The sequence below is a fragment of the Ammospiza caudacuta genome, chromosome 4 (genome assembly GCF_027887145.1).
Source record: "Ammospiza caudacuta isolate bAmmCau1 chromosome 4, bAmmCau1.pri, whole genome shotgun sequence".
Taxonomy (NCBI): domain Eukaryota; kingdom Metazoa; phylum Chordata; class Aves; order Passeriformes; family Passerellidae; genus Ammospiza; species Ammospiza caudacuta.
In genome coordinates this window covers 49,358,506-49,646,863 of record NC_080596.1, presented here as the reverse complement: position 1 = coordinate 49,646,863, position 288,358 = coordinate 49,358,506, and the positions used below count along the sequence as shown (strand labels likewise).

The 288,358-nt window shown below is 35.1% G+C and overlaps 1 protein-coding gene across 1 annotated transcript; it reads right to left on the bottom strand.

Annotated features, from left to right (window-relative positions):
* Positions 1-107,273: 107,273 nt before the first annotated feature.
* SGCZ (sarcoglycan zeta) lies at positions 107,274-279,720 on the bottom strand. Its single transcript, XM_058803911.1, has 8 exons — positions 279,631-279,720; positions 276,488-276,682; positions 205,462-205,563; positions 168,539-168,626; positions 150,590-150,712; positions 130,711-130,783; positions 119,449-119,572; positions 107,274-107,486 (listed from the first exon to the last, which is right to left on the bottom strand). Exons 2-8 carry the CDS (start codon positions 276,680-276,682, stop codon positions 107,274-107,276), a joined length of 918 nt encoding a protein of 305 aa, XP_058659894.1. The 5' UTR covers positions 279,631-279,720.
* Between the last annotated feature and the right edge of the window lie 8,638 nt (positions 279,721-288,358).

Sequence of the window (288,358 nt, the reverse complement as noted above, 5' to 3'; positions counted from 1 at the left end):
TAGGGAGCTGCCTAACCAGATACCACACAAAGAAAGGAAAATAATCTTGTTAGAAATTAGTACAGTCCCTAAGAATAAAACATATTTTAACAACTTGATGCTAAAATGAACTTGGTGGAGGAATATTTACTGTTTCTGAACTCAAGAGTTATTTATCTTTTACAAAATAATACACGTAGCGCACAAACCCTTGCGTTTCAAATTAATGTCTGCTTGAAAATGGACACTAGATGCTTATGTAAGTAATAGCATTCTCAAAACATTGGTTAAATTTTGTGTTGCACAGTGTTTCTGATAAAATATTAAAGAAGTTAGCAATTCTAACAAGTTACAATGTAAAATGAGCCAGACATGCTCCAATGCGAGAAGTTTGAACAGCGTTTTGTATATTTACAAAATATTTATCAAATTAGATCTTCAAAAACCAAGATGAAAATAATACTGAAGACATTTTTTAACTTTTTCTATAGAAGCCTTTTCAAATAACAAGGATAATGCTTCAGGGATAACAGTTCACAAAAGTAAACCATTTTGGTTTTTTATATTTCTTCTCAGGGGCTTTTGGGGTCTAAAGATATGTCCTAGGGTGGGCAAACCCAGGACAAGGTACAATTTATTCATTTCCTAAATACATACTGTAAAAATTGAGTATTTTGTTAAGAACTCAGCATCACAATATTTGTGCAGAGGATATGACAATGACTTCACAATGACATTTTTGGTCTATCAGTTTTTGCAAGTCAGATGCCAAATGTTGGTTGCTCCAGCTGTTTCCTATCTGTGTTCCAGTCTGAAGCCTTGAATATGCATGGCCAGGCTTGTGTGTACTACACATACAGTGCTCTGTTTTGTCCCCAGCTCCATCCATCTTGGAACTTTTCTCACAGCAGCCTACACAGTAGGAAGCCATCTGGAAGCAGGCAGAATTACATTTGACCTTCCAGCCCCTTACAGATTTCCCATGACTTTTTTGATATTCTCAAGCTGATTTCTTTTTGCTTTACACAAGCCAGCATCACTTTTGGACAACTTTCAAAAATACAGCACCAGAACACGCATCATGGGCAGTCATCGATAAAAAGCTGATAGAAACACCAATAAATATCTCACCCTCAGGAAGAGATAACCTTTTACAGTCAGGTAGCAGCTGAAATACTTAAAAGATACTGATATCTTTATTTACTTGTTATTTCCCATATTCCTTATAACATTCAGAAGTAGTATAGAGAGGCAGAAAGGGACTAGATCTACTTCAGAACTATTTTAGTGTGGCAAAATTTAAAGCTTAAGCAAAATTCAGCCCCAAACTACAGGCAGTGGGATTCTATTTTGAGAAACACAATTAATTTTTAGTAAAGTGGTGTGCAAAAAGAAGTCTATTTCACATATGTAATACCTTAAGCAATATTTTAAAAAAAATTATTCATTTACATAAAGACCAATATGCTGTGCTCAAAACCTAGAAAGAATGATCTTGCAAGTAAAATAAAATAAAAACAAACCAACAAAATCTCCAGTATGTGGTTAGGGTTTTTTGTCTTATTAATTTTTTACTAGGTTAAAAAATCCTAACAGACTATAGAATAAAAGAATTGTATGACGTGAGCCTATTTCTAGTCTTTGAAACACTTGTCACACATTTTTTGGTGAATTGCTTCCTTCTTTTTGGGATTAGAGCTTTCCAACAAGAGTTGATTCTGTCTACTCAGATTACTCATATCCAAATATCATGGCAGTAATTTATGTTATCAGCTGCTGCTTTTCACTTCAGGAGCAGCCCTTCTCTTCTGGCTTCATCTCCTTCACAGCTGCCAAAAACTGGGTGCTGCTTTAGCCAAGTACTTACTGCTTGCTGTTGAGTTGAGTGGCAGTTTGAGAGTGAAAGTGATGGAAATTTAAATTTCTATTTCTCTTCCCAATCTCACCATGTAAGATATTTACAATCACTCAAATTCTTTTCTGGTTGATAATTTCACTAGTTTTCAGGAATAAAAGTGTGCATTCCACAGTTTTTGGCAGGCAGTGGAATCAGGTGGTTGCTGCCTTACCCTTAAAGACAGAAGTCCAGCTGTAGTTTGACCTTGTCTTAGCATTGCTCAGAAATATAGAAACTAAGGTGTGCCATGAATGGAAGCATCTACAGAGCAGAACTTCTAGTCTTATTGCTTAAAGTATAGAAAATATACTGAAACAAGCAAACTTCTGTGAAGGCACAAGATCTCAGCTTGGGTTCATTATTTCACCACCTGCACATTTAGAGAGTGAGTGTCTTAGCAGAGCTCAATATAATTCTCATAATATTAAGGAAACCAACACATGAGTTATAATTTGAACACTAGTGCATCTAGATTTGCAGAAAGAAACTCCCCATAAGGTGCATCTCACTAAAGCTGTGCACTAGAAAGCCAAGCACTTCCCACAGCAGGTAGTTTTCCTCATTTGAAGCCAATTGAGCCATAGCTGACTTATGGACTGTGGTTTTTTTCACACATATAAACTCTGGAGTTTCACACTAGCTATTCAGCCTTGGATTCATAGCTTGATAACCCCATTTAACTCTCCTCAGAGTCCTCAAAAAGAATTTTATATAATTTTCCCAGTATTCAATACAGGAAAAATCCATGTTTGTGTTCAAGCTCAGAGGTCTTCTTTCAGGCAAAAATTCATCTTCCGTGGGCCTTAGAGTTTCTCTGAACTATATCCAGGCAGTACCTCTGCTCAGAAATTCCCCTCTGTAAAACCTTATTGTTAGCACAAACACTATTGCCATTCCTATAACCTACTGTAAGACTGCTCCTACTAACAACAAGGGATATAATATAAAACACTCTCAACTTTCTCAGCATTCCTGTCCTCTTAGGGGACCCAGAGCTTTGCTTACTCCCAAATCATTGTATCAGTGACTACTCATGGCTGGGACCCATCTTAATTGGACCTGGCAGCTCTCCCTGTCTGAGGATGTCCTTAGTTATTTGTTTTCTGGTCTGGCTCATTCTTCCAAGCTTGGGAACGCATCCTTCTTTCCCAAAGCTTTATGACAAATTCTCTTGTGTTGCTTTCAACCTGCACAGAGGAAAATTTTGTGCTAAGAATATATTTGCAACATTTTCACAGTATAATTACAGAATCTTAAACCAGGAAGCTTTAAGGACCAAATATTTTTCAGAATATAGGGTGGGGGGGGGATCCCCAGTGTTGTAATATTAACTGTGCTAAACAAACAAGTAAACAAACAAAAAACTGATTTGTAATCTATGGATTTTTGTTCCAAAAATTCAAGCATGAATTAAAATCCCAAACATGCAAATAATAAAAAAACCTTTATGAAATAATATATATTAAAAACATTTCAAATTATGAAAACATTGCCAAGAATAAAGTAATATTTTAAAAAGTACTTTAAAATTACTAATTGCAGGTCATTTACATGAAACATGTTGCTACGTTGATATTTGTTGTCTTTGCTCTGGTAAAGGGTAACAACTTCTTTATAACCTGTTTTACACTGCAGAATTTTGTATACAGATATAAACATTAATATATAGTTACTTTGTTTTGCTCTCTTCTAAAGAATTGTACTCTTTTCTTTCATTCTGTTTTGCTTGTGTCTTTTGCTATTTTCTAGTTCTCAGCCCATGAGATCAAATATCTATTTTCAAAAAAAGACAAACATCTGTTCAGGGTTGGTTTTCTCATTGGCAATTTAATAAATGGTGCATCTGCATCTTTGCTGATATGAGAGAGAATGGTTATTCTATTTTGCTAATTTTTGTATATTTTATCTATTCATTGCTGAATTTCAGTATTACATAATTAATACAATAGTTAAATGAAGTTTTGGTACCAAGCCAAGCGAAATAGTTTATATTTTTTTTAGCCATGGCTAATGATTTCATTAATTGGTATTTGCCTCTGTATCAGCTTTAGTATAATGGTTTATATACAACCCAAGGATTCCAGCAGAGCAAATAAAATAAAAGCCCTAGGCACCTGCCTGTAGGTACAGTGAAGTAATGGAAAGCATTTAATCTGTTCTGTCATTCATCAACATCCATTAGCCCATATGAAATGTCACAAACAAAACTGCTACTTTTTGCATTGTCTCTTGTTTTTATCCTAACTGCAGTGTTTTCCTCCTGTTGTGTATAGCAAAACCAGATAAAACTCCTGCTGCACCCCATCTGAGTTATATAAGCCTGCAAACTCTCAATTCTCTTCAAAGACACATTCAGAGCTCTAACACTTCTCTTCATATAGGTCAATGTACCTCATCTACACCATCACTATTTTTCTGAGCTCCACCATCAACTGTGTTAGCTGTCCAGCTTCATGTGAAAGTGAATTTCTGCACTAGGGAGACCTTCCTTGTTCTTGCCAAGCACATTTATTAACTTCTGACACACTGTTTCAGCAAATGTAACCTGCAATCACAGTGGTCATTAGGTCTATATTTAAACTTTGATGACATAAAATAATGAAAGCTTCAATGTATTAATCTTTTCATTTTACTGGGAAAGACTATAAGACAAAAAAAATAGAACTGAGTTATTCATAGAGTTATTATTAAAGTCTAGACTGTACATTCAGGATTTTGAATTTCTACATTGTTTTAAGGAAAAATGAAGCAATCTGCTCAGTCTGGAGCTGTGTCATTTGGATCAGGTGATAGGTTTCACCTTGGGACTGGCTGTTCTTCAGGAGCCTGTGGAAATAATGCCAGTGAGTTGTTCGCAGCAGCAGTTCAGTGTCTTGTGGAAAACTTCTTTTTCTCTTTCTCCTCAGAGAATCCTAAGAGTTTTCTGGATATTTACAACAGATTTATAAATATTAACAAGTCCTATATCAATAGAAAGAAAAAGAAGACTGCAAATACATTAATATCTACAGCAATGCAAACTAAAATCACTCAAGAATTCTCTTTCTTACAAAAAAAAATTAAGAAAATTTCCTGCAATTCACTTTGCTGAAATTCTTATATATGGAGAGGAAAGAAAAAAGTAAAAAAATGTTGAAAGGCCTTTTTATCTCTTCTTGTTTAGCCTGGAGAAAAGAATGCTCAGGGGTGACCTTATCACTCTCTACAAGACATGAAATAGGTTGGTAGCCAGGTGGGGATTGGCTTTTTCTCCCAGGTAACAAGTGACAGGACAAGAAGAAATGGCCTCAAGCTATACCAAAGGAGTTTCAGATTGGATATAAGGAAGAATTTCTGCACTAAAAACGTGGTCAGGCAATGGAATGGGCTGCCCAGGGAAGTGGTGGAGTCACCATGCCTAGAAGTATCCAAGAAATGCCTGGATGTGGCATTTAGTGCTGAGGTTTAGCTGGCACAGTGGTGTTTGGTCAAAAGTTGGTTGATGTTGGAGGTCTTTTGTAACTTTAATGACTTTATGATTCTATGATTTTAGATTTAATTTTTGGAAAAAACCCTGAAGAATCTGGGAATTCTCTTCTAGATGAACTTGAATGCTATTGCTTCTCTCAGAAATGAATGCAACTTCACACAACCATAAAAGATAAAAATGACCACATCACAAATGTGATTGACATCTAAGTTATGATCCCTAATATATTGGCTCTATATCACTGCACTTCTGATTTTGTCAAGAAATGTGGTGCACTTATCTGACTAATGTAATGGATATTACCTGTCACACTTGACTAAAAGGGAATTTCAAGGAGTTTGGTGGTATTGAGGAGTTGGAGGAAGCATAAAACTATGTAGTAAAACACTAATTTTTAAATTTTTGTCTCATTCCCATTGTCTTTTTGTTCTCCATGATTCTCTCTTCTTCCTGTGAGGAAAAAGAAGAGATGTAAGGTATACAGTAAACCCTGCTGAAATGGAGTTGTTTGTGAGAGAGTATCTTTATCACTGAGCTGTTGATTAAGAATCACTCAGGAAAGACCTCTTTCAGATGGGCAGAAACCTGCTCAAGATAGTCCTTTCTGTTCTCTGTCCATCCAGATGAGTCTTTCCAAGAGCTCTGCCTGCTCAGTACCCCACTTTTGTACCAAATCCACTGGTAAAACATAAACCTTTTTGCTGAGAATATTTTCTCTATGTGATATGACTTGGGGTCACCTGGCAATAATCTATAATCTGATCACTTTTCCTGTTTCCTGAGAATAGTGTATTTTAACTTTGCTTGCCTTCAGCATTTAGGCTGTCATCTTTGGGAAGAGTAAACCTTTCAAGCTTGGAGAGAACAAAGGCTTGTCTACCCTGCCCAACAAATGGCACAGCCATTTTTACATTGATTCTTTTGAAGCTGTTTATCTGTCTTTGCTGCTCATCTGTCTTGACTGCCTTTCTCTGGATGTTTGTTTTTCATTAGCTGCTGCCTTTGGCTCACGTTCTGACAGCAATTCTTGTTTGTAGTGAACAGATAAACTGATGGGGAACATGACATTTATAAAAATGGGATCTATAACTACTGTATTCTTCAAACTCTCCTACAAAATTGTTTCTGTAATTCTGTAATCTCAAGGCTTCTCTTTTCATCTCTTTTACATGGCAATGTGTACAAGGATGTACTTAATTTTTGTGGCTCTATCAATTTATGTTTCTTCTGCAGCTTTTATTTCTCAAATTCTTCATAATTTTGCACTGCACAGAGTTGGAAATGTCTCTTTGTTTCCTGCAAGTGCCTGAGGTTTCTGCAGTACTATTTGTTATTCTACTGCCTTCACTTATTCTTTCAGGCTGTTATATTTAAGACTGATGAGGCATTCATTCTCATTCAAGAAGCTTTTTAAAAGTACACTGAGTTGTATAGATAAATTAATTACTACAATTAAATGCTTGTATATGTTTAGTAATGATTGTGGACTTTCCCCCCTAAGCACATCGTCTTTAATCAAAGACTGCAGAGGTGAAAATAATCAATTACCTTCTGCCTACTTCTACTAAAAATATCCTCATTTCTCAGACGGGTTTGCTGACTGACTACAAGGGAATTTGCTGTGCACACAAAAGGTAAGCAGAGAAGAGGCACAAAATCACACTGGAAGAGGAGATCTATGATATTTTCAGATAATGTTTCCTAAAATTTAAAAGAAAAGAAATAATGTAAGAATTTCACTGAATTGAAGCTAGTTTACAATCCTAGATGCCTGTTTTAATTTTTAGCAAGCACTGTTGTGTCCTGGATGTGACTACCATCATCTCAGAAGGCATGTGTCTCTGTAGCAGGCTTTAAAGTATAACTAGAGTATGATATTATTTTAATAATAGCCTGAAAGGTAGACTATCTTAGGAGTTACTCTTGTGATACTGCTGCTAGGCTGTCAGAAACTAGTGTTGGGATTTCTGCTCTAGACTGCAATGTTGATATGCCTTTGGTATGGAAAATACTATCTGCAAAAAATATTGAAAAGAAGTGTTTCTAATATAAATTTAACACATAAATCATCTACAGAGTGAAGAACATAAATAATAATGGCAGTTCTAATGATACCATTGGTGCTATTTTACATATGAGTAACAATCTGGTTTTAAAAAGTTAGAAAATCTTATAGATTAAGCATTCCTTATATAAGGAATATATTAACACAGATATATTTAACAAAAAAGAAAACAAAAATAAATCAGGATGCCAGAGAGGACACTTGTTTAAACAGTATTGCAATTGTAAAATCAATATTAAGATGAAATGTGATGATAAATTATCTTTTTTTGGACTAAAACTGCATCTATACCCTCTGAGTACAAAGCAAACCTATAACGACTATAATGACTATAACAACTATAATGACTATAACGACTAAGCTGACAACCCTTATTGTTACCTTTTTTTTTTTTTTTCTTTTTCTCTCTCCTTATTTTTTTTTTTCAATAAGAATTGCTTGGCAGCATAATAAAACAGACATTGCACTAGGGAGATGTAGTTAATGTGTGCCATCTCTGTACAGCAGATAAAAATATATCTCGGGACACATGACAAAGGCTGCAAGGGAAGGCTGCTGGAGGGAGCTGATGCAGTGCTTTAGCACCCTTGGAAGGGTAGTCGTGGCAACATACTGCAAAGACTGATGACTGAAGCCAAGAATATTCACCTTGCTCCCAGGACTACCGTTTCTGAAGTGAACTTTGGGATAGAAGATGGATGGAGGAAGAGGATAAAAGTGAAAAGAAGGAGAGGAACAACTGAAACTACAAAGCAGAAAAAGTATACTTATATTTCCCTTGGCAAGATGGGGAAGACATGGGCTCTCACTAACCTGGCATATCTGCATTGTGCCGTGCAGGAATTGGTGTTTTGGTTTTGGTTTTGTTTTCTTGTCCTGCAGGACACCTTTGTTTCACAGCCCATGCGCTGACAAGACAGCTCTCCTGCGTTCTGTCCAGAGCACAGCAGTGCAGTGCCAATGAGATTTCTGCCTGGTCACTGCCTGCAGTGTCAGCTGCAAGACACGCCAGTGACACTCACAACATACCTCCTCAGTTATACATGATAACACACTGTTGGTTCATAGGGTAGGACACAGAATGATGTGTTCATCTGTTTACAAAGTATGTACTAACAGCTTGAGACTTGTTAGATTTGAACCAAACAGTAGGAGGGGCAATTAGTGTGTTCAACTAGGTTTTGCTCCAACGTGAGCTGACTAATGCTCACTTTCCTTAATTCTGAACTGAACTGTTGTAGTTTAACAGTAATGTAAGGAATTTTGATTTTTTTTAAACTTTTTTTTTTTAATGTCACTAAGACTAATTAGACTAACCTATTTCAACAGTTGTTGCATTTGTTTCCATAATCAGAAAACATTATATAATCATGGACTGTACTGGAGATATGAAGCTTAAACACAAAATCAATTAGCTGAAATATTGCCTAAATTTCACTGGCACAAATACAGAATGTCTCTTCACAGTTCTAAGAAGTTGTATCACAGTTCCTGGTAATTCAAGACATCAGAATCTTTTGAAACCATGATGCACATAAAGCAAAATAATGCTTGAGAATGTCAAATCTCATCTGTCTTTTAAGTCAATCATAATCAGATAACTTCTAAAAATAGAGAAATATCTTCTCACTCTATATGTAAGTCTTGTAAAGGAGGTATAAAATAGTCACACATTAATCACTAGTTATGTTTTAACTATCAGCATTGCTTTAGAAGAACAGCTGTGTATACTAAATCTCATGCCAAGCAATTCTAAACTGAAGAGTTCCTCTAGGTAGCCAAACAAACCTTTTGGACATATTGCCATGCTCAGGCAGATTGTGAGTATTGGGCTTGCGTGGCAAGGTTTTGGTAGCAGGGAGGCTACAGGGTTGATTTCTGGGAAAAGCTCCCCCATGACTGACAGAGCCAGTGCCAGTGGGCTCCAAGGCAGACCCACCACTGGCCAAGGCTGAGCCCAATATGACAGCTGTAGTGCCTCTGGGATAATGTATTTAAGAAGGTAAGGAAAAAAATGGTCAGGAAAACCGTCTGTGCAGAAGGAGTGGGAGCAGATACTTCAGGTGCCAGAACAGAAATAGTTCTGGGAAGGATTCACATTAGAGATGTTCATGGATGACTGAGGGATCCCATTCTGGAGCAGCAGGACTGTAGGAGTCCTAGCCCTGAGGAGGAAGAAACTGTACAGACAACCTTCGATGAACGGACCACAGCCCCATTCCCAATTCCCCTGTGCTGATGAGGGTTGATAGAGGGGCAGGAGGTAGAGAAAATAAGGAGTGAAGTTGTTGTTTCTGGGAAGAAGAGTGGAAGGGAGAAAGGCGTTTTAAGATTTAGTTTATATTTTCTTATTAAACTACTCTGATTTGGCAGGTAAGAAATCAAGTTCTCCAATTAGGGCCTTTTTGCCTGTGATGGTATTTGCTGAATGATCTCCCTGTCCCTGTCTTCATCTATAAGCTTCTCATCACTTTTTTCCTCCTCATGTCCAGCTGAGGAGTGGAGTGGCTTAATGAGTACCTGATACCCAGCCACAGTCAACCCACTACACCATAGAAAAGTAGAATTAGATGAGGCTGCTATAGAGATAGATCTTCCCCTGCAGTGACTCCAGGCTGCTGCTGCTGGGGTGAAGTTGTACACTTGGAATTCTAGTTTAGATAATGGCCCTTGGAAACCAGATTTTTACTTCTCTTTAGGAGTATAAAGAACTTTCATACTTTGTGATCTGGATGACTTTTGATTAATCAACAGAAAGTTCTCAAGTTCTGCCTTTCTCTTCACTGAGCAGATAGTTAATTTCTTTATATGAGATTTATCTTAGTTTTGAGGGCTTTCTTCACATAATAAGAGCTTTCTCTATGCCCTGGGGTTAATCCAAGACTACAGTTCAAGATTTTCACCTTCCTTTTGAGGATGTTGCTATGTCATCCCGTGAAGGCTTACTCAAACAGGCTGAGTAAAACATTTAACTGCAACTAAGTTCCAAACACAAAGTGAACCTTTCCTGGCAGAGATAGTGGCAGTGAAGACTGGAAGCAGCCAATTCTGGGGCAGATCTGGCTGCCTGGGATAGCTGGATTTAACATTAGCATTACCTAGCTTTGGAAATAGTTTAAGATTTGTGCTCCTCTTACTGTACAGCAGAGTGGAAAAGGGATCTCATAGTATCTGGGCATTGTTGATCTCACGTTACCATTGCATACTGCATGGATATTTGGTATCAATGTCCAAAAAGATGTAGGTCTTTATAATACATGGCTTAGCCGGTCTTCATTAGCTGCTGGCAGACTCTCTTGGGTGAGGTTCTTGCAGTGTCATTATACTGCAGAGCTTTTGTAAATGTTACATTGTATTGAATAATAGATGATTTTATGTATAGTTTATTCATGCTGGTAAAAGGAAAGGAGACTTGGGCTGTTTTGCAATGCCTTAGGGGAAAGTTATTTGGTCGATTCAACATTTTTTATTTTCTTTTTCTGATGTAGGGAATAATATTCCCATGAATGACAGGCAGCCAAGAGGATGCCTTTTCCTTTCATTTAAATGTATTTCACCAAGCAGGGACGTGTACTTTCTGTTTTCAAATCAGTTATGCCTAAATTCTTATGTTTAGGCACTCACAGTTACCCATTTTAATAAGTTTCAGACACAAACCCAACCTCCTCTAGCTCCTCAAAACTGCCTTAACCAAACAAAACAAGGCCAGACTCCCAGCAGGTGGCAGCCAACTCTAAAATATGTCGAAATTAGCCCGCATCAGTATACAGATAAAAAGATCTATTGCACAGATGATTCAGAAATAAGAAAGCAGTGAGTAAAGAGGCAATTTCACATGATTACTGTAATTCCTTTATGTTCTGAATCTTATAATGTTTATGATTGCTTCATACAAGAAATACCAGCTTCCCTTGGTTTTAGGTGACAAAATTGCACTTTCTTAACCTATGACAGTTTAATATTTTTATATTGTCAGAAGAGCTGTAATATCTGAAAACTATCTCCCCTGAGAAATGCTTATAAGTTCAAAATAATATTTCCCAACTTGTGATTGATCATGTAGATCAGACACAAACATTCATACTGCCTACTTTTCTAAAACCCTAAAATAATTTAAAAATACTAAAATAATTAAAAAATATAACCTTAAAAATATCTCTGAAAGCAATATGTATATAAGTACTTTTGAAAAAATTGTTCTAAGACATGTGAAAATATTCTTATATAGATACTGAATGAGCACCAGTAGCAGTTCCAGTCTAAGGGAAGACATTTTTCACAGTAGAACCTGTAGTACAATGACTAATATCTGTTTGGCTGTTACTATAAAAAAGAATCAGTGGAATTATCCTATACTGATGACATATACTGATGATTCAGTAAATTATTCAGTATTTTGTAGATAAAATGGTGATTCAGTTCTGTAGTTAGACAACCAATGCAAAAATGTATACATTTGGGAATCCATTACTAGCCAGAAGTTATTTTTTTGGTGGCCAAGACAAAACCTCTCTGTCACCTAAGGGCTGAAATTTGCCCTCACACATGATACTGATTGCCCAGTCAAGCCTACCACTTAAAGAGTGGTGTCCAGGGATAGAGAAGAAATTCCATGCAGTTGGGCAGGAGCTTGCATTCCAGCCCACTCTGGAAATAATGCTTCCTGGTCTGGTCAGAGAGTGGCTTTCAGTCTTCACTCCTTCTTGTGCTTGTCCATGGTCCATCTTCAGCCTGTTAGGCAGGGTGCTGGCACTCAGGAGCAAACTGAGTCAAAAGATAACTTATAAAAACAGCCAGCTATGCAAGGGTATGACTCGGGTATGTTTGATGAGTATAGAGGCCATATGCTTGAGCAGGCTGATTGCAAAATTCTCATTGATTTCTTTAGGAGACTGTTTGCCCTCCAGATAGCTGGTGTTGGTTTATCAGGGTGTGAATGCCACTATTTAGCTGGCAGAGTGCATTGTATTTAGTACCTGTTGTCACTACCTGAAGTTTTAAATTCCATGGAGCTTCCCCAGTGCATATTCATACTCAAATCTTTACTCCCATTTTACTTCTTCAAGAACATTATTATTTAAACCAGAATTGAATAATTTTGCTTTCTTAACAACAGTTTCAAGAGTGAAACATGATAGTTTTGCAAGCAGTTTTGCAAGCAGAATTAAACCTAATTGCTAGATTTAATATAATGAATCTAACTTAACCCAGAATTAAACATGACTAAAGGAAGCTGCTGGAAGACAGTTGTGGTTCTCCAGTTTGTCTAGTGTGAATGACTTCCAACTCTGGGCATTGGAGCCTATGGATCTTTTAAAGACAGGCAGCTCTGGTTGGGCATGTAAAATCTGAATTTTGTATTTTGAAAGAAAAGTTGCTTTGACTAACTAAATTATTTTACTTAGACTCTAAGATTTCTGGTTACGGCAGTTTTGCTGAATCTTCTTGCTTACATTATAAGCAGCATACAAGCCTGACTTATTCAGAAGGTGCTTTCATAGATGGGGGAAGTTTACCTGATCTCACATAGGAAAAGTGTGCCACAACAACTGCAGTCTTCTTCACTCAGCTTTGCATACTACTCCCTGATTTTGCATACTCTTGCTTAAAATGTCACAAGGTCTTAAGGCAACCCAGTAAGAGCAACACATAAGGGCGAAGGAAAAGGAATGTGAACTCTTTCCTCTCCTGATAAGACACCAGGCTTTCTTGCATGAATACTTTAAGATAGCTCAAATGACTTAAAAAATCTAAAACGCATACAAAAAAAGAATGAGGCTTGTGTTAGCAAATAAAGATGATTTAAATGTGCAAATTTTAATAGTACTCTTTTACTTATTTGTCAAGAATAATTTAATAATTTTTTTCTAAATATTTTACTATCTTTTTAAATTTGATAATATTTGGCAACTCTAGAGTATAAGACAAAAGTTCCTGAGCAGACTACTATACCTGTGTAGTCACAAAAATGGAAGAATCTAGCTACACCTTTGAAACAAGCGTATTTTAAAAATTTCCTCCTCATCTTCAAGTAAGTTGGGATCCTACTATTTATCAGCGTTACATCTCACCTCGAAAACTGAGAAGCATCAAAATATTTTGATACTCTTCAACTAATTTAAATAATTCAAAGTCCCATGAGCTCTATTAATGAGCTTGCCTTTCAGTGTCTGTGAAGCTTCACGGCGTGCAGTTTTCTGTAATACAGTTGAATCAGGTTTTATTTTTTCCCTTTGAGCAACAAATTAGATATTTTTCTATGATTTAGGGCACTGAAACTCTCCAAGATATCCTTTGGGAGAAAAAAAAAAAGAAATAATATAAAAGGGATTGTAATTAATTTTAAAATCTGGGAAGTATTTTGACATAAAGCATCACATGACAATCAGATGTTGATTTTTCAAATAGATTTGGGGGTGTTTTGGGTTTTTTTTGTTTGGGTTTTTGTCTATAAGGAAAGAAACAAATCCTTACTATTGTGGACACAATTTTTCAGTCACTACAGACTTTTAAAAATTATGATCGCTGTAAATAAATGAACTAATTTTTCAAATTGCTGGCAGGTCACAGGAAGCCAACTAAGCCCTATGTGTTTGGCATGTACCAGATTCACAGCAATGGGTATGGTTACATTTGTATATTAATCACATGAGAGATGACAGAGTGTAAGGAAAAAGTGTCTGTCTGAGATAGATGGATCTGACAGAAGTATTAGTATGACAACAACAACATCCGTCTAAAGTGCAAGAACTTCCAAAAAATTTAGTAATTAAAGTCCAAGCAGTTGTTGAAAATACAGTTGTAAAGTAAATATTTAATTCCCTGATTTAAAAAAATTTCAGAAGCATAGTAGGTTTTTTCACTTACTTACAAAAATCTTACGAGCTGCATGTATCTAAGATAAATGGCAAATGAGGAAGGCTGAATACTTTGCCTGTATCTGTGTTTTAAACTGTTCTTTTCTGCATTCACAAATTGTGGTCTGAAGTACAATTGGGAAAAAATTGCAAGCAAAAGGTGCTGTCATCTTATTCCCACCTTAACAATTACAAAATGTGATAGAGAGATTAATTTTTTTTTTCATTCAGGCTCTTTTTAGTAGTTCTCTCACCTAGCAAAATACTTACATTCATATTTTACAGTAAAAATGATTTAAAAAAAGCCATTAGAGATCTCAAGAATATCCAGTCCATACTCATTCATTGGTGCATGATAAACTGTACTTACATCATTCCCACTGGCTATTTATCTACCATACTTTTTAAAGGTACCACTGAAGAGAATCTCACATCAGAGGAAGATGACTATACCATTTGAAAAGCTTTCCCTAAAAACCTAAATAATAATTTAACATATGTTTTCCTTTAAAATAAGTTTTTCTCCCTCGACTGGTAATCACCACTTAGGAGCAAGAAAAAACAACTCATATTTTTTTAGAATTTTAGAAGTCATTGGAGTAATTTCTCATATTGAAAGTCATTACACCCTATGTCCTTTTGCAGGGCTCTCCTTACTTTTAAAACCAGAGTAATTTGAGAGAATTGCTCTTCCTAATACTGGCTTTTGTCTTTGCCATTTACACCATTTATTCACTTAGTCAAGATAATTTTGATTTCTTATTCTGTTCTCTGAAGAGCTCACAAATACTCCTAGTTTAATATCAGCGTTAAATTTTACAGGAGTACTCTCCATTCTGCCATCCAGGTTGTTAACACTAATCTTATGAACATGTCATGTGGAACAGTGTCAAAAACCTTATTGATGTCAAGGTATAACAATTTCAGTGTTTCTTTTATCCACTAGGTCAGTTGCCTTGTCAAAGAAAGAAATTAGAGTGCTTTGACATGATTTGTTCTTGACAGATCCACACCATCTTTTTAACGTCTCACTATGTGTTAGATACTTACCAATGAGTTAGCTTGTGATCTCATGTCTTTCAAAAATGAAAGTGGGCTGGCTGGAACAGATTTGCTCAGAACATCCTGCTCTCACCCTTTCTGGTGTGTAGAGAGAGCTGCTATACTTACCTGCCCCTTCCCATTCTTCTTGTCCTTCTAAGAGTAAAATGTCTTAAGCACAGATAAACAGTTTTAACTTGTTTCCTTGGGATTATCAAATGAATACATCAGGCCTTCTAAACTTAAGACTCTAATTTTCCAAATATTCTACAACCTTGTGTTTCCTTTTCTTTTTGATCCACACCTCTTGTTTTGAAACATCCTGCTTTGAAAAATCCGTTATTCGTTGCATCAAGTAGTTGTTTCTTTATTTTATTATCAGTTCAAAAAAGATTAAGAAATGTGGAGGAGAAGAAAAAAAACACAGAAAAGAACAATAATGAATAAATTATTTAATTAATTAATAAAAATATGTTTTGGGCAATAGTACGTCAGTCTTCAAATTTAGTTCGTAAAGTATGTGCATGTGTTTTACTTGTGACTTCCAGTATGTGAAGTGCTCTCATGGTACTATACCTAATAAAAACCATGTTTTTATATCAGGAAACAACATGACACTGCTGTTTAGTTCTTCATGGGAGCAGGGGGATTATTTACCTTTTCTGAGTGACCTTTATCTATCTGCCAATTTACAGCTGTGTGGTTGTAATAATCCCCACCAGAGTTTTCCTCTGTGAAACTTGTTATCCATACTGGAATAGAGATTTAATAGTGCCTTCAGAGAACAGTTACTTTAAAACTCTCCTGTTCACTTTGTCAGAGTGGTGTATGACTTTGACATGCAATATATTCTGAGGTAGGCCACAATTACTCATTTGTTAAATCACAGATGGACAATTTGTACTTCTCATCCTTCTACATTTGTAGAGTGTAGAATGTACTTCTCATTTTTTCTACATTTGGTGTTGACAGCCAAGAGGTGTGGGTCCCATGGGCTTCTGCTCACTCAGTTCATTGTGGGGTTTTTCCCTGATTCTTCACATTCTTCATGTGCTCTCCTTGGTGGTTGTCTCTCTTACAAAGGTAAGCTGTGCAACATCATTAATGGCTTTGCAGTTTTCTGGAAAAGCACCTCCAGAAAAAGCTCCAGTGCAGCAGTGTCAAACGAAAGATTTCCTTAATAATAACAATAACAATCTCAATCTCAATAGTCTGGGGTTAAATATCATAGATCTGTTCTGCAGTATCTAAAAAGGTTCAAGGAATCAGAATGATTTTTATAATGAATTAAGTACTGCCCTAACTAATTCAAGTTAAGAAACAATAAACTGATAGCATCCTACAACTCTGCTTTTGCAAACACTACAGCCATAATTTTGTCCTGAGGTGTCCAAGCTCAGTTACGGAAACACAAATGCCTTGATTTTGAAGATTTGCATATTTAAAATAAAGGAAACAAAAACAGAGATAAAAATTTACTGGAAAATGAAAAGGAGGTTCCACCAAAGTTTTGAGAATGGAAACCAAAGTGTAACAGAAAGGAAAATATTAAAATACTTTGTGCTGGCTTTGGCTCGGTTAGATTTAATTTTCCTCATGATGGCTAGTATGAGGCTGTGCTTTGGATTTGTGCTGAGCACAGTGGTGTTAATGTAGAGATATTTTTGTTATTGCTGAGCAGGGCTTACACAGAGCCAAGGCTTTTTCTGCCTTATGTAATGCCACACTGGTGAGGAGGCTGAGGAGGCATGGGACAGCCAGGACAGGTGACCCCAGCTGACCAAATGAAAGGGATATTCCAGGCCATATGGCATCAGTTCATAACGCGGGGGGAAGAAGGAAGAAAGGGGGAAATATTTGGAACGATGGACTTTGTGTTCCCAAGTCATGGTAATGTGTGATGGGGCCCTGCTCTGATGGAGATGGCTGAACACCTGGCTGCCTATGGGAAGCAGGGAATTTCTTGTTTTGCTTTGTTAGTGCGTGTGACTTTTGCTTTCCCTATTAACTTTTTTTTATCTCAACCCACAAGTTTTCTGGCTTTTACCCTTCCAAATATCTCCCTGATCCTGGTGGCAAGGAAGTGAGTGAGAGGCTGCCTGGGACTTGGCTGATAACTGGGGTTAAACCACAACACATACAATAATTCAAGGCATTGCAAAAAATATAATTTAAAAGAAACAAAGTGATATAGAAGCAGCTTGAAAGGAAAGAGATACTTGTGTATTCCATCACGATGAGTTTAGTGAATTGCCTGGCTGTGGTGTAAAAAAGATTAAGTTTGCATTTATAATAGGAGAGAGCACTGCAGCAAAATTTGAGAGACTGGACTGAAATAAAGAACTTTGTAAATGAGAACACTACAAAAAATGTGAGAGTGAAAAGGAAGCAAAAAAAAAGGAGGAAAACTGTTGCAAATTTTTGCCCTTGTGAGAAAGTAAACTTCTAGTGGTGAACATGAGAAATAGAGAGTGAAGGTCAAAAATAAAGGGAGCAATGTTGAGAATTAATAGCTGAATTTTGATATTCTGGAAATCAAAGTAGTTTGAAAATTATTTGACTTGGCATTGATGTTCAATAGCAGTTTAGGTCTATAAATTAAATATTGATGTATATTTCATACTTTGCAATCAATATATTAAAAATTCTCATATAAATATATTTTACTAGAAAAATATAAATTTGCTCAGAATATATGAATTGTTAAGTATAATTATATACAAATAATAAATATGTCAATGAATATATGTATAAGTGTGGTGAATTAGGATTTACTCTAATTTAAACATCTTTTTCCACATATCTTTTGCATTTTCAGAAAAAAGAACCTTAGGAACATTATAATCTTATTCCATTTTCTATATCTATAATGCTTACAGTACATCTACTATCAGTGCTAAATTATTCATTTAAAGATCATGAGAAGTTTCCTGTCTGTAGGGCAATTTAACACCTTTTAACTGTTTACTTACAGAAACCTGGAAGTGTGCAGCTCTGAATATTCCTGTCTGTGAGGAATTTCCATGTTCATGACATCATTTATAGAGAACCCACACTCTCCACATACAACAGTGCACCCAGGCCGTTGGGTTCTATTTCCCAGTCAAAAGCAGTAAACATGGATACCTCCAGATGCTGCAACAGCAGATTTGTTCATTACAACAACCAGCTGCAAATAGAATTTTTTGTCTGGAGTTGAGGGGAGAAAGATACTTTGACATTTGTTCTTCTGCATATACTGAGATGCTGAAACTCAGATTTGTGGGATGACAGTGAAGGCCCATCCAAACAGCCAGCAGTTAGTCCTGTAAATGGCTTTCAGGTCCTCAAGCTGGCCCCAGGATCCTTGAACTTTCCTGGATTGGATGCTTGCTCTTCCCACACAGACTTCACTGAAAGTGCAGCTGAACTGGGGTGCATCTGGGGTACATCATGGGAAAGAAAGGAAAGGAGGTAAAAAGGGGTGTGATAGAGAGCAGATAACTCTTAAGACATCTGGTATGGATAGGAAAATCTACTAGAAGGCATGTATGGAGCTATGATGAAGAGGAAAAGCACATTCATTAAAGTATATAAAAGTATCTACCACAGAAAAAATATCCCATGCAATTTAATTTACCCATACTAAACCAAAAACTGATTCTCAATTAACATGTGAAACTGAGATTTTTTTTCTTAGTCTTCAAGAGTTCTTTCAGTATACGCACAATGAATGAATATGAATGAGTGACTGAAGGGCAAACCCGACCTTTGCTGAACCTATCTCCTCTACAAGTCATAAAGATAATTTAGAAGTTTGCCTCTACCTTGAAAATCACACAATATCAAAACTTTTCCAAAGAATTTCCTTGTGAAGTCCCCCTGTAACATCTCCCGTTTCAATCAGAAATTATTTGGATTTCTGAAATAGAAAAAAATCTTTTAAAGTATTAGTCTTCAGGCATCCATTTTCAGATTTAAGTTGGGATAGTGTGTGAGGAAATCTTAATATGGCCCAGACAGTATATGTTCACCTCACTTAAATACTTGCTTTTCCTTTCAGATCAATAGAAACAATAAGTAATTCATTTATATGTGCTGTGCAACTTAGCAGGGCAGGCACAGGGAGGTTAAGAGACATTATGAGGTTAAAGAAACAAGTAATGGCAGAAAAACACATGACAGTAAGAGCATAACCATTTCTAGATGTAGCTCAAAACCATGTCACCAGCAGTAGCTAGCTGTAAGTAGATAAAAATGAATAAAACTAGAGTTAAAATGACATGCTTGCCTTTTATGCTATAGCTGCTTAATTTCTTATAAGTCATCAGGGAAGAGATTGTCTCAAAAGTCTCTTTTAAAGATAATTTTTACTTTTTAGCCTGTCATGGGTAATAACACCTTAAGTTTTGGAGATCTCCAGGTCTCCCCTAAAACACTTATATTTGTGTCTTTCATATTATCTTTCAATTTAAGTGACCAAAAAGACTTTGAAATGAGATGTTACAAGCTGCTAAGAATAACTATGCTATTTCAACCCTCATTTTTTTTTGCGTATGAATTCCATACAATCCTGATGATTTCTTGTTGGTTTTTGTGTCAACAGGTAACATAATTTGTTCTACAGTCACTAATTTTCAATGAATCTTTCAACAACAACCTCATAAAAAACTGACCAAAATAAACAAACAAACTCCCAAACAAACAAACTAAAAACCCAAGAGGTTTCAGCATTGAAATTTTCCTAGCTTTTGCTATTCTGAGTAAATTGCCATTTTAGAGGGTAAGAGAAACTCAAACAGTCACATGGGATGTTAGAAGATAATTTAGCTCTGTTTGAGAAGGTCACTACATAGTTATCACATGAAAATGCAGGTCAAGTGAGGCTGTGCTCATCTCAATGTAAAGTAAAATTCCTCAGCTTAAGCCAAGGTTCAGTGGTCCCTGGCCCCTGATGGCAATGCAATTGAAACTCTTCCAAGAATTTACTTTTTTATTCTGGAATGAAAAAGAATTTCTTGAGAATTTTAATCAGGATGTAAATTTCAGCTCTTTAGTCAGATATTTTACAATCATAATTTATTTTCTACTTCCTTTTCCATTTAATTTCAACTTCATATGCATGTTTTACAACAACATGCTTTTGCCTGTACCATACTCTATGTCTCTATTTCAGTGAACAAACTAGTCATAACACTGAGGCCTGTTGCATTCTGGTTGTACTCTCTCTCCATCTCAAAATCATTTCTAAAAGTGCCATATGTGTTTGGTTGAAATCCCTGGGATTGCACCTTACTGCTGACCCTGTGGATTCATCTTTGATGCTGATGTATTTCAAGCACTCTCAGAACATAGATATTATAAATTTCCTCTCTTCAGCTCTATTTTCAATTCTTATAAAGAACAAAACCTAGCATGTTTCTAAGGACATGTAATTTCTTTCAAAGTCATACAGAGAGTCTTGTAGCTCTGTTCTGTCCATGCTGTCTTCTTTTTGATTTAGTGTCTTATTCTTCTCTTCCCACTTTTCCAGTTGGAAAAACAATAGCTCCCTTTTTGATGAGGTCAGGATATGGTCATGTCTTTCTTCACGATTTGTGTCTCTTGAAAATCTTTGAGCCTAAATGTTTCTGTTTAGGGAAATCTCCCATTTTCTGCTGGACTGTGCTCACAGTCCTCTCCTGCCTTTGAATGCTGACAGCTGTTGGCATCTCTGGGGCCTCCTGCAGGTGTGAACCTGCCTCTGATGGATACTCCACCCCTGTGACCACCTCTGCTCTCATGACAAGAGATTGTTTGCCACACCTGGGAGAACGGTTAGGTGGTAATTCCGATAGGTGCAAGAAAAGATTGTGGGACATGTCGGGAATGAGGCTTGTATTAATGACCTGAAAATCAAGTTTAAATATCAGCAATTTTTGGAGTGCAGTAAAGCTTAATGCATTAACTTTTTTACTTTTTTTCTCTATCAGAATTATTTTTCTTGTATCATAGCCGTTTTGTAATCAATTTTAATTGTTATCAATTTTTAATTTTCATCCATTTTTTAACCTGGCTTAAATCCTAGAACATAATTAACTTTTCTGTGGAAGACAAGGAATCTACACAAACCTGCTGGGAGAAAATTTACAGTCCATAATCAATAGATGTGCTTTAATATACTGCTCTTTTGTCTTTGTTTAATGCTACATTTATTAACATGGTTCTTGATTTAACTGTACATTGACGGTTTCTTTTTATTTGCAAGGTGAGGATTCTGCTTTGTATTTTTACCTTTCTATCTGCAATCACTCATGTGAAAGGACTAGACAGAATAGAGAATGATCAATATTTAAAGAGTGGTTTGACCTGCCCAAACCAAAGTTTTAGTATTAAATAAATGGCCTCTAAACTTAGAGTAGAGAAACATATGTATCATTTATTTGCATCAGAATTTAGAAAAACTAAGGAGTGAGTTTTAGTAGGCAGCAAGATACAGAATTTAGAAGTTTTAAAGTACAGAGAAGTGTCTCTCCAATGGGGTCCACGACATAGAGGCAAATATTTACAGAGAGGAATGTGTTTAAGTAATGAAGAGAGGACTGAAAGGAAGCCTACTTTCACTGTATCACTTCAAGAGGAAGATAACACCTGTTTTGTAAAGAGCAACATGAAAAAAATGCTGAAATCTGAAGATTCTAGAGAAATTCAGGGAATTCTTTTAAAGGAAAAATGGGAATATTTCTATTAGGACAATCTTCAAGAAATTTGGTTTCTCCATCTTTTCAGCTTGGCTCATTTTCTGAAAGATCATTTCAGTCAAGTACAAACAAATTCTTGGCTTTTAAAATATCTTGCAAAATTTAAAAAATCTAAGACACACAAATCCAGACTGGTTGACCTAATGACTACTTTGAGTCAATCTCTCTGCAACTGTGATACTAATACTGGAACTAGAATGCAGCAGAAAAGAGGGAAAACATAAACCAGCTTGCCTTCCCACTCAGCTGGCCTTGAAGCTCAATCATGGGGAAAATCCAGCTGGTTGCCTGTAGGCCCTGGGCTCCTGTAAGAATGCAGTCAGGCCATGGCCATGTAATCATGGCACACCATGCAAGGGAAAGGATTTGGCACAGGAAAGGTTATGGGAAGTCTTCCCCACTTTTACCCTCTCAGTTACACAGCATCTGATCTCCTTCCTACCTCCGGGTATTGGATGCTTGTGCACTGACATTCTGCTTGCTAGTATAACTGCTTTATTGTCCTGATGAATTTTAGAACTGCTTACACTTCTACCAAGGGTTCCATGGCTAAGACCTTGTACTTCTCTGTCCTCCCTTTGCCAAGTCAGCCCTGCTTGACAAGTCAAATGAGATAAAGCAAGCTTTCCTTCCTGTCCTTCCCAGCAGATCAGTTTCTCTCCATTTTTATTCCTTCTTGTCCTCTATGTGGGATTAAATCTCTTTTGGCACGGTTTTGTGACACTTGACACAGAACATGTGAAAACTGCAAGCACCCAGATACATGTGGTTGCAGTAGGAAGAAGTAGTTTAAGTTGCCCAGGAATTATGTGGGATCCAGCACTACTGCCTTTCATAATAAAACTTAAAATGTGAACTTAAAACTTACCTATTAGCAAAAAAGTAACTCTCAGGAGCTACTCCATTCACAGCAGAAATTGAAAGGTGAATTAACGTAACTGTATTCTACAAAATCTAATGTAAGTTCTCCACTGCAAACTAGGGTAACAGTTTCTCATTCTTGGAGAACTTGAAGAAAAAAGAAATACTGCATCCTGAGTTCAGTTTTCTAATATGTGACACTAGGTTCTCTGATAGCATCAACTCAAAGTCTGAGTCATGATTCTTTCTTTCTATCCTGTTTAATCATGTTTAATCACTCTTGCTATTACTGAAAACCTTTCAAAATTATTTTTATTTTGCTATATTCTGTTTCATATAGAATAACTTTTTTTCATAACATTGCCAGAAATTTCAGAAGATTTTTAGCATGCATAAATATTGTGGTCCCCTTATTATCATTTTATATAGGAGATTTTTTTTTCACATGACTAAGTGAATCACAATAATTTTTAATTTAAAATATACTTCTTTTGTTCATATATTGGTTTGACCAAATATTTACTGTAGCATAGTTTTCAGAATTATTTTTTCCCCTGTCCACACTCTTTTTCAACTCTCTCTGCATAAGAGAATTTCAAAGAAATTCTTTGAACCTTTTTACATACCATGAAAGCTATTTTCATATTGATCATTTAATCCCCATAGCAATTTTTTTGCTGACTGTACCTGAGGTTAGACAGTCTGAAACTCCTTGTAATCTATAATTTTTATAATGCTGCATTTCTCAATGGTTACACTTAATATCAGATTTTTTTTTATCTTGGACTATGCTTAGCATGCTACGTTTACTGGAGAATTTATCCTTCAATGAAAACCAGATTGTCTTATACACATAGTATAGCAGAATAGAAATAAAAGAATAAGAGGAAGACACCACACAATGAGATTGCACGGACCTTTATCCTCTTGTGTATTCCAAAAAATTCCATCTCTCATCACAGATGAAACCTGTTTCATAGTGCAGGGCAGCAGAAAGGATGCAAAGCCTCCATTGAAATGTATGTAAAACTTGTTCGAAGGCACTCCCAGATGCCTTCCAAGAAGTCGTTTTTCTTTGATGTAGAGCAGGATGTGTCACAGACGTTCTGTGGAAATACAAAAACCTGTTTTGATGTGATTTGTCATGCAACCTTGCAAGTGTGCACTCCCTGATACACAGCAATACCTAAGTGTATTTTTAAGATTCTGTTCTGAATATTGCCATGCAGAAATTCCAATCTTTATAAAGGGGGAATAATTATACAGACTAAAGTATCTCTCCATACAGAAAATCCACTGTAAAGAATAAATCATTAAATGGACTTAATTGCTCTATGTGCAAACACAGATTGCTTACAAATTTTTGGTTTGCAGATGGATTATGGATACTTATACTCAAGTCTTGTAATTTTCTGTGGCTGTTAAAGTGTAGTTATCTTGGTCATTAGATGTTCTCTTTATTCAAGACATCTGGTTTAATTGTCGACTGATATGTCAGCTATTTGAATAATTAACCTAACTTGAAAGAAAATGGAACACTCTTAGCTGTCTTATTTGTTATCTGTGGTAATAGGGCACTCCACCTGAGTCTGGCTGTGAGATGAAGTACCATCAGTAATAAACCATTGGATGACAGTTCTTCAGAAAGACAGATGATCAATGTTTACTCTTGTTTCCTCTTATTAGTCTTTACAGATAGAAGAGACCTCTCAATTTTATTTTAAGATTTAAGGTTTGATTTAACATTATATGAATTAAATTTTAATTTTAATTTATTTAATTTGCATAAAATTTTTGTATATGTTTTAATTTTGGACTAACTAACAAGAGCTTCCACATGCAGGCAGTGTGAAGCAATGACTTCTCATCTCTACAGAAGACTGAACTCATAATTTCCAAAATCTCACAGAGTCACCCAGCATGTCCTTGCCTTTAAATATGTAGACACTACCATTGTGTGATATAATTTTAAATCACTGTATTTTTTCTTGTAGTCGCAGCTTGTCATATCTGCTGCCAAACCTCTGTTACATTTCCTTTGGGACTCCAGCTCTGTAAGTACAATACTCACAGAAGTGGTAAAAGCTGCCCATATGACTAGGGAATATTCTGCAGATCTGCAGATTTTTTTCATAGAACTTCTATTTTATCCCTGTCTGAACTTCTGTTTTAAATCTATGTCAGCATTTTTAATGTGATAAGACCAAAACTGCGTGCTGTATCTGTGTGGAACCTCTCAGAATAGGACTGTTCTCCCCCAAGACATCTTGCCCAGGATTACTTTCTACCCAGATCACCTTTTATGTCCTATCACAAGCTCACACCTCCTTGTTTGAAGTTTATCTCTTGATATAATTACTTCTATAAAATGGAAATCAGAATTTTGCTTTCTGTTATGTGTCTTGTTTTTGAATAAAGCACGAAAAATATCAAAAGCTGTCATTATATATATATATATTTGAAATAAGAAATGAAATTAGGAAGTCCTTTTTGTATAGAATATGCAGTCTAGTTTGTTATTCTGTAAATAAAATTGTGATAACTTTAACGTGTTCTTCTGATTTATATTCAAATTACTCAAATTCATGCTTTTAAGCCTTAGAGTCATTTAAATTTATGTCATTTAAATTTACCATGAGATATACCACAGACATTATACTGCCAAAAGTTAATATTGTATTTTACACTGTAATCTGAATACTAATAGGTAAAATGACCTCAATTAAAAATATATTCTTGACATATTTTTGATTGTAAGAAAACAGTTTTTCCATCCTCACTTGAACATTTTATTTTTCTTTTTTCATTTATCCCTTTCCCTTTAAAGACAAGATCTTGGTAATAGAGACATTAGAGATGCAACCAATATGGAAAAACATAAGCATATTTCAAGATGTTTTTTCGAAGATCGGCATTTACCCCTATCCTGAGTTCTGCAAAATCTTATTGTAATCACCTTTTGAGTTTTTAAAAATTATTCATACTTCTTATTTGATACATTTCACTATGCTTTTCATTTCATCTCTACATACATCTTGCATTGGGAGTACAGGTTATTCACTTCTATGGAATATTTTTTTCCATTGCAGGACTACACCAGTACATATCACAACTAATTCGTTATATTGGTGTTGTTCATCCTGAGAAAAAAAAGTCTCCAGAGAGCCTTAAAGCACCTCAGAGTACATAAAGGGGGAAGACAAGACAGCCGAAGAGGGACTTTTTACAGGGACATGTAGTGACAGGACAGGAGGGAATTGCTTTAAATATAGATTAGGATTAGATCAGGTAGATTAGGGTTAGATATTGGGAATAAATTCTTCCCTGTGAGGGTGATGAGAAAGTGCTGGAGACAAGGTTGGATGTAGCCCTGGGAAATCTGATCTAGTGGATTCATCCCTGCCAGTAACAAGGGGGTTGGAATGAGATCTTTGGAGTCCATTTCCACCCAAACCATTCCATGATTCTATGAATCTGAACACTAGAAAAGCCATAGTAAAGCTGTTTTCTCTTCTTGGGGATGTCTAAAAAAATCAGAACAATTTCAACTTGAAAATGCAGTCTTCCCCAAATAAAGCTGATTGAATTATTGAGTCTTACCTAAAATCAGTTTGTAAAATGTATGTGTTCCTGGCTGGTGACAATTAAAACTTGCAGTTAAATATCGCTTGACTGGGGGCCACAAACGTAATTTTGGGGTCCGAATACACTCAAACATTTTTAGCCCCCAGGTTTTCCACCACTGTATTTAGCAGACAGACCTGCTCTTGCTCCACCTTTCTCTCCCTCTGGCTAGGTGCCCAGCAGCTCCAAGGCACGCGTGCTGTGCTCCCAGCAGAGATTACGGTACTTACCTGAGGCATGGGGCCCTGGCATTAGAGCTGACATTCTGCTACCTACTGTAAAGTCCAAGCAGCAAGTGTGGGTCAGTCTTCAAAGACCTTGCAGATACAATGCAAGCTGCAAGGGGATCTAAGCCTCTGCAAAGGGCTTTTCTCAGTCTGGAAGAAAAAGAGCAATTTGAAAGAGAAATATTCTGAGGATAACAGTGCTCAGTTGAGACTGAGTACTTATTGTCTGCCTTTGCTTATGCATGGATGCGTGTACATATTTTGCAATGGAACATGAATACTGAGTTTTGAAAGCAGCTCATCTTGTCCCTCTGGAATAGAAAACACTTAAATATTGTATTTGTTTTATTGTCAAGCTGTCAGGCCTGCAACCTATATTGTTGCACTTCAGTAGTCAAAATGCATCCCTGAAGGGACTATCCAACTGAACTTAAATGTTATAAATAATGGTGTTTAGTAGATTTAATCAAGAATCTTTTCAAAAGCAACACTAGGACATCTGTTAAAAAGCTTTATGGGAATATCTAATGCTTTCAAGACTATTTTTGCTATCTTATGCTTTTATTATGCCCATGCAACCCCACTGTGTTTATTTTCAATTGTTATAATTATTAAATCAAGGAAGACAGAAGTGAAACCTGGCTCACAGTGCTCACACAGAAGAGACCTTAACCTTCACTCAATATGTTGACTGGCATATTCTTTTGTCAGTTATCATTGAATAACTAAAATAAATAATAGTGGATACATAGTGTTTCTTTCCCAGAAGGCTAGAAAATGCACTTTGCAATGCAGCACATTTGCTGGAATATAAAAGTTGAGTGGATGTAATGGTTATCTGTTAAAATGGTTTGCTCACTCTTTTACTTTCAAATACATAAAGTTGTTTGATTCTTACACTTGTTTTTCCTTGAACAGGAAACTAATAATATATTTATTAATTATAAGAATCTGCAATAGTTAAAAAAGCAATGTAACTGATTAAAAAATATAGAGGGCATGTTTGTTCTGTCCTTCCCTTTGTTAATTTGAAGATCCTTAAGTTAAACCTCTGCCTGTAAAAAAAATTACCTTGGATATTACTGCTGGTAAGGTCAGGACCCCTGGGGGTATGAATAAATGAGTGTATTGTATGACATTTATAACTGAGAATTTATAATAAAAAAATAAATGGCTCCACAGGACCTACTATCACAGCTGTTTAGCACAATGACTGCATAGTAGAGGACACTAGTGCCAAGCTAGCTATGCAGGTAGCCTGCAAAACTTGAAGCAATGTGGAAGTATTAGCTCCATACTTTACCCAGCTCTGATCTCCAAAGTTATTCCAGTAGGGCTAATTAGATCCTATTTTACATCCAAAATAAAAGTTGTTCTCTCTGAGGCCACAGTAGTGTGGACCTCCTGGGAAGGAATATCTAGTGGGTGACCTTGTCCCTATCTGCAGTTTTAAGGAGGGTTTTTCACCATCAGAGAGATGTCATGCTTAGTCTGCATTTATGCCTTGCTTACCCGAAGGTATTGGCTAATTAGTCAAAATAAAGAGGAACATAAGGCAGTGAAGGCAAACATTTCTAAATTAGAAAACAGTATTAAACAGTATTATTAAACCCACTTCCACTGCAGTTCTGATTTTTTATGTGTCTCTTGCACTGGAATAAAATGACCATGTAAATGAAACCATGTTGAAATAATACTAACTCACAATTTTTTTACAGCCTATCATAGTCTATCAAACTCTTATGCAACAACATTATAGGGTTTTCTTTTTGTTGGTGTTTGCTTGGGTTTATTTGTTTGGGTTTTAAAAAATTGTTTTTAAAGGTTTTATTGGGTGGGGAAACTGAGTTTTATCAAGAAAGTTCAGTATTTTGCAAATCAAAATTTCAGGAAAAAAGTATTATTATTTTACTTAGGTTTACATACTGGTCTATACAGCAATTTAATTAAAAGTAAGCACATGTGCTCATGACAGTAATAGTCCACTTAGTGATAAATCTTATAATGGAGCATTTTAGTCAGTGAATTAAATCACGACCTAACTGATGAGATGGGGCATCATTTGAATTTGAACAATTTGTTGAATCATAGAACTATTCTTTTCTCATATTTTTCCCCATCTCACATCCTTTTAATATTTATTAGATATTTAATATATGTTGAAATTACAGAGAGAAATTGTTACTTACAGCATATTTTCGGCTTTGGTAACATCTCCTTTACTGACACTATCAGAATATTGCATTATTTGGTTTTGAATGCTTTCTCTGTCATCTCTTATCTGTCCCTCATTCACTCTGACCTTGGATGCAGTCAAGTGGCAAAAAAAAAAATAAAGTGAAAAAGCTAGTGGAAGCGAAGAGACAAGGAAGAAAATAAATAAACAAAACTCTTTCCCCCCAATTTCCTTTAAAAAGAATGGTTCCCTGTAATTTACTGCATTCATAAATGACCATTCCATAATTATTTACATTTCAGCACTGATCATTTAAATAATCTATAATCAAGGTCTGTTTAAATATGTAGCAAAACAATCTAAGGCTGCTAGACATCAAATGTTTATTTGTCCCTTAAAAAGAAATTCCATGTTACATGCAGGAAAAACAAATTATGTTGGAGTTTTTTTTCTACTTTAAGCTTCTCCTTGTTTTATTGAAGAAAGCATCACTTTAGAAGATTGGGGGAAAAAAAGGAAAAGTAGAACATTCAACTTAGTGATAGATATGTTGACTTCTCACATTGTATGTTACTTTTTTATGCATAAAAAAGTAATTAAGCTTATTTCCAAGACAGCTGCAACACCATGCTGGGTGAAGGAGTCAGGAAAAAGACATAAAAAACAGGGAGAAGACTCCTCAGATAATGAGATACAAAGTAAAGATACTTGGGCATCTGCTCTCTAGAAAAGAGCAGTATCCCCATGTGGCATAAAGGAATGTTGGACAGAATGTCAGCCTGGAGCAGAAGTGAAGAAGTGAAATGGCATCTTATTCACTGGGAAAACACTGAACCTACCAGATCCAGGAATTCTTCCTTCCAAGAGAGCACCTGGAGGCTTTTCCCACCCTGGATACAGAAGCTATTGGTCATACCCCATGCTAGGAAGTAACAGCAAAAGCATATTTTTGATCTATCTGTTGGGCAGTTGTCAATACCAGCCATCAGTAAATTATCCCACAAATAACCAAATCACTCATCAGAGTGGTTTGGTTATTTGTGGGATTTACGATGGTTTTCTGAAAAGCACATGGGTGCTTTAAATGCAGTATTAGTACATAATGCTTTCAGATATCATACATATTTGAAACATAGAAGATGTACAGTTGTTTTTCGAGATAAGAAAAACAATGCAAGTACTGTATATTACTGTAATCATGCTGTTTTCCATTTCTCTATGCTCTTGTAGATACCACAATGCTTCAGTAATCTCAAAAAGAAACATTACTTATCTACCTCACTGCAAAGAAATTCTGGCACCTGTGTCAGGTTATCCAGTACATAACCAATTAAGCAAGAGGTATACAGCTGGATGCTCAGGAGTAGAAAATTCTCATATATGGCAATTATTGTTACATTGAGTGCTGTATGCAAGAATTTAATTCAGCTTTGTTTGCTTTGAAAATGAAAACACAGCTTCATTTTCACTCTCCTGGTATTTAGTATTTTTTCATGTTATTACCATTCAAATCTCAAGGTAATCTGCATGTGAAACATTATATTCATGACATGCAATTACTGTGCTATAAGTAACAAAATAAATTGGCTCTCTCACTGCTGAAAGAATAAGACAGAACAACACTCTGCAATTTCTACTAAAAAAAGAGAAAGAGAAATGGCCATGACCACATTCTATTATTTCCAGTCAGAATAGGTGCTACATTTTAGAATCTGGTGCTTATACATACACCATGGTGTCATCTTAATAGAACTCAGTGTTTGAAAGTAAGTGATAAAATATTACTATTGCTACAATAACACAGGTCTAAGAAAATAATCTTTATTAACAAAAGCTTGAGAGCTTTGGACTTTAATTTTCTTTCCTTGAGAAAAACTCCAAACCCTCCAGTAGATTCACCTATGAATATGTCTGAATGCTCTTGCAGCAATTGATACATGAAGTTTAGCTCAGCAGGGCTACTAGTGCATAAGCATGTCAAGATAGGGTGGAAAAAACCATGTATATGTATAATTGTGTAATACCTGACAGCCATCTGCAAAAAAACATGATTTCACACTAGAGCTATATGAAGACAGATTAGTTATACAGTGTTGGAAATGAAATGGAGAATGGAGACAGGGCCTAGACCAGTATCTTGTTAAAGGCCTGTCACTAGTGCTATCCCCCGAGGTTCAGTACTGGGCCCAGAATTATTTAGCTTATTTCTCAATGACTTGGCTGAAGGGGCAGATTTCTTCTCACAAGTTTGGTGATGACACCAAGCTGGGAGGAGCAGCCAATACCCCAGAGAGCCGTGCAGCCCTTCAGAGGGGCCTGGCCAGGCTGGAGAGATGGGCGGAGAACTGTCTGAAATGTAAAAAAAGGCAAGTGCAGGGTCTTGCACCTGGGGAAGAATAATCCCACATATTAATACTTTCCTCAGACAAGTAATACACAATGAAAAGTTACAATTCTTTCACTTCCAGCTAGCAGACCTAACCTGTACTACCCATGTTTCATTTTTATTGCTATTCCAAGTTTTATACTGTCCTGGACTTGAAAGCAGACCAACTCAACTACCAAACTTGAAAAACATGATCTCAATTAGCACTAAACCCTCTCAGCCAATTCTTTCTAATTTTGCTGCTAGTGTATTATTAATTTGGTGTAAAATCCTCACATTGAACAAGACACTGTATGACTTCTGTTGCTACTAGCTTTAGAATATATTTTCTTCTTGCTAAAGCATAAAACACCACTAGAGTCAATTTTTCTCCCAGTGTCAGTAAACTCCAGTTAACAGTTATATACTTTGAAATAAGTACTTTATTAAGCATCTGCCTCAAGGTGTTGTACAAATTGCTTCATTACCACTATGGAACCAATCACAAAGTGATTTACTCTGTTGTGTGTATATTCTGTAGTAATTCTACACCTGATGTTTGGAAAAGAGTTGTTTGGTAATACATTGAATAAAATATTACAAACAGTGTCATATATTTGTTCATGTAAGAAAGGGAAACATTTCACTATAAATGATCAAGCCTGTGCTTCCATATACTTTTATTCAAAGTCTGAAGTCTTGACATGAATTACTGTGCTTCACTTTGGGATAGTAAATCTACATTGTATGTTTTTGTTTTTCCTCACACTGATCCAGGCTTTACACTTGGGGAACTAGAGCACTAGAACAAAATCCCCTTCAGTATAGGATCACAAAGAACACTTACATCATGTCAACTTCTTTTATTTGAAATTGCTTTCAGTAGAGACATAATCTTCTTTCCAACTGAAAGCAGCATTCAAGAAGGCAATACTATGGAAGAACAAGACTTTCTAAGGCCATTTGTACATCTGGTAGAAGGAAGGAGAGATGGAAACACACAGATGCTTTTTGTAGAGGCTGCATCTGAACTTTCCCCCAGTTAATGGAAAGCTTTTGTCGCCTGTAACTCAGGAATAGAAGTGAAAGCTGTTATATAGACAGAGACTTTAGCTAATCCCTCAGCAATCCTAGTTCCATTTTCGTTTTTCCCTTTGATATTAATATATGAATTTTAATTCTCATGGACTGGCATTATCACACAATTCAGTTTCTTACTATCAAAGATGCTTGATTTCAAATAGCATACATCTAATCAGTCCCAAGAATAAGGATGTGCTACCTACCTTCCAGATGGAGTCATTTACATCTTTAAAATTAAGACTTTCAGTCTTTCACCTACTCCACATATGATATCTACAAGTAAAGGAAACTAACTCTATAAAATTTTCAGTAATAAATCATGTGAATAAAAAAATCAGTACTAATAAAAAGGTCTAATATAAATTCAACAAAGTAAGGAGCTAATAATTAGGGAAGGTAAAACGGATAGAAATGAGCCTTATTTATTATTTTAGAGCTTATTCATTTTTAATTACACAATTTTCCTTTCCCCTTCCAATGGGTTTGCACACCACATAATTTAGCTTGATGTATGTGTATATATATGAATAAATAAAAATTACATTCAATTTTCCATCTAGTTTGTTGCTTTGGAGTTGGTTATTTTACTTTCTTTTAGATGTTGTGTTTTGTGTTTTGTTGGGGTTTTTTGTGATTTTTTTTGCCAATAAAAATTGACCAAACCTTACAGGAAGTTCAGCGTTAGCTGACAAAGAAATTCTAGCAAAACCTTTTGATAACCTTCAGGAATAAAACTTTCCTATTGTCTTCTTTCCTTCCATACATATAGGGGCCTGAGTAAATATATGTGTTGCAGTAAAAGATCTCTGTATTGTACAAGTGATCCTGCCCCGATTCTAGTTATTGTAAATGGGTTGCAGCTGCGATGTCCTTAATTGGGCAGCAGCTGTAGCCCATGGAGGTAGCTGGGATAAAAGGGGGTGGGGCGGTTAGGGAAAGCCTGAGAGGAGTCCTGATGGAGAAACAACAACACTGCTGTGTAGAGTGGCAGAAGATAGGACAGCTGAGAGCTGTGGCAGCCTGAGAGCCAGGACTCTAGATATATGATAATAACAAGTGGTGACCCAGACGTGATAGGACAGCCGAGAGCTGTGGCAGCCTGAGAGCTGGGACTCTAGAAATGTGATAACAACACATACATTTTTTAGCTTCTTTGAAATTTTGCTCCAATTTTCTACTTTTAGGATATCAGTTATACATTAGAGTCTATTAGGATATTTTTTTGTACCATGCTCCTTCAAGAAACATCTATGCACCAAAAGTTTACACATTGATTTCCATGAAATTGGTTTTTTCAGATTGAGAATTTCGAGCTGGTACAAAGTTTATTTTCAGCAGGGTGACTAAGATGAGTAATTTATTTAAATACAGTTGAAGTTGGAGCTTCAAAAGAATTATCTGTAGTCCTTCCGCTGCTAACCTGGGAACACAAATCTCCATTGGGAAATGGAGGCAGAAATTACACACTCTTGTCCAAACTAGGTAGAGGAAAACTTCATTTGAGGTTTGCTATATTCCACATGAATACCATAACTTATTGATAATATTTACGGTCAATAGAGATTTTTTTTCTGTTTTCCACAGTATCAATGCTAAATTCTTGGTCTTTCATCTGATGTGAAAGGATGAAAATACTTAAGTCTCCTTAGCTTTCTTTAAAAGCTCTATACACTCTAATGGGCACAGTGGTTTCATTTTTCTTCTAGGAATCATTTTGTCTGCTGATACAGCAGCAATGGTGTATGTTTCTACCTGACAGCTACAGTTGGTTCCATAAATGAGTATATTTTCTAGCTACCTCTAACTTTTCACAGGAGTGTCCATACTTATGGAAAAAAAAATTTATGTGCCCGAACAGTAATTTACATTTGTTGATAGGTGGCCTATTGTAATACCTCTATAACAAAAAAAGAGACAAAACAGAATAAATTTGGTACAGAAGAACCAAGGCTAGGTAACAATGTCAACTTACGTGACATTCAGAACTGAAATATTCATGCCTCACAACAAGGATTATGAGAAATATTTCTACCTCACAATAGAGGAATCAACAATAAAATGGTAACCAGAAATCATCAGACCTTTTTGGTTTTGCAGGTAAGCACAGACTACTATTTTATTAGTTTATATTTTAGACTAACTGGATCATATTAATTTTTAATTATTTTTTAAATGGTCATCTTTTTTTTAAATACCTTTATTCTTTGAAATCTCTATTGAGAAGAATGCATCAAGAATTTATGTAATTTTTTTATTGTGTGTGAAGTGTCTTCTCAAGTAGTTTTCTCCCCGGTGAATTTGCTGTGGCTGGAAATTTCAGAGGGACTTGACAATTTTGCAGTAATTTATAAAACTACTCTCAGGAAAATATAACTATACTTCATAGCAATCAGATTGGAATTATTTTAGCTTAATTAAATTTATTTAAAATATTTTATTCCTCTGTTTTTTCAAGGTAAATTCAACAGCAAAAGCTCTGTAAAAGAATTTGACATATTCTGGGAAAGATAAGATTCAAGGTCTGCAATCCCATTCTTCTTTGGGGCTGATAATCCCAGACATAACACAGCTCCATCAGACATGGCAAATATTTACAGATCATTGAATAGTCACACAGAAAATTCTTACTGACTTGTTTTCAATTTCATAAATTCCTAATCAGTGAAGTTTTTCCATTTCAATATTTAATCTTGAATCAGAGTATTTATTGGTTTTCAAAAAGTTTCTGCAGCGTTCACCAGACCAGTCTTCTCAACATAAAATGCTATCATGTTGATAATGCCTGACTTCCCCTTCACAAATTCCCTCATCTGAGGTGATTCTGTTGATATGCACAAAGAGACAGAGGAATAGATTTATCCTCAAGAGAGAAATAAATAATTTTTCCTTTAGCTTTGCTCCCTGTCTGTAAGTATGGCAATGAATGACAGTGAATAAATAGAATGTCAGAAGTTGGCCAAAGGCTTGGCTGGTAGTGGACCTGAAATGCTGGTAAGGCTGACACATGGACAACACACATATTCAAGTGTTATTCATGGCTCTTTTGAAAATGTTAGTAAGCTTATCCAGATATGAGTAGAACTGAGTCAAATTCTTATGTGGAATACCAATGTTCTTGTTGAAACTGCTTTAAAGATATTTATCTGGAGGAAATTACAGTTCTATAAGTTATAGTATATTTTTTATTACTTTCTAATTACAATGTAGTTTAAATTGCAATACAACAATTTCCTGGGAAACACATTAATTTACTCACATTGGCACAATAAATTTTTCCTGTTACCATCCCATTTATCTTTACCAATCGATCACTGTTCAAGTATTTTTCCTGACAGCATGTACTTTAGCAAATACAATAAACTCATGGTAATAATCTGGAATTAATATTAATGATGCCAATCAATAATTTCTGAATTTCTGCAATGAATTAAATTTGAAAGTGTCTTCTGTGCAGAAAAAGAGGACACGGGAGACAGTTACTAAAATTTGCCGTCACAAGGTTCATAGAACGTCTCTGGAAGATGGGATTTTGACAGTATTCAATTCAAATAATCTGACAGACAAGAATTTTTAATATATCATATTATGCATTTTAATATCAGTATCTTAGAATTTATTTACTGAAATAGATGCTAAACAGCAGTGATGTGAAACAATATGTGAACAGGTGGTTTCCTATTAAACCAACATGCAATGAGGAGCATTTGTCACTAGGTGACATGCATTCTCCTAGGTGTCTATACTTCCACAAATTTTTATACAAGAAGATTTAAAAGATGTAAAAACAATAATTAGTCTGAATAGTAATAATTTGAAATGTTACCCTCTCCCCTTTATGGTCATGATGAAGGACTGATAACCTGAAAATAGCATTAATATAAGTTGGATGTAAGGTATCACGAAGCAAAACTTAAAGTTAACAGGTTTTTGCATGCTTTCCTAAAAACAGGACTTGAAGGAAATTTCATTTCCTTTCGGTAAGGGTAAAGGAATCAAGCGATTTCAATGGGGAAAAATAGAAGAATCATAGGTGCATATCTCTGCCCCTGATGGCATGCCATGCCCTTTGATGGAATTGACTTTGGGAAAGGTTTTTCTCATTTTTTTTTTCATTTATAAGAATCCATGTCATGTCCCTCATATCTTCCCCTCCAAGGATTGTCTTCGTGCTTGACTTTTTCCCCTGCTTTTGCAATATCTGTGAGCTTAGTTTTGGAATGTTTTGGTCCTTTGCAATGCAGCTCATTTCCTCACAGATTATTTTTTTGGACATAGGGAAAGATTTTTTTTTCAATATTGTTTGTGTATCCATTCCATGTACGTCATATATTCCCCTAAAAGTTTTGATTTCCTCCTTGGCTTTTTCCCCTGTTGCTTTTGCAAGACCTGTGAGCTTAGTTTTGGTCCTTTGCAATGCAGCTCATTTCCTCACAGCCTATTTTTTGAAGACACTAAAAGTCCCCGTTTTCTGGTTTTTTTGAGGTTTTTTGCAATTGCATTTCATTTGATCCTATCTCCTTTCCAGAGTGTTTGTAAGCCTTTCTTTTGGGGTTCGCAAGATTCCTTTTCCCTTCCCCAAAGGAAATGAAATTTCCTTTGGGGAAGGGAAAAGGAATCTTGTGATTTCAATGGGCACCAAGAGAGGAATCTTTGGTGCATGTCCCTGCACCTGATGGCATGCCATGCCTTTTGATGGCTTTGACTTTGGGAAAGATTTTTTTCTTTTTTTTGTATTTTTTTTATGTATCCATGCCATGTTCCTCATATCTTCCCCCTAAGTTGTGTCTTCCTTTTTGAATTTTCCCCTGATTTAGAAACATCTGTGAGCTGAATTTTGGCATAGTTTGGTCCTTTGCACTGCACCTGATATAATCCCGGGCCATTTACTTCTAGTCACCAAATTTCCCAAATTTTCTTTTTTTCCCCTCCAATGGCAATTCCTTTGATGGTATCTCCATTCTGGCGTGTTTGCAAGTCCTTCTTTTCTGTTTTGGCCTTCAGTGGGGATCCATTTTGGGCAAGCTTTGCTGCATGTGCCTGCACTTGATGGCATATGGCCTGCCTGCATTTTGATGGCTTTGACTTTGGGAATGATTTTTCTCCTTTTTTTTTTTTTTTTTTTTTAAGTATCCATGCCATGTCCCTCATCTCTTCCCCTCCAAGTTGTGTCTTCCTCCTTGACTTTTTTCCCATGCTTTTGCACGATCTGTGAGCTTAGTTTTGGTCCTTTGCAATGCAGCTCATTTCCTCACAGCCTATTTTTTGAAGACACTAAAAGTCCCCGTTTTCTGTTTTTTTTGAGGTTTTTTGCCATTGCATTTCTTTTGATCCTATCTCCTTTCCAGAGTGTTTGTAAGCCTTTCTTTTGGGGTTCGCAAGATTCGCAATGAAATTTCCTTTCGGGAAGGGAAAAGGAATCTTGCGATTTCAATGGGCACCAATAGAGGAACCTTTGGTGCATGTCCCTGCACCTGATGGCATGCCATGCCTTTTGATGGCTTTGACTTTGGGAAAGATTTTTTTCTTTTTTTTTTTCAATTTTAAGTATCCAGGCGATGTCCCTCGTATCTTCCCCTCCAAGGTTTGTCTTCCTCCTTGAGGGTTTCCCTTGCTTTTGCAACATCTGTGAGCTTAGTTTTGGCATATTTTGGTTCTTAGCATTTCATCTCATAGCCTCGCAGCCAATTTTTTGGACTTAGGGAAAGATTTTTTTTTTCAATGTTTTTTGAGTATCCATTCCATGCCCCTCATATCTTCCCCTGCAAGTTTTGTCTTCCTCTTTGACTTTTTCCCCTGCTTTTGCAACATCTGTGAACTTAGTTTGGGCATGTTTTGTTCCTTTGCAATGCAGCTCATTTCCTCACAGCCAATTTTTTGCACTTAGTGAAGAATTTTTTTTTTTCATTTTTTTTTTTAAATATCCATGCCATGTCGCTCATATCTTCTCTTTGATATTTCATCTTCCTTCTTGAATTTTCCCCTGGCTTTGCAGCATCTGTGAGCTTAGTGTGGGCATATTTTGGTCCTTTGCAATGCAGCTCATTGTCTCACAGCTGGTTTTTTTCAACTTAGGGTAAGATTTTTTTCTTTTCAATATTTTTTTTTAAGTATCCATGACATGTCCATCATATCTTCCCTTTCACAGTTTGTCTTCCTACTTGACTTTTTCTCCTGCTTTTGCAACATCTGTGGGCTGAGTTTTGGCATGTTTTGTTCCTTTGCAATGCAGCTCATTTCCTCACAGCCTATTTTTTGGACAAACTCAAAGTCACGATTTTCTGGTTTTTTTGAGGTTTTTTTCAATTGCATTTCATTTGATCCTATCTCCTTTCCCAAGTGTTTGTAAGCCTTTCATTTTGGATTAGCAATTTTTCTTTCACCTTTCAGAAATGAAACGGAAAGGAATCTTTTAGGAAACTGACTAAAATTGCGAGGTTGTGTGTCTTGAATAAATAGGCTGTGAGGAATTTAGCTGCATTGCAAAGGACCAAAACATGCCAAAACTAAGCTCACAGGTTTTGCAAAAGTAGGGGAATATGTCTAGGCGGAAGGCATAACCTGGAGGGGTAGATACGACGGACATGGATACTTAAAAAAATAAAAAAAAGAAAAAAAACTTTTCCCGAGTCTAAGTCATCAAAATGCAGGCAATCCATATGCCATCTAGTGCATACTTGATGGAAGCATAAACTGTGTGCCTACCTCATCAGAGAGTCTGACCTGTGACATTTACAAGAAAAACTCTAATATTCTGCTAGACTTGAATAATTTTCTAATTCGCAATTTTTTTATTGGTTAAAACTATAATTTTTAATGGTCCTATTTAGGATGAATTTTTTTTTTTTTGAATATGACTGTATGTCACCCATAGGATCAAGGCTGGGATGCAAGATAGTTAGAGCGATCTGATCATAAGTAAGAGGGAAATATAGTGTTATTCTACAGAGGTCTCGTTGCGAGAGTGTTTGTGGACACAAGTCCTAAAAGCATATGTGGTGCTATTTGACAGAAAATTACGTGGCAGAAGATTGGAAATCAACAGGGCTTTGCAGAGCGCAGATGAAGTTTCAATATGTGTGCAGCATATCTGTGACATATCAGAAAGATCTGTCCACTACAGATATTGCTTACAATAAATCCGCATCGCTTCAAAATGTCCTGTTCCTTTCTTGTCCTACTATCTTAACAGAACAACTTTTACCTGCTGTTTCATTGTTATAAACATAGTTTCTATAATATAAGAGCATATTTATTTTCTTCTTTTGTTTCTTTTTTCTAATGCTATTGACACAAAACACCTGTACAGACCATAGAGACCAAGTTCAGAAGTGCTAACATACATTTCACCTATTTTGAGATTTTCTTTCTTCCCCTTTATTTTTATTTCATATAGATTTTTAGAATTTCCTTTCTAGTCTTTTCTTAGGCAGTCTAAAACCCAAGAAATATGTTTAGTCTCACCTTTTTCTAAACTTTTTCCAGCTGGTTCATTTCTGCATTGGTAGAGCAGTGTCTAGTACACAGTATGCTAGCAGAAGCCTCAAAAATGGTAAGAGAACAAAAAAGATGATTACATATAGCTTGCAACAGGTCTGATCTACTTATCCCTGTTGTTTGGAGAAAATGTATGCCTGTTGTTTGGAGAAAATTTTGTTGTTTTTTTGGAGGGCTGTTTTTTTTTATAACTTTTTTTTATAACTCCATTCCATCTTCTATTACCTTACCCTTCATAGGGGGTTTGGTGACAAACCTAAAGTTGATAGCATCTAATCCAATCCTGTGTCTTAAACCAAGATATGGGATCAAATTTTACCAAGCCCTACAAAAAAGTACATTTTATTGCAGAAAAAACAGACCCAAACCAAAAATTTAACTATCTAATGGTACTTGTTTATTCAATTTTTAAAGGAGGAAAAAAAAACAAGGTAACACTTGGGGGGACATATAAAGCTGAATTCTATTCCTGAGCTGTGGAAATGTCTGTTCTAACATTTCAATTTCATGGTACTAAAACCAGATTTTTTTTAGAATTTGCAATACCTAGTTATTCAGATATAAATCCAAGTGTATATATAGATATTAAATAATCACTTATTAGGATTATATACAATGCAAATTAAAAAAGACATAGATATTGAAAATTTTAGCTGACATGGAAAGTTCTGTGAAGTTCCTTATTCTTGTGGACTTGGTGTATCACATATTATTGTCTTCAATAATTTTGGTGATATAAATGACAGCAGTTACTTTACAGGGTTGGTAAGAGCTAAATTTGAAGTGTTAATGACACTGTTGGTTCACACAAAAAAAAAAAAAAGAATATGTCTCTTTTGATAGTAGGTCTTTCAACCTACATTTTTAATACTTTCTATTTGAAGTAAATATAATTCACTTTTATGATGGGTACCAAACAAATTTTTTTTCAGACTAATTTTATTGCAATTTATAAGAAGAAGCAATCCAACAGCAAAGAAATAATGAAAATTGAATTATGAAGGTTTATGTTTTGATAAAGAAAGATGCCTTAGATACTAAAATAATAAATAAAAATATACAAAGACAGAAGGACATTGTACTCATATGGAAACTACTGCATTGTACAATGATGACCTTGTTGGTATGTCAAAAATCAGTTATACTATCAAAATGATGACTTTATTTTTTTAAACCACATCACATTTTGGAATTAAATTCAAATGTGGCAAAATATGTCTTAAACGCATGCTTCCAGCAGGAAAAAAATGCTTTGCTGGTCACTGACCCTGTCATTGCTTCAGTCTTGCGCTCTGTGATACTATTGCTAACTATTGTCTGTTAAAAGGCTTAACAGACAGATTTATCAGCTGTTCAAAACCCCAAAATCCAAAACACAAAACTCCCCCCACCCAAAGCCAGTTCCCAAACCCTACCAAAACCAAACTAAAGCCATATTCTTACTGACAAAGAAAGAAAGAGACATTCTCGTTATCAAAATGGCAGCAATTAAGGGTTTTGGTCAGATAATGTCAGAATTATAGGAATTAATGCTGCATCACTGTCTAAACTAGCCATACCAACAACAAAGAAATGAAACATTATAAAACAATGAATGGCAAGGCCTAAATAAATCACATGATTTGAAGGGATGTTATAAATTTCTAGTGCTAATGTTTTCTTGTGATGGGACCCACTTACACACCAAAAAAATTTTTTAATGTTTTTGTTAAGGTCATAGTGTATGTACCTGTTATTTTCCTTCTTTCACAAAGGTATAAATACAGAGATGGTATTTAAATTGAAAAGAATTATTCAATTTTCACAAGAAACAATTTTTTCAATATTTGCTGCAATATTTACCAAACACTGAAGTACTATTAAAAAAATGTGAAAATAATATTTCTCATATTTTAGATCTGTTTCTCAGAGCCCCATAGAGCAACATTCTTCAGTTTGAAAGGTCACAACTACAAATAAATCAAAACTGTTACCAGCTAGAGCATCATGCTGATAAAAGAAATAAAACAATTTATGGAGGTATCCTTCTCACAACAAGCCTTTGTCAGACTGTCATCTATCTAACTTCAAACAGTTCTTTGTAGAACACCATTTTACTTTTCTTCTACTGTGACTTTTCCTCTGAGTGTCCATTATGAACTTTCCATTTATAGAAAAAAAAGATCAGGTTTGGGACATCTTTGATGGAGTCTTTCATGTTGGTTACCTATGTATTTTACTGCCATTTCTAAACTAAACAGTCAGGCAGAAAAATTAATGCATTAATGCTTTAGTAATTTATGCAGGTTTACATAAATGTTAGATGTAATGAAATATTTATAACTGCATTTTTTTCCAGTGATCTCCAGAGACAGTCTGTCAGAAAAAAAAACTGTTTATGAACAATGCCAATAAATCAAGAATTCTTACTATTTTTCCACCTTATGCATTAGCAGAGCACAGATGTTCTTGGTTTCACAGCTTCTAACACTTGCCTTCCTCCCATCTGTCTTTATTTCAAAGTATGAATTTAGGTTCTTATATAAAATCAAATTTTGCCACTAAAATTTTCTTTTTGAAATGAAAATGTCCTTTCCATTTCTACAAATAAAAAGCAATGGTCATGTATAAAATTTTGCTTTTCATTTTGCAGTTCCTCTAATGCCGCTTTTCCTGATGCTCATTACAAAAATTTTGTTTTAATAGTGCTTCCCTTCATGAAGGCACCATTCATTCTAAAGTTTTTCACTGCATGTAATGTAGATCTTTATGATAAAAATCACACTGGCTTTTGTGGCATGGTCTCATCAAAGGAGTTATTCAAACTAGCTCACAAAATGAACTCCCAGGATTTAGATTTAAGTGGAACTCCACTCTCTGAAAGCTACATGAAACTTTCTCTACTTTCAGCACTTTCTCAGTCCCTCACTGTTAAGCTGAAAAGGAACAAAGTCAAGTTTTAGCACAGGTCATCTAGTTTCATTTTCTAAGTTCAGTCCTGCTGCAAGTAGATAGAACCTTGTTAAAGTTCATGAATTTCTGCTCATATTGATAAGAACCACAGTGGTGTTTGTAGTGCTGAGATCTAATTCTTTCCTTGGACTACAACTTTATTACATTATTAAGACTTTCAGACAGGATAATTGAAAATCCACTGGAAACCCCTTCATATTGTGGGGGATTTGGTGTTTAGTTTGTTTTTGTTTGTATTTTGCTGTTTGTTTGTTATTTTTGTTTTCTTTTTAGTTTGGTTTGGGTTTTGTTGCTTGTTTGTTTTAAATTTTATGGCAATAAGTATATATGTTATGAAGCTGTTTCTAAAATTTTAGATTGATTGTACTTCAAAATTTATGCAATAAATAGACAGTCTTCATAAGTGTAACTAACTTCTAGAGAACATAAGCAAATAGGAGAAAACCACTTCAGAATCCAGCATTATTGGATTTAATTGTTTAAAAACAAAGTCTTTTTTTACAGCCTTTGATGACTATGCAGAAAGGGAAACTATGCTATATTCAAAAATTCTTTTATTTTAGTAAATTACAATTAAAAAAATCCTCACCCAACCAAAAAAAAACCCCAAAATACAAAACCAAAAAAAAAACCCCAAAATACAAAACTAACCTTGCCTAATATTTAATTCAAATTTACTTTAGGCTCAACCTCTCTTTTATAAAGCTGTTATTGAACACTAATGTGCATTTTGACTTATTCCTGAAGGACCTAGAAAGGGGATACACGAGGGAAAGTTATTATCCATCTGAAGTTCTAACTATGGAAGCTGGAGTTGTTTATGATTTGGAATACAACTTAGGCTGGGTGATACATCTGGGATATCCTCCAGAATTGGGGGTAAACATTTCAAGCAGAATATCAGTATATCTTGAATAACAGAATAAATATCTTACAGGGATCAAACTGTTCACTGGACCCAGGAAAACAGCAAGGATACAGAAACACTATACGAGAAAAGGATACCAAGTGTTTATTAGCCTATTTATTTTGTTATCTATTCAAATATTATGTGTTATTTTTAATATGACTTGGCTGAATAAAGAGATAAGTGCAATAATTTTTAATCTATTTAATTTAATTACATTTAGATTATTTTATCAAATACTTTTGTCAAAATAAGGCATGATATGAAAGATGAGACTGAACTTTTAACTCGCCGAGACATAGGTAATACAGTGAAGTAGCTGTTTTGCTTGAATAGAGGAGCTGTTTCTGGGAAAGTCAATTATTAGGCAGGTTTTGTCTGCTAACAGAGGTTAGTGCCTGATAGAACATGCACTTCTCAAAGACACAAATGTCTGACAGGAGAATCGTTAAGAGTCACTTACCAAGTAAGTTGTTAATAAGGGACAATATGAAAAAAAAAAAGCAATTTAAACTGAAACGCTGCAGGACTCCAGGAAATGGTTTGTCTACAAATGCTAGTGTGTTTTGGCAGGAGTGGAGTTTACCTCATGAGTACAACCTGAGATGAGGTATATTCAGAAGTGCTGATGAAATCAATGCTCCAAATGTCCACAGTAAGTCAGATGAATATAGAGCAAGAATATAGATCTGATCTTGGGGAAAAATAGGTAAGCACCTTTTCCTTTGTCTCCAAAACTGGAAAATTTGTCACTGGGCTGTCTCATTCTGCTGTTGCAGAAATTGAAGGCAATACATATTTTTAACCTGACATGACCGAAGCCCAGCTTCACAGTGCCTAGCAGTAGGATTTCCCCTATCCAGAGCTAAGAAAGATCTGTGAACCTTGTTCAAGTGCCCAGGATTTCCAGCAGTTTCTGCAGAAGCTATGCATTCCTGGTTTGTGAGCTTACATCACAAGGATTTGCAGAGAGAAAAAAATTGTTTTGGTGACTTGGGATAATTAGGAATATTAAACGTGAATAGGGCAGTCAGAAGTATGCCTGAACTTTTACAGTCTTGAGGGACTTTGACACACAAGACAAAACTGAAACCAAGCAAACAAAAGCTCCTCAAAACATGAGATCTTCTAAAATTTTGGGGTTTTTTCTCCTCACCAAATATTATATTATTGATGCATGACAGCAAGAGACATTTCCCACTCTAGCATAGCAAGGAACTATAGCTAGGAATTAAAGAGCAAATTCTAGCTGAACTATACTGGCAGCACTAGAGCAACCACCATGTCTGTGTGTTTTATTGGCTTCACAAACTCTAATTTGATTTGTTGAATCCTTTACTTTTGAATTTTGGTGCAAAAGTACTTATCAAACACATTTGACTAGAATTTTTTTCTTTGGAATAATTTCAATTTATGAACTGACTAAGTTTCAGGGAGTCTGCATTTGAAAATAAATAGGTTGCAGTACTTTTCTGTAGGTATGTAAACTGTCACATCACCAATTATTGAGTACACTTTATGTTTTGGGCAACCCTGCTGAGTCATGCCAAACTCTTGTCTGCTGCCCTGCTAAGACCAGTGGAGACTTATAATGACCTGCCATCTTTGTCTTTATTGAGAATGAATTCTGGGTCATAAGGAAAAATTAATCAGTGTTAGTTTTCATGTAATGTGTCTTGGTGTTGGAACTGACATTTTCCAGCTTCCAGGTGAGTGCAGCATGTGAACAAGCAATCAGCAGTAGCTTTTAGATGTCAAACAATCAAGAGAGACATCATTTCAGAGTAGAATTTATAATTCGTTAAAATAATTTCCACTTTACACTAGGGAGCCCAGTTTATGGACACTTCTTTTGAGCATCTTCTATTGGAAATATTGGCAATGATAGTAAAGAATTAAGTTATAGTCTCCAGCACAATTTTGATGAATATGCTATAGGGTGTAGGACTTTACAGGGCTATAACCCATTTTAGAGTATTCATTCAGATACACTTAATGATGATTAGCTGCATTCAAAATGATGACCAGGCTGTTAACAAGAGGGCTAGATTTTCATTAAACAAGAAGGTAAAACAAGGATGCAATAATTCAAGAAGTATTGATTGAAAAATCTTTTCAAGTATTCCTCTCATTTTAAAATTGATCACATTTGTAAGTAAAAATAATGCAACAAGATCTGGTATACATGTGTATATTTTGCTACAGAACATATAACATTAAGGGAGAATTTTGTACTCTAACCTGGTCAGCAAGATATTGGTATGTTCTGCAAGAGCTATAAAATTGTCCTATAAATCATAGCCAAGTCCTACAATATAACTTGAATTGCGTTACTCTGAAAATTACTGGTACTCACCGTGTAGATTTTAATGCATATTTTAGAAACAGCAATTACTTCAACAGTTTTAAAGATATGGTCTTGTTAAATTTTTTATTTGATGAAACTGCTACTGAGCTTTTAAGATCATACTTCAGAGCTTATGTATCTTTATCAGGAGTGAAAATCATTATGATATTGTACATAAAGATTTAATGTAATAATCTGAATTAAATAAGTAAAACATTTTATGGGCAATTCATGGAATGTCTGTTTAGCTGAGATGTTTAATGACGTTTTAGAAACTGAGCTAATTTTGACATGGGGATACTTGAAGCTTAAGAAAACATTAACAGGTACTGAAATTTCTGAAGAAATAAGTGCACCTTCAGTGATCTCAGAACTGCTTTTGCTTTTTCCAGTGATGAATTTGCCCTAGATTGCCTCAGTGCATCTGAGGTTTGGGAAACCACAAACCATGTTTATTTTCTGCCTGTGTTGATAAATTGCTGTTTACACATCCTACCTCCTTAATCCTGACTCATGTTTTTGCATACCTACCTCAGTTGGTTGGTGGCACATTTTGAGCAAGAAAATTTCCCAACAGCCTCATTGCATAATAACAAATCAGCTTTCCAACTCAACTGCAGCTTATATTACATGAGCAATTCAACCTTGGGCTGTGCTTAAATATTGAAACTTACCAGAATATAGCAGAGTGGCAGGGTTTTTTTTACCTGTCAGTATTTGCAAGTCAAATATACAACGTTTTTTCTTTGAAAATATGAGACTACCTTTTTCTTTTTTTACTTTTCATTGATCAGGCTGATGTCACCCCAGATTCTTCACCTTCTGCAGTTTTAAAATAAGCTGTGATTTATTAAAAAAGAGTTCCTGATAAATATACTCTTGTAAAGTTTGTTCATACTCATTGAAAACCATATTTTAAACTATATGAAATCTTTCTTTCATTACAAGCCTCAGTATTAAAATAGATTTTCTGTAGTTTTCTCTTTTTTTAATCTTGTAAGAAGTATTAAGTCAGATTGATACCTTATTCTAGTCTCTGACCTGCAGGAAGAAAGCCTTTATTGTAGTTCTGAGAAATCTGGCATTTAATTCTTTCATTGCCTGTTTTCCACTGACAAGGTGCTAAATGCACACAACCATGCCCTGGCCAAACAAATGTAGTGTGTCTGCAATGACACCAAGTCATACGGCAGAAGGTCAGATACTATTTTAAATTTTAGTCATGAAAGGACAGGGAGGAAATATTAGCTATTCAAAAATGCATATCAGCAGCATCCGCAATGGTATTCTTGAGTACAAATGACATTATTATTAATGTTCTGCTCATGGAAGCTTGACTAGAAAACATAATTTAATAAAATAATCCTTCATGTAATTACTAGAGTGAACTGGTGGGTGAACACATGCTAATTTCATTTACATCTATGTTTCATGCAATTCTCAAATCACGTCTGGAGAAAACACATTCAACAAATTTCAGAAAAAAAGTTTGAGCAGTCATGTAAAAAAAACTATGCATTTTTGTTGGCTTATAACTTATGAATAATATTATCCATATTTTAATTTATTTCCCCAACAGAATAGAATGCAATCAAATAACCCATTGCAGTTAATTGATTTTCTTGTCAACCTTTTCCATTTACCTAAATGGAAATATATGGCACAAATGCTCTGGAACATATGGCTCTTCTTTCTGTCTTCTACACGCATGTTAGGGTATGTGCTATAAATATAACCCTAAGCAAAACTGATAACATGAGGTGTTCAGAGACTGCAGCTATTTATATGAGTTGCAAAAGCTAGTTGGAATTGGCTGGGTTCTTGTCTGCAGCCTCAGGGTTAGCATATATCATAACCATGTGGTTTCAACTGAGCCCTGTTCTCAGCTGTGTAGTAAATGAAAAGTAGACCTCTCATGGTGAAAGTGGGGCTGGGAGCTGCTTTGTGTTCTTCAGTTAGAAATGTTCAATGGCTTTGATAGTTATTTACAGAAAATTGAAGCTCTTCCACAGGAAACAACATTCATGACTGTGTGATCTAAATTTACCTACTGCCACCTTCATCCCAATAAACTCATCTGATTCAGTATTCTACTGAGACGTGTTCTAACAATTTAATAGAAATCTTCCTTGGACTTCTCTCACTTAAAAACCAAAAGTGATTGACTGTTATTTCATTCCTGTGCGCTCATGGGCACAGAGGTCATGGCAATATAATGGTAGCAATTTCAGGTCTTATAAATCGAATTGATTTCAGTGCACATAATCCACATTCTAGGACCAAATATTTCCAACACAAGGCTTTTATACTGAGAAAATGTAATATTCTCTCTCCCATTCCTTTATAGTTAAACCTTGAGAGAAAGGACCTACCTTTATCTTATCTCCTAGTCATTACCAGGGAAATTTTACAGCTTAGTAAAAAAGACAGGAAGGAAGTACAAAGTTGATTTTACTTTTAGAATGGGGAAAAAAGAAAGATCCTACACAATACGATGCTGTAATCAGTTGGAAGCATCAAAGTCATAAAGGGACACTTTTCCAGATACTTTATCATGCAATATTTACATAACAAAATTTATACATTGTAGTTCTTACTTGTGACAAAAACCTATTTTACTGTAAGTAAAATACAAACTTGTAACTCCATCAACCCTATAAAATAACTTTAATGGAGCTTAACACTGGGAATGTAACAGTCATATGAAGCAGAGATACAGAACACTATTTAAATTGACACAAATGTGGGACCACTATGTGGGACTTAACAAAAATGTTTTTTTTTCCCTGTGATTTTCCCAGTTTCCAAAAGAAAAAATGCAGAAGGGTGGTACCCACAGACAACTGTGATAGTGCTCAGTAAGCTGAGATCCTACATTACTCTTTCCAGGCTGTAACTGGTTGGTTTGATAATGATTTTCATATATTGCTGAAAGTGCATGCCATGTTTAAAAAGGATGTTTCTGGAAAATGGAAAAGAAAGTTTTGTGTTTGCTGGCTTGACTGAGACAAAGCAGGAAAAGGAGAGTTTAGGCCTTGGATTGGAGAAAGCCTCCTTTTTAAATGCTGGTCAGAGGAGGAAGAATGAACGCAAAGGGGAGGGTGACTGAGATTGCCTATGGCAAGAACAGATACCTTACCCAGCAATAGCCATGAGGAAATTTTTCTGAGCACTCAGAAGTGAAAGAAATCCAGGAATGCACTGAAAACTTCAGGCAACACTGGGACTGGTTTACAAACTGCCTAGATTACCACTGTCTTTTAGTAGACCTGGTCTTTATTTTCTGCTTTCAGTGCTACTTGGTTTTTGGTTTTTTTCCTGCAAAGCCTAATATGATAAACTGGCAAGGCTTGATGTGCTCGCTTTTGAAGATGATGGTGCAGTCTCTCAAAACTCTGACCAGCATGAGAGTTTGTTTCATAGACATCAAAGATTAGAAACAAACAAGTGTCTAAAACTGAGTTAGATGGTCCTAGTGACCTCTAGAAAGAATGTTAATTAAAATGTTCATCTGAACAGTACCAGTATCTTCAGTCTGGGTTTTTTAGGTGTGCCCTAAATGACTTTGGCATAAGTTTCTCTTGTTTGACAGATATCAAGAAACCATCAGCTTTGTAATCAGCTAATCTTCGTAAAGAAAAGAGTAGTCTTGAATTTCTATTCAGTTACTGTAGCTTGAGATTAATTCTCAACTTTCAAAACATGTAACGTTTTAGGAAGGTAAGCAGCTACTGAGATTGCCATGGTTGTGCTGCCTGCCCTGGCTTTACAGTGTGTGTTTGCTTTATAATGCTACCTGAAGGGCTGAACAGAGATCACTTTGCTTTCCTGACATTAAATAAATACGTCTGCCCATCACAACTATCTTGTCTCAATCTGATTAAAGTATACTATGCGAGGATCAAACGCCTTCCAACAACTGTTAAGTAAAAAAAAAACACCAGAAAAAGATTTTTATTGCTTAGACTAAATAAGATACTTAGAGTAACTGTTTTCAAAATAATTGGAACTGTATTTTCATTTATTTAAGCATAATTTTTGAAAACTGCTTGCATACACCAAAAGAAAGGATCATACTTATTTTACTGGGGTCTGTTGAATATGTTGTGTGCTTAACTTTCCATGATGTGTAAAACCAGAATAAAATTTTTGATTCACTGGAGGAAGAAATATCAGTCACCTGGCAAGGGGGAATTCAAAATAACTTAAAAATCCCAAAGCAACAAAGCGACAAAAAGCAAAAAAAAAGCTTGAAAATCTAAATGCCCCTGCATAGATGCTTACAGACCATCTCCATAAAGAGCAAAGCATTCAGAATTCAGCAGTATTTTTTTGTTACCTTATCTACCTATTTTAATTAGAGATCAGTGAATTAATGTAATTCAGCTTTGCTTGCCTTCACCAGCATTCCAGCCACAGGGCAGTCCTAGAAATGTCTAGATTGAGTCACTCATCAAAAAAATATCTATATATCTATATAATTTATCCCATTGAGTATGCAGCCTTGCACTGGAGAAGTTACTGTACAAAGTGCAGTTTCAAGTACAAAAATATTGCTTCTGGAAGAAAAACATCATTGTTACTGGTAAAATTAGTGCCTACCTCGCATTTCTGCTATTTGGTGTAGTCTAAGATTTCTTTTTTGTTTGGACGCTTGAAGACTTATCTTTTTTTTTTCTGTGTCATGTCTATGCACCTGCAAACAACTCTTGCAGGATCTTAGAGCTTTAGTCCAGCCTTCATGTTTGTAGTCATTTTTAACCTGACACCTTGAGCCATCAGCTGTCTTTTGAGATCCAATGGGTTCCCACAGGACCATTCACTGGAGAGTAAAAAGCTGAAGCTGGATGTGACCTCTAGACCTCGTCTTCATTTTCCAGCTTGTTAGCAGACTGTTCAAGTGCAGTCTGATAACAGACAGAAACTATTGCTATAGACCTACTTTTTGCTTTTCTCCCCCCGTGGTATACCATTTCTATCTTGGTTACCTCTTATTACCATACCTCTTGGTTTTTGTATTTTTTGGGTTGTTGTTGTTGTTTTTTCTTTTGGTTTGGTTTTTTGTTGTTGTTGTTTTTTTTTTTGTGTGTTTTTTTTCTTTCTTGTAGAAAAATAAATTCTGCTCTAATACATGGGACATGAAAATTTCACCTGTGAATACACATTTTATAAAAAATGAAATTGCCAGATCATACTTGAGAGAGAGAGAAAAAGAGAGAGAGCAAGATTTTCTGAACAGGAAAACTTTGTGCTATTTGGAGTTTTATATTGGTTGTACATCCAAATATTTTTCTATTCCTAGATAAGAATTGTAATTTTTTTAAAGAAATACACATTAGTCAAGACAAGCCTGGGATTTTTTTTTGTCTGTGTCTAAATAAAAATGCAAATGAAGTCAAAATGCATTTTAGTTTGAGGGAGAATGTAATATAGCTATGTATTGAAGTTATTCCCCGGTGGCACATATACAGTTGAGCAGCAGAGGTTTTTTCCCCTCTCTCTGTTAAATTGAAAAGTTCTAAGAACTAGCAGTTAAAAATCCCAGCCCCTTACATGCATTGTGTAGGTAACTTCGCCCTGAGGGTATCTGTGAGACGGTTATAGCTCACATGCTGCATATTGTACCATACCTTAATTTTCTTTTTCCTCTGAGGAAAAACTCAACTCTGAAGCAAGCAGTGAGACTGGTTCAAGAGTCATTGTGCTTTCAAATGCAAGAGTTGTTAGAAATCCCATTGACTTCCTTGTCTCTAAACTGGAGAGCCATTAATGTGATGGGACCACCCCTGGATAAAGAATTGGTTGGATGATCACACTCAAGCAATGTTGGTCAATGGCTCAATGTCCAAGGAATTCAGTGACACGCGGTGCTCCTCAGGGGTTGGTATTTGGACCAGCAGTGTCAAATATCTGTGTTGGCAACATGGACAATGGGACTGAGTTCTCTCTCAGCAAATTCACTGGTGACACCAAACTGAGTGGTGCAATTGATACTCTGGAGGGAAAGGATTATCAAAAATCAGAGCAATTCCCATGGCAGGGAGAAATGACGAGGAGGACTCCATGGATATCAGAAGGCTAATTAGTTACTTTATTATATTATATTATTCTATACTATATTACACTACATCTAAACTGAATCTGCACAAGCACTCAACTCAACTGAGCAAAATCTTGTGACTTGACCGACAGTGTGGACATGGGCTCAGCCCTGATAGACCAAGGAAACAAAACACCATCACTTTGGGTAAACAATCTGCATATTGCATTCTATTTTGGCGCAAACACAGGCACAGCAAATGAGATAAGAATTGTTTTTTCTTTCTCTGAGGTTCCTCACTGCAATTCCCAGAAATATCCTTGGGAAGTTGTGCCTTGCTTTTCTCTGTGAAGAGAAATGCAGCCACAAAGCATGGTATCCAGAGGGACCTCACAAAGTTCAACAGGCCCAGCTGTCTGTCAAAAAACAATGGGAAAACAATTCAGTAACCTATCATCAAGAGATATTCTTCCCAACCTTCAAGAGGGTAAACTATATTTAATTTTTTAACTGGTAAGTGAAGTTAATCAGTAGATTAAATTTGGTTCTGGACCTTGGCCATGTTCCATGTCTGCTCATACCTGTCATCTAAATTGGCAAGAAAAATCAGCTACAATTCTTCCCCTAGCAATCCCCTCATGAGAGGTTCAACACCATAGCAAAGGTTAACTTATTTGGCAATAAAGGAAGGGGAATCTGAGCAGCAGAATAGAAATCAAATATTTAATTAATTCCCCAAGCAACATCCCACAAAAATCAGGCCTCCATAAAGCACAGATCATTATTTACAGCAACTCCACTGCTGCAAAATCCTCAAGGGAGAATGTAAACTATCCATTCTCCTTCAGGTTGTCTGGCTTCTCTAATTTCTTTGCTATACACTAGCTAAAAAGTCTTAACATAATCCTTTTGCCCACCTGTGTGTCTCCAGAGGTTGCAGCTTTTCATTTGTTTGTTTGCTTTGTTGTTGTTTATTTTTTTAATAATCCAAGACATCCTATGATGACTGCATCGGTACTTTATATATGTGGTTTCCTTAAAATTAGTAAGAGGCTTATTCAGCATCACTGTTTTTTCCAACCTTGAAAGCTTCCAGGATTCTTTCCATTTTGATAATATTCCAAGAAATTCCAAGAAGCCTTGTCTACAATGTTTGATTTTGTTTCAGACTGCATATCAGATTGCAGGTGGAAAGATGCTGGAAGTCATGACAGCATCAGCTTTAAGCATGTTAAACACACTCATAGAAGCCCCTGTTTGTGAAGAAAAACCAGTGACTAAATCAGGTGTTCATAATCACTTTCTTTCTGAGTGGTTTTAATGACTTTTTCTGACCTCTGTTCTCTACCACAATCTAAAAGAATAGGAAAAGTCAAGGAAAAAAAATGAAGGACTGAAACAATAAAATCAATTTACTGAGAGGAAAGCTAAAAAGTAATTTACTTCCTTCTTTCAGGGATTTTATGGACAATATAAAAGAGATTAATTGGAATTTCAGCTTATAACTATAAGAGTGCACATTTCAGGCCAGAGCTAAACTGGTTTAAATGAATAAATATTTTTAAAGGTGTGGTAGTATGTAAAGAAAAATATCTAGGCCTATAGTCACTTTATAGCTTCAGAAATCTGTAAATAAAGAATAAATATAATTAAGGAATTGAAATTATTAACAGAAGGCACAAAGAAAATCATGATGGTGACTTTTAACCTCTAGTTCTATTCATGGATTCAAGATTTCACTCTGAGAACACTGAAAACATTTGTTTTGGCTAAATTTATTTTCATCTGCATTAAAACTGACAAAGAAAATGAAGAGGAATAGAGTGAGATTATATAAACTGAAAAAAAAGGTTACAATTTAGTCACTCTCAAACCAACCCACCAAATTTCTGACAGATTTAATAGTCTTAAAGCAAGTTTGTTTGGTTTTTTCCTTTGCACATTTCAGTAAGGCTGCCTTATGTAGTGGCACAAATCTCAGAGGAGATCCTTTACTTGTCTTTCCTGTCAAATTCCATTGCAGAGTCAACAGGAGCCAACGAAGTGTGCTATCTCATGCTAGACTTTAGTTACTGATAAAACTAGTCAGTGGAGTACCTCTGGTAATTCAAAGTGTTTTAAACAATTAAATATTTCAAAACTATAAAAAGGAGTTGAAAATGTGAAGTTAATGTGATCATGTTCAGTCATGAATTTTGCTTTAGGCAGTAAGCAAAATAATTCAATAGTAGATGTAAAAAATTACTCATTGGAAAGGAGGTGAGAATTTATGGGTAAGTTTAGCAAACTTTCATCAGAAAAATACCCATGCCACTCATGTTTTAAGACCTCAGCTTTTTGAAGACAGTTGTTTCATGTGTTCTCTTTTCAAAGTTCCTCATTTTTTGAGAAGCATGCCAGAAAAAAGTAAGCAAAAAATGGATGATGCATTATCATTTAAAAATAAACATTGGCAAACATTATTAACTAGAAAATCTAAAAGATCAACATATTCTTGGAGTCCTTCCAACTTATTTGCCAATAGTAGTGAGAAAAAAGAAATAGAAAGTAAAATTCTGGGTCAGGAAAACGCAATTACCTCTTATTATCTGGGAATCCAGCTGGGAAGGACTCATCTGCCTGTGGTTGTTCATTAGAGGTTTTAAACTAGCAGAATGATCACTTTAAAAATAATTTTAATAAGGGGCTCCAGCTCTTTGTAGTTTAACTGTACAGCAATTAGTGAATAGCTATTTTTCAGCTGACTTTTTCAGTCTTTTGTTGCTGTGTGCTGCAGCATAACTGAAACTACAGCCCCCCATAAGTACAATTTGCAATATACAACATGGATTTAGATTAGACAGTGGAGAACACAAGTGAGCTGTAATACATAAAACACAGGTATTTGTATGTAATGGTGCATTTGAAGAGTATGTTTGATTAGTTTATTAACAACCACTAAAAATTTGTAGAGCTTTTCCCAAAATACCTGGTAAAAGCAAGAAATACACAGTGGTAGTATTACAGCCATAGTAACTGGTAGGATTTGATGTAGAATCTATAATGGTTTTCAGACTGGGAGCTCTGCAGTGTAATAACTCTAATTCAGTGAGAAAATATGTGCTAATATCTCATGATTCATAAAGATAAAAAATGAACCTTGTTAGAATAAATACAGACAAGAAAAAGTTACATATCACATGAAAGGTTTTCTACGTATTAGAGCAGAGAAGTCAGATGTATGCTGCCCTAGTTAACAGCAGATTTTTACTAACCAGAACAATGAAGGATTATGCTATTATGAGATGCTAGATGGGGGAAGAATGCAAAATAACTTTCTAATTATGATAAAGATATCCCAGGATAAAAGATGATGTTAAAAGTGAAAAGAAACTCTTAGCATCTTGTCTAACCTGAAAAGAAATAAAGTAATAACTATCATTGAAGGTTTGGAGTTAAAAAGGACCTTTAAAGACCATCTAGTCCAAATAAAAGACACTGCATTTCCAGAACATGTATGGATAAATAGATGTTTCATAGCAGAAGCTCTGACTTACATTCATAGGAAAAACAATGTATTTTAATGCCAACAGAAAGGGTTGATCATATACACACAAAGGTGGTAAAATATTTAGAATATTTTTCCTGTTTCAAACTAAACACAGGGCATGATAAGAAGGTTCATAATCATTTGATGTTATTTTGTAAAGCAAGCATTTAAAAAAAATTCATATCATCTGGAAGCATCGCAGTTATGCTATTTATCATGCAACATTAAAAAAAAAAAGCTTCTGCATGACATGCCTCTGATTGCTCCAAGGCAAGAATAAAAACAGCATGGGAAGTGGAAGTGTTTTATGCAAGGCTTTCTCCGTACACCTGTGTAAGGATGGGCACTTTGTGTGAAAGGGTTCTGCTTTCAGTAACATCTGTTGGTTTATCTCATCTGACTCCTCCAGCCCCCCTGGTAACAATGCCGCTCTTGCACTAGATTTATGGGACACTGTTGTATTGAACCTGTGCCAGTGCAGATTAAAGCAAACAGCTGCCACAGGCACGCTGCACACGCAGGTCCAAGGGAAGGGCGGCTGCAGGGACAGCAAGCAGGAGGTGCTGAGAGACAAGCACCGTGCAGAGCTGTGCCACTGGAAGGGGCAAACACATGGAGAGCTGTCACCTTGCACCAGCTCTGTTCAAAGAGCTGTGGGGAATCTTGGACTGGAAAAGGTCCATGCCCCTTTTAGGGTAGGAAGGTTAACTGGCACCACTAGAGGCTTTTAAGAGAATAGACACATTTAATGGCAAGGCAGATTAGAAGAGATTTATTTGATCAAACTTGAAATAGCAAGTACATTCATTGCATGGTCAAAAGCAAAGGATGTAATTGACCCCCTCAGACACTGATAGCGTTGCATAATTCAGGTTATATTCCCTACTAGTAAAAGACAAGTGGGTATAGGTGATTTATATTAAGTTCATCTGAACAGGAAACCTATAAAACCCTGGGCTTTTGAAATGTTGGTGTTCATTTGGGGGTGGGGTGGGGCAAGGGAAATTCAGAAGGTCATAAACTTGAATAACCTAAAATGACAATATTTTTAGGTTCAGCAGAGTGGAAAACTGGGTATTGACATTTCAAATTTTATTAGAAGCCTTGTTCATGAGAGCTTCATACCCTGTATTTAAAAGAAAATAGTTTTGTACACATTTATTTTAGCCTAGATTATGCTGACATGTCTTATTTAAGCATATTTGAAATGTGAAAAACAATTCAGGGAAACATGCCAAGACTTACACTTTTCTGGAAGGCTGCCTATTATGGTACAGTGGCGCTATTCTCGTGTTTGAATAAAAACTATCAAATCAATTTAAGCATCAAATACCAGACCTATTAGGAGACAATTCAACTGATACTGAAATATTTTGTGAATTTCAGAGGGAGAAATAAGCAAATTGAATTCCACTTCTTTGTAAAGAAATAATGGAACAAAGAAACAAGCATGTTTTCCAGGTAGTTAGGGTGTTTCTGCTCTACTGGAACTGGCAAATTTAATGACATCCAAAATTAGGAAAGGAAACTTTTTTAGCAAGGGCTACCTGTGGTGAATTGACTATCAAAGAGAGCTGTAGAACTGCATTAAATATGTGTTAGACCTAGCATGTCTGGCAGGTTGGTAGGATATCAGAGGCAAAACAGAGTAAAGAGAAAGAAAATAGCTTAAGATTAAGGAGATATACTAGCTTTCAGAGCTGAACATATTGTGGAATTTTGGAAGCAAAAGATAATTTTGTTATGTGTTTTGGGAAAATAACCTGAATGGGCAAACTATGGTTGTCACAGCAACCACTGGTATGCAAAGGATCCCACAGAAAACATTTATTGAAAATGTCTAATGAATCTGGACTTGATTACGAGGGTTGATGCAGGCTTACTTCACCAGGGGAAGAATTAAATTTGAGGATTTTTATTGATGAAAAAGTATATTTTATTCCCCTTTAACATTTTACCATCTTAATTGTTGTCTGGCTTATGTATGTTCATCACAACAGTGAATTTCACAGTTTTCTACATAACAAAATTTGAATGACAAGAAGAATTATCCAGCTGGTGATGGACAAATGGATAAGGAGATGATCCTTAAAAAAACCTATAAAATTAAAAGTTGAAGATGGACAGAAACCTCCTGTGATTAAAATAAACTGAATTTTAATAACTGTGAATGAAAGGTTCCTTGCCACAGATTACCATCCCCTGAAGACTACAGAAGCTCTGTCAAAAGTCAGAGAAGTCACAGGAGCAGGCTGTGCGCCCCGGGAAATTCCTATTTCATTATGGGCAGATTTTAAGTTATGCTATTTTTATATTTTAAGAAAGTTTGGCACATACCTGATGTATGATGATGATTTCCTTCTCTAGTAAGGCAACATATAGTAACAACTTCTTCCTCAGGTCTAGAAAAATTGATCTGTACTATATGTAGTAACTAACTCAAGATCCTAGTACCAGAAATAACAGTCTGAAGAATAATCCTGCAGTAGTCAGTTTTACTTGATAAAACAAAGATTATGAGGAAAACATGGTAGCATCACGAACAACCATGAGTGTACAATATACAGTTTGTTGATTGTGGGTTGGAATTAAACTCCTGGAAAAGAAAGTTACTGTCAAATGAGCTGGGATGCATGGCTGTGTTTGAGGATGGAAGGCACTGCTAGTGAGATTATGCTTGCCAGGTCATTCAAACATCAAGAATCAGAGAATTAGAGGGAAAAGAAGGAATTTGTTAATGAAAGCTACATACCATGTTTTTAAAAGAAATTAATTTTATACATATTTATTTTAGCCTAGATTATGCTGACATGTCTTACTTAAGTAAGAACACTTAGTGTTCTTCCTAAGTGGATGTCATCAGTTCCACCACGGGCTGTAATAGCACCAAGGCACACTTTTTTATGTCCTGCATTAATATTAAGGTAAACATTCCTGTTCAAGTTACTCATATCCTCAATCAGAATTAGGAGCTTTGACAAGCATGGTTAGTTTAGCAACCCTAGGGCACACTCCAACTCATATGTTTGTGCTGTAATCTAAGAGATCATGCCATGTCTCTCTTGTGCTTAGGTTTCACTACTTGCTCTAACACATTCAATTTTTAAACCAATTCATCCTGCTTATATAGCGATTATAAGGATGTCTAAAAGACTCATATGGTAAATATCTGATTGTAATGATCTGCTCCAGAAAATAGCACTCACTCTCCAATGATTTCATATATTTGAGAGTGAATGTTTGAGTAAGGATGGATGTTAATTTTTCTGACTTTACTGCTGAGGTGTAGATAAAGGGAGTAAACTCAGGACTTCTGTACTAGTGAGAAGTTGCAAACTCTTGGCAGCTGTTGGCTGAAGCACAGTGGAGATGTGCCACCCCTGAGAGTTAATTGTCTTGGTGATGTGGCTGGTAGCACTCTCCCAGCTTGGCTTGCCTAGTGGCAATGCTAGCATGCTCCCTCCTGACAGCGGGGAAGGGGGTGAGCTCACAAGAACTTCCCCATGAAATGCACTGAAGTTTAGACTGAAGGGAAGCTCGCCCAAGGTGCTGGTTATATAGTGGTAGGCTAAATGTATATCAACATAGAGCCTTCCTCACAGCTATTTTTCTACCATGGAACCAATAAAGTTACATCCTCCCATCTCAGTTCTCCCAGTGTCTATCTTTTTCTGCCAGGTCTACCTAATCTGTAATGGTTTCTTTTTAAATCTAGCAAAAAGATAGCTCTAGCTGTTCTAGATAGCATTGGCACTGACATTAAAACAGCATGGCTTTCCACTTGTAGTTTATATGAATAACACCTGAGTATTAAATTTTAGGGCAGAAACAATTAGCTATTTTATGCAAGTCAGATGCACTTATACTCCTCATGAAACAAGACAGCCTACCTCCTTAATTATGTAAGAAGTGTTCAGACTTTGCTCAGGGTATAATCAAATGTTAAAAGTCAACCACAAACAAAACTTATCAGCTAGAAAAGAAAATTCGTTTGAAAGGAATGGCAAACTTTCTAGTGTGCAGCTAGAAAGTTCAAACATATTTTCAAGAACAGAATCTGCTACAATAATAATTAAAATCAAATCCTCAAGATAGGGTCCTGTAAAATGATATTGTGAGTATGTGCTCCTTTTATTGAAATAGAAAAGGAGTGGAGAATCAAACAAAGATAAGCAAACAGAAATTATTAGAATGCTATTAATAATGACAATAACAGAAGCAATTTTTTTCCCTTGCAAGTTTCCAAAATGAGGGGAAATATAGATGAAAAATACGGAATTCCTCAATACTTCAAATAGTTCAATCTTTTTTTATCTGCTATAGCATAGCATAATAAAACAAAATTTTCAAAATTCTTGTGAAATTTCTAGCTTAACTGGAATGTTTGCATTTTAGTAGCATAATCCATTAAATTACTGGAACTGGCTGAGAAAAAAATTCAACTAAGTTTATATAACTATTGTCAGATTTGCTACTTTAAGTATCTTTAAGTACATTTAAAACCTTTAGCCTATGAACAATGTCTTTTTTATATAAACAACTTCTTCAGGTAAAATATTCTCAAATTTATAAGTCACCGCAATTAAATGTATTTTTTGTATAATAATTTTAATCATAAAAATGCTGGTTTGATGGTTCATTGTCACATAAGAAGCAGCAAATCAAAGTGCACACTGAGTATTTTATGTACATCATTTGAAGAAAGAAAAAGCTTTTGTAAAAACACCCCTAGGGAAAACTTACACTTGTATGGATTCAAATAAGGATCGGCATAATCAAACAAGATGAGGTAAAAAATGAAATGGATGTCTCATGGGTGTCTCAGCAAGGTACACTGAAGTGAAATAAAAAATTGTTTACCCATTGTCACAGGCAAAACCTCATGATGTCCTGCATCATACAAAAGAATCATGTCCCTCTCTTCTACTCTCCACAAGCACTGATTTTGCTGTGGTCACATTCAAACTGTCTCTGTCTCTCCAAGGAGGCGAGGGGTAGTGCGGGAGGTCAGGGACCTGTGTGGATTGGTTTCTTTCTGCTTTTCCATCATCCTTCTTGCTGTATTTTATCCACTGCTCTATGATTCTTTGTGTTCTTGCCCTGCCTGAGGTCACTTGCCGTGTCCCGGGGTGTCTCTGCCTTGGCCTGTCACCTTCAGGGCTTCATTTCAGAGCAGGCTGTGCCACCAGCCTTGCTACCCAGGCCCTGGCAGGTATGCCTGATAACCTCAGCCAAAATAATCTCCTGGAAAGAGCTCATGACAAATGTTTTGAGAGTGCTGTCTTTCAGCCCTTTCCCTCGTGAATAAGTACTGATCATCATAAAAAGTGATGGGACATTAGTGCAGACTAGCAATAACGCACCCCTCACAATGAAACCAAACAGCAAGGTTGTCTCATGAAGGAGAAAAAGCTGGCTCTTTTTCATAAATAAATAAATAATTAATAAATAAATAAAGAGACTGGATTAACACACCCACAAATAGTTTAAATAATTAATATACTTTATGCCCCTTCCTTCCCAGTTCCTAAAAATATTCCTTTGATTTAAAGGAAGTTGTAACTGAAATTATTTGAGTTGAACTGAACCAAAGCAGAAACGTACATTTTGACAAGGCTGAAATAAACAAAAAATGCAGATACTTGAGTTTTGCATTCCCATGTTTATGACAACCTACCAAAAAACCCAAGTAAACCTATGCATATATATAATTTAACCTGAGAACAAGGCTGCAATTTTAGACTTCAGAAAATGCTATTGATTCTATTCTGGCCTTGAACATTGGACTTACTCACAGGCTTATGACAAAAATCAAGAAGTTTCTTCTTTTGGAAGGTACTTTTTCTAGCATAAAACACTGTGATATCTTAATTGGAGATTTTAATAACTATTCAAATTTCTGAATTTTCTCAATACCTCTTAATTAAAAACATGATGCTGTCAGTCTCCAGGAGGCTTTAAACAAGTATGTATCTCAAAATCTTGAATCAAGCTGAAACACAAACATTTCTTACACAAGCCTCAGGGACCTCTGTGCTGCATATCTTAGTTCTTGGTAGGATTTGTAAAAACCTCTCCCCTGCTGTCCACAGAAGTTCCTTCTAATATAAGAAGCAGTGGAAGCTGTTCCCACAAGGCGCACAGAGGAACAAGGATTAGCTAAGATAAAGGGAATGAAAAAAATCATTATCCCATAAAGTACATAGCATATTTTGTGATTCATACCACTCATTAATATGATCAATCTTGTATAGTGCAGATCCAAGAAATCCAGGTGTATAATTGGGTTGTCAAAGCAGATTTCACTAAGCCTAATATCAATACTTACTGAGGAAATTCACCTTCTGTTCATAGCCATATCAGGTGAATGGTAGACTGGCTAATTTTTTTAGTCTTGAAAAGCTAGTCCAGCATAACTGATGAATTGACTGAATCTGTCACTGTTAGAGATAGCACATGGATTGACTTTAAAAGAAAATGTTAGATAATGCAAAAGTCACCTTTCTACATAATGAGGAAGAGTTTAATGGATAAATAGATAACCAATGTCTTATAAAAACAGAACAATAAAAAACTGTATTTTTCATTGTATACTGAAGTGCTTGGAATTTAAGCTCCATTTTCTGAAAGACACATCAGGCAAAACTGAAATAAAACTCAGTGATTGGGGTTTGTCTTAATATGTAGTCAACTATTTCACTGTTTGATCATAAATTAGTCATAATATATATGGAATTGAAAGTCTCCATGGCGACGTATATGAAGTCTCAATAATTCTGCTTGAGAAAAACAGAAAAGATTTTTTCTGCACATTTTTGTGTATCACGCAGAATAATTTACTCCCTTAGATAATAAAAATCTTTTCTACATGTTGATAAAAAAATGATTGCATACAAAGATCAAGTGAACATCAAGAACCAACAGAGAGCAGTGCTATGCCGAGGTAGGTAAATGGTGTAATGGAAGTTGGGGTGGAGAGCAAAGGGGGAGAATAATGATTTAGAGGTCAATTCTTGGAAAGTTTTACATTGGTTTATGTAACAGCACAAAGGTCTAATTATTTGGATACAAATGCTTCCTTCAATAAAGTTCCTGTCCCTCTCCTTATAAAACTGTCAGCAGGTAAGGACTATTTGGACTGATGGCAGAGGGAAAAGAAAGAACTCTATAAAAATTTGTTGGTTTTATGCACGTTTTGTTCCAGTAAGCTTCTCCAGCTATGTTTAAATTACAAACTATTCATAAATAAAACAACAGTGGGTACAACACAACTTCTCTAGCTGCAATGTTCAAACTCTTATATCATTTGACCTGCTGCTGTGAATAACATACTTTTTCAATAAACCAAAGAAATAAAATTTCAAGAGCTTCGCCTTTTTTTTTTTTTGAGAATTCAACATTATGTAGAGAAACGAAGGTGCAAAAGGTTGGGTATTGCCAGCTGATATTATTTTCCTTGTGTTCCACTGAAAAAGAAGCAATTTTCCCCTATGTTTTGAAATAAAAGAAAAGAACCAGACAATTTTTTTTCCAAGATATACTGTCAAAGGCTAAGCCCTTTGGGCGCTACACAAAACTGATTTTCAGTCTGCTTTACTGACTGTAGTGCACTTTCTTTCCTACTTACATAGTGGTAAAAACCACACCTTGTTGGAACATTCTGTAGCTCGCTGGAAGGTCAGAGCATCTGTTTCATGTGTATTGCAATACTTCAGCATTGACAGCAGGCAAACTCAGACCAACAATAGGAAGGATCAAACATGAAAACAAAATTGGTTAAAACCTGGCCCACAGAGTAAATTTATCTACCCCACCATATGTCTTTTAAAAGAAATCTGTCAAATATAAACAACTGCATGCATCTATACCAATTTATCTTCTACTTTGTTTGTTTAACTTCTGTTTTAGCAGTTCCAACAACTAGGTTGACAATATACCCACTTAGTCTATTTCTAGACTTACCAACCTTCCTAGGTGGATTGTCTAAGTGGCTAACCTGTCCTTACTGAACTTTTCCACAAAGGGCAGAGAAAATTATCTATCTATCTATCTATCTATCTATCTATCTATCTATCTACCTATCTATCCATCCTTCCGTCCATCCTTCCATCCATCCATCCATCCATCCATCCATCCATCCATCCATCCATCCATCCATCCATCCATCCCTCTTTAGATGATTTTCATTGGGGCTGTTATTTGCTCCCCCCTCATTCTTAAACAAAACCTTGTAGACTGAATAACCTTATTTCTTTAAGCCTTTTGCATACTAGAAATTTAATTACCATAATCCTATGTGAATTGCACTCCCCATTGCTGAATTGCACTAATTTTTTCATAACTCAAAATTCTATTTACTTCTACTTCTGTCCTATGCTTTTAACCATATCCTGCTTCATACATCTTGTATATTCTCTTTATTTCAACAAATACTGAAAAATAATAATAACAGAGGTCCGTTTATCTTTTTTTTGTGGCATTAATTCATTGGAATCCCAGATACAACATTGCTGATCCTTGAACTTAGCACACCAAACTTGCAGAAGAAATATTAGACAGCACAGTAATATGAGACAAGACTTTCAAGAAGAAATTCGGAACAGTCTGAGAAATCTGAGAAAGCAGAATTTTCTGCCCAGCAAAGGGGCAAGATCTTCTTATTTTTAGCAGAAACTGATGTCCACATTTGTGTATTACATTAATGATGCATTCACTTTTTCAAAAGAGAGGAAGGAAAAGACAGCTTTTTTGTCTCAGAATTGTTGCAGTAAAATATTATTAAGTTTGAATTCAGATTATACCAGAGGCTATGAAATATTTTGGAATATATTAGCAGGGGGATGGAAAAGATGATATGGGATAAACTACACCCTTGCATACTATTTAACATTCTAAAAAATACAATACTTATTACAAACCATGATTTATTCTATGGAGAGGCCATAGATTGTGTGACAAACACAGGACTCTGATATGTTCTCCTTTTAACACCTTCCTGAGACTCTCCATTGCTTGTTAAAAAATTTCTTTATTTTTTTTTTTTTTAAATAGAGCTTCTGAAACCTGTCCCAACAGATATATCAGATTCATAATTTAAAACCCAAACCCAACTCAACCAAACAAAAACAAAGAGGTGTTTGTCTAGAGATTTCCCTCTGTGAGATCTACTTTACCCATGCAAGCTGTTCTGTCAGACAATTTTTTGGTATAAAAAGACTTCATCTGTGACCTGCTACTTTGTTATGAATATACTCCAATTATTTTAATGAAAAACACTCTCTTCCAAAATATTCTTAGCTTGAAGAAGTCTTTCCTGAGGTAGGTAGCACCTAAACATGGGAGACAATAATCTAATTTGGGTGCTTTTAAACCAGTGTCAGAAACCATCAGTAGAATGTGTGCAGAGTTTCAGATCCACTGAGGTCTGTCAGCCATAGCACTGACTTGCCAGGGAGGAGGAAATAAAGTCTGGAAAGAAAACTGAAACAGCAAGTTGAGAGTTAGAAGAATTAGAAAAATTGAAAACCCCACAAAAAGTCTGTGCTGGTTTTTTAATTTTTTTTTTTTTTTTAAGAGGATGGTGTACTGAAGTTCTCCAGTCAAGGCAGACCTTCAGTGTAACCTTCTGTACTTTTACCTTTTTCAGCGTTTCTTCTCTTTTACATGAACCTTCTATAGTCTTAGTTATAAAATACTCCAGAAATATAAGAAAAAATTCCCCCTCTGTTGTATTCCAGAGCTTTGACATTAACTTTGCTGAGGTTTGAAACTGAAGAAAGAATAAAGGGGAAAGTAAAGAACACCTTTTCTGACTACATAATTTTCTTTCAAAATTTCTCTGTCAGCTTCTTCTTGCATTCTAATATACAATCTGTCTTCACACAGAGGGCACGAAGCAATGTCCTCTATCTAATCTCCTATAAAGTATGGTGCTTTGGCAGAGGTTCTCTCATTTACTTTCTTTTGTTTATTACTATATAGGTGTGCAACACATACTTCAAAACTGATTGCACAGAAGATTCTACAAAAATATATATGGCTTTAGAAAGACAAAAAGTGCAATTAACATCTTCCTGTGACTGTTCAGCTGTCCTCAAGTCCTCACCTTCCAGCAGATTAAAAGCTAGGTTAGTAGGTAAGAAAAGCTTGTAGTGGGTATAGCAGTTACTAAGAAAGTATCTTTTCCCCACTCCTCTTCTTTCTTTTTTTTTTTTTTTTTTTTTTTTTTGCTATGTTATGTCATCTTCCTTCAGATTTTGGAGATAGAAAACATTTTACTTGATTTGCTTAACCAGCTCACAGTGCATCTATTCCACCCCAGTGGCCACGCTCAATATGTGTGTTGTGTGTGTGTACATACATCATATATGTATCTGTAATTGCACATATAGATAACGTCAGTGAGTTCAGGCAGAAATTAGTCCTAGGAAAACACACTTGCTGAGGACAAAACAAAATCAAATGAACATTTGGTAAGGACAAATAAATAAATTTTGAGAGAGAATAACAAGTTCATTGATACATTTGGGACTGGTTTTGGAAACCAACAAATTGAAGATATGTTGTTTTGTTCTGTACACATAGAGATTCTCATAGGATTGTAGGAAAAAAAATTAGATCTGCCAAATTCCATTGAATTTTTGAGCAAATATTTTGAGAGTTTTGAGAAAAGTAATTCATGGAGACTCCAACTTCAGCTAACATGGTAAGTACAACTACATTGGTATATGTCAAGATTTTAAGACTACATTTATGTCTCTTTTTTTCATAACATATATAATAAAAATATTTAACACTTAAAAGTTCTGTTTGCTACGATGGTTGCAAATCTAAAATATTTCTACTAACGGTGTGTACTTTAAAATGTAAAGCAACATTCTTTCTTTAACATATTTGTTCTCATCTAGTCTTGAGAATGACTAAGATTTTAATTTTATTTAGACTGCATTGAATTCCCTAGTGATATTAGAAAATATTATTCATAATAATTTTTGCTAAGTATCATCTCTGAAACACAGTAATCAAAAGAGAGGCTGGGCCAATGATTAAGGTTTGAGATCAAGAAATCCGTCATCTTAGTTTTGTACATCCATCTAGAGGAATCATGAAATCTGTATAGACCTCGGTGTCTTTTATTCACAAGAAAGAAACTGGTATTCGTTTACTTTTTAAAAAATAAGGTCAACAAACAAGGTTTTTCCTAAAATCAGCATACCTTATGACTGCCTGAATTAATTCTTCACTTTCAGTCCAGTGAATTCTTCACTTTCACGAATTCACCAGGAAGATGGTGCAATCTTGTAACACTGATGGCTATATTTATGCTTTTATCAGTATTCAATAGAATAATAGCTATAATTCGAATCATTGCACTTTGATTGTGTGGAAATCAATCCCTCCACCACCATTATGTCTACCAGCATAAATAAGACCAGTTTTCCATTATTCATACAGGCTAGTTTTTGTTTGCATTCCTAAACAGTTTAGCTATTCTGTTTGTTGGCAGAGGGATGCGTTAGCTATGAACATCTTCAATTATTTTTTCTGTAACTTGACAAAACTGATTATTATCAAGGGAAATTAGACTTTCAAGAGCAATAAAACAAAGGAGAGATTAGCTTTGTCAGAGGTTTTCTATACAAGAAGAATAAGTGAAAAGACTTATCAATTGGTTTCTAATTGAGACTGATGGTAATAAAAAATAGAATACCATTTAATTAAAAGTATATGCATCCTTTAAATATACCTCCTGTTGGGTTTTCTTTGTTCCCATCAAATTTTTGAAGCATTCAGTGTATCCAATTGCCCCATATGGAATGTAGGAATACCATTTTAATGAAATAATAATTATTTTTTAATCCATTATGGTTCTGAAGTGAGTAGAACACCACCATGAAGGAATGACATTTTAAATTCAGTTTCAAAAACATTAGATAAATCCAAAGTTATCAGGCTTCTTGCTCAGACTTCATGAAAAATACATTCATGAAAGTAAAATCACCATTGTTTCTTAGCAACACCTTCATGACCAGCAAAGTACTGGGAACTCTGCAAACTCTCCTCTTCACAACTAAGAATGTAATTTGTCCATCAGTAATGACGTAAGTTTTCCAGGATCCTAAGATATATATATATGTGACAGCTGAATAAACTCAATATAAATCTACTAAGGAAGAATATCTTAGAGAACAGAAACTTGTACATGATCAATTAATTGGGATGCCCCTGTCTGCATCAGAACGTGTTTCAAGCCAGAATTAATTGAACTTTGGAGTTGGTTGTTATGCTGAGGTGTTTTTCTTTGGTTGTTTTGGGTTATTTCTTGTGATGGGGAGGGTTTTTTGTTTTGTTTTTGTTTGTATGTTTTTATGTTTTGCTTTTTTTTACTGTGGGCAGGATGGAATTTATGCATATTTTAGAAATTCCAACTACTACTCTTTATGGGAGAACAGATTAACAAAGCTATTCAAAATCACAAATTCCAGATACAATGTGGTACCCCGATCCCAATGGCAAGCTGCATGTCTTAAAAATGTGGCAATATGTAGTGTGCTGGAATTGCTCATTAGGAGGAAAGGAGAGTTCTTAAAACATGAAAATGACAGCTCTAGACATTTATGCACAGGACTGTAATACTAGTTTCCTCTTAACTGCTTCAGGTCAAGAGCCTGTAATTAAGTTATTCTATTCCTACTGAGAGAATCGTGCAACAAAAGACTGAGCAAATTTTTAAACAAATTTAAAAATTCAAGAAATTAATGACTGAAAAAGACATGCAACTTTAAACTGTTTCCCAGCTTGGCCAAACAGCATATACTAGATTATAGAGGATATAAAAGCATTATGCGCAGTGAAAGAAGACTCAATGGAGTTTTAATTGAGAGATTATATGTAAGTGGAGATATATAAAGCAGTCAAGGTTTATTTCTTAGAAAAGTATTTGCTGAAACTGATCAAAACTGACAGGAGTATAAAAAAATGAAGATTATATAGCAAAGTGATATGAAACTCTAGGAACAAAGCAACACAATGGTATTTTGTGATGTCAAATACTGCTTTTAATAATTGCCAAATTTCAGTGAATTTGACTAATTACACAGGAAACGTGAGTAGTTTTTGGTTAGTTGAAAAGAAAGATTTTGATTCTTTGGTTACAGAAATTAAGAAGTCTAAATTTCTTCCAAAATATTAAAGCTTTTTTATATGGGCTGTCTTACAATAAAATAGGTAGAATTTCTATTGCTTCTCTATATTTATTACAAAATGAATCCAAGCTTTAGACTTATATATACTGCTTTATAAGATTTTTATCAAATTTATTATTTAAAATAGTATGGAATAGTAAATCAATGACAGAGCTGGAGGAAACACAGGAAATAGGACAGAAAATTTTCTGTCTTAGAACACCAAAATACACAATGGCAAAAATAAAGGGGGGAAAATGTTTATAATTTTTCTAATCTAGAACTTTGAAACACTATTTGCCTTAATACATTTATACATGAATTGTGTGAAAAATTTGTAAAAAAATTGTAATAGCTATTATGATAAATAATCAGGTCTTACATTTATTCCACATATATGTGGTATGTATATACACACACACATATACCTTACCTTTTCATCATTATTGTTTTGAGCACTTATATTTTTCCTCTGGAAAAAAGTTATATAAATCAGATCCTGTTAAATTTTTTTTAAAAGCACAAGAGTATCGCGCTCATTTCATAACAGAAACTTATAGCCCCAGGATGCAAGTGCAAAGCAAACTGGGAATTCTTCTAACAGCCGGAGATCTGCTTCCTTGCAGAATTTCTCAAAGGAACTCAGCAAGAAGTTGCTGAAGACACACAGTTAGTACTTTACTGTTCCTGACTTTGCTTTTAACTGTCTACAAGCTATACCACTTGAGTTAGCTTGGGCTAAATACAGGCAATATGACCCTGCAAGCCCAAGTTTGCTGTTGACAGTTTACAGATCAATTTTGTCTTTGAAGCTGGTTTTGTTCTGATTAAAGTGCATTTCCAGAGATCCTTTTCAACCTAAATGATAACCAAGCAAACCTGTGAAGCACTGGTTTAAACTAAATCCCCTGTGGCCTACTCCCCAGCCACGTGGTTCACTCATGGAATTGTTGAACTGTTTCTAAGATGCATTCTTTGAATCTGCCATGCTCTGTATCCCACAATGTCATAGAGCACAAGTTGTGATAGTGTGTGAATGGACATACTGGCCTGACAAGCAGGTCAAACATCAAACCACAGCTGAAATGCAGAGAGTAGCTTTATTTAGTTAGCATGCTATCAATTCTGGGGGATAGAGAGGCACAGTCTGGGAATTTATGATCTCTCTCTCTCCCAGCAGGAGACTCAAGCATGTCTGTGAGAGTGTGCTATCCCTACACAGGAATTCTACTTTTCAAAACAGGCAGAGGATAAACAACACTATGCATAATAAATGGAGTTACCCACACTGGTAATCTTAGCATTCCCAGCTGCAAGGCCACTTTGAGCAGAACTATTCCCTCCTTGCCAAATCTTCCAGCTTTGACCCTTCCCTCCCAGCAGATGTTATTACATGTTTTACTCTTCTCAAGATTATTTGAAAGAATCATTATGATTTCCTGCATGGCGGGGGAAGTGTCTGGAAGTATCTGTGAATCTCCCAAATACTCACCCAATCTAATGCAGCTGCTTTAATGGGATCTCTTTTAGAAAACTTACTGCATGCAGAGGCAATAGTTCACAAAAGTTCTGGCATCCCTGCTGTGTTTCTCAGTCTTTTGATATCAAAACCCTTACACTTCACCTCCTTCCTTATTATTCCTTAACCATTGTTCTGGTATCAAAGTCTGTTAGAGAGAGATTTAGGCATTTAAGCATATCTAATATCCTGTAGTTGTCAAGGAAGCTGTGGTCAATACAGGCAATGGTGATATAGACAGTGCAACCAATGGAGTCCAGAATTCACTATTGGTCAATTTTCCTCAGCCGGAAGTAAGGATGTCCTTTAGGGAAATCCTAGCCACAGCATTCCGACCTCCATGGACTGTAGATTGCTGCTGACAGCAGTGGGAACAGCCCAGATCCTGATTTGCAGACATGATAGTTCAAGTGCTGTAATTAGGGGCTGAAACCCAGACCTGCTGCCTGAATATGTGAGCAGCTTATTCTGCAAAGCAAGGGGAGCACAGCAGTGTGTGGACAGGGAGTGAGAGGTTCTCAGCACGTCTTTGCTCCTGAGCTAAGCCATGCTAGTAACACCACTCCAACTCTACCAAAGTGGGTACAGGAGGAGAGCGGGGAATGGGAGGAGGTGTGAGCAGCAAGGGAAGAAAGGCAGGAGAGGAGCAGAAAGCCCAACATAAGGCCCACAGTGACAGTACTGACATGAAGTATCTTCAATATCAGCCTGCACTTACAACAACTGCATTACCACAGTATCATTTCCTGCATTTTTAAGTGGGAACGCATGAGGCTTTATGCTTGTCTAATATACTTTTTTCAGATTTGATGCTTTTGGGATCTCAGGTTGTTTTCTTAATGTGATATAAAACAATGTTCAGTTATGTTATCTTGCCACTCTTAACACTGACAAAGTACAAAAAAGCTGTCCTGTATTACTGATGCCTAGAAACTTCACCAGGATGTTTCTAATCTCAGTTGGAAAATAGTCCAGATGACAAATACATATGCAGTGCTAAAACCATATTATTTGTCTATTACTTAACAATATAATAATTACCTTTAAAATCTAATTTTAACAATAAAATATTTCCAACGTGATTCTGTATAAAAATACCAAGTCTTTATTCAATAAAAAATCATTTTAATAGGCACTTGACAACAAATGTGGTACATCTCCCTCTTTTATCCACTTAAATAAAAATAACTAGCTGAATACATAATTTCTCATTGAGGTATTTACTGGGAGTAGATACTCTTCATAGTAATTTAAAGATTTTGGTGACAGCCTTTTAAGGGCTACTTATAATGAAAATCTTGCAATTACTACAGTATTTGTATTTCTAACACTGTGTAACTTCATATTCTAGTACACAGCAAATTAATTTAAAAAAAGATATATGCAGTCTGACTAAGATAAGACAGGCAATGAAAAATGGGCTAAATATAAAAACCCATTCATTAAAAAAAAAAATAAATCCAAACAGTGTAATTTGGAGTGTTCCAAGCAACCTAGTGGACCTGACTGAAAGAAAAATAAAAAATTAGGAAAGGGAAAAATAAATCCATTTAATGCTGCTACAGGCTGAACATACTGAGTTGTTTTGGCTTGCTCTTTAGAACTCTTAAATCTTCTATTTTGTTCTCTGAGAAAGTGTTGATAAGACCTTAAGAGCATAGGAACAATGATGGCAAGCAAGCAAGCATTTTTAGTTCAGACATTTTCTTCTGAGCCATTTGTAGGGCACGGTTTTGCCAAGTTTCCTTTCAAATCTGGGATTTACATTCAGTTGCTTCAGTAGTAACAGAGAAGTTCTACGCAAATAAAGCATCAATTAACCTGCTATGTTGCTGCTGATTCAAAATAAAGTAAATTAAGGAAACTCTTAGATATGCGCCTGCCCTTCCTTTCCCTTCCTATCACATACTCACATAAAGTAGAATATAATCTCACACTAGGCTAGGAAAAGATCCTGCCAGAAATACAGTAACAACTGTGTGCTGTCTGGGAGACAGACTGAGTAAATTGGCCTTCTGTGACATTATGCTCATATATAATGGTAAATTAATGTTGGCACTGCTCTTGGCTGTCTGCATTCACACCCAGAAATGTGGAATTCATTTAATTGGATGAATTTCAAGTAATACTGAAAACTTTTGCCAATAGCTAAATTGAATCTTCCCAGAATTAGAAAGATACAGACCTTTCCTGCAGAGAAGTGTTGAAAGGTTTGACAGACAATTGCTGACCCAAGCTAAAATGAGTAAATGTTTCAGATTGAAAGGCAGAGTTACTCAATAGCTCAATTATATAAAATCTCTGTGTATCTCTGTTTTAGGATATGTGCCTAATTAAGGAAATGTTTGCCTTATGATTTATACTAGCATGACTAACACCCTAGAAATTTTTCTCTCCCAAAAAGAATGTTAAATTTAGCCATGGCAGTGTCTTTCTGTTAAGAGTTACCTACTTTGCAGCTTTTTAGTTTATGTCAGTCATATTTCAAAATAATCTTAGCAGTTACAAAATGAGATACTCTGGAGTGCTAGATTAGATTGCTTATATGCTCTGGATTTTATAATATTTTCCACTATACTGGATGAAGACAATTTTTATTAAATGAGTAATAGATTACAGTATTTCTTAATATCACATGCTGATCATATTAATCTCATCAGGTTCAGATGAATTTGTCATGTGTACCTTTAATAGTGACACTAGAAGTAGTGATATAACCTTCTTTGTCTTATTCTTCTCAGCTCACAACACATTAGTCCAATATTCTTACTGATTAACCTTGACACTTTATTTCTCTTCTTAGATTCCTCTTTAATATGTCAGATTCTGTTTGTCTGTTTCCCTAGTTGAGTGGCAAGTGAGATAAAACAAGATGAAATTCCAACAGCCAAAACAACTCTAGCAAATATGCTGCTTCAAACACCTCACCTGGCAGATTCAGTTTTCTCTTCTCTATATGCAGAAAAGCAATGCATTATTTATAGTAATTTCCATACCACAATTATTCTTACATAAATAAAACAATTTAAAAAAGCAGTGCAAAAAGACCATGTTCATCAGGTGCTTACACTTATATTACCACACAATTAAACTGATTATTTTAAAGCATTTTTTTCCTTGATATGAACAAATCAAGCTTCCATAGATTAGATCCAGCCATAGTAAATGCTTATGGTGCATATAGCTGACATATTAGTAAAGTAAAGAAGAGATTGCTATAATGCTTCAAGGTCATGTCACATAACACTTGTTTAAAATAAAGTGTTACCAAGAATGATTAACTACTGCACTCTAATTGCAAACAAGGAAAATTTTAAATGACACTTCCTGTCCCCAAGCATTTTCACAACAATTTAAATGCATGTTATCTAAAACATACTGAATATTGACCTGCACATTAAAAGAAAGGTATTTACCCATATTTGACAGACTACATGCAATCTCTGAAATCAGCAATACTAAGCTGGGAATAAACCTGAGTAGGTTGGCATGCTCTGTGTGCTTAATAGGCAGCAGCAAACATAGGCAGAATAGAATCAAGGTATCTACTCTACATCAATTGCAACAGACTGTTGTTTCCCATTTGCACACATTTTTGTTGTGGCTGTTTATTTCCCATTGGAGTCCCATTTCCTGCCAGCTATTTTCACCCTAACTCCTTCCCCTAATGTGGCTTGAATTTTTTGCATCCATTTCCTGTGAAAATTTCCTCTGGCAGAAGAGCCAGATCAGCTTGGCCTATTTTTCCTCTCCTGTAAAAACTAATCCTTACAGAACAGTTTTTCTTTTCTTATTACAGACATATCTGTCCTACAGGCTTCTCAGATTCAGTACAGTGTTAGAGTTCAGGCTATGTAGGCTGGGAAATTAGGTCACTTCATGATCTTAATGGTAAGGACAAATGCATGAGTTCTTGTAAAGGTTGCTCTCTCTTTCCTTGCTTAGCTAATATTTACCTTCAAAAGTTTAGCAGTTGAAGAGAAGTGGAAATCCAATATCCATCATCATGTAAAAAAAGCTCTGGTGTATATCAGCTATGTATATATGTTTGGGTATTTTAGAGATGCATAGATATACCCAAACTTTAGGAAGTATCAGCAAGTGTTAAAAAAGGCATTTGAGATAAGCACTAAATGTAGGAAAGCCCATATTATCCAGTGCACTGCCATAGAGGAAGAAAACTTCTTCCCTTGCAAAAGCAGAGAAGAGTTGTTAAAGATAGCTTGAGAAGTTAAAGATAGCTAGTCAATGAAAAAGGACAGCATAATTTCTCCTTCAAATGCCAATCATTAACAAAATGCATGGACTCGCCACTTGTATAGCAGCAAAAACTGTAGTTGTACTGAACTGTTCCAGCACACCACCTAGAGCAGTATGAAAAAAGTCTACCAGTGTTTATGTTGAGAACAACACAAACGTTTAGTTTTGTAAAATAATGAAAAATTTGTAAAATCAAAGCCAGATCAACAGCCTTTTGTGCAATTCATACTCACTGTTGTAGAGCTGAACCAAAGCTGCTCAGAAAGTGAGTGCAGTGTGGTCAGTGGAAGGAGTCGCAAGATGCTCCCTGTTTTTACTTGTTGAACAAAATAAGAAAGATGCTGACAGAATTTTAATTAACCAGAAAAATAAAAGGGAGCCTATGGGCCAGGGAAAGCTTGAAAAAAATATTTTCAGGGAATTAATTTATTTTGTAATCACAGTAATGCCTGTGGATCAGAGCCAATATTACTATATATGAGGTGATTTAGCAGCAAATGACAAGCCACACTGACTCTAACTAAGGAGTTGTTTTTCAGAACTATATTACTTGAATATCTGTAGGTATAAGGAAAGCACCCCTGACCAACTGCAGGGCCACCTTAAACCAGTTTTGACTTTCCATTTTATTCTCATGAGTTGCTGCACTATCAGAAAAGAACTGATGGTTGCATAGGAATGGAAATGACAGAGACTAGAAAGTGTTAATGCACTTCAGATATTTTCTTCTTTAAGTCTCTACAGTCATAATGCAGCACATAATGATTTCTGCCTTGAGAATTTTACTAGGAAGAAAAGGTTATAACGAACATTCCTTTGCCCATGAATTCTATACTTTCCCTGCTGTTCAGTATTTTCCCTTCAGTATAATTCTACAGGAGAGTGTGAAGTGACTAGTGATGCCTTCTGTTCCTGTCTCTCTCTTTACTGTCACACAGGAAAGAGGTTTGGCTTTCTTCCTTCTTTTGGCAAAAAGAACTTAATAAAATTTACTTGCTTTGTTTTTGTTTTGCTTTTGTTTTTTGTTTTTTTTTTTTTTCAATTAAAGGGTTGCAATTCGGCCAGAATAAAATAAATGTAGCCAAGAATTTTTTATCAATATATATTTCTATGTACCACATTCACTCAAAGATTATAGTCTTCAGAATAAGGTTACTCCACAAATTCATTTGGCAAACTTTTTTGAAGCCAGACAATTTAGTAAAATTCAGTAACCAGGAAGAGGCATTTATTATTTAGTGTTTTGTTTCAGTGGTCCTTAGCCTACCACATGCTACATGCTCCCTTCCTTTCAATGAGCTGTGGCAGACATGCAGAAATATAAAAACTAAAGGGCAGGATGCAGTGTCACATTCAAATAAAATTTACCATCTGACAACAGTCTACTGTAAAAGTACCCCTGCTCTAATTGATGCCAAGGCCAGACAAATATATGTATATAGAAACAAAAAGCTGTCACATACTGGGAGCTCTTGTGTTTCTCTATAAATGCCTCAAAAATGCAGTCAGAAGATTTATTGCTGCCTAAAATTGTGAGCCTTAATCCAGACGTAGTTACTTCTGTAAAACCAACTGGAAATGGACAGAGCACAGGGCAGCAATACTGGGGGCCTGATCCTCTTGGCAGACAATATTCACTTGTTTCAAAGGCCAAAGACTTGCTTGCATTGCCAGCCAATCTGAGCACTGGTTTATCAGGCAGCACTACCCTCCCATGGCTTGACAGCTGAACAGCTGAGGAGGAAAAGCTGGAGAAGGCCAAGGGACCAGGCTGGGGCAGAGCACAGCTGACTCTACACAGGTAGATTAATGCGTCCGCAATGACAATCCCTATTAAAAATACTGCTTCAGGTTGAAGGCAGTGGCAAGGAATGCTCAACCAACATTCTACAGGTATTTCCTACTCTATCCTTATCCAGGATTTTATGCCAAAACATGCTGCCTATATTCCTTATGGATGCTGAAAAGGATTTAAAAAAACTATACCATAGAGGTGTGGATCAGCTGTTAGCAATTGCAGTAGAATATGAAATATTAAGTAGAGATCAATTCTGCTGTTAAGTATTTTTTTAACTGCTTCAGGAGTTTCGAAACAAATTGCACTCATCAGTTACACATGCAGTGATGAAAGGCCAAAAAGTGAAGATAATACCATATATTGTTTTCACTCTTTTATCTGCGAACATTCAAAAATGTAAGAGAAATGTTGAAAATTCTCTGATTAAACACAGATTTTGCTGCTCCAGTTTATAATCTCTGGAAATTCACTGAACTGAAGGGCATTTTAGGACATTAGAGGACACACAGGGTTCCTTTTCAGATAACTTTTTGTCACCTTAGCCCTTCAGGTAGATATTTATAAATACAATGCTATTTTAAAAATTAGCCAAAATTGTAATTTTAGAAAATATAATGAAATTTAATTTAAATAAATTATAATTTTGGTTGGATTTCATCACACTTTATTAAAAATAGCCATTAAGGTTAAGATCAACAGTTCTTCCATATTTGCAGTAATAAAAGATGGGAACAACCATATAGAAGCAACCCAGCTCTTGTAAGCAACCAGTAACAGAATACTCCAGTTAGAAAAATTGTTGTTTGGCTTTCTGTTTTTTTTTTTTTTTATTTTTCCTTTTTAAAAATTATCTCAATAGTATAGACGCTTTTTGTGGTTATCTAACAAATGGCCAAGATAGGTGCAAGTGACTCCATGAAAAAATTTGTTTCAATCATATACAAAGGGCATGTGCATTTAATGAAAATGTGATTACTATTATATTATTAATGAAACAATATTTTAATATTTAGCAGAAAAATTCAAGATGTATGACACTTTTATTCAATCTAAGAAACAAATTTAGACTGTGATGGATTGACCTTGTCTGAATACCAGGTGCCCACCAAAGCCATTCCATCACTCCCCTCAGCTGGTTTGGGGAAAGAAATGTCAACCAAAGGCTCATGAGTTGAGACAAAGGCAAGAAAAGATCACTCAGCAGTCACTGTCACAGACAAAATAGAATCAACCTGGAGAAAAAATGAATTAATTACTAGTCAAAATCAGAGAAAGATAATGGGAAATAAAACCAAATCTTAGAACACCTTACCCCCACTCCTTCCCTCTTCACAGGCAAACTTTCACTCCCACATTCTCTGTCTCCTGCTGCCCACAGGTGCAGGGGGTGGGGAATGGGAGCTTTGGTCAGCTCCTCACGGATTGTCCCTGATGCTCCTTCTCCTGGTGCTCAGGGGCACAGCTCCCTCACCATGGTCTGCACCAGCGCCTGCAGCACCTTCTCCAATCCTGATTCACTGACCTTGTTGTCTGCAGGGCTTTTCCTCTCCTATTCTCACCCATCTTCTCTGGCTGCTGTTGCACAGGCTTTCTTATCCCATCTCAAGTACATCATCCCAGAGGTGCCACCACCATCGCTGCTGGGCTCAGCCTTGGCCGCTGTGGGAATCTCTGGGAGCCCTCTGGCACTGCCTGTGTCAAGCATGAGGGGAGCTTCTGGTGGCTTCTCATAGAAATCACTTTAGCCTATCTGCTACCAAAACTTTTCCAGGTAAATTCAATATAAAGATTTACCCATTTCAAGCACAGCCTTTTGGGCCCTGTAGAAATAGGCAAACAAATATCCAAGAACAGCTGAAGCTATTTCTGTGTCACCTTTAATCTTTAAACAGTTGATTAAACAATGAATTAATTGGAACTGCTGAACCAACCCTAACCCTTTTTGTTTCCTGAAGTTTTAACAACTTTAGTTTGCAAAGGAACAGTACAAATAAAAAAGATATGTCTCTTGTTCTAAATATTTTTTTCATTAATCCAGAGGGACCAGAAGTATTATGGTAGGCTTCTAAAGGGCTAATGTACCTGAAGAGATGAGCTGTCAAATATTACTGTTTTAGGTTCACTGCACTGAGCTAAGCTGTCTAATTTGAAAAATCCTACTAAAGCAAGTCTTGCACAGAAAAATCTACTTCCCTGTGGATAGCTAACTTTCCCTAAATGTTTTAAAATTTTGCAGTTTTGTTCTTTTCCCTTTTAGTTTCTCTAGGCTGCATACAGAATTCTGATAACAACACAATTTTTTATTGTTTGCCAGGAATAAATAGCTGCTCAACTATGCTGGGATTAGCTCTCAAGATTGTCTTTGAGGATATCTCAATCCAGAAGATCTATGGACTGGATTCAACGAGAGCATGTTTACATATGTATTAACACAATAATCAAAGACTGATCTGAATATACCCATAAAGAAAGGTTGCAGGGATTTTTGTTGGTCACTGATCTCTAATAATTCTGCAAGATATGCACTGGAACTGGACCTGTTATGTTGTGAATGCACATACTTCCATGTTATATAGTCTTTGCTTAGGAACTTTGGAGTCAATATTCTTTTGCATACCTGTGGGGCCAAGATCCAGGTTCCATTTCCCAAACCCTGGGGGAGTGCAGGCAGTGAGCCAAAAGCATTTACTCTCTTTTTTTGTAGCTTAACTGCAATCTCAGGTCCTCAGCTGTGCATGAAGAGAATGAGACAACTCAAGGGAGGTGTGTGTGGGGGCGTATGAATGTTACCTGCCTTTTCCTTCATTCTCAGCATCTCAACACCCAATCTCCTGACAGAGTCTTTGAAGTGCCACGTTATATCCTGTTTGTCACATCACTTTGTATTATGCTTCTTAGACTAGCAGCAGGAAGGTAAGCTCTTCACAGGAGCTGCTCAGATGGCTTCATGCCTCTGAGTTTTCCCCATTTCTGCCTCAAAAAAACTACTCTTCCAAATGCTGATTAGATAGTGTAGTGCCATTTTCCTCCAGGAAACAAATAACCACTGCTGGTAATAGCTCTCTAGACAAATACTCACAAATTGGATGACTAATAGTAAAGGATGCTGAACTGTTCCAACTGGATAAGGGAAAATTCACACATGAGATCTTGTTGAGAAGCATTTCCAAGAATCCCTTGTGTCTCTGAGAAATCTTTCAATAATACTATTACTTGAACTTTAAAAAAATTCCTGATTTAATAATTTTTTATCACAAACTAAGAAACCAATGACATTTGATTTTTTTAACACCTAATACAGGATCATTGACCTGAAGGGAAACAAAAGAAATTACTCAGTCTAAGCACTGGTGAGGAAATTGTTTGAAACATCAAAAAAGCTTCCATAATATCCTCATGAGTGCTGTATTGTAGCTCTCTGCCCTTTTTCTCACACTCTTGTTGATTCATTCCCAGTACTATTTTTTCTTTACAAGTAACACCCAAGTCTGAATACAAAATGCTGAATACTGATGCTTTGTCAGTGATGAATATATGTATAAAAAGGGTCCAACCAACAAATCAGAGGCAAGAAAATACTGAAAAACATTCTGAGCAATTTAGTCTAAAATATTTAATAAATCATTTAGTTTGAATCACCCGTGACCCGAATAATCACTATTTACACACAGTTCAGTTAATTGATTCTGAGGGTAAATGAAGTGACAACCTCATGGATAGGTTTAATATGTAATTAAAGTATTTGGTAATCATGCAATAGTGTCAAATTCTGTATTATGGAGTAATAGCATTTGATACTTCAATGTTTTTGTTTCTCTTTTGTGACACATACAGTTTAAGGACTATGCAGAATAAAAAATCTACACGTTCTAATAAAAGCAAATCAAAATGTCAGCAATTCAAAAGTAATTTGCAAGATAATAGTACAGAGTTAATGTGGAAAAAGAATGACTTGGTGGGTAAGGCATTTTTTGACACTCAGACAAAATGTAAAGTTAACTATGTTTAAAGTCAGGTGTTTAGATGCATTTCCTTTATTCAGGCAGAAAAGTTACCTGGCAAATGTTGAAAGCAGAAAATTAGGTCATTTGAAGAAATATTGCTAATTTTAAATTAGCTATATTTTTGCTCTACCTTTTATTATTTTTTTTAAATAGAAGCTGAAGAAGTATTGGATCTCCCTAATAATGGGGCATCAGCAAGTCCAGACCTTATGATTTAGGAATTCTGCAGGTGTAGCCCCAAATCCCTCATACCAGTTTCCTATTTTGAGAAAAGAGGTTCCAGTCTCACTCAGGATACTTAGCTAACCCTGCAAATAGAAATAAGTGAAAAATAGGTCATATTGCGGTGCATTATTCATTTAAGAAGGAATGGTCATAACTATAGGCAGTCATTGAGCAGCTTCCACTCCTATTAAATGAACTGTAAAATCAGGGAAAGGAAGGTACAATGCAACAGTTTAAAAGAAAGCTTTTTAAAAAGTCTGCTATTACTGAAGTACTCAAGCACTTCTTAGTCAGTGCTGCACAAATCTGCTTTTTAGGGTTCAGGGTCTCCATATTCCTGCTGCCAGCTTGGAACAGAGGTGGCTAAAAAATATTGATGAGATTTGCCATCAGACTTTCATTATTCATTTGCATCCAGAACATATTAAAACTGTGATCCTCTAGCATGCAGCAGCATATTTTTTACTCAGAACCTGATATTTTCTACTCTGACATTTTGTGTATAGTTAGAACAGAAGAAAAAAAAAAGCCATTAAATCCTTATCATTACAAAAAAAAAAAAAACTTCATCCACAGTTTATTGGTCATAGCCCAAGAATATTTGGTAGCCATGTGTTGATAGTTTTTTTCCCTAAAATTAAATTGCTCAAAATATTGTAGATTAAAACATCAGGTTAGAAGTAATGAAGAAACTATCAAATAGCAGACAAAACTCCCAAGGCTTTCACCTCTATTTAGTCAATATAGATATCTGTGTATACTAGAGAGCTTTTAATTTTAAATAATGTGCTATGTGACTTGTAGCAGCTGAAAATCTGATTATTTGTGCATATTTACATTGCATGTCTCTGTATTATCTATGTTCAGATATTTAGAAAATCAGAGTCACATCAGCTTCTTAATTTAATAACTTATTTTCCTGAATATGACTTTAGAGACAAAGTAATGGTATGGATGAAATTAGAAGTTAATAGGAAGTGCATTTGCTTCAAATAATTTAAGATTTATTATTATCAACAAGTAAGAACAATTTTATAATCATTTTTTTTGCTCATCATAAACACAGAGAAATAACAAATAATATCACTCACAGAATCAATCAGATAAAAATAATAATAATAATATCACCCACAGGATTAATCAGAATAGGTTGAAACAAGTAAAAGATATCTTTGTATCATTTTTGCTGATAGAAAAAAGATTTCTCCTTTTAACAAGATCAGCCTAGTTGGCTTCCATAATTTTGCCATGAGCAGAACCTGTTTTCCACCAGCACTGCGGTCCTTTCCTTCATCTGCAACTGGCAGTGAAGGGCAAAGCTAAAACACACAGCCTTCAGTATTACTTCCAAAGTTATTTGTACCACTCTTGAAATACAAAGGTTATAAAACTTAATAAGATACCCCAGAAAATCAATTATCATTTTATCAGATTAACAGATAGCAGAAGTAATTTGAATCTTTCCTCATGATATGCAAGAGAATAAGCCCAGAAAAATATCCTTGAAACCCAAGAGTAGCATGCCCAGAGATCTCATGCACTAAGCAGACACTGCCTTTGGTATTTAAACTCGAGATCTTCAGCCAGGCCCTTGACACCAGCAGTTTGGGCATCAAGCCCACCAGCTGTGTCCACCAGCTGTGCTGCCTGGCTTCCAGGGTAGCCCCAGGGAAGTTGCCACCAATGGAGCCAGCAAAGACAGTCCACCACCCAGCCCTGGCAATGAGGACTGGGATCCCAGCAGCTGGGAAACTGCCCCAACCTTCCCAAAACTGAGGGAGCCAGCCAGCACAGAGCCTGAGGCAGCGGGGACACTTTACAGAACTCATCACGTGGGCTGCACAGGGAGCAGAGATTCCACGCCAGTGATCCCATCAGATGGTTACCAGTACTTCTAGCAGCTGAGAAGCCAGGCATCCCAGGGCCACTCATATATCACTCTGATGATACCATCAGTGTCTGCTTTGGAAGAGAGATGGGTAGCAACTCACATCACTGATAATGAGAAGAAAATTAATCCTTTTGCAAATTGGCAAGGTCAGAAAAGAGGCCCTTGACTTACAATTATTCTTGGAATTCTGCACAGATAAAAATATACACAAAGTTTGGGCAGACCAAGGAAGGGATATGAGACTGGAAGATAGCAAGATTAAAACAGCCACAAACCTCTATGACAAAATACAATGTTGGCAAACTGCCCTGAAGGAGATTTAACAATCTAGTCTGCATCCACATCCATATGCTTGTGCCTAAACATTGTTCCCTAAAATTTCAATGCTATGTGAGATACTGTGACCAGCTCAGCAAAGGCCCAGTGATCCATTTGCACTGGTCAGCACAGAGTGGTAACTTTCCATATGTGGGGCATCTCTAACAGCAGAATTGGGGTGCCATATTCCTTTTTCTCCATCCCAATGTCTTTGGGGATTTTTTCTTATGTCCTAAGCTTACTTTTGAAACACTGGACTCCGGAGAAAAAAGGCTTCAGTGCCCCTCAGCATGCTCACACAAAATACTTGGCATTTTGAAGGCCCACTCTAACAGCAAGACAAATAACTGGGGACAGGAAACAGCAGGATGAGTGTGTGTGAAGATCAACAGTCCTGTAAATGATTTCCAAGAAACTCGTCACAGTGAGCCAGTAGCTTAATGCCTCTCTATGAGCACAGATCTGCAATGTCAATCTGTGACATGTAGCCATTGCTTCAGAATCTTAAACTCTTTCCTGGAGTTGCATGACAAACTCCCTCCAGCTACTCAGCAGGTATTCCCTGAGATGTAAGCTGGTCCGACAGCGGAGAATTGGTTGGTTGAGCAGTGTGAAGTGAATGCTCATGCTCTCAGCAGGGAAAAAGTTTTTGTGGATACTACTACATGCAATGGAATGTGCAGTGAAAATTCTGCTGAAATGGATGTTCTTTCCTTGATAAGATGGATGGGATGTTTTCGAATATCGTGCATGAAGCTAGTGCAGGCAGCGCACCACTAATGGAAATTTTAAAAGTCAATATTCTGCAGCAAGCCAATTCATAACTTCCACAAAGAGGTGCTACTGCTCTGGGGATCTGCTCTGCTGTTTTGTTATAGTTGTCTTAGATGCAAATATAAGTAGCCCACACTAGTTCCTATTTAAAAGTGAATTGAGCATTTCAAGACAGAACAATGACTCTTTCTGTGGTGGGTGCTTCAGTCAATAATTTCTTGTTCATTATTTCAGATACTCAAAATACACAGTTTTTCTGACTTCCAACAAAAAGCTAACTCATTTATTCTGTTCTAGGATCTCAAATCATATGCCCAAGTTTCACATCAATTTATTTTGGGCAGAGACTTTTTACAAGAGTGTGCTGACAGCACAAGGGGGAATGGTTTCAAACTGAGTTATGGTAGGTTTAATTTTAAATTCTTTATTGTGAGGGATATGAGACACTGGCACAGATTACCCAAAGAAATTGTGGATGCAACATCCCTGGAAGTGTTCAAGACCAAATTGGATGGCGGTGTGAAAAACCTGGTTCAGTGAAAGGTGTCCCTGTGCATGGGAGAGGGGTTGGAACTAGATGACATCCCTTCTAAGTAAAGCTATTCTATGATTCTACATAAGTCTAACATCTTTCTTTATAATACTAAAAGATGCTTCTCTAAATTCATAAACACAACACCAATGTCTTCCAGATATTCAGTCAAATACCCTTCTGCAGACAATTGTCTCTGTGAGAGCCCACAAATTCTCCTCTTTTTGTGTACATAACAGAAAATTCAAACCCAGTATTTTAGAAATTCTGTTTTTTATGACATCCATTTAATTGTGGCATTCCCTTGTGTACTGATACTTTGACTGGGTAGGTCTTTACAGCCTTGGCTTTTTTATGGTTCACTACAAACAGGATCTTATTCTCAGTTATCACTTGTTTTTAAAAAAACATCCTCTATGTTACTTTCAAGATAGTGATGGGCACCTAATTAACCATGGCTTGGAGTTAAACCTACTGAGAGATCTGGGGTTAGAGTTTGTTCTATTTTATTTCTGGTAGCCTGCAGCAAACCTTTCTTTCTGCTTCACACAGGTACTGGTCTTGCCAATATCTGATCTTTCCTGATCTTTGAAAGTATGTGGTGCACTTCTTCAGAGACTTCTCCATTCTTCACACGTAGGAGACTATTTCAAGGAAAGCTAGAACTTTTTCCCTGAATAATACCACAGCTTGAGATCTTACTTTAGGTTGATAGAGCTTACTTGTAGAGGTGAAAACAGGATTTAAAACCAAATTGATTTCCAATTCTAGTGATCCCCGAGCTCCCACATGTAGAAAAGTGAACAAAGTATTCACAAGCACTGTGGGGATGGTTGCATGTGGTGTAGATATTAAAGGTAGATATATTATCGAATGCAAAAAACCCCTTCAACACCATGTTCAAAAAGCTAAATTGCCAAAGCATAGAATATGAAACTCTCTAAGTACTGCTTGCTGTCCATTTTTGTTTTGTGACAAAACAGAAGTGAACACCAAGTCTCAAAGGCTTCCATCTAGAAAAATTACTGTAACAGATGCCAAAGGTTGTATTGCATTCCTGTGCCTTCCCTTAAAAAATATCCAAACTATTATAATGACCTACTTGGCATATTCTGCAAGTTCACCTGGCAGTTTTCTAACTTCATCATTCCCAGAAGAGCTGAATGCAGCCTTCTTCATATTTCAATCAATTTGGCCTAATCACAACTCCTTTTCTGAACCTTCTAATTTATTTTGGTTACCTTCAAAAGTCTAATCAGCGTATAAACACAAATTTGCTAGAGCCAGAAGTTTTCCATCTTTGCTGATCCTTAACAAGTATATCTACCACTTGTTGTGTCTAGTAGGCATTTTCTCTGTCATTGTCCATGCACTATGAAAGGCAAATGTGGGGTAATATAGACTGATTATTTTATTCCAAAAGTCCCTGTTCACAGAAAATGGACATTTTGAATAAACCAGACAAGCTCCCTGGCAGTTTTCAAGAGACATTTTACTAGGTTTCCCCTCAATGTAACAGGGGGTTGTCAGTTTAGCTAAAATCCTCCATAAATTGAAGTTTGCTGGCTGCCACAGAAAAGCCTTTAATTTCCTTTATGTCTGCCCTTACAACTTGGCATATCTCAAGCATAGAGGAAAATATTACCCTAAGAACTAATAATTTAAGGTAAATCTTAGACCCCTTTATTATTTATACAATATTAAAGGCAAGCCTAAGGCTGTCTTTAATTAAAATATTAAAGAAATTAAAATATTATCTTCTCTTTGAAAGCATACATTCAAACAGGGCATTAATTTTTATAAATATACTAGGCCAAGAATAAAGGCTGGGTACAAAGACTGGAAGTAAGCACATAAAATGGACTGTGAGCAAAAAATAACTTAGTAATGATGGTTCTACACAAGTATGCCTGTTGCCTGACCTGGTTATCTCAAAAGGAAATCATGCTGGTGACAGCATCTCCCTCTGAGAAAAGGTTTGTCTGCATGCTGTGACAGATCTGAGCCATTCTGAATTGAGTTAAAAATACTTTGTGTTATTTACAGCCTGAATACACTGAGATACCTGCACTGTCTGTAAAGCAGGTGGGATGTAAAAATACATAATTTAAGAAACAGTAAAGGACAAATTCAGAATTGTTGTCTGAAAGGACTATGGCTCAGCCTCTATTATACATTTCTGTAAACCAGAAACCAGAACAATTGTAATTCTACAAAGCAGGTTTGAAAAAAATACTTGTTCAAGAGACAGTTGTGCAAGAAGCATGAGTGTGGAGTGTGGCTTGCAGAGGCAACAATACATACACTAAGAGAGACAAAAATACACTAAGAGAGGCAAAAAGTATTTTTTCTATAGGGTATAGAAGATTTACCTCTTTGCCATAGTATAGTCTTGATTCTTTCCTTTACTGTCATGTAAATAAAGTTAAGGTATTTGCAGAATAAAATAAAAATATGCACAAGGGAGAGAGGTGGAATAATTTGCCTTCAATGCTTATTCTGTGCAAATGATTCTAAACTTGTCCCTTATGGGGACACGTCTAAAAGCTGAAGAAGAAATTTGTCTCTGAACATATGAGAGCACGGCTCTGCTATCTGAAGCTTTCTCTCAGACCTCAGGAGTCAATTGCAGTGCTACCCAAATAATTCAGTAATGTAGAGCCAGGCAACCACTACATATGTTTTATTCATATAATGCAAAGTAAAACCTTTAAGGCCAAAAAAGGGGGAAAGGAGTATTGAATCTGAACAGGATATGGAAATTAGCTTTTATAATTGCAACATAGAATATCTTTAGCTGTAAAAACCAGAGAGGTGCCAAATACAGCCAAAAAGCTGTAGTGCTGTTTTATCAAGAATCTAGGTACACACACATCTCCTGAGGCGAGGCTTAAAGGCGCCTTAGAACTTGGAGAAAGGTCTTAACCATCCTGTGGGAAAACCGAGAATCTTCCATCACCTTTCTGTTTGTGAGAGAACATCAAGTTTCCAAAATGAAATGACAGAAGGACCTTTAGAGAAGAAAGACAGTATAAATCTAGGATTGGTGGGAAAAAAGAAAAGTCTCAATGAACTTACATTGGACAAAAAAAGAAAGGGAAGCAATTACCAAGCACAATGTGTATCCTATTTATTGAAAATTAAACCAGATTGAAAAATTATTATTAATAGCAGTCAAGATTTAAATAAAATTTATTACACTTAAATTCAGAATGTAAAAAAGGCATACTGAATGGAAACATTAATTGAGAACTTGTGAAATTTGCTAGGTATGCTGATGGCAATGGAAACTGAAATCAGAGTGGCTTTTTCCCCAAAAGACCATAGCCTGCTGGAATAAGAAACAACTCGGGCAAAATCTAGTCAGGTACCCTTCAGCAGACAATGGCTATTTCTTCTCCCTATGTACGTGGCAAATGTTAAATTGAAACTTCAATTGAAAAATCTAAATTTTTATCTCTTTATAATACTTGGTACTAAGTGTCCTGTACTAAGCTTCAGAGAAAGTAAAAATCAAAAATACATCCTAAAGGACTCTGAAATACCCATTCATTGCATGAAGAATGAGAATTGTAAAAAAATATATATCTGTTTACACATATTTCCATTCTCCTTGTTAAATGCCCTTACTAAACATTTAACTTTTTCCTTGAAAATTATATTTCAGAATTAGAGGAGGAGTGTGTGATAAAAACAGTGACTACTGAAGAATCTGACTGAAGTTAAGCAGCATACAATCCTTGCACAGCATGTCAGAACTGCATCTGAAATTCCCTTGGGAGAAGGTAATAACAGAAGTTGGTTACCAGTCTCTGATGACTGTGATTACTGCCTTTGGGAATGCTCAAACGTTACAACAGCAGGGACATAATCAGATATGAGATGGAAGGGGAAAATCCCAAGACCTTCAGAGGCAAAGAGCTCTAAAAAGAATTTTCAGAAATTAGGTTGTGTTAATGAAGAAATGAGAAAGGATCTTGAGGAAGACACTCATAAGAAAATAAGAAAAAAACATTTTAGATAGTTTTTTGTTTCTTTTCTTTTTCCCTTTTGATACAAAAGATTAAGCAGGAAGCTAGATACTGGAATGAAAAATTAGACAGCTCTGGTTTTTTTCCCTACAATATACATCTGGAATGTATTCACAGTTAGGAAGGTAATGCTAAATGATGTCAGGAAAAGACAAATAGTAAAGTCAATGCTCATGATAAGAAGTTCTGTTTCCCAAAGTTGAGTTATCATTGGCAAATAGATGGATAGATAAATCCTTTAACTCTACAAACATAGGAAATGCCTGAGGCAAAACTGGACTTTTCACTAAAAACTGGAGGAATCAGTAATAAACAGTTTGTCATCAAAACTTTCATAGAAGATAATATAAACAGTATAAAAGAACACTGGTCCATTAAAAAAAAGAGTGTTTCAGTGCTGCTCATTGTTAAGCAATGCCCAGGATAGATTTGTATCACCAAAATGTGCATATTCACGAAGAACTTGAACCCCACACATTTGGATGCAGAGCTAACTTGTATTTGCTCTGAGTATTTACACAGTATTTACACTGACTCTGGGAGAAAAGCCAACTACAGAGTCACAGTGGGCAGGATCAATGTTCACTCTCTATTATCCACCGTGTTAGACACACCACTGTAAAGCCTTCCTGGCAGAGCAAACGACAAACAAGGCAGGCAAACTTTGACTGTGACTGGCATTGCATCCAGCATATTTTTTCAGTAGTTGAGTCTGACCTTAAAAACCAACTCTTCTTTTCAATAGACTACCCTGCTCAGAGTTATCAGTTCAGGCTGAAAAGGCTATTAAAACATAAGTGTTTCCAGCTATGGGAATTGAAGATACCCAGTCTTGTCAGATATCACACACTCTTTTGTCTAAGGCTCTGAGTGACAGGTTGATTTGATTGATATGTCTTGAAGTCCCGTTACAGCTAAAAATGTCAAACTGCAGCCAGCTCTGTACACAGCAGTTAACTCTATTCAGCTCTGTTAAGTTAAAACTGAAGGGTTTATTCTATGACATAATAATTAGAACATTGAATCTGAATTTTTCACGTGCTTGTCATTGTTAAGATAAAACACAATGAGATCAAAGAAAACTGTCTAAGAACAATGCAGTTCCAATTTAAGAATTTCTGTGTGCTGAGGAAACTTTTATTAAGCATGAAGAACAATCTGTAAAATTTTACTTAGGGTAGAAAGATAAGAATAAGTTTAAGACAAGAAATTGACAGTTCACCTTTTTGACTACTTGGGATCTGATATATCATGGACAGATTTTTGAGATTTGGGATATTTATATGTGTGTATATGTATGCACACACACAAATATATACATGCACACACACTTCTGTACTCCATGTGTTGCTGCAATGCCTATGAATTGTAATGTAAGCATGTGTGCTTGGCTCATTTTTGATTATTTCAGTGCTTATTAAAATGCAGGATTTTTGAAATTTTTGAAAAGCCAACATAATTAAACTCCTCCTGAAAGAGAAAATTTTGGTTTGTCTTGTTCCACCTAAACCAGGGAATTCCCTGTAAATTACCAGCCAGTACTTCCCTGATGACAGACTCATCTTCTGCATGTAAACTTTTCTTCCCTTCAGAATTTAGGCAAAATTCATACAGATATGGGCTTTGTCAATGACTCCTCCAAGGTCTTCTTTCTAGCCTTGTTAAAAATTGACCATCTTTGTAAGAAAATGACATTTGCATAATTTTGAGAGTTTTTCATGCCTCCAGAAGAATGGATTACGGTAATCTGAAGTACTAAACATGCTTGGTTTGCATCACTAACTGCAACAGATGCAAAGGGTGTCCTTTTTAATGATATCTTGCTATAACTTATCAAACTTATTTGTGCATAAGGTAGCCTTCCCTAACTAATTCTAATAAAACATCATGATGTAATGCAGCATCGTGTGCTCCAGATGCCAGCATATTTTGATGGCTTAGAGTTACATCTGTTCTACAGAGGACTTCCTGCCTTTCATGATGAACCAGAAGTAGAGATCTATGATTTAATCAAAATTCAACTTTATTAACTTAGGTCATCTGAGAATTCACACAGTAGAGGCCGTAATCCTAGAACTAATCACTCTTTCATTTGAAATGCTCCCTATCAGTCTTCAGTATCTTGCTTCTAAAATCCACCACTATTTTTACGTTCTTAGTAGCTGATATTACAAGTTCCATAACAATAATTTTTATTTATTTTAAGACATTGTCTCAATCTGTCTCTGGGGATCAGAAAATCAGACTCTGCATGGCATGAGATCTATCCAGGATACCTATCAGTAGAAGCTGCCAACAATTCCCTTATTCTTATCTACCATGGTTTTCAAAATCAATTATCCCCAAATTACTGAGGTATCAAATATGATAATTCAGTTATTTCTTAATTCAGACTGTTTTGACGTCATCAGCTAAAAATGATTTGGCATTTTCTTTTCCAAAATTTTTACTGCAATAATTTTACCGGGAAAAAAATGCCCTACATTAATTGCATTTTTTTCATCCACTCGTTAACTTAATAGAAATAAATCCAAAGAGTTTACGTGTGGTGAAGAATAATAATTTCTGAAATCTCCTTCCTGAAAACTGTAAGAGAGGTATTGAATAATTTGAGTGGTTCATCTAACTTCCCAGTCCACTATGAGAATTTTCTTTTAAAACAGCTTCTATGAATGGAATGCCTTCCTTTTACAGTTAGTAAAGGTTAATATTGTAGACCCTCTCCTGTATATTTGTTTTAAAGATGGAGTTCTGCTGCAAAAAGAAGGAGAAATGAAGAAAACCTTGTTTATGAAATGCTTACATTAGTTCCACGTGAAGCCACTGATTTGAAAAAATAAATAAAACAGAGTGGGGGGAATAGGAGAGGGGGAAAAAAAGTCAGACTAATTTTGGGTCAGTTATACATTTTCTAATCATTCTTCCAGGAAATGGTTGGTGATTAAGTTTTGATAAAAAAAAAAATCAAGAGTCTGGATGAAGACATATGAGAAAAATATGAGTTTACTCTCTCACAAATCTGAAAGCTGTTAATAATTTACTTTTTTCTCCTGATTTTCCCAAGCTTCCTTGAAACTTATACTCTAGAAAACATTGGATTCTACCTATCAGTCTATTTATTTGGTTTTTTAAAAATCAGTCAATGCTTTGTGTACCTTCAAGGTGCCTTTGTTTCCTTGGGTATAGGATATAATGCCAAAGTGTATTAAAAATTACAAAGTGTATAACCAAGTTATTCTTGATGCTAAAGATAATTTTTTTCTCTTTTTTCCACCCTTCTTTCTTTTCTCCATCCCTCTCTCTGAATAATGTAATGCAAAACACTTGGGAAATGAGAGCCTGTCAACCACAGTCATGCTGCAAAGATTGTTGTAGGAATGAGACCTTTTTATATAAAAACCCACACAGGTAGCAGTAGTACAGATTCCTAGAACTATTACCTAATTATTTGCTAGTCCAATGCTAGTGAAATTACCCATCAAAATTAGAAGAGCCTCCATTATAAAGACTTCTTGCCAAGGTTGTTGTTTCCACCCACTGTAGTGTATTTTTGACATGAGGACACTAGTTCATTAGGGTCAACGATTCATTTTATATGGTCCAGTAAACAGCCAACTTAATGAAAATTTTTGGCTGATATTTCCTTGTAGCTGGCATAACAAACAGCTGACTAAAGTGTTCCAATGTTCAGTGAACAATGATAACAGTGTCTATTAAGGGTGTGCAGCTATGCCAAATACAATCATATATAATCAGCTGCACCAGAAATCCCTGTCGACACATTGCAGAATATCATCAGTCAGATGATGCATCTGCTACAAGTGGCAGCTGTTGTGCTCTGGAGTGTAGACAATTAGACATGAATATACTCCTTGGGCTATCTGCAGCACTCAAGCATGGTATTAACTGACACCTGTTAAGCTGTAATCCCTACAGTTTAGACATCTATCCATGATAATTACTGAAAATACAATTTGGGATATCTAAAGACAAGAGATTTCATAAATAACAGTGAGCATGACAGCACCACTTCATGTATTTTTGGACTTTTGGAAAAGCTCTTTAAATAGTTCACAAATGGTCAGGCTTATTAAAATTATAAGCTTCTTAGCAAAGTCATAAATGCCAAGTACCAAATTTATTGACATGTAGTTTAGTATGTGCTGCAGTCTAATTTTTTGTATGTAATTAGTGAAGTAGTAATAAGTAATACTGCAGAAGAATTAACTATGTGAACAGGAGAATCAGAGAAAAAAAAAATCTCTGTATGTAAGGTTCTAAAGAAACTGAGCATAAATCATTGCCATTGGCATAAATATTTGCACAGGCAGTGAGCTGAGATTTTTATTGGATTTATATATTTTTTACCAGTTCTGAATTTTTCTTCATATCACTAGATTAGGTGATAATTTTGATTATCCTTCTGATTTTCTCTGGATGACATTTTTCTTGTAGTGAGGAAATAATCCAGAGGTTTATTAAATTGTGGAATATATCTACAAGAAATATGAACTGCTGCAGATGTCCTCAAAAAAAAAGAGTGAAAGAGTAAGAAGAGATTTTGTATGAAATCTAATTGAATAGAATATTAAAAATATGGCTCTCAAGACACTATAAACATGTAATGCCTTATTCTAATAACTGTTAGAGATGTTAATTTGCTAACTGCAAATCTATTATCACTTTTTTTTTAAAGCACAGTGGGAAGCATCAGGTTAACATCACTAGAAAAAATATTTTTTTCCTTTAAAGCTTGTTGTATTGCTGAAGATTCGTTTCTTAGCTTCATCTAGTTTTCTTGATTTTTTAAATTAATTTTTTTAAAAATTTTTAATCCTGAATAGTCCTTAAACTGGATCTAAGGCATTAAAAAGAATCTGATCTTAAATCACTGCATATTATTTTATTCTCTGATTTTGGGTAAAGCCCAAGGAGCATGAGGTACAAAGTCATTTACTGATGTACATACTGATAACTTAGCTGCTAACCCTGAGAGCAGCCTGATAAAACTTACTGAAGACTGGAGCCTACCAGCAGTTGAAGCCTTACATTCTTGTCTGTAAGACTGGAAGCTTAGCAACAGGCTAAGAGAGGGCAAAGCACTTAGAATATTCTCTGATAAAGGAGAAAAATCCAACATTTGAAAATAGCTAAGTTAGTTTTTTCCATGCAGAAAACACTAAACAACATATTGTGATGATTATTTAGATGTCTGGAGAGCTCTGAGCCTGAGAAGGCACCGGCCAGAGTGCACTCACTAGCAGACAATTCCTTTCCCTCCAACAGTACTTACCATGCTGCTTCACACATCAGACTGAGGGCACGAAGTGCTAGAGGATGAAGAAAATGACAAGTACCTCAGAAGTCAGCAGTAAATACAGCACAAGTAAGCAGGAATTGGGATTTGACCAGGAGCTAAAGCCAAATGTACTTGGGAAGGCTGAAGCCTTGCAGGACGATGAAGACACCAGCTGCAACAACTCCAAGCACTGATTACCAAGCAAACACTCAGCAGGCCCACCTGGAGTCTTACTTAGATAATTTTTTTAAATCCCATTTTCCCCTCAGCCAAAAACCTCATTTTGTCTTGCTCTATGCTCAGAGAAGGATGAGATTAATATGTGGGATGAATTTTATTGCAATAAACATTTTGAGAATATGACAATAAGCAAATTACCAGGAAGAAAAGTATTACTAGGAAAGGAAGAAATATGACCAAAAGTTATTCAAAGGCTATTTCGCTGAACAATAAAATAGTCAAAAAAACTAAAAATGCTGCCTCTGTGGTATGTTTTTAATACATATTTGGGAAATGAGAATTAAAGGTCCAAGCAATGACCGAAGAATGGGCTTTACTTGCTTTCTAGCATAGCCTAATTAATGTGCATAGGGAAGATTGATTACAGGTCTCTGTAATTTCATTGTTTTTCAAATTCAGGAGTGTGTATGACTCTTGTTAGAGATGTGAATAACACCAGAGGAACACACGTAACCTCCGCAGGAACACTTTCAGAATTGTAGATTTAAAATCCTCAGTCATCCTGTTAAGACTGCACTTTAATAGAAATGGAACCTTCAGTCTAGTGGCACTGAATATTAAAAGGGTTGTAGAGGAGTATTGATGCTAGGGGATAGGTGAAAGCCAACAGGCCCACAAGAGCACCTGGTTCAGAATGAGGAATCCCCTGAGAGGATGTGGTTAATATTCATGTATCTCTGAAAGGCCAGGAGGGAATAAATATAAAAATAGTGTGGACGAACCAGACTGCTAGCCAGGCTGTCTGACTGGCATGTGCAACGTCAACAAATGCAGAATCACAGAATCACACAGAAATAATCAGGCCAGAAATAAAGACCTTTGAGTTCTTCAAGTCCAACCTATGACTCAACACCACCATGACAGCTAGACCATGGCACTAAGTGCCACACCCAGTTGTTCCTTAAACATCTCCAAGGATGGTGACCCCACCACCTCCTTTGGCAGTTCAATGCAGTATCTAATCACTCTTTCTGCGGAGAAAATAATCCTTTCTTTGGAATCAAAGTAAAGCAAAGCTAAAATTTATTTTCTGTGCCAGAACTACAAGCCTAATGCAGAGGATGCTGATGGTACTGAGGATATTCTCACACTCAATGTATTCTGTGTATCACACAGAGCAGAAGAGCTAAAACACTAGAGAATATATGCAGAACAAAACAAGAAAATCAGGTGTTAGTTAGTGACCAGGACTGAGTGGGATTTATCTGAGAGTTCTCAAGTATTGTAAGAAGAAACTGCAGAGAGGATGGGGTCTCTTGAAGGCTGAAGGAGACATGTTTAACTTTTATGGGAGTGGATAAAGTGGTTCCAGAGCTATTATTCATTCAGTTAGGGGAAGTTCAGACTGGACATTAGGAAACATTTCTTTATGAAAAGGGTGATCAAACACTGGAATAGATTTCCTAGAAAGGTGGTTGATACCTGAAGCCTGTCAGTGTTTAAGAGTATTTTGGTCAGCAATGAAGTGGTCAAGAAGTTGGACTAGATGAGCTCTGTATGCCCATTCCAACTGAAACAGTCTATTCTGTTATATTCTAAATCCCACAATAAAATAACTAAAGGCAGTCAGTGAAATTACTTGAAGATGTGTTTAAATTAGATAGAAGAATGTTCTTGTGAACTTGCTGCCACAGAAAGTAACTGTCAGCAGTTTTAAAAAAGGATTACGTGGGAAAAACTCACTCACAAAAGCTTCATAATCCAATACCAAAGGTATGAGGCTGGGAATGTAACTGTAGGTACTGGGGGAGTCTCTGGGGAAGGGACTGTGTAAATTGGCCAGACACCCATGCTGTCCTTAAATACCATCCTCTGCTGCCACTGCCAGTCTGACCTAGACTTGGACTTTGGTTGGGCTAAGTGCATTGACAGGGTATTTTTTCCAGAGTTCACAGAAGTCCAGGGGGAATGTAACAGGAAAACTGTGCAGAGTGATATCTAAGGTGTTTTATTCAGAGGGATATTAGGATAATTAAATTTGTAATTATGACCAGATTTTTAAACTTGTCTTATAAAATGAAGCATTACTTCCATGTGTTATTCTTTTAATCTTGAGAAGGTAAGGATGTTCACCCAGAGATCTTTCCCAATACTACTTGCTACATATTCTTACAGAAAGAGTCCTAAGTAGTTATAAAGTTAATGGATAAGGAAAAGAGACAGCACAAGCAGAATTATCATGATTGAAGAAAATGCATAACTAAACATTTTTGCTAATGATTATTCTCCACAGAATAAAGCTGACAGAGCAGTCAATTCTTATACAGCTAACAGCCAGATCTACCAATACAAAATCTGCTATTACAGAGCTGTTATTTTCATGTGGGCAAAACTAAAAACTGTAATTTTCTTCCTTTTCTCTTTTCCACTATACAATGATTATTGCAGGTGTGAAGAAAGTTTCATTCTTCTTTTGTTCCAGCTCCTCTGCGTCCTGTAGTAATAAATAGGGCAGTCATGAAGCTCAGAAGATTTTTAAAATTTACAAACTGATTTCTTGTTTGTTTTTTAAATCCCTCTCAAAGACTCCAGAGTTGCAGAACAACTAGCAATATACACTGACCATCTGCACCACCTTCATTTGTTGACAATTGAAATTTATTTTCTACGTCCTGTGGAATTCATGACTGATAATGTGTGTTCACACCATCCAATGCATCTGGGAAGACATTGTCAGTAAGAGAACATCAGAATGAGAAACTGTGCCATGGCAGATGAAGTTTGGAATCAAGTTGCTTTCACCTTTCATGTGCAGGGTGAAGGTTTTATCCATGTTTCAAGGCTTCAAATTTAGATAATTTCTAGAGGTGTATATGTGAAATATACCCAATGCCACTGATTCACTTTGCTGATTGATGGCATTTAACCTCAAAGACAAAATCAGTATGTTCTTATAGTCAGCAGGGCTTTTTAGGAATTGCTCAAAACACTTCAACATAATAGATTCTGATATAATTCAAATCAAGAGTAAAAATAGTTATGATGCAGAGGGCCAGTGGTGCATAGAAGTCACACATAGATCTGAAAAGGAAAATAGTGATTAATGTATCTTCTCAAGAGCAGCTTTACTCAACTAAAATAAGCAAAATTGAAGCACTGTGGAATAGTCAGAATAGTCTTTAACCTTCATTATTTTACAATAAATAAGCTTTAGACTGGAAAGGTATTGCCTTACTTTGCTGGATATATGAAGACTGATCCAGCAAAATATTTTATCATGCTTCTAACTTCAGAAATTTAGAAGTTCCATTAAATTTACTGGAATGATTCACATACTTAAAGCTAAATACATATTCAGAGCTTTGGAAGAGCTTGACCTAGATGTTGAGTGTAGTGACAAAACTATATTAAAGATAAATAAATCCAAAGGATAAGTTGATATTAATTAAATTATAGAACTAAATATATATGAATTCTCCACAAAAAACCATAGAAAAATATATCCCACTTAGACAAAAGACATGTGTGATAATACAAAATGCCATAAAATATTAAAAGGATTAGCATATAGGTTAATATAATTTCCCAATTAATTATACTAGCAGAAAAGGTCAATAAATTGAAGGTGCACATTTCACAGAATTTTCTACTAAAGAACTTTATTTACATTTATTTAAAAATTAGTATAATTTAATTTGTGGTATCTCACAACATGATAATACATCATTTACTTCTAAAAGGGAATAATACACCATTTAGAATTTTCTTTTTGGAATGTTAATACTTTGTCACACAATAGTCTAACTGAACTGATATTTCTTAGGCAAACTGTACAGTGTCAATTTTAATTAAATGTTTGCTTGTTAGATTTGATAAAAATAGATAGGAAAATCACCTAAAACAACAGAAATTCCACTGTTCTGTAAAATGTGAGATAATATGATTTAAATGTATTTTTCCCTTTCAGTTCTCAGGAACATGTGGCCACTAATAAAGTTTTGTGGTTTAGGTATATAATTTAAATCTCTTAAAAGTACATTATATACTATAGTTAAAGAAAAAGGTAAAAAAACCACATTATATTAATGCCATGCAAGATTTTGGAAACTGGAGGTAAATAAACAAATAATTTTAGAAGCAGCTCCAGGAATCTGCTTAAGCCTGTGGTGACTCGCTCACGAATGTATGCTCAACGTGCATGAGAAGAGATGTTCATTATCACAGCACCATAAAATGGACTGGCATGGTGTCCTAGACTTTCCCAAAGTAATAACTGAAGTACCAAGAGTTTAAGATCAGAATTTTAGGAGGTCTACTAGAATCCAGTAGTTTATGCTAGGAAATTTGAAGATGAGGTGGCAATAGTCATCATAGAGAATAAATGCCTTTATGAAAGATTTGCCCTGCATGTGAATTAATTCATATGTAGAGACATAAAATATTTCTTTAGATGGTAATTCAGGAAGACACATCTGGGCTTGAAAATTGTGTAATGTGATGTGAGTAGAGATAAATGTGCTTAAAAACCTGAACACAAATGTGTGCTTTCATCAGTCCCATTCTTTGGCTGATGGATCAATCTTTCACGAAACAAGAAAACTGCTGTTTCCAAAATGCTTGTAAGTAGAACTGCTTTCTTAATTATTCTTTCATTCATATACGTATATGTGTGTGTGTGTGTATGTGTGTGTGTGTGTGCGTGTGTGTGTGCGTATGCATGTGTGTCTGTGTGTACACACGTGTTGACTGCTGTGAGATCACAGCACAAGTCTCTTTGTTTTCAGATGCTGCTTGGAAAACCAAATAGAACAAAAGGAAAGAGAAATAAGGAAATAAGAAAATACCTTACAGTCCAGATTCCCTCCTCTAAAAAAAACTCAAATTAAAGAAACAAGCAGAACCTCACCAATCTATAGACTATTCTCCATTTTCTAATTCTTGTTCCAGCTACTTTCCATTTACACTGCTGTAGCCTAATGTAAGCCTCAGTGACTTCTTCCAGAACTGTATTTTTGTACATAAAACTTTCTGTCTTCTATACAGTTTTCATGGCTTACAGCTTCCACATATGTGCCTATCTTCACAGAGAGGCCAGAGAAGCAACAGAAATTTTCTGATTTTTTTCTTACTGCCCTGTTGCTATGAATAGTACATTTCTGGTCTTGAGAAGGACTTGTGAATCAATGCTATCCTGGAGCTTTCCTCTGCTTTCTGCACTTTGGCATGATATATTTGACAAGGTCAGAGAGGTAAAGAGAAATTTTAACATTTATTTAGGGTTTTCTTCCCCTTTAAACAGTAAACCTGTTCTAATACCACTCTTTGTCTCTTTTCCTATGCCTTTATTCTCCTTCCATGTTCTTTCTTTGTGTGCTCCTCTTCTCCTCCTGCCTTCTGCTCTACCATAGCAGTAATTATTATCTTGATCAATAACCAACCCCATGCTGCAATTAATATTTCAGCCTTGGTAGATGCCATCATATGTTTCTCTTCCCTTTATACCTAAAAAGAGGGATTAAGGTAAGTGTAAAGATAGACCACGCAACAAAAATCAAGCCAAAACCCAATGGAAAGAATTAATTTTTCTATTTCCTCTCCTGTGCAAAAGGGAAGGGAAGCAGCATGGTCAATCTTTAAAAGTGAGTGGGAAGGCCAGGAATATCAAATCTATTTCTTCCAGAAACAGGGCAACTCCTCCACTGCAACGAAAACACTGAGCCAAAATATGAAAAGGCAGCAGCAGTAGATTTTTTTACCAGTTCTTTATGATTCATTTTGGACATCTAGTAATTTTTAAATTTGGTTTTGACAAATGACTGAAGACTGAACAATTATTTAGAGATTCCTTGTGGGGTAGTCAAAGTGATACTTGCAGGTAGAAGCCGGAACAATTTGCAGAGGAAAAATTACACTAATGTTAATGATGAATTTTAGAAATGCACTATAAAAAGTCATGGACTATGACCATTTTTTTTTTTTTTTGGTAAAAAGCTTTAATGAAAATTTAAAACTTAACCCAGAGACACAGAGTTTGTCATTATTTCCTATTGACTTTACTGGGGTTTGAATCCACCCTACTGTACTGGCCCATTTTCACCTCTTTCTCCCATAAACAGAGGTACATATTCAGACAGAGAGTTCATTGTCACCTTCTCTTTGAGAAGCACAAAATTCATACCTAGGTTACACTGCTTTTCTCCTTCCTGATGCTGGTTTTTAAAAGCGCAAAGAAAATAAAGGACAAAGAAAATTTCAAGGATATAAAGATACAAAAATGATTTGCAGACCTGTTGGGGTGAGTTCCAAAGGAGGGCCACAAAGATTATTACAGGGATGGAATATCTCTTCTATGAGAAAAGGCTGAGAGAACTGGGGCTGTACAGCCTGGAGAAGAGAAGGCTCCAGGGAGACCTTAGTGCAGTACTTAAAGGTGGCCCACAAGAAAACTGGAGACAGACCTTTTACAAGGGCATGAAGTGCCAGCACAAGGGTTACTGGCTTTAAATTTAATGAGGTTAGGTTTAGATTGGTGAGGCACTGGCACAGATTTCTCAGAGAAGTTGTGGATGTCCCTGGAAACGTTCAAGATCAGGTTGGAGATGGGGCTTTGAGAAAGCTGTTCAGTGGAAGGTGGTGGTGCCCAGGGCAGCAGAGCTGAATCTAGACACTTTTTAAGGTTCCTTTCAGCCCAAACCATTCTAGGAATCTATGATACATCTTCACCTGAGTTTGTTTCCATTTCTCTGAGGCTTAGGGAGAAGTCTTCTGACTGTTTTTACTGTTGGGACACAATTTAGATTTCCTGCCTGTGCATCACTGTCCTACACATCCCTGTACAGATCAAGGAAACCACTCCCTCTGTCTGTCTCTCGAAGGTTATTGCAACACCACGTCTCAGTTATCCTGGGGAGCATGGAGCTGGAAAGCATCCTGACTCTTTTCTTCACAACATTTAAATACTTTAGATGACCCTTTTCCTCAACATGAGTAAATGCCCTATATCTTGTTGGGTTCCATGGTAACATGGGGAATATTATTACAGATGTTTCTGTAGTTATTCTATTTACGTTATTTTGTGTAGTTATTCTATTTCCGTTATCATCAAGGGTTTCTTGCCTTCCAGAGATCACACAAAACAACAGAAAGGCTTGCCACTGTATAAGAAATCAGAGCATTAATTTACCAAGGATGAATGAGAAAGTCAGTCATGAACTGAAAGGAATAATATTCTGTTGTTAATAGGGGTTTTAAATAGCTATCTTTATACTATTTAATATTTTAGCTCTGTTTTTTCCTTTCAGATTTGTAAAAATAAATAAGCTCATTGGTACAGATAGACAAATAATGAGTGCAGTGATTCCTTTTCTATTTAAAAAAAAAAGATGTAACAGGATTGGATAATTTTCCTTTTTATTTTATGGTATTTTAAATACATTAACTGAATGACAAAACATCTGAGAAATCAAAAGTTGTTAAAATCTTTCACTCTAGAAGTTTCATTCTAGTAAGATAGACTAAAAATGATATTTACCTATGTGTGTTTTCCTTCTTATATAACTTCTGCTGTCACAAAGCAAATAACCTTCCCCTTGACAGAGTTTAAGTAAGTCACACAGGAAGCATCCTGATAGAGACAGCAAAATTCTTTCTGTTGCCTATATTTTTGTTATTTGTGAGGAAAGGAGGATGCTTAAGGGGACAACTGAAGCTCAGCTGAAGAGTTAAGAGTGGGTGGGAGTGAAGAAGGAGGATTTGACTTACTAACTGTTGCAGTGTTTGAGACAAGAGAACTGAGTAAACATCCCCTAGAAAGAAAACAATTTATGTTCTGAAATATATCCTTAGAAATAAGTTGCTTTGCTAGAATGCAGATCTCTCAGTGATAAAAAAATGACTGTATGCAAGCTCTCAAAATATCATAAAGCACAGAAAACAATACTTCTTGCCTTCAGTAATGCATCTCTTATGCTTAAGTCCTACTTTGCATTGTGCTCTGGGTGATGCTGAAAGCTCAACTTCTCCCTTGTGGGTCTCTCAAACAGTCAGGAGCCACACATGGGACTAAAAGCAACTTTTACTTCTCAGATCAAGTCATGCATTAAATGAAGCTGGTTAGCCCTAGGCCAAATTTTTTAATATAAATTGCTGTCACTGCTTAAACATGTCAGAATTGAAGACACTTCTAGGGCTGGACACTCCTTAAAAAGGTGAAATCCACTTAAAGTTTTCCCAAAACTCAGCAAAACTTTCAAATTTCAATTTTTAGGTTTTTTTCCTTAGTTACGTAGGCTAGATTTTATTGTGGTTTATGGACTCTGATCAGACTGGATATACAGTATAAGATTTTACCTCAGCTCTTCTGAAACTATTCCTGTCCTGGCTTGTATTGCGGAAAGATCAAATAGTACTTTCAAATTCAAACAACATAATCTGAAGCTCAGTTCAGTGTTTCAGAGGAGACATAGCTATATTTTAAATAGAGAGCTTGTATTAAATTCTAGTCCCAGTGTGGGCTGTGTTGAATCAGCACAATGCATATGGTAGATTTTTGTTTCACTTATTTTCTATTTCTCTTTTATTGGCAGTATTTTCCCCAGGCTGGACTACTCCAACCCTGAGTAAAATGGCTCAGAATATTTTTTCTTACTGTATCAGCTATCATGTTTTAGTCACTTGAGTCTTATCAGTCTATATTACTGACAGTTCTATACAACTGTTGCTGTGTACAGAAATTGCTGATTTTTTAGGCATTGTGAAGCTAGTTGCCGTCTGGATATTGATGAAATCATAATATGGCATCAAGGAGCTCAGTGTAAACAGACCCACTAAATGCTCACCTTGGTTTTAGTCCGAGCCCTGTGCAGGGCTGTGCTGTTACCAGCACTGACACTCCCCAGGGTAAGCACAGAGAACATTTGTCTGCATTGATGACACCACCACAAAACCTTTTACATAACTCTGTAATTCTCAAGTGGCTTGTAAACAAGTGCAGTTTAAACATGAATATGCAGTTTAAGTTTATTCTGGCAAGATACAAAGGAACTTGAGAAGTGTAATATGCTTTTATGGTAGATGATATAGCAGCACCGTAATTTAAACATTACTAATGCTGCTGTAGAAATAAAGCCTACACTTCTTTAAAATTGGGTTTTCTTAACATAAGTACTGCATTTAAATGCAGTGTCTGTTGTTTTCAAAAAAATGTTTGAAATAAAACTGTACTGTAGTCTGTGCATGAGGACAAAACAATTGAAAAACAAATTAAAGCCATTACCATGCAGCTAATGTAGATGGAGGTAAGGCAACACAAACTAACAAAAGCAAAATCTATCAAAAAACCCCAGAAAATCTAAGTTTCTTATCATCCACTCTACATGTTCTTCTCATCCTTAGCAGGATTCCTGTTTGATTATTCTTGAAATTAGTTCTGGTATGTTTCCTATTTAATGTATCAAATTTATTTATAGTTAAATGGTAGCACCAGATGGAAATGCTAGGACCAAATGAAAGAAGTACAGGAGACGTTTTAAACTGAGTGTTAATTACATGCTGAAAAAGTTCTAGCTTTCCAACAAAAAACAATTTCCAACTTCCAAAACCTTGCTATTATTTTCATTTAAAAAATCAAAGGTAAATAAAATAAAAATCTTAAAATATTCAGAGTACTGCTTTTGAATAATGTTATCCACAATTTTAAGACAGACAGTCCATTAAATAGAAAAAAGATTTGATTTACATAAAGCAAGAGAGTACAAAAGCACAGCTTTTGTAATTTTGGTAATATTGCAGTTCTACAAACATATTGCATAGTATGTGTAAGAAAATAGTTCCCATCTTTTTATATATACTTCTATATACAAGAAAACCATTAACATGAAGGTTACAAAGCAAAAATGGTTAGCAGACCTTTACTGAGTAGTGTTTGGAACAATACAACACAACACAAATTTTGATCCAACTTTCATGTGCATTACAGTGAATCAGCTGATAACAAGTCCATAGTCCAAAGTTTGTGGGTTTTTAATTTGTTTTTTATTTAGCACTTTTTTAGAATCTAAAAACAAAGCAAAACAAACAAATAAAACAAAATCCCCCTAAAAGATACATTATGTTAGCAACCAAATTTTTAAAACATCCTTCATTAAATCCTTCTAGACATTTATGGCTCTGTCTTCCAGACTTAATAACCCTCTGCATCTAATATGCTTGAAAGTGAATTATTTTATCCAGTCAAGCTAATTTTGCAAGCAAATCAGTATAACTCCATTTCAAAGAAGCAATGTCTTGGTATGTTTTCTTAGGAACACCAAAAGACCCTCCATATGCATGAATAGTAATGTAATTGCAAAACACTGACAAAAAATTTAAACCCTGGAAAAAAGTGAAAAACTACAGCTCAAAATGCTGCACAAATCTAAACTATGTTACATTTCATGTTGTAATTACAACTTTTCATCTCTTCATTCCAACAGAATTAGTAGAAACAGCAGTGTCATAATGTTGGATATAATAGAAGTGTCTGTCTTTGGTCTTAACACTTAAACAATGAATGAACTGCGATACAAACCATACAGCTGACAGTGCTCAGAGAGGTTGGCTAATGCTTTTACTTTTCTCTTCTTTTTTCTTCTTTTTTTTTTAACAAGAAAGAGACAGCATCCTATAATATGACACAAATGGCCAATAAGTTCTTTGCAGATATTTTGTTGCTGTCATCAGGATGGCACCCTAATTTTTTACTATGGTTAATGCATTGAAATCACTTTAGGAATACTCCTTGAAATCATGTGGGCTAGAAATACTTTTTAAAATACAAACTTTTTTCTTCCTTTCTTACAGTTTTCAATGGATTTAAAGAAAGACATCAATATTATGAAATTCACCAGAATATTAAGACTTTATGAGAACTTGTTATTCCATCTCATAGGTTGTTGAAGCTCTTAAATATGCTCTAGTTCATCCTGATGAGACTCCAATAAAGAATATCCTGACAGAGCAGAGCCATGTGGACTTACTGGGTTGGTTTTTTTGGAGTTCTGTGTACTACCCACATATCTCTTCTGAGTTTTCTTCACACAAAGTGGCAAATTATTTCAGTCTTGCTGTTAAAATTAATCTAGTAACAAAAGGGTTTTCTTCCTCCCTGCCCATTCCCAACCAAGTTGGTGTAAAATTTATTAAGGTTGGTTCCTTCCATCCAGTGAACAAATAGCAGGTAAATAATCTCCGAAGGTGAAGAACAAATAGAAATTATTCAGTGGACAATTCATGACAAAGTATCTGCAAGTCATCCTACAGGTTTATTTGATGAGAAAAAACCTCCTTAGCTTACCTGTATACAATTTGTAGGAAGCCCCACTTTAAGTCACCTAATAGATTAGTCATTATATTTGTTCATCTTTTAAGCAACAGGTGTATGTAGATGTGCACAGATAATGAATACACATAGATGTGTCCCTATACATATCTTTTTACTTTTCCTCCTGAAATTCATGACTGTCTCTACCATTCTATTACTTGTGTGCATAAGAAAAAGACATCCATATCCCTGCAGTTATGAGTGCATTTTATGGCTACACTTTTTCATGTTCTATTGTCACCTTCTTTGTCATCTGTAACTCTTTTTGCCCCTCTTTCTGTCTGAAAAATCCTCATGTTCTAATATATTTCCTTGCAATATTTTCTAGTATAATTTCCTCCAAAGAAGAAAACTCTCAAATAGACAACAACTCAGCTGTTAACAGCCTTCTTTTGAAGACATAGAATAATCAATTCAAAATCTTCATTTATCTGTTAAAACCAGCAAATAGAGACTTCTTGCTATGGGGTAAAATTCACACCTCTGAAGAGGGCCAATGGTAAGGCAAGCACCAGTCAAGCCATTGAAATGTCTTGTGCTGGTCTTCTGCAGAAGAGTGAATTTCCCCTGAAGTGAAAACAAAGTCAATCTTATTAGGTGGTAATAAGATGCCAAGGCAATCACCATGCTATTTGCTCATTTTCATTTTTTTTCCTCTAAAAATATGTATTTTTTTAAAGTGTGTAGAAATACCCACCTTGCACCATCTCCCCTGGCTTTAGAATTACTTTGCAAAAACTCTCATTTCATTGGTGACCTTAGATTCAGAAGCCTATAAAAATACAAGCAAGGTGATGTAATTTAAATAGTAGAATTAAAGAGCACACTTACCTCACACAATCAAGCCATCTTCCACAATAGGAAACATTTTTATATTGTTTTACTTTCCTGGGTTCTGCAAGTTTCAAGATACTCTTGTTAATCAATGCTGTGACAAATTTACCAGCAGCATACCAAAGTATTTTTTATAAGATTTCAATTAACAATGAACCAAAATAAGTATGAACATTGATACAAGAAAGAAATCCCACATGAAACTTGTCAAAAAAGAAAGCCAGTAGTGAGATCTGAGTGCAAATCTGGCTGCATAATTTAAACAGAGACCTGGTAAAGGCAATGTAATATCAATGTACTTTTTAATACTGAATGTTGTTTAATATGTGGTTTTATATATACTACTATTACTTTGAAACCTCAGCAACAGATGGTAAACAAAAGAGAATAATAAATGTGAATGTCATACAAGTTGTTAGTGCACTGCTCCTCAGCACCACGTTACATTACTACCAATGTTTGTAATGTGTTCAAGTGGCAGCGGATAGACATAGTCAGAAAATGGGCAAGATGTACCTTTGAAGATTTCTCCCTTGGTTTTGTATTTGCCAATTATAAGAACCTTTTGAAGAGCAATACACTGATCAACAAACATATCACCAGAATTTCCTTCTTTACCCTGTTCTTCTTTTCCAGAAACTGTGTGTTCTACTTAAAGCAATTGCTTCACATGCAATGGCCTCGAAAATATTACATAAGGTCATTCAGATCTGACAAACAGGAGCATTTCTTTTAAACTTTTAAAGGAATATTGCTGAGCATCTCCAAAATTTACCTAGTGTACAAAACCCTAGACTTAGTAGACAAATAGTAACAACACATTTTTAAAGAAACCAAACTCAGGGAGGAATTCTGTCTCTTTTTGTATTAAAAACCATTTACTGAATTTGTTTAGTAAAGCAAGCATCACACAATGCTTTAAAATTTTAAAATTCAGGGATAAAAGTTTACTTCCAAAAAGATGAATGGAAAATTGTGCTTTCAGACAGTAAAGTTATTTATCATACAGGGGGAACCAATTCATCTCATCATCAGATTCTGGGTAAATTAATGTACTCTCTCTCTGTCTCTCTAGATATATATATATATGTGCAGTTCATATCCAGGTCCTGCAAAAATCTAAAACTATGTGCTTCACTTCAAGTAGCAAAGGCACCTGTGTTATTGTCCCTTTTGGAAAATAAGGTGATCTTATGTTCTAGGTTTCCTGATGAAGAATACATTGTTGAGTGGATCTCTCTCTCCCATCTCTGTGCTGGGCGGCAGCACAAGCCCCAGGAGAAGGCAGCGCTGAACTCCTGCTTACAGCGGAAGAAGCTGCTCTGCAGGCTGCTCGGAGCGTCGGGCTGGTCACAAGGGAAACCGAACTGAACTGTGAAGCTGAGGGATAGTAACCAAAGGCTATTCTGGTGTGAGGATAAAACGGAGTCCTTCTAGCTCCACAAGCAGATGTTGCTACTGGATTGACATGTGGAGCCTGCTCCTGCTGGGGACAGGTAGAGTTTACCATTGGGACAGGCGCAGAGCTCATAGATAGTCTGGCGAGGAGCTGAAGAGCTGGGTGAGGAGGAGGAGGAGGAGAAGGAGGATGAAAAGGACCCCACTGGTAGATTTCCCAGGCGGATTGTATCTGCGTCTAAAAATATCTAAAAAGAGGGAGAAAAAAAAGAATACATAAATTTCTATCAGCAGTGAGATGTATTTTAAAGAAGTGCTTTGAGGCAGCTGTGATTTTCTAGAAATATATTTTAAATTTTAGAAATATTTCATTAGAAGTATTATAAAGATATATTAGAAATTACTCTTTTTAGAAGTAAAAAAGCTGTAGGCATTTATTGTTTTTCATCTCTGTGTAGTCATTTCTGCATTAATAGTCATTATGACAATATATGCAATTACTTCATCGACATGTTTATTCAGGTACAAATATTATTATTCAAAAACATTTAGACAAGATTCTTGAGTAGGTTGAATTTTCACTTGAACATTTTATGATTAACATTTATTCATTCATGGCAGCAGCATATACTTGCTCTGGCAGAATTTGTATTTTAGTAAGTGTGAAGTGATACTAAAGCACATTCCCCAGTGTGCTCCTGTAAGCAGTTGAAAATATGTGCTGAACTGTGCTAAATTGTAGGGGCTTAACAATAGCTACTTCCAGAGAATAATTAAATGAGGTTACAAAGACATATGCACAAAATAAAGAGCTTTTTTGACCTAAATTAAGAGGAGCAAAGATTTCAGGTTAGTCTTATTAAGAAGGCCATCAAGATATTCCCATTTGGTTTTGAACATCGAGTATGATTAAAAAATATTGTGTTTTTTTCAATATGTCTTGGAAATAACATGAGTCAGTATCAAACTGTAGATACCAGTAACATTAATGAATCTCTGTTGAGTTCTCCAATACTTATACTTACATTTGCAGAAAACTGCATGTCTTCTACTGATTCAAACAGATGAGTGTCCAGCTGCTCAAAATTTTTTAAATTTTATTTTATTTTATTTTATTTTATTTTATTTTATTTTATTTTATTTTATTTTATTTTATTTTAATCTATGGAAAGAGTAAATAAGAGCTAAAGTAAAACCAGTCATTATCTCAGGAGAAGACTAGGAACTTCTAGAAGAAAGGTAACAAAATGACATTAAGCTCTGGAGGTGACACTTGAAGCTTAGGAAAACCTGAGATCCTTAAACACTTGCTAATGTTTTTTATATGTTATCTAAAATCAATGAAGCCAACTTGACATCATTGTACCACAAGGTTCACAGTACATGTAAAGAACCAAAAGAAATATGGAAAATATTGCTTTTTTTATTCTATAGGAGACAAGCATTATTTTATGATAAAATAAGAGTATATGGCAGCAAAGCAGTGCAGAAGCACTACTGAGGTCCTGCCATAGAGAAGTCAGGAACAGCAGGCTGGGAAAAAAAATAAAGTTTCTGTATAAAATTCCATACAGGGATTGATTCATATTCATGTTTCCATCCACAGCAGAAGCACTGTAAATGACTGGAATTATTGAAGGTAATATAGTCTGAAAGTAGCCCCAAACACTATAACTCCCCATCACTGTAAGTTCTCTAGCTCCCACAGTAATCATACTGTAGTGGAAGGAAATATTCACCAAAAGGGACAGAAAGGGAGAATCTCAGAGACATCTGCATGTCACAATGCCTGCTTTAATTCACGTTGTGACTGACAGAGGAAGTGATCACAAAGCTAAAATGTAGCGAACTATTACCTTTGTTCTGTAATTCACATAACAAAGGAATGATGTATTTAGACACACAATGTTGCCTGGAAATTCCAGTATTATAGACCTGAGACAATTAGTAGTCACAACCCATGAAGAAATAACTTTTATGTAAGAAATGTGGATGGTGTTGGCAACACTTTAATGTTTTGCTAGATTACAACTGAAAAAAAAAAAAGATTACACACGTTAAAACATTCATCTCAGCTAAGAGTAAATGTGAAAGTAACTACGGCAAATATAATATGAAAAAAAAATAACAGATGGGGGGAAAAAGAGTTTAACAACAAACTAGAAACTAGGAATTGGTAAAATGTGGGAAGGAAACAAAGGACACAATTATGAATGGAGTGACAAATAATTAAAAGTACTCTTTCACTTCTCATATCAAGCAAAAACAAATGGTAACAGGTCTATTAATAAAGTAGTAACAATAGAGTTATCAATAGCATTGCAAAAAATTCCAGTAGCATTTAACAATGCAAGGTCTGTGTAAGTATATCTTTTGTATTAAATAATGCTTAGCATAGTTCGGTGCTTGGAGAAAGATCAAAACTTGATGTCAGAACATGACTGTGATAAAATACTTTCAATTTCAACAGTAATTCAGCAGGATATTAAACTGGAGCTAGTAATGTCACAAACTTTTAATCAGCAGTTCTTGATAACTTTGAACAAATAGAGCTAAAAAAATCTGAGGGGCCTTTTGGACTTTTAATACTGACTTTCAGTAAGCCTTGTGCCATGGTTTAACCCCAGCCAGCAGCCATGTGCCACACAGCCATTCACTCATTCACTCCCCACCAGAAAGATCAGGAAGAGGTTGGAAGGGTAGAAGCTGGAAAACTCCTGGGTTGAGATAAAGACAGTTTAACAGTGAAAGCTATGCACACAAGCAAAGCAAAATAAGGAATGAATTCACTGTTTCCCATGGGCAGGCAGGTGTTCAGCCATCTTCAGGAGAGAAGGGCCCCATCATGCATAATGGTGACTTGGGAACACAAACATCAGCACTCCAAAGGCCCTTCCCCTTATTCCTTCTTCCTCCAGAGTACGGAATGTCCCTTTAGTCAGTTGAGGTCACCTGCCCTGCCTGACTGTGTCACCTCCCAGCTTCCCATGCACCCCCAGTCCCCTCCCAGCACAGCAGGATGAAAATCAGATAAGTCCTTGGGTCTGTATAAGCCCTGGTCACCAATAACAAAAACACTTCTACATTATGAACCTTGTGTTCAGCAGAAATCCAAAACAGAGCTCCATACCAGCTACTGTGAAGGAAATAAACACGGTCCCACAACACAAAACCAGAACACAAAGCACAGCCCCGTACCAGCTACTGTGAATAAACACTTTCACAAGCCAAAACCAGCACACCTTGGTATACTTGGAATATCAAAGAAGAAAAGAAAAATACTATTTCTATGGAAGCTGGAGACATTAGAATATCATACATGCAATAATAAAAAGCACTCCAATATAGAAGACAAGCGTGTAAGGCAACCCATCAAAATACAGTATGAGCTCTTCATACTTTTGGCAGATTGTGTGACTGACCATTTTAACAGCTTAGCTGCAGTCATGATGGGGAAGGTTAATGAGAAATCTGTAATACAAAATTAAATGGTTTCTAAAAGACATGTCTTGATTCAAACAAAAATTAACTCAAAAAATCAGAGAGCCTATGTGTCAGAGATCTGGCTGGAGTTAAATATCTTGAAATTTATTCTATTATTTGCTGTGAACTCAATAATTTTTCTTTTTGTTTACATCAGTACAGCTACTCTTCTACAATCTACCATCGCAGGTGTTCTGTAGAGTACTGCTCAAAGACTTTAATCTAGAGCACTTTACTCTGGTGTGCATTACAAAGTAGCTCAGTTGTTTTGCTCATTAAATGAAATTATCTTTAATAAGCATAGCTGTGCAGGCTTTTCCACTGGTATTTACAAATTTCAATCTGTGATGTACAACAGTCCAGGTTTATCTGGTATCATAATCCAGCATGATAGCTATCCAGGCCTGTCCCAGCATGCATCCCAGAGCATCTGGTGAGCAATGTGGGTACTAGGATATGGTGTCTGAGAAAAACAGAACTGGCTTCTTGAGAGGGTGATATCTGCTGCAGTGAGTCCAATTTAATCCCATCCCTGTAGCTATACCCTGGTGAAGCCTGTGTTGAAGAGGATTAATAAAGATGGTTTAAAGCCAGTGTTAAAATCTACCTTGTACATATGCTGTCAGGGTTATAAATGAGAGACAAAATTTAGAGATGCAACATTGCTATCTATTAGTTAAGTAGGAATCCAAATATACTGCCAGAGTAACCCAACACATTAGGAATTTCAGTGTACATATTTGAGGATATATGTTTTCTGTCCTCTGATCTGCTAAAACGGAAATTCATGGCTGAAAACTCCTCCAACACCAGCAAAACTTAAACTACTTACTGTTTTATATCTGATGTTATCAGGTGTTTAAAGAGAAGGGAAGAAGCGGCAAGAGAAAAAATTAAACAGTATGATGTTTCTAGGGAACACTGCTGCCAGATAATGCGTACATGGTCTTTCTCTAATCTGTTTTGCTGTGAGAGGTATGAGATAAGCCACTTAATACCTCACATGCATCAAGGCAATGTAGGCCAGTCATAGTCTTTCTGAGAGTCTCACTCCTCAGCAGATAAATAGGCACAAATAAAACCAAAGTCTTCATTCATTCCTGAAACATTGAAGGAGACTGATGGACAGATTGCAAGATGGAAAAGGCAGCTGCTACTCCGAGAAATGTTATTTCATGGAGAGCAGAATGCTAACAGCATCATGCTCTCTAAATACTTAAGGTTTAGAAATCCCAGATCCTTGCTTTGTCATGTGCATTTTAGTACAGAGAAAAATATATTAGTACTATATTGTTTAAAAGTATATCTGATTTCTGACTAATTAAAGAATCAAACTGAATCAGCCTAGCGTATGTGATAAGAATGGAAAAATGGTACACTTTTTATATACACTTTTTGCTAATGAAGATCTGCCATTCTCCTGCTCATCAGACTGTATTGTTAATCTGAACATTGAGAAGGAAAGGGAGAGGAGGGAAAGCCAGAAAACATAGATTATCTACAAAAAAAGAACTAAACTGAAGGAGCAAACTTTCAGTGGGAAATGTAGGCATGAGGTAAAAAAATCAAATACTTGTACAAGCCTTCAATAAAGAGATATGAACCTGTCATGTATAAAATTCTCTAATGGGTCTTAGTCAAGACAGCAAATGACAGTTTAAGTTGACACAGTCAAATTAAAAATTTAGGATTTATGGACAATGAGGAATTTTCTGTATCCATGAACTCTTGACTAAACAGGCTATTCTCTAGGGCTGCAAAGGCGTATTTAAGGTCTAATGTAGATAAGAAATGGCAGGAAACTGGAGGAAGTGTGAAAGAAAAGAAGGAAATCTGATAGGTGGGTATTAATCAACCAGTGTGAGTAGACACTGTAATGATGTCTCACTAAATAAACTTTTTGGATTCCTTTAAATATTCAATTATTCTGAATTACAGGAATGCAAGGTTTGCTCTTAGTCTTTTTGGTATTCTCAGAAGCATCCTACAAAGAAGATTATACAGATTAGGTCACTAGATTCAACTATATAATTTTCATATGTTGATGTATTTCAATATTCAAGGTTAAGATGAACCATAGCATAAATTGAAGCACTTTAGTTTGCATGCACCATTTATTCTAACACTTATCTGTGGCTTTCATTAAATCTAAATGATAGTTCTGAGAAAAGGAACAAAAAGTCATAATGAAAAATTAAAATATTAACTTGATAGCATATATACTGGAAAATTTAAGTACATGGTGGCACAATATCTGGAACCATATTGGTCATAATGATTAATAGTGTTGAGGAACGGTTAAACAGTGAAATTAATGTAATGGCTGAAATAAAACTGAATATACTAAGCATTCAGAAGTGACCAAAACATCTAGTACAAAATGTGTATTGAAAATGTATTCTCTACAGTGCTAGGATCAGTTGACCACAAGACAAATGAGACCTTCAATGGCCTGATGTGGTGAATATTATCTTTCTAAAGATTATATCTGGTACACCTGAGCACAGCCACCCTGGCAGCATTGCTCCCATTCCCATCTCCATGTTATGACTACAAGCACTGACAACTGGAAGGGATTTGAAAAATAACATATCCATACATAAAAAATAACACTGTACATCAGTGAAGTGTACAGTTCATTCTTGAATGGAAGAATTTGTGTTTTCACTCATCAGTACCAAAGAGTTGTTTGTGAGGCTAAGATTTCATTTTAAGTACAAATTTTTGTAAATTTAATACACAAAAGTATATATTGGTACTTCTGAGTTATAACCCCAATACAATATATAGGTGCCTACTGAAGAAAAACACTCTCTGGCGTATTTATTCTTTCTGTTACAGAAATAATTTTCAGTCTTTGTAAATTCATTCAATCTTTGATAGATGTGACTTCTTTGTGGTTTATGTGCACAATCCAGAAAAGAAAATGTACTTGAAATATTTGTGCTTAATTTACAGAGTACAAGAACTTAATTACCATTTAAATAATCATTAGAAGGTACATTATATTAAAAATATATAATAAATTATGCATGGTAAATTTTACCTTTTTAATAAAATTTCTTATGATGTGAATCTTGAAAATTTAGCCATGAAAAAACATATTAAATATGGGTGTTTTCAGTTAAATTGCTTTGCTTTTGTATTTTTGATTGTAAAATGGTAGAGAACAGTGGTTTTTTTCTATAAATAAATTACACATGAATAACTGGTTTGAAAAGGAAAGTGCTTTTTTAAAAACAACATGCATTTGATTTTAAGTATCTGTCAAAACACCCTAATAGAATTTTTAAGCCTATAATTAAAAAAATACAGAAAAAATTCCTTTCATTTTCACTACTCTCTTTCTTCACAGAAAACACTAAGAAGTCAACTGCTTAATACCATGAAAAAGGCTTTGAAAACAATATGCAACACATGTATTAGATAATTTTTGGTGAATAAAGAGTAACTCTTTGATGTCTAGAGCCTGCCATTGCTTATTGTTTAATGAACTCAATTCCTGCATACAAACATTTAACTTTTTTTGCATACATTTAATCTCAGACAAACATAACTTGGTTGAATTTAACTCATGTATGAAATATTTTTATTCTTTGATCAACCATTCCTCCATAGTTATGGCAAGCAGCATGTACAAGAAGGTAATTCAATTTCAGTGTATCTACTTAATTTTAAAAGTCCCATTTATTTTTTATTTTCTGTTTCAGAACACAAAAAACATCCACAACAATGCCACCAAATACTTTAAAATGGTATAGTTACTTGAGCTTACAAGTGAAGATTATTACAGTTTTATTATATGTTAATAAATCTTAATTATTAATCTCTGTGTTAAATGCATCTCCTGGATTTAGAACTGGATAGGATTATAGATCAAATGTTAGCTCTATATGCATTTGTTAGGCTCTACAAAATAATATTGTCTGTGTGTTTCATTAAATGTGCTGTGCTAAAACAGTAAATATAAACTTGGCCTCTTGTCTGCCACACTGATTTTAGAGTAAACTTTGTCTGTTAAAGAATATAGCTAATTTTTAATGTGACAGCTATAAGCCTTACTATAATGAAGGATCAGCCTCATTATGCCAAACACAACAAAATATACTCTACAAATGATACTATGATAGAGTCCAATTTGACAGGGAAATACAAGGGCATAAAGAGGTAAATAGGAAAAAGGTCATAGAGAAAGTGATTAATATGAATACATTTCTAAAAATGAGAAACCTCTGTACATCTTTCTCCTTTTATTGACTCAATCCTTGGCAGTCAACAGGATGCAATGAAAGTGCAAAGCATAACTTGCATAGAAGCTCCTTGGAAAGACATATAGCAGCTGCTCAAGATTCCTAAGAGCTGAGCCTACTCAGCAGCCTTCTGCTTCAGAGACTGCTGCAGCCAATACCCCAGAGTGCTGGGCGGCCTGCAGAGGGGCCTTGGCAGGCTGGAGTGATGACAGAGAGAAATGTTCTGAAATCCAGCAAAGTGCAGGGTCCTGCAGCTGGGGAGGAGTGACCCCATGCACCAGCACAGGCTGGGATTGACCTGCTGGAAAGCAGCTGCAAAGGGAAGGACCTGGGGGTTCTGGTGGACAACAAACTGTCCACGAGCCAGCAGTGTGCCCATGGGGATGAGAAGGCCAAAGGTGGCCTGGGGGGCATTAGGAAGGACATTGCCAGCAGGCTGAGGGAGGGGATCCTGCCCCTCTACTCAGCCCTGGTGAGGCCACACCAGGAGTGCTGTGCCCAGCTCTGGGCTCCTCCAGTGGAGGGCAACAAAGATGAGTGAGGGATTGGAGCATCTCTCTTGTGAGGAAAGGCTGAGGGAGCTGGGCCTGTTCAACTTCAACGACAGACATCTGGGAGGGGACCTCATCAATATCTATGATATCTGCACAAAGGTTCTCAGAGAATGGATCCAGGATCTTCTTTGTGGTGCCAAGCAACAGGTTAAGAGGCAATGGGCAGAAACTCTTTCACAGAAAATTACACCTAAATATGAGAAGGAACCTTACTGTGTGGGTGATGAACACCGTAGCAGACTGCCCAGAAAAGTTGTAGATTCTCCCTCACTGGAGATACTCAGGAACCATCTGGATACATCCCATGTGCTCTAGAATGATCCTGCTGGAGCAGGGAAGAGTAACCAGATGGCCCATTGTGGTCCTCTTCCAACTTGACCCATTATGTGATTCTGGATGGTCAAAACTATTACAGTTAGTTGTTAGGCCAATGTGTGGACACCATCAAACAGACCTTTCAGTTTGCTGTCTTTACACAGTTATGTGTTTCAGGTCCAACTTGAACATTTTTATGTCTAGTAAAATAAAGTATCTACAGAATTCAAAATTGATTTGTACTTTTGCATTACACCCTTATTTGAAAAAGCTGTAGTGAACTAGTAGTCATTGTGTTAAATTTCCAGACAAGAAATGATCTTTTTCTTCTTCTGTGAACCAGTGGATTCAGCTGTAGCCTGGAGCTTCACATTTCACGTTCCTTGTAAATGATTGCTGCTTTAAACCATTGGTTATGGTTTATTTATAGAATAATACATAGTTCACAACTAAATGCCAAGTTATAATTGAATCAAAGGATTCTGCTGATGCATTGGCTCACAAGGGTGCAGCTCAAGAGCTTTAGAAAGGGCAGCAGAATCTGAATCTAAATTACAGCCGCCAGTATTCAGTCTGGGATCACACACTATGATGCGTAATAAGGCTAAAAGGATTATTATAATACTGCAGTAAATAAAAAGAAAATGTATCAAACAGCAGAATTCAGGATGCTTGCAGAGGCATTCAGTTTGTGATGTGGGAGGCTAAAGATTATACTGCATAGAAATAAAGCTAGAGGAAAAGTATTTCATAAACACATTTATGTTCTTAAAAATATTCTGAAGTTATTATTAAATAAAAGGAAAATCTATTTTTCATAGTCAGTAAATGCATAATGCTTGGCTATAGCTAGTTGATTTCAGGTGCCACATTTTCTGTCATAATAGGGCAATAACTTTGCTAGAGAAAGAAAATTTGAATTAACATATCTTTGATGAGTTTTTGAAAAAGCTTTCAAACATTAAAAAATTAAATGTCACTAACTAGAATAAAAATGGTACAAAAACCTTTGCATGTCTTTCTAGTACAAATTGTCTTATTGTGAAAATGGTTCACAGATCCAATTCACAAAGACAACACTTTATTTGTGGAGGAAACCTGACTTATAAGGCATTCAATTCTTAAGCTAAAATGATTATTTTTAATCCAGATACTTTGTCATTTTAGAATGTGTTTTCTTAAAAATGAATAATGATAAAACCTTTAAGCATTTTTTTTTTGTACTGTCTGCTAATGTGGTTTATCTGTTGGGCTGTAAGCAGGAAAAGCAATCAATATTTTGTTGTATAGATATTTAATCCATCAGATGTTTTACCCTGGTTCCTCACACCAGGCTGCAATTAGTCCAGCAATTCCCTAACGGGGCCATAGTAACTTTGCACAACAGCTAATGCTCTGGTGCCTGGCATATGCCTTCCTAAGTGTTTCTGCATTTTCCTCTAAACCACTCCAGTGGAAGAGCTTAAACAGTGGATTGTAGAGGCATTGGTCAGACTGCAGAATAGAATTTCTCTGTGGATTTTTGCTACAGTTCATTTCAGATCTTATTGAAATTGCAAGCATTCAAGACTTTGAACTTTGTCAGATGTATATTTATTGAACACTTCATTGGGAAGATTGGATAAAGGTTGGTAATTTGTTTTCTGATAATTTTCAATCTAACATCTTTGTAGGAAATCACAGATGTGCATAGTCTTATCACAGAGAAAATAGTAATTTTCAATAAGAAGGTCAGAAAAGTCAGCTTTTCACTAGCATTTTTTTACTACAAAACATTTAATACTGAATTGAATTCCAGTTCTGAATAAAACATAATATAGGCATTATATTTTTTCTTGTATTTCCATTGTCAAAGTACAACTGAGGTCATAGGACATTGTTTCCAAAACTACTTTTCCAACAAGATATAGTAAATACCTAAGAAAAATGAGAAGTCATGCAATTAAATCGCAATGTTGATCTAGAAAAAAAAAAACCTGATGGATCCATAGATAAAATATTTGCATGAAGAGGTGTATGATGCAAAACAAAGAGAATATAGAAACAAGCATTCCTGAGTAAGGAATGGTAACAGTCTTTCTGTTGGCTTCTCTTTTTTTAACTTTAATTTTAATTCAAGTTTTACTTTTCCCCTCTGGCAATATCACAAAGGGAAAGAAGAAAGAAATACATTCTATTTGTAAAATTTATGCTAATAAATTTAGGAAACACAGTAGATTTGGCCAGGTAGGGACTTATGAAAGGGAAACAAGACAGGTTACAGGAAGCTCTAGACTCAAAAATACTCACAGAAGGGACAATGATGAGGTAGGACAATATTTGCTATTAAAAGAGGATTCGATTTTTTTACTTCTATCTCAGCAATGTTAGGAAACAGTAAGAGAGGTGGTAAGTAAAGATGAGAGACTGGGGAAAGAGCTGATTTTGGAGAAACTCAAAAATAAGGTGGGGCATGTGGTATGTAAATATTTGAGACTCTGAATTAGGAAAACATAGTGCTTTAAGTATGCTGTACAGATACTTACATCAATAAAAAAATGTTATCAAGATATGATTTTGATGCAATATATTGGCCAAAATGTTCCTGTCTGCACTGTAATGCAGAGTGTGCATTCCAGGGAACTATCTGCCACAGATGTGAATGTTGGTTTTGTTTGGTTTTGTCTATGTTGGATAGTATGTAAAATGTGTAGAAACATTTGGTAGAGAATACAAAACATAAACACAAAAGGCAAAAAATTTCTAAAGAGCTTCATTCACAGTGAAATATTTACATTATGAACTTCCAAAAGTGCTGTACTGTAGCAAACCCCTCTGAGAACAATTTGAAAATCTATCCATTTCTCCAAAGTGCTTAATAGAAATCTGAGAGCTCTTGATAGCCTTCAACAATATCTTTGCTTTTTTTTTTTAATGTTATATCATTTTATGGTCTAAAGATGAAAGGACTCCCATACCAGCAATCTTTCATGCATTTCTGAAATGTATAGATTACAGTCCCAACAAGTGACCCAATTTTGAATCATTTGCATGTGTTCACACAGGTTTACACATGAAGAATCTTTACCAAAGTTTTTTTATGTCAATTAATTATCAGTGATCTCTGAAACACGACACTAATGAAACAGGAGAGAATATATGATGGAAGTACTCTGTGTCTCTTACAGAGGTAGTAAAAGATGAAGGAGTTAAACCACAGGTAGAGCCAATTTGATAAACCTCTTATTCATGGTTTAATGATGCATTAATCTAAATTAATCCAAACTTCTCTGTTTTATTTTGACAGATTAATCCAAATTATTTTTTACCAGTATCATGTAACCAACTCTGTTTCCGTGGAAGATTTTTCTTTGATTCTTAATTTACAAGTAATTCTCATCTGTATCAACTAAGTTTATTTTCAGTGTGAATGAAACTTACGGATTCAAATATTTGTAAAATAGGAGATAAGTATTAATAGTTGAACAAGCTAAACCAAAATTACTTTAACAAAGGCAAATGCAGAATACTTTTCATGTCATTTACCTTGCTGCTGGATAAACCCTCCTCACATTGTTTGTGTTATGCTGGGCAGAGCTGTAGAACATTTCCCTGCTGGCTGAACTTACCTCCCCTTCTGTGGACTGCAAGTGCAGCTCTTTCCTACAGGTAGCCTTTAAGTCTCCTGCAGCTGCGTTGACTTGCACTCCTCTGGGTGCTTCCATCACCAAAGATCTAGTAGGAGATTCAAGTCTAAAGGACAAAAACAATCACTGAGAAAAAAAATGCACTGAATTTGACCACCAAAAACTCCCCAGCCTCAAAACCCACCATGCAGGTAGATATTAACATATTTTGAAAGGTAACAAAGAAAAACCAGATAATATGTGTGATTCTATGACTGCCTTTTATGACACAGAGAAAGAAAAATGTTAAGCATTTAAGAATATACTAATATAAATTTAACTGCTTAGTGATGCTTTCTGACACTAGCACTTCATGCATCCAACTGTACTAATAATGAAATATAGGTACTTGAGAATCTGCACATCTCTGTTAATGCTTCTGTAATGAGAGTTTAATATGAAAATCTTCTTAGTGACTGATGACAAATGTTTAACGAAATAAAAGAAAACAAAACCTTTAAATATTTTAAATGATGTGAAACTGGTTAAAATTACTTTGCCTTGACAGACTCATTCATGTATTGGGTATGTTTAGCAGCTTCATGTACAGAGAGAAGAAAAGAAAATCTGTTATGTTGCTATTATTTGGGGGGGTATTGTATGGCTTTTCTGTAGTCCAAAATACTCAATATGTTCATATAACCCCGTTATAATAGGGTAAAGACACATAACTTGGTATCTTTACTCAAAACAATTCTTGTTCTACTGTCAGTCTTTCTGCTTCTCACTCCTCTATGCTCAAGATCCTCCATCAACCTTAATGCAGGGCTATGATACTTTCCTAGCTGTGCTTTCTCACAGTATTGCAGAGATTGCTCTTGAAAGGGAAGTACTAATGCAATGATTTTGTAGAAAACATGCTCACATGTTGAATAGGGAAAATGACAGGATGAAAACTGTACTGAACTAGGAAACAATTCAGATTCTTATTGTGTTCAGTTGTAGAATTATTGTATAGCACATAAGGGAGGGAGAAAAAATTTTAATCTGTTTATAACTTAGTAATATAATGACAGGACCCAGTTCCACTTTACCTGAACAAAGGCTTTTTGTAAGATGAAATATGTTAATAATAAGAACGTCTAGACTGAGTAGCTTGAAGAAAATGCTGTATTTTCCTCTTCAGCAAAGTGGTCATAGCTATCCAAGAATATAATGAAGTATTAGATATATAATGAATTTGGTGCAGAAAAGCCAGATAAATTTTGTCAAGCAACGGAACAAGAGAATTTCAAAGTATTTTAACTACTGCATTTTTTAAGTACAGAGAACAGCACCATATTACCATTTTAAAACCAAGGTGCCACATTTAGATGCAAAGAAAGTCGCTGAGATAGTGCCTGTGAAACATTTCTGTTTGTTGCATGTCACTGACTGAACACGGAAAGGAAAAATAAAGAAATGGAAAAAAAGCAAAAGGAAAAGAAAATAAAAACAAAAAAGAAACAGAGAAAAAAATTTATTCAGCAAACAAAATGGAGCTATTAAAAGCAGGTATCCAGATAGAGAAAAACACAAGTTTAGATAGTGATATGAAAAAAACAATTACATGGGATGCATATAGATAGGAGCAATAGAAAAATATCAATGTCTGCTACTGCTAGGGCGTTTTCTTTCTTTTTTTTGATGCTTTGTAGGGAGAAGTTGATAGAAGGTTCTGCAGTTCTTTGTACTGGGGAAGAATCTAAATATCATGAATTATTTTATGACATACACAAGTGCTTTTCAGGTGCTGATTTGTGAACTTCTGATGGCTACAGCACGGCAGAAAAAGGACTTCCAAAATATTTTTTAAATTATGTAAATTATGAAGTTTAGCAATTAGGTTTCTGAAAGTACTCCATTGCCTTAATGAAGTTTTACCTTGAACTTAAAAGGAAACTGAATGGTATAAATGTTAAATGATTTTATTCTTCCATTCCATATTTTTCAGCAGCTTATCATTGTGATTTATAATCTACTTTACAGGAATATTAACATTTATTTCTCCATGGTTTCACATGCCATTTCATAATCATAAAGACAAAAGTGTTTTTAGCTACATTTATTGCATTGAATTCATGTGTCTTAGCCAAGTCAAAAATATTTCTAGTTTCATAACACCCAAATCCCTCAGACCTAACTAAAACTTTTCAGCAGGAGGACAATTAAAATCTGTTTTGGAATATCCATCAAGAAACTATGGCTTTCTTTGAAGAATAAACTTTTGTCAGTGTATAGCTTAGAGTTGTTTTGTCTAGTTTCATCGCAGTTTTTCATGAAGTACATTAGCATAAATAACTTTATGTTTGTCTAAAAAGAATATATTTGGATTATTATTTTCTCAACTTGAAAAGTTGATAATTACAGCCTTCTCCACACCACGTAGAAGAAAATTTTTAGACAATAGAGATTCTTAGCGGTCTTTGGAAATCAAATAATGTGGTAGAAATGTCAAGGAGTTACTAACGATCATCAAGACAGATTTTAAACCAACACCCATCCATTAGTAAAACTGAATGCCTAAATCTGTTTTACAGTTCTTATTTACTTTTCTTATTGTTATTCTTTGTCTGATCTGCATCTGAAAAGAGACTGCAGTATGCTGCTGCAAATGCAAAAGTCTATACACGTAGATTATTTCCTCAATGTTTTGAGATAAATTAGGTTTGATATGCAGCTTCTTTATAATAATTTTTCTTTGTCATATTTCTGATACCTTTAACATCTACTATAAACTCATTGTTACACTCCACATTGTAATGCTCATCCCTCCAAGAAAAAGTGTATTATTATAATAGCATATGGAGAATTTGCTTCCTTTCAGATTGGCCCGGTACAGTGGCATTTACGTCTATGAGTGAATCATATTCATAAAATTAAGTTTTCTTTCCCAAACAACAAACTGGTCTGATGGAGAAGGTAACTACTGCTATTATTAGACAGAAACTACAGAACTGTAGGAAATACAAAAAGGCTTTTTAAAAGAGTTTTTAAATAGTATAATTGGTCAATTTGCTATATGTGATGAAGCAAGATGATCTATCCATAGCAGATAAGGGCTTTTTCTTCTTAATTATCAGTGGTTAATTTGTGAAAAATGATAAATTTCATAAGATCAAAGCCATAGGAATTTGAGCTGAAATAATGAAAGAACTATTGCTAGAAAAGGGAAACTTTTAAAATATCTTGAATATGTTCCTTTGAAGGTATTAAAATATTTCTATCAGAAATGCAGAAATATTTTTTCTTCATTTTGTATTTTCTGTTTACAAGCTGACCTAGATTGTATTAGACAAAAATAATTTAAAATAAGAACCAAAATAAAAGGTTTATTTCTGGGTTTTAAGCAATATTTTAGATTTATTTCTTGCATATCCCTCATACTCACATGGGATATAATTTATCTATGTTATTTTTTTTTCTGTTGGCTCATGGAAAGTATTTCTTAAAATAAAAGGAAACAGAAGATTCCCCTGTGCAGAAGCAAATAATTTATTTGCTTTCTGTCTATTTAACCCCTATATCCAACCCATGCTACTTAGTAAAACAACTGATATAAACCTCTACCAATACCTTATTGCTTATACTATTTAAAGGTTATACATGCACCTTTTACAATATATATATATAAAAGTAACTAAAAATATTTTTATACATTTACATGTATCAAAAGATGCACTTCAAGATGCATATGAATCATTGCCATAATATTTATATTTCTTGAAGATGTTGTATTCTGATGCTTTAAAATAATAATAACAATAACAATAACAATAACAATAGCAATAATAATAATAATAATAATAATAATAATAATAATAATAATAATAATAATAATAATAATAATAATAATAATATTAATAATATAGCACGGGTAGATTTGAAGGCCTCAACATTCTTAATATTGTTTACTGATCATCATATTTTCTTTGTTAAGAAGCAAAATTCTCATACTTTCATGGGAAACTTACTTTTATATATGTTAAAACCTAATCTTGGGCATGATTTGTCTCTAGTTTTTTGACAACACACACCCCTCTTAAGTAACAGAAAGTTAGATAAGTGTTTCCTGAAATTAGTTTTGGCCTGAACCAATAAATATTAGCCTTTTTTTTCTCCCAGTTTCCAATTGTGCAACTCATGGATGATAAAATTAAACAAAGAGGAAACTTTCATGACCTAAATCAAAATAGAATGGCATTCAGTACCGCATTTCGTGTTATGTCCATGCTCTGCATGTCACTGACTTTGGCATGTGTCAGCATGCCCTTATTATAGCTTCTAAAATTCTCACTAACCTACAAATTCACCGGGCTCAAAGATGAGTTCTAATTGCCCTGTACATGCCAGAGATTTAAATTCAATAGGTCTGCATTGTCATAGCAACACCTGAAACCACTGAATATTTTAATGTTATTTGGCATAGATGATAATTCAGAAAAATAATTCCCCACATAGGGAAGTAAAGAATCTCTTCTGAGAGTACAAAAAAAATATATATTTCTTACTGAGGAGAAATAAAAAGAAACAAAAGGTCATTGAGGAGTTTTTCAGAAGTGGTGTTAAAGGAATAGAAAGAGTTCTAGAAGAAGTATCAAGGAAAAGTGAGAAAGGCTGGAAAAAGCAAATATTTACAAAAGTTTGACTAAACAAGCAGGTGATAAGACTAAGGTTAAAGAGAACTTAATGCATGATTTTTTCCTAGCATGGATGAAGGTATAGCCAGAATAGCTAAAGACAAGAAAGCTATCCAAATCAGATGTAATATTAAGAAGAAAACAAACCAAAAACATAAGTGGCATCTCAGGTAGTAAAAAATCCTGCAGTCATAAGTCAACTAAAACGCAAACCTTTGAAATAAGTAGAAATGTAAGGTTTAGAACATGAGCTTTTATTTCTCAGAGAAATACCAAAACATGCTTGAAAGTCTAAACTTCCAGGCTGTGAGAAAAAGTTCTGGATATGAGACAATCCAAAATAGTTGCTTAAGGAAAGGTATGAGAAAAGGATTTTTCATAGTCCTGAAAACTTAGAGCTAACCCATTCTACCCTAAATGTTTCCCTTTGCATTATCTTCCTTATTTTTATTCTGGCTTGAATCCCTTTCCATACATGCCCTGCCTTTCTGCTAAACATTCTTACATGAAGTTTGTCTTTACAGAAATAGCTCCATTACCTGAGTTGTCTTTCAGAATATATTTCCTTAAAACAGAAATCCTTCTTGTCAGAAAGAGATTGAAGCAACATGCCCACAGAAAATGCTCAAGTGCTTGTCAAGAGTTAGATCTGAAGATAAAGTGCTTGGGGGAGTCTGAAGAGTCTCACTTTTGAAAAGCATTAGTTTCCTGTGATTAGGAAGTAACAGTCCAGACCACTTGTAATTGTCTAATTATATTTTCTATATTGTTTCTCTAAGGGGTCTTAAACTGATATAAACAGATCTATTTTAGCTGAGGCAAACTGTGACACGGCTTGTTCCACATTTTGAGAAAACAGCATCTCATGGAAAATTATTCTGCTGAAAATCCTGACAGATCTGCTTCAAACTCTGCAGATTAAGCATAGCAGATACCTTGGAACAGATCTTCCAATGGCCCATATTTGGATTATATTCAAAAATTCCAAGAAAATAAAAAAAATCGGTCAATCATTAAAAAAAAATCAGAAAAGGTTTGGTGAGTTTGGGTATTCTGGAGCCATGTGTATTCAAATGGGTAAAGCAGGAATTACTAGTAGTGTGAGCTGATCTTAGATGGGCACCAGCTTTCAGAAGACACAGAGAAACCTAAAGGTCTTCCACCTTGTATGAAACTGCCTAACTGCTTCAGGAACTCTCAAATTTAAGAAGCCTTGTTTTATTGTGAAAGTGGTTAAACAGTATCACTTAAAATGGAGATACTCCCAGAAGGGAAAAGGAACAGCTGGAGTGAGGAAAAAATCTCTGTGGAGAAATTTAGTATAAGGACAGAATGGGAAAACTAAAGATTGCTCAAATGGAAAAAAAAAAAAAAAAAGTAGCCCATTTTAGTAATGCATTAATAAGACTGTTCACTTAGAATCAAAAGAAAGATATGAAATGAAAATGTTATGTATGTTAGAGAAGCATTACTTCATGACATATTGTACAACTTTTATGGACTTTTTATGGACTATAAGTCATTTAACAAATCATATTTCATCAGAAAAACTACAGCAAAATGCAGGTATGATGGTATGGTGAAACAAGACGGTATTTAGAGTCCAAAGCATGTCAGAAATGAGTTCTGGTATCTCTAATATCTCCTGGGCATGGAGCATAGTTGCTCCATTTAAAAAGGTAGTAAAAATTTCTATCCATATTGTCTGTGAGAATGAAAAACTTGAACAAATTGTGGGCTGTTGTGCCTAGCCCTAAGATGGACCTATGTTAAATTCAAATTAATTAAGCGGCAGCTTGGATCTGGAGGCAGCGCAAAAGCAACCGCAGTTGAAACAAGCCTTGCAGGAGGCAAGGGCACAGAGGAGGGCACCTACTGAAACCTTCACCATCTCCCTCTGACACTCTGAGCACTCTGGCTGTGCCTGCTGTTAGATGTGATGCAGCTTCATGTAAACAAAGATCCTCGTCTGCCTTCACAATAATTGCAGTGTGAAGTTGCCATGTGTTTCATTAACCCAGCACCGGGCAAATGCTTTCTACTGCTACAAGCTTTAGATGGCTTTTCAAATGAGACTGATTGGGTAATATATTTACTCTCATAGGCCTGTGTAGGCTGAGACAGCTGTGCTTGGAGCCCATCTGTGGGTTCCTGAAGGCATGAGATGGCATAATCATAAAGCAAATATAATCATAAGCCCAGCAGAAAAGGGCCTGGAGGTGCTGGTGACAGCAACTGAACATGAGCCAGCTGTGCTCATGTGGCCAGGAAAGCCAATGGATCCTGGCCTGTGTCAGCAATAGTGTGGCCAGCAGGAGCAGGGCAGGGATTGTCCCCCTGTGCTCAGCACTGGCAAGGCCACAGTTTGAATTCTGTGTCCAGTTCTGGGCCCTTCACTACAAGAAGGACATTGAGGGGCTGGAGCGAGTCCAGGAAAGACAACGGAGCTGGGGAAGGGTCTACAGTGTAAGACAGGGGAGTGCTGAGGGAGCTGGGGTACTTCAGCCTGGACAAAAGGAGGCTCCAGTATCCTTAATTAAGCATATGAAACTCAATGGATTTTTCTATCTCTTGTGATAGTAATATTTTTATCCTTCATATCTTGGTTCCTGCTAGAGCCGTTTCCCTTTCCATTGTCAAATATAATCATCAGCACTGAACACTAAAGCAAATTATTCTTTCAATTTAAGAGCCATACCCAGATTCATTTGTTTCTACTCTGTCCTGTCTACATAGCAATTAGAACCTTTCATTACTGGCTTTCTTCTCTGTTTACTTCAATATTTTAAAAAATTATATATATACACACATATGTACACAAACACACATATATATAAATGTATATAATGCATATTTAAAAAGTATGCATTATATACATTTATATATATGTATATATATAAGACAAGAGCATGTGTTTTTAAAAGAGAAGCTTAAATGTTGGAAATTTTTCAAATTTTACTATATCCATACCTATTTTTGTATGAACATGTATGTTAAAAAAAATCATATTTTCAACAGCTACTGATAAGACTAAGCAAACAATATCCATGTCAATATCCATGCCCAAACAATGAAATAACTAATATAAACTATGAAAAAAAAATAGTCATTATTTCTATTTTGTTAAAAAAGGGTACTGAAAGTAACTAGAATCTGGCATCATTAAAACAGCATAGGAAGGGAGACGGGTTCTTTTACTCTGCTGCATCTAGTTTTTTATTAGGTTTTGTTTACTATTTGACTTTTGGCTCAAAAGAGATGACAGAGTAATGGAGATTTTGTCACTCTCAACATGCTCAGATGACTAAAAAGTTAAGGTCAAAATTTGATGTGTTTTCTGGCTCCAGGCTTTTACAAAATATAATATTCTAACCTATTAGTAAACCATCGCTTAAATGTCACAAAAGGTGTCTCTTACAAACCATCAGACAACTCTGAATGAACCAGACCTCCTCTGCAAGACAGGAATATTTTTAATTCTTAGCAGAGGTAAAGTAGAATCCAACTATCTTGCACGGTTCCTTGCCACTTGATCAATTTTCATCTCATTATTCCCAGCATTAGCTTGCAGGATTAACTGATTGGGGTGTGCGAGGCATGACATAGAAGAGAAAATTTTTTTTTTAAATTTGAACTTGTAGTTATCTCCAGAGGACAACAAAAAATAATTCATCCACTTATTAAGGATGTTACTGAGGGCAAAGTTATCTGCATTTAACTACTGTCAGTCTATTTTGTGCATGGATATTGCCTATTAGTGCACCATATTTTAATGCACTATTTGCCTAAAACCAGTATTTGGGGAATATATTGGCAGTTTAGTTTTCCTAACTGTGTTCCTGTGAGTAACAGTAGTGAGAGAAACAGGAAGATTAAATTATTAAGATATAATTCATTTTCCAGATTCTAATGCATGATTCTTTTATGCTACTTATCCCAACTAATGAAAGTCATCTTTAATTACTTTTTGGGATTTGACACAAAAGCTTTCACAAAGGATTGCATAACAGCACTGCCTGAAAGCAAAACCTTTCTAGCAATTATTTGAAAATGCAAGAAAGGAGAAAGATGTGACTCAAATGGTTGGACACATAGGAATTAATTACATTAGTACTCAAGTTTATTTTCACACAACACACTTTTAATAGTAAATATTAAGGGATCTTCTCTGTATGAAGACCTTAAAATCTGGCTATAGAGCTAAGAGTGTCTGAGGCAAGGTTCAGATATGTGGAGCTAATGTGAATCTGACGATATTTTTGTCTTCCTGCCCATGATGGATTAAACTGAAATCCCAGGAATTACTATGATCCTTGTGGGTATCAAATTCTTAGACGAAATTTTCTATTTATCCTTCATTCAGAATAATCAAGGTGGTCATTATTCCATTTTTTAAAATCCAGTAGTCAATCATTTTACATATACAAGGCTATGAGTAGCTTTCCAACATATTTCCTCTTTTATTTGGGAGAAAAGAGAAAAAAAAGTCCGAGGTTTATTAATTGACCACAAATGCATATTCCAACATGAAAAATATGGGGTGATTTATACTTTAATTAATGATCTAATATATATTCCATTATCTTTCAGCCCTGTATACAATAATTCTCATAGTCTACTATATCTGCACCAATGCACTGCAATTTGCTGTCAAATTGCATTCAGTTTTGTCCATTGAAAAAAATGAATAATGTTTATTTAGCAAAATTTCTACACTCCCATTCCTTATTATTAAGTTTAACCAAAGACACAGAGATGCAGCACCTGGAACAATACTCTAGGTGATTTTAGGACTACCATTATTGGACACCTTAGGTAAGTTTATTCTAAAACATTAAAAAGTAATAGGACCAGCCCTATGAAATGTCCTAATAGTAATTGTCATAATTTTTAAATTACTAAATTGACTTGAAAGTTTTAAAAAGGAATATGACAAGAATCCAACTAATATAGAGGAGCACATGTGTACAAAAACTTGCAGAACATAATATGAACTGAATATATTAAGAATAAATCACTTAAAAGTAAGTTAAAGTTACCTGACCCAACTCCAAGGGTGTCTGTTTCTTCACTTTTTTGAATAAGACGTATAGGTTAAAATAATTATTAATGAGAGGGCAGAAATCTGAATGCCAAATACTTATTAATTTAAGTCCGTCTTGGAAAAATGAACTGAAGTTACAGCAGAGTTGAAATCATTAAGCAACAATAGGAAACATGGCAATGAATAAAGACAAAAGACAGGAGGGGTGAATGACCCATGCATGAATTTCAGAAGCAATATGAAGTGATTTTAACCTTACTTAAATTAATCCTGAAGACAGAGGACTATCTGCTTTACCATACATTTTCACTCATTATTTAATGATTAGAAAGAAGTAGAGGAAGCAAAATTACTGGTCCTCTGAAAAAAAAAAAAGCTTGTTATGTTCCTTTGATTTCTGCTGAACTTCCTCTGATTAGAGATCATATCACCTTGGTGATTGTCACTAATAAATGCCTTTACAATCATTTTCCACAAAGGACTGGTGGGAGCCATGGAAGGGGACAAGATTTTTAAGATAGAAATCCAGCGAGTGGTATCCTCTGAAAGAACCCAAAGCTATACATTACTTTAAAATGTTTGGTGTAAATGGTCAAAAACAATCATTTACTTCACACACTCCATGTATAATCGTCAAACCTCGCCAATGATTTCTGCAATATTGACATTGGTCAGTGCCTTTGCAAATGTAAGGCTGAGCATTTAACCATTCTTTTCTGCATCAATCAATCAGAAACACTTCTGGGCAGGTAAAGAGATACTTATATAATGTTCAAAAATCACAGTAGGATTCAGTCAAAGCCTATACTGTTTCTCACCAGTTCTGCTGGGAGTAACATGAGGAAGGACCTTTGATTTTCTGTGATTCTCATTATGAATCGCATCTATATAAATCACAGATTAGTACTTAGCAGTGCACATACATGCACTTCAAAAACAAAGCTTTCATTTTAAACTTTTCCAAGTTTTCTTTTCTACAGATTCCCTAGTAAATTTTAAATTTAATCTTTTACTATCTACTTATTTCTCCACTTTGACTATATACAGAAAAATTTTACAGTTAGAAATGTAGCCTCACTTGGTAATGAATTTTTAAAAAGTGTATGTGTTGGTATTAAAATGTCCAACAACCCAGAAACATTGCTAAATGGAAAAATTTGTGGACAGTTTACTTAACTTGGCCTACATATTCTGTAACAGCTTATAAAAAATCAAACTGGTCTGATGCTATTGAACAATGCTACACACACTGGACCTTACAAACACCTGAAAATTCCCATCTCTAGGGAAAATATATTTCTCAAGAATGCCACTATGGGAGGCAGGTCATATATAAAAAGCACTATATTTTACATTTCATGCAATGGGAGTTTGTGGGGGTCTTTTGACTAGTTAACAAAATGGAGTCTATAAGGGTTTTTGTATCTATGAGTCATTAAATAGGCAATATATATATTACTATACAGATATTGTTCTTTTAATCCAGACTTAATTTTTTTGGAGAATATTTGATTTTAAAGCAACTTTTTGAACAACACCTACTTGAGGTCTTGGGAAGGTTCTGCTCTGATATGGGGTGTCTCCACAGAGTGCCCAAACACTGCCCCTTCCGTGCCTAAAATACATAAATAAAATACAGTAAAATTACTTTGGAAAATAAAAACACATTGAAATATATAACCACAAATTGACACTATTAGGAGAAAATATCTGATAAAATCCTTTATTAATAATTTTAAATTTTTCTTCATATTTACATTTTCATTTCTATATAAAAATCTGAACCAACATCCTGTGAAGCTCTGGATTTCTGCTTTTACACATAGAAATCTGGAACACTGTCAGATCCAAATTTTTCAGAAATGGTTTGGCTGAATGTTTGTCTCCATATTTTGGAGAACAATTATTTTACAGAGAATGGAAATTATATATTGGTGTGGCAAAAACGCAGTAGAGAAATATCTGCTGCATTTTACATTCTGGTTATTTTGATTACTTAAATTGAGATGCCAAGCTTTTATAAGTTTTGCCTGAAGTTGCTGGCTTAATGTAGATATCTGACAGTTTCAGAGTTTCTTTCTATCAGATCTTTCTCAGTGAAAAATTTTATTCTCATGGAATGTTCTTTGTGTTGTTTTAGAAATGGAAACTAAGGTATCTCCTACTGGGCATTTAAAATCCAGACAAAGAAAATGGATAGCAGTTTTTAAAATCTGTATTTCTTCTCTATTGCATTTTGATTTATACTACCTGGTCCAAGTTGAATATGGTAACTCCACAGTTTTCATTAGAGAAGTAAGAATTTTCATTGAGAAACTCCTCTTCAATTAAAAAAAATACAACTCTAGTATTAAGTTATTTCAGAAAAAGACAATTCTTTAATAAATTTTAAATGCATTTCTTGAAAGAAAATGATGGGGGAAACAAAAGACAAAAAAATAATAAGGATCTTTGTTCTTTGTTAAAATAATAGAAAACTCAAGAAATTTATATGTAGGGAACAGCACTATAAAATCAGCATTTCTCTTACATCCCCCCTCTAAGGACTAAAGACATAAAGGTTATTTATACCCTCACTTTACATTTAATAGATAGAGATAGCCTCTGTACGTTTTTAGGCACTTGAAATTTGCCTCCTTTTTTTCACTCACTGACAACCATCATGCCTATCCTTGTTTACTGGTTTATCCTGGTTTATCCAATGCCAATGTTTTGTCATCCACTTACATAACTTTTGCTTTCCTTCTCTGAAGATGGTTTACTGGGCATTGTGTAAGGCAAATAGCCTAGAACTAGGCAGTGAAAGTCTTTCCAACGGAGAACCTCTAGCAAAAGGGAAAGATCTCAATAAAAATGTGCAAAATGGGTAATGCATTTATCTTCTATCAAAATAAGATCAAGGAAACTGTCTGGGATAACTATGGCTCATTACTAAATATTCTTGAATTAATTGCTATATTCCAATAGCAGAAGGTTTCTAAGACTTGAATTCTGAGTAGACCTAAAAATATACCTACAATATCTCATGGTAGGTCTGCAAGAAGTGCTCAGCAGAACACAGCCACCACTCTAATTGCTACAGTATTTTAAATAAAATAAAGTATTTTCAATTTTTAAAATATTAAAATATTTAGCAATTTTTTTTCAGAAAAAATGGATGTCAAAGAAGATAGCTATTAGGTACTTTTATATTTAAGCAATGATATTTAGTTTCAAATCATTACCAGGATTTAAAAGCAGAATGAGGTTATAAATGCCAAAATGGTAACATTAGTTTTTAGTGTTAAAAGGAAAATAGCCTGAGAAAGAGGCAAAAAACCCCCAAGCTAAGCAAACTTTAACCTTGTAATAATTTTCTAAATTCCACCTTCATTAAAAGAAAACAAAAATAACCAATCAACCAAAAAAAACCACCAACTCACCCCACCCCCCAAAAATTTAATTGTACAGTAGTCTATTAGCATGGAGTATTGAAGAGAGGAAGAGTAATGAATTAATGAATTATGGAAAGCCATAGGAGGAAAAAACCGAGCATTTCTTTTTTCCTAGTAATATTCCTAAATGTTCTCTACAGAATCTGTTTTTTAAATCTGGCAATGAGTTCAGTTTCTCTTTCCTTTAAAAGACCAGAATATCATGTCTGTACAGCCAGGCCTTCTGCCACTCAAAATAAAGCTCATCCCCATCTGTGAGGAATCTCTCTGGGAGCTGAATATCCAAAATCAGAGTGTGTTTCCAGATCCCATTCACCATTTTCATCAGTAAAATGAAATGCTTTCAGTGCCAAGGGCCCTCTTTATTTTTGAAGGTGGCAACAGAATATGGAGATGTAAACAAGTGAGCAGAATGCAGAGTTGCCGTGGTCTTATAAGAAGACCATGCCTGTAATATTTGAAAGAATATTGTCAATGCAAAGATGCACAAAATTCACTCTGAGTCTGACATTAAATGAATCAGAAGTGACAAAGGTATTATCAGGCAAAGACTTATAACAAAAGTTAAATGACAGCTAGTTATAACCCAATTTTAGTATCTCCTCACTTTCAGCATCATTATTTTAAAAGATGAGAAGGCATTTCTTCCCTAAGAAAATAGAAATTTGATAGAACGACTAAGTTTTTCAAGCAGACTGGAAATCCAGGCTGGTAGAATTAAAGATAAACTGATATAATTAAATAAAATATAGTTAAATTAAAACCAAACAAAATATGCTGCTTTTTCTATTTGAAAATGCAATATTAATGGGTTTTTTTTTTCTTCTCATACAACTTCAAAAGCAGTATAACAGTTCCTGTAGTAAATGCTTTATTCTTAAAAAATTTACTTTCAACAATTCAAGAATATCTCCAATTCCCTTTATTACATAGTGGAATAAAAGCAGACCTTTAAATTATTTTGGTTTTAGTAAGAAAGGTGAAAAAGATCAGTCAACCAGAATTTATTGATATGTTTCCTGCAGTTAAACAGCAGGGTCAAGAAAAAAGAAGACTATCAGCATTACTAAAAATACAGAAGAAAAACTATATTATCTTTTTTTATCAATTTACTATATGCAAATCTGTAGTAATTTAATGGGAAGCTGGACCATGTAGTTCAGTATTCTTAAGAAATGCTACTATACATGTAGCTTCTAATGACATAACTAAATAAATAGAACCATAAAACCAAATTCAAAGTCCATAGCACTATTTTCTAAATGAAAGAAATATACTTTAAGTATTTGATAAGTTACAATGTTAAAATAGTTATTTATTACAGAAATAAGTGAATGTTCTAATAACTATACTCCCAGACTTACAGAATCATAGCTAAGAACTACTTTGAGAAGAGTGAAATTCTAGTGAAATATGAATGAATACAAAAAAGGTACAAAAAGTAAAGGCTCGAACCTTAAAACCCTTTCAAGTACAGCTCAAAAGAAAGTAGTTAGGGAACTGAATTCAATGGAACATGAGTTAGAATGCATAACTATAAGAAGTGAACATTTTAGAGGAAATAAAATCACAAAGCTATGAAGTAGGTGCAAAGGATCTAAAATCAAAATTGTAAGTGTAACTGAACCAACCCCTCCAGCTTCTAGTTGAAGGGAATGAGTTAAGTAAAGACTTCACCAAGAAAGAAGCATCTGTGCAGCTAAATTACTGATCAAAAAATACCAGTTGTTATAGAGGTTGCTGGAGAAAACTCAGTAAACAGCACAAGCCAGGTAAGAGGCCAAAAGTTCCATTCTGTGTTTATAGAGAAACCTTTTTATCTTTTAAAACAGAGTTATAAACACCAGACCTTTAAGAAACATTATACAGCACAAATCAAAATTGGGCTTTTGCTACAAGCAAAAACAGTCACACATTCCTGCTGAAATGGAATATTCAGAAAGACCAGTATAGACTACTAATTTCTGCTCAGCTTACTGGTTTCTGAAATTCAGCTTCTGGAAAATAACATGTGTCATTGAAAAAAAAAGAAATGCAACATTGGCATTCGGTTCTGGATTATATTTGCTTATGCATGTGCATGCTGAGGAAGTTTTTTTCATTTATTTAACCAGCAAATAACCCTTTCATACTTTCTGAATAGTTAACTTTCATCACAAAACAGTATCTTTCAGTGGCTCTGTAATTAACTAGGATGAAAAGACCGAGCTGGGTTTTTTTTCTGTTTTGGGTTGGTTTGGTTGGTTTTATGGGGGAGCTTGTTGGAGTGTGCGTTTTTTGTTTTTTGGTTGTTTGGTTTTTTTTGTGAAAAGAATGCTGGCTTAGGAGTTGATAAGGCAAGAACTAAAAAGTAATGAAGTATTTTGCTGTGGAAAATGACCCACATATTACCATTATCCCACTCCTTCACATCATTCATGCAAGCAAATTACCTGACAATGGAATTGTGAATCATTTTGATGTGTACAAACTACATGCCATTGCAGCATCACATATGCAGCTCAGTTTTACCTTGATTTTTCACTAGGTTTTTCAGAAACATCAAGGAACATCAGTTACTGGGACTATGCAAGTACTAGACTGGGATGTCAAATTTTCCACTGAGTTACAGACTTTAAAGAAGGGTTTGTAAAACATTTATTATTTTTGAAGCTTGCAATTTTATTTTTTGCACATTAATTAGCTAAGTTAAAGCACTGACAGATGTCACAAAGAGGGATGGATAATCACAACTTTTTTTACCATTCAAGAGACCTTAAAAACACAGACTGTGTTGTATGTGTTTTCAGTTGGAACTTTTATGTTCTAAAAATTAAATTGCAATAAAAAAATCTTAATTATTTTATCATATGTACATAGATAAAATTTAAAAGGTTTTTTAATTAACCTTGAAAGCTGTTGTTTAACAATAAGACCTTGAATGAGCTAATCACTGCCAGACTGGAGAAACAAAACAGAACTAAGCAACTATGCAAACCAATGATCATTAAAAGATGACATAAAATGTTTGTTCCTTCTTTTGTAAAAGCCCAGTTATCATAGTTCATTTTGGGATGATTAGTAATGAAGCTTCTGACCCTCATGTTGGTCATGCATTTCTTAAAGACTTCTTAAAGATTTCTTAAAGATTTTTTAAGTTACTTGAAGTGTAATTTAGCTAGATACTTGTACTAAAAAGTAAGATTCAACTGGATTTTTGCTATGGAGATATGACTAAAATGAAAGTAAATGAGTTATTTTCTGAAAACATGACTGACATGATTGCTGGCATTTCAATCTTGCAGGGTCCCTCAGCAGCAAAACTGACTAATATTAAATATGAAGGATTCAGATATGATACTGATGTGGCCATATATATGAGGTATATTATAGGTGGGAGGTTGTAGTACACCCTGACTTGATGCAGTTTTTTACTTATAAACTAAATCTTCAGAGGTAAGCTGTTATTAAAAAGTAAATTCTAAATGGACTGATTTAGATTTAACTCAAAGCACTTGAATATGACTAATTTGTGATGCATATTTTCTGTATGGGAGTTCTACTGAAGCAAAGATTCTTACTAAGCCTTTCATTTAAATTAGAACAACTTCCCCAATAAATTAAAATTCAGCATCTTCAGTGAGCTAAATTTTGATCAAAGCAAATTGCAACTCCGGGAAATACTTGCAAAATTGCAACAGTCAGTATTTATCTTCTTAAATAACATCTTCACTTATTAAGTACAAACATTTGAAACATAGATTCCTAATGGTGGGCAGTTGAGACACCTCTTGTCTTGCACTGCAAATTAAACTGGATTGTGACTATTTGCCCAGTTTCTTATCCATGGAATTGTTTGAAGATTCACATCCAAAATCTATGTTTGGCCACCACTTGATTTAATTTTCTGAAAAGGTAAATCTATTTGAATAAAATCTAGACTGAGAATAGCAGTAACACAATTCAATTAATAATTGGAAATTACTGTTCTAAATGCTCCCTCTGAGATGAAAAATCCAACAAATGTAAATGAAACTGCTGAAAAGTCACATTAAATATGAATAGTTCCTCAAAACATGAATGAAATTGAAATATATATAGGGGGTTTAGAGAAAAGAGATTTTAAAAACATAATAATTTCTGCAATATCTTTTACTTTTTCCCCTATTAGGTATGGCAGACGGAGATACACATGACAATGAAAATGATGAAATACAATCATTTTCTGCTTGAATAAATTCAGTCTCCTTGAAAATTTACAACAGCTAGATATAAGAATAGACTTAAAGATTATATTGAGATTTCACAGTAAATAATTTCTAATACCAACCCCTCCCCACTTAAAATTAATCATCTTGTCATATAAATAATAATTTGGACTTGCACTTTTCTTAAAACTGTGTAAATTATTTTGGGTTCATTATAGTTCATCAGACACAAAAAGTGTCCCTGTCTACATTCATAAGATAGAATTAAATGGGATTGTTTTCATATTTAATAAGTAAAAAATATCACATTTTCACTTTGTTTTAGTAGATAATCCTAGATTTTGGAACACTCAGGCTTATGCTCTGATGAATAGTTAATGAGTTTCAAAGCAGAATTGTTGTTTCCCTGATGAAAAATGAATGAATCAATGAATAAGAAGACTTTCAAACAACAGTCAATATCTTCATAACCAGAGGACTCACCTGGAATGTAAATAAATGGTACATAAACTTGGATATCCCAACTACAAAATGGGAGAATGAGAAAAATGTTTCTCACCCAGTTTCAAGAACAAATTGCAATAATTTCCCATTTTGCAGTTTTCTGGAAAATACATCTGCTCACCCTCAAAACTTAGCCAGGAATGTCCATCCAATTTCATAGAATCATATAACCATTAAGGTTGGAAAAGACCTCCAAGATAATCAAGCCCAGGCCTTGACTGATCACCACTTTGACAATTCACCACAGCACTAATTGTAATGTCCAGTCATTTCTTGAACATTTCCAGGGATGGTGACTCCATCTTTTCCCTGGGCAGCCCACTGGAATGCTTGACTGCCCTTTCAGTGCATGAATTCTTCCTGATGTCCAACCTGAACCTCCCCTGGTGTAACCTGAGAACCTGACCAGTCCTGTCACGAGTCCCGGGAGAGAAGAGACCCACCCATCATCTTTCAAAAAGAGCTAAACAATCCCAGATCTCTCAGCTGCTCCCCGCAGTCCTCACTCTCTAGACACTGCACCAGCTCCACTGCCCTTCCCTGGACATGCTCCAGCACCTTGGTGTCTTCTGGAAGTGAGGTGCCCTGAACTGGACACAGCACTCGAGGTGTGGCCTCACCAGTGCTGAGTACAGAGGACCAGCACTGCTGTGGTCCTGCTGGCCACACTAGTTTTGATACAGGCAAGGATGCATCTGCTTCAAAAAGCTCTGAAATAAAATAATTTATGATCAGCTTCTGATAAAAGTAAAGGGTAGTTTCCCTTCAGCGATGATATTCCATAAATAAATAGTATGATTTTGAAAAGTTAAAGCTCAGAGGAATTTATCAGGAATTTGTCCAATAAGTCTAGCCACTTAGATGTTTAAAGTAGGAACATAGATTACCTATATTTTATCTGCAGCCAAAATGGAGAAATTGGCATCTCTAGAGGTTAGTTATTAATGATAATGGACTGAGACTAGAGCAACAATGCAGACAACCCAAGCACCTTGAAGCTTTTGCCTTCAACACCGGATCAGCAATTGATCTGAATTTCATCTAAATTGGGAAAATCTTGTTTGGAAATCTCACTATAACCATATCAGAAGTCATCTAAATTTCTTATCCTTAGCATTTTGACTGCTTCATAGGGTACCACATTCACCTTTTAAAGGTAAGTTCCCTGTGCCACATGTAAATGCGCATTTATTTCTGTTCTCTTTACCATTACTGTAACATACTGATGAATTGTTATGAGTGTGTTAGAATTACTGCTGCATTCATACATTTTAGTATGTTGTTTTATTTATGCTAAGGAGGCCACAAAGCAGCAGGACAATCAACCAGATTTTTTAAATATCTGTACTATAGTATTTTTACTGTATTGGAATTAGCATGCCATTGATAAATTATAATCAGATATTTAGATAAGTGTTTTTGTGCACCCTGTAGAAGTACATCATATGCAAGTACATAGTATGTATTTGTAAAGTTTTCAAATGCTTCCAAATATTTCTGAATACGTGCAAAAATTAAAATCCGTGACGAATTCTTATGTGTATTTCCACAACGCCAAAACAGGGATATGTGGATGTAATAAATTTTGGTGCCTATTAGACCAAAATGCAACAAAAATACTAGCAACTCAAATTATTGAAAGTTTTTTTATTTTTCAGATACTAGAAATAAAATGAAGCTATAATATTAATTCCCTATGAGGTTGTTAAAAGGTTTCTATTTGATATTAGCACTAGTGATTATAACCTATTATGAGTTCCAGTTCCTGCTTTTTATTAATGTTCTGGTTTTCTCTCTAAAAGTAAATTACATAGATGAATACATTTAAACCTGGAATTAGGTAACTTTTATTGCAGTTTTAAATGGAAATTCTGCAGCTGTGAGTGGAAGTGTGAATGTGGAACAGTAATTTTGTCACTTAATATTCTCACCTTCAAGTCTGCATAGCTGTGAAGCTATGCTTTTAATTTAGCAACAAAATGGAAGCAGGTGTATTTCAAACCAATTAACTGCAGTGACTGCAAGCCACCAATGGCTGGGTTAGCAAACATGAGCCTATTTGTTATGTGTACTAACCATGGCAAAGACAGCCTTTTCTGCAGGAAAGGATGAGATACTAAAGCATAGAGTAATATGGGAAAGTTGGCTGAAATATGCGTCTTTTGCCAAAGACTCAGATGATTTTTTCAGGCAAGAACTACAAGAGATGTGCCACATACCTTGCAGATGCTGTAGGAAGAGGGTTTATGGCAGTAATTTACTGCTAGATCTACCACTCCATTTTCAAGGTGGGACTGAGCTGGTCACAGAGCAATTTATCAGTGCCAGTCTCAGCAGTTCCTTCTACATCACCAAGGAGCAGCATGCAGGACTCAGACTATGACCACAATTCAGATTACTTGGCAAATGTTGCAACAGTCCAGCTCTGCTGTGAGTCTTGTGGCAAAACCTTCATCTTGTCTTTGCTCTTTTACTGTTTGTGAGTCAGGAGAGACTCAAAAATCACACTCTCATCACTGCTGCAATACAACTACCATAAATTCATCTTTCACATACCTATCATAAATTCAGACTTTTAAGATTTAAGCTCTTTCCACTGCCTTGCTACATAACAATGCATGTCTAGCTCAAACTAACAAAGCAGGGTTTAGTGCAGCATCAAAATTCAGTGCGGTCAGCTGCCAGAGAAATCTGTTATTCACATCCTCTTCAGGATTATATACATTATATTCAGGCATTTTCAGAACAGAAAACTAAATCTTGGGCACCATGACAGTCATGCCTAGGAAACAGACTGTCATACAATTTGAAAGTCATCATGAAATTAGTTATTTTGCTTTATCATTTGTAAGTTAAAAACACAGAAAAATATATTTCCTTTCTCCAACTATCAACAAAAGCTCATACTAGTTTCAGAGACAGTTTCAGAGACAAAGAAAATCTTTTTTATTTTGTCTTTTCTTCAGATAAACTGTAAGAGGTATTTCTCTATATTATCCACTTAATAAACTGTCATGATGCTTACCACTCCAGCCTTTCAGCTTACACTGAAGAGAACGTGACTGGGAAAACCTCTATTCTTTTATTCTCACACCTTCCAAAGGAATATACTTTTAGATTTAATCTTCCTTGTCCTTTAGACTCCCTCTGGCCTCTAGACATCACTGTAAGTAAAATATTCTGGTTTTTCCAGCACAATATTCCCTCTGCTCCTTTTTCTGTTTTACATTAAAATTCTATTTAGTATCTATATAATTTTTTGCATTAATTTTTTGTCTAAATGGAATTGTTCTGAGTTAGTGTTAGATTTACTGTCAAGAAGAAAAAAAAAAGAGAGTGTTTTCATTAAAAATTCAAATTCAGAAATTCTAATTGTCTTTTCCTTTCTTTGCAAATCTAAATATAAACCAGGGAGAAAAGTCCAAGAATGACAGCAACAAGTAAAAAAATTGCAACTCTAAAAAGCCTGAAAACAGTTCTGACAGCTAAAACATGAAACAAACTTGTTGATAGATACTCTTTCTGCACAATATGCTTTATCTATTTTCCCTGCTCTACACTGAGAGTGTAAAAACAGATTTAAAAAGTAGTCCATCAATTGGTAATGCTGCTAGGATAAAAATACCAAAAATAATACAATTGGCTTGCTTGATATGAAAATAAATACCTTTTAAAAAACTATCTCCCTTTGATGTTTGATGAGAAGAGACTTTCAGATGCAACTAACAATCTCACCTCATGCTTTCAACCAGAAATTGGGACAGGAATTTTTCAACTGAACCTAGCTTTTGTCTACTTCCAGCATCTTGCTTTGATGAACTTGGAAGCATCTGAGGTCATAGTACAATATTCAAGTACTTTTAAAATTTTCCATGCTGCTGTTATCTAGATCTCTGATCAACACAACACACTTTGCAGACAGTGATGTAGATAAAGGACAGGAAAATACCCTTTTACATCATAAGTAGTGTAACTTGCTGTCATTTCTATCACACTTTATGAATCAATTTGCTTTAGAATGATGATACTTAAGGGAAAGTTCTCTACTTGACCCAAATGACATTTTGGCATTTGTAAAGTGATAAGTCTGCCTGTAAGGACTGGAAGGCATTTGTTTGTACATGATTGTACATGTGTGTCCGTAAATATGTGTGCTCTAATCTACTCTCTAGCAGTGCTTTTCTAGCATACTCACAAAATAAGGTTCAAATGTTTTACAAATCTGACAGCTTCAATAAAAATCAAGGTATATGCTAAAGAAGAGTTACCATAAAACTGAATTCTAATGCTTCCTAAGTATGAAGAGGTAGATAATCCTATCCCACTATACTATACTGATATTAGTATTCTCAGGATATGTATATGATATTAGTATTGTCAGGATCAGCACAAGTGTTCTTCAGGTACTAAACCAGTAAAATTTATATTCAGCTCTTTATATTCAGTTCAGTTTAACAATGACTGTAACATATGACATCAGGAAGCATGGATGCGCAGGTTTAGTGTGGGCTACCAGCTTCAGCATGATGAGTTTCTGAAAAGAGAGGATCCTTCCTCTGACTGCTTTACCTTGCTAAGCTCATTCATTCTATCCTTTCTCATAATAAAGTGTCCTTATTTAAGCAGCTTTCTCACCTTCCCCTCACTGTACCAAATTTCAGTCAAAAGTGAAGTTGACAATACATCCCAAAAGAAATTAACCTACATGCAAATGCATGTAGTGATCTCTGGCTTTTTTGTCATGCTACCCACATTTCATTCTAACCAATGTGTTATAGCTTAAAAAAAAACCCTAAGGAATATAAATAAAACTACAATGAAGAGGACTGTATCTAATATGTTAGTAAAAACTAAAATTATAAAGAAAAAATTTTACTGAATTTATCTTAGATGACTTGTGACTAGACATAAAAAGGAACTATTTGAGCTCTGCTAAGGCTTATTCCTCTCTGATCATTAAGTTCAAAACCAAATCAAGTTCAAAAACCAGTTAATCTTCAACAGATGATACAATTAGCTGTGAAGTAAAAAATGAAGGAAATTCCACATTCTCTATAGACAAATTATTTCCCTAATCCTCTATTCTTTCATTTAAAAGATTTGTGTATATTTGGTTGATTAGTTGGCGTGAGGTATTTTGTGGGGCTTTTGGTGGTTTTTTTTGTTGGTTGGGGGTGGTTGTTTTATTTTGTTTGGGTGTTATTTTTGGATTTTGGCTTTTAACTGAGAGATAGCATCCCTTGTTTTACAACACATTGTTTCTCAGGGCCTCAAGACTGATATGAAATTCTCTTTAAGATGTTTTTTCTTCAAGCTGCACAGCACCAACTTCTTGCTTCCTCAGAAATAATTTTTTCTGGACAACTAACCAGTCCCATGGCTGTTGGCTCTATCCAGTTTACTGAACAATGGTGCACCAAACAGGACTAAACTCTTTGAAGAGGACCTTGCCAGTGTGAAAAAGGTGAGAAGATCTTCAGGGCCTACTCCTGTTTACACATTCTAGCTTCATATTTGATTTTCTTGTTTCACATGATGCTTTTGACCTTTGATCAAAATGCTTTCTAAATCTTTTTTTGGGGGTACCTTTAAGTATTACTTAGGATTATTTTGAGGTTTGAAAATTGACCGCTAGAAGTCAATTTGATTTTATTTTGCTGTTGTTTTTCCCTATAACTTTGGAGCAGGGGATGTTTTAGTTTGAAATAATTTTAAGACTTCTTTTCAGCTTCACGTTCTCAGCAACACTTCTCACATTACTTTTTCAAAACTCTGTCGTCCTTAAAATCTGTATATTTTTTTTTTACAATCTTGATATTTTCTTTTTTTTCCCTTAATGGATGTTGGTCTCCGAAGTTAAAAGTCTTTTGAAGTTAAAAGAAATAAGAGGGCCCCAAATATTCCAAAATGTTGTCACCAGGCCCTATGCATTAGATAATTCATTTTCTTTATCAAAAACCTAATTTGTGTAATTTTTTTTTGTTTGGTGGTCAACATTACCACATAGGTTATTTGCCCTTTCTTCAATACTCATGAAGTACAAATAATAATTTATTTTGTATCTCAGAGTAGTTATATAGCTTTTAGATGCATCCATCTCTGCCTGGATATTGAGGTATTTTTCTTCATTCTATTTTTGTGAGATAATTTTTACCACAGATAATTTCATGTCTTTCATAGAATATGTGTTGATTTTTACCACCTCTTACTTATAGAATTTACATTATCTATTCTTAATTTTTAGGCATTTCTATCTATACTTCTTAAACTTCATAACCCATACATATGTACTTTCTGAGCCTTGAGCAAAGCCACATTGTAATACACAATTCAAATACAAACTCCTACATATATATAGACGATATTTTTCTACAGCCAGAATAATAGCTTACTATGTTTGTGTCTTGGTGTGCTGAATTTAATGCTGTCAGACACTGTGAAATTTAAACTCATCATTAGCCACAATGAGGACAGGAATTTAAATTCACAATGTAGGCTGAAAGCTGCAGGCCATTTTTTTTTTTTTGTTTTTGTTTAAATATTTTTTTTCTGGAGTTGCTTTTTGTGTGCAAAATTATTCCTAGCTTATAGGAGTCTGCTATGAATAAGATTTGAAATGTATTGCAGAGGAGACGTTATTGGAATCAATGTTTTTCACAGCTTTACCTGCATACCTGCTTTATAAACTGAACTAGGGAAAACAGTGAAGTTCAAGATGTTACTGGTGGTGAGCTAACTTTTCCTCTGAGTAAGGCTTTGAATCAAACTGTGACTGCCACAGACTCAAACAGCCCTCAAACCTTCATGTGAGGCTTTCTGCTACTTTCCACCTAAATTTAGAGTCGATTCATGTAAGTTTGTAAAGGATGATGTATGTCATGACAAATGCTTCTATAATCTCACCATGCAGTTTGTGATTACTAAATAAATTAGTTTGTTGGAAAGTTGGGATAAAAATTTGCTTAAGGTTCAATAAAAAGAAAAATGCCATTTAGCAGGGCTTTCTAACATAAGTCAGAGAAAATGCAGTGCACTTCTGACATGCATTACATGTCTTACAGTAAGATGTACATCAGTTTATTCTTAGTGAAAAGTCAGATGCCAACAATATCTCCTGAAAAAGTAATAGTATTTCTCCTATTCTGAAAGCTTTAAAAATTGAAATCCAAATGATTTCATCTTCTAGCACCCAATGAGAATACTGCTCCAGGACAAAGCAAAAATTCTTTGGCCTGTAGTGTCACCATTATAGTGTGAGTATTTGGAACCAAATGCTCTTTTTGGTTTGATTTAAAAGTTAGCTTACTAAAAGTGGGGCAATTTTCCACTGAGCTTTGACGCTTCTCTAGCTCATGTGGATTTGCCTGGTGTAATTCTGATACCTCAAACTAGAAGTATTTTAAATTGCATCTGTAGACTTTACACAGTCCTTCAGCAGGAAACACAGAATATGATTAGGCATATGATGCAGAAATTGGACGTTTTTCCTAAAAGCATTAATTCTTACATTGGCCACAAATATCCAATAGTGGATATTGGTGTTAATCTTGGTGTTAACGGTTTAACCTGAAAATCAGATTCACTTGGTAAGTTTGAACCAGCCTCTGGATTGATGCTGCTCTGTACCAGAGCAAGGAAAATGTTCATTCACTAACCTTGAAAAACTGCTGGCTGCATTCTGCAAAGCAACAGCTCAGACAAGAACAGAATCAGCTTTAAAAAAATAAACCCTATTTAACAGAATTAAATGGATAACAGCCCAGAATGAGAAGAAAGGATTAAAATCTGTCTTCTCTTGTAACTGATGTTATCATGAAAAAAGGGGAAAAAAATAAGTTGATTACTTAAGGAGAGTTATTAAAAAACTATGGATTACAGAAAGGTTGACTCTCTAGCTAGGAGATGATTTTCTTCTACCTTTATTGTGAAAGAGTGTTATTTGACTGGGCTTTTTTCTTTTCCTTTTTTTTGGCCTGACTATATGCTATCTTCTTCTATTTCTCAGTCTACAGAACAGGCAAGATAAGTATTTTTCACTGAAATGGCTGTAGAGGAACTGACTATGTTTTCTTGCTCTGACAGAACTCTCTGCACATTTGTCTGCTTTTTTGGTTTATTCCCTTTTCAGAAAAATTCCTTTTACCAAGACTTATTTCACTTTACATACGTTTCTGAGACCAATTCTTCTTTTGCTTCCCTACAATTTTAAGTGCCAAAAATCAAAATCTTTATTTTGCCAATAAACTGTTACTATCCTTAGGTTAATGTATTCTTCCAACAGTCTACACAGTCACCTCCAAGCTGGTGTAAGTACACACTGCTTGGAGTTTGAGCTGGCTGGGTGCATTCTACCCTTAAATAGAAGATATAAATTTATTTAAGCAATGTCCTGGATAAAAAAAATTATTTATTCATTTATTTATTCTCACCATTTTTAGTCTGCCCATTAAGCTTTCATTTCATAGAGAGGTTTGAGTCAGATATATAAATGTGATTGTAATCAGCTCTGTAGCTGTACCTCCAGAGTCATGCCCTGACAGGTTGTTTTGTCAAGTGGTTAGACTACCACAATAATATCTTTCAGTCAGAGCTCCCTTAAAGGCAAGAATAGACATTAAGTGCTAAATAACTCATCAGAAACCTTATTCATCACTGGAGTACATATTAATGTATTCATTACTCAGGAAACCAAGAAATCCTATATATGTGATGCATTTTTGTTACTGACAGATGACGACAAAAGATTTCAGGTTCACTCAGTGTTCAGGATACCAAGAATTTGTCATATCTGCTTAAAGGATTAAATTTTAGTACCGCATCAAATACTGTATTACTGTGGTCAGATAATAGGGCTCCATAAGCCACCTTAAAATGATTAAATGCTTCCCTTCATCTTATGCCACTTCACTCTCCAAACTCCATCTGTCCTGAACAGCAATCCACCCACTGAACCTGGAAAATCCAAGCCCTTCTATCCCATTCACACTGAAATTCCTATTCAGTCTCACAATGCACTAGATATAAGTCTACTGTAATAACCACATATATAAAATAATAAGTTATTTTTCTACATTTCAGTACTTGTTATAAATATTTTATTTCTACTTCTCCAACCTAATTTGCAATTCACATATATTTCCTCATAATTCTGTCATATTTCCTTTTTATAGCCATAAGCCATACTTCTACTTTATCATTTCCTTTTAACTACCCTGGAAGACCTTTCCATATTTCAATTACCTGCAGACTCCCAGTCCTGCAGCATAGTCTTAAAACAAAACTGAAGTATTGATGCACTCCTCCGCGTATTAATTCTGATTATTATCAGAATATTATTGGAATATAGGTATGCTGGAACCTTCTGAAGCTTCCTTGACACATCAAGGCTCTCATCTTTCATCTAGGGAAGTCAATGACTGATCAAAAGCCAGACTGAACCCACTGTAAGCATATACTTCAGTGTAATGAAAACGACACTTGCAGCCCTTCACATACGTTTTCCTGACAGTGTTTTGATGTAAAAGTATATTTGCCCTATATACATCCTGCTATTAATCTGAGAAAGCTACCACTGTATGTGCTCTACTGTCCTTTTCCAACTTCCATTTTTCCACATGATCGTGCTATTTGACAATGAAGAAGGGTCTTAGGAAGTCATAATGACCTGCAATTTTTTTATGCCTCTTTTGTTTCTCCCAGCACTGCAACCAATAATGTGCAGACCTTTGTACAACTGCAATTCCCCCAGTGAGAACTATTTCTATGTTTGAAATATGGGAAAAAGTGATCTTCAACCAATTAGATCAGGTCATACAATACAGACGTGGAGCTTGATGTATCTGAGAAATTTGTGTTTCCAAAAATTATGGAGTGGTTGAACTCTACAGAACTAAAATCTTGGTAAAACTATAACTAAAAATTTTCTAAGTAGCTCCTTATTTCTTTTTAGAGAAAAAGTATTACTGTTGTCATGTTAATTATCATAATAAAAAAAATTCAGTTCTATCCAAGTCCTGGGCTAAAAGAAACTACACCACCCAGATATGCAGCAGTAAGAACAAAAATAATCCAGAAATTAAGTAGTAGTAAACAAGAATAATTCAATTTATTTAAAAGTAAGTAGTATTTTCCAAACAATTTAGACTGGGTTATTTAGAAAAAATTATGTAGCTGATTTGCAACATCTAGAAAACATAATTGGATTTGACTGCAGAACAGCAATGGCTTCTGAATGACGACCTATCCAATTTAAATTGTAAATCTATTTTTGCTTTGCCTTTTTAAAGGATAATTAATAAACATAAAAAGCCACATGTGCAAGAATGACTGACATAGAAGCTATGTAGACCTGGAACAAAAGAAATTACACTATAGTTTTTATGGGTCTCAGAAGAAGGGTCAGAGTAAAATCATGTTTAAATAAAGAACATTATGGAAAAATGAAGGAATTACATAGATCAAAAGAACTTGTAGGAGACAACATGAGAGTTAAATCACTGTCTCTTCTTCTTTGAAATCATAGAGAAATACCTTTTTACAAAGCAAAATGTTTGTAAAATTTGGATAGAAAAGTATGAGTTGAATGGGAAAAAAGAGAATTTCTGTTAGTGTGCATTTAGCTTTAACTAAGAAACCCATCTTGGAAGACAAAACAGAAAAAACCTCATTTACGTTGTCAAAAAAAGTAGGTGCAGTTTGACTAAAACTAGGTGAATTCCAGGTTCCTTCATCCTTCTTATACAGCTGCTAACTACAAGTTTGCTTCAAGGAAAAAGAGAAAAAACCCAAACAAACTATACTAACAGAGCCCTCCAGTGAAGGCTTTTATATAAGTTTATTTCACAGCATTGTCTCAGGAAAAGGTACGCTGACCTAAGGGATTTTTAATCTTTCTCAAAAGTGTTCTGGATATGAGGATAAAGCTGCCTCATGATGTGTGCTTGCACTCTCAGGAACAAGGTTCACCAGTACAGTTCTGTTTCAAGAGTATCTTACAGAGATCTTATTGCAGGTAAAAGAAAAATTAAATAAAAGCAAAGGGAAGAAAATTTTGAACTAAGATTTAAATAAGAGAAGTAAAAATCAAACAGATATTCTTGTTCTATAGCTGCAGAGAGACACAAGAAGACCCTGTGGTGCTATAGATGCTTGGAAGAGCAGGATGAATATAAAAAAATGGAGAAAGATTTAACCATGTGCAGAAAGAAACCCATGAGCCCGCCAGAAAATGAGCTTCTTATTACTACTTGTTTCCCCAGTTCTTTAACAAAATGTTCACTTCACCAAGCCTTTCTCTTTCCTCCCTCCAAATCCCCATGATACATCCTAAACTTGTAGGCAGGAGGCATCTCTGTGCAAAAGGAAAATAGACAGTTGCAATTCTAACTGCTCTCTCTAACAACGTAAAAATTTGAATCCTTTTCTTCTTTCTTTGAGTAATAAAGCAGAAAAGAGCTTATGCAGTTAAAAGAAAAAGCAAAACTAACAATGTGAGGAAGAATAAGAATTTAAAGTAAAACAGCCAATTGCCTAATTTTAAAGTGAGAGACTCTTATATAAATATATAACTGCAATATCTCTAAACCAAAAATACTACTTCTGATACTATATTTTTCTTATCTGGGAAATAAATTGATATCTGGATTCCTACTCTGTTTCTACTATACCTTCCTACCTACATAAAAATTTACAAATAAAAATTTTACAAAAAATAATCAGTGAGAAGCTGTCAACTTAATTTTCAGATTGTTCTAATCAAGAATTTCTTAGACTGACTTATAATAGACTGCTTTTAAAAGCTGACCATTAACAAACATTCTTCTGAATGCAGGAAAAATAATATACAAAAAATCCTACATTGCCATGGTAGTTTACAAATGCCCATAAGTATACTTTGAAAATTAATGACCAAAATAAATAATTTATTGGACACATTCACAGTGAAGTGTTTTCAAAGAGACACTATTGATTGCTACAGAAGAAAAGAAAACAATTTCATTGTAGTACTACCCTTAAATAAATACATGTGAGAGATTTATCTCCAAATAAGCACATCTTATTTTCTCTTTTTTATATTCAACTTTTGTTTTATTTCTTCTTCCATAATTCCTTTCCTATATTCACCCCAAGGCACCATGATAATAAAAACCACAAGCTTGAGAAAAATAAGTTAAAGAAAAAAATTCTGGTTGATGTTTGACATTATGATTTCCTGCCAGGTTTCATCAGTCACATCATGCCATGTGGAGTAATACAGTCTGATTGATGTTGCTCACAGGGACTCATCACCTTTCATGTGTTTGCTGAAGAATTTAAAGGTATCACACAATCTTTGGATAAAATTAATTCTTATGGTGCCAAATATTTGATTAAAAAATAATGATCATGACATGAAAAACTTATGAATGCATTTCTCAGTGGTGGGGATCTAATTCTTAGTGCCATTTATAAGTTGTTTTATTTTTTTAACATATGAGAGACACTTTGAAATCTCCTGTGTCAATTGTACATTTAAGATTAATTCTCTCAGCATTTAGTATTATGACCAAGTTTGAGCCTTAGCAGGATTCAGCATAACTCTCCTTTTCCACGTTATGCCTGATGGGGCCCTGCTTTCTGCAGATTGCTGAACACCTCACTGCCTACGGAAAGCAGTGAATTAATTTTAATTCCTTATTTTGCTTTGCTTGTGTGTGTGACTTTTGCTTTACCTATGAACTGCCTTTATCTCCACACATTGGTTTTCTTTTCAATTTTCGCCGTTCCAGTTCTCTCCCCCACCCACACCGGTGGAGGAGTGAATGTAAGGTTAAATTGCTGGCTGTGGTGAAACTATAACAGTAACCTTAATTTCATTATAAACTAATACACCCAAGTCAAGGCAAGGTTTTTCAGATGAGCCTCATGAAATCTTAATTCATATGGAAGTTAGACTTGATACTTTGTATACAGAAAAAAAACAAAGGCTACCATATATATAATATTTTTAACATTTTACCTAAACAAATGGCACACACACCACAAAACAATCCATAATGTAACATATAAAGCCAAAACACAGTGGTAAGTGTGATTTGTACCACAGTTGATCCTGAAGAAAAATTTAAATGTGCCTTTAGAGGAATTGATATTTAGATTATGCAATATCTTCTGGTTGGTCAAAAAATCTCTGATAATGAGAAGATGTTTTCTTCTCCAGTGGACTAAAATTGTGTAGAAGATTGATAGTTTAATTACTACTAAAGGTATTTAAAAATATATGTTTACATGCATTTAGAATCTGTATTATTACCTTACCTGTTACTTTCAGTCTGTCAGCTCCAATGACAATCTCATCTTCATCTGCAGAAAACAACACTCTTCCACTGTCACTTGCCCTCACTTCAAATCTCTTACACTGAGCTTCCACAGCATCAGCCCCTGAAACCAAGGAAGGGATCATTACATCTAAGATATTTTGTAAGAATTAATCATTGGCATAAATTGAATATCCAAAACCTATTGAATACATGATGATTTATGAAAATATTTGGCTTTCTGTAAGCCTGATAGAAAACTTGCATTATAAAATACTGTTAAAATAGTTTACAGAAATAACTATGAAAACATCTATTTCAGCATTATGTGGAAATCAACACTAATATTTAGAATGTACTTAAACACTGAGATCTTGAAATGCCAATTCAAACAGAGCTTTCTGGGGTTTGTTCAGTCTAAATTGCAGTTTCCTGCCAATGAACAAATAAAGATAACACATGACCTTATTCTATCAAGACACACAACTCAACACAGCAGAAAACGGTATTTTTCATTCAGTTCTACTGAAAAACTTAGAGAGTAAAATAACAAAAACAACCCAACAAAAGAAAAAAAACCATGGACTAAGATACCAAAATTTATGTCACATTTTATGAAACAACATTCCCAAATGTCTCAAAGTTCAAAAATCCTAAAATAATTGTGGAATTGGACAGATATATGGATTGATCTAACTGCAATGAAGACAGTTTGCAGGTACTAAGACTTTAAATTCACTATGCTTTTCAATTTACAGGTCTTATTCTTACTCTCCAGTGATTTGCGTACTAAATTGTTTCTGAAAATTTTTTTTTATTAATAAGTGAAAGCAAACATAATTTCTGAAAATGGTGTTGAAAAGCAACCAACTGCATATGGCACAACAAGACATAAAGCAAGATACATTAATTCAGGGAAAAATAATCTGAAATTTTCTCTATGATCCCTAATTATACTTGTAATGCATTCCTGGCATAAATCTACATGTGCAAAAATTGTGTGGAGGGCATTATGAACAAATAAATTTATATATGTTATCTCAGTTTAATAATCTGGTTAAAAACTTTGTAAAAAAAACTCTTCCTGCATAATATGTATTTATTTTAATATGCAAATGCATAGTATCAAAACATGTAATAAGGAATATAAAAACTGTGATAATGAATTTTGGTCAAGGAATTGCCTTAGCAGTTCATAATTTACAGAATCAGCTATGGGATCAAAACAATTCCTCTTACTTTCAGATGAACATATGTTTGTACTGTAAAAAATAATTGGCTATTTTTGATTCACAATGAAAAAAGAAAATGAAAAAATAAAAATACTTGTGATGATGCATTTTGTTGAATTTAGATATGTTTGTTCTGTAAATGTGCAAAATGGTATTTTTTTCCCCACTCCCCTCCCTCACTGAAGTTTTTTAAAATGTGTTAATCAGGTTGTTTGCTTTGTTTTAAAAAAATATAAAATCTTTGTAAGAACAGAGGCAGATTTCAGGTTTCAGATGCAGATGTTTGGGCATGCCCTTGTCCTGCAACCATAGTTATGGTTCAGGAAACCAAAGGATAATTACAAATAACTTAATACTAAACAGTTTCATCTTTATTTAAGAGCTGATGACAGCTTAGCCACCTAAAAAAAAGTGGCATTATAAGTACTGTGACATTACTAATTTACACCCATCAAAGTTGTTAGCTGTGTAAGGAAAAGAAATTAACAAAAAATGTGTCAGAAATAAAAAAGAGAAAAGACCTGCCACATTCTTAGTCATTATATATCACTCTAAGTGACAGCCTATGTTTCAAAAACAGCTTTTAAAAACTTGAGATGTATTTAGGATAATATAGGTTTTCATTAAAAATGACTTAAATAACAATGGTCTGGAACTTGGACTAAGGACTCCATATATTTTAGATGCGATTTGTGCTGCTTCAGAATCACATAGCATAAAAATACACCTAGAATTCAGCTAGTCCAAAATACCATTACAGGAAGTAAATAAATTTTAATGCTAAAATAAATGGGTTTTTATGTTTCACTCAGGACTTAATTGTGTACTACTTGGTATTCCTTATTCCTGAAATGGTAGTTAGCGTGTTCAAGGCACTTTAGAGATTACTAAAAAACATAATACATGTTACATCTGTCTCTTTGACATAGAACCAGGTGTGAATGTAATAAAACTGGTTTAGAAAAGTTGAACTGCCTACAGAGTACTCAGTGCTATCAAAATGGAATTCTGTTTTGTTTCATTTTCACTTCCCAGTTGAAATAAGAGCAAGCAGTTGCATTTGCAATGTATTAAGGTATTATCTTCTTAGCTGTAAAGCAAATTGCTTTGCTCCAAAACCACTCTACCAACATACACGTTTTATAAAATGTCTGAATTTTTAATAGTGCTACTAATAAAAACAATGTCAAGTCTTAGAATATTATGCATGAACAAAGGAAGTATTTTGAAATTCTAATCTCAAACTTGTAGAGCCATCACTATTTTCAGCAATTCATACCTGCTTGAATAATGCATACTTCAGTCCAGAGAATCACGTATGAAAATCTATCTTCTAAATTCTGTTTGGAAAGGTAATTTCTATCAAACACATGGCTACCAGAAAAGCTGTTTAGCTTTGCTACTTCTTACTGTATTGTTATTCTACTTCATCCTAGACATGGAATTGGCTACATAACAGCTTTAACCAGGTTCAAGAGATGTCTATGAAAAACTCATCTTGTGTTCAGGAAAACTATTAACTTGTAAATTCAGATGTATAATGCTCAATTAAATTATTATGTTTCTGTGAAATTCCTTTCATTTAAATTATATAGATGAAAAATATGTGTATCATATTCATATATACATGGTATGTAATGATGGTTTATAACACATGCTTTGCGCACAGCAGTTGTATAATTGAAATTATCATCAAACCAGCTACATTTAAAATGGTACAGAGCCTAAAATTGTACATTTTAACTGTAGTGAAGACACATTAAATGAAAATTTTGGGCAGTACGTGCTGTAAAAATACAGAAAATTATGGTTCTGTAATCCAGATTAACAGTAATAGAGACTAAATTTCAAAATAAAAACTATTTTGAATTTGAAGAGAGTTTGACTTACTAATTAAGAAATATAATAATATGAAAAATGAATGTTCTAATATTTTTCATTTTAAAGTCAATGATTACTTACAGTACTTCATTATTATTATTCAGCAATAATAATTAGAACCATTGTTTGCTGTGATAATAAATAGAAATAAGAACTCTCCAGTCTTACAAGGTTTAGATATGATTACAAACACTAGCAGTGTCTGATTTCTCAATCACCTTCCATGTCCATCTGGCACACAGCAAATTCAGACACAGAAAAAGATCAAAAATCAACAACCTTAAATTGAATATAGGGATTAGAATTCAAATGGAATTACCACAAACTGATCATTGTAAATAGGAAATATGATAAAGTTTCTTCTGGTTCTTCAATGAAAAATGGGTTATTTAAACATTTATTACATGCAGAGTTTTATAGAGAGTCTCGATGACAAAGAAAGTTACTTTTATGAGAATGTGTTGATGCTTCTGAGATTGGCGATTAAATAGATAAATTATTTTTAATAAAGATTCAACACTCATCTGGGTCTAAGATCAATTTTTGACAAGTATACACCTAGATAATTTTTTTTAATATTCATAGGAATTATAAATATTATGGTATTTTGGACAGCAGAGATCTTTAAAAATTTTCAGTGAATGCAAGAGCAATTGTGCAAATGAAGGATTCATACCAGCTGAACAGAACAGAAGCAATGACAACATATTCTCTGTTCAGTTTGCTGAGGAAGGGAAGGGATCATCTTCATTATATCTAAAAAGTGTGAAAGGAGAAGGTAAAAGATCCCTTAGCTCTCTCTCAATAGTTGGTTCTGTATGTAGAGATGTCAGAAAGCTATGGTTTCTAGGAGAGGTTGATCTTCAAGGTTTCCTATTCTGATTATCATCTACTCAGGCAAGGGAAGCTGGAGCAAATACTGGGTGAGAAGAAACAAAGCACACATTTGTTACCTTTTGTGGAAGTGAACAATAACATCTGTCAACATAAATTATTAGAATAGGAATAAGGCACACATTATTATAAGAGGAAACTCAGTAGGACCATCTGAATCAGGTGGGACACTTCCTTCACTGTGACCTACAGACCCAGTAATATCCATCAAAGATTAGTGATATTGGTCAAATGACATCTGACAGAAAAGTTCTGCTCTCCCAAGCTGGTTTTACTTCTAGGAACTTTGTGGAATCCTAGAATCATTATGGTTGTAAAAGACCTCAAAGGTAGAACATTAACCCGGCACTGTCAAGTCCACTGTTGATATGGTATATCAGTTTCACTGCAAAACACATCTGAAATATTGTCTGTCACCTCTACAATAGATAGAATACATCCTTCCTGCAATCTGTCTTCCTGGTGCATCTTGACATTGGAACCTATGTTCAGCTATGTTTCAGCTACGAAAATAGTATGTGGGAGTAGCATACCAGCAGCAGCAGACAGCACTCTCCATCGTACTTCTAGATGAGGCCACAACAACTCAAGAGCAATTCTGTCCTTTTCTGTCTACTACCCCTAACATATGGTAATTTCCATGAGACTCAGAAATTACATGGCTGAACAGATCAGATACAGCTGTTCATAATTTCATCAGCTATGAGCTATACTCATGGGGGAATGAAAGAAAATGTGATTCTCTGCGTCTTGAAGGTTGTTTGAGCTTTAAGTCAACACATTTATTTTGCTTCCATAATGGTTAAAAGGATGTGCATTGTCTGTAATTTTAGCTATAATATCTTAATTGCTTATATGGCTCCTTAGATAAGAAAGCCATGCAAGACACAGGAAGATATGTCAGGCACCAAAATTTATCTGTAGGACCTCACACTGTATGTTTTGCTCCTTTTATAATCCCATTAAGGTTAATTTACTCAAAGCATGATCTAGATTCATGAACTGAGTCTTGCAGCAAGTAAAATGACTTTTGTATCAGACTGATTTTTCTCACAATACTAGATGTGTTATAAACATACAAAAAATATAATAAACATATATTAATAAATAAATATACATGGTTTCTGTAAATGGATAAATTTTAAATTAGATTATTAAATAAAGTATCTAAAGTATAAAATAAATAGGTTAAATTTTAAATAAATATATATATTATTTTTTATTACCAGTTTTATGACATTCTCTTTCCTACATGTTTTCCTTTATTGTCCAGGAATGTTTCTTTGTGACATCAATAAATAGCCACAATATGTTAACTTCTTTTTACAGCTGCATTTATCAACTTAGCTTACATTGACAAGCATAAAAGACCAGCTCATGCAATTGTATTATTTATAAATCTAACATATTTTGTGCAATGCAAAATGTGAATGGGAGCAGAAAGCTAATCAGTTTTTCTTACATCATGATGAATGCAACCTGAATATTACTAAATCCTAAGAGAATTGTCCAAGTCTTCAGTCTTATCCTTAACCCTGTAAATATTAGCTTTTTGTGATGGGAATAGTTTTTACAACATAAATTATTTACAAAACTGAACATACACCTTTTGGTAGCTGAGGCTTACTGAAGCAGTCTGGGCACTACTTTTCCATACAAAATTAGTGGGAATATTTCCATTCTCTCTGTTAGCTAAGCTAGACTGTAAGGCTATAATTATGCTGTTTGGTCACTGGGTTTTATGAAAATACTGAGTTGTTTCTAAGTAGCTGCACATTCCACTGAAGAGAAATGAGAGTTAAAAATAGACAGAACAATTAATTGTGAGGTACCTGACTACCTGCTGTACTTGATGAACACCACATTCAAATCAAATAGCAAGAACACACATAAATAGTAAGGGGAGTTATGAAATGTCCTCATTAGACAGATGAAACTCAAAGACAAAACAGGACTGTTGAATTTCTCCTTGGGAAATATAACATCTTGCAGATAATGTAAATCATTCCTTGCTAAACCTGTTACTGTTTATCATTATATATTTCCTTTAGGTCACAATTATAGCCAGACTTCCCTATTGAATGTTCTACCAATTTACCAGAAATTCTACTGAAAATTCAGTGATGTGTAAATCTCTACATCTCTACTTTATTCTTTTCTTAAAAATAAATCTGATGTTTTACTTATTTGCATCTTTTGACGCCTAATCGCTCATCTGCAAGCTGCCTAAAATACCTGCAAGGGCCTTTATGCATCCTGCTTTATCACTCTGAGGTAACTGGACTGAAAATGAAACTGGATGAAGTGAAATACATTCATGTAACCCAATGGTTCTTTACTTTTCCTCTTACTCATTTATCCTCTGACCTTTTAAAATAACTGTTATGGATCTTTGTAAAGATTTAAAAAGAAAAGCATTTCACTTCTGTCTTTCTTACTGGCAATATTCTCTGTAAGCATTAGACAGATATTCTGAGACTTTTTTCTACCTGGCAGGCATTTTGGACATTTTTTGGTGTTTTATTAATAAAAATTAAAAGCTAGCAAATATTTTTGCCCATATTCACAGAATCACAGAATCATTCAGGTTGGGAAGACCTCCAAAATCATGGAATCCAACATTTGACCTATCTCCACCTTGTCAATATATTCTTAATGTACCCTTGTTATTAAGAGATTGGCTTTGCATTCTTCCTTTTTTTCCCCTGACGTGATTAAAAAGATACAAATTGTTCTTCCAGATGCTTTTGGCAGGTTCCCATAGACTTTAAATAAACTCTGTTGTGACTCAAAAGTATAATATTACTCACAATGTAGTGAATTAGACCATTATAATGTTTCTGAATGCAAATCAAACCTTTTTGAGATAAAGAATTGAATTAATCACACTTGGAGAGAGAAGACCTAAACAAAGGACACAAGCTACCAGAGCACTCAGAAACTTTCTTGAAAAAAGAAATGTCAAAAAATCCCTATTTCACATTTTTATAATATTAATTCAATACTGATAGTTACTATATAAGAAAGATTATAAAAGTCTAATTTTTACAAACTGACTATTTCTCCAATTATCTGCTTTAGCTAGGGAGCTCAAATATCCTGAAGCTATCTATGCAAAAGGTCTTAGCATTTTATATAATCACACTTTATCTGAGAAAGATTTAATGAAAGAATGTACAAAATACTAAAAGATACACATGACTCATCCACAAAAAGGCTACCACTGGTTACTACTGAGTAGTAAAACAAGCGAAAAAATATAGCCTTATTACCAGAAAATGATAATTTTAAACCCTTCTGCTACTTTGCAGATCAGTGAAATGCATTTGCAGATTTCTGAGCAAGTTGCATCCGCTATGATGAAGGCACAAGACAATGAGGTCTTAACCAAGCTCTCAGGATTTCTGCATAACCCATTTAGGAAATTACTTGTCTCCTTGCCCTTGACAGTGGGATAAGAGCCAGAAAGCTGTAGAAGCAGGATAAAAGCATATTTGGTCTCTTAGCTTCTGGAAGTGTCTCTTTTGATTAATGTTCTCAGGGGAGCTCATTGTTGACTTGTAACACATAAGATGCAATTCAATTCACCAATGAAGACATCTACCTCAGCCAGTAACCCTGCTGACACTGAAATTCTGCATCTTTGTGATTTGAACCACTGCCAGATTGTCTACCTTTGAAACACCCCACTTATGGAGGCTACACTGATACCCTTGGGAAATCTGAAGTGTCCTTGAAAGAGTGTACGATCCTGTGTCTGGAAAGAAATATAACCTAGATGCAGATGGATGTGCAAATTCAGAGACAAGACCTGCAGCATAAGTGGAGTTTTTGTCTGGACTAGCTGAAAGCTTTCACATCAGAAGTATGGTAAGCCAACCAGAATCACTCAACGAGAGAAAAATAAATGTGCTAAATTAACACCTGGCTTCTTCTTCCACACCAGAAGCAAAATGGGTAGAAATCTTCAAGTGTGTGAAAACTTTGAGGTCATAACACATCCAGATGCTACGGGTAATACATATGATAAAGGAGTAGCAAAACAACTTCTGCAACCAAAATATCTGTGCAAAATAACACACGAGTAAAATCATGACGTTTTGGAACTCTAATGTTGCAATAACTTATTTTAAATGCAAGGTAGCCCTTAATTTTGAGTTGGAAAAAAATGTTCACTCTGTATTATTTTGATCTCTAATACATGTTAGCGATTCAGTGAATGATAACTGTTCCCAGAGACTAATTAATTTTAGATTTATGGAATGCTTTTCTTCACAGGAAGAAATCTAGTCAAGTTTAAAAATATTCAGCTAATCATTAATTCAATGCCATCTGTTCATAATTCAGTTACAACTACAATATTTATCACTCTAAGAATAGCCTAAGGAAAAAGAAGTTATTTTCAGAGATATATTTATGTATTAAAGAAATTTTCAAAATCATAATAAATATATCTTTAACAATGCTGTACATGCTTGAGATAAATTATATCAAGACAGCTCTGCCCATCTACAAATGGCACAATTAAACATGTCTAGTATTGGCATAATTTGGAACTTGAAACTTAATCCTGTACTAAATGGAGGCAAAAGAAAGGCAAATAAACAACTTCATTTATAAATAAGCAGATTTATAAATGAGCACAAATAAGCAGCAATGTTCTAGCTGTGGTTATCAATTACTATTTTACAATGTATTTTAATGTTTCAGTGTTACACTGAAGTTCATTTTGGAATTATATTTCTTATGGGACTTGGAGCAGTGCTCTCTAAGAGGTTCACAATCTCACATGGACAAATAGTTTTCATGGGCAAACACAAATGTTTCCAAGCCTGACTGTTCACTTGCAAGAATCTCTTTCACTAATAGAAACAGGCAAATTTCCCATAAATGCTTCAGTAATAAAACTGATAGAACTCAGACTTTTTAAAGATGATTTAGCTGAAGAAAGAATCTAAGTCTACAATCAAATTACTTCTCACCCCTATGTTTGAAAAATCTCTTTGCTGTTATTTCAACACCTCTAACATGATCAGCAGGCTGTTGAATTTCTACCTCCAAGTGTTCTCTGAAATAAATATGAAAATAAAGAACACCAGAAAAACCTCACTGCCCTTCTCTTTCTTTTTAATTATGTCTTTGTATTTAATTAACTTAAAATAGTCTTCTCAATTTTTACCCCTATTTTGTCCTTCACCTCTTAGAATAATATATTCCTGACAATATCAGTGAGCCGTCTGAACATCAGGGAAAAAAGGGGTAAAAATAAAATCTTAATGTCCTGTCAGAGACTTGTTAAAGGTCCAGATGTTGTAGGTAATTTAATAATGCTTAGCACCCAGCAGTAGCCTTCTGAATGTCACAAGGCATGCACAGCAGCTGTTTTTGAAGTTAAATGAAGTATTAGCTTCAGATAAAGCTAAAGACAAAGAATTAGGACCATCTTTGGAAGATGTATGCTGCCTCCTTCAAACCCACTCCCATACCTCTAAAACCTACTTATTTCCTCTTAATAGCCCCATTTCTTTGACTCTTGGGATGTCTCTCCTACAAAAGGAAACCACTTCTCCTTCCCTGCTCTGAACATTTGGGCAGTAGTTAGGCTCTCTGTCCTGGCCACCAGCATGTGGGTAACAGCAGCAGGACAGATGGCAATGGATTAATGTTTAAACACTGACACTTCTGCAGCACCATGAAAACACTAATTACCTCTTCCCACTCAGACTCTACTTCTACAGTTAAATCAATCAACTGCTCATAGTTCCAGGTCCTCTGATTTGTTATAGGGTTGGGTTGGGTGGGATGGGAAGAGGATAAAGTATTTGAGAATTACAACAGAGTACCTTTTTCTCTCTTTCAGTGCCAATTTTCTAGAAACAGTGGAAAGGTCCAGATTTGTGTTTAAAATACAATAAGATAAAATAAAAAGCCTGTAAAGCACCAAAGTAAACTGGACTGAAGTACCACTGTCAGATAGCTATTGATAATTAAAATCTACTTCAGTATGTGTCCAGGCTCACTACAGGTGCTCTGGGGTCAAAGTTAGCACTGATATGAAACACTAAGGCAGTGAGCTGAAGCTCATACCAAGCAGATTGGACACCTCTCTGCACAGTCACTGCTGTACTCCCGCTCCCCTCCATAATTCCTGCCTGGAAAACACTGATTTAGTGCTCCCTTTCATCATTTTCATATCACCTCTAAAGTGACAGTGGGATAGACCATTGTGCTTTCATGAGAAAAAGAGGCTTGTGGTGGCTTCTTTTTGAAGGCTGCCCTTCAGGAAGCCAGCACCTCACCCATCCTTAGCACGCCAGGTTCTCCTGCCAGCACCACATCAAAAATAAGGCACTGGACCTTAAAATTCCCTCTGAATTTAGATCATGGACAAACAAGGAAAGGAAATAAGCTGCATTTATTTTGTCTATGGTACAAAAAGAAAATGATCAGACTATTTATAAAAGTACAAAGTGTCTTTTTCTCTTTGTCTGCCATTACAGACAGAAAAGATGCTTTTCTCGTTAGATCAATACAACTTCAGATATGAACTAACATGAGCTGTACCTTGTATCCGAGGTAGAAATAGTCTTCCTGAGCTCAGACTGAGGGAAAGAAAAAGAGAAGAAAAGTTGGATCAAGACTCAAATGACAAAAACTTTTAGAGTCTGAAGAAGGTAGAAAGAAGATAGAAAATATACTGAATGCAGAAATAAGGGGATGGGGAAGAGGTCTTAAGACCTCAGCTCTGGAAGTACTGGAGTTATTTGTTTTAAGATTCAAAGAAGATTCTGTATAACACACTACTGAGGATGATAAAACTTAAAGCAAAGAAAAATATCCACTCCACAGACATTTTGGATAAGGTGTTCATTATCAATAATGCATAAGCACTCTCTCCCTTGAAACAACCATGCTTAAATTGCACAGAATTCAGTTACTGTTCTACTGCTGCTTGCAGTTGTGTTTATTCATAGAGAATTTTTTATTCTTGATATCCCAACTGATGTGATATGCTCTTGTATCTCAGGAAGGAGGTATCAGGCTAAATAATGGCAATACCTACAAGACAGAATTACTACTTGGTCCTAATAACTGACAGAGGGATATCTTATTACTCTATTTTTACAGCATAGTTTTCCTGTAGCAATTCATGTGGCAATGAGGGAAACTTAGGAAATATTTAATACCATATGGTATTTCAAATATTAAACAGCAATGAAGTGTTATGTCTGCACATAACATACAATAAGACCATCATAATGATATGAAAGATATTGATAAAAAACTGAAAATATGCCTGATTTATCAAATGGATTCAGAAGTAAGTGTAAAGCATCCCTTTCTTCCAAAGAGATCTTGTTAACCAAGCACAAACTGGAGAGAAAATGATTGATGTAGTACATTTAATATTTTTATGAATTAATTGTGTAATGGATGTGTAAAAAAGTATTACTTTTTAATCCAGTTAATGCAAGGGCTTGCCACAAAGCGATATTTGCCATAGCTGAATTTCAAATGCATGCATGAAGATTAACACAGAAAAATGATGCAACTAATTTACAAGTGAAATAGAAACAAAAATTAGAAAGGAGTTGCCTTTCTCTTGATGCCGAATCAAAACAAAAAAAAATGCTTTCTATTATTTGTAAATAACTTAAACAGAGAATTGCAAGAGAAATATGGATGAATTTCAAATAAATTATGATGTTAATTTTTTCAGGATAAGTTTGGCAGACCCATCAAAGTGCTGGCAAGCAGGTCAAAGTTTGGACCAGTTTTCAGAGACCTTCACATTTTCCTAATATCTCACTTCAGGATAATTAATTAATGGGAGTGGATTATCATGATAGTTTAGCCAAATTCATTAAAAGTATATATTAGGTAAAGTCCTATCACAAAACCTGTTACAGCACAGATGCTTTGTAAAAAGACTTTTCTATGACTAGACAGACAGAAATGGAGGCAACATCACGTTGCACTGTAAATTATGAGGAGGGATGAGACTCAGATTCCAGCTGGACATTTCAACTGCTCTGAGGAACATGGCTCACTTTCTGACTGCCTCTTGGCTCATCCCACGTGCTTTGCCAGGAGGAGACATGAAGCCATATGGCCTTCCAGGCACTGCTCCATCATTCCTTCTGCAGAGACTCCTGAAGATTAAAGAAATCCTTTAACTCTGCACTTATGTGCAAGGTGAACTAACCTGTATAAAAACGAATAAGCTATCTAGCTATCTCCCATTTACCTCCATTTAAAAGATCTTACAATGGATTTGTACCACAAACTAGCACACAAGATGCATTTTCACCTCCTGATAAATTTGTTATATTCCTGCCTTTGGGAAGAGTGCTTAACTGGCTAAAAAAGTTAAAGAAATATTATACTTTAAAATTAGTACAGTCAGAATGTATAGGATTTTGCTGTGTAAATTATCCAAATACTCTCTGAATGACAACTACCTAATCTAAAAGTAACACGGAAAATACCAACTAATGATTGTCAACAGAAAATTCCATTTAAGGTGCAAAAAACCTGAAAATATGTAAGCAATGCAAGTAATTTAATCCAGAAATTAGGGACTCTGTGTTCATTTTTTTCTGTATTAGAAAATTAAGAGGAAGTGAAGCAACTATAAGTTGAAAACCTTCACCACAATAACTTGATAAATGAAAAAATGTCCCAAAAGAAGATTTTAAGCTATTACATATTTATTCTGAATTTCAATGTGAAATTGCCCTCTTTGTATATAACTGCGAAAACTGGACTACTAATTCATCTAAGTGTGGTAAAATGAATTGCCTACATTGCTTATTTGCATACATTAAAGTGGTATTAGAGACCAAAACTTGTGTTTATTCAGTCTATATTTCAGTTAAGGAATAGAAATTGAGAGAAGGCTGAGAAATGGATAATTCATTTATCTGGCTTTGTTTTCCCATATCTTCTTAGCAATAATAATTATCCTACTGTACCACAGCAGTTACAAGAGCAATTGCCTTGATATAGAAATTAGACTAGCAGAATGTTTAATGCATTTCAGATTTTGGAAATCTCACTGCAGTTTGGAATGACAGGTAGGCAAACCTCTTTGTAAGCAGAAGGAGAAAGCCTTTCTTTCACATACTCCTGACAAGTTCTAATCCATGTTTGCCCAGTTGAAAGGCAGAAACTGATGAGGGTCATAAACCAACTCATCCCTTTCCTCCCAGCACTCTACTACAGATGATACAAGAACAATTATGCAGATAAGAGAAGAGCTGAGACCATTTTTTCCCTTTTCCAACAGTAAGGAAAGAATGTATGTGTATGATCATCCTAAAACCACCCTCTTCTTGCAATACTTGGGAGAGAGGACCTTACATTTGAGGCTACAGTATATGCAAACAAGATTCAAAACCAGAAACATTTCTTGTCTCATTAAGCATGTTATTAATGGATACTTAGTTCAAGTTCATAAAAATCTCAAACAAATGTTTGACAATAATACCAAAGATTTAGAGCAACATGTATAGACATATTTGTACTTGTACCTTATTGTTATTGTTAGTACCCGATAGAGTGAGATCATATTATAACATTTTGTTACTCCCACAGATGATTCTAAAAGCAAGAATACTTGAAATGTTGTATCTTGCTTCAGATCTTCATTGATATCTAATTGTTGCAAAGAGAGCCCCAGGAGTGGCCTTGAGGCGATGAGTTACTTTGAGGACCTCAGAAGCGAAGGGGTAGCAGGATGTGTTACCTGTTAAGGTATCACTTATCACTTGATATAAGCATAGGGAACTGCCATACAGCATGTAGGTATGGATGATGAAGGAGACTCCCACTCCCACAAAGTTACATACCTGCAGTTTCTAATGTCCAACAGTTTCTGCACAATATACCAAGCACTCTTGATGGAGCACCACAAGTAAGCAAGCACATTTTAAAGACAAAGATCTCGGAATACACAAGACAGGTTTTGTAATGGTAAATGTATGGAAAGGATCTCCAAGTGTGACAAGTTATTTGAGTAAATCTTTTAGCAGTGTTATCAGTCTTTAGCAGTGTTGTAATTGGAAATCATACATCTGCCTGCTATTTTCAAAAAGTAGCTGCAAGAATGTGATATAACTTTGGTATTCAAATATTTTTTCTGAATTTGCATGGCTCTGGAGATCTCAGTGACTAGAGAGACAGGTTCAGGAGCTCTCCAAAGCCGTGACTTGTACAGGTCTGGATGTCTGTGAGAGTTATGATTCTGTCCGAGGGCTGAAAGCTTAGCAAAAATTAAATGCCTTTTTTTTTTTTTTTTGTGCATTTCAGATATCCCTAGAGTTCTTTATGAATTGAAAAGGGTCAAACAGTAGCAGAAATACCTGTCAGAAGCAATTATTGCAGTAAGGAAAAAAAGTAAGAAAAAACAGCTCTCAAAAAAAACCCCAACAAAGTTGAAATAATGATCCAACCTGAGGATGAATTTACATTAAATACAAATGTGTGTTTCAATTTCAAATGTCACATTACATTTTTTTAGTGCTTGTGAGCCTATTATACTCCACTCAGAAGCAGGCAGAGGTATCCAAGATATGTGCAGACAGCACGGAGACAAAAGACTTGTGGCTCAAAGGGAGCAACTAACATGCATTTCTAAGATTGGTAGAAAAAAAGAATAATTTTCCATATAAACTGTGCAAACATTGATTAAACAGAGAAAAAAGGTTGTGTAAAGGTAATTCTGTAGAATGCACACTACAGAAGTATAAGTAAGTAAGGGCTGAGAGGGGAGAGATCTATCAATTTATCCAGCAAAATTCAATGGATTGTCATCTTTTCATCTTTATTCTGCACATACAATTCATGTTTGTGCTAAATCTGCTCCATTGGACTTAAATGGCATGTCTAAAAACTGAAGGCTGTGGAGTCCTCTTGGAGATGCAGACACAAACTTGGCAGTTTCCAGACCATATGTCATGAATAGACTGGAGTACAAACCAACATCTCTTGCTCAGTTGGTACAGTTCCCAACAGAAAGCACTGCTACAGCTGTGACTTTCTCTCTGTACAGATTTTGGTGCCAGTATAAAAAATGCTGTACGCAATAATGGGTGTACCCTTGGTCCTTTATGTCCTGAAGCATAACTTGAATTTATACCATTTAAACATGCAACCACTCAATCATCCAATACACTTAGTTACTTTTTTTAAAAAATAAATTATTTAATATCCTTTGTCTTCACTCCTCCTAGATTAGGATATTTCCCAAGATGTCTTAATGATGCACTTTAATGACATATTCTGTCACTTACAGAATTGAATACCCTTTAAGAGTTTCACTGGATTTTTTTCCATCTCCCTTAATGAACATATAGCCATATTCCCACCCAGCCCAATAATAACACTTTTTTACATTAATCCATCTTCCTATTACAGTTCTGATTATATGCTCTTAAGGCTGTCTTACTCTTACATGGCATGGTTTCAAACACCACAGAAAGAATTTTTAGTTGTCCTAAAATTTGGCATGAGTGGCAATGTGGTTGCCAAACACAGTATGAAACCAGCCTATTTGCTGGTTTGTGGTATCACTTCAGTCCTGTGAAATGAAGATAAAATGCCAATGATATCACATGTATAAAAAGTGCATTATCATCCTTTTGAATGCACTGGCATCCTTCTTTCTTTGTAGAATGCTCCTGCCATGCATTTAAATATGTAGTCTATTTTTTTACTGCTTATTCTTCAACTCTTTAAAAACTGAACAGATAATGACATTTCAAAGTTTTAACAAGATTTTTTTTCCCCAAGACATGATAATTTGCTTTGTTGTTGTTGTTTAAAATATTTTTCCTCACTGTTTATTTTCATTCCTTTCACTGGGCAGCCACACAAACAGCTGCTTCAGCACACATCACTACTGAATGGACAGAGAGCATTTTTAAAGACAGGGACTTTCTGGGGCACATTTACAACTAATAGGAAAAAAAATAGGAAAAAAAATATTTTCTTTTGTCAGCAAACTTTGTATGGAAAAGACCCCTACCATTCTTCCAGCAAATGTGGCCATGCTTTTACCCAAACAAAAGTAAAAACTTGTCTCTGTTGTGTTTCTCACAACAAAAAAATTTAGAAGGGAGTGCCTTAATAATATATTTTTACTTTTAGATTCCTTTGATTTCTTAATAGCACAGCATTCAGGGTTTACTAATTCTACTGGCAGTTGTGACTGTCTTTACTAAGAAATATTTAATAAGAGATAAGGAGTATTTTAACATGCATTCAATAATGTACTAGGGATTCACAAAAAAAAATATTTTTATACTGATATAAGAAATAACAAAGGTCATATATGAAACAAAGAGGGAGATAGATTAAGAAGTAATGTAAATACAATATACAATTTCACAAGCTTCTACTCTCCAGGGACGGCACCAGCTGCACACCAAGAAGCTTAAGGAGTTCGCCCTAATGACGGTAACATAAAACATAGGTTTTTTTCAGGAATCCATGTTTTTAGAATATTAACCTCTAGTGTGATGCCTTTAAGTAGGTCAGCCTCAATAAACTCACACACATTTTCAGTGCTGGATTCACTCAGCCAGAATAGTGTCAGTGATAAAAATATCATATCTATTTCAGCCAATGTGAATGTCTGCCATGGACAACTCACCTTTTTGCAGTTACCAGCTGAAGAGGTTTTAACAATAGAGTTACCAGATGATAGAGAACTGCATTTTGTAATTGCACTGGGCAAGCACAATATGGCCAGAACAGGTGTTACCTTAATTTTCCTCATCTGTACCTGCTAGCAAGTCTGGTTACCTTTGCACGTTCATTCGACGTGGTTGCTCAGGGAAATCAGTGCAGATGGTGTGTCACTGTGTGCACTTGGAAAAGATTTTTATAACTAGAAGCCACTGTCTCCAGTCACTTTGAAAACTTAGTATAGATTACAACTAGAGTTTAAGTTAAAATTATTTGTGGGCATAACCTCAGGACATGAGGAAAAAACAATGAATAAAACACATCTTAATCCAGAAGTAAAATGAAAAAAATGAAAACAAATAAAGTCTAAGCGGTGTCTCCTTGAATTTGATATACTAAGGTCTTATGAATGTATGTTGTTATATTTTTTATCCCATTCCCAGTCAATATATATTGTTTTGTACCAGAACTAGTAAATCATTTCTCAGTGATTCTTCTGGCCAATATTCTTAAAAATCAGTACTCCTCTAGTTCAAAAAATATAAAAAAATATTACTTCATACTTATTAACACAAGAAGTATGATTCATACTAAAAACAAAGTATAACAATAAATTTCATAAAACAGGGGGAAATACATGGTAAGTGAAAAAGATAAGTAGAGGATTCTTTACTATCCATTTCATTTGGAACTGCTATATTTTATACTTTGTAAAATATCAGTTTTAATGAATGGCTGGAAATATGTTACCTTTTCATTTAATTTTTGTAGTGACTAGGAAAGCATTTTGGTTTTTGGGGGTTTTTTTCTGATTTTTAACATTCTGTTACTCCAACCACTTTGAATATGTTCTGATACAAATGCCCTACACAAGTGACAGGGCCAAATCAATTGCCACTGAAGTAATGGAACACTGACAAAGTGTAAGAAAATGATGGTTATTTTCCTGCTGAAAGTGTTGTTGAAACATATTTTGCTGAGGCATTTTCAGTTTGTTTTGTTACAATGATCTCAAAAATAATAATTTTTCATTAAGCTCTTTTCATTTTAGCTACTTTGAGGCATTTCTAGTTTTTCTTCTTGAGCTAATGCTGAATCATGCTCTTATGATCCATTGTATGCAATGGTTTTGGAGCATGGTGATGAGATTCTTTTTCCTGACTTTTTAGTAATATTTTATATGTGATGATAATAAAGGAAACCTATAAATAAAGCTAAATTGATAAACATAACAGTCAATAAAGAACACTCACCTACTGTCAGTTGTCCAGTTAACTGTCCCATGTGATTTCTTGCATTCACTGTTACATTTCTGTCAGACTGTAAGACCAGTGGACTATCCTGGGAAACATGTATGAGACAATAAATGAGAGAACAAAAATTTGAGGGAAAATTAAGTTAGAACTTAGTATTAACATGCATGCTGAGAGGGAAGTTGTGTCAAGAATAACAGCCCTTTTTAATAATTTCATCAAATATTTTACAAGTCAAATTTTTATATTAAAGAATACCAAGAGTTCTAGTTTAAACTTGAAATCTTTGTGCATACAATCCCTGCTTCAGAAATCAGATTTGAACTTGATTTCTTTGCACACCCAAACACCCAAATTTGGGTTTTAATTTGCTGTTAATATTACAGAGTTCCAAATTCAAAAAGCCTTAATTCCAACCTGTTTCACTAGCCTTTCCCATATATTGTTAGCATATACTTTCCTAACTACTTAACTAACACTATATTGTATTATTCCATTAATCTGCACAATATATAATATTTGCATTGCACTTAATAAAACCTTACAAACACAGATGTAAAGATAAGAGATGAAGATAAAGAGAACTATTACTCTCAAAGAAAACAATGAGAGCACTGGAAGGTGAGATCTTGTAGCAGAGAGCCCTGATCCACTGCCATTAGTACTTTACAGGTACTATTAGGGATCAAACTGATACAGCAGGGAGACAAACACTTTATGCTAACCACAGTCTTAACATTTTTAAAGTCACTTGGCAGGATGACTATCTGGCTCTCAGCATCCAGCTAGGTTTGAGCTTTTGAAAAATGTTTGCATATACAAACATTTGTGTTCAAAGCCAGCATAAACAATCCCAAACAGAATTGGATTTCGCTTCTAGAAGAACGAGGAGCCACAGGCACTCCTTTAAGGGAAGTGCCGATGTGCAGGAAAGGAGCAGAGCTTCAACAGAGAGCCAAAAGAAACAGCCTAAAAAAAAGTGCAAGCTCACCAATCATGCTCTCACTGGAGTGGGGTGAGAGCGTGAGAGAAGGAAAAAAATAGGATTGTGACTGCTGCTGCAGAAAGGCACTTTTCTTGCTGAAATCAGCTGGTAGCACACAGCTCATTCCCTGAAGCTTGCAGAGAGACCATGGGTCCTGCAATGCTCCTGGCAGTTTGCTAGCACTCAGCACGCTTATGTATGTTTACCCAACAGCAGGAAGACAAACAGCTGGGGATGTGCCTTAGGTAGGAATGACTAAAGGCTAGGAAGGTATTTGAGAAATTTATTATATACTTGTTATATTCTTAGATTCTTCCCTGGGCATCCATTATTGGTTATCCCTGGGTTAAGCATGTAAGGTTAAAGAGACCTTGTATGTGTGTCTCTTAATATATTGGTTCTTGCTGTTCTTGAAAGTTTTTTCAAGAAGAAAGAAATTACATAAGGAGACATAGATAAAGATTTATTTTTACCTGAATGATGTATAATTTCTCTAAAATTTTCTTTACTTTACAGACCTTTTTTTTTGTATCCAGAGTTTTCTTGTACAACAAACATTCTTCCCAGTTGTTTTCACTATGATCATTAACTTTAAATGATAATCAGTTTCCTGGGAAGCCTGAAATGATTCTGAGATAATTTCAAGGAGTTCAGGTGTATTTAATCTCTCACTGGACTATGCTATGACCTCTCTAACATCCTGCCAATTACCTCTGCTTCACAGATTCTGGCAGATGAAAGAGATTGTTTGGCTTGCCCATTTTTCCAGATAAAAAGATATAATTATCAGTGAGACATTGGGTTCAATTTTACTAGTTTGAGATGAGCATGTGATGCAATCAAGGGAGCTTCTGGCAACAAAAGCAGCTGTTAAGGACCTTTTTCTCACCACTTAATTTCCACTTTCCTTATGGTCTTTTGAAAATCATTAGTCCAGGCAACTGCTGCTCTGGGAAAAGCAGTTGTCCTAATAGGCATCAGCAAGGCCAAAGACTTTTAAGGAGCCCTTTTCACTTTTGTTTAGTCACTTTTTTGTTAAAAGTCTTCTCAGTTAGAATAATTTTATCCTTAGCAAGGGAGGATACAGCCATGCCTATTTTTCCCAGTTTAGCAAAGATTTGGAAACTTCTGCTCACAAAGACTGATCACAGTCTGATCTCAAGGTTTTTTCCTCTCGTCATAGAAAAACACTTAACACAAACCTCAGGCTAAAATCTGCCTCCCAGGTTCTCGTTTTGAAAAAAGAATCTTGGATAACAAATTCCAAAATACAAGATAATGAAAAATTAGGTGAGCCAAACCTTCTTTCTTCTTCTTTTCTTGTCTTATATAAAGGAAAAAAAAGAGGGCTGAAGAAGTTAGGAACTTAAATCTATATTCCTCATTTTCTGATGATAGACACAGAGCAACAATCTTAAATATTGGACCAAAAAAAATTCAGTGGCAAAACTCCTATGAATTTAAGAAGTCCAGCATTTCATCCACATTGTTTACCTGCACTTTATTTTATGCAGGAAGTGCCTAAAGACAGAGGTTCAAGGAATTCACAAACAGTCTACTCAGAGGAGCTAGACATTCAGAGAAGACTTAGCTGAAATAAGTGGAATTCTTGATCTGTAAGATGAGTATAAAGTGCAATGAATATCACTCATAGGAATACAAACATATATAAAGCATAAAAACACTGGATAATTTTTTTCTCCCCATGACCAGACCTGTTACTCTCTGGATGCAAACTTCAGGTTACAATGATTTGTGATGCCAATTCAAAAATTATACTGTAGAAAACAAAACCCAACAATGTAAGAACATTCTTACAGTTACATAGAGCTTCAATAATGCCAATATGCCAATAACTGAAATATTACAGAAGGATACTGTCAGGGCCATGAGGGCTCTACCAGCCCTTACTGGCCCTACCAAATGTCCCTGGAGGGACCCATTTCAGTCCAGCCCCACCTGAACTGAACCCTTCTGGTTCATTTGTGCTACTTGTCTCTCCTCTATAAGCCCCAAAGCACTACAACTTCAAGATTAAAGGTAAATCAGGTTAAAATGTTACAATAGTTACTTATTATCTGAAACAGGTTTACAGCTAGGATTCATAAAAGTAAAAACAAGCCAATTAATTTAGGGGATATTTTCAGAAAGCTTTCTGAAATTTTAATCCAGTTCTAAATACAATGAAACACTTGAGGAAAAAGGGTTTGGTTTTTAATTGTGTTTGGTTAGTTTGGGTTTTTTTTGAGTAAGAATCACAGTTCAGCAGTAAATATCCACTTGTGGTTTTAGAATTAGACGAGCATATAATTGTAGGTATATGAAAGACTGATAGATTAAAATAATTTATAAAATCATTTTACCATTTTTGCATGAGCAATCATAAAAAACCTCTTTTTTAAATTTTAGACAGCTGGTTCAATTATTTTTAACATATTTTGGAAAAATTTTATACAGTATTCAAAAAGGCAATCCCAGCTAATTAGCTCAGATTTGAAGAGTCTTTCCAAAATGAACCTTTTAAATTAGAACCATTTTAAATGGAGAAATTTAATTCCAGTGAGTTCAATAAAACATTGGTTTACTTTAGGTAAGATGGTACACTGTATAATTAAATATATTCCCAAATTATGCTCAGAACACAGATAATTATGACAATACCAGCAACTTTGGCACTCAGGAACAGTACTGATATGTCTACATTGCTATAGTGCAAGCAGTGGCACTTTTATGATTTGATTTCTGTGCTTAGGCAAGTGTAATACTTCAGGTCTCTGGACTTCTACATGGTGTCACACAGATGTAAAAAGTAATGTGATAAGCGGGTAGGATGAGATCTTCCACACTATCTGCTGGCAGTTTGTAAGACGGTGTAATGCTATATATTCTTTTATTTGAGCCTACCCCCAATATGGGCGGACAAAATAATTATGGCAGAACTTTTCTTTACAGGGCAGTTCTCAAACACGCCCTGAAACACTCAGAATGACCATCGCATTACCAAGGCACCTTTACAGAAAAAAGAAATCAGCATTAAACCTTGGTTTGCTGAGAAATCCACCATTATCAGATTTTAAGAAATACAGAGAATATGTTTCCTCACTGCTGCAGAGCAGCACATTTTGTCTGTTGCTTTAGAGATCATGCTGTAGGTGCCACTGAACAAGTTGATTGTCTCCACCTGGTCAGTGACCCCAACAGAAGAACGAAATATGTATGAGTTATTTGACCACTCCATAGGAACAAAATGAGAACTGAAAGAAATAGAAAGTACTGAGTGCTCTGGTCAGTGCAGCAGACCAAGGGAGTGAAGGGACAGATAAGTAGATGTGCAATAACTACAGGGGCAACTGCAGCTAAGGCAAATGGCAGATGACAAGTGTGAAGAATATCTTGGAGGAATTCAGTGCAAAAATGTTTAGAAGAAGGGTATGAAAGACATAGTCTCAGTCAAGAAGGGTAGAAAGTAGAGCAAAGAAGATATGAGGGGATGGAAAAAACATTCTGTAGAGTTTATCCATGGTCCAGAACCAGAGCATCAGCATGTTTTAGCAACATTCCTTGCAAATGGGGAGAGATGGTAGATCTAAAAAACCACTCATTTGTAGGGCTTGGAGTCTCAGAGACAGACTTTATATCATTAAGGTTATTACTAGCCCTAAACAAACATGAAAAAAAATGCATTAGGAAAGATATGAAAGAAAAATACCAAAAAATTAAAGCAATTGCTGAGTTCTTGAGTAGGTAAAAAATTGAAGGCTCCATTAAAACTGTTGGAAGTTTGTACAAGTTTGGAACTGTTAAAACACAAACTAAAGAAAACTTTTTCATCAGAATAGTCCTGTGATATTTTTTCCAAGAATATTTCCAATATTCCATTATACCAATATTTACCAATATTCAGTATTTCCAAGAATATTCTCAAAAAATTCCCAAGAATTTTCCCAAGGTGTCAGGACAGCAGGGACCCCAACACAAGTGTTTTTCAAATAGGAAGAAATGAATATAATCTATTGTCCGAGTTATTCCTGGGCAATTCTGAGCTGAAGAGTTAACATAAGTTTTGGTCCAATTTAATTAGATACTTTTTTTCTTCTTCATAGAAAATATAGATATTTTTTAAATTCCTGCTTTCCAAAACAAAGTGTCACATGATATTTTAGTGTTCTTCCTGTCTAATTGTCCCTTCAAACATGAAAATCCCAATTTAATTGCTACTAATTACACTTAAAATCACAAATCTGATTGAAAATTTTCAGTAAACGCATTTGGACTTCTGCTTTAAGGAAACATTCCAGATATCTTAAAATTTTGACCAAATGTTATTAAAAGTATGCATTTCTTCACATGAGATTTAAACACCAAGGAGGTTTGGAAAAGCACAAGCAAATATTTTGAAACAAACAAATTAAACAACCCAGCTGATAGTTGAGGTTGTTGATAATGTTTCAAGAAACACACTTTCTAGATAATTCTTTTTCATCAAAGGATGTTCTCTTGATTCACAGCCTTTGCTCTGTGTCCATATTATATGCTAAAGGCAATCACAGTTATTGACTGACACACCAAATCAATTCCTGACGCACCAAATCTCAGCTCAAACTCAGCTAAACCTACCAAAGTAACATAGATGTACCCAACAAGAATTATACACAGAGTTCCAAGAAGCCACATGAACAATGATCACAGCCATAACCTCCAGATAGAAATAACCTACTTGTTTTACTTCCTTGTATAATGTACCATGACATTTTTATTATGGAGGAATCCAATCAAGCATAGAAAAACATACTTATAAAACAGAAGTAGAAATTTAAATAGCAGACAAAAGACATAGCTTTCATAGAATTGATTTAAACATCAAATAAAATTTAAAATGGGATTCAGGTATAAACATCTCAACTAAAAATAGAGCAGCACTACATATGTACTTGGAGGAAGCTTGTTAAATGCCCAAAGCTCATGACTTAGTCATTAAACTAGTGACACAAAAAGTAAAACTATATATCACTGAACTGCAAAGTCCCCCAAAACCTTAATGGACACAAATGTAGAAAACCAATATAAGTCTCAAAATCTGAAATAAAAACATTAAGGGTGGAATCACTGTACTTCACTCCTTTCAAACCTGCCAAAGTTCTTGAGGTGTGGGTGCATAACTTATTGAAAGGATTTTTGTCATTTAAGTTATGCTCAATGGTCACCAACAATTCATTACTCTATTTTCAGCCTTGGAAAGCAGCCTCTCAGTTCTTGTATGTATGCAAGTATTGACCACACTATACCATCAGAGTGAAACAGGACTGTCTTTCCCATGCTGTTTTAACTTAAAGTGCTACAACATGAAATATAGCAACAATTGACAGCAGGAAGAGGATGAAGCTATCACATGAAAATCTATATAAATCAAAATATATTCATGCTTTTGAAAGCTATTTCCCAACACTGCCTATTGAGTGAGAATTTCTCTGATTATTTTAGATTAAGTAGCTGAGAGAAGAAAAACCACCAAAACCCCCTCAATATGCTGTAGTGTGTGATCTGATAACCTGGATATTTTTAAATAATTTACAAGATTTCTTGTTTCTGAGATGCTTATGAGGAAAGAATGTCACCACCTGTTCACTTGATCTGTGTCAAGAATTATACATCATTTTTACGTGGCAATAAATGGAAAAATGGATAAAATTGAAAGAAATAGTCAAAATAAGTTTTTTTCATTATATTTACCCATTTCTATGGAAAATCTGAAACAAAATTTCTGAAAAATATGAACTCTTCAGCAAATCAATAGGTTCTGGGTTCCTCTTTTGTAGTGCCTTGCAGACATAGAGCAAAGGACTACATGAAAATAATATTTCCATCAGCAGTTTTTATTTCACTAGGATTTCTTTGACAGATCTTTTCAAATTCTAAAGCTGAAGAAGAATAAACAAATTCTAAAGAAAGTTTAGGAAACAAAGAAAAAATTTAGAAATACATAAACTGTAGCAGAAATCTGGAATGAAGCTTATAGCTCAAAGCAGAAAAGAAAGACTTGCTGTTAAACAGAAAGTATTAGAAAGTCTTTAATGCACATTAAATGAATATATTAAATAAAATTATAAGACAAAAATGGCAAGATGAGTCATTAAATCTTTAGTTAGAATGCTTTTTAGGTGAATATTAAATCTATTATTTTATAGAATTATTCTATAGGTGGCAACTTATATGACTAAATGATAGCACTAGTATTAACATCAGCTTTAAAAGAAAAAAATCAGAGAAGTTAACTGTATTTTTTGTTTCTTCATGTAGCTCTCTTAGTTCTACAATATTATACTTTCTTTATATTTCCTGATAAGCCTTCCTTCAAGCACAATCACTCACTGCTGGATCCCAATTACCTCGGCAAAGCTTTCTGCATTGCTAGTTATCTCTACTGCTCCTGTGTTAAATAACCAGAAGCAAACACATCTCAAATGAACTTTGAAACCCTTAGTGAACAGAGGGGAAATTATTATTGTCACTTTACTGGGCCCTCCTCTGCACACACCCGCTACAATTGTTAGGTGCTTTCAGGCTGCATTATTACACTTCATTGAGACAAGAACTATCAATTAGGTGGACAATTAGCATAAGATACAACAAGGCTTTGGTCAAGGCATCAAAAGGAATGAGCAAGAATGGCAATTACGGGAATTACAGATAATTCACTGGTTTTCTAACCAGAACAGGAAGGTCAAAGAAGGTGTAACTCCCCCTAATAAAGAACGTGGAAAATTGCTAACAATGGATGAGGAGAAGGCTGAGAAGTCCTGAGAGAACTGGCTTATGTAGTTGCCAAACCACTCACAATGATATTCAAAAAGTCAAGGCAGTCAGGTAAAGTCACAGGTGTAAAAAGGGAAATGTACCTATTTTTTAAAAGGGTAGAAACGAGGACCCTGAGAACTTCTGACCTGTCAGACTGACATCTGTGCCTGGGAAGATCATGGAACAGACCCTCCTAGAAGCTGTGCTAAGGCTCATGGAAAGTAGGGAGGTGATGAGATATAACCAGCACAGCTTTATCAAGGGAAAGTTCTGCTTGACCAAACTAGTGGCCTTCTCTGATGGAGTGATTACAAGGGTCAAGAGTGACAAGGGAAGGACCACAAATGTCATTTATCTGTAAATCTGTAAAGCCTTTGGCATGGTCCCTCAAAACATTTTTCTTTCTAAATTGGAGAAAGATGGATTTGATAGGTAGACTGTTGAGTGGATAAGGAATTTGTTGGATGATCACATCCAAAGGCTGGTGGTGAACAGCTCCTGAGGGATATCAGTGATATGTTGCGTCATTTTGGGGTCTGTATTGGGATCAACACTCTTTTAATGTCTTCATCAATGACAAAGTGGTTGAGTGCAGCCTCGGCAAATTTGCAGATGACCCCAAGCTGAGTGGTGTGGTTGACACATCTAGAGGATGGGATGCCATCCAGAGGGACCTGAACATGCTTGAAAAGGGGGCCCATGGGAATCTCACACAATTCAACACACCCAAGTGCAAGGTGCTGCACCTGGGTCTGTGTGACCTCCAGGTATCAACACAGGCTGGGGATGAACAGATCCAGAGCAGCCCTGCTGAGAGGGACTTGAGGGTGCTGTGAGAGGCTGGACATGACCCAGCCATGAGCACTCACAGCCCAGAGAGCCAAAGGTGTCCTGGCTGCATCCAGAGCCCCGAGGGCAGCAGGGCAGGGAGGGGATTCTGCCCCTCTGCTCTGGTGAGACCCCACCTGGAAGGAACTTTGCATCCAACTCTGGGGTCCCCAACACAGGAAGGACATGGAGTTGCTGTAGTGAGTCCAGAGAAGGGCCCCCAAGATGCCAAGAGCGATGAAGCACCTTTCCTATGAGGAAAGGCTAAAAAATTTGGTGTTCATCCTAGAGAAGAGGTGACTTTGGGATTACCTAATTGTGGCCTTCCAGTACACAAAATGAGCCTACAAGAAAGAGAGAGGGATTTCTTACAGGAGTATGTGGTGATAGAATAAAGGGGAGTGGCTTCAAACTGAGTGTAATTTTAGATTACACAGTAGGAAGAAATTCTTTACTATGAGTGGTGAAGCACTGGTATAGGTTGCCCAGAGAAGTTGTGGATATCCCAGCCCTGGAAGTGGCCAAGGCCATGTAGAATGAGGCTCTGAGCAACCTGATCTAATGGAAGGTGCCCCTGCCCATGGCACAGGGGTTGGAACTAAATGATCTTGTACGTGCCAGGACTGAAATCTTCAGCATAATTGCAAAGGTCTCAGCATCTGTTCTACCAGCTCCTAAGAAAGAAATTCAGTCCAAACTTGTCTGTGCAGCAATTTTTTTTCACGACAGCAACTTCTGTGGTATTATTGAGAAAATTCAATTTTGACTGTCCAGCTAGAAGAGTCAGGTAGCTTTCCACGTGGCCTGGCTGTAAAAGAACAAAAGCTAATTTTTAGCTGTTTTAATGATGGAACAATTACTTACACCTTTCCATACTCCCTGCAGACAGTCACAGTCTTCTTTTCAGGGCCACCGGTACTTGCATTCCCAATGTCTCCTATCTTTTCATAAGAAAGCATTTGTCTCATGATTCCTTGTCATTTTCTCTTCTTGGTCATTAAGCTTCCCTAGGTGATAATGGACTATAAAATCTCTTTTCCTCCTCCTTTCTTTACTACACACCATTCCTGATTCTATGGTTAAGGCTGCTCTGAATTTCCCTGGGGAAATGATATCTGCTGGCAACTTCTCACCTTAGGGAGGAGAGTGTGATTTTCTGATATTGAAAGACAACCATAAAATTCTCTGTTAACAAACATGGCTGACATAAAAAGGAATGAAGATGTTTCATACCTTTGGATGGTACAGCATCCTCAAGTTTTGAATAGTATACAAACAGCTAATAAGTAAATCTGAACAGTCTTTGCTTTTTGATCCTCCAGACAGGCTCACAAGACGATCTTAATCTGACTGCTTATTTTTTAACAAAGTATGCATTTTCTATCACTATAGGGTATGAACAATCAATAGAAAATGCTACATTATCTTGAAAACAGCAAGAAGAGAGTATTTTAAGATTAAAACCACCAAACATCTCCTACATATCATGCATTCACCCTTAATCCTTACACATCAACATCTAGAATCTGACCTTGAAAAGTGTTATCTCAGGTTTTGCCATTCAGTATTCTTTAACCTTGTAAAATATTTGATAAGTAGCTTTGACATTAGTATGACACAAAGTTGGCCAATATGTGAGCTCAGAATTTGTTTCATGTCTCCTCTAAAACTTGTTCTCTTTGGAAAGGAGATATTCATCCCCACATTTATTGTAGGACAAATCTTGCTGGTTCAATAAATTGCCTTTCTGTAAGGAAATTTGCCTTGAGACTTGCCAATCACAAACTAAAACAAGTCACTGGAGCTGTTCTGAAGGTCAAAATTGAGGAAATAAAACCCTTTCGAATGGATTGTGGTTCAGGGAAGGATTTGGCATATGCTCCTTCAGGGAAGCATATTATTTCCCAGTGGGAACTGCACTATTGTCAACTTTACCATTGAGATAATTGCCACCTTTTAGTAACACAGATCTTTTTCAAAGGACATAATTAACAATCTGACTTTCATTGCAACTCTGTAGCTATTCAGAATGTATTTCTGTTTCAGTAACTGGGTAATTTTTTCCACACCAAACACTTTTCACTGCATATTTTAAAATACTGAGGAAAACATCTCTCTGCTTACAAAGTCTACATCAAATAGAGCTTCTCAACTGCACTTTTTCACAGATAACATTTAGATTGAAAAAACATGAGAAATGCCATGGACCTGGACAACTTCTGCAACCTGCAGAATGAATCAATAGAGTCCCAAAGACTGAATTCCTTTTAAATTCAAGATCGCTGAGCAATATGAGAAATTAGAAATTATTGTATTTCCTCAGTAACAGTGGTAAACTGCCAAAAAGATGTCATTCTGGCTTGCATTAGTGTTTGACTATTTTTCATGCTTCTGCATACACAAAGCTGTGCACAGAGCATACCAAAAAATTGAGAATGCTTTCTGCTTTTTTTTTTCTTCATTGTTGGCACAACAGTAGTTAAAATATTTTATGTTGTACTTCAGTGAGATAGTCAAGCTGTCCTAAACGTAAAGAGATCAAACAGTTCCAGGTGTTTCTGTATCAGAATTTTATACTAATTGTCAGTATAAACCATTATACTTAACTTTCCATTGTAATCTTATAATATTCTTCTATAAATTTATAAATTTATAAATTTATTTTACTCTGTAAAATATTTCCAGTGTGCCTTAGTTATTTTCAGTGAACCTTGAGATGCTAATGTGTTTTTCCTCACATTTATCCTAAGAGGCAGTGAAAACAGCTCTGGTTTGTGTTTTCAGCTCTGACTTTTGAACAAAGGTAATGAACAAAATTTAAACTTGGTTAGTACATCTCATAGAATGGTTCCTGTAAAGCATAAAGCCTTTGGTTTAGAACTGTCAAAGTGTTTAAATATATGAAAACTATGTCAAAGTCCAAATGTACTCTAAAACTGTATATAAAACATTTTTATAATAAATTTAAAAACTAATTAACAGTGCACTTTTAAAATAAATTCTTGAGAACCCTAAACACCTAACAATGTTTTTCTTCCCTGAATTTTTTCAGGCTTTCTAGGATTCTAGAGCTTTATACACACTTAAAACCACTGTGATCTTAAATATTTTACCCTTACACTCAGTCTTGCAATTCAAATAAAATTAAGAAAATTTGTCATAAGAACTTAGTTTATAATGAACTAAGATATTGTTCAGTCTACTAATTAACATTTTAATAAATATTAAAACTTATAAAATTCCTATTCTTAGTATTATAATTAAATCAATATGTCTTCCTATTTGATTCTAAGTGGCAATGAAAATAATTTACTAGTTTTTCATATAATCAGGTTTAATTATCTTAACTTCTTTTTAACACTAAAACAAGCAAACAAGACTATCAGCTGATTTATATTTTTAGAGCTATTTTTACCAAGCTTCCTCAGACAAAAACTTGCCTGTGAAAAACAGACTTTAATAGAATATTTGGTGTAGGGAAGTGGCTTAGTGACCACTTTTAAGAAAGATTACTGATGCAAATGACCATTCTTCAGAATTTTAAGGACAACATATATTTAAAGAGATAATAAAAGTGCTATAGAGATAATAATGAAGATTGGAAAAGTCCTCAGAAGTTTAAAGATAGTTAAAAACAGATACTGAACATCTCCTTGTAGTGCTTTCAACAATGTAAGCCTGGATTTTCAGATTCTTCCAGACCAAGTAAGAATAATGAAAGAAATAGTGGTTTACCTTCTCTCAGTATACAGTTTTGTTTTTCCCTTCTTGGCTAAGAAAAAGTATCAATCCTATCACTCAAATGAACTGGCTTACCATTTCATTTGTAAGAATGTAATCAGACAATAGCAAAAAACCAGAATTTAGATTGTTTATTAAGACAATTTAAAACCACAGCTCAACTGAGACAACTAAAATCATTGCACTGATAGAGGTAAGAGGGAAGTTCTGCAGTAGTGGATGGGACTGACCGTCTAGGAGTAGGAAAGAGACTTCTTAAACAACGTTTGAGCATAGAGACATATTTCTCTGCCAAAGGACCTAATGTGCAACTGTGTTATAGTCTTCCAATATTTATACAATTTCTATCCAAATGACTTATGGCCAAATGAGAGAAACTACATCAGAACTTCTGCAGAATGTGACCATGCATTCGTTGTCACATTCATTAAGAATTTAAATCCTTTTCAGACAGTAAGTATTTAAAGTTGAAGACGCCAACAAGAACTTATTTGAAAAATTCCAGCTTCCCTTCAGATAAAAACATACAGTATTAATTACCCCAGTCATAATTCCTTGCTTCCATACAGGGTTGACATGTATAGTTAAGTCCTTATAGACTCTAAAAAAGCCAATTTTGTTTAAAAATAAATTTTAAATAATGAATTGCAATGACTTTTGTGCTAAATTGCATCACATTCTTTACAAGACAAACTGTCCCATCAGTCAGCCTGGGTCCTCTGGGACTCTAACGGATTTATAAATGCCCTTATCTGGTAACTCACTGTGCGACAATTCTTCTCCCAAATGGGGTATTTCTTTTGTTTTTACTTTATCCATTTTGCCATGGGAATTATGTAGATGATTGGCACACTGAGTACAGAAGATTGGCAGCCAAAAAAGTGGCAAGTCATTTCAAGTCAAGTTTTTAAGAAATTCTCACTCTGCTGTTAAATATTCTTCCCTGTAAAAAAAATTATGAAAGATCAATTTGGAAGAACAGGTTTGCCATCATTGGCAAACTCAAAATCTCTTAAAGAGAATCCTAACTCATGCAGTATTTCAACACAATATTTCATTTTTTTCCTTTAATCAGTCTTGCTCTTCCATTTGTCAGTGTCATGGAGGTGGGGGAGGAAGGTTAAGTGCATTATTTCAAAAATACAAGAAAAATATTATCTGATTAAATGTCAATCTAAAAAAAAAAAGCTTATTTTAGATGCATTTGTGCTAACCTATAACCTTTATATAAGAAAATCTGTATTATTAAATTTTCTTCCTCTGAAAATTATATATATATATATAATATTTTAAATTTAGGAACTTTTAACCCAGTGTGGTAACTTTTCAGCAAGTAATGGAAGATATTAATGCGTATATAGATGATATAATGGATGAATTAACTTGCACCAGGAGACCTTTGAATAAAATAATGAATGTACAATCATGCATGTATCTTGAAAATGGTTTTGGTTCCTCTAATAATATGGCGAGAATTCTGCATTACATACTCCAATATCAGCTTGATACCCTGAAAAAACTAATTTTTTTTCAATTCTCTTGTTCCGTAACTTCATTTCATTAAAAATGAAATTTGATCAAACACTTTTTAAATTTTTATTTCAGTTGGCAAATCTCAAGCCGCCATGACTGAAGGAAAGCCCAGGGGTGGGATCCAGCTGTACAGGGACTCCCCAGGGTTCAGGAGCCTCATCATGACCCTTGGTAGCCAACCAGGCCAGGAGGGCCAGTGCTGTGAACAGCCAAGGGAGATTTAAGTGTCTCCGGGGTATGCAGGCAACCAGGAGCACAGAAAACAGGAGTCAGGCCAACAGTGGCACATCAGTAAGGGAGTGGCACAGCAGTTTGCCCTGTGCTCTTCAGCGTTCATAAGTGTCTTGGACACAGGACTTGAGTGGATTCTAAGTAAATTTGCAGGCAATACAAAACTGGGAAGATTTGTTGACTCCCTTGAGGGCAGGGAGGCCCTGCAGAGTGGCCTTGACAAATTAGAGGATTGGGCAATCACCAACCATATGAAGTTCAAAAAAGAACTGCAGCTGGGATGGGTAGTCCTGGATGTATGTACTGGGGAATGAGAGGCTGGAGAGCAGACCTGTGAAAAGGGACCTGTTTATATTGGATATCAGAAAAGGTTCTTTACCTACAGGATGTTTAGGCATTGGAAAAGGCTCCCCAGGGAAGTGGTCACATCATCAAGCCTGACAGAGTTCAAGAAGTGTTTGGAAAATACTTTTGGGCCCATGGTGTAAATCTTGGGGATGGTCCTGCGCAGGGTCAGGAGTTGGACTCAACGATCCTTGTGGGTCCCTTCCAACTCAGCATATTCTGTCATTCTGTGATTAATAGTGCTAACAATTATGAAATGCAATGCTTTCATCTATCTATAATAATAAACACCCCAAAAAGTAGAACTATACATCAAATGGGGGAAAAATCACAACAGAATTAGTTTTACTTCATCACACTAATATTAGCTATTGGATTTTTTTCTAACTAATAAAATTACAAAACCCATAATGAAACACAGTTGCATTTCCCAATTTCCTGAGCTTGAATTTCATCATTTTTTTCCTGCACAGACATCAGCAAATAGACCTCTCTCAGCCAAAGGCTGTGAATGCTAGTCATCTATCAGTTTCTTTTTTGAGACTCTAGCATAAAACAGTATTTTAATAGTGTGCTCTCTCTAGGTCAGCACTTCTGAAGTGTCAAAGATCCTGAGGGAAAAGAAGAATTTTAGTTAGGAAAAACTCTACCCTGAGTCAGCGTCTGTCTAGTTTATAGCATGAAAAGCTCAGCCAAAATTTTTATAAGAGAATGTAAAAGGCAAGGAAAAATGTAGCCATAACCTATATTATCATCCATAATTTTATGTCTCATAAGTTATACAAAAGGAATTATAGCAATAGAAGAAGACTAGTTCAAATTTATATAAAGGGAAATGGAGATTGTCAAAATCTATGATATTCCCACTATGTCACAGGGACAGAGTTCTATACTAGCTTCATTTTAATACAAAATCAGGAAGGAGACATTCAGTTTCATTATCTTTATCTGGATATATTTTTATATGCCAAATTGATAAAAAATATTGGGTATCCCTTCTAAAATCAGGAAGGCTGTATTTTCAAAACAGCATTTTGCCAACAAAATAGAAACAAATTTTCAAATATAGAATTCCCAGCAGTATAAACAAAAAAGCAAACTAATAAAACACTCTTCCATATAATTGTCTTCCATGTTGCTTTGATATGATGCTCCTTTTAAAAGCCCTAGCTAATTCCTCAACAAACAGTCAGGGACAGAGTGACAGCTTTTAAACTTGCATTCCTTCGGGAGTACAACTCCTTTTTATGTCAGGTATACACAATAAGGCAGGTGCTCTACCTGTCAGGCCTCCTAGCCCTGACTCCCTTTCCAAGGAATCATTAAAAGCAGCCACTTCTTCCCTTGCTCAGGCAACTTGATTTCCTGCTGCTGAAGGGCAAGGAGGGACAGATGCAATTTGTCTGACTTTCATGCCAGAGTGAAGTCAAGAACAGAGAAGACCAAAACCCAAGACCTGGGGATCGAGTCCCACAACACATTTGTCCATTGGCTTTTTCTCCTGACAAGCTGAACTGCAAGCTGAACTTGCACCACGTTTCAAGGACAGGTTCTCAAATTTATTCCAGATTCCCATGGAATTTTTTCCCAGTTTGACTCTAGAGGAAGCATATGATTTATACAACCTGGCACCTTTTCCACAAGGGCTTTAAAAATACCACATATGTCAAATAATCTGTTCATTTTTAGACCCTTAATCTTTCTTTCATGAGGCTAAGCTACCAATTCCTATGAGGCAGACAGAAATCTTGCCAAAGAACTTCTACAGGGAAGTATTTCATGGTCTTGGAAGTCCCCTTTTACCTAGGCAAAAATTATTTATTTTCTAAGACGATTTTCTCCGATTTTCTCTAGTTCATTCAGTTTTTAAAACAATGTTCAATATTCCCAGTTCAATATTAACACTTTAGAGTGTTACTTTACCCTTAATATTTCATTAAGGGTAAAGAAAGAAAAAATAATTCATGCACACAATCAAGTTCACAGCAAGAGTCTGAACAGAGTAGAAAATCTCAAATGCTAGCTCTAACACAAATATATTTCCCAGGTTTTTGGCTTTTTGATTTTTACACAGAAGATTGAAGTTTTTTGTTTTCCCCATGCTTTATACCTTTTAGACATAATTTTCAAGTTTTTTCACTATCTGAGGTGCTACACTCAAACTAATCCACTCCCAGCATTGTCAGGTCATAACACAGATTTGAGAATATATTAATGCAAGAGGCTGAATCTGAAATTATTTCAAAAACAGATTTCCACATGAGAAGAGGACTGATATTTATCTGTTTGGGCAATTTACCTTCTTCTGTTCAACTGTCTTGCATGAACAGGTTCAGACTTTGCTTTAACTTTCTAAGATGCAATAAATACCACAGCCATCTTTTAAGGTTGAAATGTAATGTTCTTTTCCATAATGTATTGCATAATACATTTACCAGTTCTCTTTTATTGTTAGAGACTCATCTGGAGTCATTCAATTGCACCATGCTACCAGTAATTCATGATATCAGCAGGCTCTTCTAAAGCCCTAAGTGAGAGGAATGATTGAATTAGGAATAAACTTTCTTCAAGTGTTGTAGGAGAATTATAAATATAATGGAGATTTTACAGAATTTAAAAGTTAAATCAAGTTCTGCACAGTGTGATTAATTTTGAGGATCCCCTCCAGAAAATGTAAGTAATCAATTTCTTAGTGTTAATGACAATGGATTACAAAATTTTAATTTAATTTTCAATTTTAGATCGTTTGAATGACAAGTCTAGTCACAAGTGGTAGACTGCTAATAGCAAAAATGGTTTTTGAAACTCTTTCATTCAGTTCTTTGACATAGATTAGATCACAATGCATTTTATTATCTCTGGAAGTGGAAGAAGAGATGCTGGCTTTGCTTTGCTGTGAGAGAATAAAGGCACACACATCAGTCAGTCACTAGTTGACTTTGTGATGTAGATGCTTTATCAACCAAAGGTTCTTTTGTGCTCAAGTATTACACAGGAATTCTTGGAGGTGTAAATAGATAAAAACAGTTGTAGAAAGACAGGTGCTAGAGTTGACATAAGCTTCTTTATGCTGCTTCAGATACAGTGACCTTGCAGGTATGTCGGGGTTCACTGTGCCCTATTTCTGATTCTCTCTGCTTACTACAAAATGGCATTTCAGTATCTGTATGTGGCAATGATATAGCTGCACTGTCTATACTTTGCTGCCACCTAAAATGAGGAAATATTTTTTGATTGCAAAACTGCAATTACAAGACAGATGGCAAAATCTGAATCTTTCGAACTTTCCGAAACAAAGTAAAGCAAAACATAAAAAATAGCAGTATTTTCTTTTCCACTTTGTCACAACAGGATCAAAGAACCACAACCCAGTGCTCTCACACAGCTGGTGAGAAACTTGGTGAAATTTGTCTAGTTGAACTCTGTTCTGGATATCTGTGACTCTCCCATACACTAACTGATTTTTGGAAAGAGACAGAATTTACAATATAGATACGCGTTCTTTATAATTTATTGCCAGAAAACATTAAATTACCTTAAAAGTTTTCATTCACTAGTTCAGAAAAGTGGCAGTACAATTTTTAGTTTATTACTGAGATAAAAAAAAAAAAAAGCAACCATATTTGTTTTCAATAATAATAAGTAAAAATCAGCAGGGAATCACTGTTTCACAGGTCGATTTGGGGGGAAGAAACCTAGATTCAGAATTGTTCTACCACAGCCACTTGGGCAGCATCTACGCTGCCTTTAAGAGCCATTCCAACAAGGGCACATAAATGCTTCCATCTATTCTGTCAATGTTTCAGGCTCTTTCCCATAGGCTTTACTATTCCCATAGGAGTCACAGTGCATGGGACCCCCTTTGGAACCCTCTGAGGAAGCTCTTCCTCCATTTGTCCAGCTGTGTGTGAAATGTAATGGCCAAATATAAGGAATCTCACTCCTGCCTTACTGAAAATTGCTTACAATTGCTGGCATTTTGCTAAGCGTCAGGGCTTGCAGAAATGTCTCAGAATTATTAAAATCATTTTACTAAGAGTGATATAACGAAGAATTATATCTCAGACCGGTGTTCCTGAGCTGACACTGCTCCACCTGTTCTGTATACCTACTTGTACATGGATTTCAAAAGGTTAAGACAAAATTGCACGGCGAAATGTATTTGTTCCGATTGCCATATTACAGTAGAAAAAAATACTTTAGGCAATATATCATTTTCAACATTCTTTCTTGAAACAAAACCAGCCTTTGTCACAAGGGCAGCTGTTCTTTAAAGTTACAAATTTTTGATGTGTGAAAACTTGAATTTCATCATTAGTCTGAGTTTTTTAGAGGAATAACATGAGTTTATTTGTCAAAGACAGAAAATAAAAATAATACTGAATGCTTCAAATGGCAGTGGGATTGGGACTAGATGATACCTGTGGTCTCCTCCAACCCTTAATATTCTGTGATTCTATGAGCTATGACTTATATCTGTTTTCTCTTTCAAGAAACTAATTTAATTCTGTACTGAAATGAAACAATACATATGTTCCACATCTGTAACACAGGATTGCCTAATTTGGGAATGAAAATTAATGTTTCTATATAGTGAAATATTATCATAAACAACAGATTATGTAAAAATTTGATCTCTTTAGCAGCTGAAGAGTGCAAGCAGTTTTCTCTATGGGTGATCTGTTCAGAAATTTATTTTAAATGTTGTTTCCTGATTCTCCTGCCTCAGTTCTCTTCCCTTGAAAAAATACCATAAACCCTCTAAGATAAATAAACTGTTACTTTCTGAGCACCACTGGGTATATTGAATAGGCACTGCCCACTGCAGTCAATTAATTTTTGAATGACTGAGATTAAAAGTCATAACTGATATGACACAACCAATTCAAGGGGGTTTAATGTTCATGTACCTTGTATGTACCACAGTTTGAATGCCGCTTTGGGTTCTCCCTGAATTATAAATACATAAACTGAAATATTACAAAATACTAATATGTAGTCCATTTCTTTTTTTTTTTTTTAATATGGTGTGCGACTGTTCCAGAGAGATTAAAAAAACCCAAATTTGAAAAAATTTCAAAAAATTTCAGTACCTGAAAAATCTTGTTCATTTTTCATCTGTGTTTTTCCTTTTTAAGAGGGGTCATTAGGTTTTTTCTTGGTGCTCAAATCTCTACAGTATAACTAGCTAAATGTAGTTTTCTCCTTTTCTCTTAATTTATTATTTGCAAGATATCCTGTCATGCTCAGACCTTCCCAGAATATTTCTGGCATTTATGATATCCTTGCTGAATTGAATTTACTCCACAGGGTCCTGAAACCACAAGAACAGATTGCAGCTTCCCTTACTCTTTTCCTTGAAGAACATATTGCATTAATTTAAAATTGGTTTACTCTCATCTTCTGAGCACAATAAATGGTATTGTTGTAAACCTATGAAGTTCTGTATAATCTGGAGAGGAAAATGAAATATTACATAGTGTAGTCTCTCGTCCTGTATGTCACAACAGCAGCACATCAAACCAAGAATATCCAAGAACAACAATGTAGCTGTAAGTCCAAAGCTACTAAGCAGGGAAAGCAATTTCTCTCAACAGTCTGAGTTCAATGTAATTTATGAAATTATTATCTCACTGCTTTGACAAAAGACAAAAAAATTGAAATGCTATATACATGTATTTTCAAGTCAGAACAATTAATTAATCTATCTTTCATTACAATCTAGATCACAGAACCTTAAGCCAATAACCTCTGCAATGGTGTCTCTTCCACATCCCTCAGGCAAACCCTGTTCTTTCCCAGCTAATCAAAATTAATTATATCTATCAAAATATCAATGCACTCCAAGATTTATAAAATAACTAATTTCAAATGTAGGAAAACAAAATATAGACAGAAGTGAAATACAGAGGATTTCTTCATAAAAAACAATCTTAGTCGCATGAGTTGCAACATGTAACATTCTTGTACATCTTCAAGGATTTGTAAATAAGTGAGAACTCGAAGTGGGAAACTTTGGTGAAAGAATCCACAGGTATTGACTATCTCTACCATAAACAGATTGATGGTAAAATTCACAAATGAGAGTTTTGCATTTAACAAGATTGCTCTATTCAGAGAAAGTGCATAAGTTCTTTGTGTTTACAGTTCAAATTAATTCTTGATATAACTTCAAGTTTCAATATACTAATTGCAGGTACCATATGAGCATAATTTTAAATGTCTTTTGGAAGAGAACACACTTCCGGAAATACAAGACTGAAAGTACCAAAGCACTGCAGAGACAAAAACCAATCAATATCCTTTCCTGGCTCAGGGAAGATATTTACAGGGAATATACTTATAAAGAGCTTTAAAAGTACGTGCAGCAGATGATATTGCCTTAGCTAAGGCTACACTATATGTATTAACATTTAAAAAACTATCAAGCTCTAAGTATTGCCATTATTATTAATTCATGAGGACAGGGCATACACTGATTTTTAATGCTAAGGCAGTTGCTTTCCCTGTCATTCTAGTCTCTTGAATTGCACAAAAACATTCAATCTGTTAAATGACTCAATTTTTTTCAGATTTGCCAAATTCTACAAGGACAAGGTCTGTTTGTTTTCCAAAGAAACCTGAATATACTTTCAGAAAAACACATGGACAGATGGCCTTCTTCCCTGCTGATGTTACATTGGAAATGTGCTTGGAGGGAAATTCTGTCAACATCCTTGAGTCATATTTTTACCTTATTTAGTTTGAAATATTACATAATGTGATAAAGTTCATTAATACATATTTTATTGCTGTGGTAAAGTTCATTAATACATGTTATATTACTGTTTGGTGTAATTTTATTGATACAGAATGTTTTATGTTTTTCTTTTTGCAGGGAAAAAATAGCATGCAGCAATCTCCCAAAATGGAAAACTTAGAGGATTGGTAGTTTATAGACAATTCTTAGACTATTTTCTTCAATTCAGTTCACTTAGAATAAACACTGACATCCCAAGTACACAGATGGTGCTGAAAACATGCACTCTCAAAATGATTTCAACAATTGCTAATTGATGAAGGAGATCAGGATTAGTCAGAATGGATTTTACTAACTCAGTGGATGGGGAAAAAGCAGTAGATGTTGTTTATCTTAAGGTTTTGACACAGGTATTATTTCAGTCACACTGGCCTGCATGCCAATAAATTATGCCTTCTGCTGAGAAGAATAATAGGAAGAGACAATTTCTCAGATCCTACCTTCTCTTCTGGCTAAGAAATAACATGCATACCTGCATGAAATATTGGATCATTTTCAAAAAACATGAAAAATTTCCAGCACTTAAAGAAATTCTAATGGTGGTGGTCCATTCTCCACTCCACATTCTTCTAAAGGATGAGAGGAAAAGGGACTAACTCATTTAACACTTCTTTATCTTTCAAATCAAGACCTGAAGCTACATCAGAAAGCAATATTAGTCAACTTCTACAATTTAAAAAAAGGAAAAAAAAATCAAAACCTTTTTCACTGTACAGAATTTTTTCCTCAACCTTCCACTGTGCATCCACTGCCAGGCAAGCCTGTCAAGTTCCAACACTCTGTTATCATTATTTCTTAGCCATCAAAACTGGTTGGGAAAGTTCTTTTCATTTCTTTAAAAGCATGAGAACCAGGTAGGACTTTCCCACTTATTCTGGAAATTAGTAGTTATGTAATTGCTACATAAAACAAGATAAGTTTTTGAAATAGATTTTTTTTAATTAAAACCAGGAAAAAGCATCACCTTGGACCACAGTCTTCTTGTCTTAAGTCACCTTGACCTAGATCAGAGACTTGAATATTCAACCTTATACAACTCTATGTATGTGATGAGGATCTCTTTCTTTCACTTTTGCACACATGCAGAAATACATGCACAAGAGAATCAGAAATATTTAGATTAATTTTTGCAGAGGATAATGATTAATTCTCATGGAGGATAGAGAAAAAACAAACCAAAACCAAACCAAACTTTTCGTAGAGAGAGGAAAGGAAGCCATAGGGTGCCCTGCCTCCAGAAAGTCAGGGACACTTTCAGTTCCTCTGAACACGGTACACTTTGCATACTTGTCTTTATGATCAAACTTTATTCACTTTTCAAAAGAAAAAAGCATTTCCTGTGAAAGTGTTATAGGATGTGATGCTGCATTCCTAGTGCATTTTTGTAACAAATGTGATATTATGATGCTATAAATGCATTTGCTGAGAGTCAGAGCTTACTTGCATTATTTTGGAAGGAAATATTTGAGACGTGAATGATGAATTAAATCTTTCCAATTTTTCCATCTTACTTTGACAAAGCTACTGCTTACTTTCATATTTCTACTGTTAGTGGTCCTGCCCACAAAACATCTCAAAGGATGTAGATATTTGCTAGAAATAATTCACAATAAAACTGCTTATCCTTCCCAATCAGGAGAAATATCATCATGAGTTTCATCTTTCAATGGGGACATTGTATTAGTAGCCTCATTAGTAAAACTGTTTAGCAAAGCAGTAAAATAATGCCAGGCTCTACTCTTTACAGCTTCTGATTAGAAAACCCATTACATCTCATGAGCAATTTATAGCTCATCAGTCTCAAAACACAAAGGAAATAAATTATAAGGGAAGGATGAGCTTAGAATGATGCCTACAAGCCTGATCTTCAAAACAAAGTAATATTTGTAATAATAACAGAGGGCACTGAATACTAATGGATGATCTCAGTATGCCTGATATAGAATACTCCATGTAAATAAGAATCAGTAACACTTCTGTACTTTTTATTAATACTCTCATTGCCTGATGTCCTTATTTGCTTATGTTGTCTAAAAGCACACACCGTCATTTAAATTATGTAGCTAATGACCTTCTGTGAGGTAGGGATGTGCTATGAGCCCTGTTTTGCAGACAAGAAATTGAGGTGCAGAAACCATGTTGTCTGAAATGCTGGAGAGAGATATGGACCTTCAGAAATAAATTCTGATCCTGGCTTTCTGCTTCTCCTAAGCTTTGTACTCCATCATCACACAAAAGACAAATGGCATAATGGTAATAAAACTAAATTCTAAGCATTAATGTGTTGCCTGGAAATGGTGCCTTCTGTTCTCAAAAACAGTATGAAACATGAAGGCACTGGATGGCAAGACATTATTTGTAAATATCTTTTATCTTTAAAGACTTATCTCAGTTTAAAAAAGGTTAATTTATTCACTGTTAGAGAGTACTACCAAATTTATCCTTCTTTCTTTTGGAAAACCAAAACATATAAAAAGTGAGGCAGATAGTTGTTCAGTTTTCCAGCTTTCTACAAAAATGATTTGGTTTTTTAATAACACATTTTTTGTTTTGACAACATCGCAACCAGTTTAGAATTGCATTTATTTTTGTAAAAAAAAAAAAGTAAAAAAAAAGTAAAGAAGTAAAACATTGAATCACCAAAGATTATTCCAAAATACAGAAAGAAGACTGAATAAAGCTGGAGACCTAATAAACATGTAAGTAGGTACATATAACAAATTCTCAAGACACTGAGATCCTAAGACATTACAGCAATTTGTAAAATAAATTTTTAAATACATTTCCTATATGTACAGTAGATACTTGAAGATTAAAAAGTGACTTAATTAAAAAAATCTTTTAGCAAGGAAAAGAAGAAGTACCAAGGTACTTGTGAAATTTCTGAAAACCCTTATGCAGATGCATAATTCTATAAAGATTCCCTACCGACTAAAACTTAGTTAAAATAGTTTCTTATTTGTATGGGAAAGCCCAATAGGTTCACAAGCAAGAAGGCGAGATATTCAAGGTCTAATATAATTAAGATATTTAAGAAACTAATGAATTTCTAAAGGTCAAAAATTAAAAACAAAGGAGTTTTGTTCATCCTCAGGATAATGATTTCTCAGTTACATTTCTGACTTGGAACTTTCAGCCTTTAGAGATTTCTCAGTTTTACTTTATTTGAATCGTAGGGGTCTATCCAAATTGTCTGTGAGAGAGTGCATTTTCCAGATCACAGCTGAAGACATTAATTAAGCCTTCTGCTTAAACCCCCAGGCAGGCTGACAAAAGAGCAGGGCCCTTGGCATCATTAAGGAAGGGAAGCAAAAGAAAGGGAAAAGGTTGATTAGCAGAAGTGAGAAAGTGGTTATACATACAGCAGCGTGATCTAATTACAACAGACTTTCACAATGAAACTTGCAGTGCTGAGGACACAGCATTAGGAAATAGCAGAAAGAAATCCAGTTTGCATGCTGCAAGACAAAGCAGCACACATACCAAAGCACAGTATTTGGAAAGGATTAGGACAGGCATTACAGAAGTGCCCTTTTGATGAAAACTAATAGGCTAAATATTACGATATGGATCAGAGAAGATTCTGTTTTAAAGAGCTAGACTCTCATTTGAAAAGGATTACAAGATGAAATTCTGAGGGACTATGCCCAGCAATTGGAAAGTAAGTCCTTCACCTGCAATTTATCTTCAAGAACAAATGTTAAACTGGTCTATTAAATAAAACCTAAATGAGTAATTAAAATATTAGGGGGGGGTTAAATTTTTAAATCATGATTAAATTACTAAAAAACAATAAAAATCTGCATAACATTGAAATAACCATCAAAATGTTTATGGGCTTTTCTACAGGGAAACACTCCTAGTCTTAATATTTTTAATTATTTGATCCAAGAGTAGTTTGTTTTAAGGGATAAGTAATTCAACAACAAAATTTTGTACATGAAGTGAAAATTGACCCAAACATGCAATTAAATGTGTCTCATCAATTCACACCGAAATTCACATGGAAAATCTCAGATGGTGTGAAGCAAGTGTCTCTACGTACCTCATAAAGGATTTCATTACTGTGTTAATGTTTCATTACTAAACTCTTTTGCCAGGGCCAGGATGTCATTTCAGCCTGAGGCACGTATTAGATTCTAGTATCCACAGTTATGGTTTAAATTATGTTTATTTACTCTACTTGCTTGCATTCCAAGACTGAACTTGGTTTATTCAATGGAAGGGAATCAAGCAGGAAGGTTGTATTATGCTGGTTGCATCTGTAACTCCTTTTACACTATGCAGCACACCCTGTAATCCCAGCTCAACTGCAGTGAACACCAGATATCTGTAGTCTGTGTGCGTGCTTAAGTGGTTCCTATGTAGGAACTGAGATACCTGGTGGATAAAGGGGTAATTAGTGCCCACCTGTTTCTCATTGCACTAAGACTGTGTTAATTACATAGTTCCTGAACTGGGAACTGGGTGGAGAGACTAAATAATAGGGATGTATATAGACACTATCTTCTGAATGCCAAAATCAAGGTCAAAACGAGATTTATGCCTGTTATTCTTACAAAAATACACACATGCATATTTCTTTATAGAGTGCCTCACAAATACTGATTTATTCTACTGGAATCACACATAAAGCATCTGTGCCATGATCATCAGATGCCTCTTCCAATATTTTGATTGGCAATTACATCTAATTGCTGAAATCCACAGATAAAAACTCAGACCAATAAAAACCTGCAAACCTTAGAAAGATACAGAATAGCCCTAAATACAGAAATCCTAACACCAATTCTATTTTTAGTTAAAAACAGTTTTTAATGCTCTTCTGACTCCAAAAAACAATTGATAAATGCTTTAAAATGCAAAGACGAAATATGGAGTTAAGAAAATATGTGGTCTTCAGCTGGAAGAATATGACCCTGACTTCTTGCATATACACTACCAACAATGTTTCAGCTAATAATTTCTGTGGGTTTTGTGTGACAACTTTAAAACCATTTCAAGACACTGTTTATCATCTAATAGGAGAAAAAATTTGAGGAACTAAAAATCAAAGAATCATCAAATGGTTTCTGTCAGAAAGGACCTTAAAGATCATCTGTTTTCCAACTCCCATGGGCAGGAACACCTTCCCCTAGTCCAGGTTGCTCAAAGCCCCATCCAACCTGGCCCTGAACACTTCCAGGGCTGGGGCATCTACCACTTCTCTGGCCAAGTACTCAATCACCATCATCCATAAAAGACAGAGAGAAATCACTGCATTCTTCCATTGACTGCTTTCAGGTAATCCTAACACCTTATCTGAGCAGTAGAAGAGTCCCTCAATTATTATGCTAAAGTATAATTTTTATCACTTTCAGAATAACAAAATTTTGTTGTCCTTATTCATGCTGAACAACCAGTGAAGCTACTCCAAAATTAGTATATTATTCAACATGATCCACACTCTTTCAAAAAAAACCCTGCATCGTAGTAGAGAATATTTTATAAGAGAAGCAGCACCAACATCTTAAAATAGCATTGAGTAGTATCCCTGATCTAAATAGTCATAGTAATATTTTTTACTATAATATTTTTTAAATTAATTTGCTGCTTGTAGAATGTAAAGTAGTTTCTCCTGCAAAAAGCCAAACTACTTTTTGCATTTTCTGCAGCAGTGTTTTGGCTCAACTTGTCAGGAGACTTAATTAACATTCTAAAATATCTGTACTTTATCAAAATATCAACACAAGTATGGAGCACTTTCCTTCTGGGATTTTGTACTACACTCAGAAAGAGAGACCAAAGATTTATAGGAAGATTCCAATCTGGTGGATGCCAGTGGAGAAACTGAGAGGCAAAAGTAACCTTTGTCCAAACCTTGTAATTTATATGCTGATCTAGCAAGAGGTGAAAAAAAAATCTAGCCATTCTATATTCTTACTTCAATTTTCCTTTCTGTTAAGAAACTTCTTTCATGTAAATCACCACTGGAGTGCCAAGTTTAGTATCACACAGATTTCACTTTTACTAATCACATTTATGTTTAACTTTTTATTTTTAAAAATAATTTCATCTTCAGACCAAAAGAAAATTCAGAGTCAACCTTTAGCCAACTACTGCAATTTCCAATTACACTTGCAAAGAGTTCAGTGAGAGTATGTAGCTGTTGTAGAATTATGCATGACAGATTGCCACTCTAAATTAACAAATTTTGTGAACTATAGTAACTTCCTTTGCAGAACAACTGATTTAAATTCAGCAAAAGATACAAATGAGCCTCTGGCTGAAGCCCAAGAGCCAACTTTACAGTAAATCCCCAGCTGTTATTGTACAATCATAATGCTGAAGCCATAATTACCAATTCCAGTACAGGATGCTAACTTGTTCTGCTGCTTCCATTACAAGATTTCTACTTATGAGTTTTGTTTGTCCTAATCTCACCCATGAATTTCACCATCTATAGTTTGAAGTTCTTGCTAGTGTTTATTTCCTACTGAATTTCTAACAAAAAAAAAAAAAAAAAGAAAGAAATCTTTCCCTTACTTTGTGTCTATGAGATAGAAATAATACACCACACAGCAATGAACTGGTTTGCTGGTTAAAGGCTTTCCTTCTTTAATGTGAGGTCTTTGCACAGTCTGGAGATTTAGCCTTGAAAATCCTACACACTTAGTAACTACCTTAAAATATTTTTTGAAATTTAATTCTAAGACTTTTTAAAAATATCAATTTCAGTGAATTAGCAGAGTAATTAAAACTGAGTTTTAAAACGTAACTTCGTATAACTTGTTAAAGATGAGAAGTTAGGTGATTTTTTTATTTGAAATTCTAACATACCATAGTAGCTTGAGATTAAAGGAAGTGACTCATCATGCACTTGGTAATGAAAAGAATATAAATTGTTTGGTTTTGTGGAATTATTTCCTGAGGACGCTCTTCAAGTCAACAAGGCTTTCAACTAATGTTAGCATTACTTATCACTCTTGGATGGAGGCCAGTGTCAAAACACTCTCCTTGATACAGTATAATCAATGCTTCCATTTCATTTCCTCAAAAAATAAATTTCCAGCTGCTTTGCAGTAACAGTGTTAGCAAAGATTCAAGAACGCAATTCATAAGATGATGAAATGTGGTACTTATTTTGCATCTAAGAAGGAGAATGATTGTTCTACGTGTCTGTTTTTAAGGACAAATTGAATTAACCATATATTGAATATCTATAAGCAAAAATAAAAGTAACACATATTTCTTACATTGCCTAAAAAGGAAAAGAGAAAAATGATAAATTATATTTTTTATTCTAAAATGCTTTCATAAGTTGTAATATTTCTTTAAAATAAGCGTTTGTAGCACTTCTTGCCTCTCTTTACCTTCTTTACCTTATTTTAACTTAATTCTTCCCCCAGTACAGTTAATGCTGTGGCCAAATTGCTTCCTAAAACTGATGGAAGTTCAGCAGCCTCCTGAGAAATTGATCTGACAGTACAAAACCCCATGAAGTTTTAGTCACTGAGACGGCGGAATTTCAGAACTATATAAAAGAGATGGAAGTTTCTGTCACAACACCAGATGGACAGGGAACTCCTTCAGGGAATGGTAAAAAAAAAAAACAAAAAAAACCAAAAATCACTCTGTAAAGGCAGTTTCAGCAGAAAATTTCATTGTTGGATACAAGTTGTTTCTGAAACTAGAGGTTATAACATGACACATTTATTATGACAAAACCAAAAAGCCTGCTTGCTATCTGGGATAAAAAGTCCAGCTCTTAAGACTGATCAAGCAGGTCAATATATATATCTTCATACGAAAAATGTTGCTTATTGTGAAGCAGTAAAATTCAACTTAGTTCTTTCTTAAAGGAAGAAAATGTGAAGCTAATTTCAAATAGGAGAGGGACAATATTTTAAATTAAATCATTACATTTGCTTGTATTGACTGTCAGAAGCTGTGGAGGAGCAAGCAGATTTTTCCCTTTAAGAGAGCAATGGTGTTCTAATAAGACACTGTCATGATAACTATTCCATAACTTGTATTTTGAATTTCACTCCAGCTTGTTGAGATGAGATTCATTCTTTTTTTTTGCATCACAAACTTTGAAATATTCATTAATTTTCTCTGTTGTGATGTCAGACACAATATTGTGTGCGGTGTCCCAAAATGTAGAGTAGTTTTTAACAGTTAGAAGGCAATTTTCTTTCTTTGCTAAGGGACTTCTATTCGTCCTCATAGAGTATAGAAATATTGAGAATACTAATAGAACAAAAAACCAAAACTTCCACCCAACAACCCTGGTTCTAACACAATACAGATCTGACAAATTATATAAATAGTTAGGAGAATTATTTTTTCTAAACTGCCTCATGAAACTCTGGGAGTAAGCTTCTATGGCTTTGTCACAGATGTCATCAAAACTAAAATTGCTTCAGAACTTCTCACCTCTGATCTGTAACAAGCAGTCTTTAGGTTTGGGGAATTTGGGGAATTTTATTGATATTTATTTTTGCTGATTATTAATGACTTGACTATTTTATATGATTTCACTACAAATGTTTTTAAAGTGAGAAGAACCATGCAGGATAAAAGTATTCTGAAAGCAAAACAGACAAAATAAAAGAAGATTGTTACAATTTTGTTTTATTTCAAGATTAAAAAGAAATCTCTATATAATGGGTAAAATTAGTTTTATAATTTAACCTGTATTTCTGGAATTTAAAAATTCAAACTTTATGACACATCTGTTTCCGAATAAATACCCTGAGAATCTGTCTTATATTCATTTAGAAAGCGTTATCTTTGAAGTTGTGATTTGATCATTACCCTCAGTACTTTTAAAATTCATCTGATGTGAAACAGGAAAAAAAAAAAAAAGAGTGTTATTACTAACGAGTGTGGAATAATTAAAATTTTGAACAGTTAAAACTCCAATGCTTTCCTTATTTTTCTTGTTCTCTTTTGCTTCTAAAAATTACTTGTTTTACACTGGTCCTCTGAGTTATATCTCATATGCAATCTTGCCAAGATTGCACTGTGATTGTCCAGGTCATTAATGAAGAAATTAAACAACACCGTCCCCAGTACTGACCTCATGTCTACATCACTGGCCTCCAGTGGTCACAGCCCTTGGAACCCAGCAGTTTAGCCAGTTTTCAGGCCACCCCATTGTTCTTTTAGACTGTACATCATCAGTCAAGAAGAGCGATGGCAGACTAAAGGCAAGATTAAAAATAACAATTGTCCTCATCCACCGAGCATGACATTTTGTTGTAGAGGACAGCTTGGGCAGGCATGATTTCCTGTTCAGAAATCCATTCTGACAACTTCCAACATCATTAGACTTATAATTTTATTACATTAATATTTGTAACTTTTAATACACTGAGTGGATGTGAAATATCTCCTTCTAATTTAAGACACTCCCATTCACAATGTTTTTTGTGAATATATATCTTTTGTCTACCAAAGGCCTAAGAGTGAGGATATTACACTTGGGAGAAATACATTTAAAACCATCTCAGCAGCCCTCAAGCCAGGGCTAAAAAACTAACAGTATTTTTGGGAGATAAAACTATGTTAATGTATTTCATTTGCGCTTAATATCTTCTGTGGATATTTTTCTGCCACAATGACTCACATTTTTGCCTCTTGGTTTTACCTGTGCATCCATAATCGTAAGGTTTATCCAGAGGAGCAAAACTAAGGTGTTCCTCAAGATTATAAAATGTCATGCAAAGGAAAAAATGTTCTCCAAAAACAAATATAAGCAAATTCATACACAAAAAGATGAAGACAGAGATTCTTCCTCTTTTCAAGTCACTTGCAAGTAATCTGCTTTTACTTTATTGTGTTGGAATAGATTTTCTATGGAAATATTAATATTTTTCTAAACATGTAGTATTTTTTTAATTGCTTAGCTTGTGTAAACTGCAACTAAACTATTTCAAAGTTGTTCAGGAAATAAAAGGTCATTCACCAGTGTAAGATGCCCATAAAGTTAAAACAGCTCAATCTATCTACACTTTACCTGAGAATTAGATACAAAACATTATGAACATCACACTGAGATGTCCCATAGTTTCATTGAAATTTTTCCCAGCAGTACACAGACGTATTATATGAAGGACGTACTTGGAAAACTGAAAATGTAATTGAGGCTTAGAACAACAAAACCCAACCCCTAGAAAAACAGTCCCAACTTCAATAACTTTCCCACATCCTTCTGAAGAAGGGCTCCCAAATAAAATTCAGTTCCTTAGGTTGGTATAAAATTGAATGGATACAGGCCTATCATTACTTGATTCATGAACCATAATCAACCAAAGAAAAAGGCTTGGGTAACATTAACTCAGATTTTGATGTAAAAAGTAGAAATCCTCCTTGACTGAGCAACCAGTCTCACCAATAATAACAGGAGTAGAGGCTGACATGAAAAAGCGGAATTCAAAAGATAAAGTTGCTCAACTGAATGATCCCCAGACAGATTCCATTGAAGTATAGCAAATCAAGAACAAAATCATGAATCATGGAAGTTCTTATCAGCTGTCAGCAAAGACCAAGCACAGCCAACTCAATTTCAGAGTGGTAGTCCCTCCAGAGACCATCAACAAATATAGGAGTGACTTGTCCTTTGGCAAAGCTTGTGATGAAGAAAACCTTATATCTCTTTCATATCAATAAAAGTGACACTATTTGAATGACATGGTTTTGAGAGCCAAAATAACTTAAGGAGTCCTTTATGGCTGTCCTAGTTCTCAAAACCAGGACAATGCCATAATAGTGACTTTATCTTTAGTGACAGGTGTGTGATCCCAAAGGGCAAGGCCTGAAGAGCAGGTATCAAAAAAATTAAGTGGGAAGCATTTCAAGTTTTATCTGAGTGGATTGTGACATGTGGCTACAGAAATAAGTATTGCATTTCATCCTAAAGAACTAAAGAATCAACTAAAGAACATCAACTAAAGAATCTGCAATAACAGTGGCAGATTCTTTGGGTACCTTTGTGATTTTTTTGGTATTACAAAAAAATGTGCAATGACATCTCCTAAACGGAGTTTCTCTGATACCTATATACCTCAGTAGGGGTAGGACTGCATGATTCTTGAACTAGTTTTGACTGCATGGCAGAAGGGTATCTCAAAGAGCAGAAAAGAGGGTTGATATAGCAAATCTGGCCTTGAAATTTTGGGAGAACGTTTCTGAGTGGAATGTGGGAGAATATGCTCCTCCTACCCAACCCCGAAATCAACAAAACCCCAATTCTGCCAGGCCTTACAAGAGAGTATGAGCATCTTGCAAAGAAGGAAGACTTTAGAAACGACAGCCCAGTCAGTCTCACATCAGCTCCTACAAGATTATGTGGGAGAGGCCCCTAAAAATTATTACTATGTAGATATGAAAAAAAGTGAGCTGGGACAAAATAAGCATGGGATTAGTAAAGGCAAGGAGCACCAACTTGTGGTCTTGCAAAAAGAGAAGCCTGTCTCAACGCACAAGAAGAGCGTATGTTCTTCCTCAGCTTTATAAGGGTTTTTGATGTGATCTCCAATGCTGCATCCTTATAAATTGATCAGAGAGAGAAGCTCAACGAAGACATTGTCTCAGAAAAAAGAATTTAAGGTTATCACAAAGCCACCTAAAGCCCAAACATAAACCTAAATATATGCAATGATTTGGCTGAAATTAGCAAAAACTAATTCTATTTTGATGATTATATACACTCAGAGAAACAGTGATGAAAGAAATATATTTTAGATTAGCTTTTGTCAAGATTGATCCAGGTTTGGAAATAAAGATCCAGGTTTGGAAATTCACTATTTTTGTTTTCTTGAAATTTCCCCAAAGAATTGGAAATTCTGTGCTCTCTAAGGATATCTCTGGAAAACACACACTAATTTCAGAGAATACATGTTTAACCTTATTAATTGTGGAAAAAACCCCAAAGTAATCCCCTCTACTTTAAGGGACAATGGGTTACTTCTTTTATGTAATGGAAACAATTTCACAAAGAGAAAACTGGATTTTTTTCAGCTCTTAAGAACTGTATGTGCAAAATTAATAAACCCAGGAATACATTCTCAAGAAAACACCATGAACACCATATAACTTTTATTGCTATAAGACAAGCTAATAAGACTGTACCTTGATTGTTTCCATTCTGAAGTGCAGTGGTATGGACGCAGTAGCATGATAATAAAAACAATTCAGAAGAACTGAAATACTGAAATAATTCAGGAAGTTGCATTATGTGTAATCTGATTTCACACATCTCATTAAAGATACACTATAAAGAATAAAGTTTGCATCATAACAATGCAAATGATATAAACATGAGAATTACAACATGGTCTGGATGAAACTTACTGGTTTCAGGTGAGCAATTTGATCAACAGTATACAGCTAGACAATTCATAGCCAAAATTTAATTCTCTGTAAGATTCAATACACAGACTACACATGCCCTGGTTTTGGGGATATAAAGATGTCAATTCAAGATCAAAAAAGCCCTTATCTGCTCAGAGTCTGATGCATCATTTTAAATTCTGAAATGCAGGGAAGCCATTTGATGAAAATATAGAAGTTTCTCCTCTGTATAAACACAGAATTAGGGGTTGGAACCCATAGTTCTGCAGACACCACTGACTGTGTATGGTAAAAAGGGCAAAGCAAGGGTAGCAAGGCCAGGAAAACAGCACACTTTGAGTAGCCTTCTCAATTACACAACTTCTACACAAGGGAAAATATTCATTTTAGTCAAGACCTGGCTTTTTCACTACTACCTTTGGAAAGAAAATTTTATACTGTTAGAAGTAATTGTCACTAGAAGTTTTCTTATGTTTTTAAGAATTCACATACATTTGTTTTCTAGCTGTCTTAAATCTGAGTATTTTAGCACTTGCTTTGAATATTCAGGGTTTCAATGAAGCAATCACAAGATAAAAGGCAGTATTTCAACCTATATACAAAGTTCAATACCATTCTCTTGATAAAGGCATTTTAAGGTCTGCACTTAACACTGTATAAATTATCTTAATTGGGCATCCAGGTATGCAGCAGGCAAGTGGTCATCAGTAAGCACATGTGAGCTTTACTCTAGCAAATCTAGCCATTCTCACACTTAAATTGCAGCAGCACAGAGCTCAGCTCCGCCTACCTACTCAACAGACTGCTGGGCACTCCTATCAGCAGTAATTCACTATCAGAGGTGAATGCTGTCCTCTTAATGAACATTTTTATCACTTTCAGATCAAGCTTACTAAAAGATAGCACCAGCAAATGTGCAAGAACTCCAGTAATGCCTCCTAGCCATAGCACAGCACACCCACTGCTGTGCCTCACTCTGCCCTGAGCTGCAGTGGGAGAACAGTGAATGCCTGACCTCCTAGAGGTCCTGGGAGCTCCTGAGAGCCTCCATGGAGCTCCCTCAGAGGCCATTCCACAAACCACGTTCTGCACTGCAGAGGAAATATACCAGTCCTGCAAAGTTACTACTGAATAAGTCATCGGGGAGTCCATCAAACAATGTCACTTTAATGGATGTGTTCTTTTATAGGGGAATGAGTGTAGGCTTAAAGAACTAACCCTCCTTCTAGAAATAAGTAATAAGTTGTTGATTTCACAGAATATTTTAACTCCTGCATACATCAAACTTAAATCATTATTACTTAAATGGAAAAGGCAGACAAAAGCATTCCTGTCTGTATTGCCCAAAGTAAACACTAATAGCTGGTGAGTGAGCAGGATGGCTGCTCAGAATCTGCTGCCAGTATTGACTAGGTCACTACTGACTGTGATGAGACCCCAGAAAACCCCAGAAAGCTTACTTTTAGATTTCAGCAGCACTATGGCCACTTTTGTAAGTACCAAAACATCTCATGTCACATGCAGATGCCATGCAGCTGTAGAAATACTCTGCAGAGACGTAACAAAACTCTACTGCTAAGCTGGATACAGCTCCAGAGGTTTCCTTCATCATTCCCTCAAGGCATTCCTTTTGCATATAGAAGTTACTGAACTTTAGCACAACTACTGAGCAAGTTGGCATAAGACTGGAAAGTTAATCTATTTCATAAGTTCTGCAAGATAGAATAAAGTCTGTGTTAATACCACTTTTTTATCTAGGTGACAAGTGCCTTAAAGTTAATACAGATAAGTAGACCAGGAATTCCAAAAATATTTTACTCGAATTACTTTTTTCAAGTTAATGATCAACTCTACTTTCTGCTAGCTTGAGAATATTTACTGACAAGTGGTGTTTTTTCATGAGCCTCACAGGACTATTGGGACCTTATGTTAGGCATCTGGTAGATTCTGCATCCCCTCCTTTACAATAACCATGCATTAAATATGCATAAAATGTATTTTTTTCTGAGATTTGTTAGCAGCTAAAATAGGACCCTACTCAAGTCTCATTACTATCACTTGAAACAAAAGTTTCCATCTTCTCTTTAAAAGAACCAATGTTCTGCAGTATGAGCACTGGGCAAGAAAATATTCCAAATCATTACTCTCATGTAGAGGAACAGGACATGGAACAACAATACATACTGCCCACTTACAGGAAAGAAATGATAAAAATGCACACATCATGAGTAATGTTCTGCAGCCTTGAATGAAGAGTATGCTCCCTGCAAGGTTACTTAAATATTATAAAAATTTTCATTACGTAGGACAATACTGCTACTCTGTCAAGGATTGAAAGACCTTAGCTCTAGAGAACAAGAGGATGAAGAGACTACCTCAAGGATTTATTAACATAACAGTGAACTAATTAAGAGAAATGGGAAACTGTCATGTCATTTATGAATGTACTCAAGACTTTTATTATATACATAGAAGACGGATTTCAACAGAAAAAAAATTCCGCAAAGGAATTTAGAGTCAACATACTTGTGACTACTGTCAAATGTTGCAGTATGCACACTAAAATTCTTTTCAGATCATTGACTGAAAGCCAAGATAACATTCTACGCAGATCATAGGTAATCATTCTCATGGTAAAAAGATTATTTTTCCAGCATTTCAATATTTTTAAAAATTCATTGACAATGTTAATATAAACAGCATAACTGAATAAAACCAAAAGAATTAAAATGACCTATACTGAATTTCATAGTATAAAATTTATTGCTTTTCTTTTTTTCTCTGTAATAACCTGATGATATATGATAATTTCATTTAAATAACATTTAAAAGGGTTTGCTTTGAAAAATTAAATCCTAGAGACATTACACAGTATAGCAGGATTTCCTCTACCTAATGAGCAAAATAAACCCAAACAAAAAATTAAAAAATAATGAAAAAGAAAAAGAAGTCATGATAGCTAGTGATAAAAAGAACAAAACCATTCCTCATTTCTCTGCATTTTGAATTTATCACCATTCTTTCTTTCCTGGTCTTTACATCAACTGAGAGTCAAATGCTCCATTCCCATTTCTGAGGTCATTTGAAGTATAAAATATACATGCTTTGAATCTCCTTTCTTTAGGATAAAACATTTCTTTTAAAAAGCAAGCAAGGTTTCAGAAAAAAAATTGACATGAAGGAAGCTTTCACTGTTAAGATATTCTCAAAGCAAACCTCTACTGATTGCCAATCTAGGAGGTGTAAGAATTAAACTTTGTAGTTTGAGACTGAAGAGATCAATTTATATTAGCTGCAAATTAAGAAATAAAGATGAAAAACACCTACCTTTCGGGAATGGATTTCTTTCACATATAGTGGAAGTAGAAATTCAGATATTCCGTCAAGTCGTATTCCTTTTTTAGTCACTCTCAAATTTCCCATTCCATCCTACAATCAATAATATATATATATATTCACTTTAGGAAATAACCTTATCCAGAGCAACCTAAAAAGAAGACAGTAGTTGGCTTAACCCCTAAAAATAATGAGTGCTCTCCCACTGTCCCCAGCTCTTCTCATGATCTTGGGCAGGAGGTAGATGAGCACATTTATAGCCAGAGCTTAACCTAGAGCTGAAGTATTTAACTGTGCAACCAGATGGTGACCTGCATACTTTATTTCTTGGATGAACCTGGTGCCAGGGTAGAACTGTAGATCATCATTATTCCCTGCACAGGGTGAAAATATTACAATTGCTGAATGTAATTTTATAATTGCTCAATAAAAAAAAACCCACTATTTAATTTTCTCTATATATATGTAACATTTTTTACATCTAAAGCAATTTATAGCTTCAATCCAGTGTTTTTGCTTTTCCTGGTGATTAAAATACATAGGAAAATATCATGTAGAAGAAAGAAAATAATTTTTAGTGGTTGTTCATCATTACTAAAAGCATGTTGCTCATTAACAACTTCAAAAATGCTAATTTTGATTATTTGTGTTTATTTATCAGAATAGAAATAGGAAAGCGCCATTGTAAAAGTCTGGATGAAACAAGTAAACCACAAAATTCAATGTTCAATAAAATATAAGCATAGAAAAGTGGCATAACAAGGCTTCAGCTGCACTCTTACAGGAAAAAAACCAATGAAATGTGCTTTATACTCAAGAGACAAAATTATTTTGCACAACAATAGAAAGTCAAGATTTTTTATCCTGAGAATCTTGTTACTATGTTCCTGATAGAAGAGTAACTCTTCACTGTAGAGCCAGTGGAATTTAACTTGATGCACTCAAGTGCAAAATAAGCACATTTAATCTAACTGCTAATCACATATCTCAAAGCCAGTGATGACTCTGGTCTACTGGAACAATGAGAACTTGCACCTGTGCTCTGCTGGCTGAAGCGTGAGACAAGAAACCTCCGCCTACTGGGTGAACAGCTGGGTAACAGTCCTCGGCTGCCATGGCTGAATTGTCAAATAATGCTTCTTAAGAAAGTGAGGATATATTTTAAAGTATTTGTCTCAAGTCAAGTAATGTTTATACAAATATTTTCACTTGGAAAATTTCAGGTATTTGTGGGCTTTCTAACAAAAAGTGCAAAAGGAAACAGTGATACCTGTTTTTGAAAGGGAAATAAAGAAATTAGAGCTTGTTATCGAATGTGCAATCTGCATTAACAAAAATTAAGTCTTTATTTGATCAATCCTATAGTAATGGAATGTAAAATTTTACTAATGAAGAATAACCTGGGAAAATACAACAAGCATGCTGTCATTTTTGTCAGTGAATAAATACTCAACAAGAATTAGATATTTTTTTGATTTATTGATTTGGATATAAACATGTTTTCTAAAGAAAAGGCAAATTCAATATTTGATTTTATCTGCTTCTGTGGAATGCTTCTAACTGACACACATAAACAATATTTACAAGAAAAATAGGGAAGGAGGGAAAAGGAGGAAGTAAAAAAATAAAAAATACACAAAAATGGAAATTCAAGCTTTCAGAAAACTAGAAATGTTGAAATTAAAGTTACCTAAGAAGCTTCCATCTGTTCTATCTTACAAGTATGTTTAGGATAAAATTATTTATTTATATGTGATATTTACCCTCCTGAATCTCAGCTTATTGCATATAGAATTGGCACAAACTTCAATAAGCAGCTACTCACTATTTTGCTTTCACGTTATTATTGTTTTTGCTGCTCACTTATTGTACTCTGTTAAAACTCTGCTGTGAAGACTGTACTGTCAGTATTCTTCTAGACTTCTGTTCATATAAGTGTTTATTACTGAAGTAATATCATTCCTCACAACTATTAATTAATTTTCAAAATACTTTCAGTAACTTTATATGGTGGTACTGTTCTTATGTTACTGACAGAGACCTAAAGCACAAAATCAATTCATTCACTATGTTTTGATACTTATCATATTTTCTCTGCTTATTTTCAGCAGCAGGAAGTTAAATCGCACAGCAAGATTAAACTGTCAGGGTCTCAGAAATAAAGTATTGATAGAGCCTACTGTGTCCATCAGGGCTTTCATTTTTCTGAGTGACCTTTCTAGGTACTCATTCTTTAGTCCTTCAGCAGAATCCAACAGATAGAAAGCAGACAGGCTCTGCACAGACAGAAGCACTAACTTCAGTAAAATTACATGATTCAACACAAAAAGACAGACACTACATTCTGGAGCCTAAGTCACAAAAGGTGTTATCAAACTGGAATAGGGTGATGGCAACCTCAATTCCTTGATAAACACAATAATCTTCCAGATAATTCCTGAGGTGTGTAATGACTGGCGTGAAATAAGTCTGAATAGTAAAATACAGAATATAGTCAGACGTGTACTACCACAGGATGCTTAATGAAGATGACCCCACTAAAGAATTACCTCCCAGTATGTTTTTTTTCATCAATATCCCCTCCTTCAAGTTTAAACAGAGTTTGGAATAATAGGCTTTTCTTGTTTCATTGGGTTAAAACTATGCTGTAAAAGAGAAAAATTTGAAGGTTTTCAAAACTAACACTTGGTTAAAAAGTTATTAATATTAAAAAATTAATCAGAGGAAGGTCCTTCGGCTTATTTCCCAAATAAACTCCATAAAGTTAAGGTTTTCCAGGCAAATAAAACTCAGATTTATCCTTTTGGTGTGATTTGATTTTATTCAAGTGCAAAAATAGACTTGAATGAACTATGCCAGTACTTAAAGCATGCGTCAGGTTTGGTACTAGGACTGACTGGGATGGAGGTTCTCTTTCATCATGGCAGCTGGCATAATAGTGTGCAGTTTTGGCTAAAACACACCAGTGCTTTGGCTATTGCTGAACTGTGCTTCCAGAGTGTCAAGCCTCTATCATTTTTCCCCGCTCTCTGCCCCCAGTAAGTAGAGTGGGGATGGCCAAGGAGTTGAGAGGGAATGCAGCTAAGGCAATCGACCCCAAGTGGCCAAAGACATATTCCATACCTGTAACACCATGCTCAGCAAGAAAATTGGGGGTAGAGCAAGAAGGGGGCTGGAGAGAACAAGGATTGTCTTTCAAAGTGGCCACTGCTTGAAGACACAGTGGGCATCAGTCTGTGCTATGTTGTGAGTGATTGTCTTTGTATCACTTTATGTCCTCTTTATTATTATTCGGTATTTATTATTATTCTGCATCTTATACCATGTACAACTTGCCATGTTTCTCATTTAAGAATCTGAAACAAACTGTGACCCTGCCTCACTTACATTTTTTTTTCCCCTCACATACAAAGAAAAATAACCCCTTTACCAATAAACATCTTATAGAGATTGTAAACAAAAAAATCAAACATCACTATCAATATTTTATGTTATTCTTAGAGTACATCACGTTTCAGTGATTAAAACCAGAAATTCAAATAAGAAGCTATTAAAATATGAAAACCAAGCATTTAGTTTATGCTGTTCTTTGTCTTAAAACTGCAGCAACCTAAGGAAGGGTTTTACTGACTTTGAACATTACATTAAAGTCAATGTAGTCCTAAACTATACTTACTATATATCTGTGATAATGAGAGTATAAATTTGAATCAGAACATAAAAGAGCTCTCCAGAAAAATATTCTGGGAGGCAAACAACAATACTGACATTCAGAGCTTATTCAAGCTTTGACCTGCTTATAAACATGTTATGTTCTTCGATGATCCTGTAAATGGTATATAAAAAAAACAGAGATTAATTCACACTGTCTTTAAACAGGCAGGATGATCTTTTACAAGATTAAGCTATTTCTTCACAATGTGCTGAGAATTCTACAAGGCTGCATTACTTATACAGCCTGTATAATTTCTGCCCAATAAACTATTACAGCAGCATGTTTTATGATAACTACAAATATAAAGTATATGCTATGAATACTTTTTAAGAACAATGAATACTTCTCAACAAGTTAGGAAGTTGGCTAAAACTACAGTCTGCAGTAGCCTGTCTACAATCTAAACTACTACAACTAGTCCTGAACTACACATATTGCTATCTAATGAAATATGTGGTGGTGTGCTTTCTTTCTTTTATTGTTCTCTCTCTGTTTTTCTTTCTTTCTTTTTTACTTTTATTTGTTTAAGCACTAAGAAATTCTAAGAAAAAAGAAGAGGATAAGGAGTTCTACACAAATTGCTGATAAACCAGAAGTATGAAAGAACAAGCTTAGCTCTCTACACAATAAAGCCAATCCTCTGTGACATAGATGACAACTGGAGACCTAGGACAGGATTCAATAAGCTGGCTTAGAAGATCTTTAAGCTACTAAAAGGGCAGTTTTGAAGCCAAGCTGTGGAATATTTCAATTAGAAATAACATTTTGGAAATCAGTAACTATATCTTATATTTCATCCACCCAGATGAAATAACACCTTCTTGCATGAGATCAAACCCAGACCTCCAGTGTTAGAAAGTTCTGCAAATCTATCAATAACATTGCTATATGAAAGATATTAAAGTGGACAAAATATCTGCAATTCCTGTGTAAAACCACAGAATTCAAAATTCCTTGGTCTGGAGAAAAGAAGTTGGAAGGCATGATGCGCCAGGTCAGGAATGAAAACTCTCATTACATGGGGAGAGAACAGCACTCTGATAGATCCTCCAGTAATTTGTCATGCACATCATGAAGTGGGCACTGAGAAGGCAGTAAAGAACTCTGCTAACTAAAATGCAGGCTTTTTCCTTAGGATCATGAACTTACATGCAGTAGCACAGTGAAAAGTTAAAATGAAAAGTGAACTGAAGTGTTGGTTATTCTGAATTGACTAAAACATTATTAAATAGTATTTTATATTTCAAGTTTGCATGGCATTTTTTCTGACTTCCATAATAATAACAACATACACCAAATACATGTTTCAGTACTTTACAGCAGGAACAAACAAGTAGTTGGTGGGTCAGGAAATTCATTCTTATCAATAATATTCAAGGTTTTCAGAAGTTCTGATGTGATATCCTGCCTGTTTTCTGAGTATATATTTAAGCCCAAACCCTGTCTTCAAAAGCTCACATTCTGAAGGAATCATTACACAAAACAGGGAGAGGGGACATTATAATAACAAAAAAGTAGGTTTAAACAAAGTGTCTACATCAGATATCCTATAAATTAATAAGCATTCAATGTCTGTTGCCTTGTAGGCATCATAGCACAAGCCATACATGAAATGGAATTTGGATGATGTGGCTGCACAGGTATGAAAAAGCACAGATGAAACAGCTGTAAGCATACAAACATGCCATGCCAAATTAAAAAAATGGGTATGATATCAGAAGAAAGGTGAATGAACCAATGTAGCAGTAGTGAATTATAGTGAAGATGGAAAATGAATACTGAACTTGACAGCATGGCACAAAAAAGTAGGTAATGTAAAGGGACAGCAATGGGTATGATTAGGAAGATGAACTATATTAGCAGCTAGGTTGTTGATAAAATGGAAGATGCACACAAAAGATTGGAAGGAAGATGACAAAGGAAATTATTTGTATTGTATTCACACATGCAGAAACCTGGATGTAATAAACAGAGCTGGAAAATAATTCCAGTTGGAGAAAAATGGTGCTTGGATGTGATTATGGATGTACAACTGAAGGAAAAACTGTAGGCAGCAAAAGTCTTGCATAAACAAAATGGGTAGCGGTATAAGCAAGAAAACCAGAGTATTTTCCTGGATTACTAGGAAAGATAACAGCTTCAACAGCCAAAAATAAAGCTAAAATAAAGTCAAGATATTCACTGGAATGGTAAAAATCTGGATTGATGGAAACACCTGCCTTCATCCATCTGCTGACAATAATAGATAGCATCTTCAATGCTGACAGTGTGTAGATATCAGGGTAAAGCTAGGGAATAAATTACTGTAGTACAGTGGAGCAATATTTAAGGAGAGACAAACTAAGGAAAAAAATAAGATGAAAAAACCAATAAAAAGAAAGAAAAATCAGACTACTATCCAAACTAACTGGAATTAAAATTTTTTGAATACATGCTACTTTAGAATGGTTATAAAGTGTGGAGTATGACCTGGTTATTCAATTATAAACTACCTTTACTAATATAAAATATATACCTATCACGACAATAACATGAAACACCTGTTTCATGTTTAAAATTTTGATTTTATTCCATCATAAGGGAAGTTATGTTATTTTTCATTCAAACATAGATGTGTCCTTTAATATCACCATTGTGAGGCTGCTCACAATCATCTTTGAAAGGTTCTGGCAGCCAGGAGAGGTACCTAAGAACTTAAAAAATGCAAATGTCACCCCAGTCTTCAAAAAGAACAAGAAGAAGGACCTAAAGAACTAATGGCCAGTCAGCCTGATCTCAATGCCTGGAGAGGTGATGGAGTGTCTCCTGCTGGAGACCATCTCTATCCATGTAGGTGATGAGAAGGTGATCAGGAGCATGGATTCACTAAGGGTAAATCATTGTTTGATGTCTCCACAATGAAAAAATTACCTGGAGGGATGAGGGGACAGCAGTGCATGTTGTTCTACCTTGACTTCAGCAAGGCTTTTGACACTGGTCTCTCACAATATCCTTGTAGGCAAACTCAGGAAGTGTGGTCTGGATGAGTGGACAGTGAGATGGATTGACAACTGGTTGACTCCAGAGAGTCACAATCAGTGATACAGGTTCTGGTTGGAGGCCTGACACTTGTGGTGTCCCTCGTTATTCAATATTGGGAGTGGTTTAACTTATTCATCAATGACTTGGCTGAAGGGGCAGATGCCTCCTCAGCAAGTTTGGTGATGGCACCAAGCTGGGAGGAGCAGCCAATACCCCAGAGTGCTGTGCAGCCCTTCAGAAGGGCCTTGCCAGGCTGGAGACATGGGCAGGGAGGAAATCCAGCAAAGGCAAGTGCAGGGTCCTGCACCTGGGGAGGGGTGACCCCATGCACGAGGCTGGGATTGATCTGCTGGAAAGCAGCTCTGTGGAAAATGACCTCGGGGTCTTGGGCAAAACAAGCTGTGCAGGAGCCAGCAGTATTGACTGTGGGTGTGTTTACTTTGTCCACATAAATTGCAGTTTATATGATCCACTTCCCTGTGTTTGAGTCCTGGTTGTAATTTCAGCAAAGAATCTTGAAGATAATTTAGTCATGCTGAAAATTTAATCATACATTATTCTTTTCTTTTTTCAAGTGATTGCCTGACTTCAGAAAGAAAAATTAAAAACTGATATAAGAGGACAATAAACAAATATGCTGTATACAGAAACAGTCAATGTTGTTGATAAACCTATAAAAATATTTACCTATAAGAAAAAAAATGTACAGTCCCACTGGTTTGTTGTGTACACATATGACAATTAAAATAGAGAAGAGGTTCTGACATTTTTCTAAGAGCTTCTACAAATAAGTTTTAGGACTTACCCTTATTGTGTATTCCAGTGAAATACACTAAACTAATGCAGTTTTGTCTAGGTTTTGAGAAGTAAAAATGTTATTTGGGTTGTCAGTCAAATGCAGGAAATAGCTTGTGTTAATGCAATTATGTGTTTTGAGCTTTCCATGTTTGCACTTTGCCCTGACACAACCAAAACTTCAGCCCTTGTGACACTAATCTCTAAGTGGGGCAGCAGGAAAAAAAAAAGTGCTGAACAAGCATTAGCAATTATTCCGGGAGCATTTATACCTATTGAAAAGTGATAAAGCATGTCTTGAATTGAGCTGTGGGCGTAGTGGAGAGGTTCTGTAAAGAAAATTATTCTCTTACAATGTTGCAAAGTCAGCTCTACCTTGGCTGCTATAGATGTAAGGGTTTGCTTTTCTATTGTTCTTTCCCTTAAAGGCAGATTCTATATATTCTTTAGGCAAGTTACAATATTGCCTCTACTATCTTTGAAAGAATTTTCTTCATACATAGTCTGAAACTCCAGTGCTATCATGCAATTACTTTTGTTTGCCCTTCAGATACATTATTGCTTAGACTAAATAATCACAGATCATTTTCTTTGTATGTTATTTTGCATCTTAATGCTCACATTGCTCCTAGTCTGCCTTTATCGCCCATATCTCTCTAAGTGGAATTAAAAAAAAAAAAGAACAAGCACAGCTTGTGAACACTTACCATGGCTAAGCAGAGAAAAATTATCTCACTTGTTGATTTCAGCATGTCTGGTATTTCTGCAATATTATTCTGATTCTGACTGATGATATGCTACAGATCAGATGTTGTCATCAGAACAAATGAATTTAGATATTGGATTCCACAAACTGGCCAGACACTAGCTTCATTTTTATGTACTTATTAGAGTACGTGCCCTGTCTATGAAAGGAGCAAATTTTTTTAACCTCCTTAGTATGTGATGACTAGTCTATTGCTATCATAGTAGAACCACATTGCTCTAATGGTTGCTCTTTTTTAGATAACCACCCAGTTCATACAAGTAATAAAAAACTTATTGGAAAAAATTAATTTGCCTTCAAAATCCTTAATACCAAAATTCTTTTTCCCAAAAGACTTTTTAAATAGTAAAATTCACACTGCTCCATCACAAAAGACTCAGATCCATTTTAAGAGAAGTTCCACAAGCTTGGACTCTCACCTGCAGATCTGAGTTAGGACTTAAAATATTCCCTGATTTAGATTTCAGCATCCAAAGTAATTTGAGTCTTAATTTCTACTTTCTTATATTAAGGCATGCGCACCTTCCTAAATATTTTGCTATACTATGACTCTGTATCCTTTATAAAAACTTAACCTCATGAGCCATACCATGGAGGCCCTGAAGTACCCACAGCCAAGCACATCCTTCTGTAACTCCCTAGAATGGCACTTGTATTCAGCAAAGTGTGCTTTTCTTATAACAAAACAGATATCATTAAGTAGGACCTGCTACATTGCTTCCTTGATCACATTGTAGCATTAAATAGCATTAAAGAAAACAATTTTCAAAGCAGTCCAGTTTAAGGAATGTATTATTGTCAAAATGAAAAATGTTTATTTTCATGTGAGGAAAAAGTGTCATATCAAGCAATTTTATGATTCAAGAAGTGTGACTATATAACATTGCAGCCTTAATATTATCCAAGTTTAGGCAGTTACTTAGTATTACAGTACCAACACTGCATGTTTTTCAAAAGAACTTCTACATATCTTTCACTAAACAAAACCTTGCTCCATTGAGCAAAATAAATGGGACAAAGAGCAAAGTAGCTTGCTGCTGAGATCCATCTCGTGCTATCAGGGAAAAGAAAATGGAAGTGTAAGAAATGCCACAAAGTTGCTTAAAAATAGCTCCTCTTTTATCTAACAGCCTGCTCAATAGAACACTCATCTCCTAAATGATAGCTTTCAGTTCCTTCTCTGCAGCACAAAGGGAGTAAAAATACTAACCTTCAGTTTTTTAGGGAGTGTTAAAACCACAATGGAAAAGGACCTACCTAATCTCTTTGCATATAGCTCAGCATGGCAAAAGCCATCGAGAAGTTATTGGTTAGTTTGGCAAATGGGAGAAGCCTTGTAAAGGGGATAATTTCACAAGAAAACATGACAAAGAGATGTACTGCATCATTTTGAGGGATGATAGTGTGTTCTTAGATATAAATTTCCTACGGTGTGTCTAAACTGATCACAAAAGCACAATGAAAGATAAGAATTTGTGAATCAACACTTCAATGGCTTGCTGACCTTTGTAACAGGGAAACTTTAGAGACAGATTGCAGAAGGGACTTTAGAAAGAAGTTCAGTATCACAATTCACCCCCTTAAAAGCACAGCATCAGAGTCACCTTTGTCATGAGATCATTTTCAGCCTACAGCTCTGAGGGTGCAGGCTGGACACAGAACAGCTACCTGCTGTTGTGCCTGCAAAGGAACTGTGGAGGGAAATTCTTCAGTTCAGGTTCTGTGCTGAAACCAGGGAAACCTGTATCTTCCAAAGGTAGAAATCAGGAATGAAGTGTCCCTGCATGTTCCTTTTAGGAAACTGGCTGAAGACCTATAAAGTGATGAAACAGAGAAGCTCATATGATACAAATGGATATCAGTAACATTAGGCATGAGGAATTCCAATGAAAAAGTGATTGACCAGCTGGAAAGGAGTGCAGGAGTGGCAGACATGGAGACTGAAATGGACACCCTCCAAAGCAGCTGATTAAGGAAGCAAATGGTCCAATCCCCAACAGCAAATGTAGAACCCACCTCAGTCCTAGCAAGACTGAAGCTGTAGGTCACTTACACCAAGAATCATGAGTTAGAATGGATTTCAGATTCACCAGCCACCTGGTTATTATCTCATACAGCTGATTTGTAATAAGACTAGTAATATAACAATCTAAGGAGAGAAGGAGGTTGAAGAATTCAAATTCACACAGTACATCTTGTTGAGGAAGAACAGAAAGGGAGCATGGATGAATCCACTTGTTTTGATGTTCAGACCAAAAAAGAGAAAGAACTGCTAAGTGACTGCAAAGGATCTGTACAAACTTAAAGAAGAAAAACAAAACAAATCCCAAACAACATTACCAGTTTGGGATTTCCCTCGAAGACTAGAAGGATCAATTAGATAATGTATCTGTGAAGAGTAAACCAGAGCAAAGACCTCAGTGATAATATAGGTTAATGGCTAACATCTTTCATGAATACAGAAGGAGACAGGATGAAGAGGAAGCTCCTGAAATGCTTTCTTGAGGAGTAATAAGGGTGGATAGGCACTGCTTTCCATTTGGCTCCAATTAACAGAGAATGAAGAGTGAATGGGAATATTAAGTGGTAATGTAGTTGAGATTGGTCACAAAAGGACAAAAATTCTTGAAAATTAGATTAGAAGGAAAATATCAAAGGAAAAGCAGTGCTTTTTTAAGAAGGCAAATCCAGTGAAAGGACTCTTAGTTAAAATTTCCTGGGAGACTTGCTGAAGGTGAAAAAGAAATCAGAGTGAAGTAGCTCTTTAACAAACTAATTTACCCAAAGGAGAAGAAAGGCTCCTGATAAATACTGAATAATTTTGGCATTTCTTAAGCATGTTTTTCCTGCTTTCTAAATTTTTTCTTTAGTTGAAAGGTCAAAAAAAATTGGTTTTCTGTTTTAATTGGTGCAGCGGTGATAAAGGACTGAGATCCTGCAAGGAAAGGATGAATGCATTTATGAATAGTTTCATAACCTAGGTATTTTCAAGCCCACTGAGTGAAATGAACTTCATCTTGAGGTATACAAAATCAGCAAATGATAAAATAGTAGCTAAAAGGTGTCTACAACAGTGACATAGCTCAGAGCAGTAGAGTGCAGCAATCCCTCATTTCCCCACTTACTCCATGTTGGCTCACACTGTGGGGCAGTTTTTCTGCATGTGAAGGGGATTCCTTTTGGATGAAATTAAATCAGAAGATCTGTTCAAAGTGCAGCAACAGTCTCTAAAAGGAACAGAAAGGTCTGAATCAATGTGTGATCTGCAGCACAAGCAAGTCCCACAGTAAGTACCAAGTGCACATGCACCAACAGAATGCTCTCAAATCACAGAGACCTCCTGTGTCCATCTGCTTCTTGTACCACTTAAAAGGACAAAGGTCTCAAGGTCAGTAACCAGTTCACACAAATGCCCTCAAGCTAAAGGTATTTCTTTATATTATATCAAGACCTCCTATGGTTAAATATATTTTCTTTTTGCTTCAGCTGCTGTATCCCTCTTCAACACTTTTCTAATTTGCTTGTCTTACCTGCCTGCCTTTTTTTTTTTCCTAAATTGATAATGATTTTCCTTTTCCATCCCTGCTTTCCCATCAGCTTCTTCAGTCTCATAGAAGATTCAGTACATTGCAGTCCCAGTACCAGTTCATAGTCAAGGGGTCTCAGCTGTGTCGCTGTGTCCCTAAGTTCTGCATCTACTGTCAGTTATCCCCAAGATTTTGAACATCCATCTGTCCAAATGCAAAACTGCAAATCCTCTCCCATTTATCCTGCCTCTTGCTCATACAAAGAAACAAGTGAGACAATGAAAGTCATTATTTCAGGGTGTCTACTTAATCATTTGCCTCCACCACAAGACTTAAGACACCATCTCTTCCATTCTAGCCAATACCCAAACACAAAATTAGGAAGCAACTGGCACTAGTGTTGCATTTAAGTGAACAACTAAAATAAGACTTGCTTTGATGGCAAAGGGCATGAGAAGACCCATGTCACCTCCACTAAACAGATGAGAGTATCCTCTGGCACTTGCTCAAGCAGCACCAGGAAGCCTGGACAGCTGAAAGTCTGTAAAATATCTTTCCTTTGGCTGTCTTTGAGCAACATGTATAATAGGGATGTTTTTTCCAAGGTAATCATAAAGTAAATAAATACGCATACCTATACTCTAGCTTTTGGGTCCTTGGTACAAACTGTCTTTTCTACTGATCTATTCATATTGCACCACAGTAGTTTTTGCTGTGTGGCTCATAATTATGCAGTCTATGAGCACAAAGTCTGTGAGAGCTCATTAAGGATGGATGAGAGCAAACTGTAAAGGTGAAAACTAGAAGACAGAATTGGCATTTATCTTTTAAAAGGCAAAAGAGTGGCAGTAAAGATCAACTTACCTTGAATCCTTTGAAAAATATCATGAACTCTACCAGAAGAGATAATCAAACAAGCTATTTGTAGGAAGCTGGGAGATGCTCATGAGATCTATGAGATTCAAAAGCAATGAAAAACCAAAACAGGATAAGGATGACACAAGGGACAATGCAAATAAACATTAAATAATAAGGGGGGGCGGGAAATTAGAGACATACAAAGGGCTAAAATTGATGCCGTGCAAACTGGTGAAGAGAAAGTAAGCACACGATAATAAAACATGATAACACTTGATTCATGCCTACTGATAATAAAGCAATAAACAGTGAACTTACAATGAAGAAACTGAGAATCAAGGGGATGCCAGTAGAATATGGAAACTGGACCAGAAGGTTCTTGCAAGATCCATTTGAAATTATTTTAAATAACCTTTTTGACAGACATATAAAGAATGATGCACAGTTTAAGCTATGTTGCAGCAAAGAGTGGAGCAGTTGGCTTTTGGAAAAATTTTCCTGAAATTCTCTCTATAATTCTTTTTAGATTTCCATGCAGAAACTATTACACACAGTATGTATCTTCACAAGATGTCTCATCTTTGTTGAGGAAATACTGTTTCAAAATGCATTTCAATCTCTTTTAAGCCCACTCTATAACACTACACATATCTAATTAAAGAAAAATCAAAAGATGGTAGAATATATTAAAATTTTTACTTTATTATGTTTTGTGGAATATATTTTTATCATGCTTATTGTACGTACAGTATTTTGCTGAGTCCACAGACAAATGGAAATAAGAATGTTGTTTCCATGCAACATCTTACAGATGTCCAAATGCAGCATATCTGCATATTTTTCCAAACACCATTAATATTAAAAAAAAAAAAAAAACAAAACCAAAAACCCAAACCAAACAAATAAAAAAAAAAAAAAAAAAAAAAAACTAAAAAGAAAGAAAGAAGATCATAAGAGATGAAGAATGAAGTACATCTGAATTTTCAGTGATTGCCCTTTTGGTTGTTATAGGCATCATAATTTGTTCTAATAGAGCCTTTGAATCCAAACAGAAGCATATTTAACATGCAAGTTTCCAGACTTATTGCTGACTTCAATATTCAGGAAAATTTATGTACACTTAGTTGGTTTAAGAACTACATTTGCCTTGACTGTTTCAGGATTATGATAAAATTGCTGTAGTGATCACCAATAACTGACAGCTTTATTGGATTGCAAGAAAACAAAGAACCTCTTTTTAGTCTAAATAACTGAAATAATGTTTATCTGTGGGGTGTTTTTTTGTGGAAGAAGTAGTAGAATAATTGAACAGCATAATTTCTTACTGTGCAGACAGTAAGGCAGTTGCAAGAATACCTACATAAGTTGTTCCGTAGCGCAATTAAACATGCAGGAAATTATTCACATACTTCATTTACTTATATTACTCAACACTCTCAAGAGAAGGGTGAACAGGGTCCTTTTTAAGATACAGAATGGAAAACAAAAGGCAAAAGGCCCTGAAAACTGGGCAATAGATGGAGAGCAATCTGTTTATGTTCTTTTAACAGAAAACTGAAATGAAACCCCAAAAGGCACGAATCCAAATGTGAGTAGTGTACCACTGTGCACACTGCAAAACAAAGAGATCCATAAGCCACAGTCAGACCTAAGTGCAGCTGTCAAATAATAAAGCAAGAATTACTCCAACAGAGAAAAGGGCATCAAGCTTTCAAAGAAATAATATATAATATTTGATTTGCCTGGTATGCAAACCTATAAACTTATCTCGTACATACCTGAAAAAGAGGTCTAAAAACCATGGAAACTTAGAAGCGTGTCTTGGATTACAGAAAATATTTTCATGCAGCATCAGTAGTGGTGCATGTATTCCGTCAGTCAATTAAAACAGCAATAGAAACACAGAACCATTGCAACTGGACTGACTGGTGTTTCACTCATCCAGCTCACTGGGTGCTCACAGCAGCCACACCAGCTTGCTCAGGACACCGTCCGCTTTGAACTCTGACTGCTTCCAAGGACTGGGACTCCACTGTCTCCCTGGGCAACCTCTTTCAGTGCCTGATCAACCCTACAGACAAAACCAGGTGCTTTGGGTGCACTTTACTTAAATTTGAAAGCTAAGGATTTTATCTCAATGTTTTTCATTACAAAAAGAGAAAGGGAAGAGAACATATTGTCAAGGCAAACTAACATGAAGCTCATACAGTGAAATGAAGAGGTCCCTAGTGCCTGCTGCAAGGGAAATCATGGGTCAGGTGAAGGCACTGAGATTTGTGCTGCCCATTTCTTGTCAACTTAATTTTCAGTATCTGAGTTTTAATTCCTTAGCAAAGTTTTTAAAATAATATAAATGTGACAAAGGAAAAGATCTAGTGCTTTGTATTTTTGTTGTTCTCCCTAGTGAAAATCAACCCTATGATGACAAACTGATCAAATGCGAAGTTCGTTTCAAACTCTTACAATAGAAGCCCAAGAGTTATCCTAATATTCACACAGAAAGGGAGGCCATAAGGAACCTGAGATGATTCCTTCAGCAACTCAATTTCACTTAGTTATCCTTACACTGAGGCTGCCCAGAGCTTTGAAGTTTTTCTCTCAGATAGGTATTGACTTTTGATGCCACGACACAAAGCTACAGATAAGTCATAATTTAGGTTGGTACTACCTTGCATTGCATCATGCACACTTTTCTACAAATGTTCAAGAAGGTACACTTAACAGGTCCAAAAAATGCTATATGCAGACTGAAAAGCATCCTAACTCTACATTTTTGAACTTACCTTTATAAATCCAAAGTTTGCAAGCATTCAGAACCATGTTAGTCCCTATCTTTACAATAAACAATTTACATAAAAAGGGAAAAAGTAGAAGGAAAAATGTGTTGTTAACCCCAGTTCCTGCAATCAAAGCATTCTGTCTCCAAACTTCTGGTTGTCAATGCCATAAAGAGCTTAAAGAAATCAATAATATCAAGAACTTAGACATTTTCAGAAAGGCGCCTTTTCCAGAATGTATTTTCAGATTTTAATTGCATATTTCATTGCTATTTCATAACCATCACACTGACAGATGTGGTCACATAATGCTGAGAATCTGCAGTAATATATAGCACTCTAGGAAGACAAGATTGCATTGGCTGAAGCATCCGACATTACAAACAAGTTTTCTTGAATCTAAGACTCCACAGTATATTTCAAGAATGTATTTAACAATTTCATGATTAATTAAAGCTGCCACTGAATGATATTAGAAAGAGGAAAAAACCTCTAAACTAACCAGCAAAACAAATATGAACAGGTGGTAAATAAAGGACTGCAGCAAAACAAGCAATATGGTACCAGAATCCTAAATGCTCTTTTGCCTTATAATCTCTAGCATGCAGTTGTAGCACATTTCTCAAATAAATCTGTTATCTTATCTCTACAGATTCTGAGATAAAATATATTCTGAGATTAGAGGCCAAGTTTACATGTGCAATCAATTAGATTGAATCAAGAGTAATAAAACACAATTTTAATAGGTACACATTATATGTCTTTTTTTTTCTTCTTCTGCATATGATATACAGATTTCAGTTTTAAGTAACGAAAAATTATCAGGTCCATCTGTTTTGTTATTCCCTTTGGCACAGGCTAAACATAACACAAAGGTCTGGGATAGATTATATGTTGCTTTATTAGGTTAATTTGATCTTTTATTGACATTAGTATATGTCAAAATTAATGGCTTTTTAATGACATGCTAATGGTTAATTAGAAGTACTGAGAAGGGGTGAAGGCCTAGATTTAAAAATTATTAGTATGACAAGCTTTTCAACATTACTATACATAAAATTGAGAACATGTGAAAAAAAAGAAAGAGTACTTAAACCTGTTTTCCTCTTCCTTTCATTCTGGGAATAAGAGGAGAACATTAAACTACAGAAATAATATTTGCTTATAACAAGTCTGTAAGTATTCCCTTTAACTCCCCTTTTCTCAAAGTATTTCTCCCAGAAAATAAAATAAAGACTGAAAAAAAGATTGAATACCACATCAGCATGATAAATTATCTACAAAAATAAAAAATACACAATCCAATTGTCTTTTTTATACAAGTTCATTACTAAATTATAGTTGCAAAGCAGAAAAGGCACATTACATTCCCCTGCATGGACCCAATTAAAAAACACAAAGAAAAGGAGTTAGAAGCAATTTTTTAAAATGGCAAAAATATTTTTAAAAGGGAAGTATTTAAGCCATTTTCTTCAGGAGTTACAAAACTTAATTTGAGTGAAAATTTATTGAGATAAAACCATTCAGGGATGAAAAAGGGTCAGTATTTGTAATGATACTTAGAACAATGGGATCCAAAGGAGTTTTTCCCAGACCTCTGCCAACATCTAAAATGAGTAATGTATATTTTACTTTTATACAAATGTTTAATGTTATGTACTAATGATATTGCTTCACCAATTGAAATACAATATTTCTCCAGTGCCCTATAGTAAGTGTAATGGCTGACATAAAAAATCTCCAACCAAAAAAAACCTCCATAAATCCTTAGAGCTTTAAAACTAGCAAAAAATGTGGATTTTGATGTGTTAATTGTTTATTTCTCACTCTTATTTACCTCATTTATCTTCATGATTTTCTGCTGCTATTCCCTGCCCCTTTAACCCTGTTGTTCCATTCCTGTAAGCCTCTTTGCATTGAGCTTAGGAAACTCATTGCCTGCTACTTGTTACTGCATGGTTGACCTGCTTTTCGTTCCTCATTCTTACTTGGCAATAACCTTGGTATTGACTAAACTTGCTGGGTTCAAAAAGCTCTCAGCAGGTTGACTTTGGCTGTATTTGAGGCCTTTTGTGTGGTTTTTGGTGGTTTTTTTTTGTTTATCGGTTGGTTGGTTTTTTGTTTGGCTGGCTTGTTTTCAGGCTTTTTGTGTGAAATCACCTTTATTTCTATGTGTACTACATTATGTTCCTTTCAAATATAGTAATTAAAAACCTCTACACATTCCACAGTAGCTCTTGATCAACTCTATCATAACATTTTCTTCAATATTATTGCATGCTTTCAAAATTTTTTTAAAGGTAGACTATTTTTGATTGATGTCTAACAGCAGCCTAAAATATAGACCATTCCAGAATTATGTAACTTACACAGCATTTCATAACAATTAACAGGAACACTGAGCTATATTCAATTTTCAAAACACTTCAGTCACTTTATGCAGACAATAATTCCAGTCTGACTAATGACATTTCTGAGTCATATATGCTTGAATAAATGGCTCAGTAAATTCAACAGCCTGCATGTAAAATGTCCCCACACTGCGTAGTCAGCAAGGGATTTCTGTTTGGAAATTTATATGTACGCAGACAATGACAAACACTACTGCACATTAAGGCTTTTGACACAGCCAGCCATGTTCTTCTGTGGAATATGAGGAAATTCTTTGCAAGAACAAACCACTAGTTGGGTAAAAAAGGGAAAGAAAGAGACCAACCTGTTTAAGACCTGGTGATCAAACTAATGGAAAAGAAGCAAATGCAAAGGCAGTGGAAGCAGGGACAGATATCCTGGGAAGAGTAGAGGAATGCTGCCTGGCTATGTAGGAATGTGGTCCGGAGGGCCAAAGTGCTGCTGGAGTTTAACTGGGCAAGGAGTGTGAAGAATAAAGGCTTCTGCAGTTATGTCAGCCAGAAAAGGCAGGTCAAAGAAGGCGTGCCCCCACAAGCAAGACTGGCAATCCAGTAACAGTGGGTGAGGAGAAAACTGACACTCCACACATTTTTTTGCCTCCAGTCTTCACTGGCACCTTCTCTTCCCACATTCTCCAGTGAGTGAACAGCAGCATGGGCAATAAAGTAGGAAAGTTCCTCCCACTGTAACAGAAAATCCAATTTCTGACCACACAAACACAAACACAGTTAAGTCTGTGGGACCTGATGATATGCATCCCTGAGTCCTGAGGGAACTGGCTAATGTACTTGCCAAACCACTTTCCATGATATTTGAAAATCAGAGAGGTGGTGAGTGCCACATCCCTGGAAATGTTCAAGGATATCAGGCATGATGGGTCTTGCCTAGATGAAGATGCCCCTGGTCACTGCAGTCAAGTTGAACTAACTAACTCTCAAAGGTCCCTTCCAACTCAAACTACTCTATAATTAGCCCTACTCTGTTAAATTTTATTGAAGACTTGGATGAGGAGATGGAACAACCCCCCTGTGCCCCAACAAATCCATAGATGATGCTAAATCGGAAAGATAAGTGAGGAGCTGATAATGCTGAATAGCAGAGCTGCAGAGAAGGGCAACAACAATCCAACAATTTCTACCAAGACACACAAGGGAAGAATGATGGCATGCATGTAAACAGACTGATAAAAAATTTCCTGAGTATCAATCCTGCTGAAATACATTCAAGGCTTACGGCACTTGACAAATTAAATATGTGACTGAAGAAAATTTCCATCTCCCTCTACTTGGTGCTGACGAGGTCGCATCTGGAATACATCGACAGTTCTGCATTCACCCCACCCCAGCTCAAGAGTGACTGAAAACCAAAGTAAGTTCTGTGGAGGGCTACAAGGATGGTGAGAATCCCAGAGAATGTGAGTTACAAGTTGGGGGAGCTGGAGCAGTTTACGTGAAGATGTAAAGATGGGGAGACAGAACACAAATTTTAACTACATGGGGAACAGTTACAAAGATGTGGAGCCTCGGTTATGACAATATAACAAAAATACATCACCACAAATTGCACACTGCTAGTCTGAGGCTCAACATTAGGAAACTCCATTTTTCTAGGAGGGGAGGGCAGTGTGTGAGCAACACTCCATTCTTGGAAGTTTTCAGGACACCAGCTGAACTTGCTCTGGTGTTCATGGCACTTGACATGGAAGGTTGGGACAGAGGACTTCCAGAGGTTCCATCTATCAATATTCCCATGAATATTTGTATGCAAAATAATTACTTGGAAGAATCTCTACAGATTTACTGCTATAAAAGAGGTATATGCTTTTGAAAAATGCTGTTTCCTGTAAGATAAAGCAATGCATAAATGGAAAAAAAATGTGACTAAAGAAATTAAAGCTTTGCATATAAAAAAACAAGGTTTGAAAAAGGAAATTATTTAATTTAGATGTGGTACGAAGGTGGTACACAGCAGAAAGATAAAACACAGCAAGAGGTAGAGCAGAGAAAAAGCGAGTGCCACAGAGAGTTATCATATGAAAATGAAAGAGAAAAACAAAAGTAAATTAAAACTTGGGGGTAAAAAAAGAGCCTAGCCATGTAACTCATTTGTCGAACTCCATGCAAAAATTCAGCATTAAAGCTCTGTGATTCAAAATATAATCCCAGGCTTAAGTAATAAAAATTTGAAGCTGGAAAGAAAGCCATTCTGTTAGGATTTCAGTAACCAAGCATTCACTAACAGATTTTCTGAAATATTTCCTGCAATATGCACTGGCCACTGCCAGAATTTAGGGCAAGACAGTTCACTGGTGTCCCTGGAAAAGGCTTTGAAGGGTGGAAAGCCTCACACACACAAAAGACAGGTTCAGTGCAGCCTCTACCTTTTAAAAGGTTGTCAGCACTGAAGTACCCATGTGACAAGACCCAGAAGTTTGATCTTTCCATTTTTCCATAACAATAAATCAAGTGGTGATACAATTTATTCTACTATGCCTTTTGAATTCCGGCTGGTAGAATTATGCCCTGTTAGCATAAAAACAATACATTATTGCTGCCAAGTGCCATTTATCATTTCAGATGTTAAATTCTTAGTGGTATTAATTATTTATAAGGCAAAGCCAACTCAACTATTAAAATATAAAGTAAGGATACAAAGTCTCCTTTGATGTATATCCTTTGACATACAGAAGTGTCATAAATCTTCCAGTTGGGTATTTTTCCAGTTTAAAGCCATCAAGTTATATGAACATATCAGAAGTGCTTTGTGCTGTTCAGTTTCAGAAAGCCACCTATTCACTAGGTTATAGAACGTGCTTTGCAACAAGATCAGATAGTTGCAATGCACAGAAGGCATCTTGCATGAGCAGACTCCAAAGTCCTGAGTTTTGGAGCTCTCTTTGCAGCAGACAGGAATAGCTGCCAGCTGAGGTACAAGCTTTTGCAGGGAAGAGCACACTGTGCTTGCAAGTATACTAAACACACACACACAAAGCATTTTCCATAAAGATGACAAAGCATCAAAGTTTTCCTCATAGACAGAGGAATGGCATTGCCTTAATTAGAAACTACTGGTTACATAAAGTATTTGATATTCTAAACCATGATGGAAGCTATAAAAAATGAGAATCAGTCTGGCTTGTACATTAAGCCAGGTGTCTTTTTAAAGTTTAAATAATTCTAAAGGATGCTACCCTCTTTAAATAAGCAGAATTATAATCAGGCAAAAAAATTCTTCCTAGACAATAATATTTAGCTTCAGCAGCAATTATAATCTAGAATAACATTTTTAAAACTAGAAACTGGGGAGGGGGGAAGGCAAGTCAGGGAAGAACCCTAAATTTATGCAAAGACTGGGAAAATTATTACTTAATTACCTTATATTTATATATAATTGATATTATTACATTATACTTCTGTAAGTTTAGGTGACCATATTTTTTTTAAATTAACTTTCAAATTACCTTTTATTTTCTGGTTAGAAATAACTACAGAGTCAAAAATATGTGAGTTGACTCTAGATCAGGAGTGAATAAAAGTACCCAAGAATCCTAACAAAATCTAGCAGCTGCTCTGTACTATATAACTCAGCGGTTTTTATGGAAATAAACATATCAGTAAATAGGTTGATCATGAACTAACTTTTCCTATCAAGAATGTTATTTAAGAGAGTTAGTAAGATGTAGAAAGGGTTGTGCAAGAGTTCAGTTGTACATTTATTGCAACATGATGACTGCACATTTCCCTTATGTAACGTGTCTGATTCTTCTGTATTAGGCATTTCACATATATTATACAAAGCAGATCCCTATATTATGTCATTTAACAGATGACAACACTGTAAGGAGTTTGAAGCTATGATTTCAGCTTAAAAGTGGCACCAGCAGTTGAGTTTGGAAAAAATGTACTCTTTTTTACCTGAAGGCAGAGAGTGAAATTTTCTCAGACTGATGCCACAGGGTGGGAGGTTTTTGTGAGGGTTTTTTGTGTTGATTGGCTGGTTATTTTTCAATCAGGCACAGTTATGAGACAATTGAGGCAATAAAAACCAATTAAAGACAATAAAGGTTTTCACAAGAAAAGATTTCGACTTAGTACTGAGAGCTCAGGGAATTTGAATTGCTACATCCTGGGGTGCAAAGTTAAATTTTCAGAGATTGCATAGGGAGTGCACTTACAGAGGTAAGGGTTTTCCTTGCCAAAAGAACACACAGAAGTGCTGCATAAAGATCTCCAATGGTATTCACCTTTTTGATGAGATGGTGAGTTATCTCATAGTCTTCAGTAAGTTTAGACAGTACAACTAAAGAAAAAATAACTGCTCCCCCTCATTATGAGAAATAAATTGAGCTCTTTAAGCATTTTATTTTAAAACTCATTTTCAAACCACTGCACAGGTACATAGTTGAGAATTAAATTTTTTTTTTGTCTTATTATTCTTTTGGGAATAAAAAGAGAAGACACACCCCAGTATTTCCATTGGGGCATCAACCCCAAATTAATTTCAAAGTCATTGGGAGTGCAGGGGCATGAGTGAGTGGGTGCTAAAGTTCTTAATTTTTTTCATTTTAAAGGGTTTTTTGTTGATATTGGGCTTTGGAGAGTAGGTGTGTTTAGGGGTTTTATTTCTTTGTCTTTAAATACATTCTACAGTAGCATGAGTCTCTTGCTATATCAGATTATCCATTATGACTTTTAATTCTTTTCTAAAGACTTTCCTTCAGGTTAATATTCTTCAACCTGTTGCAAAATTAATGATTTTTGTCCCTAGCTAAATAACTTCTATTCAAGTTTTGATCCGTGTCCGGGTTTTGAGTACTGTTTGTGTGTTTTAACATAGCACTTGTATGAATGTTTAATGCACATGATATTATAATGTACTGTTAGCAATTTCATCCTCAAAAATGTTCACATATCCAATATATATGTTATGCCCTATATGCGACTAATCTCTGGCATCAACTAAAGATCATCTAATAATAGAAAAAATAACAGTAATAATAACAAGTAATAAAAAAAATCACTGAGGAGGTTATGAGATCCATTTATGCTCCAAGACTAACTAGACAGTTTTGAAACTGGTAAATGCATCTCTTAATATTTCATTTTATATTGAACAGGAAAGAGTAATGAAGAATTAGATCAAAAGCCCTGAAGTGCATTGATCACAAGTATTTTATCAAGCAGTATGCAATAGTGCATTTTCCAAAGTCTCTGTTATAAATGCTGCAGGGTGGGCCTAAGAATAACTGCAGTAATGCTTTCCTCAAGTCTCTTCTGGGTTTGTCTTGAAAGCACCAGAACCACCACAAAGAGGAATTCTTCACTCACCTGAGTGCAGAGATCATTAGGATGACACTAACAAGATAGAAATTATCAACTTCTTAATGCATATCTGAGTATGTGCATAGCATGAGCCTCATATAAAAGAAAAATAAAAGTCTCTATTTATATACCAAAGTACCTTTAAGGAACTAACACAGTATACTTTTATTTTTTCTTCTCAAAAGGAAAGGAAAAAAAAAAGTTTTTGCCCACAGGAAGAATTTGAGCTAGAGAAAATTTTAATTAAAAATTTTGCCGCTCTCTTCCAGTGCTTTTGAGAAAATTATATCCTGTATAACACTAGAAGAATTATTTTTGAGCTTGAAACCAATCACATTATGTTCTGTTTATATTGTATCATTGTAACTTGCCTGAAGCATGCAAAATGTGAACACTGATCACTTACACAAGTTTCCAACACATCCTTTTTTCTATGTATGTTATTTCATAACAAAATGAAGGAACAAGCTCCTAAAAGTATGACATACATACATATAAAACCACATAAATTTATACACACACACACACACACACATATATATATATATAGATGGGAAGAGAGAGAGTTGGATGGAAACCTACCTAACAGAATAGAAATGTGATATTTTGGGATGCAACCGCTTACAAAAAAATATTCAGATATTTTTGAGGTCCTTCCAATATTTTTGGCACATTATTATTATTATAAGTACTATATTATTTTCTCACACTAGGGGCTAAAATGAAAGATCACATCATTCTTAAATATCTTGTATTTTTGCATGTGAGGGACCTATCAGTAACATTTAGTATGACATATCTTAGATGATAATTTTCAACATGATCTCAGACCACAATAGATAAAATTATTTCAAAGTAGCTAAGCTAAAAATGTAATCTCTGTGTGGCCCACTGATCTCCAACACTTGTACCTGGGTAGCCCATACAATTTGCTACAAGTGCAGGGAAGGGGTGAACACAAGAACTCCTCTGCTCACATCATACAGGTTCTGTGCACATGCAGTACAGCAGACTCAAAGTGAACAGGATATCCAATTTCTCCCTTGAAGAAGCCAAGAGGAATGAGCTGTAGAAATTGTTTAAACACTGTTTTGGGGAAATCCCCTCAAAATTGTATATTAGGAGCAGACAATTGTAGGCAGAGTAACCGTCCATCTCACCACTTCATTCTGATATGCCTGTGAACAAACTGGCCACTAGCAAGCCCTACAAGCTAGATCAAATCCTGCTCTGATCAAATCCTAATAGATCAGAGTCAAAAAGCTTTTACCAGAAGAGTGAAAACAAATATACCAACAACCCAAAACTAGAAACATTTCCAAATAAAAACATCAAAACCAACATATTCAGTTATGAGTGTAAGAAGGCTTTCTTAAAAAGCCTATGTTCATCAAAAAAAAACCCCAAACCCTCCAAGAGTTCCAACATTGCTCTAAAAAATCCAATGCATAATGATAGAATTAACATTTTAATATTCTTAAAAGAAACTTCAAGATCTCAAGAACTGCCATACTAACTCAGACCCAAGGTCTGTCCAGCAACCCCCACCCTGTCCTGACAGATGTCAGTAGCATTTGATTAGAAAAGTAATAAAACAGGACCTGGGCAGAATGATACTTGCTATAAAGGCTCTGACATGAGACCTTAACTACTGTGTTTAGTGAACACTGATGAATATATCTTCTATTACTTGGGCTAAGAGTTTTCTTTCAAATCTATTTGTACATTTTCCCAGCTGCAATCTTCACAGTTCAAATGTGCGCAGAACTAATTTGAAGCAATGTGTTTAATGTTTCCACTCCTAATTTTATAGTTCCTTATCTATTCTTCCATAAGAGCCATTCTTTATAGGGCATAGCTTTCCATTCCATAATCTGTTTCGCCCATATATTTTATTTTCAAGATGCAATGAGAAGAGTTTTATGGTATATTTGAAGTGGAAATTTAGGGATGGATGGACGGAGTAGGACAATAGCATACTTTAGGTGTTCAGGACTTCTCTGGTAAATTCCAAATACATAATTTGGTGTCTGACTAAGCCACTGGTCTCAAGTATTCAAAAGTTCTGAAGTTCATGTGCCTTATTACAGATGTAGACAGTACACTATCTTCATCAAAATAACAATGAGTGGACAACAAAAGACTATCCACTGTAGAGGAAAAAATTTTGTTCTTAACAAAAATAAATTCACTAAGATAATGGAAGAAGGGTTGTGGAGGATTATTTTATGATGTAATGTTAATTTCTGCAGTTAAAACATCCAAAACCTAAAGATATATTAAGATGGGTTGAGATATTTTCCAGCTCCTTCATTTAGTGAAAAACATTTAAAGGTGCGAAGGTCTTAAATACCTTCCCTTTTTCTACTTATGTGGAGCTTCTGAATATTTTTTCCTTTGAGTGATGTTGAAGAGAATAGATAAGCTTGAAATTTTAAGTGCACCTATATAAAATGTTCTGTCCTTAACTTTAAGAAATTAAAATCAATTTCACATCACTAACTGTGCTAACAATTACAAAACTAATTAATCCTACTCTGTTTAATTTTCTCATTAAATAATGTATTAAAAATAATTAAAAACTACAGTTTCCCTAGCAGGGGACCTCTGCTGAGCACAGTTAAATTGTTTTTGCAGGCAGGGACAAAGACTGGTACTCCTACTTATAAAGTAATTCAAAGAAAAAATATTTTCTATTTCTGAGTTCAACTAATAATCTTCAGAAAAAGTATTAGTCACTGTGACACTGAAAGGGCATATTTAAAAAAAAAGAAATAATGTGTGACCTTGACATGTATTTGTGTACTCTTGAGTGCCAGTAACACTTGAAATAGGTTACCACTGTTTTCTCATTTTTTAAAAATAAATTACATCGTTTAGGTGATTTTTTGTTAAGTTTATTTAGGTAGGGGAAATGATCTCAAAGAAAAAGAAAAGATCAGCTGATTCCAGGCTAATATCCTCAGCTCCTGAATGCCACAGGTAGATACAGTCAGACATAGTGACTGCTATCATCCAACACAAACTCACAAAAAAACAACTAGAGTTTTGTCCTCATGACACTTATCATCTATTTTCACATTAGTTTCACAGAAACCATAAAAAATACAGACAAATAGGAGAATAATTTGTCTGATTACTAAAACAGTTTGGGTGGCAGAGGGTGAAACAACAAACACCGAGATAATGGCACTTTCTGAGCTACAGGAGATATTGTTCTGGTAAATGATCCCTGGCAGTTTTCTTCTCTGAATTTCTTGTAGTTTTTTTCAAATATCTACCTTAAATACATGCGTTACAATAAAAGAAAAAAAAAAAAAAATCAAAACAAACAAAATCCCCAAATAACCAAAAACCTAACCAACCAAAAAAAAAAAACCACCAAAAAACCCTAAAAAATCACAAGCAAACAAAAAAATTCAACCAAACAACCAAATCCACTAAAACCCCAGATCATCACACTAAAATCCACACAAGATATTTACCTACACTGTCAGTTAAAATGAACCACACTGCATTTTTTGGCTTTGGAATTGTGAAATCTCTCACAACCAAAACTCTATAACTCTCCATAAAACATTCCTGGGTATGTGTTCTCTATTGCACTGTGGCTACCAAAGCAACTAAAAATTAGAATAATCCTTGTAAAATGATAACTGATGAGGCAAGACAGTAAGGAGGTTAAATAATGCAGAAATAATTCAGAGAAAAAAAAAAGTAAAAAAAATTAACATCCCACTTGTGGCTTTATGAGAATATTTTTCTTTCAAACACAAACCAGAGAGTATATTTTCATCAGGCCTATGGATTTATTTTCACTCTGCAGAGCACCCAACTGCCTCAACTGTGCAGAGCTAAAAATGAAGGAGCCCATGAAGTCAAACTCCACATTGTACATAAACTACTACTGTATTGATTTTTGCTATTCTCACTGAAATTGTTCTTTTTCCCAAGAAAATATTTAATATTTAGGATTTAAAAATAAACACATACATATATATGTCTTCAAATACCCATTAAAATACTTTGAGTAATCATATCAGTATTTTGAGAGTAGGAGAGTATGTGCCTAAGCGTGGACTGATGAAAACAGATTATTTGCATAAATGCTTCAAAGCTAATTTTACTTATCCCATGACTGCACTAATATGATACATTTGATTTATTACTTGTGTTACAGTTTACCAGGTAAAAATCCAGCTGTACTTAGCACTGTAGAAAGAGAAGATAAAACTTGCTGCTATCTGTAACATAAACCTCATAATCTAATAAATCATAGACATTGAATAATGAATGTGACTGCAAGAAACAAGTAATGGAAAATTATGTGTGTATTAATATGAACTTGAATTTACATATACAGTAGAATTATTAATACACAGCTTAAAGTATACAAATTTAAATATGGAAATAAACAAACATAATTATGAAGCATACTTTAACAACAACCCCTGAAATTTCTGCACTATTTGGCATCAGCCAGTTGTCTTCCATGCAGAAGGCAGGCTCTGCCACAGGGTCTTGCAGGAAGAGAATCCCAGGAAAGAGGGGAAGGCACATAGATTTTTGTTAGCAGTGCTGAAATACCTGGCAGGTATTCACGTACAACTTCATTTAAAATGTGATAATGGTCCAAGAAAAATTCAAATTCATTACCTGAAAGCTAATTTTACTGCCACTAAAATCAAGTTACCACTATTCTTAGATTGACAGCCAGGCACAGTAACTGGAAGCAAGGTGATAAACAGAGAGCACTTACACAAGCTGGGTGATTTACTCAGGACTACAAAAAGACTAGAACTGTATATTGGGTGGATGAAGAAAGGATCCAATAGCAAAATAAGCTAGGTGGGATGTCAAGATCACAAGTGTTCAGCTAAAGACTTCAATGGATACGAAGCTTTTTGGTAGAGGCACAGAGCTTGTAGCTCCAAGTTTGAGAAATGAGATGTGCTCCAACCTAGCATTTTATGTGTGTCTTAAATGGTGTAGAGTACATGTTTTGGTTTGGGCCAGGACAGTGTTAATTTCTTTGCAGCAGCCAGGAGAGGGTGTGGCTACTAGGACACAGAGGTTTTTCTACACCCTCCTTCAGGCGGTTGCTGAGGATGGAAAGAAAAGGACTGCTTCAGAGGAGAAGGTTCCTGCAGGTTGAGAAAATGTGCTGGGGGAGGTGTCCAGTATTATTTATTGGCACGTGTTGTCCCTGTGAATCGTTTCTTTTCTCATGCCCTTTATCATTGGTAATTTTTTTTTTTTTTTGTTACTGTTTGTTCTCTTAACTCATTGCTGTTTCCAGTAAATTGTTCTTATCTCAACCCATGTTTTTTGCCTTTTTTGCCTCCAGCTGGAGAAGGGGAGGGGAATGTGCCAGTAGTTTTAGAGGGAACACTAAATTCAAGAATACCATTTCTAGCTCACCACAACAACAAACTTCAGAAAACACTGGAATGGTGGGAAATGCAAAGCATTAACAGAAGCCATACAGAAACAGAGCACAGCTTAAGGGAATGCCACAGATCTTTATCTAAAGAGGGACAGATTTGAGAAGAGATGCTGATTTAGCATTTTTTCTTCTACCCTTTCTTAGAGTCAGTGGAACTTTTTTGCCGCATTTCGGGAGAAAGTCTTCACATACTTGGCCTGTTCTGCAAAAGCATATCTAGGTGTATGCAATTCCCACTTAATATATCAGAGATATGTGAAGGAAGAACAGAATCATTCCTACTGTTGTAATCTAGATCTAACATGGCCTTTCAGAGAGATACAGTTTTTCTCTAAACTATTTCTGCTCAGCATTTAAACCTCTATATACTTCTTAGAGGATCAATTATAATTTATACAAATTACTTTAGACTACAGTTCCAGTCTCTCATATGTCTGTGCCTCCATCTATTATTCCTGCAACTTCATTATTAACTATAAACTATTTATTAACCTTCTTTAACATTTATCACCTTAAAAACTTCTGCTCACACATCCAAACCCCTCAGTGAAGTACAGTCCTCTGAAGCTTTACTTTGACTTTCTTCAGTGACTCAGCCACTTGATAATTAGCAAAGTCCCTACCAAGATTGATCACCTAGAGTCTAATTAAATACTCAGTGTGAACATTTCCTGATTAAATTCAATTGCATTATGCAAAATTAACGCCAAACCCAGACATCTATTCTTCGTTTGAGGAATCTGTGCCAGCAGTATTCTGATTTTTACCTTTATTTCATCTGTTTCAGTTTTCAACGTTTTTTATTATAAAAATATTACTATTTTTCATAACCCTAATACATAAAATATAGAAATGCTATCCTTCTGCAGGGTAAAATAACAAATAAGAAAGAACAGCAGCTGAACATGAGAATACTTCCTCCTGCAAAATCAGTGAGACTTAGCAGGATCACTGGTAGATTTCCTCTGATTCAGGGGGACACCAGACTGTCACTCTCAGCTGTTTACAGCACAGACTATTGCATAAATTGATATTCCACACAACTGAAGTAATATAAAAGAAAAAAGCCAACACACACTGATTTTTTTGTACCACTGCACAACAGTGTTGTCCATTGTGGCCATGAAGCCATAAAAAGTATCATTAAATCCAGAATTCAATTTCTTTTTCCAGAAAGCCAAATAAAATTAAAACCCTTTTTCAGAAAGTTAGAACTTTTGAAACTTGGAGATACTGTCCCAGTGAACTGAGTCACAACAATGTCCTTGTGAAATATGCAGATTCAATGCTTTGAAAACTAAAGAGTACTGTAGACATAAAAAAGACCTAAAACCACAAAGAAAAAAAAAAGGCTAGAAAGCTCACAGTTCATACAATTCATACAGAACTATTCAAAAAAGAAGCCAGGTAGTGAGTTTTTCCAGTTCTAAACAAATAAAATTACAGTAATAGGTAACGTTTTAGTGAAATTCAATTACTTTGTAAATATATTTCTCTTCTGTTGTTCTTTTTTTTTAGTTTGTGGATTTAGGGTCAGACACGCTTATTTTAGGACCTAGAGAATAAAGCATTGCTTTTTCTAGAATCAGGCTGGCATCCTCCACCTTCACAACCTTCCTTCCAAATTTAGTTCACACCACTCCTCCTAGGGCCACAGGATCCTCACACATCCTGAAACAATCTTCACCTCCAGCTTAATTTTATTGATGTAAAAGAGAAATTAATGTCTGAACACGGCACGACATCTGGACATCTTTATGCTGAAAATATCTTAATTTATACTTTGGGAACACTTTTGAAAACATAGCCTTGAAAGTTAAAAAAAAAGGCAAGAAACTAAAAACAGATAAAAAGAATCAAACCCAAAGAAGATAAAACAACCACAAGACTCTTGTTGCACCTAAGTGATCATTATTCTACCTAAATAATGCAAGCAGGGCTGTATATTATAATGGGGAGCATAGATAAATAATATAGTTCACATCTCAATTGAAAGAAACAACCTTATATAAATGTTTTATCAGCCAGAAAACTAAATTTAGAGAATAACTGAGGAGCAGCTAAATTCATTTTTGTTGCAAATGACCATTACAAAATCTTGCCAACACTATTAAATGTGTTTTCACTGTATATCTTACAGTAAAGTGAAAGATGAATTTGAAAGGCCTTTTCAATTTGGCAAAAAAAACCAATTTCATAATTTAATCTCTGGATAAACTAGAACAAAGAAAATTTCCTATCTGTAAATGCAACTATGCTAAAAACCTTCTTTCATGCTGACTTTGCAACACAATTATAATGTAGCAAACAGAACATTAAAAGGATTAATAGTCACATGCAATGATACTTCACCACCAACCGTCAAAAAAAGGCAAAGTAAATTGCAAGAAGAAATAGCAAAGATTTAATAATCATCATAAGATTGATAACACCATGAGAAGTGGATGTCAATACCAGCTAGGCCTGCTGGTTTTCCTGGTTACAGAGAGAGGCAGTGGAGTTTTCTAGCACTGAGTGGGGGTCACCACAATGTTCATTCAGTGCCACCATGGCCATTGCTGGGATGATGGCTTCAGCAGGAAACGCCAGGCGCTGGAATCCGGGAGTTTGCCATCTCTGCCAGAGCAGAGCAGAGCAGAGCAGACAGTCCCCTTAAACCCCTGCTCAACTTCTGCTGCTCACCAGCCCCTCATTCCCTTTTGTATAGTTTTGCTATTAATACTGCTGTTATTAGCACGTTTTTAGTAAAGTGTTATTTCAACTCATAAAATCATTTATTGTGCCTTCCTTACCCAAAGGGGCAGAGGAAAGGGAGTGGCTTCCTTGTAGTTTAATTTTCCTGACCGTGGTAAAACCAACACAAATGTTAATGGTTTAAGGTTTGTATACTACCAGAACTAATTTCATTCTTTTTAACTTGGGAGTTGACTGGGTTTTCCTGTTTTATAATGTATCACATGAAATATTCTTTTCTCATTCATGAAAGTTAGCAAATACTTTATAGCAAATAAATCTGAACAAAGGGGAACTGTATACCTGCCTATGACTGCAAAACCAGTGTTTTAAGAAAATACATTTTAAAAAACTTAATATCAAGATGGCAAATTTACCTTATTTGACTAGCAGAATATTCAGAGCAGCTCAATGAAGGTATTTTCAGGAATGCCTATCAGTGGTTTCCACACAAAAATTTGTGCTTGTCAAGGAGAAACAGAACCTTTCAGCTACATTTATGCTTGCTTAGATCCCAAGAGCATTTTTAGGCCTACCTAATTAAGGCAACGCTTTACCAGTGCTCCTGCAGTTGCAGGTAATTGGCAATCACTAACAGCAGGGTTCTGATGAGGATTTACTTTGTTAAAGTAAAAAAAAAAAGCAAACAAAAACAAAAATAAGAAGAGAAATCTGTTTTCTTCTTTTATTTATCTAAGGCTAAGCCTACAAACAATGGTAATGAATTTCAATTTAGCTTATATTCCATTAGGTGAGCTATTTTATCAGTCAGTTACATGAAAAATTCAAACGCCCAAGCCATCAAATGGGAGTTCTCATAGCTTCAAAATGTTTAATTTTAATACTAAATGTTAAACTTTAAACAGAATGTTTATGGGTTTTTACAAATACTGATAATACAGAGACAGAAGGGGAAAAACCACAGGAGATAATTCATTTTTCCTGAAAACACGGAGATATATTAAACACTACATATGAGATAATAATTGCTATATATAATGTGGTGGGGCATAACCCCTCAAGTAACTTGCACAAAGTGGGGACCCCATCCTCACCACCTGAGCCTTCCAGGCCTCTCTGCTTTGAGAAACAGTTCTCTAGTTTGAGAAGGAGGTGAGCTACCAGCAGCGCATGAGGACTGAAGCCAGGACGAATTGGGAGAATTCAACTCACAGAAATCAGTGGGACCCCATGAGGGCTGAATGAGGGTGCTGAGGAAACTGGCTGATGTCCTGCAAGGCCCTCCACTATCATCTTTGAAAAGTCATGGAGATCAGGGCAAGTCCACACCAACTGGAGGAAGATAGCAGTTGCACCCACTTTCAAAAGAGGGCAAAACGACAATCCAAGGTTGTGGACAGGTGGATAAGTATGTGAGTAAAAGTGGGCTGGATAATTAGACACTCAGGATAGTGATTAGTGCTCATTCCCTGTATGGAGACCAGTGACAAGTGGTACACCACAGGGACCTCTTGTTTCAGTGTCTTTATCAATGACTTGGAGGAGTCAAAAGAGGTAGGCTGTCAGACATTTCACTGAGATATTATTAGTCAGATACAGTTGTAAATATGAACTAACTCTGAAATTTTCTGTTTATAATTTGTATGTAGATATATATATATATGTCTTTCTGTGTACATACTCACATAAATAGTAGTTAACCCAAGAGCAAGCTACCTAATGAAAAGCTTAATCATGTTGAATTTATCTCTGATCAAAGATCATTGGACACCCTCTACTGAGGAGCTGAAAAATGTAAGAAAGTTCTTTTATATATCACTTACAAGAATAAACCTATAAACTGGTATAATATCACTCTTCATTGTTACACAAAGAAAAAAAAACACTAAAAGGTATTTATTGCAGCCTTTTTAGAGAAGTTCTCGCACATTTCCACAGGCCATGTATGAACACATTCTCCTCTTCTATTTTTGTTTCTATGAATCATACCCTCTTCTCCTTTAAGTTTTACCTATGTTAAGTGTAGGGACCATTCACTCAGTGAACATAAATGTCTTATGTGGCCTTTCTGATCAATCAATATTATAAATCCAGTTTTGATATGAAATGTTACCATTTCATCTGCATATTTGATATATATTTCTACAGTCATTAAAATGTCTTGAGCGTTAAATAAGCAAAGTACTAGATGAATGATACAGAACTAAAATACTTCTGAAAATTTCTCTATTCACAGATAAAGAAGTAAAAAAAAAGAAAGATGATTGAAGTGTTTTCTGGAAATAAATATCCTTGCTTCACAGTAAAAAAATTTATACTTTATACAAAATATGCACAATATGAGACAGGCTAAGTTCTGTATCCACCTTTAACTACAAACATTACTCTTTTAACAGCTTAGGACAATTAGGCAGATTATTGTGCTGCATCAAATAACAGGCTAAGAAGCAATACATATTACAGTAAATGAAGTGTCTCTCTTCTGAGACTTGAATTTACTCCTGAATTCTCTACCCTTTTCCCCTGCAGTGGTGCAGAGAGACAGGAAATGGGGGTTGTGGTCGGTTCATCACATGTTGTTGCTGCCACCCATACTCACACCCTTACTACCCTCTCTTCAATGTGCATCTTTCCAGAGAAGCCACCCCTATAAACCACTGTCACTTCCTCTATCCCAGTATCAAAACCTTGCCACACAAACCCAACACAGCATTAAAAATACTTTAAGATGGGAGACTTGCTTCTGAAAAAAAATTCATCAAAAAGTGAAAACTTTCTTCTGAAACGTCTGTGGAACAGACAGGCACCTGTCAAGTATTAGGAGTTTAAATATTGGCTCTTTTATTTTTATATGAAATTCAAAGTATAAAGGTCAAGAGAAAATCAAGAAGTACATTGATAAATTGAGGAGAAAGTTTAGGGATGAGACAAAGTATTAAAGGACTAGGAAAAATGTTGCAAAGCCTTATACTTTATTTTGAAAGACTCATGGAGCTGCATCTTTGAAGTTATGGACAGTCAAAGTTAAGGAACTACAATCAAAACCCCCACTCATTATGTGAAAGAAAAATTCTATAACAATCTTGATAGAGTACCTAGGAACTAAATATAAAAGCAAGGTACCGTACATACTGTACTAGCAGATGAATGGACTTTCTTGTTAATATTACAAAGGAAATTTGATGAATTGGCCACAGTAGATCTTTTACCAGCTATGTGATAAATTAATTCTCCTTCCTCTCTTCTTTTTCTTTTAAATTAAATTGCAGTACTGCTTAGAGAAGCTAATCACGCGAGAGTGATTATGATAGCTGCTACACAGACATAAAAAACGACACTATTTTTGATGTTTGCAAATTAACACAACAGGAAAGAGAGATCACAACGCAATATCTCTCTATCAACTGGTTAAACGGAGATATGTGGCTGAGGGGCACATATCACAATCATTCCTTTCTTAGCAACAACACCGTTCTGTGTAGGTTTATGGAAAGAGTGCTACAACATAGCCAAAATCACAGAATATTGTGTATAATTACACCTCTCTGACAGATATGTTGAAGAGTATGTGAACAAAAGAGGCATTGTTGATTAGATCTTGCTGATCAGAATGTAAGTTTTATATTGTCTAGACTTATAAATTCTGATCTTTTAAAAATAGAACACAGATAAGACACTGTAAAAGAAATGCAGTAATTTTGTCACTTATTGTGAGAGACTGTCACATTCTCTAAAGACTTTAATAACGGAGTCATGACATTCATAAAGAAGGGGAATATGTATAACTCTTTCCCTATGCTCACTGCTTAAGCTGAAACTCCTTGTTCTGGACACTTGTTTAATGAACATCATTTCGATAGCAATGATGCTCTGGCAAAAGTGTCTCATAGCCTTCCAGTACTTAAAGGGAGCTTATGAAAAGGAAGGAGAGTGACAATTTACACATACAGTTAGTGACAGGACAGTAGGGAACAGTTTTAAACTAAAAGAGGTGAGATTTAGATTAGATGCTAGGGAAAAAATCCTACTGTGAGGATGATGAAGCCCTGGAAAACATTTCACGGAGAAATGTTGTGGATGTCCCATCCCTGGAAGTGTTCAAAGCCAGGTTGGATGGGCCCTGAGCAAACAGATTCAATGAGCAGTAGCCTTGCCATTCGTGAAGGGATTGGAATTAGATTATCTTTAAGGTCTCTTCCAACCCATGCCTTTTTATTGTTCTGTGAAAATCAGGTTCAGTTAGCATACTCTCCTCTAAGTTCAGGGCATCCTGAAAATGCATCATAGGTAATTTACCAGCAGCACCTAAACTTACAAAATACAAATTCACAATACCCATCTAATATGCATACACTATTATAGTTTGCTATTTTACAAATCATGCTTTTGTAAATCCCAGATGTAGATACTCTGATACTCTGAACTGCTAGCATAGCATCCCAAAAAAAGCAAAGCTAGCAGTCCTAATGGAGAAGTCTATGTTGTCAGAAACTAGTATGACAGCTTATTGTAGTTGAATTTTTGTGAAGATGAATTTATTTTAAGCAGTATATATAAATCCTACTGTAACTAACAAAAACAAGTTCTTTAGAAGGGATTTTAAGTACCAGTGGCTGTGGCTACTCCTTTGAAAATAAACAACCAAGAATTTTAAGCAGTCTAGTTTTGTTTGGATATGCATTATTCAACTCTCAAAAAAGCCCCCAAAAGACTGCAAACATCTATTGAAAACCAAAATCAATAGTAACATGGTACTTATGATAATCTACTCATTATCCAGAAAAATGAAGCACTAAGACTAACCTCATGACTAATTGCATTTTTGCACTGCACAATGCTTTTTGCCAAATCTCCCCTTACCACAGTTAAACTGGTCAATTGGAATGCAAATTGAATTATCAGCTTACAAAAGCTGTACAAGGAAGCACTATACAAAACAAATCAATATGGGTGGAATGAGAGAAAACAGCTTCATCCCTGAGGAAGAGCCATCTTAAAGTAGAAGGTGAAGTAGTGCAGAGTCATGGCTGCTATTTTCTTACCTTTCTCTACAGCCTGAGTAAATTAGCATATTTAGAAACAGTCTGTTCTCCTCAGCTTAGCCTCAATCCCGTTAAGGCCAGAGGAATGACAAGCACTTGCTGTATCAAAGGAATGGGATTTGAATGGGATCAGAGCTATCTGTGGAAGTCTACATCCTTTGTTGTGGTCATTTGGAGAACAATATCTTAAATCCTCCTACTTTCATTATTCAAAACCATGGATCTATTAATATATAAACAGGTTTTAATGCAAGTGAATGTTTAAAAATACTAGTGGCAATAAATCACAATCTAGCATACTTTTACATAACTGTAATTATATTCTCAGTTTTGGAGCCCATGAAGCATTTATTATTTTTTTAGTATCAATGTATGCAAGCCATATGTATTAGTTTTCAATGCAGTTAGAAAACTTCCACCGCTCTACAGTACAGTAGAACTTTTTTTAAAACAAATACTGGAGTACTGTGCAAAACACAGAATAAATGTACTGTGAAGTCAAATACTGCTATGAATTATATTTGTATTTCTTCTGTCATGTATAATTACATAAACTTACCATTAGCAAACATTTGGATAAGACCAAGGTTATTTGTCATCCAAACAGTTCTTTCTGTGAAATGGAGGCATAAGAAATCCTACTTTTTGAAATGGAGGCATAAGAAATCCTACTCTGAAGTTGAATTTGGTATTTGGCTTGGGAGTTCTACAGCTGGCATCTGAATGCCTTGATTCGTCAAACTCCTTTTGGGATTTTTAATTGTCAGGAAAAAAAATCATAAGTAAAACTGCCATTCTATTAAGGTTAATAGGAATTCTTTAATCTCACTCTATAATTTTAGAATTTCATCTGCAAACACAAGGGTGGATAATTTTTTAACTTGATAATAAGATATCACATTTGTTTTAATAAATAAGGAAGTTTGAATTTCCTGCATACAGGACATCTCTTTTGCCCATGACAATTTTCCTTCAAGCATGGGCAAGTGCAGTCTCAATGAAATCAAAGTCTTCAGAGGTGGAAAATACAGATCTCCATTCCTTTTTACATAGGCTTGCATACACTTCTGCAAATTGTATGACCCACCTGTATCCCATCTATTCTCACCCTACACTTGTATCTAAATAGCATTTATTGCATGATTTAGAGATTTGAAATGGTGCATACAGACAACTGAAAACATCCTTTGCTTGGATTGCTAGAATGGATGTTCTTAGCATATTCAAAACCAATATCCAATAAAAAATAACCCAAGTGCAAGGACCGACTAATATTGTTTTTCCATTATTTTTAACACTGTCAAATACACAAAAATAGATTCTGTGTTTGTTCCCTATAATAAGAAAAAAGGAGTGACAGATCAAGTTTTCACTCTGATATGAAAAGGTGACTAACAGCTTCCTCTTCTCAACACAGAAAAAACATCTTTGTTTTCATCTAGATCAAGCTCCTGATAGAGCAGGACAAAGTTGATAGGTGTTCTTCATTCTAAATTCACACATCTCAAATTTTACTGCAGAACACTCATTTTCTGAACATCTTGAAGGCCTGCACAACCCTTGCAAGTAACTCCAAGAGTGAATTTAAATTTATGGTTTTAGTTCAGGTGTGAATCTGCTGAAGATCATCTCCAGAATTCTCTAAACATGTGAAAAACAGAGTACTTTCTAATGAAACTGGATGATCTCTAAATCACTAAAGGCTATTCAGTCCATGGGATATACAATTCAGGACAATAAAAGCGTGTTTCCTATTTTACCACTTTCACCCCAAAACTTCCAACTTTCTGAAGCAGATCAGAAAGATTAATCACTTTTCACTAACAAGAAAATGCATCCTAAAAAGAACCCTTCTCACAAGTATTTTGATATCTACTATCTATCTTGTGATATAAAACAGAGAAATAAGCCAAGTAGGTTGAACAGAAAACAAGAAAGCAGCCACATACCCAGATGCTGCAGAAAAGCAGAGTTTTTTAGTTCACCATCTGGAGTCTACTGCTGCCAAGCACATCTTGTGAGTAGTCAATGGTACTGAGTCCATTGCTGAGGCACATTACCTAAGATGGCACAGGATTACACAAAGATACTTCTCTAGTACCAGCAAGAAAAACTAACTGAAATTACATGTGTCAATCCAGTCTGAAGAAAACAGTCAGAAAAGAGCTTTCCATATGCAAAATTGCAGCTTTAAGACATAGACAAAGCTTTTAAAACATGAAATTATAATATTTGAGAGAACAATGGAATATTTTTGTCAGCATTGTTTTGTATGCTTTTCCTCTGGAATATTTTGTTTTCTTTTCAAGTATGTTCCATGTACATTATCAACACACAGCTTTGATATTTGGTCACATACCAGATGCAAATATTTTAAACTACAAAGGCATACAAATAAAACAACAGAGGAAAATTATACCATAGTGTCTATATTCTATTCTCTTTCATTGTTGCAATTCTAGTTTACATGAGCATTAATCTGTATGAATTGAGTTAATCATCAAAAGCAATTAAAACACTACATAATTAATGCAGTCACCAGGTTGTTCCATTAGTTGTAATTCTACTAAGCTCAAGATCATATTCATAAAAATCTTGGACTTCTCAAGCATAATCAGTATGAAAATAATTTAGATGTGACTATCAGAGGACTGTAAAAGGCTTTGTAAGCCTGAAGACATTATCTGCAGAGAGACACATGCAAGCAGTAGGATTCTGTTTCAATTCTATTTTCTTTTTCTTACATTGTATACTTTTTTAGTTGCTGACTTAAAACAGGATTATACAACTAGAAGAGATACCCCTACTCATAAGGGTCAGTCCCTTGACCTTCACTAAGCAGTAACGTTCCCTCAGAAAGGTCTCTGATTTTATCATCCTCTCAATTGCAGGCACTGGCTTTCTCCAAGAAAATCCAGAGAAGTGTAGCATCATGAATATTCACACACATGCTGTGGGAATATTCACAGAAAGGCATTGTGGAAAATCACATCTACACAAGAGTTTAGTTGGCAAGTAAGTAAGTAAATAAAAAAATATTGTTCTTGGCAGTAGAAACTGCTAATATTTTTCTAAATTGTAAATTACAAGATCCTTGTCATAAAGGGCAGTATGTGTTTGTTCCTTCAAAGGGCAGACAGACTTTGATTTAGACAGGAATTGATTGCTAGATTCTGTGAAGAATTAAGACTACTTCTCCAGTATAATCTGGACTGCAATGCACAGGTTATGGGATGTAATACGAACATCCCATTTTATATGGTTGCTCCATGTTCTGCTGGTCCTGCACACTTCCTGATTGCATCCCCATGTCTTGTCAGATATTATCAGTGGGTGAATGCCAAGCCTCCACTCACCCTCTTGCCCAGTTCCTGTTTGATACCGTGAAAGAAACAGACACAGATAGTTTTGTGAGTGCCCAGTTCAAATTCCTTTAATACCTCTCATTTATGGTGATCTGTAGTAAAGCCCTTGCCAAACAAAAAAGTCTTTCCAACAGTGCAGGTTTGTGCATTGGTGTGATACGGCTAATGTATTTGAATTGTTATTTTCTGTAGTGGATTTTGATGTTTGATGGCAGCTAAATATGCACATTAAACAAAAATTACCACTCCAGCATACACACTGAAACAGTGATGCAAAATAACTACATCTCTTTTACCAAAAGTTGTTTGGATTTCAAATTGCTTTTAGTTTTCTAAACTATAGAATTCATTGCAATACCTTTTACTCCCAAAATGGCAATGTTCTCCTTAACTTTTCATTTTCAGAGATGATTCCTTCTTCAGAACAAGTTCTGAAAATTAAGGTGGTGGCAATGGTAGGTGGGAAATTTTCCACTTACAGAGTCAAAGCATATTTTCCGCATATTATATATACAAGTCTGCATCAGACCACCACAATCACATCTATTTTCAACAGCTTGTATCACAAATAAAATTTACGGTATTTTCATATGTTGTGTCACAATGTGCTGGTTTTATCTATCAGAACAAAAGAAAAGAAACTTAAATATGGGAACTGCTTGCCAGGTTTCCAAGTTTCTTCTCCTTTTGATACTGCCTGTAATCTTTTAATTCTATATAACACCATTTTGAGTGCCACTGTACTCACTATAATTTCTGGATTTCACTAGTAAATTCAAACCCATTTATTATCACTGAGGAAAAACATGTTCTGAATATAAGGCACCAGAAAGTCACTATTTAAATCTTAATTTGATATATTAATATTAATGCTATTTAGTCACTTCAAATATTTGTGGTTGCTATTTTAATAAATACTTTAGTAACTTGTGAAGTATTAAAACAGTTGTGTTCATTGATGATAAATTCATCATATTTGCTTCATTCTCATATTTCAACATGGTTTCTCATGTAAATATGGGTTCTAATATGTCTTGAAGATTTGAGATGTCTTGATGTCTTGCAGCTAACACTCTGCAGCTTGACCCTCTCTCCTTTCTTTCTCATATATATATATATATATGATGCATAAATAGATAGATAGATATATTCAGAAATATATTTCTGGTCCAAAATAGCTGATTACCTGATAAGGTTTCTCCTTTAGATAGGTCCCACTAATGGTTCTTCACTAAACTTTCTGTGCATATTCTGTGAATCGCTAGTGATGTAGCATAGTAGGTTGCAGAATATTTTTAAGAAAACTATTTCCTCTAAGCTGTAACATTATCCACCTTATCCAGCATTGAAGTATAAATTTCTGTAATGTAAAGAAACAAAATGGAAAGAAACTTCTGCCTAAAAACCCAACAAGTAACTATCTATTTTATTTAAATGTTTGAAGAAGAGGAAGGCGGGATGTTGGTTTGAAAAGTTTTTGAAAATTTCTGAGGACCAAAGAGATTCATCAGCTATATAATAAGGAAAAATTTCATCTGCCTTTATTTCTTATATTTTGAATCTCATCTAAACTTTTTGTATGTTGTTTGGTTTTTTGTTTGGTTGTTTTTGTTTTTATTTGTTTCAGAACTCAGCATGGATATATATGACTGGTGTACAAATGATTCAGAACTTTATGGATGATCTCATGTAGCATGAGAGAACAAAGGGTCAGAACTATCAGTGATGACCCTAGAGCATGCATGCACTGAGGAGAACTTTGTAAGATACTACTACTGATGTAACCTACTAGAGAATTAACATATTATGCAAAACATCTAATAGTGAATTTAGAAAATGTAATCAACATTTTCTAAGATGCTCAATACTCCCAGATTAAATGAAAATGTGTATTTCCATACTCTACTGTCATAACATAATTTTCAAAATAGAATATTCACATCTTCTACCTTTCTGTCAAAGACAGTTGTACATCAAATTAACATGCAATGATTTGAAAACACTTCTCTATTTCAATAAGACTGGTAGTGCTTTGTTGCAAATAAAGCTATGAAGCCAAAGCTCATTACAGTCCTTGATAAAATTTGTCTGTGCTAGGAAGGATGAAACTTAGCTTTTTCTTGTACATCAGTATCAATTACCAATGCTATTCAGAAAGGAAAGGACACAGCATCATATGAAGGTTATTATACTAGAATCTGAGCAAGATTTCTGTTATTTTCAAGATCTCTTAAAATAAGCATCATTATTCATTTCAAAGAATGCAAAAATGAGAGGTTTACTTTATTCAAGCATATTTTTTTTTTAAGCTGTAAAAATCAACATAGTACCTTTTCAGGAAAAGATCTTCTAATGAATGCTACATACCTCATTATAACACATTGCAAGTACACTTTGTACACTGCAGGTTGGGGGGGAAATTAATTTTTTGATAGTTCATTTCTTAGGCTGCTTTCTACTGACCCGAATTCTAGTAAGTTTTATAAAGAAAGCATAGGAAAGTCCAACCATATATGTGAATCCAGAATCAGAATATCAGACTTTCCTTGGCTTTTGTGAGCACTCTAAAAAAAAGACCTAAAACGATTTTTTTTTTAATCTTCATAGCTTTACTATTTGTAAGCATGTTGATGGTGAGGATTATGAAGAGGATAAATTCAGAAAATGAGTCATAGGCTTTATGCTAAGATACTCAGAAATTATGTCTTACAGAATATCTGGGGTTTTTTCCTGATATGTCATTAGTAATTCCCATTTAGGTGACAGCTTAAACGTTTCTTGGTCAGATGCTGGTTTCAACTCAGTAGTCAAAGGAAAATATCTAAAAAAGAGCCAAAATAAATTATTTTAACTCAATCTGCAAGGCAGCAGCATGTATCAGCTTCTTACCAAAGGGCAGAGGATGCTGTGCTCTTCTGCATAAAAGCTTAGAATTTTTGAGGTAATTAATTTTCTCTTTAAATAAAATAGACCGCTCTGTTTAGATTCTTTGCTCTTAAATAAGCTCCTTTAGGAAGGGTTGTATATGGCCAGAGACAAGCACACGTATTAGATTTGGCTTTTTATCATGATAAATTTAAGGAATGACCTGGTAGCAGTAGGGAACAGAATCAATGCCATGGTGTATTGAGGTGAGTTAATATTAAGATTCACATTCAGCTAAAATAAGTATTTTTGGATTCATGACATAATTATAGTAAGTGTAGCCATAGAACCTGATAAACTCCCACTTCACTAAAGTAACAGAACTGACCGTATCCATTCTTCATACGTATCTTGACACATATAATTTGAAAAACAATGGATGCATTGGCTGATTCAAGTGGACTTCTGGGATTCCCTATAGAGGAACATGAGATAGGACTGCTGTATAATTCTGTCAAAACTACATCATAAGGAATAAATTCACCCACACACTGTCAGACTCTCTAGGATTAATAAAGAAAACATATGTAAAAAAAGGTCTTGCAAAAAAACTCCACAAGAGATAGATAATGGTTTCAGACTACAGTTTGGAAGTGTGGCTTTGAAGCTTCTGATAGGGAGAAAAATAGTAAATCCAGATGTTTCAGGGACTTTCATACCAGAAGTGTAAGTGTACAGGACTTCACTGAAAAAAAAAATTTATTTAACCTGTGCTGAGCTCTCTCCACAGTTGGATAACACCAGTGCAGCAGAAAAAGCATGGAGAGCAGCACTGAGCTTAAACTTCTGATTGTTGAGCAAGATTTTGTATTTTTCTTGCTCTGTATGGTCTGATTTGAGGAGATAGTGATGTATTCTTCTAGCACTGTCATAGTTAGCTTTCTTGGTCTTCATTTTTATATAGGGAAGAAAAGGAAGGTAAGGCTGAACAGAATGAAGATGACTTTTGTAGCTGACTGAAGCAAGACTAAAGGATTTTAGTTTCCATGCTCCTGTGTATCCACTTAGAAAGCAAGAAAGGCATTGCTCTAAAATAAACTTTTTCAGTTCTGGATTGAATACAACGAATCTAGCTCTAGATGTCATTAATTACTCTGCAATCTTTTCCAAAATGCCATTAATTATGTTCAGCAAATCTGAGAAAACAAAATGCCTTCATGTTGTAAACTTAAGTTGTACAATTTCTGTTTCAAATCTCTCAAATTTTGTCATATCCCGCATTCTTCTACCTGCTGGTACCGCTGTCCCTCAGGGCTCGCTTCTGGCTGGTTTGTCTAATACCTGGCCCTGGAAGGTGGCCTCTGTACACTCCAGGAGTCTCCTGGATTCCTTGCAGCCTGCTGCACTGCTTTCCCAGCAGACATCCAGGTGGCTGAAACCCCCACCGGGATGAGAGATTATGAGCGCAATGCTTCCTGTGTCTGAAGCAAGAACCTCAAAGAACCTCACGGGGTCAGGCACCCACAGAAGACTCCAGCTGAGAAGTGTCCTTTGTTGATCCAGGCCTTCATTTTCCCGCAGGCCCTTAACCTGTTCACAGCTGTTACTCAGAGGCAGCTCCTCACAGTCTATCCATTCCCTAACACAATTCCAAAACAGCAATAGCTCTGCCCCTCCTCCCAGCCTGCCCTTCTGAAAAGCTTGTAGCCCTCACGGGCAGGGTTCTGGTTCTGTAACTCATCCCACCATGTTTCTGTGAGGTCCCGGATTTCTAACTGCACCATGTTTTCCAGCTCCTCCTGTTTGTTACCCACACTGCCTGCATTGGTGTAAACTCATCAATGGCTACATAAAAAGAAAGCAACTACATGTAATTAAAAATAATTAAAATCAGTCAATTATACCGTGAGCAGTAAAATTGCCAGAAATGGGGGGAAAAAGAAAAAAAAAAAAACAAAACCAAAACAAAACAAAAAAAAAAAACAACAACCAAGAAAACAAACACAAGCAATGAAATCTCTTACTACTGTAGGAGACTATCTTTTGAGAATTTTTTTTCTTTAAACCTTTCCCTGCCTAGCCATTACCTAAACTAATTTCAATTTTTTTCAAATAATTTACCTTGAAAGATGTCATATTTAAAGACAATAGCCAGCACTTAATGAAATAAGATTTTTATTCACTTATTTAGAAATCTGACTGCAGAGTCTAAAGAAAATGTTAATGACAAAAGAACGATTTTCTGTTCATCCTTCAAGTGTTATCCTATCCTTGCAATTTATAGACTAGGTTAAATATATATCTTTCTTCATAGGCTTTATATTATTCTATGGCATCTATTTTAACAGGAAATATAAAAATAGGCATAAGTAATCTCAGCATGCAGCATATTTCTAATTCACAATATTAAAATGACCAAATATCGAAGATCGCACCAAATTAATTTTTATTTCCAGCTGTATATGTAATAAACTACCAAGAAGCAGGTTGTGCAAATATTCTACATGAGAATAAAATTGAATTATGTACAAGTGTTGTGAAACAGACTAAAAAGAAACCTAAGCTTTATGAACTTTATGTATTCAACATAGAGAGCATAGAGATCAACAAGCAGCAACCAAATTTGTTACAGACTCAGGTGAAATATAGGTCAATTTTATGCAAATATTTTTTCCAGGCATTGAGTACAAAATATTAAGCAACACCATCTGATGTCACAACATAATCAGGAATTTCTGCACACTGCTTGACATGGCAGCATTGCTGGTGTCTGAGCCACACAGATGCCTGCTCCCCAGAACTCTAGAAGGATGATTCAGCAATCCCAGATGCATTCTCTCTGAAGCTTTAATGAGCAATTTCAATTGGCCAACTTAGGACCCCTTGATTCCATCTAGAAATTTGGAATTTAGAAATTCATGCCAGAATTGTTGCGAGAAATTCAAGCAAGAAATTGTCAGAATCAATGCATTTTTTGAAAAACATTTCATACACACGCAAAAAAAATAAAAAAGAACTTGATGAAATCTAGAAGATAGAGAAACTTAGTATTCTGAGAAAGACTCATTCAGAATTTTTCAACCACTTGACTGAACACCAATTCTACCTTGAAATGCTGTAGAGAATTTCTGCTTAAGGCAACAGTAGAATGTATATTCTCCTTATGAATACTGAATAGTCAGCATTTAAAGAGAATTTCTAAGTAACTGATATATTTGCATGATACTAATGTCTAAGCCTATTTTGCAGTGATACAGAAAACATTCCTCCTACATGAATCTTTAGTTCCATCTAAGTGCATACAGACTGAAAAATTTATATTTTTTCTATTCATTTCTATAAAATGCCATAGGAAATAGTTTTTGCCATAACTTGTATATGATGTCATCTTGCTGGATTTTTTTAGAAAATTACTAATATTATATGGGCACCAAATATTTTCTCTTATATTTTATAACCATTTAATAGCCACATGAATCTATAGGGTGATACTGCAAATTGTTTGCTGTATTCAAAAAACAGGCAAAAAACATAAGGCTCATGTACTCAAGACTGAGTATTTTTTGTATTCATTTGTTCTCCTCTGATCTGACCACAAGAGCTTTTATTCTACCTAAAATCCAAACCAGATCTTTTTCTGCAATTTTTTTAATATTCCTCTTACTGTTTGATGTAGTAATTGCATCAGCCACTAATATAGTCTCCTATATAAAAACACACACACACAACATTATTTCTTTCATGATTTTAACAAGAGTGACTTACCCAGGAATAATGAGGTAAATTGCACTGGCATTAAAAAGACCTTTTTTTACTGCAGTTACACTAATGATCTAAACTGCAGAGCTGAAAAGATCCAGACCATCTGTTTCCTGCTAAAGCAAATTTACTATCAACACTTGTATCGCACCATCTCTACTAAATTCTTTGATTACCAATCTGGATAACAATAACTTACATCACCACAGGAAAAACACTATTTTATAACCCATTTATATCCCCACTTTACCTATTTGTACTCATGCCATCTGAGTAACTATCATAAAACTTCTATAACAGATGGATTAAATTCAAATTTGGCTTCTAGTGGTGAATCACACTTTCTATATGCTGGTCGGGGTGACTAGCACTTACTGCTGGATTTACTTGTCATTCAAATAACACTGCAGTTTAACTTGAGTTTCATTTTTGGGATTTGAGAGAGACAAATCTACAAGGAAAATTTTTCCTGAGTCATGTTTTTGTAACAATACTAACTAGAAATGTGAAATGCAACTTGATTTTCCAATTCTAATTGGAAAAGAAATCTATGTTCTCACTCTCTTGTGATGGGCAGGGACATCTTCCACTATAACAGGTTGTTCAAAGCCCCATCCAACCTGGTCTTTAAGGTCCCTTCCAACTCAAACTGTTCTCAGATTCTACTATGAATATATTATAAATATATTGTGTTAAACTAATTTGTAGCCAACACTATTTAATATTCCAACCACAGAATAAAGAGGCAATTTAGCAAATCACACTTGATTAAAGCAATTGTTTCTCAAATCAAATGAACAGTTCTGTAGATGGAAGTGAAAGTAGATGATGTAACTTATCTTGATTTTAACACAGCTTTTAGATCTTGGTAGCCAAAAAAGTACATATGAACTGGATTAGTGAATTGTAAAATTAGTGGAAAATTGGCCAAATTATCATTAGCATCAGTATATTTAATAGGAAACTCAAAAAAAGCATCACTGATAAGCAATCTTATACAACTACGCAGCATATCTGCAGGGCATTAAAATCAATCAATCAATCCCAAACTTTTTGTCTAGTAGCCATTATACTGAGAATCTGAAAATCTAATCTGCTGCTATTTTTCACATATACAGAATGATGTGTCAATAATAAACTGGTCTGAACACTGTAAGGAGATTCTGCACTTGCTCTTCCATTAGATCTAAATTGTGCTAATGTGCTTTTAGAGTTGTGCAGGCAGACTATTAATTTGGACAATATAATCAAGCCTTCTATGTTAGTAGTTTAAATCTGCATAAATATGTGTCTGAAGTCTATATATAGTAGTGGCATATGTATATAAAATAGTGACATATACTTCTGAAAGGAAAATACAAATGAAAATTGTCATTGACCAAAAAAACCCCCCCTTTTTAAATGTACAGCATATAAAAACAATACTTGGATTGTAAAAGGATAATAGTGGCCAACTTGCCTAGCTGGATTTTACATCCTGCTAGAGTTAGATTAATATTCTTGAGCACTCTGCGAATACTCACAAAAATTAATCAATATATCATCAAGGATGTTGACAGAGGAAGTCTGCAAAGAGCTCAGAGAGAGGTTCATAAACTTGAGAAATTTCAGTGGTCTGCAAGCGACAGCAAAAACTTCCTAGTTTTTAAAGGTAATTCTTTCATAAAAGGGTTTAAATGAAAGCAGAGAAAGGGTTAGCCACAGTAAAGAAAAATAATTGTACCAAATACACATCATAATCACTTAGCAAATAACACTTAATATTTTTGAATCACTTACTGTCCAGGCACTGCATAGCACTCTAATTGGAAATTCTTCCCATTTAATAAGAGGTCAATTTTAGGGACTTTAGGTGTACAGGTTTCAATGCATCAAGATAAATATTTCTAAGTGGATATGAACACGGTCTGTCAAGCTGTGAAAAAGCACTGATAATGGCAGATATTTCTGTTTCAAAAAGAATGATCACACAGCATTGCCAAAGAAAGGGTGGAAGTACTTCTCTGTGAGACACTTAATGTTTTACTGTGCCTGGTGCATTACTATTTATGACAGCTTAATTGGAAGCAATTCTCTAACATTACTGGGTAATTGCTATATAAATTGCATATGCTGAAAAACTTACAGCAAAATCAGTAAAAAAAAGAAACTCTCAAATCTAAGGGCATTTTCTTTCCTTATATTAAGTTATTAAAAATTTTAGGATCAACTAATTTCATCCTTTTAACTGTTTACTGAAACAAAGTTGACATTTGACATAATAGAACTTCTATTAAAACATTTAGGTTGAAGTCCCCTCTTTAACCTAATCCCTTGATCTTCCAACATCACTTAAATTTAGAACTTAGTTATAGTACTGAATTCTAATATTATAAAAGCAGAAAATTTTGATGGAAGATATTGAAGTAAATTACAGATATCACAGGAAGTTTTAGGATCTGTTCATTTATTCAGTGTAGATTTTTGTAGAGCTTACAGAAAGCATAAGAGCACAGTTCCATAAGTCTACATTGGAGCACTCAAATAAATACATCCTATTACAACCATGTATAAAAACACCCCACTATTCTGTTAATCAATATTATAAATGTCTGTGGGGAAAAATTTTCTTTGCCACAGGAAATGCAATGTTTAATCAAAATAAATGATGCAAATTAATTTCAGCCAGAGATAAATTTCAGCCAATGCTATAGCACTGAACTATTTCTACCTTCTGAAGAAATTTCCTGATAGTGTAGTGTCTCTATCAATTACTGACTGAAAAATGCATATTCCATTACTTTGCACAGAAAACATTTCTTATACTGCTGAACTTGTACAGACTTTTAAATACAATAATGATCTTTTATACAAAATTACAGATCCCACTTCAGAGATTGCATTTCAGGGTAGTGTCAAAGCACACTAAAAAGCAACACCAATGAAGAGACAGAGCTCCACCCTGTTTGCTCCCTCTGCACTCTCAGCATCCACTGCTGTTCACAGGGATAAAGAGCAGCCCTAATCTCTTCATAAAAGGTTAATCTCAAGGGCATCACTAGCTCTGGGAGGATAGAAGGATTCTATCTACCCAAAGCTAGTGATAAAGCAGAATGAAAAGGCTTCCTCATTCTAAATCCCATAAAAGAAACTACTGCTTCTTCTGAAGCAGAACTGGTATCCCAAAATAGTTTTCAGAGTTGCAAATTGTTCTAACTTCACAAAATAACCTGGAAAAAAACCCCAAAACTACAGTGTAGTAAGATGGCAGCTTTGAAACCTTACTCCTAGCAGAGAACAGTAAGCTATTGTTTTTTTCCTCTTTGCTGTAAAGCTTCTATTAAGTTTGCAATATCTTGAAACAACTTTGAAAATATACCTCCAGTAAAGAAAGACATAAATTGCCCACCATAGTGACTGCAATTGCCCCTGACTGTAATCAATGAGAATTTTTGTGTGATAGCCATGGACAAACCCTGTCATCTATCCACAATTCTGTATTTTCCACTTGAATCAGGGAGCACAGAGCACATATCAAGGTCTCTGTCAGACTCTACCAAGTCAAATGGCAGAGAGTGGAAGAGGAATGCATGAGATCTGGGAGACATTTGTAGTAGCAGCCAGCTTGGGCAACAGTGGCTGCATGTAGCACTGATTGACCCTGGCTCAAGATGTAGTCTCACAAAGTGAAATTTGCAGCAGCAGTTGCTGTTCTACTTCTGGTTTTTTCTCTCAGACCTCTACCATTGGGAAAATGAACTGAGAAGAGTTAAAAAAAATTAAAATTATACACATACAAAAAAATGAATAAATTCAAATTTCCTGATATTTTTATACTCTTCCTGACTCTGCTCCCAAATGCCCAAATGCAAAAAAAAAACCAAAACAAATTAAAACAACACCCAGCAAACAATAAAACAAGGAACAAAGTATTAACAACAGAACACAGCTAGTCTGCTGTGTTGAAAGAACAGGAATGTGTAGGAGAAAGAAGAGATTATTGGAAAAGGGCTGCTTGAAAAATATTTCCTGTCCTGGCACCGGGGTACATTGCAGAAGATACATGGCTCTTTTTAATAGAATAAAGAGAACAGAGATTTACAAATGCCAAAGAAGTTATGACTCCAGCAGTTCCAGACTGCAGTCCTGAGAGAAGAGACACCTGATAAAACAGCCCATGGCAGCAGAAAGGCATTCCTGACTCTGTCCCCATCCCTGTGGATGCAGGGGCTATCCACATACCATGACCAGAACAATGGACTCATTACAGTGGTCAAGAAAGTATGAGAGAAGAGTTGAAGTGGTTGATTTTTTTTTACAGGACTGTGTTCATATATCCAAGCAAACACTTCAGGAGTAAATAATTGTGGTTAGTACAGTCTCTTCAACTATATGCCAGTCCAAACACCTTTAAGTGTGGATACGCCTTTCCAGCAAACAGAAAAAGTATTTTAACTTTGCCTGTAGTTGGTTACTGTGAAAGAAAAGCTGGGATGAGTTTGAAGATATATTTGGGGTGCCTACAGCTATTAGCAGCTCATGAACTGAGCCACAGCCACTACCAGAATAGACTATATATTTACAACTCACAAAGCAGCAAGTAAAAATTGCAAGCAATGCTACATCAGAATATCTCATTGAAAAAAAAAACAAAAATCAGAGATAATTTCAAATATGAGGATGCACTATAGTAAGTTTCTCTGTTGATGAAACAAAATAATGACAAATTCTCAGAAAGAAAATTTTGAAATTGAATTATATGTTCCATTGATGCAATCCCAAGAAGTACACCCCAATCACTCAATACATTTTTTGTCATTATTCAGGTAACTGCAGAATTTTCAAGTCATAAAGTTTCAAAAGAAAATACTAGTTTTTAAGATTACTACAAAATATATTAGAAATGTGCTGACTTCTAATTTTGAAAGATATCTTCAGAAGTACTGGAATGCATGATCAAACACTATAAAGCTGCTGTATTCCCTCCTTTGAATTTTGTCTCCTACATCCCATAATTGAAGTTTCAGTGCCAGACTCCTGGTTAGTTCTTAAAAATGGTGCAAAGTTTATTTCTGTTTCAGTGGGAAACAAGAAAAGTTTATAAAATTGCAAAATATTTTCCTCCAGTTTTCTTCACTTACTGAAATTCCTTTATTTCTCTAGATATTTTCAGTATTTCAAAGGAAGTTTCGTATTGTATTTCACATGTATTTTCCTGCTTGTAATCACTTCAGTACACTGATTCTATGACTACACAGAAAACAGTTTCCATAGCAGCGGAGATGTGCCCATGACTTGAAGTTTCTATTCAATAATGTAATTTAATGGATTTTTATTCTTGCATTCCTTGCTGACCCCTTACAAATGCTCTTCTAGTCTTCTAACAACCTCAACTTTCCATTCTTTTACTGTAAACTCATTACTATTTGGTTTTTTTTTTCTTTAAAGTTAATGCCTGCTCAATGAAGTTGCAGAGTCTTGGTCCTGAGGCATACAAAAGAACATGTGAGTTACTGTACAGTGTGAAAAACAATGCACACAAATTGAAAAATATAAAATGAACAATTAATTTTATTGAATTACTTTTCATAGAATAAGTCTGGGAATTAAACAACTTTCATTTATGTGATGCAACATATGGCTGTTTTTTCATCTAGTGAGATAGAGTAGTAATGGCACAGGGGAACTCCTGTGACTGACATGATGTGAAATCCAAATAAAAAGCATAAAACTATTCTTATAAAATTCATGTTGCTTTTTACAAATTTGATTTTTCCTTGATGTTATTGTAAATAATCTCCAGAGCACAACTGCTTGGTTGTAACCTGGCAAGAATCAGGTCCACAACAAGACAACACACAACAATTGTCTCATTTTCAATGTCCTCAAATCCCAGACATAATCATTTGGGGGAAAAAAAAAAATTAAAAAAACCCATCTTGTGTAACATGCTTAATATGCATCAATTTCCCCATAACTTGAAAGGATTTTTCATCACCATGCTCATGCATCCCCATAAAGTATTAATGAAGTACACAGTCAAAAGTGCCAAACTACTTCCATTAACAAGATGTTCTCCCTATCATGCTGGAAATTTCACAAGAAAAAAGCAATAGTCCTTTCTTGAGGATGCATACAGTTCTTCTTTCAATCATTGTGAAGGCTATTGAAATAAATATTGCAAATTTTGAGAAAATAGTTTTTTACCTTTTCTAGCAAATACTCATGTATAGCCAAAACAGTAATACTGAATCACAATTTTAAAAATAATTATCATAAACCAGATCACCAGTCATGAATTTAGCCATCTATGATAAAAAATTAATACCAAACAGCAGTCAGCTTTTTGTGGCATTTCATTATATTTACTGCCTTGGATTGAATACAAAATAGTAACATTATTGTTGTTCTGTGAGAATCCTTTTTATTAGCTAATTAGCTTTTTTATTTAAAAATCTGTTTGTGTAAACAAAGAAACCTCTCAAACAATTAATGTTTGTCACCACATCCAGGTTTTTAACCTTCCTGGGACAGTGAGGCTGACTGAATCCTTTGCAAAAGGTAACAGTCATTTCCTACATGCTGATGTTCCCAGTCCAGAATGAATTTTTGTTTCCACTCATGTCCGGCATTCTTGTAGCTTGTTTCAAGAAAATCAATCATGAAATCTCTATCTATTCAGATTGCAACAATCTATTATTATCTTTATCTTTATTTTTATCAATTTTTACTCCTATTGAAAACACATTCAGAAGACATGTTTATTGACTCAGATGGGATGTACTTTCAGCTGATTATTTCTCAAAGGATCAAAAAGACTCCTATTGCTTAGTCTGAGCAGCTCAGTTTGTACACGTTTGTTACACATTATATATATGAAATTACATCTGAAGCTGTGATACTCCACACTCTAGTGTAATTCACCTGCATTTTCTCATAATCTCCCATAATTATTGACTGAAGTGACACTGAAATTATCTACTGACTATTCTGTAGTAAAAGTGCCTGAAAGAAAGTAGCCAGAGACAAATGTCTCTGTTAACAGCTAGATTCTAAACAATGGGTTTGGTTAAATAACAGTATTTAAATGTTAAAAATCATCATGTAGATTCTTGGAACAGGGAGAACAGTTATTTAAGTTTTAAATTAAAATTGGAACTTTATTTGGATGTATTATCATTTTTCCTATAAGGTTAAAAAAATACTATATCAAGTAATAAATATAATTCTAGCTAATAGTTTAGTTCTACACATCCTTTCCTAAACTGTGAATTACAAGTTGCTTTGTTGAAATCAATTTTCAGTGTGAGAACAACTTTCAATAATAGTTTCTACCCTTCAAATGAAGAGAATAAAAATAGATCTGGAATCAATTATGCCAGATTATATAACACATCTTTAACAGCTGCAAAATTCTACAACAAATAGCATTTCAGGCACTCTCTGCTGAGCCTTAGATTTTATTTCACCCACAATCATCAGATATTTGCTGAAAGGCAAAACACACACCTGATTTGATCTGTCAACCCTCATGCCCACCGTGCCTGTTCACTGAAATTTCAGAGATCTTTTGACCTCATACAGAATGCCAAGGGGCAGTTTTCACAAGCAGCATGAAATCAGATGTGCCATATTGTTCAGCAGATGTTCCTTACTTCACACCAGTGTTTCCCTGGAAAACACAGGGCTGACAGCATCAATAATGCAATGCTAATCCATCGACTTTTACCTGTATTTTGTCTCACCAGTTATACTCCTTAGAGCTTATTTAGCTGTCTATATCCAGCTAATGGGTCTCAGATCAACAACCAACATAAAAAGTGCCAACATAATTTGCATTGAAGAGATGCTTTTTCCCCTTTCTCTCTCCTTCCTTCCTTTTCTTCCTTCCTCTACTCTCATTTTCAAGACTTGGCCTGTATTGCTCTGCCTTAGTATGAGCCTGAAACCACTTCTTCCTAAAGACCTTTTTCTCCTGGTACTGTAATTTTTACAGTATCATTATAGAATTTAGAGACAGTTTTATTGTAAGTAATAAATATTTCTTAAAAGAATTCCAGCATCCAGCAATTGTGTTTATTTAATGTCACTAGCACATCACAAAAGATCATAACCGTTAGAGGCCGAAAGCATTTCTAAATTAACATAAAATTTATAGCCCTCCATTAATTGAAAATAGTAATAAAGAGACAACTAATGAGTACCAACTACATATTTCAAACACTTTCAGCATACTTAAATATTTCAAGATACACTTAAACCTATAAATTATATATAAATGAATGTGCCATGTACTTCATGCCTTTCTGCTAACACATACATGCTGCATCTGTAGTGGCACTGTTAAAACTCACACCTGCATAAATAACACCTTGCTGGTATTGCTAAAGATGCTAGAATTTATCTTCCACTGATGTGAAAGGTAATCATAATTTTTAAGGGTAAATTTATAGTTCCTCTAGCAAAGATTTTCAGAGAAAATAAACCAAGTTCCTCTTTCCTTGAGAGGTAATAAAATATATTCAGGATAGTTCCCCATGAATAAATGCCAGAACCACTCTAAAAACCTAGTTTTAGGTATATTTCAGAGTATATCTCTGTCCTTGTAAAATTTGCATAGTTGTACATTAGACACTAAAAAACATGAAACAAGGAGTATAATTTTTGTTTTTGTCTTGATTTTCATGTCTTTTTCTTATCCTTTTTTTTTGTTTCTTCCTCTAGACACAATTTTTCTTTACTCTCATTTCCTTTTCTTCCCTTTCCAAAGCTATATACTAAAAAAGCTGGTTTCCATAATTAAGTTGCTTACTATCAGAAAACCTTTTCTTAATAAAATGTTTATTTAAAAACAGTCTATTATGAGTGAGAATGACAAAATCCAGGAAATTAAAAAAAAAAAATAGATACTTGTGCCAGTACGCCAGGTGGGGTTTCACAAGATTGGAGTAGAGGGGAAGAATCACCTCCCTCAGACTGCTGGCCTCGCTCCTTTCCATGCGGCTCAAGACACGGCTGGCTCTCTGAGCTGCACCCTGATGGGTCATGTCAAGCTTCTCGTCCACCAGAATCCCCACATCCTTCTCAGGACTGCTCTCATTCAAGCTGGTTTTCTAACAACTTCCATTTCGAAGTAATAATTATTAACATTCTCAGCCAGGCAACTGCAAAGAATGCTAAAAATCAAACCCTAATTTTCAGTCGTTGTTCAATGATTTATTCAGAAGACTAGAATACTTCTTTGCAATATATCGTATCTGCTAGTGCTGTCACCATTTTAATTTTAGTGATCTAAAAATTATGTATTGTTTTTCATTTTTAAAACTTATTGCTGCCTGTGGCTAATACATCTGTTAGCTAAGAAACCTCTTTTATATGAAACATAAATGGCTTTTTTTCTTTATTTCAATTTTTCCATCTTATAATTATTTTTTAATTTCATAATTTTACCATCTTTGATTAGTCTTTTCTTCTGCCTCCTATTTCTTTTTCCCTTGCCTATACATCCTTTCCTGTACACCTTTAAGTCTTCACTTTGCAGCATGAGAAAATTCAGATATACACAACCAATTATGAAGTATGGTTATATTAATAATTCCACTCACATAAAATTGGGGTAGTTAAAGCATTTTATTTCTTGGAGTTTCTGTCCTCATGCTCATCACTGCAGTGAGACTATGGTAAAGTAACATGCAAGTAATACCAGTTCTATTCAGATAACCACACGGGGTGATTTGATAACCACAAGTGACAGTGATGAAGACAACGGATTGGGGAAAAATAGGAACAGAGTTAGCACTTGGTCCAGAGGAGGGGCACCAAGCTGATCAGAGGGAAGGAACACCTCTCCTAAGAGCAAAGGCTGAGAGAATTTGGATTGTTCAGCCTGGAAAAGGCAAGACTTCAGGATGACCTAAGTGCATCCTTCCAGTATCTGAAGGGAACTTATAGGAAAGATGGAGAGAAATTATTTACAAAAGTGGGTTGTAAAAGAAGAAAGGGAAACGGGTTCAAACTAAAGGAGACTAGATTTAGATTAGACATTAGGGAAAAACTCTCTACTGTGAGGGCTGTGAGGCACTGGAACAGGCTGCCCAGAGAAACTGCAAATGCCTCATATCCCTGTTCAAGGCCAGGTTGGATGGGGCTTTGAGCACCTGATCTAACTGAATGTGCCCCTGCCCATGGCAGGGGGGCTGGAACTAAATGATCGAGGTCCCCTTCCAACCCAAACCATCCTATGATTCTATGATGATTCTATGATTCATTTATAAAAGTGAAAAAAGGAAACATAGTTTTATATTATATCTTTAACTGAAAAATCATTACATTTTTGCTGACTTGTGTGCTTTATACACTTAAGAAGCCTGCTTTTATACTGGCATACAGATTTGTCTTGCTTCCCCAGGAGATTTAATGAAAAACAGGAGAATTTTTGAGCACTCAGTATAAAGACATTTTTTGTCAAATAATAAAAAATACTTACTGAAAATATGCAAGGCTTTTCTGCTTTCACTTTACACTAAATTTAAGTTGGAAAGGTTGTTTTGCCTCTTACACTGAGTGTGTTTAGTTTCTAGGTAATTTTGGAAAATTATCACCTCAGATATCAGTAATACTGCCACCATGCCTCTATCCTGCTGTGTGCTGATCAGAGATTATGGCATTTTTCATTTCCTTCATCTGATAGTCAAATAAAAACTGCCATTCTATTAAAAATAATTGGAGCTGCACTTTTCTTAAAATATTTTTAGTTTCAAAACTAAATATGGAAAATATTCTACCATTTTTTGATGATACTCCACTTCAAAGAGATTAATCATCCACAATCACACGGGCAAAGTTAACTAAAACACTCATTACATGATTTTTCTGTAGCTAGATCCTACAGTATCTTCAGATCTGAATATGTGGACAAGCTTTTGAAAATCCTTGCTTGTAGATTGACTTTATCAAGGTCAGAGGGCAAGCAACAGATGAATATTAAAATGCAGCCAGCATAAGAAAGGCTGTCAATGATCCACGTGAGTAGTTGTACACACGCGTGTTTCATACACACACATGGGAACACAAGGCATACACCAGGAATGGAACAGACCCATAATCAGCTCTAGGAAGGCAGACATAGCTTAAACATGCTTCTGCTTCTCTAAATTGTTGTCATGAACAGGAATTAAGAAGTAAAAAAATACTAAATCTAAATGATCTCAGCTACCCATATAGTGGCTTGTAGATTTTGCAGAGGGACAGAGAGACAGATCTGAGAATAAGCACAGAAAGTAATCTAGGTATATGGATTATACGGATTCTTTTTTAAGTAATTTGAAGCCAGTTTCATCCATTCTAGTAAACTGAAAAAAATATTTATAAAATAACATCTATAATATTTTGTTTGACAAATTTATATAAGTGTAACACCGTGTTGCCTACAGCATAGCCTGCAGCCAAGGACAAAAACTGAAGCAACTGATCAATGTTTTCTATTCAAGACATTCTGATGGGTTTTTTTCAGAATTTATACAACCAATATAAACATAGTTATATTTGTAAATGCGAAGGAAAAAAAAACTCTTTGAAATTCTAACTTGGAAAATATCCTAAATATATTCATAAATTGTTATTCCAATAGCTTGAACAGTTCTTTTTTCCATCTCTTCAGATTGTCTTAAACTGTTTGCAAAATTATATGAGAGCAGACATAGCTTCAAAATAGTTAACTAAATCACACTTTCATGACAGAGAGCAATAACTCACAGAGCCAAACCCAGAATTTAGTTTGACAAGAAATCAGTTTAGTTTTGTTTTGTGGTGCTACAACACTGCTACTCAGCCTACCCCTTTATTTTTTCATCTATTTTTGGGAGGAAGTAAAGATTTCAAATAACTTCTAATTTCCTGGGATTAGGACTAAACCACTTAGTTCTATTGACTTTAATGTGATCCTTAATTTCCTGAATTGACTGCACACTGTGATGCATTGAAATACACAATACAAACCACGGGTTTATCAATATAGTGCATAAACTGAGTATTATGTTCTCAGCCCTGCTTTCAAAAAATCATAAGAATGGACATTCTGGGTGAGATCAAAAGTTAACCCTAATATCTCATTTCCAATAACATCAGACACACAAATATTAAAATAGGATATTCGGATTCAGGATTTTTTTGGTACATTTTCCTGCCAGGCATTTACCCAATGAATTCACAAACCTCCATCAATTTTTTAATATTCACATCATAAGGTCCTCCCCAAGTTCTCCACAGAGTAACTACAGATGATGCTGTCAGAGTAACACTTTTCCACAACTTTTAACAACTCCTCTCCATCCAAGTGGCTACCCAGCACAGAATGGTCCTTCTGTGGCCTGAACAGCTGTCTCTCCTCTGTAGCTCATGTTCAGCTGGCTTCCCTACTATTTCCTGACTGTCTTATTTTCCTGGACTCACCCTGGAATTGGTACTTCTAATAATCAGTAAATAAAACGGAAGGAGAAACTTGTATGCCCCCCCCACACCTCTGATGTACAATTCCTGATCTTCACTGTCCTGCCCAGTCTCAGAAATTCTTTGCATACTTTGCTGCTCCACCTTCACGAGAATCAATACTTCTAGCCACCACGCTTTGAGGTTTTAGAGCTTGCATGAGCATTCTGCTCTTCAACACCCTTTATAACAGACTATTTGTTTATTTAGCTGTTACTTGCCAGACAGCTGTTATTACCCAGCATACTGTGTGTATGTATGATACACAACAAATACTGTGCTCAATAAGGAAATATTTCACATAGAATGGATGTAAGATGGAGGGCATCTTACAACACCAACAAGCATAAAGCTGTGCAGGACGGTATTTTTCAAATAACATACATGCCATCAAGGTTGACTTCCAACTACTTTTGAAAACCCAGCCATTAAATCCTAACCTGACACTTGAATCTTTTAGATTGTGTGTATGAAAGTAACACCAAGTGTTAAAGCATACAAAAAACCCATACAGAAGTGTGAAAAAAGTGTATAGAAATACTTCTAATCAGAGTTAATAGAGTGCACTACTAGGAAGAGAGAGGTTTTAATGACCAGTAAAGTAAAAGCTACCAAGTAAGATTGCAGAAATGTTCTCTGTAATACAGAAAGATTATTTGATGTAAAAAAATTATTTAGGAATATCTTTTTGTGTGTGTGTAAATTCACACACTGTAAGCTTACTGAATATTCAGTATAACTCTACTAATAAAATTCAGTTAACTAGCAAAGAGTAATGTGAAATATTTATATGAGTGGACTGCTTAGGTGGACTCCTCAGATCTTCTGTCAACGAATAGCAGTAGTTTGCAGAATATTTTAGTTGAGCCTATACCTTTGAGAACCTGTGATTATACTGTACCCTATTATAAAATCTATACTTATTTTCATTTTTATTAAGGCAGTGGTTTAAGTATGTTCAGAATTTTTAAAAATGGGTAAGAATTATCTGGTGTTTTATTGTACTTTACATATGACTAAAGTTTCACCTGAACCTTAGGGTATCTGAAGTAATTTTATTCACACACACCATGAATCCAAAATCCATTAATGTTTCCCTTCAGACTATGAAAACTATTTTTTCTATTTGTGCAGTAATAAATGCCCTTATCTGTCACTGAATTTTATTTTCTTGAAAGTAAATGTGTTAACCTTCAGCAAGCTCCAGGTTACAGCTTTATTAAACCTTAAAACAGAAGTATAAGAGTCCTTTGACAGTTTGACGAAACCTCAGATAACAATCCATAACAGGATATTTATTTTTCCACAGTTCACATTAAGAACTGCAGATCATAACACTCCTGCTTAATATAAAAAGTGACATGAGAGTTTAGAGCAAGCATATTCCCCTGTCACAGACATCTTTAGTGAAAATCCTTTCTTAGGATTTTTCCTGCTGAAGCTGAGAAGTTTCAGCAACAAAATGTAAACAATTATTATCTGCTGCTGTGGAATGCAATGGGTTCATCTGTTATTGGCCCATCTTGGGTGTTTATAATTAATGGCCAATCAAGGCCAAGCTATCTCAGACAGAGTCCGAGAGAGCTGCCTTTTGTTATCATTCTTTTCTATTCTATTAGCTAGCTTCTGAGAGGAAACATTTCCTTCTATTTCTTTTTAGTATAGTTATAATGTAATATATATATCATAAAATAATAAATCAAGCCTTCTGAACATGGAGTCAAAATTCTCATCTCTTGCCTCATCCAAGAACCCCTGTGAGCACCATCACATTCCCCTGAAGTTTTATGCCTGCCAGAGACTTTGTGTTGCCATATTCTTTGCCCCTTTTTTCCTGTCCAACAGGTCCTCCTTAGGTACCACAAAAGAGCGTGTCCTTTTTTCAATTAGAACATAAGGATTTCCATAGTAGCATCCTGTAGATAGGATTTAATTTAAATAATTTTGCAAATAATTAAGTTTGAAAGTAAGAGCAAGATAACATAGAACTAAGCTTAAAAATCAATCCTCCTTCTCTATAGTTCACATTTTAATTAGTGAACCAGCAAAAAAAATTGTAAAAACCATCAGGAAATTCAAATGTAAATAATTTACATCCCTCTTGAGAAAAAATAAGTTTGGATGTTTATATACAGATAAGCCTATATCAATCAGTCTGACAAACAAACCCACAGGCATATTGTTGGCATAATACATTTTTATTCTCAACTTACTACTGTAAAAAATGAACACCTTTCTAATAGTGATGATCATGTTCTGGTAAATAAATAACAGCGTTAGAATATGTGACAAAAACTATTTAAAATGTGTCTTTCATGTTGTTTGTTCAGACAACAAAACAAATATAGATATTTGTCTCCTCTGTTACTTCTATGTAGCATGACCAGAACCCGAAAGATGACTGATAAGAATTGTATCTTCCTGAACACAATGAAGGAAATGAGAAAGCTCCACCTCTAAAAGATGGAAGAATGATTTGAAGATGATCAAGTCTATATTTTTAAATTTCTATCTTTACATATGCTTTCATCTACCTTTACTATTAAAGTATCATCTCAACTGAGAAGAATAGATAGCAATTTCATTTTATAAAAAGAATTGCTTATCATTTTTTGACTTGTGCCATCCCAGTATATGAGAAGAAAGATGTGTTAAAATTTGAACCAAAGTTAATATATTATTAATTACTATTGTATTTTTATTATACTTATTCCAATTTTAGTTTTTTGTTGATGTGGACAGAAATCTATTACCCTCTTGCACATCCTTGCTGTTATAAAACTGAGCCTTGAAGATAATAAGAAAAATAAACACAGTAATTAGAAATTTCTCTTCGGGAAAACATTTCTTGATGTTGCTCTACTGTATAAGTAGATGTCAATGAAGTGAGAGGAATGTAAGATCTATAACTAAAACCAATTTATAGATAGTGATTTTACATCACAAAAATGCTGATTTCATGATTAGAGACACTAAAATATGTATCTGGGGTTTTTGGGGGTTTTGTTTTGTAAGATGCCTTAAGCTCAAAACTTTTAAGATTCCACACAAAGCTGTCCACAACTTGTGCTTTACTGAGTGCCACAGTAAAATAATGCAGTTCCCACATTATTGATGGACACTGATGTCACAGACAGGGTATGCAGCATGCTGCCTGAATAACAGATCATTGGACAAGCTCTGATGCTCCAGGCTTTTCCAGAAAAGGCAGCCAAATTTAGATTATGATTAAGAGGTTTAGGATTGTGTATCAACATTGACTTATATTTTGTGGTATTTCCACTACTTCTACATTGTCTTTGGCAATACCATTTATGATCTGCTTTTACTGGATTTCTTGATTTTCATTCCTTGATTGTACCTAGCAGTAGTAAAATATGTTTGCCAGGCATAGAAATGATACCTGCACCAGTGTTGTATCTTTTGGGTCAAAGTCTTGAAAATTTTTCTCCTCGTTGCTGCAGGACAAAAAAAACCCCTTATTCACATTTTTTATTAAAACATGTCCTTCCTTCTGCATCAGTGAAACATTTAATTCATCATTTAATCCCATCTGGGATTCCAACCACACATTTAATATCCTGACTTATAAGAAAGAAGAGGAAATACTCTGCCATGTAAGACATTTATCACTACATATTCTATCTTATCTTCCTGTTTCTTTTTTATTATAATTCCTAAATGTGCTAGGTCTAATATAGGCTAGATTTACATAAGTACATTCTGCTCTTGTACTTAATACATGGACTTGTATTTATTTCAGGGTGGAAGATTTGTACAAATAAAAGCAGGATTCCAAGCAGAGAATGTAATTTTTTATTGCACTCTTTACTCAGATAAGTCATCCCAATAATAGAAAGGAAGTAAGAATCACACATTTCATTATTTATACAGACTGTTGGTACTTTTAAGTAACTAAACTTTGTTCAAGTGGTTTGATATCTCTCTAATCACTGCTAAATAAACATATAAAATACTACTACTTGGCCTGAACTATAAAATTAACTCTGATTTAGTTGCTCCACTTGAGACAAACAAGCTGATGCATTAGCCTTCTGTTATTTTTATGACTTTCTATTGATTATTTTCATGAAACCTGGTATACAAAATTAATTTGTTCCACCTTTTCCCCCCTCATTAAAAATAACTCCAAACCAAAAACATTCTTCAAATGTCTGCTATTCAAGCTATGTACTTGGACAAATATAAGTGTCAGAACTCTTACTTGATAAACCTTTAAGAATTCAAAATTATATTTATATAATAGTCTCTTGAAAAGATAATTTTCTATAAACACTAATGTCATGCTAGAATACACTCAGAAGGGAAAAAAAAAAGCCTTTAATGGAAATTATATTAATTCCATTTTCATGAAAGCAAATATTTGAAAAAATTCTGAGATACTTGTTCCAGCCTATTTACACAGTGAATGATTAAGCTGTCTAGTAAATATTGCTCACTCAGCTTGAACACATGATTGTTTCAGAGAAGGTAAACCTTGGCAAACTGAATAGATACGTATATATACACATATCTATATATGTACATACACATTTTTGGCTAACCTATTACATTAATTTCAACTGTTGTTGCTGGCATATTTTTACAATACTTTCTGAGGTGCAGTGTATTCACTTATTTTTTCTATTGGAAACTCTACTAGTATTTTGCCATTAAATCTGAATGACCAAACAAATATAAAAATGAGAAAAGAATTTTATCACATTCCTTCTTCATGAGAGATCATTTGTTAAAAACAAACCCCAAAATGTACAGACATATCTCAGAAATAAAATAAATAATTTAAGATCTGCATTCAGCCACACAGAATCAATAAAGTAACCCGCACATTAATCAAGGGAGTCAATGTTTGCTGAGAAGTGTTATTAAATTGGATTGTTTTAAACAATACCTTCCTACTTTTTACTGAAAGATATCTTTCCATGAGAGGTCCAGTACTATAAAATACCTAACAAAATATGTTTAACAGTGGCTTGACTGTTCATGCAAGCTGTTGTCTTATGTATCACAAATATGACATCAGATTAGTCACCTTTCCACTGTGACACAACAGATTTTATATTAATTATTGTATAGTCAAGTAAGCCTACCCCATGCTTGCACTGACACTGATTTTTTTCCTCCCCATAAGGACTAGGAAAAGAGGTACACAACACAGGAGGTACACATACAAGATGAGATAAAAAGGTGATTTAGAAGAATGGTACTAGAAATATTTCAAATGAGTTTTCATTGTGCTCAGGACAGCAAATATATGAAATGCTCAAAAGAGAGTAAGAATAAATCGGTTCATTCTTGCCTATGGCACTGAAAATGAAAGGGGACACGAGTTGTACAAAATTCCCTCCAGCTCTCTCAAGTTGTGCTTTTCCATGAATGTTAAAAAGTGGGATAAAAAAGTCCAAGTAAAATTAACTCACAGCAAGATTAATTTGCTGACATTCTATGGGTAAGTTGTTGAATTATTCACAGAGCTGACAGGTTCATTCAAGAAGCTGACATTTCTGATTTCCAGTGCACCATAAGGATATGAGAAAATAGTCACCTATATAAATAAGAATTTGTGCATTCTAGTATACATGTCCATGCGCAGACATCTAGTTTCTAACACTCATTTTAGCTGAAGATTTTCTAAGTACTATTTCAAATAATTTAAAAGTCAAAATTTCAAAAGAATTCTAAATCGGTGCAGAAAATATTCCTGAGGAATACACAGCCATTTCATTGGACTCTTCAATAAAATTTGTTACAAGGTTGATATGTAGCATTTGAGATTAAGAAATAGTAAGAGAGATGTCATGTATCTATTAAAACAAAATGCCAGAAATCATAAGGACTAATAAGCTATGCATAAAACACTTATCTGGAACATGATCTACATTAGAGATAATTTGAGCCTTGGTCTGTCATATCTTGACTTAGTCTCATAATCACTAAAAGTTAATTATATTGCCTCTCCTCTGGACTGGAACTTTGTCAGTCCAGACTGACAAAGCAAAAAAAAAAACAACAACAAAACAAAAACACAAACAAAGGAAAAAAAAACAAGCAAAAAGAAAACAAGAGTTTTCTCTCATTCATTCCAAAACAGAAAAACAGAACATCATGTTCTTGAAAGAAAAAATGTGCTGATGGATCTAGAGAAATAATTTTCTACATAGATGATAAGATAAAAAAAGTTTTAAAAATTAGATAATTTTCAGTTTTTAAAAAATTATTGGCAATAAATTATTGCCATTGAAGTAAATTTAACCTGCAGATGTGACAGAATATATTTATTAAATATACATCAACTGCTTCTATTCATATTTACTCAAAACCTAATAACAAACTGCTGCCTTTGTCAGATGGAAGAGGTTTTCTGTTTGCCAGATGACATAATTATTTTTTACATAAGTACAATTACAAAACTTTATAACTTTGAAATGCCAACCTGCTACAAATTGGACATGTCTCAAAGATTGCCTAAGAAAAGGAAAAGACCATTGCCCTAGTGCTACTTGAAATGGTATTAATTATTATGTGAAAGTGCTATCTTCATCACATAGTTCAGCAGAACTAACGGAACTGGTAACCAATATTTGACCATCAAATAAAGACTTATGGGTGGCCTAAGAACTTAGAAACTTAACTACTCATATCACTGTCATGCTTGTTGAGAAATGGATAATTTCTATTACAGTATAGCTTCACAAATAGATTTTTTTCCTCAGTATGCCAAGAAAGTTTGGTCTACATCTAGATAAAAGCATCGAACAGAACCAATTTGGTTCTGTACTGCTAAAAACTTGGGCATCAAATTATAACTTTAATGTAGAAATTGTACTTTTAAAAAAATCATGAGTGTTTTCTCCATATTGGATATTAAGATCAGAAGCGTGTGTGTGTCCCAACACAGAGACTTAAATATTAGGAAGATTTCCACATTCTTGCATATTAATCAAAACCCAGGAAAATAGTGTTTACTGAAACACTATTTCAATTATAAAATTGAAACTTGTAAAGGAATATAGGGATAATCTGTTATGATACAAACGGGGGGGGGGGGCAGAATTAATGTTTGCAAATTTCTGCCTTAATATATATTCTGTTAAATATGAAATAAATCATGTTTACTTGGCTTTTAAACATGGAAATTAGGAGTTAAACATGGAATAGGTGGAATTCAGGCAAACATTCCCGCTGCAAACCACCTGCTGTCCATACAACATGGATTCAGAGCTAGGCAGCCAGCAAAGAGAGTATGCTCAGCTGGGGCATGAAGCACAAGCATTCCAGCCAGGAAACTCAAACTGCTCTTTACACTCTGCTTATGTCTGAAGATAAAGCGTTCCTCAAAGTTCCTGGAGAAATAAACTGTCTCTACCCAGATAACTTGTCTGGCCCCTGATCTTAAAAGTAATTCCCATGGTAGGACTGGCAAGAGGAGTTTAACATGGATCAATACAGACAACATTGTGTCGTAACAGCAGTCAAAACTGACTGCAACACTGCAGCTACAGCAAGAGAAAACATCTGAAGCTGGTGGCTGCATTCTTACAGGGGGTCATAAAATGTCTTTTCATATATGGATTCCTAGGGGTAATCAGAAAATGAAGACACACAAAACCAGATGTACAACCAAAACCAGTAAAATAACTTGGTGCCATCAATGCCAATTGTGGCTGTTACAGGACACAAAAAGAGATCAAAGAGCTACATGAGCATTTTCTCTAACAGTACCATTTTTTTTAGCTTTAATAAACTCCAGACATTAATGTCATGTGATAAGCAAAGGTAAAACATAATATTAGATGTGTCAATATCAATGCCAATTGTGCACACATGAGAAAATGTATCAAAGAGGTGTTATTAAATGCTTCCTCCACCAAGAGCTGGACCTACACTTCTGTGCCGATTGCTACATGTTATTTCACAATGTCACATCCCAACAATAAGAGGAACACTTTGAATTCCCCTTTTTAAAGCTAACCTGAAATACATGCAGAAAACTTTCAGTCATGTATTGCTACACTGGTATTTGGTTAGTAACAAAAATATATAGTAAGTCTCTTTTAAAAAGTAAACAGATTGACAGAGTGTCAATACGTCTTATTCATTAACAGCTATATCAAGAATAAATTATATAAAACTATAATTCTGTTGAGGTTAAAAAACTTAAAGAGGATACAAAGTAAAAGCTGTATTGGAGAATAATGATAAAGTGATTAGATCTTAAAAAAAAAAATCAGCTAATTACTTTTGCTGTAGTCCATGTAAATACAGGTTGACAAGAATGCACGCACAGTAAAAAATATTTCTTCACAAGCCTTTAAAATTCACATATACTATTCACATATATATGAAATAACCAGAATGTTCTAAACACAAAACCATTAATATTTTACCCCTTCGCTCTCGTACCAAGTCATGACTTGAGTATCTATCCTTCCCGAAATCCCTAGTATAGTAACTGTATAGACAGGTAAAGAGTGACTAACAGCTCTGAGCTTCATTAAACTCATACAGCATAGACTAAGTGAGAGGTAATTACATCCTGATGGAAAGTGAAAGACAGACAATTCCATGAGGGAGCCTGTGAACCATGCCAAGGTTAGTGCAAGGAAAGGAAACCATAAGTGTTCCATGAAACCCAAGTCCCCTAAGGCTATTACTTTATATACTAAAAAAATTTACAGATTTTAGTTCCTGGCTTGATTTTTCCAAGATATTTTGCACATCTCCTTTGAAAATCAGACCTTAAAGATTATCCAGTTTAACCATCTCCCCAGTACCACCACAACCACCCCTGAACCATACAGATGCCCTTTGAACACTTCCAGAGATGATAACTTCACTCCTTGCATGGGCAACTTATTTCAATGTCTAACAACTTTTTCATTGAAAAAGAAATTAATATGCAATTGGAACCTCCCCTCGCACAGTTTAAGGCCATTTCTTCTCATTTGCTCATTTGAGACATGGCAGAAGAAAACAACCCTGATCTCACTACATCCTCCTTTCAGGCAGTTGTAGAGAGTGATGAGGTCTCCCCCTCAGCCTCTTCTTCTCCAGGATAAACACCCCCTGCTCCCTCAGCCATTCTCACAAGACATGTTTTCCAGACCATTTGCCATCCTGTTGCCTGTCTACAGACATGCACCTCAATGTCCTTTTAGAAGTGAGGGGCCCAAAAGCGAACACAGTATTTGAGGTGTGACATCACCAGTGCCAAGTGCAGGGGCATAACCATGTCCCAAGTCCTGCTGGCCACACTGCTCTTGATACAGACCAAGATGCCATTGGCCTCCTTGGCCACATCTTTCTAAAAAGATAATTGAACAGTGAGGTAACAAAGCTCAACTTGATATTAGAGGACACGAAGATTAAGCTACCAGTGGGAAAACATCTTTCAAAAATTATTACTACATCTGTGACCCCTCCTGCTAATATTCCTGCTACACAGATATTAATTACTTTTTGTTTTGCTCATCTGATACATATTATATATCAGGGGAATTATTTATATCTTTCAAGGTAATTTCAATTATTTGTTACCTTTCAAGTTTATTTACCTTAGACACCGGAAGAAGAGATTGTATCCCTGAACATTTCTCTATTTTTCCTAGTCACATTACATAATCTGATAAAAGGAGACTTGCACACCTTGCCGGTACTATATTTTTATATGATTGCAAAGAAACTTTTTTTTTTTACTATTATTACTTATTTGATAAGCTATTCAACATTTATCCATAAGAAAAATTCATATAAGTTGCCTATCTTACTTTGAGATGAATGCTTTACACAAGACCCTTTTTTACATTCTGAGTATAAAAAGAACATGGGATGACTGCTCAGATTCAGAATGTGACTCTTATGTGCAAGGTCAGTATATTCAAGAAAACTTTTCCAGCTGGAAACTTGACCGCAGCAAGGTTTTTATTATGCCAAATTGTCAGTGGCTGTAGCTTTACAGTTAAAAATAGAAAAGGCAACAGCTAATACAAATTAACAGTGTTGCAATCATCAGACAGCAACGACAAACCATGACCTGGCTTTTCATGACCCCTTGAAATGCGGCAATTAATATTGTCTTCATAGAAAGCTCAACACTGACTTATGCTAAAACAGGAAATATTTTAAAATAATGTCAAAATGTCAAAGCAGTCCAATTTCAGCAATTACTTTTATCATGAATATATTCCTCTTTTGAGCAAACACTTGAGGTTTCTAGCTGCACCTCTGATTTCCTATCACACTCCAGTTAAATAAAATTTCTTCTTTTATATCTATCTGTACATACATACATGTACATGGAAGAAATATCTTTGTATTTCAACGTCATTGCCTTTTTATATACACAAACTTTAGGTTTATAAACTAAATTATTTTACTGTCAAAAACCTACACCTAAGAATGTGACTCTTTCAGACTTCATACAAATTTCTCACTCTCGCTCAAAAGTGCATGTGAGGACATGAGCGTGAAGATGTTGCTCAACTTTTAACATGACACTTCTAGCACACAGAGATTCCAATGTGAATACCAGCTACCTACTATTCCATGAGTCTGCAGAAGTAATTTAAGTCTTCAGCACATAATTTTAAAAATGTATTTTAATATGATCAAGGAGAAAGTGTTTTATTTTAAGTGCTGCAATAGTCTGTTTGTTTTCTGCACTAGAATCCTGCACTGATTTAGTAATTCACCATAAATTTTTAACTTTCCAACAAACTTTGACATGCAGGAAAGCAAAATATTTCAGAATTTATCTTTTTGTTTTGTTTTAAAAACTGCTTGATCAAATTTGAAAAGATTTAAACTCGATAGTGTTAAAATAGCTTGTAGTGTGGATGGTCAAAAGATCCCTAGATATGGAAACAGTACTTTCAAATATTCTATTGGAATGCAATCTTCTGTACAGAGAAAAATTCTGTGCTTTTTAAAAGCTATATTTTAAAATTGCTTAAAGAGTTATGCCTAAATATTTTCCAGTACAAATGAATAATTATTCAAATAGGCAAAAACATATATGGGTATCCTATTTTAAAAACACATTGTGCTGAAAAATAGAAAAAACAGAGCAAAAAAAGCCCCCTCTGAAAAAAGGCAACCTTCCAAAAGATTATCACAAACTTTTCTGTACGTGAATATTAAAATCATACAGTTGTCAAAATATTAATTCAACATGTTCACCCACTAGTGGAAACTTAGAAGAATAAATGTATTTGCACAATACGTCTCACCAGAAAACAGTTTCAGATCATCTAATGCATTACAGATCGTCAACAGATATAGAACGATTTTAGACACAGGTTTTATGCTGGTTTTGCTGGCTGATCTTCTATTTCTGATAAACTAATGAAGAAATGTGCTGTGACACAGGAATTGGAATTTTATAACTAAATACACTAAAATATTGGTTATGAAGGTTAAAATCAAGAGAGGAAGACTGCACTGGTCCTAGCAGAAACACTGCTACTTTAAACTGTGTAGAAGTTCTCTCTTTTCTTTTGATATACAAAAAGTCACCACTCTGCTGCCAGCTAGTGCTCACTCCTACCACAGTTTCCATTGAATGCAGATGTTCTTTCAAGTGTACATCTGAAACACTTTGCTGATACTAAAGATTCCACCAGAGACCGACTCATTAAAGCATGAGACTTTTAGACTCGCCTACCCTCTTACCAACACCAAAACAGCTACTCTAAGTTCTGGGAGAAACACAGTCCAAATTTCCAGTAAACTTTAAAAAATACAAAGAACAAAAGATAAGAAAAACCATACATTGACATGACTAACCCAGTTCCCTCCTAAGAGAGATACTCTACATAACAAATACAGTAAACTGCTCTTGCTTGTTATTTAGTGATGACAAGAAATTAAAAGATGCTTGGGGCAGTCATCACGATACTTTTGATCTGGGCAAACAAAAAAGTCTAAGATCCAGATATAACTTCAGAAAATATGTTTTTTAACCAAAAACATCAGAAAGAGAGGGCACCAGTCCACTCATTGCAGAATATATATAAAAAGTTTGACTATCTGAACCAGCATTCAAATAAGTATATGCGTTTTTTCCTCCAAAATTATTAGATTTTTATATAACATGGTAAAGGAAAAAGAAAAAAGCCTAGAAGCTAGTACTTGAAGAAATGAGGTACATAAAGTTACTGTAATACTTACCACTGTGAAATTCATAACCTTCAAAATCCATATTGTCATTGCTAAATTAACAATCATGGTAACCAACAGCAGAAGGACAAAGAAGTATAAGCACCTCTTTCGCCATCCATAAATCCCTACTGGGTAAAACTGAGGATGTTCAGTCCTTGGAAGGCTGTTCTGTTGTGTTGCTAATATATACTGCTCTCGTGTCATCTGTAAAAGAAAGATGTAAGCATAAGTAGGGAAATGAGAGGTCTGTTTTTCACACGCAATGTTACATTACAATTATCTCAGAAGGTATAGAAAATCAGTTTCTATGGCCACAGAAGAGACACATTCATCCAGCATTAACCACATCAATGTTATTTGTACTAGGCATCTAGCATGAATTTGGTGGATTTTATGACTTTAATGTAAACCTTTGGTTTCTGTTTCAAATTGGATTTGCATTTCAAATTTATCAACACGAAACTATTAAAAATATAAAAGTAATCTATACATGTATTTTACACTTTAATTCTGAATATTGTTTTATTGTCCTTTATGAGATCATTCAGCAAAATTTGGGTCTGGAGAAAGAGTCATGTATCTTTTCTTTTGTACTGGTTTTGGCTGAGATAACACCAATTTTCTTCATAAAACTTGTAGCCAGTACACTCTTGAACTAACAAAAGAAAAATCTCACCTTTCTAAATACATCTTTCATAAATGAAGTTTTCAGTCTTTTATTGTACTTAGCAAATTAAATTAACAATTGATGCTATTATATATGCCTTCTTATTTTACAAAAAAGAAAAAAAAACAAAAGCTACATTTTGCCCTTCAAGAGATGGATACAGTTAAAATCTGTTGAATTCCCGAACTAGTTTAAATTCTTCTCACACACCAACAAGCAGTAACTATTTGCAAACTGCTTAAAGAACTTTCAATTATTACTTCCTTTAAAAAAAAGTATTTGTGCCATTTAATAAAAAACTGTTTAATTTTTTTCCTTCACAGCTGTCTTTTACAGAGATTTATATTCATATTGAGCTGTCACACTGCCTTTAGACGGGAAGGTATTAAATTTTCTCTTTGACTTAAAAATTAAATTAAAGCATTCTCATTCTGTTTATGTAAGAGTTCTTTCTGCAATATTCCCATTAGAAATGTTGTTTTAATAGGCTTTGTGCTCAGGAGGAATTAGACAATACAAAACAAAATGAAAAAATCCAAAACAAACAAACAAAAACTCAACAAACTTATAAACCAGATAAAAATCAATTTTGAGCTTAAAAGTTGCCTTTCTTTTGACTAAAAAAAAAGTAAAAATACACAAAAATGAGTCAGTTGATCCAATGAGAAATAAAAACCAGATTACATTCATTTGAAGGATCAAAGAAATGTTGATTTTATAAGATTTTTAAAATGTGAAGCTCAAAAATGTTCATGTAATTATCTGTGTTGCTGGATATTTATCCAAATCAACACTCTTTAGGTTTTACCATTCTTCTAGTGAATGAGATATTAATGGAATAAATTAACTCACAGTGAATAGAGACATAAGTCATAGAACACACTATATATACTGTCACATATTGTGACAGTATATATATCACTGAAATAAGTCAAGACAGAAATGAAGAATTTAATAAGCAGATTTTAAGTAATTTAGCAAACAGGCATTTTGTCATTTTTATTTTTTTCAATCATGATTTCTCTTTGCCCTCAATTTCAATTAAATGCAATGCTTCACAGTTTATTTATGTAGTGAATTTTACAAACAAAATTTCTCAAAGACATTTCTCAATCCTCCCAAAGCAAAGTATGGCCAGGTTTTAAGGCTTTGCATCATCTTCTTATCATACGCTGGCAGTTTTCATCCTAATTGTGTTAAAATGCCTTATAAACCTAAAAACTGTGTACACAAATCAGCTAATCAACTTTCTCCTTATAATGAGTTTCTACACATTATTTAGCCAGTCATTGTAAAAAAAATTTGATGTATAATTAAATTTTGAGATTTAAATGGGTTAATTTTCCACCATTTCCATTTTCTTGATTTAACTTTATATATTACCTATGAAAAAATTATGTTTGTTAGAAACAGCTGAAAAGCCAACTTTCAGACCATGGCAATGTCAGAAGTAGCACTGGTCCTAAAACTATGAATATAGCCTCATGGAACAGGGAGCGTTTTTTGCAACATAATCATTAAATACAATGGCATTTTATTCCATCACCACAGCCAGGCATCCCTCAGTTCCCCCTTGTATACTGCTCCACTCTGTGAGCCTTGGTGAAGCCAGAGGAGAAATCCCCACCGCAGCCTGTGGAAGATGCCATGCTGGAATAGCCTGAGGGGCCAGAGTTTGTGAGCCCATGGAGAGCCCATGCTGAAGCAGGAGCCTCTCTGGACCTTGAACCCTTGGAAGGGGGCCCCTACCTTCTGCTGAAACTGTCACCTGGAACATAACACTACTCCTAGACATTCTCTGTGCATTATTCCCTCAATTCATAGAAAGAATGAAAACATAAAGGTACTTGAAAATATAAATTCACAGTATGACAGCATCTAGACTCAATATTCATTTGGGTTGATAATGAATTGGATGAGCTGTAGAGATTCAGATACAGAAGAATGATAGCCAGCAAGGAAGATGCATCATACCATCATTTAGAGGGAAAAAAAAAATCAAAAAAGCAATCTGGTCATGACTAGCCATAGCTCAAAACATCATAGAGATGATTTACCTGAACCAGCTATCTCTCCCCACTCACTCTGAAAGTAAAACAACCCCTTGGCCAACAGGCTTTGGAGAACTCTCTTTTTGTGTGACATTACAGCAGGCCATTCATTTTGCTTCCCCTCACACAGTATGTTGCACCAAACTTACAGCAGAAAATAATGTTACTGGTTTCTTTATAGACTTTTGCTGAAAGCTTACCCTACATACATCACAAAGAGCAGGAAGAGCTATAAAATTCATAGCACTTGTTTTATAGCAAATACACAAATGTTACATCCCAGCCTTGGCTTTAAAATCAAGACTTGGGATGAAATCAAGAAACTCATTATAAAAACAAATATGAAGATGGCAAGTAAGAGAGCTGTATCTTTTGAAAAAGCCTGATGCATAAACAAATGAATTTTCTTAGAAAGCATTTAAAATGCCAAGTACCTATGCAAGAAGCTCTTGGTGTCTCTTCTAGTATGTGCTGAAGCAGATGGATTGTTCCTTCTCTTTTACAAGAGTTTGGTAATCTAGAATACTTCCAAAATTAACAGAAAAATATTGTATTATCTTGATTTGGTTGAGATTATATCAAGACTGGGATTTACAAGGTAGTAGAGGTACATTACTAGAGAATTAAATATTGGAGAGAGAGAAATTTCCTCTGAAATTTTTATACAGGCTACACCTGACACCTGCTAAGTCTTCTCCTTTTGTCATGGAATCACAGAATGGAGTTCAAAGAGGTGATCCAGTCCAACCCCAAGGATGGAGACTAAACAAACTGTGCCTCACAACAAAAGAATTATTTATCATAGACTATTTTTGTCATGAAGGTGTCAAATCAGAGGGTTTTCAAGATTCTGATCTGAGGGTTTGATGTTTTTTTGTTCTGTTGTGGATTTTTCTTCTTGTAACTTTTAGACTTGAAGGTAGAATTGCGCACAACACTCCAAAACTGCGTTTTCTAATGAAGACATCTGGAAATGCCTTTGCACCCTTGAAAATTTAAAGTAAAAAACACAACCAAATAATTTCACTACCAAGCTGCACATAAAGTCAGTTGATTACATAATTTATGTGATTTGAAGTTTAATAATTCAGAAGAATCTGCTTTTGTCTTGGCCACAAAGTACAGCTTAGTCATTGTTGTCAACGAGGCTTAAGTCAGTATGTTTTTACTGAAATTTGCTGGGTTTTATGTTGACAATTAGAATTTAATTTTTCCTAACTCAATACAGTTAGATTACTACAGAGACTTCATTATAGCCACAGGCAGGACAGCAGCTGAGGTACAAAATTTTCTCCCTGTGATGCCTGTACTTACTAAACACTTACTGAAACAGTTGCCTATAAAAGGACAATAAATGTTTGCATCTTGGAAATTTTCTCTCCAATAAAATTATCACTTCACAAAAATTAATATCAGTCACCTGATACAAACTATTACCATTATTACTTAGTGTGAGCATTTATGGCTGCTCTGTTCAACATGTTTAATTGTAATGTTCTCTGCACAATGAAGTTCACAGCATGTTAAAAGAATAAATAATCATGTAATGAATAGAATAATACTTTTTACCACTGTTCTGTGACTTGAAATATTTCTAAATAATAATAATTGATATAATGAATTTTTAAGGAATCTGGATTCAAATCCAGCTCAGGCTTCATTTTTTTCAAAAAAATATGCCTTTCTAAGCTACGTTTTCAAAACCAAACCTAATTTCAGTACATTTTTAGTGTATTTTTAAAAGAAGTTTTTGCTTTAAGAACTAAATCATTATTTCAGTTTATTTAGCTTTATAGTCATCTAACTTTGCATGTGGTGTTTGAGAATAACTTTTTGAGGAGTTCTATCTAGCTACACTGACTATTAAGGAAAACCTTAATCAAACTAGGTGGGATCACTGAAGTCTAGTAACAGCAACACAAGATTCCATATAGCTGAGTTGTCTTAGAGAAAAGCAGATGCCTAAGGAGACAGACTGCTGAAAGAGACTGCAGCATTCTGCCCTACCACCTGTGACAGGTCTCTGGAACTTATCTCAAATACTCCTTCTGCTAGACAAAGAGATGAATTTTGTCTTACTGAATAAATTCTAAGAGACTAATAAAATAGCAACAAAGTCAGGAAAACTACAGCAAACCACTGGATACCAGTTTAAAAACCCACCACTTTTCTTTTAAACCTGGTGGGCTCTCATCCCTGTTTCTCTACATATCACAGTAAGGCAGAGAGCATTCACAAGTGCTAGGACCAGAACCTTACATCTGCTCAGCTCCTTCTCTTAAGGCCAGTGAGAAGATAAGATGAATAACGTCTTTGCTAAGGATATTTCATGAGGAGAAAACTTGGCAATCACATCAATGGAAGATGACAGGACCAATACTTCTGTAGCTTCACAAAAACTGGAGCTAATTTTCCTCTGTGAATTACAAATTTTGTTACATCAGTTTCAGTAGATGGTGGCAAAAGTGTAATCTTCAAGGGTCAAGAAAGATGTTTTAAGAGTTGCAGATTCACCAAACTCAGCTGGACTGGAAGTAGAGGTGGAATGAACACTTTATGAGGAAATACCTTCATTAAATAGTTAATTTCTGCCTGTAGTTTGGAGTCTAAATTTCTTGTAGGGTAATCATGTAGTCCACATTGAAAGAAGAGGAAACATAGGAAATATGAACGAAAACCTGAATTTCTAGAAAGATGGAAAATAAGCTTTTAAATACTCTTCCTTTTCCTCTTATTTTCACATAAGTGTAGCACAACTCCATTGTATGGCTAGAAAACCAATACTTGTAGATCTGAATCCACATACTTGTCTCTTCCAGCCTAAAATACATAACTCTGTAAATTCATATGAAAAATAACATGGACCAGATATCAGAGTACAGAAAAAGCTGCATTGAGTAAGTGCTATGATATGAAGAACAGGAATAGTTCTTAAAAAGAGACTGATTACATTTTGGGTTTTACTTTTATTGGTTGAGCTTCTTCAGTAATGTACACAGGCACAGCTACACTGATTTTTTTATCAGTTTTACCTTAATGTGAATTTAATGTCCTCATATTCAATATTAATAGCTTCTCCATTTTGTCAGGATATTTTTTAATCAATAGTAATCACAATCATATAGATAAGTAATCATAATTATATCGATATGCAAACTAAAGGTGTTATTGGTGTTACAGTAACAAGCATGAATCAAATCTTACTACCATCCAAAGCTCTAAAAGTATAAGCTATATTTTGCCTGTCTGCCTGATAAGAGTACAGGCAGAAAAGAGCTGAATTCATCTTAATAAAAGACGATGGAATTCACCACGAGAATTAGATTTAAAAATACATATAGGTGTGTAAATATAAATAGATAATCTAAATATAAATAGACAGATACACATACAGTAATCTCTAATTTTCTACCACCTACCTACCAATATGGGTTCCTGCTCCAGTCTAAAAGAATAACATTTTTAAAATTTAACAAGAGAGGTGTTTTACCAGGTGTTTAAAATATTAACATTCTGGTCATGATTTTTTTACCAAGATAACACAAAAACCTCAATTCTTCAAATACTCTCAGAATAGAGATTTAAGTCATTAATCTATAAGTTTACCCTGTATTTCAGATGATACCATAAAGCTATGGAGAACACCTAGGTAGTTTGTGCAGAAATGAGGAATGTAAGTTTATGTTTTAAATTTCATATAATATACAGGACTAAGACTCTAATTTGTTTCCTTTTTTGTCTTCAGCATTTCCTTCCTTTAATTAGCTTATTCATCTTCCTTGTTACTAATGGATGCAACCCTGATGAGCAGTTTTGTAATTTATAAAAGTGGTTTCACTGTGATGCCTTGTTTCTGCGCCTGACTCTTTATAAACCATCTTCATGGCATCCTAATACTGTAACAAAAGACTACTCATCTATCTAGCACTCACATGACCAATGACATCTCACCAAAAAAAAAAAAAAATCCAATACCAAGAGATGCTGAAGATGAAGTGCAACTTGTAAAACATTCAAGAGAAAGGAACCTTCAGAACTGTCTTTATCAGTGATCTAAAAGCAGCATTAAAAGTATATCAGCAGAAAAATAATTTTTCTTATTACATGAAATTTGAAATTATTTCTTACTGCACTTTTAAAACTATATTTCAATAACTAAACAATTTAGTTCTGTGCTTCAAAGTGCAAAAAAATTTTGACTTTCTTTTCAGATGTTAGTTGATCTTTTGGAAAGAAACATAACCATTCTGGTTGCAAGCTCCCAAATCACTTAAGATCCCTAGATGAAAAAGAAGTTAATAATATTTTCCAAACCTATTTGAAATGTTAAAGATGTAGTATTAATTAAAAAATGTTAAAGATGTAGTATTAATTACAAAAAGCAGATCTATGTTAAAGATGTAGTATTAATTACTAAAAGCAGATCTAAACTCCTAAATCACCCTGGCAACATTTTTCATCAAAAATAGAATCACACCATTTATTACTAGAATAATTTCCACCTTTTCCCTTTCCCCATTTTACTTCTGTTTGCATTTGCTTCTTCCTGAAAATGCATGCAGAAGAACACTCATTGACCAACAGTCATCTTGCTTAGATTTAGCAAAAAAATCCAAATTGAGCTTCCTTCCTGAGAAGGAAGCTCAATCACACAAGAGTGTGATTTAAAAGAGGTTTCAAGTACTTACAAATAATGAAGACATTTAATATGTAATGATTCAATCATACATTTCTTCCATATTCACTAGCTAAGTTGGCAGCACTAAGAATGTTTTTTTACTTTTTCTTTTCTTTGAGCAATTAATAGGATGCTACCACGTCATGGGTTAAACAACATGAGTGAACTCAACTTCCAGGTGAAAAATATCCAATCCTTTCAGGTACTGTGGGAAAACTAGAGAGATACAGGTGGTCATCTAGATCTCATTTTTACTGCATTCAACTACCTTCAGCTCTTCACTGGAAATCCTTTGATGTTCTCATGCAGGCAGAGGTTTGTCCTGACTTTCCTCAAATGATTAACAAAAATGAAATGAGACTCACCCTACAGAATATGTGCTCTCCCTGCTGTGAAAAGAAAAAGGAATCAATATAGCTTGATGAAGAGAAGACTGATTGGAATGGAAAAAATGAAGCCTTCCTTTCATACTAAGAAGAGACTGAAGGAGGGAGGAGCCACTGTCAATGCAATTTTATCTTCTAGGATACATGTAAGCACAGTTGGAAGAACGGAAGAAAAAAATAACTGCTCTTGACTGGAACTCTACTGAGCCAGCTTTATCAATAGACAGCGTGCAGCTGCCTGTCCCTGAAGAAGCCATGGTCAGCAAAATGGAAAACTGACAAATATCAAACACTTGATTTGTTGGAGACTCTTACTCAAAAGTCATTACTCACTCTAATTCTTGGGAACAGGATATTCAAGGGAGATCAAGTATAGAAAAGAGAGACAGAAAAATGATCTGGAAGCAAAAACAGACTGGAAAACAATCTTTGAAGATGCTAGTGTGAAGACAGCTATAAAAATACAGAAAAATTAGCAGATGTCCTCCAGAAGTCCATTTTAACCTACAAGTGATTCAGTGATTCAGATTTTATAACTAGTTAGATACCTGTGGATAAGGGGGAAAGCATAATAAATGAGCCATGAGAAAGACTGACATGATTCAATCAGTATGATTGTAAAAAAAAAAAAAAGTGTAAAGAAAATAAAAACACCAAAAAAAACCAAAAACCAAAAAAAAAAACCCAAACAAACAAACAAACAAAAAAACACAGTAAAAGGGATATAGCTGTGGCTCAAGAAATAACAATTTTTTCAGTAAACAAAGAACTGGGAAAGTAGCCAAACATTCACTCTTCAAATTGGCAAAAGTAAGCTAATTCTCTGCGTATTTTGGGAAGGCAGCTACCACATCAGCAGAAAACACCTTTGCATATCCTAGAAACTATCTGTGACTGTCAAAAAGCAAGAAGCAACTCTTACTGAGAACAATCCAGGAAATTAATGAAATTTCCAGGGTCAGCAAAACTCCTCAGCAACACAAAAACAACAGAGGGGAAAATATTTTTTTCAATAGTTTGCTTTTACCACCATACCACGGTTTTCTTATAAACAAATAAGAGCCTCCAGAGTTTCCTTTGGATAAAATCTGCCAGATTAATATTCCATGTTTGTTATTCTTCAGTACTAATTTGGCTCCTGTAGGCTCACCAGTAATTAAACCATTCCTATCCGCTCTCACCAGAATCCCAACATGAATGAATGATCAATTTTGAGAGACAAGCTGCAGGAAGTATGGTGGAACCAGAATGTTCCATTTGACCAACTATCCACTCACTTTTGGATCAATGAATCAAACCTGATCAGAAATGCTCACACTAGATCCTGTCTAAAGTTAGAGTTTGTAAAAATCCAAATCAGTGTACTGAAATTTACCCTTAATATTTCTTCTAAGGAATCTTTTCTACAAAAAGTCTGTAGATTTCATTTTTCTGATCAACCAACCTACTGAGTGATGACAATGGAGCCTGAAAATTGTTTCTAATACTTACAGAAAATTCCTCATGCGTCAATGCATTTTTCTTCAGCAACAGTAATTTTTGGTGGACATATCCTACATCTTGGTACATTTTTTTTTCTTTATACAAACTTCTGGTGACGCAGTTTTTGCAGACTTTCAGCTTTTAGGTATCAATGGACTTAGGACCTTTATTTAAGATTCTAGAGCCATTTCATGCCGAACTCTATCTCCGTGGAAAGCTAATTCCTCACTAGCTTCAGCCTATTAATGAGGTATAGCTATAAAGCTATATAGATATTCCTTTAGAGAAAATGACCTCATAATTGCCTAAGACTACCCATTCCTACCATTCCTTATGCTAAAGCAACAGGGAACCTGGCATTCCTAGGTTTCAAAGCTTTCCATTCCTTGCAACATAATTACTGCATTGAAAATACTAAATGCATAAAATTGTTTTCTTGAATTATTTTCCTTAGTCATCTGAAATAGAGGAAATACAGATCAAGCACAGGAAATACACATATTGGGAAGTGGCTGTCATATAAACTGAGATTTTGATGACCACCAGTGGAGCAGGCCTATGAAAATAAGTTGCAACAACTAAATACTTAATGATTTAGGGGGTATTGTTTAGTAGAAGTCGGTCAACAAATCAGGATCCTTTCAAAAGATATTTATTAACAGAGGAAAATGAGGTTAAATGTAAAAACTTCACATATCTGTTTCAACTCTGTCTCAAAGAATAAATACTTTATAATGAAATGTAAAATGGAAAATAAAAACTTTGTTTCAGAAAATATTTGTACTAGTGCACCTAAACATTTTGCAAAACACATTTTCAGTGGATTAGCTATCATATCACATAATGATATTTTTCTGAACTGATTAATGTATTATCTGACTGAATGCAGTAATTATGAGCCTCTTTTTGTTCAATATTTTCATTAAAAACTTCAGAGAATTGCTATACAGCATCATTTATTCACAAAACCACCACTGAAGATTAGGAAATGGTACTCACAGAATTTTAAAATTCCTGGTATTATGAATACTAAAATAATCATACAGCAATTTTTATTTCAAAATGTGCAAGCTGATTCTCAGAAAGAAACCGATAATAAAAAGTCTGTTCTCAAGTGGGAAAAATATTTTAGGAATCTTCAAGGGAACAAGGAAACATGAGGCTGCTGATGGACAGGAGGAAAAAAAGGTAAGTACAGCCAAGAGAGTCTAGCTCAGACAGGAATAGGGACCATTTCCAGAATTCACGGTCAGAAGCACCATAGTGCAAAGGAGGGCAGTAACACTATTTCTACACCTCAGGGAAGACAGAACTTCAAACACTGCATTTCTAGTACTTCACAGAGAATAATAAAAAAGAAGAAAAACTACTGGGCAGACAAAAACATAGTCATCTCTGGCTTTTTAAAATTAACATTAAGACTCAACCACTAATGCCCACATATTCTAGCTAGTGATTCCAAGCAACTGCCCTACTCTCTCTTTAAATTCCCTGGAAGGACTTCACCTTAAATGCTCCTCACTAGAAACTGCTTCTGGAGTAGCGAGGCACTGCACAGCTACTTGCTGGGCTGTCTGACAAAGCATGATCCTCATCAAACCTTCCCAATGCATGCACAGCTTGCTTTGAGGTCTGCCAAAATAGTGTAGACTTCTTCCCTCTGAAGCCTCAACCCCTGTAACCAGGCACAAGCTCGGGAGCAAACTGTGCCCACCTCCACATTCGTACCCCAAGTACACATTCATCAGCATCAGCAGCTTCCTTTTGTTTTCACTGGGTCATATTGGGAAAACACAAGAAAGCATTTACAATAAGCACTACAAACATGCACAGTACAAAGAGAAATGGGAGACCAAAAGTATTGTTTTTCCCTGATGCCTACAATGCCATTCATTGTAAGAAAGGCAATACAGTACTGTAAGAGTGAAAAATTATGTGTACAACTGGGATGGAAATGGCCACATCATCTTCAGGATCCTATGACTGGGTAAGAGATTTTGTTTATTTATTCAAAAATACTAGAAAAAAAAAGTGGTAATCATACCCTTTTTGGACTTAAAAGTCCTAAAATGCAATTAATGTGTCTACATGATCTAAAGATCTTTTTTATTTTTTCCCTTCAGGGATAGAATTACTTCTTCGTTTTAGAACAGTAGGCATGGCTTTTGTAGTTACTAAACATTTCAACCCAAAATTTTAGTGATGTTATGATCTTCTAAATTAAGTAAAATCTATGCATGCTATGTTATGCTAGAATAATTTTGATATATCTAGATTGAAATCAAGCATTTATAATGGATAAATCAATCTAGCAGAAAAAAAAAAATCAGAGCAACTACCATAATTCATAATAAGTTTCCCTTCGAGAGCTTAGATTGATCTTCTTGTTTATGTGCAAAACATCTCATTTTATCATACAGGCTTTTAAATTTCAGGCAGACCAAAAAAATGGAAACTGCTGTATTCCCTCGAGCCCCCTGTACAGAAAGATATTTCACCTAGTGAATACAAAAATCTTTCAGCTGGCTCTGTATTCTTTGCTGTTTTTTGCTGGAGTGTAGCTAAATTCCTCAATAGTAGGTTGCATGGGCAAATGTTTCAGATTTGTGCCCAAAC

Excerpts from the sequence above, each read along its gene's own strand:
- SGCZ (XM_058803911.1), bottom strand. The coding sequence starts at position 276,682 with ATGACACGAGAGCAGTATATATTAGCAACACAACAGAACAGCCTTCCA. Across the intron at positions 130,784-150,589 it reads TGACAGACTGAAAGTAACAG|GCACGGAAGGGGCAGTGTTT; the intron begins GTAAGGTAATAA and ends TATGTATTTTAG. Across the intron at positions 107,487-119,448 it reads TGCAGTCCACAGAAGGGGAG|ATATTTTTAGACGCAGATAC; the intron begins GTAAGTTCAGCC and ends CCCTCTTTTTAG.